Source organism: Mus caroli, unplaced genomic scaffold (genome assembly GCF_978045245.1).
Source record: "Mus caroli unplaced genomic scaffold, Mus_caroli_1 scaffold_8, whole genome shotgun sequence".
NCBI lineage: Eukaryota > Metazoa > Chordata > Mammalia > Rodentia > Muridae > Mus > Mus caroli.
Window position 1 is genome coordinate 73321942 of NW_028227263.1, and position 288358 is coordinate 73610299.

The 288358-nt window shown below is 44.5% G+C and overlaps 3 protein-coding genes and 1 long non-coding RNA gene across 11 annotated transcripts in view; 3 read left to right on the plus strand and 1 right to left on the minus strand.

Annotated features, from left to right (window-relative positions):
- LOC110299333 (uncharacterized) overlaps window positions 1-487 on the plus strand; it is a 693-nt gene extending 206 nt beyond the window's left edge. Inside the window, exon 2 of the long non-coding RNA XR_002378448.3 lies at window positions 243-487. This is a non-coding gene — a long non-coding RNA (uncharacterized LOC110299333). The remainder of the gene's footprint in view (window positions 1-242) is intronic.
- Window positions 488-25990: 25503 nt separating this feature from the next.
- Window positions 25991-40659, plus strand: LOC115031534 (uncharacterized). 3 transcript variants are annotated; one of them, XM_085841636.1, is made up of 5 exons: window positions 25991-26594; window positions 28722-28787; window positions 29297-29379; window positions 35098-35153; window positions 40189-40659. In XM_085841636.1, the coding sequence occupies exons 1-2, from the start codon at window positions 26024-26026 to the stop codon at window positions 28742-28744; spliced, it is 594 nt and encodes a 197-aa protein (XP_085697762.1). In that variant the 5' UTR covers window positions 25991-26023; the 3' UTR covers window positions 28745-28787; window positions 29297-29379; window positions 35098-35153; window positions 40189-40659. The 3 variants fall into 3 exon arrangements, with proteins under 3 accessions (XP_085697762.1, XP_085697763.1, XP_029335609.1); XM_085841637.1 differs by lacking the exon at window positions 40189-40659 and adding an exon at window positions 38276-40182; XM_029479749.2 differs by lacking the exon at window positions 35098-35153.
- A 156-nt stretch (window positions 40660-40815) lies between these two features.
- On the plus strand, window positions 40816-157002 carry Chd2 (chromodomain helicase DNA binding protein 2). 6 transcript variants are annotated; one of them, XM_029479421.2, is made up of 39 exons: window positions 40817-43336; window positions 43678-47305; window positions 63087-63318; window positions 67000-67086; window positions 68679-68740; window positions 75050-75157; window positions 77715-77855; window positions 79327-79460; window positions 80708-80933; window positions 81818-81918; window positions 82860-82904; window positions 83071-83249; window positions 85016-85140; window positions 88390-88606; window positions 90623-90712; window positions 91380-91570; window positions 97100-97288; window positions 100667-100829; window positions 101237-101389; window positions 103051-103122; window positions 106266-106415; window positions 107078-107226; window positions 108554-108650; window positions 109787-109879; window positions 111928-112098; window positions 115281-115456; window positions 119717-119758; window positions 120309-120448; window positions 127818-127956; window positions 128089-128239; window positions 129278-129400; window positions 130506-130634; window positions 131875-132015; window positions 134410-134544; window positions 136399-136577; window positions 139535-139634; window positions 142045-142258; window positions 148227-148470; window positions 153677-157002. In XM_029479421.2, exons 2-39 carry the CDS (start codon window positions 47205-47207, stop codon window positions 154005-154007), a joined length of 5520 nt encoding a protein of 1839 aa, XP_029335281.1. In that variant the 5' UTR covers window positions 40817-43336; window positions 43678-47204; the 3' UTR covers window positions 154008-157002. The 6 variants fall into 6 exon arrangements, with proteins under 6 accessions (XP_085697766.1, XP_029335281.1, XP_029335282.1 ...); XM_021169095.3 differs by having other exon boundaries at window positions 40818-43336; window positions 43678-43810; XM_029479422.2 differs by having other exon boundaries at window positions 40817-47305.
- A 6505-nt stretch (window positions 157003-163507) lies between these two features.
- Window positions 163508-207481, minus strand: Rgma (repulsive guidance molecule BMP co-receptor a). The gene is made up of 4 exons (XM_021166768.3): window positions 207116-207481; window positions 191689-191804; window positions 173745-174262; window positions 163508-166081 (listed from the first exon to the last, which is right to left on the minus strand). The coding sequence occupies exons 1-4, from the start codon at window positions 207127-207129 to the stop codon at window positions 165365-165367; spliced, it is 1365 nt and encodes a 454-aa protein (XP_021022427.2). The 5' UTR covers window positions 207130-207481; the 3' UTR covers window positions 163508-165364.
- Window positions 207482-288358: the final 80877 nt, after the last annotated feature.

Consider the following 288358-nt stretch of genomic DNA (forward strand, 5'->3'; position numbering starts at 1 on the left):
GCCTCTGCTCAGCTCCTGCTTCCTGACCTGCTTGAGTTCCAGTCTTGACTTCCTTTGGTGATGAACAGCAATGTAGAAGAGTAAGCTGAATAAACCCTTTCCTCCCCAACTTGCTTCTTGGTCATCATGTTTGTGCAGGAATAGAAACCCTGACTAAGAAAGTTTGCTAAGTGTTTTCCACCTGGCGTTCTCTCCTACAGCCACTTTCGTCATTCTGGTTTTGTTTCTCTCTCTTTGCTCAGTCCATAGGTGGAAAATAGAAGCCCACTGCTGCTGTCGTTTGCATCACTGGAGCTGATGAGCCTGGGTTTGTTTTCAGATATTTGAAGCCACGCATGTAACTTTTTCTTGAGAAATAACTGGCGCAAGCCCTTCACACACTTATCGGTGGAATCTTCTCTTGCTGTCTGTAATGATTTCTTCAGATATTACGATTATTAATTCCATTTCATATTATTAATAAATGGGCTCTTTAGTGTTGCATGGCTTTTGAGCTTTGATTTAATTGGATTAGTTTTGGCCTAGAAATTTTGCATTTTTATCTGATCAGTTCCAATCCACCCAACTCATCCATAATTCATCTCCCTGCCTTTGAAACTGGGATAACCTACTTAGAGTTTCTTTTCAAGAACCCATCTGAGAAAGACCAAACTTCACTTTCTACTTACAGTCAGTCAGCTGGAGATTGTTGAAGTAGTTGCTGCTGTTGATATTGTTGCTTAATGCTCCCACACAACTGCACGGCTATAACTTTATTAAGAGAGTACCAGGTCAAAATTCAACCATCAATATATTACCTTATTTTCCATTAAAAGTTGGGGGTGGGTTGGGGGGCAGATGAGACACTGATCTGGTAAGGAAGTCTGCATTCACAACTTTTTTTGTTTTTGTTTTTGTTTTTGTTTTGAGTCTCTGTGTAGCCCTGGCTGTCCTGGAACTTGCTTTGTAGACCAGGCTGCCAGACTGCTGCTGCCTCCTGAGTGCTACAGTATACAACCTTGTCTTGTTAATTGGGGGAGCACCACGGGAGCGGCGGAGGTATAGTAAGCAGGATGGCTCTCGGGGTAAGGATACTTTCTATGAAGACTGAGTTTGATCCCTGAATCCCAGAGTATGGAGAGAACAGATTCAGACAAAATCGTCGTCTGACCTCCACATGTGTGCATGTACCCCTCCTCAGACTAAAGAAATAGATGTTTAAAAAAAAAAAAAAAAAGAAAAAAGAAAGAGAGGAAGAGAGAAAAAAAGAAAGCAAGAAAAGCTTATATGAGTCTGGGGAGATAGTTCAGTGGGTTAAAGCGCTTGACATATATTTATGGGGACCTGAGTTTGAATCCCCAAACCCCAGGAGAAAAGCTGAATGTGTTCCGTGAGCTCCTGTAACCTAAGGGCAAAGGAAAAGTGGAGACTTCCTCAGAGCGCTCAGCCAGCTAGCCTGATATACACAGTTGAATACAGCAAATACACCCTGTCCAAAGCAGGGTGGAAAAGGGGGGCCAGCATGTGAGTCTGCACTGACCCCCAACACACACACACATACACATGGGGGAGGGGAGAGAGAGGGAGAGAGGGAGGGAGGGAGAGAGAGAGAGAGAGAGAGAGAAAGACAGGAGAGAGAGCATGTTTTATTTTAAATGGGATATCACGGCAATAGGCCAGGAATTAAATTACAACCTTAACATTTTAATTTTATACTTTGAGTCCCCAGAAAGCAATAATTCCTAAAATCATGGAAACATGTTGAATTAATTATACAGACAAAATGGGTTGTTTGAGTCATTTTATGCTTGATGTCTTACAAACAGAGGTACTTATTACTTCAGCCTAGAGATAGTATACTTCGTGATATCATTATTCATTTAAAGCACTACAGACGGTGTGGAAGGGGGGGCCTGGAGAGATGGCTTAGTGGTTAAGAAAGCCTGCTGCTCTTACAGAGGACCCATGTTCAGTTCACAATCCAGGCTTGCTCAAAGCAGACGTACATGCAGGCAAAACACTCAGACACATAATTTTTTTTTTTAAAAATAAATCTGTTGCAGAACAAACAGACACTACAACTATTTGCAAAGAACATTTAAACAGAGGGTTTTTTTTTTGTCGTTTTTGTTGCTTTATTTTTATTTTTTATTAAATGGTACTTCCAGGATTGACCTATGTAAGGATGTATCTTGTATTAGAGATCAGAAACTACGAATATAAAATATATCACACTGCCTAATACAGACTGGTGTGCTATAGGAAAACCAATAAAGACAACTTAATCTTTCTCAAGGAAAATATTCAGCATTATAAATTTAAAGCATAGTTTCGTATATAAATTATAAAAGAGAATACAGTTGACAAGGTATCATGCATTCCAGGCTGGAATACAGCTGAAGCTGGCCTTGAACTATTGGACTTCCTGCCTCTCCCTCCCCAATGCCTGGCTGAGAGAGAATACAGTGCACTGCTCAAAATATGGTTTTTATAAGTCTTGAGGCAGTACATCTCATCTAGTTTACCTTGTTCTTTTCTGTTACTATTTTTCTCTTTCCTCTCTCCCATACATCGTTTGTTTGATTAATTGATGTGTGTGTGTGTGTGTGTGTGTGTGTGTATGTATGTAACAATCTTCAGTAGTTACTTATCTCCATACACCATATAGGTTAAAGGATTGAACTCAGGACATAAAGTTTGGGGCAAGCACCCTTACCTGATGAGCCAGCTCAGAAGTCCTTTGGTTTGCCATTTTTCTGACTTTGTTTAGGTGGATTGATTCTTCCTAATGTTTTAAAATTTATTTATTTTTATATGCACCTACTTGCATGTCTGTGTGACAGTGTCAGATCTTGGAGTTACAGACAGTTGTGAGCTACCATGTGGATGCTGGGAATTGAACCTGGGTCTTCAGGAAGAAACAGTCAGTGCTCTTAACTGATGAACCATCTATCTCTCCAACCCTTTCTTAATTCTTGTTTTACAGCATGTTCCTTAGGATTAACTCTTTGAGTTAATAAGTAACCCCAAACACTGAATTTAATGTGTGTGTAGAAAATCCTCTTTTTGTTACTTAAGGGTCCAGCTACTGCAAGAACCCATTTCTCAAAACGTGTGTCTTCAGCATATCACACAGTCCTGGCAGAGTTCTTTTTTTTTTTTTTTTTTTTTTTGGTTTTTCGAGATAGGGTTTCTCTGTATAGCCCTGGCTGTCCTGGAACTCACTTTGTAGACCAGGCTGGCCTCGAACTCAGAAATCCGCCTGCCTCTGCCTCCCGAGTGCTGGGATTAAAGGCTTGTGCCACCATGCCCGGCCCTGGCAGAGTTCTTGAATCTGATCAATATCCACAAATTGCTCCTCACCTGCCGTTATGATCAGTTCAGTTGACTGTGACTACTGGAAAGCTTTAGTGCACCGTCATGTTAAACACTTTTGTTTTCTTGAGTCAGGGCTTCACTAACATAATAACCCAGCTAGCTTCAAACTTCTACTCCATTCTCCTAAGTCCTAGGGTTGGACATATGTGCTCGTATGTATGTCTGGCTCCTAAAAGGTTATTGGTCAAGACAAGTTGAAACTCTTTTCCATCTTTGGATCTGAGCTTTGTGGTATTATTTCTCTACTTACTATGTATCTATTATTTTAGTTTGGAAATTGAACTCAGGGCATTGTACAAGCTAAGTGTGTCCTTTACTGTTAAGTTGTAACCCTATATATGAACTATATATTATATTTTTAAAAATTATTTTACATGTACAGCATGTATGTTTGTTCACCACATGCGTGCCTTGTGCCCACAGAGACTAGACTGTGGTGCTGGGCTAGAGTTAGAGCTGTTTGCAGGCTGCCACGTGGATGCTGGGAATTGAATCTGGGTCATCCACAAGAGCATGAAAGTGCTCTTAGCCACTGAGCCACATCTTCAGCCTGTATTAATAGCTTTAAGAAGCATCTTAGGGGCATCAATATGGCTCAGTGGGCAAAAGCTTTTGCCACACAGCCCAATGATCTAAGTTCCCCAGAATACTTTGTGGAAGGAGAGAAAGAACTCTGAAAGTTACTCTCTGACCTCCACATGTGCACTATGGTATATACATAAATACCAGCACTTACATGCACCCTAATAATACACAAACACATAAACACACACAATCGTGTATATGTATTTGTGTGTATATATTATTTATTTATTTATTTTTAAAGTAGCACCTTAAATGTCTTTAGAAGGTCTTTGCTTTATCAGTGCAATTTCTAAACCCTTTCCAGCTGTCAGGTGCCACCATCTTTCTGTTTACCCTAACTGCCAGATAGGAGGCTTGCTAATGATGCTATTTATAGCTCACAAGTCAGTTCACTGGCAGTCTCTTATGCAAACAAATCCTGTTCTCTTGACCATGCTTAAGAATGAGTTTGACTATATTAGTTAGGATTCTTCAAAGAAAAATAGTGTGTGTGCGTGCGTGTGTGTATGCATGTGTGTGTGTGAGAGAATGTGAGAGAGTGTGTGTGTATGTGTGTATGTGTGTGTGTGTGTGTGTGTGTGTGTGCGAGAGAGAGAGAGAGAGAGAGAGAGAGAGAGAGAGAGAGAGAGAGAGAGAGAGAGAGATTATGTAAGGAATCAGTTATGTAGGTGTGAGGTTTGGTAAGATCAAGCAGTATGGTTCTGCAGTCAGTAGCATCAGGTTCTCAGCATTGAAAACAAAAACACCACCCACTGACTCAACCAAAACCACCCACCAATCGAAAACCGGAAGCACGGTGACCCATGCCTATAATCCCAGTGTTTGGGAGGTGAAAGCAGTAAGATCTATCTTTTTGGTTATCAAGCAAATTTGAGTCCAGTCTAGACTAAATAAAATCCTGTCTCAAAAGAAAAAAGGCAAACAAAAACATTAAAAACATCAACAAAAGATAATATACAAAGTAGAGGGCAAACTAGAAACCCCGGCAGAATTTCCACATTAATCATGAAGCAGAATTCCTTCTAAAGGAAACCTCAGGTTTTGCTTTAAGGCTCTCAGCTTTCAGCTAATTCCATGCAACATCATGTTACTTACTGAGGATAATTTTAACTTAGAACCAGTCAATTGTCAAAAGTGAAATATTAATCACAGCTGGGCCATGGTGGCAGAGGCAGGAGGAACTCTATGAGTTCAAGGCCAGCCTGGACTACAGTGTTCCAAGATAGTCAGGGTTACAAAGAGAAATGCTGTCTGGAAAAACTAAAACAAACAAACAAACAAACAAAAAAGGAAAGAAAGAAAATAAATATTAATCATAATTACAAAACACCTCCACAGGTATTGAAATGAGTCTTTTCCTCATCTTCCCCTTGAATTGGCATTCTTCCCTCATACTTGAAGTTTTCTATTCTTCTCCTAAAAGACCCCTGCCTTGTGCTTTAGAGACCCTCTTCTGTGAGGAGACAACTTACTGGGTTTTAGTAAATATAATAGGTTAATAGTACTCACGTATGAGCGCAGCCACTGCTAGAATGTTCCTGAGGCTAGTTTACAAATGCCTTTGCTCTAACCCTTGGATGGCAGTGAATTCCACTCTAGGAATTAGAAGTGTACTATGTATGGCTTTGACTGTCGTTACAGGGAGAGGTTCAGATGTAGGACATGTGACTGTGACTGAGCACTCACTGCTTGGAGGTGGGATGAAGCAAGGTTTTGACTAACATAAGTTGGTGCCTCATTAATCTTGGGAGAATAAAGCCGACCCTGGAAAGGGCAGGGCTGGGGGGTTTCAGTTAGCCGGGTGGCACTAAATCAGAAGGTGAAGAGAGCGCCAGATGTGAGACTCCACAGTGGCAATTGGCCAGGTGTTGGCGAGCACCATGTTCTTCTTTGGCAATGGAGTATAGTTTATATAAACATTGAGTTGTAGATGAGTAAGAGAGAGGTCCGTTCTCCATTGGTACTGGCAAGGACTGTCAGGGAGGGGTCGAACCTATTTTCAGTTTTGTTGTTTGTTTTCTTTTTCGAGACAGTCTCATTATTTAGTTCTGGCTGCCCTGGACCTTATATGTAAGCCAGGCAGGCCTTGGACTTAGTGACAGACCAGCCTGTCTTTGCCTCTGTGCTGCTGGGGTCAAAGGTGTGTGCTGCCACCTTGGTCCTATTTCTGCTTCTTGTCTGGGAGAAGAAATAGCGTTGGACCTGTTCACTTCTCAGCTTATTTGCTAAGAGAGCTCACTCTTTAGCTCCTGAGAGTAACTTTTCAATTGTTTCAGATTCTCCTATCTCATAGGTCAGCCTTGAGCTTGCCAAGTAGCTAAGAATGACTTTGAATTTATGACCCTCTTACATAGCAAATTGGAGCAACATTTTGAGCAACATGAGACCCTGTCCTTTTTTTGTTTTTGTTTTTTCGAGACAGGGTTTCTCTGTATAGCCCTGGCTATCCTGGAACTCACTTTGTAGACTAGGCTGGCCTAGAACTCAGAAATCTGCCTGCCTCTGCCTCCCGAGTGCTGGGATTAAAGGTGTGCGCCACCACCGCCCGGCAAGACCCTATCTTTAAAAATCAAAAAGAACCTCTCCCATTCCAAATAAACAAAAAAGATTACTACATCTGTTTGGTGTATACTTCAGAGGACAGAAGGGCCACAATGATGATTTATTTTATTTATTTATTTATTTATTTATTTATTTTATTTTGTATGTGTATGAGTGTTTTACCTGAATGTATGCACGAGTACCATATGTATGTAAAAACAAACACAGTCAGGAGACACCAGTGGGAGTATGGCAAGGCACAGCTCTTTGAAGGGGAATTTGGCAAGATTGAGCAAAATCACATGTATGGTCTCCTTTTGATTCAGAAGTCTCTTCCTAAAAACCGGTTGCAGAGTTCTATAAGAGAAACTTGTAGCTGGGCATGGCACAGGGTGTACACCCTTACTCCCAGATCTGGGAGGCAGAGCTGGGATAATTGAGGCAAGCTCCAGGCTAGCCAGAGGTACAGAGTAGACCCTGTCTCAGAGAAGGGGAGGAGGAAGGGAAGGGGAAGTTGGGAGGGGATGGGGGAGAGAAAAGAAGGCAGAAGGATCAAAAGTTCAATATCATCTGCAATGCTATGACCCAGAGTTCCTGCACATGAGAGCTTCCCAGAGCCTGGGCGATCTGTTGGGTTCGGGGTAGAAGCCAAGAAAACTCACGACAGAGACAGAAGCTTAAAAAAATAAAAGCTTTATGCTCAGGTCTCTGATCACATTGAAGGCTAAGCTAGCCATAGCTTGACAGCTAGAGAACAACAAGCAAGTAGCCCGTTACCCTAAGGTAGTCTATCACCATGTCAATCATTAATTAATTCATTAGCTAGTTAAAACTACCAGGTCTCTTATTAGGAAAGCAAACAGGTTTGCCTTGCTCACAGGCTTCATGTTAAACAGGTTTCAGATGTAACTTTTTACTATTCCTTCATCTAAAGGAACGTGCTTTACTGGGACTGCCCTCAATGGTTCACCACCCATTCACTCATGGTGAATAATTGGATAGGAAAAGTAAAAAAAAAAAAGTAAAGTAAAGTTTCTGTAAGGTCTGCGGGTGTGAAAGTGCACTCTGTGAGGAGCTAAGAAAGTGTTTTAGGGTCTAAGGATGTGTTTCAAGGCTGGTAAATGCAAGTGAAAGCTTACCTGGTGATAAGAAACTGATTTAAGGCACACACAAGGAATGAGAAATGCTTCTGATTTCTTCCCCTCGCTCTGCTACCATTTGTATTAGAGACTCAGAAAGGTCTGAGGTCTAACCTTGATTGATGGAGTTCTGATATGTTATTTGTCTAACGCTGGTACAACATCCCACCGCGCTATCCATTCTCATAGTCACAGGGTCAAAATTGTAAGCTTCCTTTGGCTGTCTTTTAAGCATAAACTTAAGGGCATTTCTCATTGTGCTAACTCTGCATATAGCCAATCCTCTGCAGAGAGAAGAAGCTGTTTTGTCTCCCTGCTCCACAGAGGCTCTCTGTCTCCCCTGAGCTCATCTTAAAGGACGCTCATGCTTTTAACACAAAACTGTTTACCAAGCCTCTACTATGACACAACTATGGCGTCTACCACCTTTCTCTATAATATGGATTTCGGTACAGACTACAAACATTTAATATGTCCAAAGTTATCATTTTGTAAACTTAAAAAGCTACAGGAAATCCACTTGGACCCACCTCTTATGGGTCAAATGGACTCCAGGTAAGTACCCCTGTCCATCAATAGCGTAAGTTTTTCACTTATTGCCTATTCCAGAATGTGAGATTCCTCTCCAGTTCCCTAGTTTGGGGACAACCCCCCCCCAAACTCCCTCCCAAGCTACCAAGACCATTGGCCTAAAAGTTTAAATGTATAACTAAGGAAAAAACAATTTTCTCCCCATCCTACTTAACTTTATCTTCTGCTCTTAGTATGTATGTCTTTTCCAGAATCCTGCCAAGTCCAGGTGTTTGCTTGAAATCTGCATCCCGGGCAGCTGGAGGGTGGCTATTCACAGGTGCTCTGGTCTAACCTCGCAGATGCTCCAACTGGGCTTGCACCTTCCTAATCAACAGCTCCTGGGCAGCAGTGAACAGCTGGCTCTCCCAGGTCTTGGCCAGCTTCCCAACTTTCTCAGGGTTCCAGTCGATGACATCACCACCCCTCTGTCAGCAGCAAGTAATCTGAAGAACACAGTGCTCACGTTCCTGCCCCACTATCACATCACCCCTCCCTAGCTCCCCACTTTTTCATTGAAAGAGAAGGGAGAGCCGGGGCGTGGTGGAGCACGCCTTTAATCCCAGCACTCGAGCGGCAGAGTCAGGTGGATTTCTGAATTCGAGGCCAGCCTGGTCTACAAAGTGAGTTCCAGGACAGCCAGGGCCATACAGAGAAACCCTGTCTCGAAAAACCAAAGAGAGAGAGAGAGAGAGAGAGAGAGAGAGAGAGAGAGAGAGAGAGAGAGAGAGAGAGAGAAGAAACGTCAGTTTACAGGCGGTTCGGCTAAGGTCCTCCCAGACTCCTAGCAAGGGCTTATGTCCTCATCTGCCACCATTACCTGGCACCGTCAGGTGCAGGTGGCCTGGTGCATAAAAGGACGACTCTCCACCCCAGTTGACTCTCTCTCCCTCTTCTAATGTGTTCCCGGCTGTCTGTCCTTCCTGTCCTCTGTCCCCTCTCTTTGTCCTCTTGGCTCTGCTCCCATCTGTCTGCTCCTACCCCTCCTCGAGGCCCTCACTCTCCTCCCTCCCCACAAATAAATTTCCTTTATACAAGATTTGTTTCAGGGTGTGATTTTTCAGGGGTATATTTTGACATGGGCCTAGCCAGGTAACACCCCCCCCCACCGCCCCTTGAGGTATTATATTTCATAACAATCTGAAACAGGTCCCCAAAGGGAGATTACACAACATCTTTAAAGGATGGGAACACAAGGCAGGGGAAGGGGCTGCAGTGTTATGTTATTTTGACACTATGGGTTCAGCAAGGGAGTACCTGTTGGAGTTTGGGCCATATCCAGGCACCTGGCTTCAAGGTCCTAATTCAGTTTTTGCAGCCAGGTTCCCTCCTGGACTCTGGCCTGGAATTTTAGAATGATAGGGAACAAAGGAATGGGTAAGTTGCATGCAGTCAATTAAGGCATAGTAAGCAACTGGTTATATATTTTATTACTTACGTGCCTTGCTTTAGATAGCAGCAGTTTCTATATTCCTTACCAGTTAGCAAACAATTAAGAAAATATTGGGAGAAGTGGGATAGGTGTTCATCCCTAGGCCTGGGAACATGAAATTGTTTGCTCCTGCCAGCAAGATGGAAAACTTGTTCTTGCGATGGCTGGACTCAAAGAACTGCCTCCTTACAAGTTGTCCCTGAGATGTCTGGACTCCAACAGCTGTTTACAACAGAAGCTGTTCAGCTGTAAGGAAGTCCCCAGCTCCCCTCGGGCCTGGGACCTCGAGTTTAGTTTCTCCCTGTGATTAAATGAACTCTGCAAATGAACCGGTGGTAGTTCTCAGAGGAAGCCCCTTCTGTTTGCTCCCAGCAGGATCCAGCTCTAGCTTCAGGCCCAGTCTCTTTATTATCGTTTCTGTGAAATCTCATCTAGGTATAATTGACAAACATATGAACATAAGGTAGGGTCTAGGTGATATGATATACACATGTATTGTTTTGTGTTTTGTGTTAATTTCTTAGTGTCTCAAGTATCCCAGGCTGGCCTCAAACTTAGTAGGTAGCCAGGGCTAGCATTCAACTTCTGATTGTCTGATCCTTACTCCTGAATGCTGAGATTACAGATATGGGCCAAAACTCATGGTTTCATCTCTTTAGTAGAGAGAGATTGTTACTTAAAAAAAAATTTTTTTTTTTACTTAATTTAGATTTATTTATTATTTTATGTGTCTAATTGTCTTGTCTGCCTATGTACCTGGTGGCCTGAAAAGCTCCTCTCTCTCTCTCTCTCTCTCTCTCTCTCTCTGTGTTGTTTTGTTGTTGTTGTTACCTGAGTGCTAAATCCAAACCCGGGTCTGTCGTGTATGAGCAGCAAGCACTCAACTGACTGACCTATCTCTCCAGCCCAATTAAGTTGTATGTTTCTGTTCCCGAGGCTGTTCATCCTGGTAGTTTGTTGGTTGGTTGGTTGGTTTTTCGGTTTTTTGAGACAGGGTTTCTCTGTATCGGCCTGGCTGTCCTAGAACTCACTCTGTAGACCAGGCTGGCCTTGAACTCTGAAATCCACCTACCTCTGCCTCCCAAGTGCTGTGATTAAAAGGTGTGTGCCACCATGGCCGGCTTTTGTTTGTTTTTCAAGGCAGAGTTTCTCTGTGTTGCCTTGGCTGTCCTGGAACTCACTCCATAGATGAGTCTGGTGGAGAACTCAGAAATCTGACTGCCTCTGCTTCCTGAGTGCTGGGTTTAAAGGCATGCAGCTAAAGGGATGTGCCACTACGACCTGGCTAAACGGTTTCCTCTTAATAGCACAATTCCAGTGTTAGGAGAAGCTGCGCAATCCTCCCCCTAGAACCGGCTTGTTCTGCTTCCTCTCCAGGGGTTCAGAGACCTGCACTTTGAGGAACCTCTGTTCTTGTTCTCAGAGACTAAAACCACACAGGTCTTTCTTCTGTTTCCTCTTTGGAAACAAAGGTGGTTTTTGTTTCGCTAGAGACGACTTGTGAAAATCATTTCCAGGTGTGAAAGGGACTCAGTAGTTGAGCAAATTCATCCTGGAAACCCCTCGGTTTTGAGGTGGAAAAAGAAGATCCAAGGAGCTATAGCTGTTCGTGATTGGTGCACATCTTTAAGTCTAGCTCTTGGCATAGGGCGCAGAGGCAGGAGGATCTCTATGAGTTTTAGCTAACCTGGTCTACATAGTGAGTTCTAGGCCCGTTACTTAAGAAGTAAACTAAAACTGCCAGGCCTGGTGTATGCCTTTAGTCTAGAACTCAGGAGGCGGAGTCAGGCTGATCACTGAATTTGAGGCTAGACTGGTCTACAGAGTGAGTTCCAGGATAGTCAGGTCTACACAGAGGAACCCTGTTTCGAAAAACAGAGGTGGGGGAGGGGAGGGAGAGAGAGATTGAAGGTTCCAGGGTTCAGGAAGGGCAGAGCAATGTAGTTTACTCATGGTATGTGCGGAAGCAGAGCAGGGGGAGCACGCTGGAGCTCAGCTCCCCTTCTGATTCCTGTATTCCATGGTAACCCCTCCGCCTTATGAGATGGCATCTTACCTTTCTTAGTTAAAAGTCTCTGAGGATACCCTTACAGACATACCAACACCATCCCTTAGAGTCTCCTAAACGACTTGAAATCTACTCAAGTTGACAGTGAAGAGTAGTGGTCACAGTGCTGAAAGCTTAATTGAATGGATACGCATACAACGTAGCTTTGGTTCTAAACTGTGGTTAGAAGAAAAAAAAAAAGAAGGGCTTTATTGGAAGAATGGGAAGGCTTGCTTATGACTAAAGGAAAGCCTGAGAACAGAGCCTGATGCTCCTGAGACCCGGGATGTAATTTTAGGAGGATCACACGTTCAAGGTCAGCCTGAGCTACAAACTGAATTTAAGACCAGCCTGAACAATTCATTGTTAGAAGTAAGTTATAGAAATCCATTGTTCAACATGGTAACTATGATTATTAATGCTGTATTTTATACTGGAAAATTACTGACAACAGATTTTAAATGCTCTTCTCACACACACACACACTTAATTTAGGGGTCAGGGAGATGACACCATGGTTATACTGCTTGCTGGAAGAGCATGAGGAGCAGAATTTGGATGCCCAGCACCCCTGTGAAAGCCAGTTGCGGTGTCCAGCCTACAAATAACCCCATCACTAGGGCAATGGAGTGGGACAAGAAGAGTGGATTCTGGAAGCTCACCAGCTAGGGTAGCCAACCCATTAGCTTCCTGCTCACTAAGAGATTGTTTCAAAGGTAAGGCTGAGAGTGACCAAAGAAGACACCCGTACAGTCTCTACACATACATGTGTCTGCATTCCCATGTGCACAGGTGCAAACAACAGAGACAGAGAGACACACGAAGAGCTTAGTACATAATAAATCTAACGATAATACCAAGTTAATGGCATCTTAAGAAGACAACTGTAGGTGAAGGGGTTCATGGAGTCCCACCCCTCTATGAGGCAGGTAATGATTACTGAGTGAGAGAGAGACACTTCCTTTAGTAGTTGTGGGGGTTTGAATAAATGACCCCCTAGGTTCATAGATTTGAATGCTTGGCCAGTTGGGAGTTGCAACACTTAGGAGGAGATTAAGAGGTGTGACCTTGCTGGAGTGGGTGTGGCTTTGTTGAAAGAAGTATGTCATTGTGGGTGGCCCTTAGGATTTCAAAGGCTCTAGCCAGGGCCAATCCCCCCCTCCCCCGTCTCTGCTAGTCGCCTGCAGATCCAGTTGTAGACCTTTCAGCTACTTCTCCAGCACCATGTCTCCCCCAGTGGTACTATGCTCCCCACAATGACAAGAATGAGCTAGACTTTTGAACTGTAAGCCAGCCCCAACGAAATGTTTTCTTTTATAAGAGTTGCTGTGGTCTTAATGTCTCTTCACAGCAGTGGTAACCCTAACTAAGACAGTGGTATAGCCACAGTTAGGGTCCATGAAATAACCCTTTACTCATGCTCTCTTAAGCCACCCCAATAAAACCCATTGGATCATTTAAAAAAACAGTGACACACAAATAGAAGGGGGACTAGTTGGGAACAAGAAGGGTGATCTACAGGGGTGAGAGGAGGACAAGAGGTGACATGATCAAAACCCATACATGTAAGAAAATACCATATGAGACCTATTAGAATGTATAATTAATATGCACTAACAAAAATTAAAAGCAAAACTAGATGAAAAGATGTCAGCTTATTCAAAATTGTGATTATTTCCTCCATAGAGGTCTGCAATGCCCGGGAATAGATGAGACACAAATTACATCAGCTGGTTTCAGTAATCTTATAATTTATGAAGACCATGTAGACAGAGGTGCTAGGGAGATGGCTCAGTGGTTAGGAGCATTGATTGCTCTTCCAGAGGACTCCAGTTCAGTTCCCAGCATCCACATGGCAGCTCACTACCGTCTGAAGGGGATCTGATGCCTTCACACAGGGAGGCAAAACACCAATGCACATGAAAATTAAAAAAAAAACATTAAAAAATGTCGACAGAAGGCTTGGAGACAATTCAGTAGGTCCTGGAAACGCGCACACAGTGCTCAAGGCTGCTGGGTTTGCTAATACCCACGCACAGAGCATGAGTTAGGTTGCTTCACCACACAAGCCACATGGTGTTACCACCCTCTCTATGCATGACATACTGTGGCTTGAGACATTCTTTTTGTTTGTTTGTTTGTTGTTGTTGTTGTTGTTGTTTTTGAGACAGCGTCTCATATAGCCCAGGCTGGACTCAAATTGGTTATGGTAGTTAAGGGTGGCCTTGAACTTCTGATCCTCCTGATCTTTTCCTTCCAAAGTGCTCAGATTATAGGCACATATCACCACACTACCCTAATGTAATATTTAAGAAGTTAAAATTAGTGGGGGTGGGGGTGGTGCACACCTTTAATCCCAGCATTCAGGGGGCAGAGGCAGAGGCAGGCAGATCTCTGAGTTCAAACTAACCTCGTCTACAGAGTGAGTTTCCAGGATAGCCAGGACTACAAAGAGAAACCCTGTCTTGAAAGAAACAAGAAAATAAAAGGAAGAAAGAAAGTTAAAATTATTGTCATTATACCCTAGATAAACCAAAACTCAAACTATAAAAGAAGAATACTGCTTTCCTCATTTTGATCAGGCATGGAGGAAGAGGGTACAGCTCTCTGATAGAGCACTTGCTTAGCATTTACAAGGTTCTGCCTGTGTGTGCAACTGGAGTTTCTCTTCCTGTCAGTGCCTCAGGCTATGTCATTTTCTTCTAGGCAGGCTTAGGAGACTGGAGATGGGGTGTAGATTAGGCAACATGGGCCTTTCTAGACAGCCATATTTGTGATTGCACAGGAGGGTCAGAGCCTGACTAGACTCCGAGAGGCAAAAAGAAGCTGCCACAGGATTGACTCCTAAAGCTGGTGATGCCAGGTCAGGTCTGCTTTGCTAGATGCTGGATGCTGGATGCTGGATGGCCTGTAGCCACTTTCTTCCTGGCATCACACTTGGCGAGGAGCACACACTGCTCTATGGAACAGTCAGTACTGTGTGCTGAGAAGAGAAAGAGAAGAGGAAGAGTCTCAGGAGTGTGACTCTTCTAGTTGGCTGCTCTGGGACATTGTGTAACATGCCTGCTTTCCGGACATTCTATCCGGGTGCCCAGGGCAAGATCTATTTTTTGATCACTGACATACCAGGTGTGTCCTATTTTATTTTAAAAAGAAGCTCCAAGAAACAGAAACCTGTACTTAACGAGAGACTGGTATTTAATTGTGATTTACTTTGTGGCTGTTATTATGTTTTGAGACAGGGTCATTGCAGCCCAGATTAACCTCTTGCTTGCTATACACTAATCTCTGTGCCTCCACCTCCCAAGTGCTGGGATTACAAACACACCCAGCTCAGTTTTGATGATTTACTTTAAGTAACTCACGATGGAGTTCATTCAATATCAAGTTCGCGTAATCAATTGCAGGGGAATTGTCTGGTACTTTGTAGGAATATAATATCTCGTTGAGTCATTTTGATATAGTAAATAAATGCTCGATCAACTACTTGAACATTTACAATTATGCCATAAAAGTAAACAAAATCGAATTCAAGGCTTCTCTACCCACAGAGAAGCTAATTGGAGTCTATTTAGGGAGATAGCATCTTTGCACCCAAGTACATAAATAATAACTCAGGATGAGAGCCAGTTGAGTAGCGAACATCATAGACATTAGCTCATAGAAACTCTCAAGAGAACCCAATCACTTTGGAAGTGAGTAAAGGGTTTGGTTTTCAGGAACTAGTCTTTAAGGACAGGCCTGGGCTGGAGATGTGAGCAGCACACATTTGGGGGTTGGGGAGAAAGCTGAGCTATTCAAAGAGGAGGTGGTCAGATGCCCAGCTGAGACATCAGGGGAACGACACCATCAGTCTGGCTGTGGTGGCCAGAATGTGACTGCTTCAGTAAGCTGGCAGGGCACTAATCTCACATCTGACTGAAGGTGACCTTAGTGGGACTGGACATGTAAAAAAATACTTTAACTCTTTCAGAACAGTCCATGGGGCTATTTTTCTTGTACATAGTCAGGGACCAGGGAGTCACTCTGGAGGATAACCAGAAACAAATTGTCTGAGGAGATCATCAGCAGGAAAGGCCATGAGCTGTCAGGAGGCCAATGAGTTGAGAGCTGTAGAGGGTCAGTGTCAATGCAGCAGAAAGGCCAAGGGTGAGAAACACTTATGGCCGACTATGGCTGGCTAGAGAGATGGCTTAGTGGTTTAAAGCACTGGTTGCTCTTCTAGAGGATCTTGGCTCAATTCCCACATAGCGGTTCACAATCGTCTGTAACTCCAGTCCTAGGGGATATGATACTGCTGATCTCCAAGGATCATATGCATATCCAAACGCATATACACAAGTAAGACACTCACACATAGAATAAATAAACCTATTTTTTTTTTTTAAAGGCCAATGGACGAGACTGGTGGTGTAGCTTAGTTGGTAGAATGCTTGCTTATGCTCAAGGCCCTGTTTGGATTCTCAGGGCTGCATAAGCTGGGCAGTGTGGAGCCTGCCTATAATCCTACACTCATAAGGTGGAGGCAGAACAGAAGGACTGGGAATTTGGTTCTATCCTCAGCTACATCAAGGTCTAAGCCAGCCTGAGGTACTTGAGATCCTATCTCAAAAATGCAAAACCACGGCCATTTTATCTGGGATATCCTGGGGCATGGCCCTGGCCAAAGCCCATCTCTTGGTCAGTATTTAATATTTAATAAAGCTTGTTTCAAATGTTCCCCCCCACACACACACCAAAAAAGAGCAAAAATCAGGGGCTGTGATTGCCAGAACCTATGACTATGTTGGGCCTTTTAAAAAAAATCACATTATATTTATTTATCGACTATGTGTGGACACGCACATGCTATGGTCCATGTGTAGCAATCAGAGGACAATTTGTGTATATATTTATGTGTGTAGGTTCACGGGATATGGAGCCCATGTATAAGTCAAAGGGTATCTTCTGGGGCTTGGTTCTCCCCTTCTACTCTGTAGTCTCATGGATAGAAGTACCTTTACTCTCTGAGGCATCTCACTAGCTCTAACTTGCCCTCTTGGATGTCCAGCTTTCTCCTCCTCTTCCTCCTCTTCCTCTTCCCCCTCCTCCTCTTCCTCCTCTTCCTCCTTCTCCTCTTCCTTCTTTTTCCTCCTCTTCCTCTTCGTCTTCCTCTTCCTCCTCTTCCTTCTTCTTCCTCCTCTTCCTTCTTCTTCTTCTTTAAAGATTTGTTTATTTATTTTATATATGTGATACACTGTCCCTCAGACCCCATTACAGATGGTTGTGAGCCACCATGTGGATGCTGGGAATTGAACTCAGGACCTCTGGAAGAGCAGTCAGTACTCTTAACCGCTGAGCCATCTCTCCAGCCCCCAGCTCTCTCTTCTTAATTCAGGTTGATCACTGGGTCCTGCCTGGGTTTCTCCTTAGCACTGAGACCTGCAATTAGATCAAACACTAAGCTGGGCCAAAAAGAACCCCTGTCTCATTGGTACTCTATCTCTTAAAGTCAAGACCCTTTTGTCAGTTGCATGCGCCTCAAAACCCTGTTCCTTAAGCTTTGTTTTCGGTACGTAAATCTATTTCTTTTCACTGTATTTTGAAGTTTAATAAGCACGAACTTTTCTGAGTTAAAGGGAAAGAACATTAAATAGTACACCGACACTTTTATTCTTATAATATTTTCAGCTCTAGCATGATCAGTCAGTTGAGTCCTTTAAATATCTGTTTTTAGTTTATGTGTCTGAGCGTTTGCCTGAATGTACACCTTGTTCATTTCTGGTGCTCACTGTGGCCAGGTAATGGTACTGGATCCCCTGGAATTGGAGTGACAGATGGATGTGGGTCATCTTGTGGGCTTTGAGAACCAAACCTGGGTCCTTTGCAAAAGCAGCAAGTGCTCTTGATAACTGAGCCATTTCTAGAGTCCCTTTTCTTTCCTTCTTTCCTTCCTGCCTTCCTGTCTGTCTGTCTATCTATCTAGCTGTCTATCTCTTTATCATGTATGTATGTATCAATCAATCAATCATGTATTATGAATATATATGAATTTATATATGTATCAATGTATGCATCTATCAACCAGTCATGTATGTATGAATGTATATACGTATGAATATATGTGTGTGTGTATCTATCTTTCTATCTATCTCTATCTCTTCTTATCTCCCTATCTATTTATTTATGTGTAATGTATGTGTGGGTATGCTTGTGCACAACAAGATGTCAAAAGGGGACACTGGGTATCCTACTGTCACCCTCCATCTTATTTCCTCTAGACAGGGTCTCTCACTGAACCTAGAGCTTGTCTGGCAGCCAGCAGGCCTCAGGGATCTTTATGCTTCTGTTTCTCACAGCACTGGGGTCACAAGCACTCATGGCCAAACCTGGCTTTTACAGGGGTGTTGGGTATCTGAACTCAGGTCCTCATGCTAGAACAGCAGGTGCTCTTAGCTGCTTAGCCATCTCCCCAGTTCCTGGAGTCCTTATATGGTCTCCTTGCTTACTAAGCAGAGCTAACCTGCATTTTGTGAGTGTTTCTCTGTGTAGTTCCAGCTGTCCTGGAACTGTCTCTGTAAACTAGGCTAACCTCAAATTCAGAGATCTCCCTCCTGGCTTTTGAGTTTAAAGCTCTACACCAATATGCCTGGCTGTCTGTTGTTTTGGTGGTTTTTTGTTTGTTTGTTTTGTTTTGTTGATGCAGGATTTCTTTGTGTAGCCCTGGCTGTCCTGGAACTGGCTCTGTAGACCAGGTTGGTCTTAAATTCACAGATATTCACCTGCCTCTGCCTCTCTCTGCCTCTCTCTGCCTCTCTGCCTCTCTCTCTGCCTCTCTGCCACTCTCTCTGCCTCTCTCTCTGCCTCTCTCTCTGCCTCCTCTCTGCCTCCTCTTTGCCTCCTCTTTGCCTCTCTGCCTCCTCTCTGCCTCCTCTCTGCCTCCTCTCTGCCTCTCTGCCTCCTCTCTGCCTCTCTGCCTCTCTCTCTGCCTCTCTGCCTGCCTCTCTCTCTGCCTCTTTGCCTCTCTGCCTCCTCTCTGCCTCCTCTCTGCCTCTCTGCCTCTCTCTCTGCCTCTCTGCCTCCTCTCTCCCTCTCTGCCTCCTCTCTGCCTCTCTGCCTCTCTCTCTGCCTCTCTGCCTCCTCTCTGCCTCCTCTCTGCCTCCTCTCTGCCTCCTCTCTGCCTCCTCTCTGCCTCTCTGCCTCCTCTCTGCCTCTCTGCCTCCTCTCTGCCTCTCTGCCTCCTCTCTGCCTCTCTGCCTCCTCTCTGCCTCTCTGCCTCTCTCTCTGCCTCTCTGCCTCCTCTCTGCCTCCTCTCTGCCTCTCTGCCTCCTCTCTGCCTCCTCTCTGCCTCCTCTCTGCCTCTCTGCCTCCTCTCTGCCTCTCTGCCTCCTCTCTGCCTCTCTGCCTCCTCTCTGCCTCTCTGCCTCCTCTCTGCCTCTCTGCCTCCTCTCTGCCTCTCTGCCTCCTCTCTGCCTCTCTGCCTGCCTCTCTCTCTGCCTCTTTGCCTCTCTGCCTCTGCCTCTTCCTCCTGAGTGCAGAGATCAAAGGAGTGTGCCACTATGGTTGGCTGCTATGGCCACAAGGACACCATGGCTTCTACCTTTGACTATTGTGTTCTTTTGTACTCTTCATCTGGGAGAAGCTTGTTTGTATCTGTTCACATTCAAACAGAAATGGACAGCCCATGTAAGTGAGAAACCAAGGTCTCATGCCAATAGCCCCTGAGCATGAGCCATCTTGGGAGCAGGTCTTCTAGTCTCAGTCAACCTTCAGATGATGGCAGCCCTGAGGACATTTTTGAGAGCAAACTCATAAGGGGCCCTGTACCAGAGTCACAGCACCAAGGTGTTCCTGAACTTCTGAACGGGGGACCATATGTGAGATAATGCATATAAATGATCACCTTTGGCAATGCATATTGATTGAGGTTGCTTTTCACACAAAATAGTGGGTAACGTGTCAGTGGGGTTTTCATTTGCAATGGAAACAGTGCATATTAGCACACATTTTCTGTTCTTTCACAAAAGACTCTGGGAAGGGAGGCAGTTTTGACATCCTTAGCTGGGATGTTTCCTGTAACCCTTAGCCTTTATTTCCATGATATTCTTTCCCTCTTGGTCCCTCAGGCCATTGTCACTTTGAGTCCTCACTGGAACTCTGACACTCACTTTAACTGTGACAGCCACCTTCTTTGAATGAATATGGTGGGAACAGAACATCAGGCAGAGAGTCACCTTGGGCACAATTAAGGGTGTTGGGGTGTTGCTTCTCTGGCTGTCCTATCTCACAGGGATTCTCTTCCTTAAATACTAGAATTCAATCAGCTTGGTTTTACCTTAGGTCCTTTGTAACAGTTTCAATTGGTTGGATTTATTTTTCTCTGGTCTTGTGAATCAAACTTCTAGTACTCTAGGTCTAGAGTTCACTTTCAATTGCTGTGATAAAACACCATGACCAAAGCAACTTGGTCTCTCCCAAGGGTTTATTTAGTTTACATCACTGAGGGCAGCCAGGGTAACAACTCAGGGCAGGAACCCGGAGGAAGGAATTGAAGCAGAGCCCGTGGAGGACTGCCACTTACTGCCATGCTCTCCATGACTTACTAAGCTCCATTCCTTTTACAACCCAGGGCCACTTGCCCAGGAGTGACACTGCCCACGGTGGACTAGGTCCTTCTACATCAATCATTAATCAAGAAAATGTCCCACAGACTTGCCTACAAAGCCAACCTGATAGAGGCACCTTGTTAATTAGTGATTCCTTTTCCTAAAAGACCTGAGTTTGTCTCAAGTTGACAAAAAGAAAGGAAGAAAGAAAGAAAGAAAGAAAGAAAAAAAAAAGAAAGAAAAAGAATTTAAAAAGAAGAAAGAAAGAAAAACAGCATACTAAACTAAGCTCTACTGCTTAGCCATAACTACATCCCAGCTTTCTCTTGAATTCTCAATTGAAATCTATCATTTATCTAACTTAAATCATAACCACATCCACATCTGAAACAATCTTGCATACTGAGAAGTATATAAAGTACACTCACATCTGTGCATATATACATATGCTCACACGTGTAAAGAATATCAGCACAAAGTTCTACTGTACCTTACAAAATAAAGTATTTTACCTGTTCCCGCACCCTCCTGAGATTCCCTCTCTCCCAGCTTTCCGATTACTCACATCAGATCACCTGCTTCTCTCAGGTTTTAGTCAGCGCCCTTTTCCTGTTCTTAACTCTTAATTCTTTTTTTTTTTTTTTATAAATTTATTTATTTATTATATGTAAGTACACTGCAGCCGTCCTCAGACACACCAGAAGAGGGAGTCAGATGGTTGTGAGCCACCATGTGGTTGGCTGGGACCTGAACTCTGGACCTTCGGAAGAGCAGTCGGGTGCTCTTACCCACTGAGCCATCTCACCAGCCCCAACTCTTAATTCTTAATAGCAAGTACAGATCTGGGTGTAATGTTGTCCCATGGTCACATATAGGTAGAGGATCCCAGAGATGCCAGCCTGAGACTCTCAGGGCTGCAGTCTGGTATTAGCTTCCTGAGAACTTACTGAAACCTCTCCTGGGCAGTGCAGCATAATTAGACCACTGGCAGGACAGGGACAGGACAGCGTTGGGAGAGGGGCAAGAATGTGCCCTAGGCTTTCTTTGCTGTTTTTATCTGTGTAACTTGTGGTGGACTACTGAAATGCCTCAGCAGATCCAGGAAATGTACAAGAGAGACGAGAAAATTTTGTTAAGGCATTATTCAAGAAAATTTGGATCAGGCTAGAATCCAGGGCAAATTCCTCAGGTTGAAAGGAAAGAGTGGGAAGGGGCGTCTAAGTAGTCCTGTTCCTTCGTTGGTGTGTGTCTTCTCTGAGATGCTGATCCAGTCCTCTCTCTACCCAGAGCACAGCTGACACCAGAAGTTCCCCTGCATTCACCCAGGGTTCTGCTTTCTTTTTACTGTAAGTCATTCTTCTGTCCTCAACTCCCTGTCTTTAGTGTGTGTGTGTGTGTGTGTGTGTGTGCGTGAGATCATGCACATGCCCCAGTTTGTGTATGGAGGTCAGAGAACAACTTGTAAGAGTCAGTTCTGTCCTTCTAAATTATGGGTTCTAGAGATTCAACTTGGGTTGACAGGAATTGGTGAGCAAGGGCCTTTGCCTACTAAGCCACATTGCTTGCCCACTTAATTCCTTCTCCCGCCCTCCCTCCTGCCCTCTCTTCCTTCCTTCTTTCCTTTCCTTTTTCTTTCTCTCTCTCTCTCTCTCTCTTTTTTTTTTTTTTTTTTTTTTTGAGACAGGATTTCTCTGTGTAGCCCTGGCTGCTCTAGAACTGAGATCAGGCTGGCCTTGAACTCACAGAGATCTGCCTACTTTTGTCTCCTAAATGCAAGGATTAAAGGCATGTGCCACTACTGGCTAGCAATTCCCTGTGTTTTGATTTTTACCTCTGTGGTATCCATCACATGCCACCCTCTTGAGAAAACTGCATGGGAGAGTTTTTGAGATCATGCATTCAAATGTGTTCGCTCTACCTACCCATCTGCTGGTTGATTTAGCTAGGTTTAAAACTTGTAATGAAAATCTTTTTCCCTTAGCACTTTCCTTCTCTCTCTCTCTCTCTCTCTCTCTCTCTCTCTCTCTTTCTTTCTGTGCGGTAAAAGGTAAGTGCCTTTTCTGAAAAGAACGTTGTACAGGTCGGTTGGAAGAAGAACGCTGTTTGAGGTAAAACTGTCCAAGGTGTTTCTTGGCAAAAGCCAACACTTCATAGTTGATGTGTAGGGCTGTAATCAAACAGGCAGCAAAGGAAGCGAGCTGGGCAGCTTCTAGGTGGCAGAGCTGGGAGATTGGTATTCATGTGGGCACAGGTCTGGGCATTAAGTCAGATTGGATTGAACATCTCGAGTGCGCAAATCAGGAAAGGCACAAGACAGAAAATTCATGTGAGCCCAAACTGTCTGGAGCAGCCTTTGCAAGGATGCTGGGAGAGGCCCGGAAGACAGGAGCCTGGCACTCTGTCATCTGGCTTCCATTGCTGTTCAAACGTAGCTCAGTCGGAGGCAGGCTACTTAAAGTCCCGTGTCTCAGTTTCCTAATGAGGGGAACACACAAGGATTATAACAGTCTCTGTCTGGAGTCACGGGTGTGTTATGAATTGAGTTCATTCACGGGGGGGGGGGGGGCTCTGCTGCCTCCTCGTGAGCTAATAAATCTGATGCTTTTCACTTTGGGGGGAGGGGTCGGAGGTGGTCTAGGGAAGCAGCTCAGTGGTAGAGCCCTTGCCTTCCCCGTGCAGGACCTCTGGCTTGGTCCCCAGCACCAGCAAGAAAAACAAGCAGGTAAATGAATAGGTAGAAATTAAATTCGTTAACATTTGTGTGTGTGTGTGTGTGTGTGTGTGTGCACTTGCAGGATTTTGTGATGTAGCCCAGGCTGGTGATCCTTCTTAGTCATGCGCTGGGATTGGGAGTGTTCACCACCACACCTGGTAGCCATTACTGTTCACCAGAGGGTCTATACAGGCCTTCCTGATGATTGATCTGGAAGGCAGGCTCTTAGATGATGTCTCAGGTAACAGTGGGAGGATCCAAGACATAGAAAAAGGGAGTAAATAAGAGCAGGGCAAGCACACATGGGGAAGGGGAGGACCCAGGGATCAGGTGGGGCTAGAGGAAAAAAAAAAAAAACTTGTTGGCATTCAACTCTAGATTCTAAGAAGATGTCTTTTCAAATTACATGAAGAAAACTTAAACATTTTTGAAGAATTGCATATTTAATGAGTATTTGGTTCATATAGTGAAATAGGTGACTATGAGACACATTGGCACCTGGGCCACTACCCAGTAGAAGAGAGAGCGTCACTATTGGTGGTACATGTTATGTGTGTTCTGGTGTGGGTGGCTTCCTTTTTCAAAATGGGCTCTTGTGTCAAGACTGGTCTTGAATTTGAATGTGATTGAGAATGCCTTTGGACGTCTCCCGTTTCTACTTCTGGATCGCTGGGATCATTATCGGTCTGCACACTGTTTCCTGAGCTGCTGGGGCTTGAAGTGAGTGAGAACCCAGGCCACTTGAGATAAGAATTCTGCCACCTGAGTGAGGTGTCTTCTACCATGTCTTTGCTTATTTTTTTTTATTTTTATTTTTAATTTTTGTTCTTTTCTTTTTTGGAAATAGCTGTCTTGTAGCCCAGGATGGTTTCAAACACACACGGCAATCTTTTTGCCTTCCTCAGTCTCCCAAGGGCTAGGACTAAGAGTATAAATGATGATGCCTGGAGAAAATTTAATTTGTATGAAAGCATTACATCTCAAAGTATATTGCCAGGAAGTATGTCTAGTACAAGACATGCAGAGAAGTCACCTGAGCTCTGTACAAAGTTTTATCTTATACCTAAGTAGCTTATGCAGCATTAACTTTAGTCACCTACTGGGTGTTTTGAGATAGGGCCTTGCTATGTTGCCCAGGGTGAACACGATCGTACTCATGGGCTTAAGTGGATACGCACATTTCAGCCTCTCACTCAAGAACATCTGCTGAGAATTTTTCTTTTCTTATTTTTCTTACCATCTATCTACCTACCTACCTGTCTATCAATAATCTCTATATCTCCTAGCTATCTTCTTCCTTTTAAAAATTTATAAAAGATTTCTCTTTTTATGTGTAGGAGTGCTTTTCCTGCATGTAGGCATAGTCCCTTGTGTGTGACTTTGGCGGTCAGATGAGGGCATGGGATCCCCTGGAACTGGAAATTACAGACAGTTCTGAGCTATGATGTAGGTGCTGGGAATTGACCCGAGGTCCTCTGGAAGAGCAGTCAGTTCTCTTCACTGCTGAGTCATCTCTTCACCTTTAGTATATGATTTTTATTCTCCAAATTCTATTTCTATTAATTTTCAACTTATCTGTACATGTGTCTATGTGGGTGTGTGTGCACGGGAGCGCAGGTGCTCTAGGAGGAAGGCATCACAGAGGTACCCCTGGATTCGGACTTACTGTTAGTTTCCAGTCACCTTATGTGGGTGCTGGAAACTGAGCTCAGGTCTCCGGGAAGAGAAGCAGTACACGAGATCTTAATCAATCACTGAATCATCTCTCCAGCCTCAGTGTAATTTTTTTTTTTAAGCAAGGGTTTGAAGGGTCAACCTGAGGTTCACCTGGAAAAGGTGCTTTGCTGACAAGCCTGATGTAGGAGAGAAGTGACCCCTATACTGTGTCCTTTCACCTCCTGTGTACAGTAAGTGCTGTGACACTTAATGTGTACAGACAGACAGACACATACACACACTCAAATTAACGTTAAAAAACATCAGGACAGCCAACACTATGTTAAAGAGACCTGATTCCACACCCCTCCAAAAGGGAACTAGAACGACTTTTGTGGTCCATGATCCAGTAATGTGATTTTTAACCCAGGGGTAAACTAAGTTTCAAGAGAATCTTAGAACTGTTCCTCTCATCTCAACAAGCAAGCCCCTTCTTAAAAGTGTTTTTCCCTCATGGAAACTAATCTCATATTTTCTTTCCCCCTAGCCCCTTGCCAAAAGAAACATTTCCACATTCCGCTTCTGTGAGAGAACAACTTCCTTAGATACTTGAGGACGGTTCAGAGATTCATTTGTATTTTGCCTAAACTTGTTTCCAGTCAGAAGTGGGAAGAAGAAATGGAAAAGAGTGGAGTTTTTGAGAGGAAATGAATTGAAGCTTGTTCTGTGTAATTCTCTGGGGGAAAGCTGGATAGACATGTTTAAACTACCACTTCAACAACGTTGCCCTAAAATGTGGGATCCAGCTAATCAGAATTAAGAGGCTGGTTTGTTAGGACCTCAGGACTGTTGAGTATGCTAATAGATTACCTCAAATAAGTGGTATATCAAGTCAGATATTAGGTTAGCGAATGTGCTGGTCATAACCTGCCTGTGGTTCCTTAGGGGTAAAAATCCTGAGGCTATGGCGCTTGCCCAAGAAGGAAGGACCTGCAGTTTTTGCTTATCTTGTCAATCATGTCGTTTTCGCTCTATCACTTCCTCTTCCTTTGAGGACGAAAAAAACCTCAAGTCAGAAACAGGAAAGGTTAGCTTTTAATGGCTCATCCGTACATACACAAACTAGCTTCGAGGGTCCGCACTGCGGAGCAGAAAGTTACGTCTCTCCTCGAAACCCAGAGTTTAATTATCTGCCAATCGCAGGTCAGGACTTCTCTCCTGAAACGCCCACGGGCGATGATTGGCATTAAATAAGCCCTATTGGTGCTGAGAACATGGAAGCGGTGGGTTCAGAACTGACCAATAGTATGCAGCAGTCTGAAGTTGGGGCGGGAGGAAGGTACGAACGAAGTGCGTGATGGCGCTCCGGGAAGCGAGGGCAGGAAGCTAGCCCAGCCAATGGCCGCCGCGGGCGGGTGTCGGAGCGCGTGCGCACTGGGGGTCCCGGAGCTGCAGGCGGGAGGTTGGGGGAGGGGAGCGAGCTGGAGCGCCGCGGAGCTCCAGCCGCCGCCGCAGCTCCCGCCGCAGCGAAGAGGCCATGTTGTGTGGTGTGTGGGGCGGGGGGAGGAGGAGGAGGGAGGAAAGCGAGCGAGGAGACGGGAGAGACACCACACACGGCACAAGATGGCCGGAGAGGCAGCAGCAAGCTCAGCTGTCAGGCGGCCTGCCGCGGCCCGTGGGCTCGCCGCTGCGCTGGGAGCGCTACCCCGGCGTCCTGGAGGGCTCTGGGAGAGCGGGGAGGCCGCGGCTGGGGCGAGGCGGCCGCGCGCGAATGTGGGAGCTCGCGGCCGGAGCGCCCGGGGAGGCCGGGCCCACGACGCCCGTGGCTCCGCTGCGGCAGCGGCGGTGCTGGTGGCGCGCGCGGCCGGGAGGCGGCTTCGCGCCGTGGGCGGGAGGCTGCGGCGGGCGACCGGTCCTGGACACGCGAGGAAGAGCGAGCCGATGGCGCCAGCGGCCGCGCTTCGACCCGGTGAGTAGCTCCCCTGCTCCCTTTATTGTCCTTTGTCCTTGGGAGGAAAAGCACGACGTCCTTGAGCGCGGGCGGGAGGGGCGGCGGGTGGCTGCCGGCTGGTTCTGCACACGCAGCCCCGGGCACTGCCGCGGAGGGCCGATGCCACCGGAGCACGGGGTCGGGCCACCGCGTTCCCGCTGCATACCCAGCCGGGCGCCGCGCTGCGGTCCAGCCTGCGGGGAGAGGGCGGCGGCCGCGCCGTGGAACCCCTGCTTGCTCTGGTGAGTTACTTTGATACTTAGCGTAAAATAACAACAATCCTCCGTTGATGGGCTTTTAAAAATCTTTTCCGGTGAGGTGGGAACCCATCTTTGGGGTCGGATCTAAAAGAACAATGGAACCTCTCACTTCGCTTAAACCAAAATAAAACTTGTCTTTTTCTCCCCTTCTCCCTGTTGGGTGTTGGCTTTTAACTCTTTCTAAGCTGCTTTTGAGAACGGCTGTTAGTGTTCTAGATGCAAAGGTACCTTTCAGCTTGTTAAACGTCCATGACGTTTGTTGTCTTTTAGAAAAGGCAAGTTACAGGAGTGCATCTAGTATTTCAAAAATGACGACGGCAACAAGGCAGCTTAAAGGAAGTAGATTTGATAATTATGGTGCAAGATGATGGCGTTTGATAAATACAGCTTATTTTTACCGAGAACTTTCGTTAAGATCATTTGACATCCTGATACTTGAACATAACCGTACTGTTTGATACTTTTTTAAATGAGTAGGTAAAGCCGTTATCAGTAACTTCTCACTTGAATGTTAAATCTAACTTGAGGCGGTTCCTACCCTTTACAAGTTAAAATTCATCTTGTTTAAAAGAAAATGTATACTATTAGAAACCTTGGCCGTAAAAGTTAAGAAATATTCTAAAAGCAGAGTTCTTCTTTAAGTTACTTAGTGTAAATCCTGAAGTAGGACTGCCATTGATAGGCGATGAAGAGGGGCCATATTTGTTGCATTTGTTGCACGTATAAAAGTCGAGATGTGCTTAAAAACGGAACAGTATTGAAACAACAGTTTTAAAAAATTTGTTTCTGCATACAAATTTAAAAATTATTTGAGGTAATTTAGGATCAGTCGTTGGAAGAATGGAGTGCTCAGACCTTTGTGTATTTTTGAATATATTTGTCTTCATTCTGCGGAGCTCTTGTGCTGTAAAGGTGAATAACTGCGTAAAGACAGTGTTGGGGAGACTTACGTAGCACATCTAAAATCAAAGGTGCAGGTTGATTGGACCTTTTCATCCGGTATTTACACTAGAAAACAATTGGAATACCTTTTATGGGGTAGTACATATTCTATCAGTTGCACATACCTTGATTTCTCAGAATTAAAGTACTAATTTTGTTTTTTCAAAAGAATGCTTTGGAATATTTTATCACTGAAAGTGGTTTTAAAGGATTGAGAATGTAGTTCAGAATCCTTTTTGAGTTATAAAACGTGAAAATAATTGTTAGCAGTTTAAGATCTATGCTCTTTCATGATAAATTTGGTAGGAGAAAGACAATATTCTGGACCCTGGTTTGGTATTGAATGAAGGTCATTAGATACCACAAGTTTTAGAGCTGCTTAAAAGACAATGCTAATACCCCATTTGGTGAGATCAAATAGCTTCTAGTTTAAAATTTACAGTAACCAGTGGCCATTTTAAGTTCACTAATTTCTCCTGGAGGAGTTGATTTTTAATACTCATAGATATAAGAGCTATTTGTAGATGCTAAAAAAATTTAAGATGGTGGCATTTTTTAAAAACATTGTCAATGTTTCCTTTGTTTTTGTTTACCTGACTCAATGGGAAAAAGGAGAGCAAAGGGATAGTCATTTGCATTTTCTGTGTGTCTCTTCTTCGGATTCCAGTGTTTTAATCCCTAGTATGTGTCAGTACATTCCAAATGAGGAAAACAAAGACTGATAGACATAGACATTTGAGATAAGGAATAACTGTGGGCAGAAATGTCCAGGTTGTGTCACCCCACATTTTTACATGAATCTTGTCTTTGGAATATTTTTCTCATTTTATCACACTGAGTCTTTGGTCAAGAAAACTTTAAAAATCAAAACATTTAAATATTTTTTCTTATTTTCTTTCTAAAGGTAACTTACAAGATGATAATTAATGTGGTTGCCGATGATTCTGAATAAATACAGCTTTTATCTCAGGTAAGATTGGTAAATTTATTGGTTTAACATAAAATTAACTTTAGACTTTTGTTTTGCCTTTTTGGTGATATATTTCAAACATTCAGTTAGTATTTATGATTTTAAAAAGTGATTATGAATGAATACATGAAATTAAAAAAGCGTTTAAAAGCCTCTTTGGATGAGTAAGTGGTTAAAGGAATATTCATATGGCCATTGTAATGTACCTTTGAATAGTATAAATGCTGCAGGTCTTTAAGGCTTTGTTTAATTTTGGTAAGAAGGTTTTAGAGCCAGGCATGGACCAAAATGGTACCCCCCCCTCCCCGCTTTAATATCAAATTATTTTTACATTTGAAATACTTGAGACTTAATAGGACATTTAAATTTTTTTGCCATTTAGACTAATAGATTTTAGGGAGCAATATGTCAAAAGTTAGTTTCTGTTCTGTATAAAGTTTTAAAACATTCTATTTGTTACTGATTTCTTCAGTAAGTTGTTTAGAATGTTGTTTTGTTTTCTCCAAAAGGTGTGCCATTTTGAAGACTGAGACCATAGAGTTTTAAGAATAAAGGAGAGAGCCCTTGGGAAATTCTGTATTATATATAGCAAGTAAGTTTTTTTAATTGTTATATTTGAATATTTGCCAACATTTGGGTAGGAATATATCATTAAAGCTGTTGGTCCGTGTATATATAAAAAAAGATGAGAAAATACCCAAATAGTTTTACCTTAAACCAAAGTCCTTTTGTCTTAACTATTAAAACAATTGATAGCTATAACATATATCAATGCATACAACTATATCCAGTAGCAAGACAGTTTATCTTCCCAATAAAATGATACTTGCTTTTCCCTGAGGGTTAAATCTGCAGTGTTAAATTAGTGTTGTCTTTAGATATAGTCTGAAAGATATATTGTTTAGTTCCCTTTCCACCCCGTCATAAAACAGTGTCCTGAAAAGTTATAATTATTAGTCCCTTGCTTCTTGAACTATATTTCAAGAACTAAAAACAAACTTTGATGTCTTTATAATTAATTATATAGTTAAAATACTCATTTTTAGTAGTTCTTTAAACAACTACACAAATAAATAGATTCCATGAAACTAAATGTACTGCTCTTAGAGGCTTCTTTCAGTGTCTTGGTGTTTCTGAACCTAATAGAGAAATAGTTTTTTGGGTTCAGCATACCATGAAATGATTATCTTAATAGGTGAATATTGGGGTGAATGCAGAAAATGTGACTCCTCATATATGAAAAGAAATAAATTGCCCATATAAGCTTGAATCCAGAAGTAATATTCAATTATTGTTTGTAAGTGATTGGCCACAGAAAATATGAAATTATAAGTGATGCCTTGGGAAATAAAAAAATAACCAAGTGAATAGTTAATTAAAATGAGAGAGTATATTTACTTATATCTTGGGAATATATGGAAAATCAACTTGTGTTTACCTACTTTTGGGTCAAATAGGTAATAAGGGGAATAGACTAATTTTACTGCCTTTGTGTTAGCTTAGTGAAGTTTTTTTTTGCAGTTTAGGTTTGTGTTTGTTGAATAAAAAAGAAAATGATGCACTTTTAAACTCTAATCTTTCAAAGATAGAATATATACAAAAGGATCTTTAATCCTATATTCCTATAACATGTGCTAAGATTAGGGTTTCCTTTCTGCAGCTGAATAGTGTGTAGTTGCCATTTGTTGAACAGTTATAAAAATTGAGCATGAGCTGTTTCCTATGATGCTATCAGAACTTACATATAAATTGGCAATATGCTTTATCTGAGGTTTTATTTGGACAGAAAAGTAAACAGCTGGAGGTTAGAAATATTAAATAATTTTAATTTTTTAATTTAATAAGAGATGTAGTAACTGCTAAATTTCTAGTCTTTTAGAGGCAGTTTTTATAAACAGATAAATGTTTATAGAGTAAATTGTTTTTTGAAAAATAACATATATCTTTATGATAGTGCTATATTCAGTGTGAATAGTTATTATTTGGTTAATGGAAAGGTTTACTGTCATGAGGTTAGTCATCAGATACTACCTTACATGCATAGTATTATGTGGCCTACAATGGTATATGCTTTATTATATATGATCAAGGTAAGTTTTTGTCACGTATTTTCTATTTATGGATTAAAGTAACGAATACTTAAATATTTGGCTTTATCTTAGCATTTTGGACAATTTCTTTAATTCTTAAAAATCTCCTTATTCTAGTTGTGTTTATGTTGGAATATATTTAATGTTTTTATAGCTTTAAAAAATTAACATGACCAAAGATGTTGCAGCTAGTCACCAGTCTTTTTGGATCATAACGTGACATAGATTTTAGCATATGAAATAGGTAATTATAATGTAAATTTTCTTTAACTTTCAGTTTCTGACCATAGTTTCTTGACTACTTAAAAATTTAGGCTGTCTTTAAGTTAATTTATGTTTTTTTCTCTGACATTTGTATTGTTAGATCAGGTGTATGTGATGACTAAGCAGTCACGGGCGCTGCCTATAATGTAATGTAAATGCTTTCACTGCTTTAAAGATGATAAGTGTAAAGATTTGTAGTCCGTATACCTGATATACTTTATTTCTTTTAATAGACATAATTATTTTAATTAAATATATTTTTGCATTTCACAGATAAATAACATCATTTCATGAAGTTCTAGGTGGGATGTGATGTTATTTTCAAATTGGCTATTCTTGATGTAATCAACTTTTAAAAATTTTTTTTAAACTTGTTTCTGCATTTTTTATTCTTTTGTAGTATTGGAGATTGAACTCAGCCTTTGCACATGGTAGAAAAATACTGTCACTGTCATCTCAGCCTTGCTTTCCATCCTAAAAAATTACATTTATGTACTTGTGTGAAAATAAATGGAGTTCAGGGCCAGCCTTTAGGACTTGTCCTGCCCCAACCCATGGGTTATCAGGATTGGCATTAAAGCAGTGTTGGTAGCATACTTTTGACTTTTTAAAACAGGATTTTACTATGTAGCATAGACTGGGCTTCAATTTAAGGTAGTAATTCTGCATTATCCTCAAAAAGTGCTGAGATTACAGATGCCAGCCATCATGTCTGTTACCCTAAATTTAAGAATATTAGGAATTTTTTTAAGATAGGTGACCTGGTTTTTACAAACTGTGTTTCTGATGTTAGGATTTATACATTATCTAATGATACTCCCTAGGACTGTGCTTCATGGAACATTTTTTACCTTAAACTTTAATTTCCTTTGTTTGTATGTGTGTGTGCTTGCAAATTCAAATTTGAAGGTCAGAGAAGTTGACTAGGAATCTTGTCACCTTGTGGATTGTTTTAGGAGTAGACTCAGGTTTTCAGGTATGTTGGGAAGTCCCTTTACGTACTGCACAGTCTCACAGGCCCCATTTTAATAATTTGAAGTTGAAGCCAGGCGTGGTGGCGCACTCCTTTAATCCCAGCACTTGGGAGGCAGAGGCAGGCGGATTTCTGAGTTGGAGGCCAGCCTGGTCTACAGAGTGAGGTCCAGGACAGCCAGGGCTACACAGAGAAACCCTGTCTCGAAAAACCAAAAAAAAAAAAAATTAAAGTTGTATTTCTAAACATGAATGAAATAATTGTTTTTAAGATTTAAAAATTTTACGGGAATGAGTATTCTGCCTACATGTATGTATTTGCACTAACATGTGAGCCTAGTGCATTCAGAGTTCAGGAGAGGAGGTTGGATTCTTTGGAACTGGAGTTAAGGAAAGATGGTTGTGAGCCACCATTGGGTACTGAGAACCACACCCTTATCCTCTGCAAGGGTGTAAGTACTTTAACCACTGAGTCATCTCTTCAGCCCCGAGAATTAAGTAGTTAACGTGTACCAGTAATCATAATCCTTTCGATTCAGATTATCAAGGTGGTTTTAAAATAGAATCTTTGTGGGTTTTTCTTTTTTTTTTTTCCTCCTTTTTCTTTTTAGAGATAGTGTCCTTGGTCCTGAGTTGTGGAATTATAGCTGTCAACCATCTTGCCTACCTTAATGATTTATTTTAAAGAAATTCTCTGTAAGAAATGTCTGTTTATCTGGGACTGCTCAGGCTGCACAAGGATGACCATGAAAAGCTTGTCTACACCTCAGAAATGCTTGGATTAACATAGTTACACTCTTATTTATGCCTTGCAGATGACTATCACTAACCTATCTTTGTAAACATTTTCTTATTCAGTACCGTTAAATTTTAATCTTAGAGTTTAAAAGTTTAAGGGATTTAAGAACCAACAAAAGTTCTTGACTTTTACTGCCAAAGAGCCAGCATCATATGCTTATTTATATTCCCTCAAGTTTATTTTTACATCACAAAATACATGTTATATATATGAGATGGGCAGGAGTTTGAGGAAAATCCAACTTCGTCTACTTAAACTGAACTAAGTGGGCTCTCGTGCTTTAGGAAAGGAGGACCTGTGGTAGATGTCACCAATGTCATTAATGTCATTGTGATACATGGTGAGATCAAAAGACCTTTTGGTAGTTTTAGAACCTACATTTTTTGGACTGGTAGGGTGACTGAGTCATAGTTACATTATCAAACCACTGTGAGGGGGTTTCTCTTAGAGAATTCCTTTTACCAAGATTTCTTAAACATTTTCTACTCTTAAATGATTCAGTTTCTTTAATTTTGAATCAAGGACCTCATAGATACTGAGGAAACACCCAGTCATAGACTGGTGTCCTTCCCCTAAGTCAGTTTAGTTTCCTTGTGTGCTTAACAAAATCTTCCTATTAAGGTCAGATTACACTTAACCTTAAAAATTTCAGGGTTTAAAAATTTTAAGATCATTGCTTTCCATTGTTTCTTATTAGGAAGATATTTTAGAACCTACTTTAATGGTAATTTTTAAACAGATCTTGCTATATTTCTTGTTTATGATTTACAAAAATAAATTTAGATTTGATACATAAACAGGAAATTGCTTTATACTTGCAAACAATTCTTTTTTTTTTAATTAGTTATTTATTTCATTTACATTTCCTAGCAAACAATTCTTAAGAAGTTAATTTGATGTCTTAAAATCTTAAACTTTAAGTTTTTAACCTTTTCCTTCACATGGTCTCATGTAGGTAACCCAAGCTGATTTTGAACTCTCACACTTTTGGATGCTGGGATGAAATTTTCAAAATGGTTTTATTTTGCTGCTGTTGTTTTAGATTCAGGGCCTCACATATGCTAAGTGTTACAGACCACCTAATTATACCACCTAGCTTTATTTCCCTCCGGAGAGAAGGTCTGTCTCTGTAGCCCTGGCTGTCCTGGGATTCACTCCTTAGACCAGGCTAGCCTCAAAATCAGAGAACTATCTGCCTCTGCCTCCTGGGATCTGGGATGAAAGGTGTCCACCACCATAGCCCTTTCCTATTTTGCAATTATTGTAATTATACAAAACCAAGCTAAATGGAAAACTCATCCTTGTCTCAGAAAGTACTTGAAATGGGAAGCATTTCTCATTTACTTTTGAGGAACTTAAGTCAGAAATTAGGGAAAACTCCTGAAATTGCATAGATAAGTGTATATTATTATTAGTGTTAGTGTTGGAGCAATGGCTCTCAGCATTTAAGATCCTTTATATTGGAAGGGCCTAGTGTGGTTCTTGGCATTAATACTGCTGTAACTCTAGCTCCAGAATAGCCAGTGCCGTCTTCTGAACTTGTGCACACCGCGCGTGCACGCGCACGCGCGCACACACACACACACACACACACACAGAGTAGTAAAAAGAAATCTTAAAGCCGGGCGTGGTGGTGCACGTCTTTAATCCCAGCACTCAGGAGGCAGAGGCAGGCCGATTTTTGAGTTCAAGGCCAGCCTGGTCTACAGCGTGAGTTCCAGGACAGCCAGGGCTACACAGAGAAACCCTGTCTCGAAAAACCAAAAAAAAAAAAAAATTGATTATATATGGGATTATACTATGTTGCTGTTAGCATATGATAGATAGTGAGTATAGTAGTAATAGGGAGAAGGATCTTGCAGATGGGTAGCAAAGGGTTTTAGAAGGCGTAGAAATGTATCAGATGGGAGACCAGTGTATGGATTAATGATGTGGTGTTAACTTGTGTTTTCTATATTTTCAACATCGCATAGCCAGTCAAATTAAGGCAGGAGCTCAGTTATTACTCATGGAATTCTTGGGGAATGATATCTAGACTTTTAATTTTAGTAACTTGTTCTATTGGCAAAAATTTAAGGTCTTGTCACAATTTTTCCTGTTTTTTGCTTGGAGTAGTTTGGAAGGTATTGAAGTTGTACTGCAAGTCATAGGAGTTAATACAAACAATCTATTCTGGTTTTTGCAGAAATGTGAATCCTCAGATGGAATGAAAGGCCTGTACCATAGACATCTAAGCATTTAGTAAGTCTTTTACTTGTTGGGTTTATTTTTTAATTTTATGTTTAACTATTAATTTTAAGTTACTGACTTGGAGTTGTAAGCGCATACCTTTATCAAACCTGTATACAGTGTTTTAAGAGTAGACAATTTTAACATGATTATTCATAATAATAATTAAATGTGAAGTTGATTTTATTTAAGACAGTTTCAAACACTATACTTGAAGGCATTGAAATTCTTTTTATTTATTTATTACGTATTTTCCTCAATTACATTTCCAATGCTATCCCAAAAGTGTCATCCCCCCCCCTCCCCCCCCCCCTGTCTTGAAATTCTTAATGTAGATCAGGCTGGCTTTGAACTTAAGAGATTTACCTGCCTCTGCCTCCTGAGATCTTGGATTAAAGACAGTGGCACTATGTCCAGCCTAGATATGTAAAGTTTATTAATCACATGTTACCTTTCTCCCTTTATTTAGATATTGAAACATATTTACCCACCTATGCACCCACCCATTCACCCTTCTATTTGAGACAGGGTCTAACCATGGGCCAACCAAGAACTCAATTATGTAGATCGGGCCAGCCTGGAATTCAGAGATTTACCTACCTGGCTCTGGTTTCTTGAGTGCTGAGATTAAAGGCATATGTCTACCACAAATGGGGTCAGAAAATAAAAGACCAAAACCTCCCATTTGGACTTGTTTCTCGTTGTGGCGCATTTACCTGTATTGTTTAGATTCTGTTGTGCTTTTTGTCATTGCAGTTTCAGAGTTGAGAGTACTTGTACTGAAGTGGACACATAGCTTAGAACAGTCACTGAAAACAGGCCATGGTCTTAGGGTCTGAACTTGCTACTTTGGTTCTTTCTAGATAATAGAAATTAAGTTTAGTTAATTTCTAATTGTAATTAGTTCTGATAAATTAACTGAACTTAAAACTTCAAGACTGAAAGTTTAGCCTTATTGACTTAGAAATTGCTCTTTGAAAGATATTACCACCTCTGTGAAATAGTTTTGTTTTGTTTTGTTTTTAAATTCCAAACTAGACAAGTAGTGGGAAAGAGTAAAATGTGAAGGTTGTTATAAATCATTTTGGGTGAATTGCCAAAAGGATTTATTTGTTCATTGGCAACAAACTTAAGATAATTGTCTACTAGCTGCTTCATAGCAATAAAAACATTTGGGAATCCAGATTCTGCATGATTCCCCTCACCCCTTTCCAGTTAATGCTACGTGAGACTGCACTGGCTGGCTGTTAATGGCCTACAAAACAAGGTTTGTGTTTTTCCTGAGGGAGAGCGAGGGAGGAGACCCCAAATTTGTCTAATGCAGGTGTCTAGTTTCCTGTGTGATTACAGTTAAGACCATAGATGCCTGGCACTAGCTACTCAGTAAATATTTGTTGGTTTGTTGTGTTAATGTAGCTTTTATTAAACATTATTAAATAGTGCTTTGAGTATAATGAAAGGCAAAATAAAATTATTAAAATATAAATGTTATTAATGTAAAATATTATAGCTGTGTTTGAAAGCTAAACTTGGTCATAATAAAAATTAGAAGTAATCAATGTACCTCCCCTAACTTGGTCTTTTAAACTTGGTTTGTGATTAGATTAGACTGTAAACTCATAGAAAAGTTTACTTTTATCAGTAATTGACCTTATCCCTTCATTGATGAACATTAATTAGCTAGTCTTTCTGTAATAATTTTACTGTTACTTTAAGGTCCAGACTTGTTAATATAGTCTGTTGAGCATTCAATCTATTTTAGCATTAGACCAAATAGGTGTCAGGGTTTCTTTCATAATGTATTAAAATTTCAAGACAAAGCAAAAGACAGAACTAAGTCATAAGTGTTAAATATATAATTACATGACAGAAAGGATGGTATTTTTGTACTAACTGAACATTTTATGTTAATCTTTAGTTGTAAAACAAGCACTTAAGTTCTGAAAAATACAATTTCATTAATAGTAGTACCCTTAGAGCCATTTATTTAAAAAAATTAGGAATCATTAATAATTTCTTTTTAACTTTCTTTGTTCCCTGTATTTTTCTTTGCTGTTAAAACTGGTAAAGATAAGCTGTACGTGGTGGCACATACCTGTAATTAATTGTAGCTCTTGGGTGGGCAGGAAGCAGATGTTCAAGGCCATCCTTAGTCCCTGACTGAGATGTAAAGCCGGTTGAGATAGAGGGAAAGCAGTGTTTTATCCCGAGAGCCTGCTTATACTCCTCAAGAGTCAGTGGCCTGCGCTTTAGTTAATAATGTCTAACCTATGAAGATAGTCATAACCAATTTTCTGTTCCTAGGTTATGAATGAGTCTAGTGACTGGATTTCCAGAGATAATTTATTAACTATCTTGGTGACATAAAAACTAAGATTTGAACAGAAAGTTGTTCTTAGAATAAATATATATACTTAGAAGTACAAACTAGAAAATTACAAAATAGCATTCTAACCATACTAAGTTTGAATCTTAATCAGGAGACAGGCTCTTGGTCTGTCTGAGTAAGCAGAGAATCCCAGAGCACAGGAATGCCTGTGCAGTGTGTGTGTGTGCGTTCACACGTTAATATAGAAAGAGATGTACTTATCTATATCCATTCCTATTGAACATTCCCCCCTCCCCCAATATAACAGTAAAGGCAAAACTATTCTTAAATAAGTGGCTCCATGCCCCTGTGTTGACAGTGTCGTTGAGATACTGTCGCTGTTGGGATAGAAAGTGCTTGGATCACTGTGATGCAGGGGAATCCTTTGCTCTTCATCTTCAGTTGTGTGCCAGCTCATCTAACCTTCAGTAGTGTCACAAGAGGTAGTCATTGGGCTCTTTGTTGGTATCCACTGAGGAGCTGTGCATTTTGTTAACATTTGCATGTTTCAAGTGCTCATGTTTGATTCCTTTTCTTCAAGTAAAATTTATACTTGTAAATACAGTTTTTGTTGTATTTGAAATTTCATGAGTGCAAATGACTTACTTCCTAGTAATTTTTAAAAGATCTTTTTATTAGCTTTCATACTTATGAAATATATTTGCTTTTAACAACATTCTTACTTTTGGCTTTGGGTCTTAGGCTTTGCATGAGTGCATTTTGATCATTGATTTATAATGTAAAAGTTGTCTGTTTTCTCTCATAGTTTTAAATTACATCACTTGATGACATGACTGCTATGGGAGTGCAGATTTTGAGTAGGTTTCTAATGATAATATCATTAGTTTTGTTATTTATGAGACTGTATCCTACTCCAGCTTTAAACAATCCTCTTGCTTCAACTTCTCCCGAGTGCTGGGATCTCATGTGGAAGCCACCATATCTGGCCTTTTCACTTTTCTTTCCTTTTTTTTTTTTTGAGGTTAGTCCCACCTAGCCAAGAGTGACCTTGAATGTTTGGTCCTTCATCTCCCAGATTCTGAGATTACAGACAAGGGCTGCCACCATGCCCAGTTTTATGTGGTTCTGGGGTTCAAGCCCAGAAGTTTATGCACGCTATGAGTATACTACTCTTCCTTCTGAAAGATACTATGCTTTTCTCATCCCCCTCCTTTAAAAAATTGGTTTAGAAGTAAATTGCATAGCCATTACTTAATTTTAAGGAAAGAACAAGGCAAATGGTATTGATACAGACATACAAGGAGTTATATTTCATTTTGTAGGATTTGAGAAATTTCCAAAATCTACTAGAGAATATCTTGATGTATGGATTCTTAACTGATGCTGTGACACTCCTTACTCCTTTAAAGAATTGTTTTTTAATAGGAGGCACCACTGTCTTTTGATTATCTTTTTTTTTTTTTAGGTATTGTTTTACAATGTGTGTATTAAAGAACACACCCTAATTTTAGTTAGGAAGACAGAAAATTAGTCTAGAAGTAACATATTTTCATATTGTTTTATTACTGTAATCACTGACTGTAGCTCTACAAGTTGAGTTGGAAAGTTGTAGAACGTATATGGAAGACCAGAAATTAAAATTAAAATGTCTTTGTCAGCTCAGGAGATGGCTCAGCATTTAAGCTCTTGCTTGAGAATTTGTGTCCCCCAAAATGCAAGTAAATGCCCGGATACCACCTGCCTGTAATTCCAGGTGGAGATGGGTCCCAGAGGAAACTGGTTATCTAGACAAGCCAAACTGATGAGCTCTGGGTATGACCGAGGTGTCTTGCTTCAACAATTAACGGTTACGATGATTTTCATTCTCAGCAGCAGTATCATCCTCAGGTCTACACATATTCTTGCTCCACATACAAGTGCAACCCCACTACAAAGACAGGTACATACATGGACTCAACATAACATGAAAATTGTAAAAAATGTTTTTCAAGTTTTGTGTGAGTATGATCCTCCGGAGACAAGGAATAAAATCCCCTGGATTCTCATCTCTTCCTTCCTTCAGTCTAAACTGTTAATAGATTAATTTTTCCAGGAGGAACATAATGATGTTTTTGAAGTGAAATTTAGTTTATAATTTGAGAAGAGATAGCATTTTTGTGGCAAATTCCAAGTAAGCCAAGCTAAAATGTTTCTGATTTTATTTTATGTGACTTTACATTCACTCCACTCTCAGATATGAAGCTATAAAGGTGCTTCTAAGTAAAATTAATATCTATAAGACTGTTAAAGTATGCCATGTAGTTAGCTATTGCTTTTTTTAAAAATCTAAGATTATATAATTAGTTTTCTTTGAAAGAGCTTGGAAACTTTTTGCATTGAAATTGTCCACATGTGGTTGTAATTTAGTCTCCCACCTTCCTTGAATTTTTATATTTGGTTTTACTTTTCATATATGCACTATGATACTCATGTTAAGTTCTTAAAAATTTGACCTGTGGCTGTTACTATTTTCAATGGATACACATGTATCTGTGACAGGAGAACTTAAAATCTGTGAGTTCATTGATTCTGTCTTTGAGAGGTTGTTACAATAGTGCTGTTTCATTAAAGACTTGTGTATGGTAGAGGATATCTTCAAAGTGGATAGAATTTTCTGTTTGAACAAATAAGATGACTGTTACTCCAACAGAATTTTTTTTTTTCTAATTTTTTATGAAGCACCCCGCTTGAAGAGTTTGAAATGGACTTTACCACTGAGAAATCAAGATGGCAGCCCATTATGGGGAATTGAGGAAAATGGATTAATGCAAGAATGCTGTAATATTATACAACCAACACAGGATTCTTTTAATGTGGATTCCATGAAATGAATGATTCTTACCCAACACAAATGGACAGTGGACTTTACTTCCTAAAGACTTGTTACATGTCATGTACATTTTTGACATCTGGAGAAGACTACAATTCTACAAATGGTAGTTTGTATTCCTGGAATTTCTTGCAGTTTGATCTGAAGTGACCTTATGGAATGTTAACTTTAATAAAATCTCTAAAACTTAAAAATTTTTGGGCCTTTTATAAATTTTTTCAGTGGACGTTTTCATTAAATGTTCATTTTACCTTGATAACATTTTGACCTTCATAGTTGCTTTTCATTGAAGTATACTAAATAAAGCTGGTAAAATGGAATGGTTTTGTTTGTTTGGGATTTATGTGTATTAGAAAACCTGGATTTTTCCTGTGATTAAGTGGAATGGTCCTTTGGTTAAAATAGATATATTCTCTCTTCCCCTTCCCCCTTTCTTCTTTTTTTTTTTTTTTTTTTTTAAATTTATTTTTATTTTTATTTTTTCAGGACAGGGTTTCTCTGTGTATCCTTGGCTGTCCTGCAACTCTTTGTCTGTAGACCAGCCAGGCTTGGAATTTGCAGTGATCTTCCTGCCTCTGCCTCCTGAGTGCTGGGATTAAAGCTATACACACCCAGTTTGGCAGGCTTTTTATTATAGGGTTTAAATAAATTCCTTTGAGTTTGGGTTATTTCAAAATATCTTGCATTGTAATCATTGGGTAATGGTAACTTTGAATGTGTCAGGAGATTATAGTGAATATATAATATAAAACAAAGTACTGGTCTCATTTCCTGTATAGTCCAAGACAGTCTCAGTGTCTTTCAGTTTTTGTTGATGAAAGTCGTCCTTTGCCATGTGAAATGCTCATCTGAATATTTGAGTTATACTAACTTGTATTGTATTGTCTTATATTAGAGGTGTATTTTTAAAGTCTTTGGGTATACATTAAAGGGCTTACTTAATATGAAAGTAGTATAATTTATTTACATTTGAAAAAAATCCTGTTTTTCTTGTTTTGTGCAGTTGGGAGTTTAAATGAATCATACCATGCTTTAGATTGGTTACCCATGGTTAAAATCAAATGCCAGGTTTTCATTGATTGCTACTTTGGTAATAAATATGATAAAGCAGTGATGGGGGCTTTGTTGACCAAATGACGATTGATGGTGTTTTTCTCAGTATAGAGAACAAAGAATGAAATAATCTGTTATTAATGTAAACTACCTTAGAATCCACCTCTGTGGTTGATACAGATGCAGTGTTTGTTCTTTGGATGATGTGAGGTGGTTGATATTTGTAAATTGAAAACTTGAGATTTTGGATTTGGATTTTGATGGAAATATGTTTGAAGACTTGAAACTGGATTATGGATTTTACATTTTCTTGGATTTAACATAATTACGTTTGGTAGTGAAACTAAAATGAATTACTTGGTTGATGGAGTGTCCTGGTTTTGACCAATAGGGTACAGTACAGGACTGTTTTAGTTTTTGGACGTGTGGATGTGCTTGGTTACTTGTCTGCATGGGAGAGAGAGAACACTTTGTTGCATTTGTAATTTTGTTTCTATAGACCTCGTGCTCCCATCTGGAGGGGGTTTGTCTTTGACAGTTGATAATTGGCTGGTAGATTCGGCCTATTTAAGTGAAGGACTAGTGATTGAGGAAATGTGAGTGTACTTAGAATTCGATTTCAAACATGAGTGAAAGGGTTCTTTTGGTTTTGGAGTTGAGGTTGAGTGTTTGATTTAAAGGTGACCAAGGTTGGTGTAAATTCTTGAATTCGAAGTTATTAATTCTGCCCAAATATATGTAAGAAGTAAATATGTTTGATGTGTGGCATTTCCAAGATTAATGGTTTACAAAGAAGTTTGTTTCTTCTGGGGGAAAATGGTTGTATTAACTTTTGCTCTACTGCAGTTGAACACTAGGGAGGCGCTCTTGAGTTGTAAAAAATTACCCCTTCCTTCCAGTTGAGATGGAAAATTCCCCCTTAATCTTTAGATGTTTTTAGGCACCATAAAGAAGGCAAGAGTTGATTTAATTTATGGTGTTGCAATGTTGCGTCTATCTACAAGCCATTTACCCATGCTGGGGTGTTAATTTTTTTAAAGATTAGTACTTAAACTGAGCTTTAGAGCCTCTAGAAATTATCTTTATTTCAAAATGGCTTGATAAAACTCCACTTCCTGTCCAGGGAGGAAGTTATTTTAGCTCAAGGACTGAAATATTTAGCAGATCTTTAGACAAAAGGAACAAATTACATTTCTCTCTGGCTTAAAAAGGGTGCTTGAGCCAGAGGGGGTTAAGAAGCCCTTCCCCCTCCTCCTGATGGAGTGGTCTGGAGGGGCAGGGAGGTGTGGAGTTGGGGGTCTTAAGGCTCTCTTGGATGGAGAATCTGGTTCTTTTTCTTTCTTTTTTTTTTTTTTTTTTGGTGGAGATGAAGGGGTGGGTCTATGGTACATCACCTGAGTTGTGGGGTAAATGTAGAGAGTGTCAATCAAAGGCAGAGCTCTCAGAGCTGGGAAGGAGGCTCTAGATGGCGGCTGTGCCTTAGAGAGAGCGCGCTTTGCTCCCTGCTTCGGTTCACTTTACGCAACTTTCCCTAACTTTCGGGCAGCCTCAGGGGGCCCCCGCAGCCCCCTGCCTCTTCTAGTGACTTACTGGGGTCGATGCGAACCTTTTTTTGGGAGAATAGCTGCTTTTAGGAGCTTTCTTTTCGTGCCTTGTTGGAAGAAGCTGCCGTATTGAGAGCCCAGGTCGTTGTTTTTTCCAGCTTAGAAGCCATGGCGCACCTCCATTTTTGTGCGCTCTCCTAATGAGGTTTTTTTTTCCCCTTCCGGACCTGTTTTAGTATTAATTATTGCTTTATTTTTTGACAAGTCAACATATTTGAGGATTATTTCATTTACTTTTTGTTTTTTAACGGAGAATTTTGCGTTTTTAAAAATTATTTTGGATCGGATATTTTTCTACTACTAGATAGGACTCTTGCTTTGGACCTACTACATGGATCAGGTAAGTCCATGATAATCAGTGATAATTTTTAAAAAATTAATGTTGAACTTGGCTTTATTTACTGTAAATATGAGAAATTCCTGGATGACGCAATAAGATAGAGAGATTGTTATTTGTATCCAGTGTGTTACTTTTGAGAAACTTTCCTTATTGATAGCGATGCTTCTGTCGTTCAGTTTATCCCCCACTCATTTTAAAACGGAAAAATAGAAATATTTTGTTTTTCTGGTGTTTATCGTTGTTGCATTACATGAATATCGCTAACATCGTCAGGACTTTGTTCCTGATAATAAAACCATCCGCAGAAGCTGGGACCTCACCTTTCTTTCAACTTTTGACAGTAAATACCTGGGCACAGGACTTCAAAGCAAACACAGATTCCCCCTCCCCCTTAATATTTAAGAATTAAAAGATGATGAGAAATAAGGACAAAAGCCAAGAGGAGGACAGTTCGCTACACAGCAATGCATCGAGGTATGAGCTATCAACTTTCTTTCTTTCTTTCTTTTTTTTTTTTCTTTCGGGAAACCTCAGCTTACACTTGTTTACTTTGACAGACATGGATTGCTGTCTGTATTTCAAGAATTTTCTAACTTAGGTTGGTTTTTAAAGCGTGACCTTGAGATTGCTAACATGCCACACCCTGATTTTTTTGGTATCAATTTATGAAAGTTGAGTTGTGACTTAAGGCCTCTTACAGCATTCAGAAGGTAAGGTACTTTTCTCCGGAGGGGCCTTTCCTAGAAACTGTAGTTTTTCTGTCAGTAAATTTTCAGGTTTTAGGTTTTCATGCTGCAGAAAAATGACCTTGTCTGTTTAGCCATTGCTGCATTGCACCATTTTACATACAAGGCAAATTTTTTTCTTTGAAGAATCTGGGATATTCAAACTTGTAACCGAGGGCCATAGAGCAGCCTGGTAGTAGTAAATTATAGTAAATAGACATTTGAGAAAGTTATATGAATGAAAAAATGTACATTTAAAAACGCAATCACAAATAGGACCCCTTGACTGATGCCTTTCAGTTTATATTTTTGATTGTTTCGTTTGATACACGTGACAATTAAAATTTTTTTTATGACTTATCAAAACCTTAATAAATAGTTCCTGAGATCATTAAATCTGTAACCACAAAAATCTTGGAATGCTATTAATACTTAAGCTTTGTGTTTGTTACTATGACAATGTAATTGTATTTTTTTATGCTTAAAATGTCACAAGGTTTATGTTGGTGTGTTAAGACAGTCCTTTCTGGTTGACAATTGTATTTTATTTTACCCTTATGTTTTAGTTGGTGCTGTTTTAAATGTATCCATTTATTTTGACAGTGTCCTGTAATGCTTTCTCTTCTGAAGCTTTTTAATGTGCTGTTTGTTTAAATCATGATTTCTCTTTCATTCTTTGAAGTAGCTTATCAGTGGCTGAAGTAATAAAGCATATAAGATATTTTTTGTTGTATGACTGTATCTTTACGTTAATTTAAAAATGTGAATGCATTTCTGGATGTGTTCTTTAGAATTGTCATGTCATAGTTTTAAAATCATGCAGCTAACAAGAATGATTGGTATATGATCCAATTTTGATTTTACTTTATAATTTTGCATAAAATTTTTTTAAAATTAGCTTTTAAATTTTGAAGTGTGGAATATAGTTTATGACAAATTGATGAATTTACTCTTTACTAAAAATATTTTGAGCCTTGCTTTAAAAAATACATTTCCAAATTTCTATACAAATTGAGTAGTTACAATTTTGGATATCTTTTAAGTTGCTTTTGTAATTATTGGGTCAAGAACAGAAAGCTTCTAATGCAAAACTAATTTTCTGGAAAGTCACATTTTGAAGGTATAGTATATAGGAAGCTTCAGATATATTTGACAGTTATGAAAGACCCAGTATTAAACTTGTTACTCCCTTGAGTATATGATTTGCATATTCTCACCAGGGTTTTGGCTTTCTTATGCAAGGTTTTTTGTTTCATGATCAGACTGCTCTAACTCTTAAGTGATGTCTTTGAATAAACTTTACCCAGAATTATCTGGGTAATAACTTGGGCATTGTGATGCATTTAATTCCTTTAGTCAAAACAAGAAGCAGGTTTTTACTGTTTTTTGCCAAGTATACCTTAAATCATACAGTTGATGAATGTCCAGAATACTCCAGACTCGTTCAAGATGGAGTTACTTTTAAATTACTGTTACTCTTAAGTTATATACATTATTAATGCATGTATACAGTTATGACATTACTTCCTTTAAAGATTGTAAAGTTTAAAGAATGTTTGTGTTTTGTGTGATGATATTTCTCCGGAGTTGAAATTTATGCTGCCCTTGTGTAGCTAGCTGTTCCTGTGTCATCCAGCAGGCTGACACTATAGAGAATTAATTTTTGAAATAATAGTGTTTAGGGAACACAACTAAAGCACCACCTTTGCAGCCTGATACTGCAGGGATTGAGAGGAATTGCTTTCAGATCAAATACATTTTGTAACGAGAATCACTTGAGAGACTGGGATCAGCAAAAGTTTTAAGTTTAAGTCTTCCTGTTTTTGAAGCAAGCACTATACTTTTAAAATAGTGATTATGTGTATTGCATTTTTTAAAGTTAATGCAGAAGTCTAATGTGCTTTTATATCACGTATTTTGGAGATAAGTTTTTACGTTTTAGAATGCAATTGTAAACATTTCACATCTGTAAATTTTTAAATACAGTAGTCTTAGTGATGGACATATAAAGTATGCCAAACACTTAAGTTATATCCAGGAACGGAAGGAAACCAGGGGGGAAGGAATGCACATGTTCTAGCACATGGTATTTCTAAATTGAAAATTAAATATCTATCTAAAAATTGTCTTGCCTTTGAGCCATATTTTGGTATCCTGAGGTGTGGGTAAATCTTAACGTTTTTCGCTAGCCTTGTAAGGCAGGGATGATTAGAAAAGGCATGTGCAGTGTTTGTGTACTGGAACAGGCAGTTTTAAGTGGCAGCCATTTTATGACGCTGCTAATAATACTTTTAAAAAATCGAATTTTTCAGAAGGCTGAAAACAAACCTAATATCAGAACATCCCTTTCCCCACGTTCCCATAAGTACTCTGATGATGAAATAAAAGGCAGCTCGGTAGTTGGCCCAGGCAGCAGTTCTCGGAGGCCTGGCATCTTGGTGCAAGTCCAGCTCAGTCACAAAATGGCTGTTCCTTTGTGCCGCAGCGCTGACAGACATACTGCATTGCACTGTGTACTCGCCAAACAGCAGGAAGTTGCTGTGCGGAGTTCAAAGGCCGGCCGGCGCTGGCGGCGGGTGCTGATTGGCTGTGTGAGCGCCTGGTAACAGCAGGGTCAACGGTGGCGCCGTCGGGCTGGTCCCGCCCCTTGACGTCAGACGGAGTGGGCGGGAGAACGCGGTGACGCGTGGCCTCGTGCGTCGGTCTGCTGCTTCCTCTATGGGCTCGGCTAGCGCCGGGGGCGGGGCAGAAGAAGGGAATTTTGGTCGGGACTTTCCGGTGGGCGGCTTCTTTCCGGACCGATTTGGATCCTTGCAGTCTTTAGGCCTGGCGTGTAGTGGTCCACACCACACCCTAGTGTGTTCCCGAGCCCGTTCTTGGAATGTTTATCCTCTTTTGGAGAAAAGACACAGTAATCGTAAATCTCCAAGTAGTAGTACGCTAGTTTTTTTTTTTATTTACAGTTTCGCCTTTTCAAAAAAAAATTTTTTTTAATGTTCCGGTGCGTTTTCTCCCGTTTAGTCCCTCGTTCTGTGTAAAGAGATTAGTGAGTTTCATTTTGTTCCCATTGGTTGAAAGCAGTTCAGTGTGAGTGTAATGTTTTTAATTCAAAGGCCTTAACGGGTGTTTAAGCTCTGTCATACATGGCTCATAAACCAAGGGAAGAACATTTGAGCTTGTCCCCGTGCATTTTCACTTGGTATCAAACATTTTCTCAATTGACATTTGAGGAAGAAAAACTCAGGTCAGTATCTCTAGTGGTTTGTAAGAATCGCAGTGGGGTAGTTAAAGAAATGTTCTAGGAACGTTTATTTATATTATAACTACAAGTGTCAGTGCATTAGGCAATACAGAACTGTTTAGTGTCCGCAAACTATTAAAGTGTTACTGGCACTGGCTAAGACTCAACCTTGGCTGGTAGTAGAATTACTTGGTAAGGTCTTGAAATGCCTTGGCTGTAGTCTCCCTTTAGGTTATTTCTGGTAAACTTCTGTGTGGCTGCTCATTTCCTGCCTTGTTTGGGGTCCCTTGTAAGAATTTATTTTTAAAAATAGTTTACCAACTCTGGTTCCAAATTAACTCATAAATAATGAATTTGACCTCGAAGAAAAAGCAGTGTTAGTACATCTCTTTGTTGTTTACTTAAATATTCTTCATTCCAGTATAGTTTAGAACTATTAAACTATTCCTTAGGAGACACCATTAGCAATTCAGTAGATTATACTTTAAATATGGGCAACAGAGTGTGGTGGCATATACCTTTCACCCAGTAAGTGGCAGAGGGAGGCAGACCTGTGAGTTCAAAGCCACTCTGGTCTGCAAACAGCTCCAGGACAACCAGGGCTATACAGTGAAGACAGTCTTAAAAATGGTATGGGCTTCAATGCACCTAGAAATGTTTTTATGGGTGTTTATGAAAGGAACAATTCCCTGTAATGGATTTTATAGATTTCCCTTAATCTTGGTTGTTTAGGTGAAATTCTTAGTAAATTAGGGATTTTAAGATTGTTACACAAAAGAACTACGCAGAAGAATTTATTCATGGCTATTATGCACAAAATGCTTAATATCCTTAGAGATCTATGTTTTGTAAAGTGGTTCTGTATTTACTGGTTTCAATACATTTTAAAGGGATTACTAATTAAAAGCAAGAAAAATAAAAGTATGTTGACACTAGAAGGAAGGTAGTAATTCGATCTTCCATTTTTGTGTATTAGAATTAAATTATATTGGTATTAGGTTTTAGTGTTTACTTGTAGCCAACATTGCATTGTGTTTATGAGAGAGAGGATAAACAGTTTTATGGACGGTATCTTCAGCCTAGGTACTGCACTGAACAGGCTTGTGTGTGTGTATTATCATCACTGGTCTGGTGATTCAGGAGCTGGTTCCACTGGAGCCAGTGAATGTAGCAAAATATTACTTTAGGTCTGCCCTTTGATCCTTTTCCTTTACACCCTGTGTAAATACGTCAGGATATGCCAAGAAACGTGTGTGTGGTTTCACTAATAAAATTTGGACTTTGGTGAGCTTTGGTGACACTTGACTTTAGTTCCAGCTCTCAGGAGTCAGAGGCGGGCAGATATCTGAGTTTGAGGCCAGCCTGGTCTACCGAAGGACTTCCAGGACATTGAAAAGCCCTGTCTTGAAAAACAAAAACAAATCTTGGCAAAACAAAACAAAACCCTTGTACTTTGTAATGTTTTTTGTGCTCTATTATAGATTAAGTCAGTGGGGGTTGGGAGAGGTGGCTAACTTGATAGTCTGTACGAAGCCCCTGGGTTTGGGTCCTAATTTCCCAAACTGGCTGTGACATACCTGAAATGTTTTTATCTGGTTGGGATGTGGATCCTGGAGAATAAGAATTTCAAGGCCATCCTCAGCTGTGTAGAGTTTCAGACTGGGCCTCCATACCTGAGATTCTAAAATCAGATACAAAGGTGCAGTTAATAGAGGTTTGCAAACAATATTTGATATGTTTTGGAAGCTAATTGTTTGAGGACTAAATGTATAATTTTATCTGAACTGTGCATACTTTACTGCGGTGTTCAGCCCAGCTGTCTAACTTTGCATCAATAGTTACTAAGATCACCTGAGGTCCACATCCATACCATCTCAAAATTTGGCAGCTACTACTGAAGATCCTTAGTGCTTTAGCTTTGCCTGACTACTTTAGAGCTCCTTTCTTGAGTTGTAAAGCTTTCTTGAGGAGCTTACTTTAACACAGAAACTGTTTAAACACTTACCCTTCACCCAAAGTTAGTTACTTTTGCATACCAATAGAAACCACTTGTAGCTTGCTTATCTTCAGTGATTGCCATGTTGCTGAGTATTACCTCATCCATTCCAGCATGATCAGGCAGTCTCTCCAATGGTACCCACTATTACTTGTTTTGGAACTTTAAAGAGATTACTAAGGGGGGGGGGGTGGGGGAAGCCAGACTAAAACTAATTTGGCCCAAGCATCAAATGCCCAGAGGCTGCTTTCCTTTTTAAAATCAGCAGTTTAGCACAGTGGTTACTTTTGTTTATGTGTATGCTGTGACCTCTGATCCCTAATCCTTACTTGATTAGGTGACACTGGGCCAGGCACTTCTGCAAAGCTATGCTGGAAATATTTGAGCTCAAATTATGACATGAGGATCAGGCCTTTCTGAAGTACATAACCAGCATGGAAGGAAGCTGGCGTTGATGCTGTGTTTTCTGAAGCAGTTTGAACACTTCATTTCTGGGCTTGCTTAAGGATGGTTTGATGTTTCAGACATATGTTTTCCTGGCTAGCTATTATATTTTTAAAAAGGTTGTGGGTTCTCTTGTAGTTTGGGGGAAAGTAGGCTCCACTGCTGTTTTGTTTTTAAAAATGTATCCTTTCTAAGTGTATTAGTGTTTGGCTGTATACATGTATGTATGTATGTATGTATGTATGTATACTGTGTGAGTGTGCCTGGGGCCCTGGAGGCCAGGAGAGGACATTATCCCCTGGGACTTGAGTTACTCAAAATTGTGAGCTGCCATGTGGGTGCTAAGAACTACAAACCTACATCCTCTGCAAGAGTAGCAAGTGCTCTCCTAGGCTTAGCCATCTTTCCCTTCCTGCCCCTTTAAGGAGCTGGGTAAAGGTTAGGCTTATTAGTTTTATGGTTTAATTCTCAGTCCTGTTCTTGTGAGTCAAGAGCTGTGTATGTGGTGGATATCAATTCAGGTTTTACTTTAGTACTAAAAGCCTCCATTGTACATTATTTGGGGGCATGAGTGTAGACCTTGTTAATTATTACGGGGTTGTGAGGATGAAGTATTAGAATGCCTCTGGAGGTCCTTAGGAAAGAACCTAGCACACTGAAAGTACCCAGTGAATGTAAGCTGCTAGTAACACTGTTTTCTTATATTACGGCTCCCCTAACCCTTCCCCTGCAGTTGTAAGTGCCTTCTGAAGAGACAGGTTCTGCTTAAGTGCCCTGACTGGTGGTTGCTGGGTTATCAGAAGTCCTTTTTAGACAAGTTAGGAGAGAGATTTTCAAAAATGACCTCAGGAGGCAAGTCCCCCTTCAAAATCTTGTGCATTATGTATTGTAAAGTCAGTTTTATTTTTTTTTCTTCCCCAGAAGAGCTAGCCCCTTCAGGAGCCTGATTATTCTTCCTGTTGTCTGAGTCACAGCCCTGCCCTTTGGCAGTATAGCTGAGTTCCCTTCCCCTTCCCTTGGGTAATTACTGCCTGTCTTCCTAACTCCTGCCCCAGTTTGCTTTTCAAGCTGTCCTAGGAGAGCTGACTAGTGAGCTTTCCTAGTAGTAGAAAGTAGTAGTAAGTTAGTTGCAGCCCATCTAGTTGACCCCAGTTAGCCTGCCCTAGTACTATACCCTGATTTGCCTGCCCATGTCTGCTGTGCACTCTATTCCCTTGGAACTATAGTGCCAAGACATGTGACTTGTGATCTCTGTCTCTCTCTGTCTCTCTCTGTCTCTCTCCACTTCGGTTTGTTTGTCTCAGACAGTGAAGGTCTTTTGTAGAAAGCTCTCCATGTGGTTCAGACTTACCAGTGGTCTCCTAGTTGTAGTGTCTCCATGTGTTCCATAGCTTCCGATGGAACGAACATCTTATTTTCTTTAGTTGTAACTGCTGGCCTGTCACATGCTCCTTGTTGACACTTGCAGGCCAGTGTTTTTAGTTTACTGTTCAGGAAATGGATGGATGGAATTCTGAGAGAAGAAGTTGGAGGTCTAGTGGAGAGAAACGTTTCTGTGCTTGCTTAGTGTTCTCCAGCTCCAGGCATTTGTGTCAGGCGTGGAGTGAGGACTTTTCTACAGAGGCAGGGGGCCTCCTCTGGCTCGATGTGCTGTATGTTCTGCTGGTCTCGTTCATAGTGTATTTCATACTCACACTCTTTAGATGGATTCAGGAGTTTGTTTGGGCATTAATCTCTTTAAGTTTACTTAGTACCTTCTCAAATCTTAAAAAGAACTACTTGATTTCAATACATTTATATTCCAATCTGACTTCACCTTCCCCCATGTGGCTTACGGAGGTCATTATCTTACCAGATTATCCAGGAGTGGAGTATAAATTCCAACTAACATCAACATTTTAAAAACTGATTAAGAAAAATCCTTAGGGAATCTCATTCATGCAGTCTGTCTTTTGAAGCGGAGTCTTCCTTTCTAGCCCTGGTTGGCTTATAGCTCACTCTGTAGGTCAGGCTGGCTTTTGAACTCTGCTCTGGCACTGTGGTTGAGAAGGGCATCTGCCCCAGCCCGGGCCGCTTTGCTTTTTTTTTTTTTTTTTTTTTTTTTTTTTTTGAGATACCGTCTCTTTGTAGCCCTGGCTATCCCAGAATGCTATCCTCAACTGAGGTCCACCTGCCTCTGTTTCAGAGTCCTGGACCTAAAGACACATACCACCTGAGCTCCAAATGGTCCTGTGTCTGTGATCTTTGTATTTTGATAGGTATAAGTCTGTAGATGAAATGGGTGTGAGAGACTGTTTAAAAGAAATGAGAAGACTCCATAGCAGCTGCCATTCATTGGGCCTGCTGTGAACCCAGCCTTGTTCCTGAAGAGGTACGATTATTATCCCTGTTCTGTAAATGAGAAGACTGACGCATAATGTAGTCATTAGTGGAATTCTGACTCAGGGTTTTGGTAGCTGGCTCTTGGGTGGTTGTTGATTCAGAAAAAGCTGTAGAAGAAATTAGGTGGCGTCATCCTCTTCTGCTCCTAAAGTTTTTATATTTTTGTCTCGCTCCCTCCTTCCTTTTTCCTTCCTTCCTTTTGTTTGTGGTGTATGTAGTTCATGTACATACTGAGGCCAGATGAGGAAGTGGGGTGACCTCTGTCATCACTGTCTGCCCTATTCCTTCTAGACAGGTTCTCACTGAATCTGCAGCTAGGCTGGCAGGCTCCACTAAGCCTTTTCCTATGTCTCTCAGAACTGTATTTTTAGACCATACCTGCCTTTATTTTGTTTTATTTTACTTTTAAAGACAAGTCTTCACTATGTAGTTCTGGCTACCTTAAATTTGTATTTTGTGTGCGACTGTTTCTTGTATGCACCTCATGTACCCTTGTAGACCAGAAAATGGTATCAGATCCCCATGGAGCTGGAGTTCTAGACAGTTGTGAGCTGCCAGGAGGGTGCTGGGAATGGAATCTGGAAGAACAGCAAGTGCTCTTTAACCCTGGGCATTGCTGGCCCCACAGTTGGCTTTTTATGAAGATTCTCCTCCCCAGCCACCTTTTACATTTTATTCTACTTTTTTGAGACTGGTTCTCTGCATAGCCCTGGCTGTTTTGGTCCTCACTCTTTAGATCAGGCTGGCCTCCCAGAGTGTGGGGTTAAAGGATATACCACACACAGCCACCTTTTTTCATTTTAAGAAATAAAAAACTCAAGAGAGTACTGTGCATTGTGGATGTGATTTTTCAAAAGGCCATTATTTTACATCAGAAACTCTAGTGAAAGTGTGGCCATTGAAGTGGTTTCCTTGGCTGTAGTTAAAACGGAAGAGTGTAGGTGGATGTGCCGCTATTGAAGTGGTTTCCTTTGGGGCAGCTGCATCCCGACAGTGTTAGGTGGATGGGGAGGGAAACCTTAGACTTGCACTTTTGTTGTTTGGCTTATTGCTACACATGCACTTCGGGCTAGTCTAATTTGTGCTTGTGGTCCCTCCTCTGTATCCCAAGTTTAATTTTTGTGCATATTTTGCTTTGAGAATTACCTGGATAATGAAACCAAGCATGGTAACTGATGGTGACTTAATGATTAGTGTGTCCCCTGTTCAGATTCAGATGCATGCTGGTTGACATCCTCATAGGCAGTATGTGGAGGATGCTGAGGGCAAAGTTGGAACCCATGGACCAAAAGTTCCGTTCACTCTTTCTCTTTAACAAAAGTTTGTCTTTTGAGTTCAGCTTTGTTATGTCTTTATATGTTTTACATTTTGTGTATATATGTATGCACGTGTGTGTATACACACACACACACACACACATTTATATATATATATGTATATGTATGTATGTAACAGTCCTCCAGTGACTACAGGTTTCAGAGTTTTGGCAACAGGATAGGGTTGTGTGACAGGTGTATAGAGAGCTATCAACAGTTTGGATCTCTGTTCTTTTTCTCTCTTTTTGGAGATGTTTTCACCCAGGCTGGATTGTAATTTGAGACAGTTCAGCCTTGGTTTCCTGAGTGATGTTTTTGGTGTGTGATCCACCACCATCTGCCATTTTGCTTATTTTTAGCTTGTTTTTGGGCAAGAACTCGGGAGGTTTTTAAAAAATCTTTACTGGGGGCTGGTGAGATGGCTCAGTGGGTAAGAGCACTGACTGCTCTTCCGAAGGTCCTGAGTTCAAATCCCAGCAACCACATGGTAGCTTACAACCATCCGTAATGAGATCTGATGCCCTCTTTGGTGCATCTGAAGACAGCTACAGTGTACTTATTTATTTATAATAATAAATAAATCTTTTTAAAAAATCGTTAGTGAAGCAGGGGTTGAACAATGGCAGCTTTTACCCTTGATGCTGTGTGGTTGCTCACCATCATTTTATCTTACTTGGGAACATACAGGTTATTACCAGGTGCTGAGGTGCTGCTGGCATTGAGTACATAGGCATGTGGGATGCTAAGCAGCCTATAGAGGTGCTCCCTCAACAGTAGCTCCAGCTCTGTCAAAGATGGCTTAGATAGAAAGCATTTATGACGAGAAATGTGGAGTTTGTTGGTGAGTGCTAAACGGAGACCTCCTTACCTGGTTTGTTTTCTTAGCTAGCTCCAAGGACTCTTGAGGACGTGGGGATACATTAAACATTTATTATTGGGATTAGTAACTGGGGCTTTTAATCTCCTTTGATCTTATAAAAGTCTTTAAGAGTTAGAGTCTATGAGTTAGCTAGTAAGAAAATAGACTTGGTTTAAAAGAAACTCCTGGCCATTTATTCTTAGTGTTCAGGATGTAACTATCCCCTTTGATGGGTGGTTACACCTTGTTTATGAGTTCAGGGAGGTTTCCTTGTAGCTTCTCTGTAGCTTGGCCTGGCTAGTCTTGTTTTTACCTGAGTGGAAAGCCTTCTTTTTTCCTTTAGTGTGTTACTGTTGCCAGATCCTGATTATGCATATCATTTTCCATGTAGATCATTTCTAGCTTCTTTGATGTAATTCACACCCACATTTGCCAGGGCCAGTAGAGTACAAGGTAAGCCATCTAAGTTGATGAAATGTCAATTAGTTATTGGGGAGTAGAAGTAGTATCAGAAAGCTTAAGATGGCTTCTGCCTGGTCCCAGATGAGTTTCAGAAATACTAGATAAATGCTGGGTATTTTCCCTGGCCCAGCCTCCAGAGTAGCTAGGGGGGTATAGGCTTGTACCACCAGCTCTGTTACTCTCACACATACTGGGATTGAACCTAGAGAGGCCTTATGAGTGGTGGGAAAGCCCTCCGCTGCTCTAAACTGCTGACCATTGGCTGCTTTAATTTGAGAAATATGGTTGGGATTTAGCTTTCTTATTCCATGAAATTGTAAGTACCATTTTGTATATTTTTCTTTAAAGTGAAAGTGAATTTTCCTATATTAGTTATTATACATAAGTGCACTGTAGCTGTCTTCAGACACACCAGAAGAAGGCATCAGATCTCATTACGGGTGGTTGTGAGCCACCATGTGGTTGGTGGGATTTGAACTCATGACCTTCAGAAGAGCAGTCAGTGCTTTTAGCCGCTGAGCCATCTCGCCAGCCCTATATTGTTTTTAATAATTGATATTAAATACAATATATAGTAATATATAACAAACGATTTCTTATATTGGCCCAGTATCCTTGTTTTTATTTTATTTGTTTATTTTTTGTATTTTGAGACAGGGCTTCTCTGTGTAGGTAGCTCTGGCTGTCCTAGAACTTACTCATAGTGATCAGCCTCCTACCACCTCCCAAGTGTTGGGTGGGCACTCAGGGAAGTTGAGCTTGGGTTCCTCAAAGAAGTTGAGATTAAAGTCTTTTTAGCTATAAGTAAGTACTGCTTTTTATGGCTACTAAAGTTGTATCTTGAAGGGCCACCAAAGGAACCTTTTAAGAATATCCTTCGACAGTGTGGTGCAAGGTCTTGGTCGTCCTCCTCCATTGGCCTCCCATCTCTCCCTTCCTTTTTCTGCTGAAACCCTCTTTTGAGGAACCTTTTCCTTTTGGGGAAGTAGATGGTGGGGTGGATTCTGATTTGTGTTAGCTATGATGACATTTGATAGAGTAGAAGTCTAGGGCACTGACTTTTAGGGGAACTTGAGATGTGCAGCGAATAGCCTGCCGTTAGATCTGTGAGTTCAGGGCCAGCCTGGTCTACTTAGAGTTCCAGCCAGCCAGCCAGGGCTATGGAGAGAGAGAGAGAAAAGAAGAACCTGTCTTAAAAACAAAATCAAGGGCTGGAGAGATGGCTCAGTGGTTAAGAGCCATAAAAACAAGACTGTTCTTCTGTAGGTTCTGAGTTCAAATCCTAATAACCACATGGTGGCTCACAACCATCCATAATGAGATCTGATGCCCTCTTCTGGCGTGTCTGAAGACAGCTACAATGTACTTACCTATAATAATAAATAAGTCTTAAAAAAAAAAAAAAACCAAAATCAAGGTGTGTGTTGGGGGTGGTGGTGTGCGAAGGGCTGGATTTAGTCTTGTTCTGAGAAAAAAATGTCTGAAAGCAGTGAAGTCCTATTTGGAGCTCCTTTGGGCAAATCTGCTGTCACTGTGGTAGCAGGGTTGGAATTATTTATTCTCATTGGTGAGAGTTTTTAGCTAGATTCCACCTTTCCCTGCCACTTCTTAATTTTCCCTGTCTGTTTTGACTAAGAAAGTGAGTTCATGAACGGAATCCTAGGAAGGGATCCTATATGATTCAAAGAAACCTTGCTGGCCATAGTGGTGTTCCTTTAGTTCCAGTGCGTGTAAGGTAGAAGTATTTAGATCTTTTGAGTTCTTGAGTTGCTGTTTCAATAACAAAAACCAGATAAACCTTTTTGAAAAATTATGAAGAAAGCAGAGAGGTTCGGAGAGTTAGTTTTACTAACAGTTAAGACATACCTACAGTCCCATCACATGTTAAGACATACCTACAGTCCCATCACATCTCTTTTACGAGTGTCATTTTGTGCTAACTTGGCAGATAAAAAAATTTTAAAAATGTTTATAGTTTGTATAGTTTTGTTTTAAAACTTATATTTTTAGAATTGTCACTTGTATTTATAGATGTAATCAAGCCCTAATTTTATTCCTGAAGTTATTTGTGTAATATGTATAATTCACATCTTATATATTTTATACGTGGATATGAAGATCATCTCTTTCTTTTTTTCTTCTGGCTTTGAACAGTTTGGCTCTAACTGTTGCTTTGGTTTATCCAGGTAGCATACATACACCTATGTATTGATTTGCAGGAGGGTTTTTGTTTTTGTTTTTAAAACTCAGGGTTTCTCTGTGTATCCTAGCTGTCTTAGAACTCACTCTGTAGACCAGGCTGGCCTTGAACATAGAGATTCACCTGCTTCTGCCTCCCAGCTGCTGGGATTAAAGGCGTGCGCTACTACTGCCTGGGGCTTGCACATGTATTTTTAAGAACCATTTCTGGAACAGGCAAGATAAGCTGTCAGTTTGACCTTCACATGTGTGTCCTGGTCTATCATGTATGTGCACCCAGTAAGTAAAGACTGGGGGGAATAGAAAAAGAAGAGAAAGAAATGTTACTGGTTAATACCTTTTTTCTAAACCTGTCTAAACTTTTGTTAGTGGCATCACTACTGTTTTCCTTACCAGCTTATAATTGCTTAATATTTTTATTAGTTTTGCCAAAATATGTAAAATTATCTCCCACATTACAATGAAGTTTAATTTTTTGATGTTATGTCTTAATTATATATTTTAAAATTTTTATTGGCCATTTTAGTTTCTTTTCTGTGATCATGTTTGCTGTTTTTGCCTAATTTCCTATTGCATTTTAAAAAATTTATGTGTTTTTGCCCGCATGTGTGTCTGTGTGAAGGTGTCACCTCTTGTAGTTACAGACAACTATGAGCCAACATGCAGACATTGGGAATTGAACCCGGGTCCTCTGGAAGAGAAGTCAGTGCCCTTAACCACTGAGCCAACTCTCCAGCCCTCCTTCCAGACTTGTGATATGCCAGTCTTCATATGTTGAATATTTTTTCTTACCCATACATTCAACTTGGTTTTCCTAATTTACTTGGCTTAGCCATGTTTATAACATAATCTTCAGAGTCCTAAGATTTGACTTCAGAAGTATAAGGGATCTTAAAGCTTGAGGAGTTGTTCAAAGTCAGTGATTCAAGTAGCTCTCCCTTTGCATTTCCACCACACCACAGCCTAAAAGGAGCAGTCACATGGCAGGGCAGCTTGGTTGATTTGATAATGTGTTTGACTTAAGAGTGTGCAGTGCACAGCCAGCCTTACCCCAGGAGGGGAAGTGCAGATTCTGTAGTTCTCAGTTGTTAACACAGGTGGACTACATAGACACATTTAAGGATTAGGCTTTTTGCTTTTTCTGACACTTAGTGTCTATAATGTGAACTTTGTGTGGATAGCTCTTCTTGGAACTTCCTTGTGTTCTTCAGATTTGCATTTACCAGCTGTAATTCCCAAGCTTTGTCAAGTAGTAAGAAGTTCAGCCATTTTGTGAGTTAGGGGAATAAATCACAGTGTGCTGAAATGGATGCCTTTGGACCCAGAACCCGCAGGCTTTCTCTTTTAAGTGCAGTGTCGTTGTGCTGTCCTCTTGTGGCCATTTTGAAAATGATACTTTAAGAAATGGAAGTGACCCTGTTGTTTTTAAAGTTCAGTTTACGAAAGACTGCTTCATTTCCTAAAAATCTTAGTAAAGCTGTTTTTTCCCTTTTCTTCTCTTCTTCTCTCTTTTTCTCTTTTGACACACTTTTTTTTTGGTTCAGTAGAAAGTATAAATTTTGTTTTATAGCATTTGAATAATTTTCAGATGAATAGGCTTTTTATGAGGCTGTGGTACATAATTCATGTGAATATAATTTTTGACTGCCTTGTAACTATTACACCTTGGAAGTTAGGTTATTATTATCATAGCAGAAAGTCCTTTTATTTGAGGATTGTCACATATAAATTGAATTTGCCCCTCCACCCCCACTCCATTTGGATATAGGACACAGGATATATTTGGATATAGGACCCTAATTTTCATCTTCTCAAGTGTTGCTATTAAAGCATGTAGCACATGCCAGGCTGCCCTTTTTATTTAGTCTTAGAAAACCTCTGAGTCCATGTGAAAGTTCCTGTGTAGAGCTGACATATTCAGGACTACTCGGTGTTAGGAATGCCATGTCACTTCAGTTGTTGCTTCTCTCCTGTTAGAGGGTTTAAAAGGACCATGTTCCTTCAGCAGTAAGGACCTCAGCCTTTGCTTATTATCTCAGCACTAGTGAGGCAGAGGCAGTGTGGCTGGCAAAAAAAAAAAAAAAAAAAAAAAAAAAGAAGAAGAAGAAAAATCAAAACAACAACCTCTCCTCCCAAAAACCTTTATTAAGGTTTTTATGAAAATCATTCCTTCTCTTGAAATATGTTATCATCTAACTTGCTTGTTCCAAAATAAAGCTCTTTGTTTAGATGGGGGTCTCTGCATATCTTTCATGCTTTCCTTAATTTTGTGATGATAGACCTGTCCCTTAATACATGGGTTAACAAAAAGTCCTTCCTTCCTGATTTTTGGAGACAGTGTCTCTTGTGTAGGGTTGAGTGCTTGTTCTTGCCTTGCTTGCGTTTTTCTGGATGTGTTTGTTTAGTTAGTCAACTAGTTTGTACACCGAAAATATTGAAGCCTTAGAAGCAGCTGTGGAGTTCATCACTAAAGCCACAAACATGCCCATATCTTCTCTGGTGACATCTGTTTTCCTCAGCTGCACAGGTGCCTAACTTTATTTTCCTGGGTTTTGTTTTTGTAGTATTTTGTTTTTTTCCTTTTTATTTTATAAGCATGGAATCTAATAGCATGGCCCTTTCCACAGAACGAGCCACTCTTAACACATTTGTAGACTAGCATTTACTCACATAAATGTGTGCTGATGGGAATGTGGGTGTTTTGTGATAGTTGTATGCAGTGTTGCATTTTTAGTGGTCACTTGTACACAAGCAGAAACACAGCTTTCCAAAAGGTATATACAAAATATTACAGCTTTATTGGTTATACTAAACAATGGGAAAAGAACCACTTTATTTAGAAATAAAGATAAAACAGAAATGAATCACGGATATTTCTAGATTATTAGTTAAGAGAACAATTTGAATATAACCAGAGTGCACATTGAAATACAGTGCACTGTGTGGCAATTCATAGGGACTTGTTCTTACACTGCATTGCTATATTATGTTACATCTGCTGTGAGTCCTGCTTTTCAGCAGAAGACGAAGCCTTTGTTGTTAACTCTGCTGCTTTCTGCAGTACACTGAGACTGTCTCTTGTACTTTAGTTTAGCATTTGTCACTTACACTGGAATATTTCTTTGCTCAGAGAATATGTTGATTATACTGTGTTGCTCTGATAATTTTAGTTATAATGATTGTCATGTGATTTCACACACAAATTCTTGTTTGTCTGGAGTTCAGCTGGAAAATGAAGTCATTTCTTTTCTTTTTTCTTCTTTCTTTTTGGTTTTTTTTTTCCGAGACAGGGTTTCTCTGTGTAGCCCTGGCTGTCCTGGAACTCACTTTGTAGACCAGGCTGGCCTCGAACTCAGAAATCCACCTGCCTCTGCCTCCCGAGTGCTGGGATTAAAGGCGTGCACCACCACTGCCTGGCAAATGAAGTCATTTCAGTCACTAATCACTAATACGCTAGGCACAAGGAATATTGAAAAGATGGCCTTAGGTTTCAAGCCTGTTTGGAGGTTGACAAGTAACCACATTATTTTTATAGGATGGGACAAATGGGAGACAAGGTAATGTGTCAAATAAATAGCTGGGCTTTACAAAAACTTAGATTTATTGTTCTTTAATTGGTGTTGGGATCAAACTTCAGATTTGTACACAAATAGACAGCAGCACTGTACCACTGACCCATGCTCCTAACTGCTGGGTTTGGCTTCATTTTCCTCGGTGCAGGAATCGCTGTGCAAAGTGAGAGGTAGCACAAGTTGAGAGTTGAAGCTGATGCCAGGTGGGGCTGCCAGTTTTCATTTCTCATGGCAGTAATTGCAGTGGTAGGTCAGCATTTGGAAGTGTCTAAAGCTGAGCTCAGCACACGAGAGAGCAAAGCATGTGTTCCTACAGAAGATGATATTCAAGCTCTTGAAGTTAGATACTTAGCTTGCTGCATAAGCACTGTACAGGGGTTGGAGGTGAATGGTACTGTGATTTATGCCTTGCCTCTACAAGTGTTACATAGAGCAAATGGGGATGAGGGAAGGAATGGTGAAGAGAGAGGAGCAACTTGGAGAGAGAGCCTAGCAGCTAAGAGGGCTTACTGACTGGTCTTTGTAGACAATGTGGGCTTCAGTTCCTGCAACCACGTTATGGCTTTCAATTGTCTAAGTCCAGTTCTGATACCCTTGTCTGGCCAGGATACGTAGACATACCTGGAAGCAAAACACTCCTCCACAAGACTTGTCAGAGCCTTTGTTTTCTAGCTCACACTGAGATGGGCACAGAGACCAGGCCAGGGTATCTTATCAGGGCTGTAAGCGAAGGCCTTTGTTAAGTACTCAGTTCCCTAGCTTCCAGATTATTCCCTTGCCTCCATTGTAGGGAGGGTGCCTGTTCTGAATCTATAACTTATATAGTTCTCTCTGTAAAAATGGAGGGGGCAGAACTAACAGTCCTTTTGTGTTCTGAGTTTCATGGTATTGTTGGCTGGGAGAGCTTTCTCGTAGACATCCAGTTCTGAGACGTCTGAGATGTCAGACTCTCAAAACATTTATGTAGAAATACTGCTGCTTTCATAGCTTCCAAGTGATGCCCATGATTCTTTAGGAGGCTGGACCTAGTTAAAAGGGGGCTGGAGAGATTGATAAGAGCCTTAGCTGCTCTTTCAGAGGACCCAAGCTTGATTCTTAATAGTCTCGTGGCTCCTCAACAACAGTCTGTCTGTAACTCCAGTGCTAGAGAATCCAACTGGCCTCTGGGTACTGTACAGACCTAGTGCACAGACATGCATGCAGCCAGAATGGTGATATGCATAAAATACAAAGAACAGGGCTACACAGAGAAACCCTGTCTCGAAAAACCAAAAAAACAAAAAAACAAAAAAACAAATAAAATACAAAGAAAAGAAAAGAAAAAAGAAAAAAGGCGAACTAGAAAGTGAGAGATGTACAGATGCCCAAGCAAAACGGAAAGACAAGTTCCTTAAATCTGTCACCATAGGTTTGTTCAGGAGAAAAACGTTTATAAAGTATTTAGCATTTTACCCGACATTAAGAGGTGATAAGGCAGTTTGTGTTTCTATTGTCTTTCCTCCTTAGAGAATAACTTTTCCATTTTCATCTTGGCGTAAAGGCCTTTGTAGTGTAATGTGCTTTTTGTAGATTTGGGTCAATGAAAGTTTCCAGTAATTTATTTTCTTTCTTTCCCTCTCTCTTGTTTTGTCAGGGACTCATATTCCAGGCTGGCTTCCAACTTGTTATGTAGCAAAGGCTGACTCTGAACTTTTACTCCTTCTGAGTATGTACCACTGCACATGCATGCATGCATACATCATACTACACACACATACCAGGGCCCCCCTGCTGTCTTTGAATGCACACTATCAACCCAGATACACCGACAGCTTAGTTTCCATAGACGTTTCTTAAGTGACCTCAGTTCTCGTCTGGCAGACAGTGGTGGTACCGGGGCATTTCCCTGTCAAACGGCATGCTACTGTGCCTACCTCTCAACCTACGAAACCTATGTTTTGTGGCTCGCCAGAGTGTCATTTTTTAAAGAAAGATTTCTTTATTTTACTTATGAATACACTGTCGTTGCCTTCAGACACACCAGAAGAGGGCATCAGATCTCATTACAGATGGTTGTGAGCCACCATGTGGTTGCAACTCAGGACCTCTGGAAGAGCAGTCAGTGCTCTTAACCGCTGAGCCTTCTCTCTAGCTCTGTTTTTGTCATTTTTGAAATTATTACCTTTCATTTAAAGGGGGCATTTGGTACTTAAACAGGTGTGACTTAGTAGACAGTTCGTAGTGTTCCAATGAGGCCAGAGAGTTCCTTAAATACTCGGAGCTATACAGTTCTACCTCATTTGAATGAAGGGACCTATGTCAAGGGACCCTTGATTATGTGAAAATATGTAAAACACTTGGTATATGTATGGTACCAAAAACTACAGAAGTGAAGGTTGAAAATCATAGGGAAGCAAAGCATTATTTGCATCACAAGAATAAAAGTGAATCTGAAGATGTGAATGCTAACTTGCCGAAATTACGGTGTGAAGACTTATCACCAGATGAATGAAAAAACCATTGCTGTGGCAGTTTTCAGTGTTCTAAGTCTTTCTCTGCTTTTCTCTCTGTTAAGTCGTTCAGCTTCTGAAGAAGCGTCGGGGTCAGACTCAGGCAGTCAGTCGGAAAGTGAGCAGGGCAGTGAGCCCGGAAGTGGACATGGCAGCGAGTCCAATAGCAGTTCGGAATCTTCTGAGAGCCAATCAGAGTCTGAGAGTGAATCGGCAGGTTCCAAATCCCAGCCAGTCCTTCCGGAAGCCAAAGAGAAGCCTGCCTCTAAGAAGGAACGGATAGCTGATGTGAAGAAGGTATCTCTTGAGCTGGATATTGCAAATTTGCTACTATCTAGGACCCGCTAGCAGAGTATTTCCATAGATGGTTGATTACTATGCCCTTTTGTCTGTTTCTGCAGATAGGTACTCATAGACCTTGGGCTAGCCTGGAACTTGCTTGCAGTACAGCCAAGGCTGGCTTTCCACTCTTGACCCTCCTGCACCAGTCCTTGACGTGCTGAGAGTATAGGCGTGCACTATCATGAGCTGGCCAGTTCTTCCCTCCCTACCTTGTCCTTTGTTTTCAGACAGGGCCTTACTGTGGAGTCTAGTGTGGCCTCCGTCCTTGCGCTGGGATTATAGGCCTGGGCTATAATCACACTGCTGTAGCGTTTTCCTTGTCTGAGTAATAGAAAATAAACCATGCAACAGCCTGAACAAAGGCAATTGTAGTTATCTTTTTGCTTATTAAAAAAGAATCTTGTCGCAAAGAATTCAAAAGACAAAAATTAAGGTGCATAACATTTTCACATTGATTCCAAACCTTGGAATACATTTGTAGCCCACGTGGCCAGGATGACTCTGGACAACTCCTTCTTCCCTTGCCTGCTGTTGGGATAAGAGGCATGTGTTAGCCGGGCTTGGTGGCGCATCCCTTTTATCCCAGCACTTGGGAGGCAGGTGGATTTCTGAGTTCGAGGCCAGCCTGGTCCACAAAGTGAGTTCCAGGACAGCCAGTGCTGTACAGAGAAACCCTGTCTCGAAAAACCAAAAAAACCAAAAAAACAAAAAAAAGAAAGAAAAGAGGCATGAGGCATGTGTTCTCTTTTTTTGTGGTGTTGGGTTTGAGCATTGCTGATAAGTACGTCATCAGCTTAGGTACTTCCCAGCCCACCACATAGGAACTTGTAAGATTTTATTTGAGAGATGTGTGTGAACAACTCAAAATACAAGAGAATATTGCTTTCACTTTTTTAAAAAATAACATCTGAATAAAGTTTTGTTGTTGTCTTTTAAATTTAAGCTGCACTCTAAAATGCAATTTTGTATTTATATTACTTTTCATATTATAGATGATATTAAATTGTAGGCAGTAGTGAAAAATTTCAGAGTATATGAAGTTAAAAGTCAGCCATTTGGAGCTCTTAAGGCAGAGGAGTTATTTTAGTTTTCAGCAAAGTTGCTGCACAATGGTATTTGGCTTTTATGCGGCATCAGATGGCTTCAGGATGCTATTGGCTAGGGATAGGAAAATTTACATTAGAGTTTGTTTGTTTATTATTTATTTATTTGAGACAGGATCTCTCTATAAATCCATGACTGGCCTGCAACATTGTGTAGCCCAGGCACCTCAAACTCACAGCTGCCTCTGTCTTTATAGTATTGTGATTAAACACATGTGCCAAGATACCTGGCTTTGTGTGTGTGTTTGACAGTATCTTACTTTGTAGCCCTGGCTGTCCTGGAACTATGTAGACCAGGCTGGCCCTAAACTCATAGAGATCCCCATGCCTCAGCTGCCCAGGTACTAGGACTAAAGGGCAAATGCCACTACACCCCTGCTCTTGGTTTGTTTTTATTTACTGCTTACAGGCAGTTGTATGGAACTATGCCTAGCTTGGAGTCCTCTCAGTCAGTAAAGGCGGCACAAGTTTCCTGCTGAGTCATACACAGAGTTTCTCCTCTGTAGCTGAGGTCTGGAAAGGAATCCCGTGGGGGTGTGGGCAGAAAGGCTGGAGCACAAGCCTGTTTCTCTCCTTTCCCAGGTTGGCGCCCCCCCCCCCCCCCCCGTGTGGTGACCTGCCTCTTTCACTGTACTCCTAACTCCTGCCTGGGTATTTTGACCTTTAAAATTGGGATAATTCTAAAGCCATTATTTTGGGAATACATTGAATTACAAAATTACATTGGGTTCTAGTTCCGAAATGCCTATTCTTGGGCCACTTGTAACTTTTTAAAGTTGTTTCTTGTTTCAGTTTTCTGTATCTGATTTTTTTTTTTTTTTTTTGGTTTGGTAGGTTGGTTTTTATTGTTTAATATTCTCTCCTTTGCTTAGTGATATTGTGGGGGATTTGTTTGTTTTTTGGTTGATCTTTTATGAATTTTTGCTTTTTTTACCCCATTTTCTACTTGTTTTTTTCCTAGTTAGGATTTCAGTCTCTAGCTCTGGCTGTCCTGGAATTCACTATGTTGACTAGGCTGTCTGACTTTGAAAGCACACTGATGTGCCTGTCGATGGCCTCCTAAGCACTGGGATTAAAGGCATGCTGCACCATGCCTGTCGAGGCATGGGCAATGTAGTCATCATATTCAGACTTTGAAGAGAAACAGTGGGACCTATTTCCAGTGCTGTTCTAGACTTGGAAATGCCTCCTGTTGTGGGAGTCATGCTCTCTCCCTGCCCTGCCCATTATACCTGGATACTTTGTGATTGATTTAGTATTACAGTTTCAGAGAGAAATAGCCACATGGCTTAGAATGTTTACTGTCTGGTTCCCTAAAGAAAACACCCGTCCCTGTAAACATTTACTGGCCTTGGTGGATTCTTGTTGTTTGCATATACATTGCTTTGAATTTCTGAATGTTTTCATGACATTTACTTCAGTTTCTGTTTTTTTGTTTTGTTTTGTTTTGTTTTCGAGACAGGGTTTCTCTGTATAGCCCTGGCTGTCCTGGAACTCACTTTGTAGACCAGGCTGGCCTCGAACTCAGAAATTCGCCTGCCTCTGTCTCTCGAGTGCTGGGATTAAAGGCGCGTGCTACCTTGGCCGGCTAGTTTCTGGTTTTTGTTTTGTTTTTTTGTTTTTGTTTTTTGTTTTTTTTGAATATTTATTTATTTATTTATTTATTTATTTATTTATTTATTTATTTATTATATGTAAGTACACTGTAGCTGTCTTCAGATACTCCAGAAGAGGGCATCAGATTTCGTTACAGATGGTTGTGAGCCACCATGTGGTTGCTGGGATTTGAACTCAAGACCTTTGGAAGAGCAGTCGGCGCTCTTAACTGATGAGCCATCTCACCAGCCCCCTAGTTTCTGTTTTTAATAAGAGCCATTTTCCTGCTGTTGGTTTTCTAACATATGTTTAAGCATGATTAAACATCTTCACACCAGCGTGCCACAGTCCATTCAGATTCCTTTTGCTTTTCTGTGATTTTATGTAAAAAGCACAGAGCATGTGTAAGCATAGCAATCTCTGGGTAAGAGAGTAGGAAAACTAAACTCCTCAGCTGGCCTCCTCTAGGGTTACATTTTCAGATCCCTGCTGAGAGGCAGAGTGCTAACTGCTGCTAGTGGGCTAGGACAGGTATGCCAGGGCGAATGCACAGGAGGCCCGCATCTGCACAGCCTGGATGGCTACTCTGCCTTGTGGCATGGATTCGGTGATGCCCTCTGCTTAGCTTTTTTGTTTTTGTTTGTTGTTTCTAAGTTGAAACTATAAGCATCAGGAATATTTAATTTACTGGAAGAAATCAGGTGCTAAACATTTTAGTTTAGCAGTGTTTGGGATAGAGTTAATAGCAGCGAAGGCATTGTTAAACGTTCTTCATTAGGATAATATTCCCTCTTTTGAAAGGATACTACTTTCTCTCAAATGTAGCAAAACAACCCTTTGGATATTTACATGACTTTGTTTGAAATAAATGTTCTGATAATGAAAATAGCGAGTGGAGTTAGGGAAAGGACTCATGTGCAATCTATTCATTTTGCAGATGTGGGAAGAATATCCTGATGTTTATGGGGTTAGGAGGTCAAATCGAAGCAGACAAGAACCATCACGATTTAATGTTAAGGAAGAGGTAAGAAAAGAAGTAGTCAAGGATTTGCACTTCAGTTCCCTTTCACCCCATCTGTGATTGGTGTGTTTTACTATTAAAGAGACAGCTTCAGGTGTGGCAGTTTAAAGCGCCTCTAATCGGGCCTTTCTGTGATAAGTAGGGCAAGAAATTAAGTAAAAACTACTTACCAAGTAAGTCATGTTTCAATCCAGTAGTTATGGTGTCGGATGCTTTTAATTACAATTTGAATTTGAGTGTAGTTGATTGTAGTAAGTCTACTTTAGACATCTTGTATTCTGTCTTAAGTGAATAACTTATTTGTTGAACACATGGAACATGGAAGTGGTTTGGGATTCACTCCAGAGAAAGGAAAGAGGATGTTCAGTGTATTTTGTTTTTCTTACTTCATGTAAGTAGTAGTGTGAGAGAGAAAGCTAGTTTCTAATATACTCATATTCTGGTCTCATTACTTGAGATGGAATACTTTTTTTTTAGTGATGGGGCAGAACCTTGGTTCTTGAGCATGCTCAGCAAGCACCCTATCTCTTATCTTCATCACCAGTGCCCAGATTTGTGACTTTAAATGCAGTATTATGTATTGGGTTCTTACATCTATAGAGTTGCCCTTGTTTCATGCTTTCCAGATTGTATCAGTATTTTGTGAATTCTCCATATTACATTTGTAGAGTAAATTCTGAAGGGCTATTCTTACTCCTGTCTTAGTGAAATGTCCCCTTTCTGCCTTAGGAGGATTTTGCTATTCTTAGCTATGTAACATTCTTTTGATGGAAGCTATGTATTGACAGCCAAATGCTGCGGAGTTAGGTACAGGTTTTATTAAGTGTCCTTGAAAAGTCAGGTTCACGCCAACACTTTCATGTTTATGCATTTGAGTTCTGAGTGGCTTCTGAGCTGGTGTGCCTGGGCTTCCTTTTCCCATAGTTTCCAGACCACTGAACCATGTTCCTTGTATCCAGTTACATGTGTGTACTCCTCCTATCTTATACCTCAGTACATCCTTAGCAGGACCCAAGACTAACAGCAGTAGGAACAGTGCCATTTTGGTTCATTTGGGGGAAGACACTGTCACACTGTCTGTGACTATAATCCTTCCTTGGCCTAGTGCTGTTAGTTCTTCATTCATGATTGCTGATGCTCATTAATTGAGTCTAAGGTGACGAAATCAGTAGGCAGTACCTTTAAGGTGCATTCATTAAATTTGGTATTTTTTTTCTAGGTTGTTAGATCTACAATGGTTTGTGCAGTTACTGCTAGCACATGTGGCTTTTAAAATTTATATTTAGAATTATGTAAAATTTAAAATTTACTTCTCAGCCCTAGAGTAGGCCCATGTCAAGTGCTGAGTTCCTATGTGGTGGCTGGCTCATTGTGTTGGAGGGACATGGTAGGTTCTCAGCACTTATAGGTAGTTCGTTGTATTTGTATTTGATGTTGCTGCTCTACATGATTCTGAAGTGTAAACATGAGAAAGAGACACTGTTTTTCAAAGCAAAAGAAGAGTGGGCTGCACCTAGCAAGTACTCAGGCTTCATTCCATCTAAAGTCTTCCTGTGAGTTAAAGTCTAATCATCTTTCCCCCTCCCATACTGAAGGCAAGTAGCGGGTCTGAGAGTGGGAGTCCGAAAAGAAGAGGCCAGAGGCAGCTGAAAAAACAGTAAGTCTTTATCATGGGGAAACGACCTAATCTGACAGTTTTAAATATGTCTGCGTTTATGGGGCAGTCAGTCTTTGTGTTCTGTCTGTCCCAGGTCTCAAGATTCTGTTTAAGTTTGTTAGAGCTCCAACTTCTGCTTCTTAAGTGCTGGTAGCCCAATTAGCTCAGTTAATTTTTTTCTTGAATGTAAACAAATACCAAAGTAGACATTGCATTCTTGCTAAGTAAAGAAGATTTAAATTGGCCAATCTCATGTTGATATGGTAAGATTCATATTGTTAGTGCACCTATTTTATTGTGAAATACATAGTGTTTTCATATAATTCTAAGATTATAGTTTGTAGACCAGAAGCTTTTAATTCTTGAGCTTAGAGTTAAAATTTATTTTTCTCCCCCTTTGGTTTTTTCGAGACAGGGTTTCTCTGTGTAGCCCTGGCTGTCCTGGAACTCACTCTGTAGACCAGGCTGGTCTCGAACTCAGAAATCCATCTGCCTCTGCCTCCCAAGTGCTGGGATTAAAGGTGTGCGCCACCACCGCCTGGAAGAGTAACAATATCTTACAACACATTCTATTCTGTTCATTATTTTTTGCAGCATTAGAGATTGAGTAGAAAGCCTGACATATGCTGTAGGCAAGCACGCTACTAGTGAGCTGAAGTCTTGGTTTTGTGCTCGTTAACTATGGAATTTTTTATTTTATTTTATTTTTTGGTTTTTTGAGACACAGTTTCTCTGCATAGCCCTGGCTGTCCTGGAACTCACTCTGTAGACCAGGCTGGCCTCGAACTCAGAAATCCGCCTGCCTCTGCCTCATGAGTGCTGGGATTAAAGGCGTGCGCCACCACGTCCAGCATTTTTTTTTTTTCCTTTTCTTTTTTTTTAGAAATTATTTTCTTACAATTAAATTTAGAAAGCCTTTATTGTTGAATGTGTGTGTGTGTATATGTGAGTGTGCATGTGGAAGTCAGGGAACAGCTTGTGGGAGTCTCTCATGTAGTTCTGGGGATGGAATCAGGTCATTGTGCTTGGAGGTACACACCTGTATCTGCTGCACCATCTCATGGGCCTTATTTTTTTACTTTGACACAGGGTCTCAAGTGCCATAGGTTGGCCTTGGTCTTATTGTGTAGCTGAGGATGACTTTAACCCTTGGTCTTTATGCCTCTTTTCCATATTCTGGAATTACAGGTGTATACCACTACATATAGCTATATACATATATTTAATATAAAGATTTTTTAAAAGATAGTCTCATCTTTTTTTAAAGATTTATTTTATGTATATGACTGTTCTACCTGCATGTATACCTACCTGCATGTCAGAAGAAGTCATATCCTGTTATAAATGGTTGTGAGCTACCATGTGGTTGCTGGGGATTGAAATCAGGTCAGGGCCTCTGGAAGATTAGATGGTGCTCTTACCTGCTGAATCATCTCTCCAGGCCCAGAGTCGCATGCTTGCCAAGGGCACAGGGCTTGCCTAGAGCTCACTATAGACCAGACTTCTCTTGAACTGTGACAGATATTGTCTGCTTTCCCTGTGCTGGGATTACAAGTGTGTGCCTTTACCCCTGCCTTCAGTATGGTTATTTTTTAGTTTTATTATTTTTGGTGCAAGGTTTTGTTTTACTGCCCAGGCTAGCCTCAAACTTGTGGCCCTCCTGGTGATGAGATGAAAGGAATGTAGCATATTGTTTTCATTTATGTATGTATGTATGTATGTTTGTAGAGACAAGGATCTCACTATTATAGACAAGTCTGAGCCTCCTGCTTTCACTTTTCAAGTGGCAGGATTATAAGACAGTCCTTCTATCTCTAGATGTTCACTATTTTTAAGTTAAGAAATTATTAGTAATTTGCAGTCTTACCACTCTCCCCATTTCCATGGTGTACTGCTCCATTAGCTATATTGATTTTGTAGATCCTTTTTGAAAAATGTAGGTATCCAAAACTTGTGCATCATCCATTCAGGAATACTTTCCACCAACGTCTTCAGTTGCATGTTCTGTGATTAGTAGGCAAATTTGAATTTCTTAAACCCATTCATTTCTTCACCTCCAAAACAGTAGTAAAGATTCTGCTTACAATTAAGTTGTTACATTAAATGTATATTAGTAAAGAACTTTATAGAGCAGTATTTAATATTGTCTGCTTGAATACATCCAGTTTTTGTTCTGTTTTACATACTGTCTTGGAGACAGCTTGCTGGAGCCTCTTTTAGGAGACTTTCTTTGCACTTCTGTTGCATGAGTTGCTTGGGAGACTGCTTTCTGTTGTTTATTTAGGTCTAATGGCCTTGTGGGGATGTTTTTTGAAATGCCCAACTTTATTACATTGTTTTAAGGCATCATAGTTCCAATATGTGTGGCAACTGTGATCTTATAACAAGTTTAACAGAATCTGCTGTGTTTGTGTGGCAACCTGAATTTGATAATTGAGAGACTTACCCAAAGGGTCACACGCTTTTCAGAAACTGTATAGTTTCTGCATTTTTTTCTTTTTTTGAGATGGGAGTCTCAGATTTTTAAAAAAGCTGAAGGAATAAAGTGTAGTGCAAATGTTGTCCTAATCTGGGCATGTCGAATAGCATTTCTACAGGTTCTTTGTCCCAATAGTTTTTATGAAGGTACTGTGTGTTGGTCCAACTCTTCCCTTCCAACCAGAGGTTAAAATATTTTAGTTATAATCATGCAGAGGTGTGTGTGTGAGCGTGTGTGTCTGTCTGTCTGTCTGTGTGTCTGTCTGTGTGTAACATAGGAGGAGGGAGAGGAAGAGGTCATGGTATTTATTCCTTTCAGTGTTTTGAGTTGCGAATCTGTCATAGATGTGTCAAAATGGAGTTGGGACATTATTAGTCCCAGATTGGAATTGTTAATGAAAGCATCCTGTCTTGGGGATATCTGCTATCTGGAAGCCATTACTTCTTCTCCTCATGTGTCTTTTAAAAGAATTCTCTTTGGCACTTAGATGTGTTCAGTAGTTAGCCATTGCCTTTTGTGGCCAGTACTCACTATATTTAAAAGTGACTTTTCTCCCTGCCTGCCCTCTGAATTTATGTTTTGCAACCTCTCTTTTCTAATAATGGAAAGTTAACTGTTCCTAGCTGATGAGTAGTCAGACTACTGTGTGTTTACTTTACTTTGGAGTCTCAGTAGCTAAATTTTGGTTGTTTTTCCATAGTCCCAAAAATTTGACAAAAATTCTGTTGATGCCTTACGTTAGATCAAAATGAGTTTCTTTTTGATAACTGAAATAGTTTTTAATCAAGTTCTTGACTCTTTATCTTTTAAATTTGTTTATTTTATGTGTGGGTGTTTTGTCTTTGTGCACAATGTATGTCTGTTGTCCTTAGAGTTCTGAAGAGAGTGTGTGCCTCCCCTGGAGCTACAGTTAGGGATGGTTGGGAACCACTGTGTGTGTGCTGGGAACCAAACGCAGGTCCTGGGAGAGCAGCAAGTCTTAACTTATTAGCCAAGCCCAGCCTCTTCAGATTCCTGGTTCCTGCAGCCTGACTTGCAGTGCATGGAAGACCGGGAAGTGTACTTTAAGTTCGCTTCCTACAGGAAAGGAGCACATTTACTCGTTCAAGAGCTCTGTGCTGGGGTGGGCGTGAACACTGGGAGGTAGATGATTACTCTTACCTCATCTCCACAGATGGCTGATCTTTCTTTCTCTTATTGGGTATGGTGGCAAACTGATCCCAGCTCTTGGGAGGGAGAGGCAGAAAGAAGCAGATATAATTTGGCTAGTTCAAGCCTAGCTTTGTCTACACAGTGAGTCCAGGCCAGGCAGAGCTATATAGTAGGTCCCTGTTTTAGAAAAACCAAACCAAATAAAATAATTCTCTTTTTTTTTCATGTTCTTGATAATATGGCCAATTTCAAACACCTACACCTCTATTTGTCTAGATACTCTGGAACGTGTAAGCTTGGGTGTAATTTTTCCTAGGTCTTCAACCGTCTTCTGCAGGTTATGATTGAGAAAAGTAGGTGTGAGGGTTTGCTGTGCCTGCAAGCAGCTTAGTCTCTCCCAGGAAGATCATCTCACTGTCTCACTGGGCTTTAGACCAGTTGATTTTATACTTTTTTTTTCTTTTATATTCTTAGGGTGGAAGAGCCCAAGTTCTTGTGGTTGTGTATACATTTTTTAATTTGATTGCCATACTATGGCCTCAACACAATTGTTGGAATTTTCATCTTTGTAGTGGGTCTCACTGAAAGCACTAGTTCAGATTACATGATTCTGCATTGTTTTCATTCATGGACTTTCCCTTGGTTCTTTTTTTTTTTTTCAAGACAGGGTTTCTCTGTGTAGCCCTGGCTGTCCTGGCACTCACTTTGTAGACCAGGCTGGCCTCGAACTCAGAAATCCGCCTGTCTCTGCCTCCCGAGTGCTGGGATTAAAGGCGTGCGCCACCACCACCCGGCCAAAATGTGTAGCCCAGGCTGGCCTCGAACTCGTGATTTTTTTACTGCATAACTGCTGAGTTCCTTTGGAGGGATAAAAGAATTGTTCTAAGTCCTAGGGAGAGTACAGACTCACGTGCCCGTTTCCCAAGTGCTGGCTGGGTTCACCTTACTCCATCTTCTTGACAATCACCTATCACTTAGATGCCCTTTTTGTTTGTTTTTTCAAAGTTGGTTTTAACTCCTCATTGTCTTGTCTTGTTCTGACATACCATTGTGTCTGTCTTTTTGTTTGTTTGTTTGCTTTTTTGAGACAGGGTTTCTCTGTATAGCCCAGGCTGTCCTGGAACTCACTTTGTAGACCAGAAATACACCTGCCTCTGCCTCCCAAGTGCTGGGATTAAAGGCGTGCGCCACCACACCCGCGCACCGGGTGTGTCTGTCTTTTTTATATTCAAGTTTTATACTAGACCTTCAGTATGCAGAAGAAGCTAGGTATAAAAGTATGGGTAGATACAAAGAAGTCTTTGTTTTAAAGAAAGACTAGAAACCAGTAACAGTAACCATCCAAAGGTACTCAGCATAGCTGACTGGAAAACTCTTTCATTAGTTACCTTCTTTATTTAACCAAGGCCATTTTTATTTACCAGCTTTTCTATTCCACTTTGTGCAAGGACTCAGTGACATACAGTGCTGATAGAATCTAAAAATGTACATGAAAGTACATTGAACGTTCCATTTCATGAAAGGGTAGATTCTCCTCTCCCAACTCTGACTCATTCAGGTGGACAGACTTAGTTGTAGTAGTAACAAATCAGTAACTCTTGCAGCTGTTAGGAAGGCCCCAGGAAGTTACAGATTAACCCCTTTCAGGAGCAAGCCAGCACTGTTCTTCTTGCCCTATGAAGACAATGAATTTGACTTGGTAGTTCTGCAACTGGCATCTTTGTTATGACCTCTGTAAAGGGAACCCGTGGGTACAGTGGTAATTGTTTGGTTTACGGAGGAACCTCAAGCATGTGCCTTCCAGGCTTTTCTTAGCTTCTTCATGCCCAGTAGCTATCCCATACTTTATTTACTACAGGTGAGAAATGAACTAGGTCCCTGTGGGGTTCTGGTTAGCCCTTAAGAAAACTACAGGTCTTAGCGAGAAAAGAACACCTATAGGCTGTGGCTCTTTTAGATCTTTTAAGCCTTGTAAGATCTCAAGGAATAAAGAACACCTCCCATATCAACTAATGACTAAAACCTAAGGCTTCAACAGAACAGATTATTTAGTTGGGTGGTACGTTCAACACAGAAAGAAAAATTCAGGGACTGTGTCCTTAGTTATGTTCTAAAGACTTAAAGCATTTCGTATAGGTTGGTGGTGGAGCTTAGTGGAAGAACATTTGCTTAAGCCAACAAACACAAGTGTTGGGGGCTGGTGCCCCTTTTCCCCATTTTAAAATACATATATATCCAATATCAGCATCGTGTGTGTGTTAATTTGTTAGAATTCAGAGCTTTCATGATTGGCAGTTTTGAGCCAGAAACAAACTCTTGCTAGTTCTTTTGCATGCCAGAGCTTGGGAGCCTTTGATGTAAACTTGGTATGGACTCCGGCTGTCAGCGGCCGTCAGGGCAGAGGAGAACGAGGAGCAGCATTTTCTCTCCTAGGAAAGTACCTTGAAAATTACACTCATGATCTCCATTTACATTTGTGCCCAGAGTTAAACTAGGAATAGATGGCGTGAAATTCATAAGGAATAACAATCCAAATTTAAGTTGAGCTTAAATATATCTCATAGTATTTAAAGTACACATACTGTGTTTCAGAAAATGATTTTGGAATTTGTCTTTTGAGATTGTTCAGGTTAAGAATTCTTAGAGAAAAAATTATTTTGTTTTGCTTTTGATCACAGAGAAAAATGGAAACAGGACCCCTCAGAAGACGAACAGGAACAGGGAACCAGTGCAGAGAGTGAGGCAGAACAAAAGAAAGGAAAAGCTAGAAGACCCGTCCCTAGAAGGTACACACACTGCTTGCCCGCCCAGGCTGCTTCTAGCTGAGCTTACTGTGGGTTACATGTGAAGGAGAAAGTCTGCTGCAACCAGAGCCCCAGTCAAGACAATTCATGCTGTTGAGGACTTGGGTATCTGCTTTCTTTGTGCCAGCTTGGAACTTTACCAAGACCAAGTGTCTAAATACTGAGGTCACTGTCGCGTGCATGGATGGCAGTTCTGACTGGACATTTTTCCTCTTCATGTATTTATTGTTAGCATATGTTAATTATACAAACTAATGGATTTCTTCATTGCATTATCATATATGAATGTCATGGGCTCTGATCATATTCTCTGATAGTGGATCTTTGCTTATTTGTTTTTTCATAGAAGTCTAGGGTGTGTGGTATAAGCGACTAGATCTCTTCTACATTAAAAAAAAGCCCGGCAGTGGTGGCACACACCTTTAATCCCAGCACTTGGGAGGCAGAGGCAGGTGGATTTCTGAGTTCAAGGCCAGCCTGGTCTACAGAGTGAGTTTCAGGACAGCCAGAGCTACACAGAGAAAACCTGTCTCGACCCCCCCCCCCAAAAAAAAACAACAAACAAACAAACAAAAAAACCCTTCCTGTTTGTGTGGCCAGGTTACAAATTCTTTTGGAGAGAACTAATTCTTTGCTTTTTTTTTTAAAAAAGATTTATTTATTTATTTATTTATTCATTTATTTATTTTTATGAATACAGCCTTCTGCCTGCATGTATGCCTGACCTCATTACAAATGGTTGTGAGCTCAGGACCTCTGAAGAGCAGCCAGTGCTCTCCAGCCCTCTTTGCATGTTTTATTTATTTACTTTTTGCCTTTTTAAGGTAGGGTTTCTCTATTTAGTCTTGGCTATCCTGGAACTCACTATGTAGACCAGGCTGGCATTGAACTTAGAGAGATCCACTTGCCTCTGCTTTCTGAATGTGGAAATCAAGGCATGTACCATCACTCCTGTCGAGAACTGACTTTTTAAGTATGAGTATTAAAATATTCTTCTGCCTGACCAGAAGTATATTTATAGTTTATTATCTTATTTATATAATGTCCATAACATTAAGCAGACAGTCTGATTGTATAGAGATGGGCATACGCTGAGAAGGCAACAGGTTTGGTAATTTTTGATCAAACATGGCAAATGATGGTAACATACGAAGGCAGAGGAAACTTAACCATGATCCAGAGTAATTCAGAAGTGAAAATAGCGTTCAGGCATTGTTCTGAAACATTAGAAATACAGCCACTAGGACAGGATGTGACCTTTAGGCAGTTAGAGCTGTTGTTACTCACCTTCCCATGGGTAGATTCTAAAAACAGCTTTAGCACACTGGCTTATATTGTAATTTGTGTTTTTGTGACAATATTCCATTGTGTAGCTCTGGCCTTCCTGGAGCAATTTATATAGATCATGCTAGCCTTAAAGTCAAGACTCCAAGGAAATTCAACTTCTTCCTTTGTGTTTTTTGGTGTGTGTGTGTGTGTGTGTGTCTGTCTGTCTGTCTGTCTGTCTGCCGGGGCATTTGTGTGCATGGGTGCATGTGAGTGTGTGTGGTACATGTGTATGTTGATTGGTCAATGGTCAACTCTGGAGCTATCCCTCTTATTTTTTGAGGCAGGATCTCTCCCTGGAACCTGGCTTAGTGATTAGTTCAGCCCTGTCCCAGTCTGGCCCCAACCTAGACCCAAGTGTCCTACTGTCACTGCCTCTTGGTGCTGGGATTATAAGTGCATCTCACTGTGCCTGGATTTTTCTGTAGATTGTGGGAATTGAAATCAGGTCATCATGCTTGTGTGGCAACACTTTACAGATAGAACCATCTCCCCAGTCCACCAAATAGACTTTCTTTCAGTATTGAGTGGAGTGGGGTCAAATCACATCCAACACCTACTTTTTAAATGGCTTAAAAGCTAATAGTTTTTGTAGATGAACAGTTATATTTATACTTCCATAATAGTACTAAATTTGAATCCTAATTATGTGAAACATTCTCTCCAGAAGAATTCTACCCTTATTAATCATATCACCAAAGCATATTGTGTCTTGTTTTGAATTTTGTCTATCAAAATGTTGTTACAAATATGTCTTCTACTTGTATAAGTACTTATAGAGTAGCCCAGATTTGTTGTTTGGCCAACCCCTGGTCTAGTGCCCCTCCAGGGAAAGCAGCCTGTGTTTCCTTTCCCCTCTGAGTGCAAGCTTTCCCGATTGGAGTGTCCTGCTGGATCTGTGCCCATTATTTACCGCTGAGTCCCGGCTTATGTCTTAGGGTTCGTTAGGTAGGAGAAGCACATCACTGTGATTGTACCTTACCTTTTCCCCCCTGCTTTTCTGAGAGTATTATGTAGGGGAGGTTGACTTTGAACTCATGATCATGATCACCTCATGAGTTCTATGTTTCCGGGTCTGATCCCACGCTTGGCTCCCTTTAGTGAATTATTTGTATGTGCCACTGCTGTGGGGGGTGTCATTATGTAGCCTTGAAGTAGTTACCAAGTGACAGAGTAAAAGCTATGCCATTTCTTTTCCTCTGGTTTTGTTTAGAACAGTGCCCAAACCTCAAGTTAAAAAGCAACCTAAGATTCAGCGTGGAAAGAGGAAAAAACAAGAGTCTTCAGACGACGACGACGATGATGATGAAGCTCCCAAAAGGCAGACTCGACGAAGAGCTGCTAAAAATGTGAGGTCAGTTGTGCCTTGGAAGTTCTCCATTGATGGTGATGATGCAGATGTTTAGAACTTGGTTCTTTCAAGTTTCAGATGATGTGATTGACAGGTAAGAATATCAACCTGAGGGTGGCGCACACCTTAGATCTCAGCACTTGGGAGGCAGAGGCAGGTAGATCTCTGTGAGTTTGATGCTAGCCTGGTCTATATAGCTTGTTCCAGAATGGCCAGAGCTACTCAGTGAGACCCTGTCTCAAAAAACCAAAAATAACATAAGCTAAAGCTGCTTTCATAATCTAGCCATCCTTGGGAAAAATGGTGTTGAGCCCAGTGGAGAGTGAGAGTAACAACAGCTCATTTCCAAAGGACTCAAGGTTATGTCCTGTCCTATTGACTGTCTTTCTAATGTGTTTGGAAGAATGTTTGGACTGTTTTTCACTTCTCAATTACTCATTGTGTCTCATTGTATCTTTTGACATTTGGATATAATCATAATATTAAACTTTAGTAACCGGATATGAGGTATTAACTGATAATGAAAAAGCTATAGCTATATTGAGGTAATTGGTTCATTTACTGTAGAGAATGTGCAGTGCATTTACTCTCAGGGCTTTTGCATGTCTCCTTAGGCCCACTTAGAACTGTAGTAACCTGTAGCTCTAAAGGCACTAATCACTTGCCTGACGTTTCCAACTGGTAGTTAAATGCAGGGCGAGGGTTTTCATGTGCTGGTACTTAGCTTACCTCATTTTCTTACTTTGTTATATCTAGAATTATGTTTTTCTATAATTATTTTGTTGTATTGGAGACTAAACCCAGGGTCTTGCTTATATGAGGCAAATACCATTGAGCTATGCTTCCTTGTATTTATTGTTCATGTGTTGCAAAGGTTTTTTGTTTGTTTACTTTCTTTTTATGTTTTTTGATGTAGTTCAGGCTAGTCTGGAACTATGTCGTCAAGGCTATCCTGAATTTTACTGTGTAGCTTAGATCAGCCTCAGGCTGTTTCTTTGACTTAATTTCTGGGATCATCATGGCCAAATACATTTTACATTTATAATTCATAGGTGTGACTGAAAATCCTCAACTCTTTGAGTTCATTTAAATTAAATTCATTTTCTTGTTATTGCATGATTGAAACATTTGATCTTCAGGGATATTTTCCTTTTGTCTGAAATAATAGCAATTTTCCTTTCGTTATGAATTTTTTTTTTTGGCATAATTTATATAATAATTATTCAATACTAAGTAAAGCTTATTTTTGTAGTTTCCTATATCCTGCTTATACATATAGTGTGAGCTACTCTTGTTTATCTGTGGGCATGCATCAGAGCTTGAAATGGGGTAAAAGTAGGCCTTGAGTCTACTGACTCAAATCTGTAAATAACTGTTGGAGTCAACGTGTGGTTCCTATTTCAGTGCTACTCTGTAGAGATGCTTAGCTCTGAAGGTGCAGTCTCTTACTCATGCAGCGTTATTTCTCACACAGTTACAAAGAAGATGATGACTTTGAGACTGATTCAGATGATCTCATTGAGATGACTGGAGAAGGAGTTGATGAACAGCAAGATAATAGTGAAACTATTGAAAAGGTCTTAGATTCAAGACTGGGAAAGAAAGGAGGTTTGTGTCTTTGGGGAGCAAATTACTCACTTTGGATTTTTGAGACAGGGTCTCTGGTAGCCTTGGCTGGCCTCTAACTTGATATATAGACAAGGATGACCTTGAACTCCTAATCTTCCTGTTTCTACCTCCCAAGTTCTGGGATTTCAGTTGTGCACCACCATTTTCAGTATATGTGGTGCTGGGGAGTTGAATCAGGCCTTGGTTATGCTTGCCAAGCACTGGACCAACTGGCTGCATCTGGAGCCCACAAATTTATGTATGCAATTTATATATGCATATATGTACACATATTCAAAAATCCAATGTTTGACATATTCTTTAGTGTGATAAATATAGTCCACACTAGTATTTTGAATTGTAGAAATTGTCCTGACTTATTTCAGAGATAAAGACAAAAGAATTTTTTTTTTTTTTAATTTAATCTAGTTAGGTAATCTAGTTAGATAGTACATATGTAGTGATTAAAGCATAGGTAGTTACTCATTAACACAGAGCAAATCTGTGTTTAGTAAGCTGTTTTTGAATCGCCTTGTAAAAATACCAGACTCATCACAGACATATTTGGGTCATAGTGAGTTTTTTAAAGAATTCATTTGAGGTATTTCTTACATTGTTGTAAAATATCCTTTTCATGGGAAGGCTGGGAATATAGGACAGTGACAGCACTTGCCTAGCTCCAGCCCTCACTGCAAAGATAAAACCAAGCATAACGGTCCTTTTTCTGCCCCAATCCTTTTTTTTTTTTTTTTGAAATTCAGCCTTGAATATGTGTAGCGTCAACTAGGAACCTGGTACCCTGCCCAACTAACCATTTCCCAGTTCCCAGTTTGGTTATTTGAGGGTAAGATAGTTAGCTTTGGGAGGGTAAGGACAGGGCATTTTGATGTCTTTCTCTATTCTTGGAGGAAAAGATCTGCTTTTTGAGGCAGTCAGGGCTATAAAGAAAAGGGTGCTGCTGCTGTTTCATTGTTTGGTGTTTGGATAGCTGACTTGTGTGGTACCACTTGCAAGTTTGCACATGTTTTAAGGTAAATACCTTGAGGATATTTGAAAGGACTGAACCCATCCTGTCCTGTAACTGACTTACTTTACTAAGTGTAATTGTTCAGCAAGTGACTGCTTACTGTAAGGCAAGACTTTTGCTTTATTGAAGAAGAGACTCTTCCTGGCAGTTGCATAATTGGGAATCTTTCATTGCCTGGTTTCTTACATTTTCTTTAAAGCTGACCTGAATCCTTTTGCAGCCACTGGAGCATCTACCACTGTGTATGCTGTTGAAGCTAATGGAGATCCTAGCGATGACTTTGACACGGAGAGGGAGGAAGGAGAAGTCCAGTACCTTATCAAGTGGAAGGGCTGGTCTTATATTCACAGCACATGGGAGAGTGAAGAATCCTTACAGCAACAGAAAGTGAAGGGCATAAAGAAACTGGAGAATTTCAAGAAGAAAGAGGATGAGATCAAGCAATGGTATGTTGCCTGCTACAGAGTAAAGTGGTGTTTCCAATCGAAGGGAAGGGAGGTTTGAAAAGTGTGGAGAACACAGCTCTCTTAAGATTTCAGATTTTGCCTTGATCAGTCTGATCAAGGATCACTGAGTAGTCTATGGTTCTGGGTTTTTTGTTTGTTTGTTTGTTTCTTTTGCTTTTTCAAGACAGGGTTTCTCTGTGTAACTATGGCTGTCCTGGACAACTCACTTTGTAGACCAGGCAGGACTCGAACTCAGAAATCTGCCTGCCTCAGCCTCCCAAGCGCTGGGATTAAAGGCGTGCACCACAACTGCCCTGCTGGTTCTGTTTTCTAAATGGAGATGTCTTCATATACTGCTACTAAAATTTCAGATTTAATGAGACTAGCTAGCTCACTGAACATTTGCTATCTTTCCTTTCTTCAGTATGTTTGATCTTTACAGTAAGATTGTGACTTTCTTTTTCCTTTTCTTCCCTTTTCTTTTTTTTTTTTCTCTTTCCTTTTTACCTGATTTGTAGATGGGCAAGGTGAGGCAGAGAGTAACATAAGTGAATCAATGACTTGAATTTAGATAGATGTATGCAGAGCCAATGTCAAGAACATTTTGTTATTTTCTTTGGTTAGTCTGGGGTGACTTCTGTGAAATTTAATAATCTCGAACCCTCTGAATTATGATATGCTTAAAATTATTCTTGGTTTTAATACAATTTGCAGAAATGTTTTTGTTGGTTTTTAAACCACAGACCTGTTACTAGGAAAGATTACCAAAGAGATAGACACATGGACTCATAATTTTACATTTGTACTTAGGACATTTTCTCCCATACATATCTATAGATCTCCAAGTTCTAACTGGTATATGTTATTTTTGGTCTTCTGTCTAGGCTAGGGAAAGTTTCTCCTGAAGATGTTGAATATTTCAGTTGCCAACAGGAGCTGGCATCAGAGTTGAATAAGCAGTATCAGATAGTAGAGAGAGTAATAGGTAAGTCCATGGGAACTTCCTTTAGTCCTCTGCAAACGTGGAGACATGACCTTTGGCTTTAGGATAATTTAAATGTATAAAATGAGTTTTGCAGTTTTACTTTTTGAGACTAAACAAAGGCCTATACTTATTTTGAAGGGAGAACTAATAATTACTGCTTGTAGGTTTGGGTATGGGGGATGAGAGGAAGACAGGCATGTCAAGGATATTGGTTCCAAGGTTTCCTATGAGAATGAGTCTCATTCACTGAAATGAAAGGACCAAGGGAAGAACTGACTTTTAGAGTTGAAATCAAATGCTTAGGTTGGCATCTTCACTGTCATCTAAGAGAGAAGCATTATTTGAGGGCTGCAATGTTTGTTCAGCTGTAGTCTCCAGGTCTGAATATTATTGCAGGAGAAGTAGGTGATTGACATGGAATACTAGTCTTGGATTTTATTCTTGAATTTCGGAGTGGGGCTAGCTGGTATCAGTGAAATTGTCTGAGGAAATAGCTGTTGGCAGAACAGGTCTCGGGAGAGAGTTCAAGGGGTTCTGCCTTTTATTTGAAAGGTAACAGAACAGTAGGATGAGGTCCAGCAGCCAGTGTAGGTAGGCTTCTTTGTGAACACAAGATGAATAAGCACATACTTGCAAGAAAATCTTTCAAATTACCTTTTTATGTGTATGGGTGTTTTGCCTTCATGCATATCTCTGCTGAATGTGCGTACTTTGTTCATGAGGAGGCTCGAAGAGGGCTTCAAATCCCCTGGTACTAGAGTAACAAAGCTATGAGCTGCCAGATGGGTGGGTGTGGGAATTGAACCTGGGTCTTTTAGGAAAGCAGCCTTAGTGCTCTTACTAGCCTTTGACCACCTCTCTAGCCCTTTGCTTGAACAATCTGCTTCTTTGCCTTTTTTGGCATGTTTCTAATAGTCTTGTCTTATTTTGTGTTTGCTCAGCTGTGAAGACAAGTAAATCTACCCTGGGCCAAACAGATTTCCCAGGTGAGCAGCATATCTGACTTTTAGTAACTGCTCAAAATGAGCAGTTTGTGTCTTACAAGTTATTTGTAGTTTTGTCACATGATATCCATTAGTTATACATTAAAGAAGAAAATCACTTCCTACTTCAAATTTGACATTGTTTGATAATTTTTTATTCATGATATAGCTCACAGTCGGAAGCCAGCACCTTCAAATGAGCCTGAGTATCTGTGCAAGTGGATGGGACTACCCTACTCAGAGTGCAGCTGGGAAGATGAAGCCTTGATTGGAAAGAAATTCCAGAATTGTATTGACAGCTTCCACAGTCGAAACAACTCCAAAACCATTCCCACAAGAGAATGCAAGGTTTGCCAATTGTTGAGTTTTGTAATTTTATTTTTTTTATATATTTTTATTTATTTATTTTCTGTTTGTTTTGAGACAGGATCTGTCTATGATGTTGCTCTGGTGTCTCGGAATTCATTATATAGGCCAAGTTGTCCTCCAACTCATGGAGATCCATTTATTTCTGCATCTCCAGTCCTGGAATTACAGGCATGCACCACCACCCCCAGCCTACTTTTATATTGTTTTTTGTGGAAAGGTGTGGTAACCAAAGAGTTAGTTGGGCACATATATAGAAGCAAAAGTCAATGATGATTTTTGATACAATGATACAACAAGAGTCAATGATGATTTAAAAGTTACATTAAATATAAATAATTACAGTGTGGGCTGTTGAATTTGCTCAGAAAGTAGAGTAAACCTGCGTATGTGTAGCCCTTGGATTTGGTGGCTTAGCAGCAGACAAGACTGAGCATCACTGGGCATGCCTGTAATCTCAGGTCTTGGAGGTGGAGGCAGAGGAATCAGAAATTCATGGTCGTCCTTGGCCATGGAGTGAGTTCAAGGCCACCCTGTTTTACACATGACTTATCTCAGTGGAAAAAGACAGAAAGTGAATGGGGAGGATGAGAGGCTGAAGAGGGGCCTCAGAGATCAGGAACACTCACTGCTCTTGGAGAAGACCTGGGTTCAGTTGACAGCACCCAGGCTGTGGTTTACAGCTGTGACTCCTGTTCCCAGAGACTCAGTGCCATCTTCTGCCCTGAAGGATCCTGTATGCATGTGGTCTACTTCAGTACACTTAGACACAGACAGACACAGATACACCCACACTTTTTAAAACAAGGATCAGTTATGTGATGACTTTGGTGATTTATATAATTTAATACTTTATAATTAGTTATTGTGAGAAATATTTGAAAGTAGGTAATTTAGGCAGGAAAGATGTCTCTGATTTTAATTTAGAAACTGAATAAACAGGCTTTTTATTGTTAGATTGATTGAACAAGTCTTTTCTTCTCATTGGAATTTGCTGAGGTCTGGAAATATGCTTGATTCCTTGGACTGTATCTTAGAGAAATTGAAGTTTAATAACTTCAAACTCCTTCTTGTCTGTGAAAGCCAGCATGTGATTGTTGGTCACGAATGTGGTGTAGAGGCCAAGTTCAGAATAGAACAGAGGTGGAGGTCATGGCTCCAGTGGGCAATGGAAGAGGTTTCCTGAGGAAAAAAGCCAGTGCTTACATTTCCTCCGTCCCTCGGAAAGTGTAGTGGTGCTTAGTAACATATGAGAGAGCGCCCTGGGGCCTGGGCTGTGGGCTGTGTACGTAAGGTTGGTTGTTACTCTTGCAGAAGACTAAGCTTCGGTTCCCAGTGCCCACACAGCAGCTCAACAACTGTCTAGGTCCGGGGTCCAGGGCACCCAACACTCTGAGCGCCTCGGGTACTAACACATGTGGTGCCCACACATACATGCAGGCAAATACTCAGACACTTAATAAGACTTCCAGAGTGCTCCTGTAGTGTTTAGAAAAGGTGACATCAAGGTAACTCTGAGTGTCACACGGTGTCACTGGATGAGAAAATTAAGAGCTAATTAGTGTTTACAGAGTTATATCAGAAAAAGAACAATTTATTTAAAAATACTTAATTTTAGGATGAACTCTGAGAACAGAATAGGAAGGGGTGAGGTGGGGTGGCAATTCATACCTGAAACATGGCTAATGTAGTTTAAGGTCAAGGAAAAATGTTCTAAGACTTAGGTTTTGTTCATTTTTGTTTCTCAGGCTCTAAAGCAAAGACCGAGATTTGTAGCTTTGAAGAAGCAGCCAGCTTACCTAGGAGGAGAGAATCTGGAGCTCCGAGACTATCAGCTGGAGGGCCTCAACTGGCTTGCTCACTCCTGGTGCAAGTAGGTAGAAAATATGCTTAGATTTCCTCTGTTGGGTTTGGCTTATCAGTATCCTAAGAGCTAAGTGTTGGACCGTTTAGCCTTTGAGGATTTTTTTTTTTTTTTTTTGGTTTTTCGAGACAGGGTTTCTCTGTGTAGCCTTGGCTGTCCTGGAACTCACTTTGTAGACCAGGCTGGCCTCGAACTCAGAAATCCGCCTGCCTCTGCCTCCCGAGTGCTGGGATTAAAGGTGTGCGCCACCACGCCCGGTGGCCTTTGAGGATTTTAAGTGATTCAAGGTAGGCGTGATTCCTCTGTCATTCTGTGATGTCATGTGAGAGCTTCCTTCACTGCTAAGGGCACAGTTTTAAAAACATTTTTACTTAAGTATATGTCTATTTTCCTGTATGTCTGTATGTCTGTGCACCACTTGTGTACTCTGTACCTACAGATGCCAGAAGAGGGCATTGGTATCCTGGACATGCTTGAGAGCTGCCTTGTGGGTACTGGGAACTGAGCTCAGGTCCTCAGGAAGAGCAGCTAGTGCTATTAGTCACTGAGTGCTCTCTCCAGTCCAACCCCTTCTTTGTGTCTTTACTTTTTATATTAATATAGATATCGATGGTTATTTCAGAATTAAATTATAGCTTGAAAAATAAAATACTGAAATGTATCCTCAGGTTCAGGAAGATGGTTTCTAGTTATCAACGTATTTACACTAACTCTTTCCCAAGTGAGACCCTTCATGACTTGTCTTTTCAGTTGAGTGCAGTATTTAAGCCTGAAGAAACATCAATGTTGGAGTTTGACTGAGAAAAATGATTTTCATTAATGCTACCCATTCTCGTGCAGGCAGAGCTAATGAAATGCGGTGGGAGACATGTAAACAAGTAAACAGATATGAAAGTAGATGGAGACTTGGGAAAAAGGGCTTGGGTTGGTGGAGCAGGTATGAGATAAGAGAAAAATGGGGAGATTGATCAAAGAATGTTATGTGTATGAAATTGTAAAGCAAGTAATTTTTTTGTTTTGTTTTTTAAAAAAAAACAACGTTTTTGTCAGAAGATAGTGAGTCCTACTTTTTCTAACGGATCGGTAAGAACTTAGATGTCACTAAAGAGGTTGTATGAGCTAGCACTCTTATTTTATGCTTGATGGTGCTCAGAATGATACCATGAGCTTTGTTCAGAGTTGCACAATGTTTGCTCTATAGTCATTAGTGTGGGATTTATTTATTTATTTATTTATTTAGAGGTAGTCTCTTGATGTAGTTCTGGCTTTCCCTAGGACTTGGTATGCTGACCAAACTGGCCTTTAACTAAAAGAGATCTGTTAGTGATCTTGGCAAATTAAATGCTTTGTTTTTCTAGCTAGTATTACTAGCTAATACTATTTCTAGTATTAAATATTTTAATGCTCTGGTTCACTAGTGAAGCACATATCCATGCATACCAGTTCATTAGGCGCAGAAACTTTTGGTTGAAATACAGTCCCAGTAGCATGAGTATAGCTGCGAGCCGGAAGGGGTGGCCTGCTTGTGGGTAGCAGTGTCTCTCCAGGCACAGGAACAAGAGTACAAACACCTTCAGGTCTGTGTACTTTTAAGCCTCCCTTGGTGAGGATTACCAACCAGCCACAGCTCCTGCAGAGAGTCTAGCTGCCAGCACTGGCCTTCCCTTGGCTTTGCCTTGTGCTGCTTCTACTTGTAAACAGGTAGACTGATGTTTGTGTACTTCCAGAGACAGTAAGCAACTACAGTTAAATCCTGCAGATGTTTCTGAGTTAAATAGCCAGAAAAGGTGGGAAAGAAGGATAGACCCACCAAGAAGAGCCTTCCTAAGCTAGGCTGGGCCAAGTCCTCCAAGAGGGACTTAGGCTTTGAAAGCAGGAAGGAGAGCTGGTGTCTGCAGGGAAATAGGAGGAGTCCCCTGCCAAAGAGAGCAAGCCAGTGAAGGGTTAAGCTGAATAGATGACAATGGGGTTAGGCCATTTACATATTCTAGCTTGAGAAGAACCCTGATGAGCTGGGATGAGGATGAGCTGGGATGAGCTGCGGTACCCATGCGAAGCACAAAGTCATAAATACCCAACAAGTATCAGAGTTGTGAGGGTTCTTGAAGGGTTCTTTAGCCATCTCTCCAGCCTGTAATAGTGTTTACAGTCTATGTCATACTAGATCTCTAATTTCCTGCCATATAGGCTACTTTCTGTTTCCCAAATATACTTTTCTAATTGTGAAACTGTGGTCATTTTCTTCATGTGTCTTTCTTTTTATATTTTTAACAACAGAACAAAAGAAAGAAAGAGAGAGAGAGAGAGAGGGAGGGAGGGAGGGAGGGAGGGAGGGAGGAAGGAAGGAAGGAAGGAAGGAAGGAAGGAAGGAAGGTAGGTAGGAAGGTAGGTAGGTGGAGTTACAGCTTCTTTTCTAGTCCTGGTCCATGAACACTTGCATCAGTCTTCCAAGGTGCTTGTTCAGTGTTCAGAATCCTCTACTACTACTACTAGCTCTTTAAGACAGAGGCAGGAGGATTGCAGATCCCAGATCAAACTGGACTACACAGTGAGAATCTACTTCATAGAAAACAAAACAAAAAATGAAAAACCAAAATAATCCCCTTAGAATCCTACACTCTTCTTGAATATTCTCATTCAGTTGCAATGAGGCCAGGAATTGTCAACTGTGGCTTATTTAAAACAGTTCCTCTTTGCCTAAAATATACAAGGCCTTGAGCACTGTCTCTAGCACTACACACAATACAAAAACCTATCCCTTTACACCTGCATCAAGTAGGTCTATAAAATAGTAGATGTTGTATTGATGAGTCAAGTGGAATGCAGTAGGATGGAGAAGGTAATTTGAGCAGAGGCACAGGACTGTTTGTATAGTGTTCAACAGCAAGGCTGATAGCCAGTTTTCTCCTTTATATATGAGTGAACCCAAGACTGCATGCTGTATGCTTCCATGATAAAGCTTGTCTTTTCTGTTAGAGGAATAGCCTAGTGAAGACTATGTAATTCAGAGCCTTGGGTGTAAGATGGGAACCTTACATGTAATCTAAATATTGGATGCACTTACAGATAAGTGTCTGGTTTTATTTCTGTCTTCTGCTTTCTTCCATGTTTAGGATTCATGTGTCACTGAAGATGAGGAGAAATTCATTGAAAGGACAAACTGATGCTTTCCTTTGTGGTTATTGTGAACTGTGTATTTTGCACATAGTGTTTTTGTCAATATCTAATTGCTTCGTTTGTGTTGTTTTCTTCATGCAGAAGTAACAGTGTAATCCTTGCTGATGAAATGGGCCTAGGAAAGACCATCCAGACCATATCGTTTCTCTCCTACCTGTTCCACCAGCACCAGCTCTATGGGCCTTTTCTTATAGTTGTTCCCTTGTCCACCCTTACCTCATGGCAGAGAGAGTTTGAGATCTGGGCACCAGAGATTAATGTCGTGGTTTACATTGGTGACCTGATGAGCAGAAATACGGTGCGTAAAGAAAAAGACTTGAAGTGGTATGGGAGTTAGAAATGTAGTTTGGAGATTGAGTCTGTTTTATACATGCATCAGTAAACTCTTTCAAACACTCTACTGTGCTCTTAGTACTCGCAGTTGTCAGTATGCAACTCAGATAGTCTTTAAAACATTGAACAAGCCTTTAATCCCAGCACTTAGGCAGAGGCAGGTGGATTTCTGAGTTGAAGGCCATCCTGGTCTACAGAGTGAGTTCCAGGGCAGCCAGGGCTACACAGAGAAACCTTGTCTGGAAAAAAAACCCAACCAACCAACCAAAAAATCAAACCAACAAACACAACATTGACCAAGGAGCATGTTATGTTTTAAGACAGAGCAGTTGCACTGGAGTCTCTCTTAGCTGGATTACAGTGGTTCTCTTCTCCAATTTTTTCTTCTCTCTGCCCTCCCTTCTCCACTCCCTACCAGACTCTTACTATGTAGCTCAGGCAAGCCTCTAACTTGTGGCACTCCTCCTGCCTCAGCCTCCTGAGAGCTGTGATCAGTAGCATGCATCACAGCTAGTTTGGTTTTTATATTTATGGCCGCCCTATAAAGGAGAACTACATTTCTAGGAGTCTTGTTTGGTACCAAACATTGACTTGAGCATCATGAATTTAGCACACAATAAATTTGTCTTTGTTTAGCAAAATGTGTTTTTGAGAAATGAATGACTTTTTTAGTACCTACTGTGTGTTAGTTCTTGTGTTAGGTACTGTAACCCTTATGATAGTCTTCAAAATTGATAGCAGCTGTCTCCCATGACAGTAGCTGTCTATGGCGTCTGTCTAATCCATTCGTTTAGATGGAGCCTGAGCTCTTGAGATAGGAGTCTGTCTAGTCCTGGAGTTTTGCTCTTTTGCCCTTCACTTTAACATGGGTTTTGGAGATGCTTGTAGTAAGAGCCGGCCACTGGGAATCTTCAGTGTTTAGGATAAATGCTGCAAACGTATTTTCATAGATTCAAACTTGTTTTTGTTAAATGCTGTCATTTAAACAGTCTGATTTGGGTTTGGGTTGTACCTAAGTGATTGACTGTAGCATGCTTAAGGCTCTGGGTTTAAATTGCCAGCTCTGTAAGCATAACAAAACAAAACAAAAAATATCTGAATTATAAACTGTACTAGGTTTTCTGGCCCTAATTTTAATTTGTTAGTTATTAAAGGAGAAAGCAAACCAGTATTTTCCTTTGTGGCAGGCACCCACTACTCCTCTTCAGTTTCTGGTGGCAGTTAGCTGCAAGTCCTCACTGCCTTCCCTTTTGATCCTAAGTCATTAAATCCTAAGAATGGAGAGGATTCATGGTGTTTGCTGAGTTTGATCACAGTTCACTGTGGATTCATTAATTCTCCAGTCTCTTTATATTCCTTACTATTTTCTACTTATTAAATTATATTTTTCACTCTATAAAATTTGTTTTTCTCAGGGGATATAGCTGTTTGTTATGATTAATGAAATTTCTGGTCAAACTATTGATTATAATTTGTTACTTAATAAATATCATCATATGCAAAGAATAATGGAAATTTCGTTTCCCTAAGTCTGGAAAAGCCGTACTTTATTTAGTTATAAAAGGTTTTTTTTTTTTTTCTTTCCCTTCTGAAACAAGCTTTCTGTATTTCAAGAAACTCAGAGAAATCGGCCTGCCTCTGCCTCCTAAGTGCTGAGTTTAAAGATGTGTGCCAGCATGCCTGATAAAGTCCACAACTTTGATTGCTGATAAATTCTGCACACTTAGTCAGATCTTCGCAGGAGGGTTTGGCTTATTTGAAATGATAATAAAGTTTTTCCTGCTCAGTGGTCTGTAGTTTGACTCTGACTTTCAATGTTCTAGCTTGGGTTACAGCAAGTCTTCTTAGAGTGCTTAGATTTTTCATCCAATTCTCATGAGACTTGTTTGCTGTTTCTATTGCATTTATTACAAGACTTGTTTTGTTTCAAACACTTGGAAGTAGAAATTGTGTCTTAATTATTGTTTTTCTCTTCTTGTAGATAAGGGAATATGAGTGGATTCATTCTCAAACCAAAAGGTTGAAGTTCAATGCACTTATAACAACATATGAGATCCTCCTAAAAGATAAGGTAATTAGTAATAAAGGTTAAGTCTTGCCCCTGTGTATCCTGTTAAATAGTGGGGCTGTGCAATCCACTTGTCATGCTTTCTTGCTCCGTTTAAAAGGTGAAAAAAAAAAAAACTTAAAATGTTCCTCAAATACTAAAATTGTGAAAACCAACCTCACCGTCTGGGAGCTTAGGGTGGCTTAATCCAGTTGCAAGGATGCAAGAGGAAAGGGTATGGAGGGTGCAGTGAGGTACTCTGCAATAATTGGAGAGTTCTTTCTACAGTTACTAAGTGGTAAATGCTTTTATTCTATATTCAGTGTGGTGTTCTTGTTGTTTCCTGGGTTGCAAGGTTGGGGTGATAAAATAGGCAAGAGAAGAATCTTTTGAAGACAAAGTAACATAGAGTTTTTGTTTCTGTTTTTGTTCAGCATACCAGTTTCCAGCCTCTTGAAGGGGCTTGTAGTAGTAGGTTGTATAAGAGATTCACTTGCAGCTTTAGATGATCTTGAAGTTGGCCATTGATAGAATGAGCAGAAGAGTCCTAATATGTATTAAATATGTGAAGAATAATTGTGTCTACATGTGTACCTTTGTAATGGAATTTGTACAGAAATTACTTAGCTGTGTAAGCACTTCTGGGTGCCCTTCTGACCTGGTGGCTCATCTGTTCTATTTTTCACTTTAGACCGTGCTGGGCAGTATTAACTGGGCCTTCCTGGGAGTAGATGAAGCCCATCGGTTGAAGAATGATGACTCTTTATTGTATAAAACTCTGATTGATTTCAAGTCCAACCATAGGCTACTGATCACGGGCACCCCTCTTCAGAATTCCCTCAAGGAGCTTTGGTCCTTGCTGCACTTTATTATGCCGGAGAAGTAAGCTCCTTCCTGTTTGTTTCAAAAGGTGCTAGAATGTCTAATATGCTAGTTCTCCCTCCTGCTCCCCAAGCCCCCTTTTTTGTACTTTTGAGAAAGGGTCTTACTATGTGATTTTGGCTATCCTGTAATTATGTAGACCAGCGTGGCATCAATTTTAGAGAGATCTGCCTGCCTCGGCCTCTCAAATCCTAATATTAAACGCTGTACCACCACGCCTGGAAACTTTCTGTTGTTCTTAATAGACTTAGCAAAGCTGCTAGTGTGGGGGAGCATAAAGCATTCATCTGTGGCAGAAGCAGCTGTGTTAAGATCTTGTAGAATAAAGGGATAGAAGCTAAGAAATGTGCCTGTTAAGGAGGGTTATGTAGTTGCCCACCACAGGTTTGAGTTAGTTAACGATTTGGGAAATAATTAAGACATGAGAGACAGGTAGGATGGTGACGCTTCTTACACTCAATCCCAGCACTTGGGAAGTTAAAGCAGGAGGATTAAGAAGGAATTCACTACCAACTATTGAGTGCAAGCCCTCTGTTAGCTCCATGTGACTCTCTGCCTCAGAAAGCATAAATCAGAACAAAGTCTCAAAGCCACATGAGTGAAGTATATGACGTATGTAGTCTGACATGCCTTAAATGCAGGCTGTGATAGTAGAAGCATCAGTTTTAGTTCTTCCTCAAGCCAAGGTGCCTCTGAAGATACTCTGGTTTATTTCTATTAGATTAATTGTATAGGATAGATACATAGTGTATATATTCATTTGGCTGGCTTAAAATTGTCTAGTGTTGCTCAGTGACAACTTAGGACAAAGTCTAAATTGGTTCGTTTAGTTTGGAAGACTGTAGAGAGCTGGACCCTGGGTCATACTGGCTCATAACTCTGTTCCACTACGCATTATGGATCAGCTGTCCTGGCCGTCTTTCTGTCTCTCATACGCTGAGCCATTCCTGCTCTGTTCACCTGGAATGTTGCTTCTCTCTGTTTTGACCTGGCACTCACCTCCTTTCTTATCTTCCTTCTGACCCCCTTCCTGCTTTGTTGCATTTCCCTGACTTAGGCTTGTGGAAATACTAGGGATCTTACTTGTCTTATTCCTCTGTGATTCCCATTACCTGGCGTAGTAACTGGTACACAGGAAGCAATGTAATTACTGATTGTACATTTGACATAATTGTAGAATGTTCCATAATTTATTTCATTGTAATGACTAAGGATGTTAAACATCTTCTCATTTTTCTTTGGCTATTTGAGCTTCTTTAGTGAAATATTTATTCAAATCTTTTGTTTTTAAGAAAATTAGAGAGCACTGGGCAGTCACACACTTTTAACTCCAGCACTCAGGAGGCAAAGGCAGAGAAATCTCTTGAGTTCAAGGCCAGACTGGTGTACAGAGCAAGTTCTAGGACAACCAAGGCTACACAGAGAAACTCTCTCAAAAATGAAAGAAAAAAATGAGACTGGGGCTAAAGAGCTGGTTAAGAGCACTTGCTGTTCTTGCAGGAGACCTGGGTTCAGTTCCCACACTGTCCATAGTGGCCCACAACTGTTTGTAATGCCCAGCCCTAGGGAATATGAAATCCTTTTTAGCTCTGCAGGTACTGCAGGTACTTGGTGCAGTAACACACATCCTGACAAAGACACCTAAAATAAAGTTAAATAGAATTTTAACAGCACTGCTTCAGCTCTTAAAAATTGTTGGGGTTGGAGAGATGGCTCAGCGATTAAAAGCACTGACTGTTCTTCCAGAGGTCCTGAGTTCAATTCCTAGCAACCACATGGTGGCTTACAAACATCTATAATGGGATCTAATGCCATATTCTGGTGTGTCTGAAGATAGTGTCAGTGTATTCACATACATAAAATAAAAATAAAATAAAGAAATTATGTTTGTGAATTGAACAGTTCATTTCTATAAAACACTCCTGGATGCAATTTCTCTACTGGCTTGTGACTGGCTTTTTGTTTTCTTTTTGAGGTTTTATTTGTTTATTTATTTATTTATTATTAGATATTTTCTTTATATACATTTCAAATGCTATCCAGAAAGTTGCCTATACCCTCCCCCCACCCTGCTCCCCTACCCACCCACTCCCGCTTCCTGGCCCTGGCGTTCCCCTGTATTGGGGTATTTAAAGTTTGTAAGACCTAGGGGCCTCTCTTCCCTGTGATAGCCGACTAGGCCATCTTCTGCTACATATGCAGCTAGGGACACGAGCTCTGGGGGTACTGGTTAGTTCATATTGTTCCACTTCTAGGGTTGCAGACCCCTTCAGCTCCTTGGGTGCTTTCTCTAGCTTCTCCATTGGGGGCCCTGTGTTCCATCTTATAGATGACTGTGAGCATCCACTTCTGTATTTGCCAGGCACTGGCATAGCCTGATATGAGACAGCTATAACAGGGTCCCTTCAGCAAAATCTTTCTGGCATATGCAATAGTGTCTGGGTTGTTTTATTTTCATAACATCTTTTGAAGAGACAGATTTTAACTTTTTTTTTTTGTTTTTTGTTTTTGTTTTTGTTTTTGTTTTTTTTGTTTTTTTGGTTTTTGTTTTGGATTTTTCCGAGACAGGGTTTCTCTTTGTAGCCCTGGCTGTCCTGGAACTTACTCTGTAGACCAGGCTGGCCTCGAACTCAGAAATCCACCTTCCTATACCCCCTAAGTGCTGGGATTAAAGGCATGTGCCACCACTGCCCAGCCAGATTTTAACTTTTAAATATAATTTATCAAGTTATTTTTGTGTGATATGTCTATAACAGGTAGGTCTAACCATGGGCCCAGAAGACATTGTTGTTTTATAAATTTTAGCTGTCACATTAGGTGTATATTTTATTCTGCCCCACTGAATGCATGATTGGTGTGGACCTTGATTCAGTTTTATTTTCCTCACCAAGCAATTTGGAAAGTTGTTACGCCCCATTTGTTGAAGGCAGCATCTTGCAAAGATCTTGGTTGAGACAGAAAGGATGTACTCATGGTCTATCCACTGGGATGCTTCTGACTGTTGTCTTGTGCAGCACTGCCTTAGTTCTGCTTCACCCTAGTGTTTAACATGGAGAATGTAAGACTCAGTTTCATTCTTTCTCAGAACATTTTATCTTCTCAGGCTTTAGTTTCTATTTCAAGATCAGCTCATTAATTTCTGGGGGAATTCTGTTTGGATTGCATTGTATCTTACGTATCAGTTAAGGGAGAGTTATTAATCTAATAATAACTGTGCCTTCTATTCCATGGTCAAGGAAGGTTTTCTCTCTTTATTTGCTGTGAAATTTTTCTCAGTAGTTTTTAGTGGTTTCATTGTTGACAAATTTTAAACTATTTTTGTTGAATTTTAAATCATGGTTGCAGTTTTGGACATTTTGTTATTTTGGTAAGATGCCGGGGATAGAACTCAGGACTGTGTGTGAGAGTGTGTGTGATGACCAGGTGGGTCAGTGCTCTTTGCTGAGCTAAGTGTATGCCCTGAACCCTCTTACACTGTTCTTTTCATCTCATTTAGACTGTACTAGAGTCTAGGGCTACAGTTAGAAAGAAAGAACTGCAGCTGAGCATAGAGCTATGAGTAGAGTTTAGAGCTATAGTTAAGTATAGATCTACAGAGTCAAGAGCAGTGGCTCAAGACCCCTTTGGGAGTTGAACAACCCTTTCACAAGAGTTGCCTAAGACACATATATTTACATTACCATTCATAGTAGTAGCAGCAAGATTACAGTTGGGAAGTAGCAATGAAAGTAATTTTTAATTTTTTTAAAGATTTATTTATTTTATTTTATGTATATTGAGTACAGTTAACTATCTTTAGCCACACCAGAAGGGGGCATCAAATTTCATTACAGATGGTAGTGGGAATTGAACTCAGGACCTCTGGAAGAGTAGTCAGTGCTCTTAACTGCTGAGCCATCTCTCCAGCCTGAAAATAATTTTTTGTTTGGGGGATCAGCACATCATGCACACTGGTCTAGAGGTATAGTGTGTACAGAGCTATAGTTTAGGAGATAGAGCCACGACTAGAATCTAGAGCTATAGATAGAGAGCAGGGGTACAGTTGACAGTTATATAGTTATCATATTCATATTTACAATCTTGTTCCTGTAACTTTTGTTACCAATTTTCTTTGTATTTTTACTTATAGGACCATATTTCTGCCCTTACAGGCTTTTAAATGTCTTTCTTATGTGAATGCTTTTTATATCTTGTCTACCTTATACTGTAGAATGTTGTTGAATAGAATTAGTTGGTAGAAGTGAAACGATCGATACAGTTTTTGTTTTTTCCCTTTGCTTCGGTTGAGGCAGTTTCTTGTATATAAATAATAGAGTTGAACCCCTTCCTGTCATTCAGCTACTTGTTCCCGTTTGTTCTTTGTGCCTAGTATTTATACTTTCAGTGTATTATTTAATTACTCTCCTAGTTAGTGTTATTATTTTAAATTATTTCTTCGTGGATTCTCTACGGTTTTTGTATTCTAGCCTAATCTTTAGGTTAATGCTGACTAACTTAAATTCTCTATAGGTTGTGAACCTAGGCACTGTGGTAGAATTGTTGGTTGACACAGAATTAAGGAAACTGGTCCTTCCTTCCTTCTTTCCTTCCTTCCTTCCTTCCTTCCTTCCTTCCTTCCTTCCTTCCTTCCTTCCTTCCTTCCTTCCTTCCTTCCTCTTTCTTTCCTCCTGCTCTTTTCTTTCCCTTCCTCACTACAGTATTTTCTGGAGGAGAGTCCCTCTGCACCCCTCCATTCAGTGCTTTCTCTTGGCTTTTCATCTTTGCCAAAGTTAATGTTTTGGGTTGTCTTGGACACTCTCCTCCTCACTGGAGCTGACTTGGGTCATGTTTCTTGTAGGACGTCTGACAGCATTCTTGGAGTTTGCCCACTACGGGCCAGTTGTCACAACTAAAATATCTGCAGACATTGCTTACCACTGTCTTCCTTGGGAGTGGAGGAGTGACCGCAGACTGAGCAGCGCTGTTTAATTCCAGGCTGGAGTCAGTGTCCTTTCATAGTGTCCTTTGTTTTCACTGCTGTGCCATCTCTCCAGCCCGGTGTGTCCTTTCTCATTGCTGTTTCTTGTCCCTTGTCAGTTCACTGAATCCATTTTTCCTTCCCAAGAAATTATAGTCACTGGCGGCCATCTTAATTACCTTACACAATTCTGACAGGGTACCTGACAAAAGCCACTTTAGGGAAGGGTTTCTTTTGGCTTAGAGTTGTAACACAGCCGATCATGGCTGGGAGACCTTGGTGGCAGGAGCAGGCAGCAGCTGCTCATGCTGAGTTAGTAGAACACAGGCAGCTTTGAGTGCTTGTGCTCAGCTTGCTTGCTTTCTGTCAGACAGCAAGGATCTACCTGCTGAGCCATCCTTGTCCCTTTTAGAAAGTTTAGAATTACATTTTGTTTATTCCCTCTCTTTTATTGAAGATTCAGTGATGGGCAAATTTTGCCTTTCCTGGCAGGACAGATTGAGATTTTTTTCCCCCTACCCCTAGATCAGTTCTTTCCCTGTGTGTAACTAACATGGCGATTTCCTCTGTAGGTTTGAGTTCTGGGAAGATTTTGAAGAAGACCATGGAAAAGGGAGAGAGAATGGCTACCAGAGTCTTCATAAGGTACTAGAGCCTTTTCTTCTTCGAAGAGTCAAAAAAGATGTGGAGAAATCCCTTCCTGCCAAAGTGGAGCAGATTCTCAGGGTGGAGATGTCAGCCCTTCAGAAACAGTATTATAAGTAAGTTCCTGCCGAGAGGTAGATGGTTTTTAAGTAATTCATGCCTTTCTAAAAGTAAAACCTGAACATAGGTTTTGGTTTTGGTCTTCCCCTCCTCCTCCCCCTCCCCTTCCCTCTCCCTCCCTCCCTCCCTCCCTCCCTCCCTCCCTCCCTCCCTCCCTCCCTCCCTCCCTCCCTCCCTCTCTCTTCCTTTATTTCTTCCTTTTTTAAAAAAAAGTTAAGCCTAGAACCTTGTAAATCTTGGCAAGTACTCAGTAGTAAAGTTTTCTGTTCTTTGAGACAGGTTATCTGTGCACCTCTACCTGGTCTTGGCTTGCTAGAGACCACGGAGCTTTGTCTGTAAACTCAACACAGATTTTGGTTGAATTTCATACTCAGTCAGAAGAAAAGGTCTTCCTGCCTGCCTTCCTTCCTTCCTTCCTTCCTTCCTTCCTTCCTTCCTTCCTTCCTTCCTTCCTTCCTTCCTCCCTTCCCTTCCCTTCCCTTCCCTCCCTCCTTCCCTCCCTCTCTCCCTTCCTCCTTCCCTCCCTCTCTCCCTCCCTTCCTTTCTCTCCCTTCTTCTCTCTCTCTCTCTCTCTCTCTCTCTCTCTCTTTCTTTCTTTTTCCCCTCTACACAGGATTTCTATGTGTGGCACTGACTGTCCTGGTTTTTGCTTTGTAGACTAGGCTGCCCTCAAATTCATAGAGATCCATCTGCTTCTACCTCTGGATCGTTGGGATTAAAAGCATGTACCACCAGTGCCCAGCTAGGAAGGTGTTTTTTTTTTCCCCACTTGAGCAAGAGAGAGTTTACATAGTACTTTCAGTTATATAAATGATCTGAAGATCAAAATTTTTTCAGGTTTATTTATTTTCTGTTGTATATATATCAGAGTTTTGCCTGCATGTATGTATGTATGTTGTCTTTAGGAATTAGAAGAGGGTGTTAGCTCTCCTGGAACTGGAGTTAAGGATGGTTGTTGAGTGCTGGGAACCACACCTAGGTCATCTGCAAGATCAGCAGCTGCTCTTAGCTGCCGAGTCAGCTCCTTAAGTTTTAGTGCCTGTACTCTTACTCTGGTCAGTTAAGCCAAACAATTTTTTGTTTTCCATTCATTAAATCTTCCTTGAAGTCTTTTTTTTTTTTTAATGTTAGACATTAGCTACTAGAAATAATGGAGATGAATGGGACATATCCCTTCCAGAAGCCTTGTATGGCTAGAAACAAGTCATTGTGCACAGTCATGGAAGACAGACATGTGCAAGCAGAGCCATGGAGAGGTAGCACTCCCCCCTGGGACAGAGCGAGCACCCCTTCCTTTCTAGTGGCATGGACAGGTCATGGTTTGTGCCTTAACGTATTGTACAGAAACTAGAAAACAGTGAATCTGGCATACATGGCAGCAACAGATGTGCTTGTTATGGGCACTCACATTTAGTTTCATGAGTGGGATGCATTTGTGTGTGTGCGTGTGCATGTGTCTGGATAGCAAACCCAGGGCCTCACACGTGCGGGCAACACCGACTGCCCTACTATGTTTAGCCCATGTGTCTTGTAGAAATATCACATAAACAAATTAGTATGGTAACTTCTTACTGCCCATAACCTAGCTTCAGGCCTTTCCAGTTCACCCATGTTTCCTGTTTTAGTGTATGTTTCTGAAAGAAAGAGACTTCTTTTACTTAAAATGATTTATTTTTTATTTTTATTTCTTGTGCATTCATGTTTTGCCTGCATGTATGTCTGTGTGAAATTGTTGGATCCCCTGAAACTACAGTCACAGGCAGTTATGAGCTGTCATGTGGGTACTGGGAATTGAGCCTTGGTCCTCTGGAAGAGCAGCCACTGCTCTTAACCTCTGAGCTATCTCTTCAGCTCCAAAAAGACTGACTGCTTATTCTTCAGAAGTTTGCACTGTTATCATGCCTAAAAGTAGTTGATAATTTCTTAACAGTTTAATAATATGCAGAGAATATTTATATTCCTCAGTTGGAGCACATATATACACAGTCATACACAGGAACACCCATGATATTTTGTTTGTTTCAGGATCTGTGGATAGCACAAGCTGGGTTCAAACTGATGTTTCTTTATACCTCAGTCTCCTTAGTACTGTGTGTTTCAGTACATTCTGACTTTGTAAATTGTGCATGTATACATGTTTCTATGTGTTCATTTATACACACGCACACTTCATCCTTATTTCAGTGCCCCTGCGTTTGATTAGGTTCTGTTTAAGGTGTGATGTGGAATTTTCCACCTGTGGCATCATGTTCATCCTTCAAACGTTTTGGAGTTTGGAATTCAGAGTTGTGATTCAGGAATTCTATCCTTATTAAAATTGATAGCTGCTTTATTATCTAAATGATAGAGTGTACCATATTCATGTTAACCATTTTTCTCTCTCAAACCAGAGCCAACTGGTCACTTAAGGAATTTTGCCTAATAGTTTACTGGAGGATGGTACTTGGAGAGTGCACATTTGTGGTCTAGGGGGGTTCTCTTTGTGGATAAAACTTTAATGAGTTCTTTACAACTAAATAGTACCATATTTTCTCTTTGTGGGTTTGGCTAGCTTTTAGATCTCCTTCCTTCCTTCAGCATCTTAATTGTTTATACCCTTTCTGTCTGTCTTCCACTTCTCTCCACATCCCTTTGACAGAATCTCACTGTATAGTCTCTCCCTTGGCTTGTCCTTAATACTCCTCTAGACTCAGCTTCCTGAGCGCTGGGATAAAGGACAGAATCATAGTTGTGCACCATGCAGGCACCTTTACCTGGGATACTGACTATTCCATTTGAATGTGGATAGGTAGTGTATTTATCCCGTTCTCTGCTCACATGGGCTTTCTTAAAGGATTTTTCAAACACTTTGGCTTCATAGATGATAATACAGTTATCATTTTGAGATACATTCCCAAAACTGTGATTATTAAGAGAAATGTAAAGATACACTGTTACTTAGATAAAAGTACTTTAAACATTTTGGAGTTTATTACTAAGGCATATTATATGTGTATTTCTTCTATCATTTCAAGTTGGTATATAAAAGAATATTTAATGTTATTTGGTTTTTACAATAGAAAGACACAAATGTAATATACATAAATACACATTTTATATATATATATATACACACACACACACACATATGCACACACACACACACACACACACACATGAGTGTGTCTTTAGCCTTCTAGAATTGTCTTTTAGATTTCCTGTGATCAGTGAGGTTGACGTACTTGGTTCAATCATTGACCTTTTTATGTCTGCCTGGAGATGTGAAGGATCATGTTTAGGTTACAGGAGACAGAAAGTATAAATCTGTCTTTTCACTTTTATTTCCTACAGCACCGTAAGCTCTGCTTACTTGAATTAATGTTTTCCATTTGCAGATGGATCCTGACCAGGAATTACAAGGCTCTTGCCAAAGGAACAAGAGGCAGCACATCTGGCTTCCTTAATATTGTGATGGAGCTGAAAAAGTGCTGCAACCACTGTTACCTGATCAAAGCTCCCGAGGACAGCGAGAGGGAGAGCGGCCAGGAGGTCCTTCAGGTGAGCAGCTCCCCTTGCTCGTACTCGCCCCTCTGGAGTGAGTCAGGGCTGTTTTAGAGGTGTATTGAAGTATAAGTATTCCTTCTCTTCCTTGATTATCCTTCAAGGAGTGTCAAAGGAAGCTTTCAAAAACACAAGGAAAGCCAGACGTCAGTAGTGGCGTGGAATTGAGAGAGCCCTTGGATATGACAGGGATGTTTGGGTATGTGCTGGAGGCAGAAGCAACTTAAGTTTGAGAACAGCTTGTTCAAGGTTCACATGGGCTACATAGTGAGACCTTGTCTCCAAAGGAACAAGTGTGATGAGGAGACTCAGTGACAATGCTGGAAGTACATAGTACCATGGGTGCCACGTTTAAGGAGCATTATGTTTGAACATAATGAGTGAGATGTCTTCTGAATCTTCAGTCTCTAATTAGGAGCAGTGGGAAGCTGATCCTGTTAGACAAACTGTTGACAAGACTCCGAGAAAGGGGAAACAGAGTCCTTATCTTCTCTCAGATGGTGAGGATGTTGGATATCCTGGCTGAGTACCTGACTATCAAACACTATCCTTTCCAGGTAAGATGGCTCAGTGACTCTCTTCTCACCAGATGACTAACATTAAAATTCCAGGAAGACCTGCTTTTCTTCTTGCCTTTAGATTACTCTGATGATAATGAACATGTGAAGGTCATAATTTTAAAAAAAAACACTTGTTGTTGTTGTTTGTGTTTTGTTTTTTTGAGACAGGATTTCACTGTGCAGCCATGGCTGTCCTAGAATTTACTATGTAGGCCAGGTGGCCTTGAACTCACATACTTGCATATGTCTTCCAAGTTCTGGGATTAAAGACGTGTGCCACTCTGCCTGGCAACACTTTATTGTTAGAGAGAATAAGTGGATGAGGCCACATGGACAGGCGTGTGTGTGCCATGCTTCCTGAATAGAGATGCAATGATAACTATGAGGAGTTGATTTCTCTCTTTCCACCATGGGATCTGAGCGTTAGCTCACGTCCTGAGGCTTTTTACCTGCTAACCCTACGATCAGTAGCACAAAGGACAGTGTAGTAGGAAAGATTAGCAACGAGAAAAATTGGCATGAGAAAAGTATCTGTGCCCTGTCTTTATCTATTGTCAGAGTAGATCGCAGGAAGTGTGAATCTGAAATAGAGTCTCAGAGTCTAAAAAGAAAAGAGACAGCGCTGTTGTTTTATCTTAACCCTGTAGGGTGTGGCTTTGGTTTGAGTCTGGGAGCTAAGCAGGAGGAGTTCTTGAAACAAGCGGTAGTGACTTCTCAGCAGAGGTGGCTTGGTGCTTCGGTACAGTGGACTTTTCTAGGCGGGATTTCTTCCTTCAGATGCTGCTGTGAGCCTGCCTTTGCAAATGCCTTTGGTTCCAGTCTCTGTGCAGATTTATCATAAAGTCAATAGCTCCCACGTGTGTACCTGTTATGGTTTAGGGGGCTGTGCCTCTCATGCCTTGCAGGGATATAGGTCTTTGCAGAGTCTGCAGGAGTCAGCTTGACCTTTTGTAAGTCAAGGTTTCATCTTCAGGATGATTTTAAGGGATGAAATGTGAAAGTAGTTCTCCATGCTGAGACGTGCCTGTTAATTACACAGTTCAGTATTTGCTTTGTATGTATATTTGGTAACTGCCCTGTACCTCAAAGTGACCTGTCTTCTAACTAATAAAAAATTATATGCTCGAGTCAGTGCCTGAGGCTTGAGTTGATGATACAGTTTTACTATTTGAATAGTTTATAGTGATTTTAGATGTAAATTTTAGAAAAATCTCCATATATGGTCAATTAATTTTGAACATTTTCAGTAGTTTCCAAATGTGCTGTAGTTTGGTTTCTATAGCATTTAATATTAAATGCTATGATGCCTAAGATATATTGTTTTTCAGTAGGAGCCACTTACTAAGTGACTAGAGTTACTGTCTCCTCAGCACACAGGCTGGGTTTTCATCTCTTTCCTTGTGGGTTTTGGTAGACATTATGATCCTTGGGTCAGCCTAGACAGCCTTTGCATTAGGAACTTGTGACCTTGCATGTGTAACTGGAGAGCTGAGGTGGCAGCAGCCACACTGTTTACACACACCTTCAGAGCCCTTTGCCAGCCATTCCCAGTTATTTTTACTCAGTGCAGTCGGGGGTGAGGGTTGCAAGCTTGATGTTCTATTCTGAGTGTGGCTGATCGTCCTCACTCAAGACTTGTCTTGTGGTTTCTTTTACAGCGCCTGGATGGTTCTATCAAGGGAGAAATCCGAAAACAGGCATTGGATCACTTCAATGCAGATGGGTCTGAGGTACATTATGCATGGCTTTAATATTTGGACAACTTGGACTTTGTATAGGGGGTGTCTTTCCAGTTTAACGTATTGTGTTTCAGAGACGTTTTGTAGCAGCCCTGTCCTATCTTGACAAGAGACCAGGATACTCTCTTACTCTAAAAGATGCCTGGTTTTGTTGTTCCTCACTGGGCAAGCACGCACAGATTTTCCTCAGCTCCTCAGGCTGAACTCGTGATGCTTCCTACTGGCTTACCACATGTATGGGTTTGAAAGCACAGGAAGGCAAGGGCATGGTGGGCCATTTCAGTAGAATGAACTTTGATACACATGCTGTCCAAGGTTTGTATTTGTATTTTTCTGGTACTGATGCTTAAGTAGTCTGTTTGCCAAGTTTGAGTTACATCAGCCTCTCAGTGTGATGTCGCCTAATGTTCTTTCTCTGCTACAGCTTTACATTACTTAACGTCCTGCCTGGAATTGGTTTTGCCAAGTGTTTTGTTGTGGACGCATCCATATTAAAGCTGCTTTAACCAAGTTAGAGACCCTGAGTACATTTATATCTGCATATCAGTTGGTCAGATGACAGAGCTAGAGCTTTCATTTGAGTGAAGCTGGTAGGTAACATGTAAGACACAGGAGCAGTGGCGCAGCTGCAGTACCCAAGCAGGCAGGGTGTGGAGAGTGGCCCACTTTCTAGAGCTTAGTCAGTCTCTGAATTTGTGGGTAGTCTTAGTGAACTACTGTTCTGGATACTTCTGTCACCTAAATCTTATCATCTGAAGGGTGATAATGTATTAGGGACCAAGCCCAAGGAGTTGAGTCGGGATATTATTAGTCCCGTCCCTCTTCCCCTCCTATTTCTTTAACTATGAAATCACAAAGCTCAGCTGTGTAATAGCGCATGAGGATAAGGTGTGGTAGTCACAGCACTCATATCATCTCTTAGCATGCAATAGGCATGCAATAAAATCCAGCAATTTCTTTATCATAGTGTTTATCACAGATAGCACTGATGCAACTTACTGAAGTTTAATTTTTGTGTAGTTTTATTTTTGATTCTCATTCTCTCTGATAGCCATATATAAAATATGGTTTTTCTGACATATTCTGTAGTCTTTTAAAATTAATCTTATACTTTTGGGGACGATGTCACCTGCCCATTTGTCAGATGTTGTAGATGGTGAAGCATACCTAGTGTAGCCTTCACCCCAGTGACTCACACATTGTGCACTTCATCTGTACAGATCGGACCATCTGTCTCATCCACTTAACCTTATTGTAATCATGCTCTATGTTACCTTGTCTGCTTTTGGTTATCATTATACTTGGACAATTTTTCTCATGTCATTAAAGGCCTTAGGAAATTCTCCCCTGATCCCACACCTCCAAAGGGATCAAGCCCAGGTCTTTGTGCATGCCAGACTGGGACACTACCATCAAGCTATATCCCTAGCCCAGCACCTTATGATTTGATTTCTAGTAACTTTTTTCATGTCTCTACTATTCTTTTCTATTTTATGTGGATAACTCCTTAGCCTGCATGTATGTATGTGACTTGGTATGTGCCTAGTGCCTGGCACCCGGCTCTGGAGGAGGCCAGAAGAGGAAGTGGGCTTCCTTAGCAGTGAAGTTACAAATGGTTGTACACTGACATGGAGGTGCACAACTGTTGTACAAGAGCAGCAGGTGCTCTGAGCCCTGGGCCATCTGTCATCTGTGCTGCTCCTGCTGTTTTTAGCCATGTTATTGTCATCTAAATAGTTATAAAATCACAAGCATTTAAAAAGCACTTTGATGCATTCTATTCAGTTCCCTAAAATAGCCTACAGTTATTTGGTCCCTGGCCACATACTCCCATCTTGAGCAGCGCCAAGCTTCATAATCTTCTTAAACATAAACAGCATGCAGTTTATATTATTCCTTTTGACTTTGAAAATTGTTTATGAGATCATCAGTGTTTGGTTTATATTTCTAGTTTTGAGCATCTTACCCTGAACTGTCTGTTGTTACTCTATATACTATATGTAGTTCCAGCTGCTGATTAATAATTATTGTGGTTATTTAGAATTCTTGCAAGATAGCTGTCTCCCTCTTTGTGTTTTCTTTGCTTAATGCTGTCAATTATGGCTGTTAGAATGTGAAGAGCTCTCTGTTCTGTCTGTCTGTCTACCTATCTAGTCTATTTCTGTCATCTGTTAAATTTTTTGAGTTGCACTCCCCAAGTCAGCAAATTTTTATTCATTTACTAATTTATTTTGGTTTGGTTTGTTTTTTAGAGATAGAGTCCCTTATAACCCAGGCTAGTGTCAAACTCAGTACATAATTGCCCATGGCCTCTTCTTCCTGAGTGCCAAATTATAGGTGTGTGTATGCCACCACACTTCCCATAGGCCATTTTTTGAATGGTATATTTTTACTCAAAAGGCATTAACTTTTGTAGGCTGGTGAAATGACCCAGCACATGCAAACACACACACCCACACTCAAAAAGTATACAAAATAAAGAAAAAGTATACAAAAAGTATACAAAATAAAGAAAAAGAAGGGTTATTTTTTGATACAGATGATCAGGTGCTCTGAAAATAGTGATATTTATTGTAAGCTTTTCTGAGTACTCACTCACCTGGTAAGCAGGTCTACCACACCTGTCCAGTCTCTGATTGCTATGCACACTGAAGACATTAGAGCCCAGTCTTTGGCACACAGTGTTTCCTCACACCCTCGGCATCCTTTGTGGTGATGGAGGCTCTTGTGCTTCTCAGCAGTCCTGACTCATGCCGTGCGAAGTGTGTCTGTGGACACTGACTCCCTTGCATTTGGGTCGCTTGTTACAGCAGTTCCCAAGAAGGCTGAGTTTGTGTGGTGCTTTGGTTAACTTGTTGCATATACTAGTTTTAGCTGGGGTGTGAATTCCTTGTCCCTGCTGCCTTGCTAGAGTCGACTTTCCTCCTTTGTTCCCTGCACTGACACTTCCTCTTAATCCAATGAAAATGCCTGTGTCTCAAGTCCTTGAGCTCCTTTTAGCCTCCATAAAGTTTGTCCATCATATCTCACTTTTCTTCACACCTGCAGGGGTTTCCAGGTGTGAGGGCTTATTGGAGTGTGAGAGTGTCTCTCAGAAGGCCACTGCATAAAGTAGTATATTGCATTATGTACAGGACTTCTGTTTCCTGCTCTCCACACGGGCTGGCGGCCTGGGAATCAATTTGGCTTCAGCGGACACAGTCGTCATCTTTGACTCTGACTGGAACCCGCAGAACGACTTGCAGGCACAAGCCCGAGCACATAGAATCGGTCAGAAGAAGCAGGTCAGTGGAGATGGGCTCTGGAGTCTTTCTGGGACAGTGGGCAGAGGTTTCTCCTTCCCCATCACTGTGTGCAAATGCCGGTTTCCCCATTGCTCTGTCTTCTCTTTATTAACTTGTTCAGAAAAGAGATGAGTCCTAGTCTGGAGTCTTAGCCTACTTCTGTGTGACATGAATGTCACGAGTGACTTCTACACATTTACCAGGAAAGGAGAATGAGGAGCAGCCTCAGAGCTTAAGAGCATGGCTAAGGGGCTCAGCATTAGTCAGGGCACTTAGTCTTATTCTCCATGACAGTGTAGTCTGCAGCACGCTGGAACAGCACAGGCCTGGTTGGCTGTTGCTTTGTCTATGGGTCTCAAAGACTGCTTTCCTACTGGGTACCTTACAAGTTCCTATGTGACCAGCGAGGCAGCACTTGTAAAATCAAGCCAATTATTTTTGGGATGGTCTTTGTTAAGAACAAGGCTGTGCTATCTTTTGAAGCTCTTTCCGATAAGCATTTAGCCTGCTCCAGTAACATACCTTCTGCACCCACCAGTTCACCGACTGAGGCTGGCAGTGTGCAGTCTTGTGGTACAGGAGAGCAAAATAACATTCTCCTGGATTTTGACAGCATTAACTTTAGCTTTAAACAGAAATAAACATAATGTTTCTTCTTACAGGTGAATATTTACCGCCTGGTTACAAAAGGGACTGTGGAAGAGGAGATCATAGAACGGGCCAAAAAGAAGATGGTATTGGACCATCTGGTGATTCAGCGCATGGATACCACTGGCAGGACGGTTCTTGAAAACAACTCAGGAAGATCCAAGTAAGTGCCAGGAAAATAGCGAGACAGAGATTCAGATAGTATCCATCAGCATTTGATACAGTTCTGATAGATTTTACCATAGGCAGTATCCACCAACTTGATGCTGTGCGGGGAGGGTGCTGCCCTCCCCCGATCTATTTTCTTGTGTGTGTGTGCACACATCTGACCTTTACACACATGCCCTGTGGAGGTCAGAGGCAAGAATTGGTATTTTGCTTTTACCATGTGGTTTCTGGAGATCAGATAAGATGAAGTTTGGACAGAGGCTTCTGCCCACTGAACCATCTGGCCGGTCCCTCGTCTTTGTTTTGCAATACTCTTTTGTCTTTACTTCTGGCTCCATGTGTGACATGATGCAGCAGCAGAAGTTGGGCCATGCTGTTAATTGCTTCTCAGTGTAGCACAGAAACACCTCTGACTGCCTCAGGATGCCTTTGGACAGAAGCAGCTCCTGTGTTGTTACTGATAGTGAAAATATTTGTGTGGAGGTGGTTGTGCCTTTTCAAACTGTACAAACGGGCAAATGGACATAGAGGAACAGTACTGAGCAGTTTATACTGGGACTAGCTGTGGATTATGCTACAGAGGATTTATGATGAAGTCAAATTGTTCTTTGTAAGTAGGCTGTTTTGAGATAATGTTTCTGTTTAAGAAGAGCCTAAATCAGAGAAGTTGATCTGTTTTGGACAAGGGATGAGAAGGATGAAGTTATTGGTGCAGATGAGCTGACTTCCTGGGACAAAGGGCAGGAAAAGCATGTGTTTTTACTATCTGTAGGACAGTAACTGAGTTTCTAGACTCATCACAAACTCTGGGTTATTAATGCAGAATCTTGGGGCAGAATTAACTTTTGTTCATTTGTCCCCTTCTGCAAAAGGTTTACACACGGAAGTCCAGGTCCAGAGTGCATAACTGACATTGTTTAACAACTTTAAAGATGTTTAGTTCCTTCTTACACATAGGAGTGTTTGGTTTCCATGTATATATCTTCCACGTGTGTACCTGGTTCCTGCAGATGTCACAGGAGGCATTGGAACTTGTCTCTTGGGTTACAGGTGGCTGTGAGTCACCGTGTGCACACTAGGAACCAATAGTTTTAGTCCCCTTAACATTGTTTACATTTTTATTTGTGGGGGCATCGAGGGATACACGTCTGCCTCTGTCTGAGTGTGGAGGTAGAAGACATCTTGTTCTCTCCTTCACCATGTGGGTCTTGAATTGGGATTGAATGCAAGTAGCCTCAGTTTTGGTGGCAAGGTGCTTCACCTGCTGAACCATCCCTCCTCCCCCCTCTTACTTGAGATCACAACTGTATTTACTCCTACAGCTCAAATCCTTTTAATAAAGAAGAGCTGACAGCTATTTTGAAATTTGGAGCAGAGGATCTCTTCAAAGAAATTGAAGGAGAGGAGTCAGAGCCTCAGGTAATCCATTTGGAGCATAAGAATTTACTTTTGTACCTACTATGGGAATCAGTATGGAGGTTTTTAAAATTAAAAACAGAACTGGCATATGATCCAGCTATACCACTCCTAGAACCATACTCAAAGGAACCACAAGTGAGGTATCCCAGAGATGCTTGCATATCCAAGCTAACTGCAGCACTAATCACAAGTCCAAGTTACATACATAATCAGCCTGGCTGTCCATTGATAGGTGCATAGGTAACAAAACTACTGTCTCTCTCTTTTTTTATTTTTTGGTTTTTCGAGACAGGGTTTCTCTGTATAGCCCTGGCTGTCCTGGAACTCACTTTGTAGACCAGGCTGGCCTCGAACTCAGAAATCCACCTGCCTCTGCCTCCCAAGTGCTGGGATTAAAGGCGTGTGCCACCATGCTTTACTGTCTCTTCATATTTGAAAATATGTCATTTGTAGGAAAGTTGGTGGATCTGGAAGTTATCAGATTCAGAAAACCAAATATCACATGTTTTTTTTTTTCTTCTTCTCATATGTGGAACTTTATATATTTATATATTTGTATATAAGTGTGCTTATATTAACGTATATGTATGTGTATATATGACATGAAAATCAAAGTGTATTTTGGAAGAGAAAAGAATAAGTCAGCATCAGCAAAAGCATGTAATTAAGAATGAACATTATCCAAGTATATTATAGACTTAAGAAAATATAGTTGTATAACTCATCACTTTTACAGTCAAGATGACTAGTAGAAAAAAACATTTTTAAAGGTTATTTTATGAACATCTAAATTTTTTAGGAAAGATACTTTGTTAGAAATTTTTATAAACAAAGTAATTATTTGAAAAGGGATATGGCTTTTAAAAACATTTTATTTCTTGCTAAGCTCAAAGCTTTTACAACACTAAAGAGGATCGGATAAAACCTTGAAGGATTCTGTATCTCCCCATATTTTTCTTTCCTAGAATTCCCTGACTGTAAATGAATACCAGTGGGAAGTGTTGGGTTTGATAGGTGTGACTGAGGCTGTGGAGTAGATAGAGCTGTAGGGAAGAGGCGTGCGTGCACCTAATGCTTGCAGTTCATGCGGAGACTGATGCTTTTCTACTGTATCTCTGTTACTTTTGTTCCTTCAGGAAATGGATATAGATGAAATTTTGCGTTTAGCTGAAACCAGAGAGAATGAAGTGTCAACTAGTGCGACAGATGAGCTGCTCTCACAGTTTAAGGTATGATGAAGACCATGTGGGAGGGACCAGTCAACACTGACTTACTAACTAGAAGCTCCCTTTGTCTAGTCTCTGTGTTTGTACAAGGCTTGTTATTTCCTCCCTTACCTGAATTAACTCGAGCTCAGTCTGAGTTCGGATGTTAAGACTGTAGTCTGCAGTGTTCCATGAGGGTAACCACTGAAGTGAACCGTCCTTCCTAGAGTCACAGGCAGAGGAAAGGACATTGATGTATTGCCAACGGGATAAGTAAAAGACCAGAAGCATGGAGGCATATGAGCCATTCATAACATCAGATGCCAAGAGAAGTCAAAGGCATTGGAATTGTAGGGGAGAGTTGAGAGACTCCCCTACCTTATGGAGACAGGGTTTTTCTGTATAGCCCTGGCTGTCCTAGAATTCATTCTCTAGACCAGGCTGGCCTCGAACTCAGATCTGCCTCCCAAGTGCTGGAATTAAAGGCGTATGCCATCAGTACCTGGTTTACAGTTTTGGTTTTGAGGGATATTCTCTTAGACCTTTTTTTCCCCCTATCCTTTATTGTTTACTCTCTTTTCCTTTTCTCCTGTCCTTCCCCTCCCAAAGGTGATAAAGGGATAGTCATTAGTGTCTTATAAAAACATAAAAAGGAATAGACCACCACAGTGCCAAGGAGGGAGAGTTTGAGAATTAAGTCTGTGACTTGAGTTCTGCTAGAGGCAGAAAGTCTTGGGACAGCTGTGAGTTAGAGTGCCTGTGGGGAGAAGTTGGTTGGGAGTGACATAAATCTAGATGGTTTCTTTGCTGTGGAGCCACTCACCATGTGACTTTGTCCAGCCAGTACCTACTGTTGGGGAACCTGGGTCACTTGGCAATCCTAGGGTGGGAGATTGGTCTGGAGGCTGGAGGATAATCAGGGTAGCAAATGTTTCCAAAGTGCACGGGAGAGTGTGTCTGGTTCTCTGCAGGTTAACCATGGAAGAGAAAGTTGAAGATTACTCTGGTGTTGGGTCTAGTAGACTGCTTAGTTAGTGTCGAGGGAGAAGACCTGACCCTTACAGGTTGTCCTCTGGCCTTTACAACATGTTCAGTGACACGTATGTGTACAAAATAAACAAGTTACTATCAAACCCCAGACTTAAACTTTTGTAAACAGTACAACTAGTTTGTGCAAAAATAATTGACAGTGAGATGGTTTGTTTTTCATGGTCTCAGAAATTATGCTTCATCTTGAAATTTAAAAAATATGATCGTAAAGATCAAAATAATCTTACTGAAAATTGAAGAGTTAGTTTTAACTACATATCATAAAGTTTTGATTTGATTTTGTGTTACCTCCAAGTGACATTGAGGAATGTAAACTGTAAAGGTCCATTTGTGCTCCAGCAGACTCTTAGGCCAAGAAGGAAGGAGTATAAAAAGAGCATGAAACTGGAATGGGGCTCTGTGCTGGCAGCACAGTCTGTAGGGAGCTGCCTGGTGTCTGAGTGCAGCCCGAGCCTGGGAGGCTTGGTGGTTTACTCTCTTGGGGCACATACCATTAGACTGCAGTTACCGCCAGCATTTGGTAGTGGACAAATGGTATGTCTTCTAGACTAAGATAGGCTTTTGAGCACATACATACTTTGACTGGTTACAGTTCTGATAAAGGTGAGTAAGGTGACAGGGTGATGGGGTGACTGAGAGCTGGCTGCAGCTCATCATAGAGAGATGTGGGATCATCATGGATGACAGTTAGGTGCCAAACATTTCATAGTCTAAGCCAGTGAAATTACCCAGTCAGTGTGATGCAAGTGAAATACACTTATTTCAGTAAAACTTACCAAACCGTTTTTAACCTTTCTATATCTATTTCCCTAATTTTAATAAAATTTTTGATGAACTGATAGCTTTGGCAAGTTGATTTGGGGGAAATAAAAAGGTGAGAATAGTAAAAAATTATTTTGATTACATAATATTATGAGTCCTCTTACAGCTTTCTAAATTAAAAATGTTCATTTAACTGATACCTCGCAGATGGTGTTTGGAGGTTGAGAAATGTCAGACGGGGGTTGTCTTTTGTCTTTCAGGTTGCCAACTTTGCAACGATGGAAGATGAAGAGGAGCTAGAAGAGCGTCCTCACAAAGACTGGGATGAAATCATTCCCGAAGAGCAAAGGAAAAAAGTGGAGGAGGAAGAACGGCAGAAGGAGCTGGAAGAAATTTATATGCTGCCTCGGATTCGCAGTTCCACTAAAAAGGTGAGGTGAGAAGGAAGTTCACTTTCTGCCTGTCCTGTGTGACTGCACATATAGATTCGTCAGAGAGAACCCATGCACAGGAGAGGCCCTGATGCAGGAAAGGCCCTGCACAGGAGAGGCCCTGACACAGGAAAGGCCCCTGACACAGGAGAGGCCCTGACACAGGAGAGGCCCTGACACAGGAAAGGCCCCTGACACAGGAGAGGCCCTGACACAGGAGAGGCCCTGCACAGGAGAGGCCCTGACACAGGAGAGGCCCTGACACAGGAGAGGCCCTGACACAGGAAAGGCCCCTGACACAGGAGAGGCCCTGACACAGGAGAGGCCCTGCACAGGAGAGGCCCTGACACAGGAGAGGCCCTGACACAGGAGAGGCCCCTGCACAGGAGAGCCCCTGACACAGGAGAGCCCCTGACACAGGAGAGCCCTGACACAGGAGAGCCCTGACACAGGAGAGGCCCTGACACAGGAGAGGCCCTGCACAGGAGAGGCACTGACACAGGAGAGGCCCTGACACAGGAGAGGCCCTGACACAGGAGAGGCCCTGACACAGGAGAGGCCCTGACACAGGAGAGGCCCTGACACAGGAGAGGCCCTGACACAGGAGAGGCCTGACACAGGAGAGGCCCTGACACAGGAGAGGCCCTGACACAGGAGAGCCCTGACACAGGAGAGGCCCTGACACAGGAGAGCCCCTGACACAGGAGAGGCCCTGCACAGGAGAGGCCCTGACACAGGAGAGGCCCTGCACAGGAGAGGCCCTGCACAGGAGAGGCCCTGCACAGGAGAGGCCCTGACACAGGAGAGGCCCTGCACAGGAGAGGCCCTGCACAGGAGAGGCCCTGACACAGGAGAGGCCCTGACACAGGAGAGGCCCTGACACAGGAGAGGCCCTGACACAGGAGAGGCCCTGACACAGGAGAGGCCCTGCACAGGAGAGGCCCTGACACAGGAGAGGCCCTGCACAGGAGAGGCCCTGACACAGGAGAGGCCCTGACACAGGAGAGGCCCTGACACAGGAGAGGCCCTGACACAGGAGAGGCCCTGACACAGGAGAGGCCCTGCACAGGAGAGGCCCTGCACAGGAGAGGCCCTGCACAGGAGAGGCCCTGACACAGGAGAGGCCCTGACACAGGAGAGGCCCTGACACAGGAGAGGCCCCTGCACAGGAGAGCCCCTGACACAGGAGAGGCCCTGACACAGGAGAGCCCTGACACAGGAGAGGCCCTGACACAGGAGAGGCCCTGCACAGGAGAGGCCCTGACACAGGAGAGCCCCTGCACAGGAGAGGCCCTGACACAGGAGAGCCCTGACACAGGAGAGGCCCTGACACAGGAGAGGCCCTGACACAGGAGAGGCCCTGACACAGGAGAGGCCCTGCACAGGAGAGGCCCTGACACAGGAGAGGCCCTGACACAGGAGAGCCCTGACACAGGAGAGTCCCTGCACAGGAGAGGCCCTGACACAGGAGAGGCCCTGACACAGGAGAGGCCCTGCACAGGAGAGGCCCTGCACAGGAGAGGCCCTGCACAGGAGAGGCCCTGCACAGGAGAGGCCCTGACACAGGAGAGGCCCTGACACAGGAGAGGCCCTGACACAGGAGAGGCCCTGACACAGGAGAGGCCCTGACACAGGAGAGGCCCTGACACAGGAGAGGCCCTGACACAGGAGAGGCCCTGACACAGGAGAGGCCCTGACACAGGAGAGGCCCTGCACAGGAGAGGCCCTGCACAGGAGAGGCCCTGCACAGGAGAGGCCCTGACACAGGAGAGGCCCTGACACAGGAGAGGCCCTGACACAGGAGAGGCCCTGCACAGGAGAGGCCCTGCACAGGAGAGAGGCCCTGCACAGGAGAGGCCCTGACACAGGAGAGCCCTGACACAGGAGAGGCCCTGACACAGGAGAGGCCCTGCACAGGAGAGGCCCTGACACAGGAAAGTCCCTGCACAGGAGAGCCCCTGACACAGGAGAGGCCCTGACACAGGAGAGGCCCTGACACAGGAGAGGCCCTGACACAGGAGAGGCCCTGACACAGGAGAGGCCCTGCAAAGGAGAGGCCCTGACACAGGAGAGGCCTGACACAGGAGAGGCCCTGACACAGGAGAGGCCCTGACACAGGAGAGCCCTGACACAGGAGAGGCCCTGACACAGGAGAGGCCCTGACACAGGAGAGGCCCTGACACAGGAGAGGCCCTGACACAGGAGAGGCCCTGACACAGGAGAGCCCTGACACAGGAGAGGCCCTGACACAGGAGAGGCCCTGACACAGGAGAGGCCCTGACACAGGAGAGGCCCTGACACAGGAGAGGCCCTGCACAGGAGAGGCCCTGACACAGGAGAGGCCCTGACACAGGAGAGGCCCTGACAGACACAGGCCTGCTGGGCAGACACGAAGCAGCACGTGCAGGACTAATAAGCACACCCTGGGCCCTTTTACTTGGTCTTTGCTGATTGGTTTTTTGAGAAATGACTGGAAGGGTTCGAGTTTACAGAAGTTTTTATTTTGTCTTTAAGGTTAAAATTGTTGACAGTCCTGATAGACAATTAGGTTCATATTGCTGCTGTCCTCATCTTTCAGAGTGCCAAATTCTCTTTGTCCTTAACTGCTCACAGTACTGGGTCTCTGTAGGGAAAGCTAGCATGACTAATACAGGGCCTCCACAGGCTGCACAGCTTACTCAGCCTTACATAAGCACCATGTGATACAGTGTTACTGAAATAGGAACACACGTTTATTACCCAGTTTTTGGAGTTACTAGACTCACCTACTGTCCTGGCACATGAGCATTAGTTACCACAGGGTCAGCTACTACTGCATGGCACACAGTCCTGAGTGCATTTTTATTTCCTGCTTGTGAAAACCCTGTCTCAAAGGGAATGTCATATTTTCATCTTATTTTACAGAAGGAGAAAAAGAAAGACAAGTCATTACTTTCCTGTTTCCTGGGTGTCTTACATATTACAGTATAAAGTTAATCAGCTATTTTAAATTCAGTACACTTAATCATTGCAAGGTCACTAAAAGTATGACAGTTTTCTCCCTGTTCCCTGATACTTGACATTTTAAGGAGACCAACTTGTCAGCTGGGATGGGAAGTCTGAGCACCAATACACAAGCCGGGGTGGTCTAAGTCCCAGACTTGACACTTGCTAAAGTGCAGCTTGGCCTTACTCTTTCTCAGGCTCAGACAAATGACAGTGATTCAGACACTGAGTCTAAGAGGCAGGCCCAGAGGTCTTCTGCTTCTGAGAGTGAGACGGACGACTCTGATGATGATAAGAAGCCAAAGCGAAGAGGGCGCCCCCGAAGTGTGCGCAAAGACCTTGTGGAGGGCTTCACGGATGCCGAGATCAGAAGGTTGGTGAAGTCTACTCCACTAGAGCTGTGTGGAAAGATGTGTTCTAAGCCTTGGTCCCCCACATGTATGACAGAGTAGGAAGGAAGGCAGAGAAGCCAGCACATCTAGGCTTCCCAGAGTTCCTGCAGGGTTTCCAGACTTGGTCTTGCCTACTTTTGGTCAGGTTCTTACTTTCCATTTTTGCTTGGGTTGGGTAAGGTAGGTCTCATGTAGCCCTGCTGGCCTTGGGCTCCTGTGTGGCTGGGGGACTGTTTGTGGTCCCTACCCTCATGCCTTCCCCACGAGTGCCCAGCTCACAGGCTCTTTTTTTTTTTTTTTTTTTTTTTTTTTTTGGTTTTTCAAGACAGGGTTTCTCTGTATAGCCCTGGCTGTCCTGGAACTCACTTTGTAGACCAGGCTGGCCTCGAACTCAGAAATCCGCCTGCCTCTGCCTCCCAAGTGCTGGGATTAAAGGCGTGCGCCACCACCGCCCGGCTACAGGCTCTTTTTCATCTTTTTTCCTTGCTGTTTTCAAGATTAAGTTTACCAAAGGGAGACTGATGTGTACCACGCATACCTGTATTTATAATAATGTTCATGTAGAAATGGCTCTGCTCCTGGTGGACACTTGCTGCAGTGGTCCTCGTCAGCATCAGTGCTGATGCAGGCCATGGGGGTTTGGGTACATTCCTGTTCTAGTAGAACACATGAGATGTCATTTGGCAGCTGGTCTTTCTTATCTAAATATATTCTTGGAATGGGAAAGATGGTAGTATTGCTCATCTTTTTATTTTGGTCTGTGTCTTTAAATCTAACTCATGTAGGCAGCTTGTATTTAGATTGGTTTTTCTGAAGTCTCTTCTGAAAACCATTCTATGCACAGCAGTGATTACCTGTGACCTGCGCTGTCTTTACTCCTTCATTTCTCCATCAGTGACTCTTGTGGACAGTAGGCAGGCTCAGTATTCCATTCTAACTGCCTTGTTTCCATTGCTATCTTGTTTTTTCACTTATTTTCTTGGTGGTTTCCATGGAAACTTCAAGGAACGTGTGTATGCCTAACAGTTTAATGTCAGTGGTTTATGAAAATTTTGGGTGCAGTTCCTCACCTTCATCCTGTCTCATGTCACACATTCTTCACACAGAGGAAGTCCACTCACATGGTGTTGAGCTCTTTTCTGTCATTGCACGTGAAGCCTGATGGAGGAGTTTAACCAAAGATCCCGTGATACTGTCTTTGTAATTGATGATTTAGTGGTCTTACATGTACTTTTCTCTTTGTGTGGAACTGAGCTGCTGTGTAATGCCCTAGATAACCTGCCCAAGGGCTCTCATCTAGAGTTTCCTTTTTGGGGGTGTGTCTACTAATGATGGATTCTTTATTTTTCCATTTCTGGCTATCTTAATTTCTTTTCTGTTTCTTTCCTTTTTTTTTTTTTAAGATTTATTTATTTATTTTATGTATAGGGGTACACGGTAGCTGTACAGATGGTTGTGAGCCTTCATGTGGTTGTTGGGAACTGAATATTTTTTAGGACCTCTGCTCACTCTGGTCGATCCCACTTGCTCAGGTCAACTCCGCTCGCTCAACCCCACTCACTGTGGCCCCAAAGATTTATTTATTGTCATACAGAAGTATACTGTAGCTGTCTTCAGATGTACCAGAAGAGGGCATCAGGTCTCATTATGGGTGGTTGTGAGCCACCATGTGGTTGCTGGGAATTGAACTCAGGACCTTCAGAAGAGCAGTCAGTGCTCTTACCCATTGAGCCATCTCACCAGCCCTTCTTTTCTGTTTCTGTTTTCAACTTTATTGATTCTTTTCCTCCTATTTGTCTCCTTGTGAAAGTTTTCTATTTGTTCCTTTCCTTTCACACTCTTGGGATCATCTCCAAGGTTGCAGACGTGCTGAGCAAGGGCTCCACCATTGAACTGCCATCCAGTTCTCTAGTTTATACTTCTGCTGACCGTCTCCTAGGTGACTCTTTCATTCTTTACCTATAACTTGCTAGCAGATTGTTGTCTCATAAGTCCAGGTGCCAGGCTTGTTAAAGTACAGTGTTCTTGATAGCCTGTCTCCTCCTTCTCTATGCACTGTATTTGCGATCCCACAGGCCTTAATTTTGTTTTTATTTGAAAATCAGATGTTTTAAGTACTGTACTGTGGTAATTCTGGACATCATCTTTCCCCCCACTAGTCAGTTTGGTGCATTTCACTGAACTCCCTCAACTGTTCTGTCAAGTTTGTTGCCATATCCTTTGAAGTCTCTGCTCCATTAGCAGTGTGATTAGCAAATGACAGGTAGAGATCCAACCTAGCAGGTCTTCTAACCTCTTTACCAGCATGGTGGAGATCTTGGGTTAGTGCTCTGTGAGGCTGCTCTCAGCTCTTTTCTGACCTTGAGGATCTGCACAGTGGTGCAGATCTTGGGTCGGTAGTGCTCTGTGAGGCTGCTCTTAGCTCTTCTCTGACCTTGAGGATCTGCACATGCAGCATTGAAGTCATGGATTTTTTTTTTGCTCTTGTGCCGACCTGCAAACGTGTGGTCTTTTTGATTCCTGAGAGTACATCAGAGGCTTTCAGGAAGTTCTGGTGGCATCTTATTCCCAGGTTTTTTGATTTTTTTTTTTTTTTTTTTTGACCATTGCCTTATTATCTCCAAGTGATGTGCCCCAGGCCACTGGTATATTAAACCTTTGCAACTATTACCAGTGACCTTTGTATCTCCACAAAGAGTTCTAATTCACACACACACACACACACTCACAAACCTGGACATGGTCCAGCAGTTAAGAGCATGGGCTATTCTGGCAGAAGTCCCACATTTGATTCACAGCATCCACATAACAGCTTACAAGCTTCTGTAACTCTGGTTCCAGGGCATCTGGCCTCCCTAGTCACCAAGTATACACACAGAACACAGACATATGTGAGGTCAGAACACCTATACACATGATGACGATGACGATGGTGGTGGACACCAAGAACAATAGTAATTAATGAAAAATGAAAAAGACAAACTAGGGATGCATAGTCGTGCATACCTTCACCTGAGATAGTTCTGAGTTGCCTCAGATTCATCTTTGCTGGCAGCTGCTGTGCCCAGGGGACACAGTTGCTGATGGGTTCTCCAGGTCATGGTGGCTCTAGAGCAAAGGCATTGAAAGTAAAGCAAGTTGCACTAACAGAAAGCTCTTGGCTCTTGCTGAGACTTAGACATTTTTTTGCACAAATGCCTTAGATGGGCTGCAGACCTTTATAATGTCTAGGTCTCCCTTGGAGCTGGTTTTGCCAGGTTCTGCTGGTGGTTTTGTTATTTTTGTGCCGCTGAAGATCATTACCACTGTTTTCAGAGCTGGGTTGAGCCCAAGGCCTGGTGCATGCTAGGCAAGAGCTGTGTCTTAGCTTCCTTATTATTTTTGAATCTCAAGGTTTACTATTTCAGGCATAAAATATTTCATTTTATATTAAGGAGAAATGTAGGGTTGAGAGAGAACCCTCAGGTTCACTTTCATATTTAGCCCATTACTAAGATTTATATTCAAATTCTTTATTTCATACTGTTATTTAGCTATTGTCATCTTTAATCCTGTTGCTACGTCTTGGTTCCTTGTTTCTTAGTCTCCTTCCTTCCATGGCTACACAACCATTCTGTCACAGTAACTTGGTATATTATTGTGATAGAGGTGATGTGCTGCAGCATCTAGTGTTGGTGAGATGGTGATGGGATGATGGCAGGGACCAGTGTGACTAAATGCAGAGACTGCAGAAGTCCATTGGAAGCAAGGATGGGCAATGCCAATAGGTTCCTAAATAGCTTTGTGTACATTTTCAATTATATGTGTGTGTACATTGTGTGTGTATTTCTGCTTAATTTTAAAAAGTATTTGTCAGAGCCATAGAAATCTTACAACTATATCATTAATCATAAATAATGAAAAATACTGTGACTCAGAGCTCAGCATAGAGTTAGTAGACTGAGATGGTCAAGTAATGATGTTAGAGTTTTGTCATAGTTGAGCTGTTGTGTCCTGGCTCCTTGTAGTGGCAGTTTCTAGGTCCTGATCTGTCACTGAGGATAAACTTGGCATCTGCTTTGAGTAGAGCTTGAAAATGTGTTAGGTTCACCCACTCAGAAACACTCAATAGTCGCTTACTAGCTGCACGGATTGTGCCAGTCTCATGACAGTTTGTGACTCATACTTCATGACAGGATATTATGGGATTTATACAGCTAATACTTGTGTGTTTTAATTAATTTTGTTGCTCATATTCTTAGGTTCATCAAGGCTTATAAGAAGTTTGGTCTCCCTCTTGAAAGGTAAGACCAATAATAGATTCTATCCCTTTTTTACTTATAACAGGCTTTCTTTCTTTCTTTCTTTTTTTTTTTTTTTTTTTTTGCATCTAAATGCAAAATTCTCACCTTTGAAGAAGTTAGTTTAAAGCCCAGTGGATGTGGCAAAATGGGTCTGTGGTCCATTAGACAACCTGGCTTTAATATAGTGGATTTATGTGCTTGGTTTGATGCATTGTAGTGGATAGTATAGGATAAATGAAAATGAACAGAAAGCCAAACTAGTGCGTGCAGTCTTCAGACACTTCACATGTAACAGTTGCAGATAGCTCATTTGTAAAGTAAACTCAGGACCTGATTCTTCTGGTGTTTATGGCTGATGTTCTGTGGGCTATCCCAAGGCAAGTTTTGGTGATGGGAAATGGATGTACTTTAGTTATTAGACAAGATTCTTGTTGGCCTTGGACTGACCTATACAAGCAGGTATCTTTCAAGAGCAAGCACTTGTGAGATCTAGTGATATTCATGCAGTATTCAGAAAAGAGGGCCCAGTGTCTCGATCTTCTTCTTTCAGGCTAGAGTGCATAGCACGTGATGCTGAGCTAGTTGATAAGTCTGTGGCAGACTTGAAACGCCTGGGGGAGCTGATTCATAATAGCTGTGTGTCGGCAATGCAGGAATATGAGGAGCAGCTGAAAGAAAACACCAGTGAAGGTAAGTCAGCAAGTGTAATTCAGGAAGCAAATCTTGTGTATCTGGTGCACATACACTAGAATTTCTATTTCAGGGCTTTTAATAACAGTACTGATAGCCCAGGTGTGCCTGGTCCTTGCAGTTGTCTATTTTGTGTTGCTTTTCTGTGAGCTGTGTTGAGACCCCATCTATCTACTCTCAGGGGAAGAGAATGTATGATGTGATGAACAAGGTGAGACAATTTTCTGACGCTGCTGTGAAAAGAGTAAACTTGGCTGAACGATGCAAAGATGTGAGAGGGCTAAAGTAGAATGGTCATCTCCATATTTTGGCCTTGAAGGATTGTTATAGACTAAACATGATGATAGGTATATTTCTATATTATGGCAGTCGTAAGACATTTAGAGAGAGTATGAGAGAGAGAGTGAGAGAGAGAGAGAGAGAGTGTGTGTATGTATACACACATGAAATACAAGTGTTGGACAAGTATAGAGAAATAATGAAAACATTTTGGTTGTATTGAGATTTTCACGGCACTCTAATTTGTTGTAATTGGGTTGTACATATATTTTCTTTCCTCTAAAAAACCAGAAAAGAGTTTTTGCCTGATGCTTTTTAATTCTTTCACTGTGGTAAAACACCATAACTAAAATCAGTTTATAAAGAATTTATTTTGGCTTTTAGTTTTGGAAGGTTCATAGTAGTTAAGTGTGGTGGCAGAATCAGGAAACCGAGAGCTCTCATTCTCAGCTGTAAGCCTCAAGCAGAAAGAGCAAACTGGAGGTAGCTCAAGGCCATAGAATTTCGAAGCCCACACCACGTGATGTACTTCCACCAGCAAGGCTCTGCCAACTAAACCTCCCTAAACAGCACCACTAACTGGAGACCAAGAGTTCAGATACCCTAACCTGGAAACACTTCTTATTCCAACCACCATATTGTACTACCAGGGCCCTATAGACTTGTTGCCATATTGCAAAATGCTTTAGTTCCCATAGTCTGTCACAGTCTCAACACAGTTTAAACCCAAAGTCATCTCTTTTCAGACTCAATGCAATTTGTTAACTGTAATCCTGTAGAAAATAAAAAAGTAACCTATGTACTTCTAGTATACAAAGGAACAGTACTGTGTCCTTGTATGACTTCAGGAATTGACCTGACTGGGGGGGTCTCAAGGTTATGAAGAAAAGCTGGGATCAGGTGAACTGGGCTCTCTGATGGAGAAGCCAAAGCAGTGGACTCTCAGAGAGTGTTTATAACATACAGCTGAGCAGGGAGGCAGGGTAATTGCATACAGCTGAGCAAGGAACCAGGGTTATTACATACAAACAAGGAGTCAAAGTTTATGGGACACAGGTGGATCAGTGAGATGGGGTTAGCTAATCTCTGTGAAGGGGAGCAGTGTTCAGACCATAAGTATCCAGGGGTTGGGGGAGAACTGTGGTGGGCAATTTCTGTACACACTATAAGTATTTTCACTCAGACCTGTAGGAAGACTTTGCCATAGCTCTGAACGTCAACTGAGGAAGGTTTGCAGCTCCTGTAAGGTTGAGGCTTTGGGGTCTTTGACATGACTGACCATGTCAACAGTACACATTTACTAAGAACTTCTTTCACTCAGGGTGTCTTGTCTGCTCCCCACAGAATAGAATATACATTACCATTGCAAAAGGTAGGAATGCAGCATAGGAAATACTGGACCAAAGCAAGACCAAAATCCACGAGGGGTAACACCAAATCTTGGAGCTTTCTTGTTCCATATCTACTCCTCCAGCTTTGCTGTCTGTCACAGACATCTATCTTTTCAGCTGGCTCCATTCCCTGTATGTATTTTCCTAGGCGGTTGTCTCATGGTGTGGCATCTGAGTCTGCATTACAATCCAAGATTCATCTTCACAGCTTCACATGAGGCTTCTCCCAGCCTGGAAGAGATTTCTGTTCCACATGCTTCCTGGCTTCCGTGGCTATCTGAAGTCATGGAGGAGGAATCCATATGCCTCCACTCTTGCATCTGTCATCCCTCTAAAGCCATTATCACATGGAAGACACTGCTGTGTTTGCTTAGTTAGGATGGGCTCTCCTGTGCCTGAACCACGATAGTAGGAGCTTTGGTTTGCAGCTGCTTTCTAGGAGCAGAAAACTCCTTAGGCCTTTTTGCAAATTGGAAGCTTAGCTGAGTAGAACTTACCCTAATACTCCTTCTCTTAGTGCAGGTCTCTTCCTTAGTGGCCCTCATCCCTAACAATTGCAGCCTTTGTTAACACATGCCTTGGCTGGAACACTATGTTTCCTGGGGACCCTTTTCTCTCCAAATAGTTCAGTTTGTATTTTTCTGCCCACTTGCTCTTTTTCATCTTAGAGTTGAATAAAAGTCAATAATAACTATGCCTCAGCCTCAACATTATTCAAGCTTGAAATTTCCTCCACCAAAGAAATTTATTCATCATTTGATGTATAGACCACATTGGTTTCACACCCAAACAAGGTCTCTGCCTTCCACTGCTAGGATTAAAGGCCTGTGCCACTCCTCCTGCTCATTACCCCATAATTTACCCTTAGGCAAGTTCTTAGGACAAAGGCAAAAGACAGCCAGCATCTTACTAAAATATCACAAGAGTGGCCTGTCGTCCAGCTTCTACTATTGTCCTTTCTGAAACGTTTGAAGTTGGCCTCCATCGTCTACATTGCTTGCAGCGCTGTCTTCTGGGCTCATACTTGAGTGGCAAATTAATTTCTGCATATGGTGTTCAGCTGTTTGGATGCCTTCCTTATTCCTCTGAAACCCAACATGGTCTGGTTCTTCACCACAGCAGAGCATGCGCTGTCCTCCTTAGTCATATGACGACACACTGACCAAAACCATGTTGTTAGGATCGGGTTTCTTATAGTTTACAGTTCAGAGTTCATAATCAAGGGACTCAGGCAAGCAACTCAAGCAGGAGCAGAGGCAGGAGCCATGGAGGAACAGTCTTTACTTGCTTCCTTCCCGGGCTTCTTCAGCCTGCTTTTCTTATAGAACCTAGGACCAACCTGCTCAGGGGTGCCACCATCCAAAGTGGGTGGAGGCCTCATACATTAGTCCTTAATCAAGAAAATGCCCAGCTGGGCAGTGGCAGCACACGTATTTAATCTCAGCACTCTGGAGGAAGCAGGTGAATCTCTGTGAGTTTGAGGCTGGCCTGATCTACAGAGTGAGTTCTAGGACAGCCAGGGCTACACAGAGAAACCCTGTCTCGAAAAAAGAAAAGAAGGAAGGAAGGAAGGAAGGAAGGAAGGAAGGAAGGAAGGAAGGAAGGAAGGAAGGAAACGAGAAGTCCCCCAGAGACAGGCCTCCAGACCAATCTGTTGGAGATATGTCCTCATTTGAGAATTCTCTCTTCCTAGATGACTGTAGCAGATACCACTGAAAACATTAACCAGCACCCCCTTTTGAAGAAAAACAGTGTTTTATAAGCAGGGCACTGAAGTGGTCACTCAGCAAGGCAGGTGTCCTCATGGGCTCCCCAGGCCTTGTCCGTCTGGGTCACTTACCCCTTTCTTTTCTTCCTCCTTGTTCTGCTTAGTAACACTGCCCTCTGACAGTTCTCCCCTGGGGAGGTCAGGGTTAGAGGGCAGCTAGTTGTCTAGAAGTTCCATTCTCCTTTTTCTCAGTTACTTACCCTTGGGTAGTTACATGCCCTCACAGTAACCAGAGGGTTTGGAAGATGAACCATTCCACACACTACAGTGCTTGTCTAGAGTCGGGTTTACAGGGTTAGCTGTTCTTATCAAGTAAAGAAACATGTTTTACTCCGAGCTTCACTTTTAAGGATATTTTAGAAATTAGCAAAATTTATAAATATTTCAAACTATAGTGGAACTGTTTTAGTTTATTTTTGTAACAGAAATGTGATAGTTTGAATGATTTGAACACTCAACTTTAAGTTCATAAATTCACTTTTTTTGTTGTGTTTTTTTCCTTTTTTTTAAAGTTTTATTTATCTTATGTATGTGAGTACACTGTCACTGTTTTCAGATACACCAGAAGAGGGCATCAGATCCCATTACAGTTGGTTGTGAGCCACTCTGTAGTTTCTGGGGATTGAACTTGGGACCTTTGGAAGAACAGTCAGTGCTCTTAACCACTGAGCCATCTCTCTCCAGTCCCCTTATTATTGTATTTTTAAGGCAGGGTCTCATGTAATCCAGGCTACCATGAATTCACTATGTAGCTAAGGTTAACCCTAACTCTATTTCCAGGTGAGATCTTGGGAGTGTGTCACCACACCTGGTTTTACACAGTGCAGGGGATCTGACTTGGTTTCAAGCACAGTCCCAGCCGAGAAATTAAAAGTAATTATTAAAAGAACCAACAAGCAGATATTCCTGTTTCTTGTTTTATTTTTATTATGTTTTATTTTTATTTGCTGCCAAGTTCATGTGAGTATATAATGTGTAACATCATGGTCAGTCCCCCCTCTCCCTGCACTGACTCCTTCTCTGAACACTTTCCCCGGGTACATCCAACATTGTTTCGTGACTCAGCGAGCTTAGTGAGGGGTTGTGTGTTCTTTAGTGGACCGTCAGCATTATCAGTGGCTGCACCACTGAAGAGAATAGTTTCTCTTCTCCCAACAACCATTAGCTGCCAATTGCTCCTTCAGGATGGTGGGGTGGGGTCATATAATCTACTTTTCTGTCTGTGGTGGAACATTGAGGGGTCCTATCTCATGCAGGTGAACCACAGCTGCTTTGAGTTTAGAAGACCATTAATATGACACTCTTCCCTGGTCACCAGCTCTTAACATTCTTTTCAGCAACTCCCTCATCCCGCAATGGTCCACCATATTCATTGAGCCTTGGAAGGGTAATGAAGAATAGAGATGTCCTGTTCAGGGCTGAACACTCAACACTGACTCAGTCTCAGCACTGTGACCAGTTAGAAGTCTCTGCTCACTGCAAACAGAATCTCCTTGGGCCAAAGCTTAGTAGCACTAATGTATGGGTAAAATGTAAAAGTTTGGAAAGCAGTTGACACTGTCTACCAACACAACAGTAGTAGAGTCTCCACTAGCTTGTGACTGCCCCAGCTGTGGGCTGTTGATCAGGTTTATAACAACAGCGTGGATAACCTCCTTAAGGAGGTGTCTAATTCAAGCAGAAGTGTTTGTGCAATCCCTATAAAACTCAGTTTCCTGTATACTAGTGTTGGTTGTTGTCATTTTATAAACACAAGTCTAAGGGATTGTGTGCACTGTTGTGTTGTTGTTGAAGATTTCCTCCCTTATTATAACGTATGGCCTTTTGTCCCTGATACATGCTCCTGTCCTTGTTATGGCTTATTGCTTTGTGACATTGACTTATGTCCACTAAACTTCTATTACCTATGTACTATACCAACCATATTTAGAGAGGCCAGGCTCTACATTACATTTCAGTGTAAGATTATTGATTCTATTCTTTAAAATGTTAATATAATTATGTACCTGTTTTCCCTGCACTGTATATATACATTTCTAAATATCAGTATTAGTCATGTGTGTGTATGTGTATGTTTTAAGACAGGATCACTCTATGTAGCCCTGGTGGCTTTGAACTTACAGGGATCTGTCTGCCTCTGCATCCTGAGTACTGAGACTAAAGGTGTGCATCGCCATGTCTGGCCTTCAGTATTAACCTTATCATTCATAAGACTTCCACATGCAAAGCTTTATTTCTTTGCATGTCTCTGAGTTTATAATTCATGAACAGTTCTTTTTTCCATGTGTGATTTTGTCATCAACTGAATTCAGACTTTCCTTTCATATATTTTTATTTCAGGGATCACCTTTCTCATTTTGATTGATCTGTCCACCTGCCTGTTTTAATTTCCCGCCTTTCTTGATAGGATCTTGCTATGTAGCGCTGGCTTGTCTGGTTTTCACTGTAGCTCAAGGTGGCGTCAGAGTCCTGATGGTTCTCTTGTTCAGCCTCTCCATGTTGCCATTGCAGCAGTGCCATGTGTGACTTAGTGTTGTCATTTTCTCAGAGATAAAAAATATTTACACTGAAACACTTCAAAGTCAAAATTGTAGCAGAAAAAAATCATGTAAAAGAGGGTTGTTCTCCTTCTTGTGTGCCTCTGTGTGTACATCCTTCATCTTAGGCCAGTGTCCTGGTTAGGTTTGAATTTATTTTAGTGCTTGTTTCAAAAAAAAAAAAAAAAGTAACAGAATATTGTTGATGTTGTTCTGCATAGCATGCTGTGTTGAGGTGGTGTTTACGTTTCATCTTCTCTGTCTCTCCATTCTAAGTAGTGAGTCTTCAGTGTTTTGCCATCATCAGTGAAGTTACAAGAAATTAATGAAACCTCTTAAACATTCTACTTTGTACTGTTGCCAGAGTATCTTTAAGGTGGACTTCTAGAAGTGAGATTATAAATTTTAGAAGTGGGTCCTGGGCTAAATATATACGAGTTTGCTTTGGTATGGCCAGGTTTTCCTGTGTGGGTCTGGTTCTACCAGCAGATGTTTGGTAGTGTCTATGGACAAGGCTCCCAGCCAGAATGACTTCTTAACATTTTGGTATTTGTTTGTGAAACAGGTTTTCTCTATGTAGACCAAGCTGTTCTGGAACTCACTATGTAGACCAGGCTGCCCTGGAACTCACAGAGCCCCACCACCTTCTGCATGCTGAGTGCTGTGATTAAAGGCCTACACTATCATACCTAGCAGATGCTTGTTTGGATTTTTGATAGCCCAGCAGGGGAGAAAGGAGCTCATTTTTCTTTTCGTGAATACATTTGCATCTTTAAGATAGATGCTTATGTGTTGTTTTATATAAACTGTCCATATTCTTGTTCTTTCTCATTTTTCTACTAAGAACCATCTTTGTCCTCACAAAATAAAGCGCTGTTGTGGTTGTCTTATAGTTGTCAGCTTGGGCTCTGGCCACAGTGGTTTTATTTTCAATTGCAGATTAGTTTTGATTTTAGGGTAGTCTCCTCAGGCCTCCTGTGCAGGTCAGTCCGTGTGCCTGCAGTCCATGTGACTGCAGTGTGCTAACTGTTCCCATGCACTCTACGCCTGCAGAAAGTGACTGAAGGGAAACAGGAATCTTCTAAAGCACGGAGCTTTTAGGTCTCCTCAAATTTCAGCATGAGTATGCCTTCAGAATCTTCAGTTAACTTTACCAGGTGTACAGTAAAGAAGGATAAACAAGAAAATTACGGGTATAAATTCCAATACATATTTAAAACTAAATGTTAAAATACTGCTTAAAATTTATTTTATAAATATTAGTTGAAAACAGTTTCTCTTATAAATTATGTTTTTGATCTAATAATACTCTGGAGTCTATAGAGAGAGACTATCTCAGAATTTGACAATAAATAGCTTGTTTCCTTAAGGAATATAAAACTTATAACCTTTAGGGAAAGGACCAGGCAAGAGAAGAGGCCCAACAATCAAGATCTCTGGGGTTCAGGTGAACGTGAAGTCCATTATCCAACACGAAGAAGAGTTTGAGATGCTGCATAAATCTATCCCTGTGGACCCTGAGGAAAAAAAAAAGTGAGTGTCTTTACCGTCCCCGCATGGCTGGCTGGACGTAGACTGAGGTTAGAACTGCATGTGGTTGGGTGACACTCCTCTAACTGCTGGAAAGGCCCCTCTTCTCAGGCCTTGCTGTTTGAACCCCTGTAGGTACTGCCTAACCTGCCGAGTCAAAGCAGCACATTTTGACGTCGAGTGGGGCGTGGAGGACGATTCTCGTCTGTTGCTTGGAATCTATGAACATGGCTATGGAAATTGGGAGCTAATTAAGACAGACCCAGAGCTAAAGCTAACTGATAAAGTAAGTGAGTGCAGTGCTGGAGCGCTCTACATCTGTTGTGTGATATCGTTGTATTGCTGACTTATCTTTAACTGTTTCAAGAGGGGGTTTCTTTATGCTGGGAAAGTTACCATCTTTAGTGAACTGTGGCATGTCTCATAGATGATAATAAAAGGAAAGACGACAACCAGGGGAAATTATAGGAGAAATCTTAAAATTCTAATCCTTCTCACAGGCCAAATTTCATTACAGCAGATACCAGGGTCAGTTTCTTAGGACTGAAAACATTCCTGGGCCTTACTTTTGTTGGCCCATCGTTTAACCTAATTATTTTCAGTTCTGTACACAGAATGAGTGTCACCTTGGTATTTTTGTAATGAAGTTGTACTTTCTTCCACAAAATTGAGCCTCCCACCCTATCTATTGCAAGTATAGCAAGGCCATGCTCAGAGCTGTAAACAAGGGCAGCTGACTGGATGCACTCCATGTGTGGTCCTATCAGGGCTTTGTCCTGGCACATTAAATACTGCTCATCCCATCTGGTTTTAGGAGGGTGACAGCACCCTGTAGAAGCACTGAGACCAAATCGAGTCTGGCTGGAGAGGTCCAGCTGCGGTAGATGGATCAGATCATGTCCTGGCATAGCTCAGTGCTCTCCGGCAATGCTCTAAGAAGCATTTTCAATCTAAAACAAAGCTTTAACCTAGCTCCAGGGATTCCCTGCTCCTGGAAGGAGGAAATCCACGACGGCTGGGATGCTCTAGCAGATGAAGCCACAAGTCCCTCCTACCTGAGTTGTTCTACCCTGTTAACAGCACAGGTAGGAGCCAGTGGGAGAGCTGGATTTCTCCATCCCATTTTGTAAAACGAGAATGGCTCATGAGGGATTTTCAGTGACTGGGAGCCATGGACATGAGAATAGGATCTGAGGCTTTAATCTGTGTTTTGGGAGGTTGGGAGGGAAAGAAATGTGCTGAATTCTTTGTTGTCTCTATTTGTTTGGATTCACTAACCAGGCTGTGGGTGGTGGTGGGTGCTTCTCTTCCTTTCCTGTTGAAGATTCTACCAGTGGAGACGGATAAAAAGCCTCAGGGTAAGCAGCTGCAGACCAGAGTGGACTACTTGCTGAAGCTGCTCAGGAAGGGTCTGGAGAAGAAGGGCACCGTGGCCAGCGGAGAGGAGGTGAGCGAGTGCATGCAGTGCCATCCGGCTTCCCCAGGGCAGCCTGGAACCCTGCTGAGACGTGGCACTGCAGAGAATCCTGCCCTCTCATGCTTAGACACGCTTTGGGGTTTCATAGGGCAGGTTGCTTGCTAAGAACAAAATGTTCATCTAGTGATTGAACGCAATATCTTGGCACATTTCTCACAATTCCACTTAAGTATTGTACCAGAATAGTCTTCATCTCTTTGGACTGGCAGTGGTCCAGACCTGCCTTTACTCTGTCCTATTCTGTGTCCTCAGTTGGGGTCATGGGTCTCATGTTTAGGTATCTGACTGGGCTGCTGTGATAATGGATTCCAGGAGCAGGCTGTTGGATTCCAAACTAATTTCAGAAATTGGACTTCAGTTTTGATTACACTGGCTCACTGAAAAACCCCAAGTTGCTAATGAATCCATTGGAAGTTTCTTTTCTTTACCTCCCCAGGTTGAGGAGTCAGAAAAGATAAAACCTAAGCTTATAACCAGCTTGTATAGCCAGCCTTTGTGTGGGCTGCTGCTTAGGTCCTCCTAGCTGTGTTCTGTGTACATGTGTGCACAATAAGTAAAACTTACATGAAAAAAATGACTGCACTTCCATTTGGTCTTTTTACACAATGGTATTTCAAGTATACAGTATCACTCTGTAGATAGTATGGCGGGAATACATGAAATATTGAGTTCTAGAGACAAGCTAGATCATACTTTGATTGGCTAGATCAACAATATTTTAAGCTTTTTCTGAGTTTAGATTCGTAATTCTCAGGTGTTAACACTGTCGTCATCTTTAATGTTAAGTATATTTTTGTACTTGAACTGTTTTAACCTTTTCTGGGGCTTTTACCTTTAGTGAATTCCAAAACATGAAATCAATAGTTTCAAGAAATTTAAAGTGGTGTAGCCTAGCTAGAAGCTAGGAGGTTTGTTTAATCCAGATTTTATTTTCTTTGAGGTGCAGTTGCTTATCCTTTTGTGTTCCTAAGTTATCCTCTTTGGGTTAAGTGGTCCTTACTGCATCAGCTCTATTTTGTGCTCCTGCTAATGGGTTGGGGCTGATTGTTAGTTTTGCCGTATTTTTATTTCCTAGGCCAAACTAAAGAAGCGGAAACCTCGAGTAAAGAAGGAGAACAAAGCCCCCAGGCTGAAGGACGAGCACGGGCTGGAGCCGGTGTCGCCTCGACACTCCGACAACCCATCTGAAGAGGGGGAAGTGAAGGTACGAGACCTGGGAAGGCATGGGACGGGTCTGTTTATAGACAGAAGAGTAAAATAACAATAGATTGTCTGTCTTTACCTAGCCTGTCAGAGGAAAATCCTGTGTCTTAGTCACTGCACTACTGTGAAGAGACACCACGATCAAGCCTACCATACAAAAGAGAGCATTTAATTGGGGGGTGGCTTAGAGCTTCCAAGACTTGGTAGAGAGCATGGCAGCAGTCATAGGCTTGGTGCTAAGAGAAGGAGCTGAGAGCTACATCCTGAACCTCAACCAGAGGGTTGGGGGAGAGAGGAGAGAGACTAGACCTGGTAGGGGCTTTTGAAACTTCAGAGCCCACGCCCTGTGACATACCTCCCCCAATAAGATCGCACCTCCTAATCTTTCTGTTCCTATCGGAGATTCCACTCTCTGGTGACTCAAGCATTCAAATATGTGAGCCATTATTATTCAGACCACCACAGTAGTTGCTCCTCTTAAGTAAGCAGTTACAGATTGCAACATAGCTGAATCAGGACAAATGGCAGTTGGTAATTCTCTTTGTTTTAGAGAATGAAAGAAATTTGTAGAAACTGATTAACAGGGAACTCAAGACTTATATTATAATGTGGTTCAGTTAATTGGAGGGCCTTTAGAGGCTGGGTTTAGCCATTGGCTTGCCAGCTTGTAATCCAGTTTGCAGAAAGTGGAAGTGCCTTGTTACTCAGTGACAAGTCTGATTTTAGTCTTATTGTTCTGAGAGTAATATGTGACAATGCCTCCAGAAGGGCCCCCAGTGGCTATAAGGACCAACATAGATTTGAACGCAAGTTCATGAATTCAGGTACTGACAGCCTCATCAGTACTAGTTGACACGTAGTAGGGCAGGTGTAATGTTTCTTTGGTCCTTGTTTTTTTTCTGTTTGTGGAGTAGAAACAATAACGCTGTTGTTTTAGGGGGGTGGGGTGGGTGGTTCTTGGGGTCTAACTCAGGGCCTCATGCACACTGTATTAGTGTATTTACTGAGCTGAACTCCATCTGGTCAGTGCTTTTGAGAGTCACTTTGAGCGTTGGAACAGAGAGTGTAACAGTGTCTGCCTGTACAAATCTAGTGGACCGAGAGTTCTACAAGTTCTGCAGTGCTGGTAGGTTCTTATTGGAAATGACTGAAGTCACTGATGAGCCCTGGACCAATGCTGCTTTCTTTAGAAACAAACTAGGAAGCCAAGACTGAGAAATGTGCGGTTTTCTGCTTCCTAGGATGATGGTCTAGAAAAAAGTCCAACGAAAAAAAAGCAGAAGAAGAAAGAGAACAAGGAGAACAAAGAGAAACCAGTGAGCTCTCGGAAGGACAGGGAAGGAGACAAAGAGAGGAAGAAGTCCAAAGACAAGAAAGAGAAGGTACTCAGCATACAAGATATCATATAACATGAAGTATAGCCCCTGGGAGAACTGTCTTTGAGTATATCTAGGAAGGAAGGTTGGACTGCGTAAGGGATGCCTGCACCCTTCTTACAGGAAAGGGAGCTAGGCAGTCTTGAGCTGTTATAATGTAGAAGACCTTTATTTGGTCTGCCATTACACATTTGGGCAGAAGTGTATGAGATGAGATGGGACAAGTGAGAGAGAATCATGTACAGCTTCTTAGACTATGTCAGAAGAAAACAGTCTACATATACTGCAGACCTGAGGAGTTGAGGGTTCAAACCAGATACCACATATCAGCAGCAGACACTGGAGTAGAAGACCTGAGTAAAGGCCTTCGTGTTGGGAGTTTCAGGAAGTCATTCCAAACCATAGAATTGATACGGTTTCATGACTAGGTAGATGTGAAGAGAGTCGTTTGTAATGAGCCCTTAGCCATTGCTTCAAGCAAATCACAGCTATAACTCTGCCATCTACTGACACCTTCACTGTTTTTAAGATTTTAATTAAGTTTTATGTGTATGGATGTTTTGCTTGCATATATTTATATACTACATGTGTGTCTGGTTCCCAAAGAAGCCAGAAGAGGGCATTGACTCCTGGAACTGAAGCTACAGGTGCTTGTGAGCTATCATGAGGGTTCTGGGACTGGACCTCTGGGCCTTAAGAAGAGTGGTCAGTGTTCATAATCCACGAGTCACCTTTCTAGCACTCGCCATCTTACCTTCTTGACGTTAACTTTTGTAAATTTCCCCTTGGAATATGACTATAAATATAAAATACTGCTTAGCTCAGACTCCACACAAGAGTATATTTATTATACTACCTTACCACTGAAGAACAGGTGTTAAAGTAGTTTTTATTAGATAATTTGGCTGTCGTGTAGTGGAAGCTATTTAGGTCTCATACTAAAATTACCCTAGTTTTTCATGTTAAAAAGTATGCTGTGGTTAAAAGCATTTTCTGCCCTTGCACAGAACATGGGTTCAGTTCCCAGCCCCCATGTGGTGTCTTACACCTATCTGTAGTAACTCCCGTTCTCGGGGATGTAATGTCCTCTTCTCACCTTGTGGACACTGCACACATGGACTACACATGAATTAAGGGCACATCTACACAATACAAGAATAATGCTAAGGCTTTGCAATAAGAGGAAGCTATGCTGGGTCAAGGGGATGAAGTCTTTTGCATCAGTGTTCCTACAAAATAATTTTTCCTTTTGTTTTTTGTTTTTGTTTTTTTTCTGTTTGGTTTTGTTTTGTTGAGTTATTTTTGAGACAGGGTTTCACTATATAACCCTCCTGACCTGGAACTCACAGAGATCCTCAGGCCTCTGATTTCTTTGTGTTGAGGTTAAATATGCTTGGTAGTTTCACGTTTTTTCATGTTTACTTCAGCTGGCTTTTCCCCTTTCGGGCTGTATTTTGTATCTCATAAACATTCCTGGTACTGCTGCATCTCCCCTTGTCCAGTCCTCTTCCTGTTCCCACTCTTCAGAACGCCTACTGTAAAGTTGATGTGAGACCAGGCTGTTGTGCTTTTGTGAGTTTTATTTAAAAATACTTATATGTTATGTTTTCTTTGTGTGCACGTGTCTGCCTGACTGTATTCAGGTGAACCACATGCAGGCAGGAGCTTACAGAGGTGTCAGATTCCCTGAGCATTTCTGAGCCTCCGTGTAGGTCCTGAAAACCACACCAGGATCCTCTTCGTAAGATTGTTAACTCTAGGACTGTCTTTCCAGACACACCTCCTCCATGCTTTTTTAAAATTTGTATTTAATCTGTATCAAATTTTCCTAAATAATCTGTGTGTGTGTGTCCCTCTGAAGGCTTTGAATCTACATTAGTTTGGTCTCCATGCTTGTTTCTCTTGGCTTCTGTCAGTTACAGTTAATATGCATTCCTGGACCAGACGGTAGCTGTTAATAAAGCTTGCTGCTTGGTAATTAGGAGTTCTGTTTAAATCCTTAGTTTCTTCATGAAATTTCTGTAAATTATATTGACAAACTCAGTACCTTTAGACAGAAACGAGAATACTTAGAATTTAGCTATTAATCTTGTAAGTTTGTGTGAATTGAGGTCATCATTTCCCTGCTCTAGCACTGGTCTTGCAGAGGACCCAGGTTCAGTTCCCAGCACCCACCCACGTTCTGGTTCACAGTGTTTATGACTCCAGTTTCTGGAGATCTGGCACCCTCTATGACCTTTTCATGTTCATGCACAGATGTGGTGCACATAAACCCATGCAGATACACAGCATATAAAACAGTACCACCACCACTGTCACCAAATAAAACAAACAAACAGAACTCTGCCTAGATTTTAAAATGATTTAAGTGATAATGACTCTTTGTAACTCTTTGAAAAGGTTAAAGGTGGTGATGCCAAGTCTTCAAGTAAATCAAAGCGATCTCAGGGTCCTGTGCACATTACAGCAGGAAGTGAACCTGTTCCCATTGGGGAGGACGAAGATGATGATCTGGACCAGGAAACCTTCAGCATTGTAAGTCTTGAAACTGAGGATGCTGATGCTTGGACACAATGCTCGTTGTGCTCTGTCTTCCCAGGTGCAGCCACAGAGCTTCAGTTAGGGTAAACGCTGGTGTGTTGCTTTGCAAGCATGTCCTTATTATGTTTACAGATTGTAGTTTGAACCAGTAGGGTGTCCTATATTTCTGTTTTTGAGTATATGTGTGGGTCTGCATGAGTTTATGTGTACCACACACCTGTAGAGTTTAGAGGGCTTCTCTGTGGCACTTGGGAAATAGAAATGTGCCAGTCAGGAAACAACATTTGGAGACCCCGTCTTAAAGAAGAAATTTCTTATTCTTCTATTGTTTATAGTGAAAGTAGGATCCATGACCAAGCTGACTAGATAGCTAACTCCCTGAATCATGTTGATGCCCCTGTAATATATAGGGTATAGAGGAGAGAGAGGAGTCCCTGGAGGTCCAGTAAGAAGGGAATCTGATCTGGTGAGGCAGGTCCAGGAAGTAATGTTTGAAATGGGTTCTGAAGGAAGCATATGGGAGTGGGAGAAGAAAGGAGGGACATGCATGCCAGAGTGGCAGGGGCACGTATGATGTATGAGGTGGTGACTGTGGCCCTGTGGTGGCTTAAGATGCACCAACTGTTGAGGAGAAGGGCTTTGGCTAAGGTGGTAAAGCTCTAGACCGTACCTGCTTCCACGCTATGAAGCTGAGAGTTGGACCAGGACACACTCACTTCTCCTGGGAGCCTGGGAAGGGGCTGCCAGCTTTTATCCATTCCGAACTCTATTCTCTTTCCAAACCTTACAAGTCATGGCTCACTAGCTCACTACAGCAACTCTTTCAGGCTAAAGAAAAAGCTGTCGTTTTTGCAACGGGTAATGTCTTTGTCTTGGGCTGACAATGGAAGGGAGAATATTGACCCAATTCTGTGATGTTCTTTGTTTGGCCTTTCTCTGTAGACCCTAAAAGCTATTTGCATATGCCTGTGGTTTTCTTTCTTTGCAATGAAGACAGTTTTCTTATATTCTGTGAGCATTATGTTCACCTAGGTACTAGAAACATCAATGAATGAGTGAATGAATTGGATAAATGAATACATTCATCATTTCCCTGTTCTTCCTTATTCTGTTGTTTAGAAATAAAGCAATATCTGATGCTTCTGTGGTACCACTTTCCGGTTTTTTTGTGTTAATGGGTTTTGAACCAAGGGTCTTGTTCATACTAGCCACATATGTGACTAAGTCTGGTGGTACATGCTTGTCACCTGACCACTGTGGACGCAGAGGCAGGAAGATCACAAACTCCAGGCCAGTCTGGGCCACATAGCAAGATCAGACTAGCTTGAGCTGCAGGGTAATTTATCTGTTCTGTAGAAATCGTTGGTACATTTTTTATTCCCACTCACTGAAACAGTGTTTCCTAATTTGTAGTGTCTCTTTATTCCATTATAAAAACTGAAATTAACTACGGAAAATGCCCATGAGTTTCTAGCTGAGGAGACTACCACAGAGTATATAGTACTTTTGTTTTTTCATTATTAAGAAACTTTATGATCATGGTTTTCAGGTTAAACCTATAATACTGTTTTACATTTGATCTTCTTCGTGGCCACAGCTCTCTTGCAGATGAGGAAACAACATTCAGAGAGGCTAAGTCAGGTATCAAAGGTCCTCATCTAATTCCGAATATGGTGACGGCACTTATACCTCGGAGTTTCTGTGTCTCTGCACTTGTCCCATTCCACGGGTGTTCCCACTCCTCTCATAGTGACACGCAGCATGAGGGTGGGTGTCTTTCCTGGACCTCAGTGTGTGGACCTGGTAAGCATTCTTTGACATGACTCATGCTCTTTTGGCCTGTTGCAGTGTAAGGAGAGGATGAGGCCTGTGAAGAAGGCACTGAAACAGTTGGACAAACCTGACAAAGGGCTCAGTGTGCAAGAACAGCTGGAACACACCAGGAACTGCCTGCTCAAAATTGGAGATCGCATAGCCGAGTGCCTTAAAGCTTACTCAGACCAGGAGCACATCAAATTGTGGAGGAGGTAACCCACTCTGGCCTTGAATCTGCCCAGTTTGATTTGACAGTGTGCGAGTGTGCTCTGTTTTTAAAAATAGATTGCATGGTTACCTACTCTTTTGCCAACGAGATTCATTTGTTGACAATATAACCTTAGGATTCAGCTTCCTTTTCATGAAATAAGCCATTTTGTAAAGTCCAGCCTTTTCTTTTGATGCACCATTAATGTGGTTTATATGAGGATGATGATAATAATAATAATAGCAATAGTAATAATAGTGATAATATAATAGTAATAATAACAACAACAGTAACAGGCTTTCTGGCTTGTTGTCAGAATATTTGCTTTAAACCCATAAGACATGAACCAGAATAATACTTTTCTCATCTCAGGTTAGTGCTATTAAGTCTACTATAAGAAATCGGCTGGCTCCATACTATCTTAGTTACTGTTTTGTCACTGGGATACAATACCAGGGCCACCAGCAAGCTAGGGAGGAATATGTTTATTTCAGCTTATGACTCTTAGGTCACCTTTCACTGCTGAAAGGTGAGGCCGAAAGCAGAGCAGGAGCCTGGAGACAGGAACCGAAGCAGAGACTTCGAGGCAGTGCTGCTCACTGGTTTGCCCCTCGTGGCTTGCTCACCCAGAACCACATGCTGAGAAATGGCACCACTCAGTGGGCTGGGCCCTCCCAAATCAGTCATCTACCAAGGAACAGCATAACAGTCCAGTCTGGTCAGGACTTTCTCATTCATGTTCTCTTTTCCCAACCCGACACAAAAAAGAGCCAGGACAGGTCTAACACGTGAAGCGAAGCAAAGGTTACAAGCACATGAACTTGAGTTCTCCATTTTCATCTCCCTAATTAAAGAACTCTAGTAGTAACTGAAATTAGTGCAAGACATTATGACTTGCATGTTAATTTATAAACGGGTTGCCTATTCCTTATCAGAGATGCTTAGAATCAGAAGGATTTTAGATTTTAAAATACTCATAAACATAGGTAATGACATGTCTTTAAATGGGAAGCAAATCTAATACCAACTTCCTCTTTGTTTCATATGTACTCACTGTCCCTAGCCCACGGGTGTTCCTGTACGGAGCGTGTAGTGTGTCTGCGTTTTGACTGTGACCCATCCCGTGAGGATCAGAGTGTCGTTTTCCTCCCGAGGGATCAGGGTCATGATTTTCAGAACATGGACATTTCCCTTAGTTACTCAGAGCAAATGACTACCCTGGAAAGCAGTCGTCAAGGTGGGAGGGGCAGCCACCCAGACTGTTGAGACAGGAGGCCTGTAGTTTGACTTAGGGTCAGATTGGCCAGCCTAGTGAGACTCCAGGGATGTGGCTTTGTAGCTTGTACAAAGCCCTGGCCTTATTCCCCAGTACTAGAGGGAATTTTGAAAAAGTAATGTTAAGTGTATTTCCATAAACTGTATTTACCTTTAGCCCATGTACTTCATGGTTAATGCATCTCTGTTTTAGTAGATTGCTCTTGAGTGAAAAGTAGGTTTTCAGAAATTTCGTCATGATGCTAATGACAGCATGCCACACTTCCTGAGTACAAAATATAGTTTTTCAAAAGTCATTTCTTCCTGCTTAACACAGTTTACATTTCTCCACTTTATTTAGCATATAAAGCTTTCTTTCTAACAGATTCAAGGATGGTAGCAGGTCATCTTTGGCTTTCTGCTATGCTCTTGGTTCTGTTGGTGTTTAAAACCTGGTCACCAGCACTTTTTTATTAAAACGTCCTTGATTTTTAAAAGTTCAAAATAATACAAGGTATGACTTGCATAGAACCTAACCATCTAACACTAGGAATAGAAGCAGTTTTAGAAGTTGTATGAAGGATGTATGAAGTTGTATGAAGGAAGCCGGGCGTGGTGGCGCACGCCTTTAGTCCCAGCAGAGGCAGGCGGATTACTGAGTTCGAGGCCAGCCTGGTCTACAAAGTGAGTGCCAGGACAGCCAGGGCTACACAGAGAAACCCTGTCTCGAAAAAACCAAAAAAAAAAAAAAAGAAGTTGTATGAAGGAACTGCCTCAGGGACGGCGAGACAGTCCATCCATAAAAGCACGTGCTGCTCTTCCAGAGAACCCAGGTTCAATCCCTTTGTGATAGCTCATAACCATGTACAACTTCAGACCCCCTTCTAGCCTCTTCATACACCAGGCACACATACGGCACACAAACATTCAGATCATACACCCTTGCACATCTGCAGAAGGATGGCCACAGGTACCTTGAACTGTGAGACTAGGTGAGCTAAGTGGAAATGGTGAAACAAACACAGTCAGGGCTTTAGCAGAGGCTTGAAAGTGAACAGCCAGGGCACTGGGAGTGTGTAGGGTCAGTTGTTATTTGCCAAGAAGCCTGTGACTCTTTATAAGAGAGGCCTTAGTAAGCTAAGTGGCTCTCTACCTGATATAGTATGTTGACTGGTGGCCCAGCCCAGCACAGCATAGAGAAAGTGCTCACTGGAAAGCTTGGATAAAGAGCACTGTTGGTAACTTACTGTCACTTCCAGCGTCTCTGTAAGCACCTATGTTTGTGCCATTCCTATGTATGCTGTACAGCAATGCCCTGCTAGGGCCTTCAGCAGTCTCTTAGAGATGACAGGCCTTAGTGGCAATGAGTCCCGGAATTGTAGTATGCACTTGTGGACCCAGCTTAGTGCAAGGACTTGGAGAACCTTTTACATCAAAATTCAGTAGTTTGCCATCTAGAAAATCACTTTTTAGCTAGGCAAGATGGAACATACATTAAAAATTCCAGCACTTGGTACGCAGAGGCAGGCAGATCTCTTGAGTTCTCTTGAGGAGAGCCAAGACTACACAGAAAAACCCATGTCTCAAAAAAAAAAAAAAAAAAAAAAAAAGAAAGAAAGAAAGAAAGAAAGAAAAAAGTACCAGAACAAAACAACAGCAAAATCAGTTTTTAAATTGTTTAATTTACCAGTACTATTTTTCTTTTAGGAACCTTTGGATTTTTGTTTCCAAGTTTACAGAATTTGATGCACGAAAACTACATAAGTTATATAAGATGGCTCATAAGAAAAGATCTCAAGAAGAGGAGGTAAAAATGCAAATGTAGTCCTAATTTATACAACTATTGCAAGTCAGTTCCACAGGAAACCCCTTAGGTTTTGTTTTTCTCTGGGGAGGTAATGATGAACCCGTGGGGTTGTTGGTGCCCGATAGGCCATTGGCTCTTTGCCTGTGTTTTACATGGATTTGGTACAGCCTAAGCAAGGTGACAAAACCCAGCACAGGTCACAGAGTGTGTGACCTGTGATCCAGACATAATGTCATAGACTGCGATTTTTCATTATACTAGGTAATTTCATTAGTTCCTAACATACTCCCATGAGTAGGCAGACAGTAAAAGTTTTGTTTATTAGGTAAGATAACCAATGCATTGGAGCCAAATAGGGTTGTAAATCCTGACAAGGACCTGTTAACCTGTGATCTAGACCCTTCCTTCTTATGTATATCCTTTTTGTTTTAGCTTGTAATGTGGCTTGTCATACATAAGTCCCATGGTCATGGGCAGAAAATACATTTCCCATTCTTGTGTGGGCCCATGTACTTGGCATCCATCCAGCGCCTCACACAGAAGATTCCAAATTGCTCTCTTAAAGGAGTAGACAGTTTGCAGTGCCCAGTAGTTGTTGCCCTTTTGTATAACTACGGGGATGGCTATAAGGGTGCCTTGGCTTCTGCTGTAGCATTACTTCTCAGGCAGGCAAGCTCTACATGGGCCATGTCCAAATCAGCCACTGAGGAGCAATTGTGGACATTATTCCACATTCACAAATATGTCAGGCCCATGAACACAGAGACTCTACCTCTCATGTACTGCTGTGCCTTCAGCATCTGTAGTCATGCTAGGGCCAGCATGAACTTAGTTCACATTACAACTTAGAAATAGTTGTAATGTGAACTTAATGTATTATTGACCTAAGAATTATACCCCCAAGCCGTTCATCATTTAACTTCACACTGACGAATATGATATAGTGAAAATAGGCATAATATAGTGTTTCTTAGTGAAACTCTAATAAAAGTTTTTATATTTGTCTATTCATTTTGTGAGTGAGAGACAGTTCATGGGAGTACAAGTATGAGCACTTATCCAAGGACAGCTTGCAGTAGTCTGTTCTTCCTTCTCCTTCCACAGTACTCTGTATACCGGGGCTTAGACTCCGGTTGTCAGGGTTAGTGTTGAGTGCTTTTACCACTGACCCTCTCCCCGGCCTCTGTCAGTATAAAAGTCAGTGGGAGCATAGTTGGGAAAGGCCCTTAGGCAGGAGAATAAGTTGGGTTGAGGATCTGACAGTGAGCACACAGTGGTGAACTTCATAGCAGTTGATGAGGTTGAGGGATACACGGATGTCGAGTGAGTCATCTTCTTTTTCTGGTAGTTGTCTTAGCTATGGTTGCTAGTGCTGAGATAAAACAGTGTGAGCAAAGGTGAGGAAAAGAGGTCAGCACAGGAACTCAAACACAGCAGGCCCTGGAGGCAGGAGGCGGTGCCATGGAGGGTGCTGCCTGTTGCCTTGCTCCCCTGGGCTTACTTTTTTATAGAATTCAGGACTACCTGCCTAGGGATGGCTGCACCTACAATGGGCTGGGCCCTGCCCCATGAGTCAGTAATTAAGAAACTGCCTTACAGGCTTGCCTACAGCCATGTCTTAGGGAGCCCAGCCTCAATGGAGGCTCCTTCTCTCAGATGACCTCAGCATGTATCAAGTGGACATAATCTAGCCAGCACAGTTGCTTTCACAGTTTGTCAGCAGAATAGAACGTGTGCTTCTCCTTCCAAGAGTTTAGTTTTAGGCTAATTAAAGGTTAAAGCATGCTTACAGTGGGCATGACTGCTGTCCAATAATCATGGGACGGTACAGCAATGAATTTCTTACTTAAGCATCAAATGAAATATGGAGAAGATATTTTCATAATGTGCCAAATAAAGAAAAGACAGAACCAAATAAAGTGTTTTTTCTGTTCTTTATACACAAAAGGTTTAGATATAGAGCAAATAATTTAATAGTCCTTCCCCTCCTGGTCAGATTTGAACTCTTCCCATTTGACAGCTGGGAGTTCTTTACCCTAGTTAGCTTTGGAAACCTAGTGAGCAGGAGTTTGTGTGGCTGTGGTAGTCTTCTGAGAGTGCTGACTACCTGGCTGTGTGCACAGGGACAGGCTGTATACAGTGACACCTAGCTGTCCTCCATGTGTTCTCACAAGTAGAGGTTGGTTTTCCTGCAGTGACCTAGTAGGTCAAAGTCCGCAGACTGCCAGCCCCTGTTAGGTGGTTGCCACTGTGGAAGCTCATGGGAGTTGACAAACAGTTTTGGCAAGAAGTTACTAAAAGGCAGTTCAAAGGTAGAGAGGAGCAAGATGGACTTGTTCAGGAGGTGACCTTTATTCTGATCTCAGAACTTAAGCCTGGGTTCTAAGCTCTTCGTTTTTTACTCTGCCAGGAACAAAAGAAGAAAGATGATTCGCTTGGTGGTAAGAAACCATTTCGACCAGAGGCCTCGGGCTCAAGCCGGGATTCTCTGATATCTCAGTCCCATACCTCACACAACCTTCATCCTCAGAAGCCTCATTTGCCTGCCTCCCATGGCCCACAAATGCATGGACATCCAAGAGATAACTACAGTCACTCCAACAAGAGACACTTTAGTAATGCAGGTAGGCCGCTAGGTAGCTTTTTCGGAGGTGTCACAACCCTTAGTCACCTTGTTTTCTAAGGGCATTTGTACTTTTACCAAGACCTTATTGTCTGTTCTTGGTTGAAATAAAACATGAAATAAAGATCTAGAAGGGGCTGGTGAGATGGCTCAGTGGTTAAGAGCGCCGACTGCTCTTCCGAAGGTCCTGAGTTCAAATTCCAGCAACCACATGGTGGCTCACAACCACCCATAATGAGGTCTGCCGCCCTCTTCTGGTGTGTCTGAAGTCAGCTACAGTGTACTCACATATAATAAATAAATAAATCTTAAAAAAAAAAAAAAAAAAAGATCTAGAAGGTTAAGGGCCAGCTCTAAATTAAGGGACCACAGGTACCATAAACAAACAGAAGGTAATGGGCAGACTTAGGGAGCAACTTACATGCTGTGTGTAAGGTAGGCATTCAGACTGCTAATACTTAGTTGGTGACAAGAAGATAACCAAATAGAAAAATGAACCGTGGATGGTTGGCAGTGAAGAAGCAGAGACCTTTCAGAGACTACATCTGATAAAGGGTTAGTGTGGAAAGTAGAAGGGACTGGTTTAGAAGTGGCCAAAGGATCTAAAGATACATTTCTCAAAAGATGCGCATGAGAACTCTGAAACACCCTAACTCAGTGGTCCTCAACCTGTGGGTTCAGACCCCTTTCACAGGGCTCACATAGAAGATAGAGAGAGTTATGAGTCACGACAGTAGAGAATTACAGTTATGAAGTATCAATGAAATAATTGTATGGTTGGGGAATCACTACAACATGAGGAACTGTATTAAAAGGTCACAGCATTAGGAAGTGAGAAGCACTGCCCTAAATTTAAGTTATAGTCCAGACAGGGAGGCACAGAGGTAAATGGATATGATTTTAACTCACAGCTTCAAGCTAAGTCACAGCTTCAAGCTAAGTCAGCAGAGAAGACTGTACCATTCTTTGCTGAGTGCTGAGGACTGATTACCTGTAGGGCCATACGGTCCTTTGTTTTTGGAACTAACTCACCAGGACGTAGCAGAAACTTTGTTTATGGACTATTCTTTTTCAGGAACTGATGTAAGTTTGTTGCAAACAATTTATGCTTTAGCTTCCCCAAATTTCACTCTACTAGGTCCTAGCCTTGTATCCAGTGGACATTTTCCCAGCTGCTGTGCTGGTGGTGGCTTAGGGACTTAACCTTTGACTTTTGATTAGCACCTGTACTTCAGTAGTCATTTATTTCAGAGACCTGTTAGTCTCAAGTTTTAATAAAGGTGTACAAATAGCCAGCTGGTGTGTAGAAAAGCACGCAGCATTGCGGACCGCAGTGAGACACCACTTGACGTCTGAGAATAGCTATTATCAAAGCAGCACAGTGCTCCCAGGATGTGGAGGTGAAGGCATGCGTTGCCAGTGTCCATTGATGAACACAGCCATGTAGAAAGTGTGAGTAGATGTTCCTAAAGCATTAACGGAGAACTCCATACGACCCAGCAGACCCAGTACTGAGTGCAGCTCAGACTGAAGAGCTGGCGGGACTTTTGGGTTTACTATTGGTGAATACTTACTTAAGAGTCATCATATGAGATTACCTAAGTGTCTATCAGTAGTGAGGGATTGGCAGGCACCCATTAGAAGTGAGCCTGTCACTTGTGGCCATGTGGATCAGTCCAGAGCTGTGAGTTGGTGCAGAATGATGATACTATGTGGTTTCTTCTTCCGTATGCAGAATTTAACAAGTTGGGTTTAGAGGATCAGAGAGGAGAACAGTGGTTATCCAGGGGTGGGAAACTGGGAAGAAGAGGTGGAGGAAATGCTGGTTAAAGGATACTTTAGTTAGGAGAACAATGTGCAAGAGATAAACTGTACAAAATGGTGACTAGTTGACAATATATCCTTTAGAATCATTGGGAGGTTTTAAATATTAACACAGTTAGTGATTGTATAGTTAACATGTATTTTAAGACATGCATAAAATGAGTATCTTTGGGTTTTATTGCTTTGAAGAGACACCAAGGCAACTCTTATCAAGGAAAACATTGAATTGGAGCTGGCTTACAGTTCAGAAGTTTAGTCCATAACGTCATGGTGGGAAGCATGGCGGCATGCAGGCACACATGGTGTTGGAGGAGCAATAGGCAGCAGAAGGGGACTGTGTGTGTTTCACACTGAGTGTAGCTTAAACATTTAAGACCCAAAGTCCTACCCCCACAGTGACATACTTCCTGTAACAAGGCCAAACCTCCTCTGATAAGGCCACAACTCCGAATAGCGCCATTCTCCATCGGCCAAGCATTCAAACACATGAGTCTATGGGGACCAAACCTCATCAAACCACCACAATAAGTACATATAATTTTTATTTAATTTTAAATATAATTTTTGAAACAAAGCTTAAAAAGGAAAAAGAAAAGTAGGTTGAATTACATTTGTTTAGAAAAATGGGGCTGGTGAGATGGCTCAGTGGGTAAGAGCACCCGACTGCTCTTCCGAAGGTCCGAAGTTCAAATCCCAGCAACCACATGGTGGCTCACAACCATCCGTAATGAGATCTGACTCCCTTTTCTGGAATGTCTGAAGACAACTACAGTGTACTTACATATAATAAAAAATAAATAAATCTTTAAAAAAAAAAAAAGAAAAATGTAGAGACAGCCAGACAAGGTGGTACACCCCTTTAATCATAGCACTTGGGAGGCAGAAACAGGCGGATCTCTTGTGTCTTTGAGGCCAGCTTGGCTTATATAGTGAGTTCCAGAACAGCCAGAAATAGAGAAACTATATCCTGATAAAAGAAATGAAATACACAGAGATGAAATTCAAGGTGTGTGGTGGTATCTGCAACTCCAGAACTAGAGAGGCTGAAGCAGGAGAGGACCGAGTTCAAGGTCCTGCAGCCTATGTAAGATTTTCTCGAACCTCATTACAGCTATGTAGATTAAGGATTAGGGAATCCATGGAACATTCCTATAAAAGAGGGAAGTAAAACTGCCCATATAACAACATTCCCTACCCCCAGCAGAAAGTTAAAAATTTTTTTTTCTGGGGCTAGAGAGATGGCTCAGCAGTTAAGAACACTGACTGCTCTTCTAAAGGTCCTGAGTTCAAATCCCAGCAACCACATGATAGCTCATAACCATCTGTAATGAGATCTGATGCCGTCTTCTGGGGTGTCTGAAGACAGCTACAGTGTTCTTATGTATAATAAATAAATCTTTAAAAAAATTTTTCCCCACTTATTCAGGTCAGTAATAATTAAAAGGAGAAATGCACACTAGTTATTAAGGATAGGAATTGTTCTAGTCTTTTTTTGCAAAATAACTTGAAATGAGTAAATATATAGTCCACTGACTAGGAGAATGGTTACATGAGTGTTAGTCCATCTTCACCCAATACATCAGTTATTACAGAGAATTGGCCCAACCAGCCATTGTACACTTGCAGTTAATATCAGCACTTGGGAGGCTGAGGCAGGAGGATTACATGTTTGAGGCTACATAGCAAAGTGTTATCTCAAGAAGTACTCCCACATTTTCTGGAAAGTTTTATTCAGTAAAAATGTTTGGGGCTGGAGAGATGGCTCAAGGGTTAAGAGTACTGGCTGTTCTTCACAGGACCTTGGTTCAGTTCCCAGCACCCACACAACCATGTGGAACTCCAGTTCTAGAGAATCTGATTCCTCTGGCCTCTTAGGCCTCTATAGGCACTGCATGCATGCGGTACACGAGACATGCATCCTGGCAAAACACTCAGAGATGTAAAAGAAAAATAAAGTTGGGGAAAATAAGTCAAAGTGGGGAATAATGAGAACCAAGCAGTCACGAGCTCCATGCCTGTCTTTAACTGACTGAGACGAAGCTCATACAGCATCGGAAGGTGAGCCAGTCAGTGGGGCTGGGGACGTCAGTGTCCTGCACAGCGGTTTGTGCCTCCTTCCATTTAGTCTCTGTCTCCTCAGATGGAACTCTACACCATTCCCCATCCTTGTCGCTCTCGTAGCTATCTGCACTTTACCTCTGTAAATTAACGTACTCTGTCTACTTCATGTAGATGGAATATACAGGCTGTTACCGCTTAGGACTGGCTTAGCAAAATGTTTTCAAAGTTCATTCTAATTGCAGTGTGTGAGTCAGTACTTAATTCCTTTCTTATGGAAGGTTAATTTTTTCACTCAATGGATAGACCATGTTTTGTTCATTTATCAATGGACATTTCATTTCTCTTATTTTTCAGTTGAGAATAGTACTAATATAAATCTATCCAAATATTTCCTGGAGTGCCTCTTTGTAACTGTTCTAGCTAGGCATCTAGGATAGATTGCTGGTTATATGGTAACCGTCTGTCTGATTTCTCATTAGCCAAGGACCTGTCTCCCCTTATGCGCACTGAAGCACATGTAAAACAGAAGGTGTGAAACGTCACGTCTGCCTGCCCATTAGTGACTGACCTTAGATGAGTAGGAGAGAGGGAGAGTGCAGGAATTTAATGTGTGCATTCTTTACTGCTCACCAGTTAATATAAGTAAAAAGGACTTTTAGAGACAGGAGAGGAAAAGGTAAAGAGCAAGATACAAAGCACATAGAAGCACAATATAAGATTTTTCCTACAGCAGTCAAGAGAAGTGCATTTCATTCTAAACTTTAGTTAATAGAATTCCATTCCATATACACAGTGGATTGCACGTTTGAGGCTGTGTAGCAAAAAGTGCTTTCACAGCTCTTTTAAACTGCTATCCACTAAAAATAGGTCTGGGCCTGGAGAGGTGGCTTAGTAGTTAAGAGCACTGGCTGCTCTTCCAGAGGACCCAGGTTCATTTCAACAAAGTGTGTGTGTATGTATGGATGGATATGTGTGTGTGTTCCTCAGTTTGAGAGTAGCTTAAACATCTTGTAAAAATTTCAAGATTTTCTTTTTTTTTTTAAGAAAATGTATTTTCATCTTTACCTGCTTTCTAAGGAACATTGAATCAGGTGTGGTAGTACATGCCTTTAATCCCAGCACTGGGCGAGTTCAAGGCCAGTTTTGTCTACATCGTCATAGGCCGGCCAGAGCTATATTAAGACCCTAACTTAAAAAAAAAAGTTCATTGCAGTTACTTAGGGATTTTTTAATTTTTCATTCATGTGTATGAGTTCTTTTGTTGGAATGTAGGTCTGTGTTTCATGTGCATACCTGATATTCACGGGTTCGAGGAGGCTATCAAAGCCCCTGGAATTGGAGTTAGAGGTGCTTGTGAGCTTCCATGTGGATGCTGGGAACTGAAGAGTCCTCTGCAAGAGCAGTCAGGTGCTCTTAGCCACCGAGCCATCTCTCCAGTCCCGGTTACAGTTATTTAACACTCCTCCCTCCGTAAGCGCCTCATCGTCCAAACCATCACACGCTTTTTTTCCTTCTGATTTTTAGTCTCTTTGCCCAGGTATAAGACACAGTGCTTTAAAACCTGTCGCAGCTTTAGCTGGTGGTACTTCACTCCCTTGGCTTCCAGACTAGCAGATGCCCATCTCAGTATGGTGGCTTGGCCTTTTTTGTCCTGAGCTCAGCCCTTCGAATGACTCCTTATGCATGGTCTAGAGAAGAAGTCTCTCGTGAGGCTTCAGCAGCTCATTACAGTTCTGCATGTAGACTCAGCAGCCTGATCCACTTTGGCTGTCTAAGTGAGGTTCTACCGTGAAACAGCAGTACTTTGCTTTCCAAAGTCTCTTCTGGGTTCTTGAGTGAGTTTCATTTCAGGGGTCTGCTGCAGATTACGGCAAGCAAGAATGAAAGAATAAGAGTGTGTTAGAAGATCTTAAAAAAGACAGGGGTGGCAGATTTTCTCTTGCCTTCAAAGTTGGTGGCAACATTTAAAGCTTTATTAGCAGTAAAGCAATAAAGCTAAGAAGGAGGAATTCTCTCCTTATAACAGGTCAACCTTAGTAATTTCTTCCATGCGCTGTAGTTAAGAAACGATTTTCCTCTTGCAGATCGAGGAGACTGGCAGAGGGAAAGAAAGTTCAACTATGGTGGTGGTAACAGCGCCCCCTGGGGGGGCGACCGGCACCATCAGTATGAGCAGCATTGGTATAAAGACCACCACTATGGTGACCGGAGGCATATGGATGCCCACCGTTCTGGGAGCTACCGCCCTAACAACATGTCCAGAAAGAGGCCGTATGAGCAGTACAACAGCGACCGAGACCACCGGGGACACAGAGACTATTATGACAGGTGTGTAGAAAGGTGTGAGAGGTGAGGCACTGACTTGTTCATGGGAGGATGGTGATGCCTATGCAGGCCTGTCCATCTGATGCATCCTGAGCTTCTCCCATGTGTCAGTTACAGACCCCTTGTCCCTGCTGTGGGGACAGCCTGAGGATGCAGGAAGGGAGGATGCATTGTCAGATGTATTTCTGACTTGATGTGTATGAGTGTTTTGCCTACACATGGGTATGTAAACCATATGTGAGCCTGGTACCTCAGGGGTCAGAAGAGTGTATTGGATCTCTAGACCTGGAGTACAGAAGATTGTGAGCTGCCATGTTGCCGTTGGGAGCTGAACCTAGGTCCTTTGCAAGGGCAGCAAGTGCTCTTAACCCCTGAGACGTCTCCCCAGCCCCTGTCCTCTTTTTGAAAAGTGTCGCTTTGTTCTTGAAGACTTTTATACATGCACAGATCATGTGTTTTTGGTAATTTCACCCCATTGGCCCTCCTCCCTCTCTGGACCTGTGCAGTTTCCCTCCCAGCAGACTTCCTTTCTCCTTCCGTGTCTTTGCTTGTGACCCAGTGAGCTTTCTTGTGCTTTCTGCATGAGTTGGGGTGGGGTGTTATTTATGGCATGGGCAACTTAGGAGTATCTCACACATTGCTGGACGAAAGGACACTGCACTCCTGGCACTCTTTTGTGTTTTTATTATATTTTCAAGTCAGCATATAATGTGTTCCACATCACTATGGCATTTTGAACAAAGTTGGTTCTCCTCCCCCATCTCTCCCACCCTCCTACTGTCCTGTTCTCCCCTGTGACTCCCGGCCAGATTCTTTTCCTCTTTCATGTCCCATGTGTCCTGAAAGCCCCATGCCACCGTACTTTCTTCTCACATAATATATCTCCTCTTGGTTTACTTTCTAGATTCATAGAGTTTTCCAGTTCTTAAACCTGACTACATGTGTACATTACGGGGCAGCATCCACATATAAGGGAGAATTCTGAGTTTGAGTCACCTTGTGTACCTTCCCCATCCATTTTCCTGCAAATATCAGAGAGGCAGAGTTAGTAGGATCTCTGCAACTCAGTAGCCAGCCAGCCTAACCTAATCGGTGAGCTACCTACAGGTCTCAGTGAGAGATGTTGTCTCACAAAAACAAGGTTTGAGCAATGAGATGTTTAGCTGGTAAAAGTGCTTGCAGCCAAGCCTGATGAGCTGAGGTCGGTCTGCCTGTGTATGGTGGCATATGTGTGCACACACATGTGCACAGTGCACACAGAGTTAATAGATGAATAAATTAGTATGATGCTTTTCTTTAAAAGGTGAGTGGTACTTGAGGTATGTTAGCTGAGGCTGACTTCTGGCCTCCACATTCACGTACCTCACACACCTGAATGTGTGTCCACACATCACCTACGAGTGAATACACACAATACAGACTCAGCAGTAGTAATTCATAACATGGCACATGAGGTGGGCACCAGTCTGTGTCCTTGCCCACCCAGATCCAATAATTTAAGTCAGCCTTTTGAAATTCTATTTCTCTACAGCTGTGCAGTGCCATTAGTGAAGTGACAAGCCAGTTTCACATTGTGAGTTGGCAAGTGTGAGAGGAACATCATGGTTTTACCAGACTTCACTTAACATCTGGCTGTTGACTGAACTTCTTGGCACTTGTGGGCTTCCCTGGGCAGATGTTATGCTTTGTGCTTAGACTGCTCTGTGAATTTAAAGTGGGGCAATAGTTATGCAGCATTTTTGTGTCCTGCTGTTGTTTTGGGAGATCTGCCATTGAGATGCGTAGCTGTCACCTGCATTAGCCACCTCATGAGGGAGCCTGCATGCTCTCTGCCTCCTGCTTTGCAATCATCTCCTCAGGCTCCTCTGTGCAGGTCTGCATTTCTGCCTGGTCTGTCCTTTTGTCCTTTTGTCCTTTTGTCCTTGTGTTCACTGAGGCTGCACTGTGAGGAGGTGTTTATTTTGATGGGTATTTTTGCTGGATATAAAGTTTTCAGTTACCAGTTTCAGTACTGTGAGATGCTCCTCCATTGTCTGCTTTATGCCTTCTGACAAAAACGCCTATCTTCTCCCTTTTCCTCTTTACGGACAGTTACTGTTTGAATGCCTGGTTCTGTCCTCTATCACACGTTGTGCTATCTGCCTGCCTGCCTGCGCTCCCTGCCTCCTTCCCTTGTGATGGAGTACAGAGATTAACCCCGGGCTTGAGTGCATGAAGCAGGTGCTTTCTGCTCGGCACACTGAAGCCCTGACTCCCTTGCTTTGCATTTCTTTTACTCAGAAATCACCCAGCTCTTTGGATACGTAGGGTTATTTTTCATACCTATAAGTTTGAAAGATTTTCAATATTTTCCAAATAATGTTGCCATTTTCCATTTCCTCTGGAAATTGAAATTGTTGTTAATGTTATCCTGCTTGAAGTGTGGTATGCTGACTAGACTGTACTTATTAGAATTGTTTCTCACCTGCTGATTATGTCACTTGAGTCAATTTCAGTTTGATTAGCTTAGCTCATTATATTTCATATCTCCTGATACTTTCCATGCCTAGTAATGTATTAGATGGCCTATAAAACACTGACAGCAATATACTCCTGTGTGCATGGGTGTGCCACACACACACACACACACACACACACACTGCTCTACGTGTCCTGGCATTGTTTATTTGTTCCCTGTGATTTCTTTGGCTTATTCATCCTTTTCAGATTGAAATATTTTTTCTAGTATCCTCTGTTGACTTAGTGGTCACAAATTCCTTCAGGACAGGTTTTCTCAACCAATGGGGCACATCTCCTTTGGGGGTTGAGCAACACTTCCACAGGGTCACCCAAGAAAACACAGAGATTTACTTTACAATTCATAAAGTAGAAAATAATTAAGATTCATAAATAGTACAAAAATAATTTTATGAATGGAGGTCACTCCAACATGAGGAACTGTATTAAAGGGTCGCAGCATCAGGAAGGTTGGGAACCACCGCTTTAGTCTGTTTTATTATGAATTCTTAATTTTATTATTATTTTTTAAATATTTGTTTTTACCTTTATTTATGTGTAGGTATTATGTCTGTTTGCGTGTGAGTGTATGCACACATGAGTGCAAGTGCTCCAGGACCCCAGAGGCTCAGACCCTCCTGGAAGTGGGTGCGTAGAGGATTTCTGCCCTGGGTCCTCTAGAAGAGCAACCTGTGCTCTTAAGCACTGAGCATCTCTCGCCCCTCTCCTTCAGTTTTTAGAGATAGTTTTGGTGGGTATAGTGATCTAGCTGACAGGTGTGATCTTTTAGGACTTGGAGGACATCTTTCTAAGCTGGTCTGCTATAAAGATTTCTGACAGTATAGTAATACTGAGTAACACTGAATATTACTATTTTTTTTTGTTTGTTTTTCTTTTTTTTTTTTTTTAAAGATTTATTTATTGATTATATGTAAGTACACTGTAGCTGTCTTCAGACACTCCAGAAGAGGGAGTCAGATCTCGTTACGGATGGTTGTGAGCCACCATGTGGTTGCTGGGATTTGAACTCCGGACGTTCGGAAGAGCAGTCGGGTGCTCTTACCCACTGAGCCATCTCACCAGCCCCCTGAATATTACTATTATTAGAGTACTATTGCAATCCGGAGTTTTCTCATTGGCCTTTCTATACAGGCAACTTGGATTTGTTTCTTGCTTTCTTTATCCTTTATTCTATATTTTAAATGTTTTAATTATAATATGTTATGGAGTTTGTTTTTTTTTTTTTTTTACTGGTCTTGTTTGAGATTCTCTAGGTCTCTTGTACCTGGGTGAGCATCTCTCTTAGGTTTGGGAGTTTCCTTCTTTGGGTTCACTAAAGATATTCTTGATTCCTTCACTATGGCATTCTCCTTCATGCCATCTTTGGAGGTCAGGGCTTTAATGGTTATCTCAAACTTCTCCTATGTTCTGTTCATAGTTTCTTCTACAACTTTTTCATTGACCTTTATCAAGTCCAGTTTCTCTACTCTGTCTTCTATCCGACTCTGTAAACATAATTAGTTCTGTTGCCATGGTTTTCCACTGAGGGTTTTAATTGGCTTATTGAGGTTTTCATTTCCAATATCATTTCAGTTTGGGCTTCCTTCACCAAATCAAAGTTGTTTTGTTTGTTTAAATTGGATTGACTTTCTCATTCCATTCACCTTTGCCCTTTGAGTTGTTTGCTCACAGTGAAATTCTCTTAAATTTCTTAGAAGTTCTTCCAGGTCATTTTGAACAGGAGCCATTGCTATAGATTTGTGGTTTTGGAGATATGTTACTTATTTATTATTTCTCTGTGTGTGTGTGTTGTTGTTGTTGCTTGACAGTTGCATATTTAGAGTTGGTTTTGGTTGAGCTTTGTTGTTGAAGCCACCTTCCTTTAGTAGAGGAGTTTACATTGCTCAGGACTCACAGCTAGCTGTGTTGGGAGTGGAACATCCTGTCTTTGACTGGTGTTTGATGCTATAGTCCCTATTTCAAGTTGTTTTGCTTGTCTGCTATGGCCCTGGTACCTTCACTTGTGGTCAGGAGCTTGGAACAAGTTTCCTCCGCCAGTGTGGAATGCTTTCGGGTCTAAAGGCCAGGTAGGACAATTGGAGGGTCTCAGTCAGGCAGCTGGTAGGACTCTGGGTCACATGTGGTGATAGGAGTGTCCCTGATGGGGAGTGGCCTGGGAGCTAATGAATTTGGAGAGAAAGAGGGCCAAAATGAGGTGGCAGTCTCAGCAAGCAGCTGCTTGGTTTGAGCTACTGGGATAGTGGAGTCTAAGTATGTAGGTAGCCTACCTCATGTGCTGGTGGGGTAAGTCAGTTTGTAAAATAATTTTAGGCAACCTTAGTGCTGAGTATCTAGGTTGATTCTGGGTCTTGCTGCTGTTAATAATTTACAAATAGGTTTTTAAAAAATATACATCTTTTCCTCCTGAGCATGGAAATATAAGAATATTTATAGTTGTGTTCTCCTGAAGGGAGAGTTGAGCTTACTGCAGTTTTGGAGTGTGTCTGTCATCATAGGATGCCTTTTACCAATATGTGTGAAACAGCTGACTAACTACTGATCTTGTGTCTGTGTGTGTGCTTTGGCTTCCTGGTGACATAAGCATTAGTCTCTGGGTCTCTGTGTATGTGAGGAAATGGAAGCAGAAGAGAGAGAGAGCAAGCATTAGGAATCTAGCTTTGTTTTTCAGCTGCTTTTTGCATCTCTCTTTCAGGCACCATCATGACTCCAAGCGGAGGAGGTCAGATGACTTCAGGCCCCAGAATTATCACCAGCAGGATTTCCGACGAATGTCTGACCACAGACCCATGGGTTACCATGGCCAGGGACCCTCAGACCATTATCGCTCTTTCCACACAGACAAGTTGGGGGAATATAAGCAGCCCATGCCTTCATTGCACACTGCGCTCTCAGACCCACGCTCACCCCCTTCCCAGAAATCTCCCCATGATTCCAAATCACCCTTGGATCATAGGTCTCCTTTGGAGAGATCACTAGAACAGAAAAACAACCCAGATTATAACTGGAATGTTCGGAAAACATAAAGGACCACTCCTGAAGACAGGGAGAGCGCGGGAGTCATCAAGCACTTGGGCGTTCTGGTCCGATGCAGCCATGGCCAGTGGTCAGGCTGCTGAGCCGAGTTTCTGGATACGCTGCTGCTGCTGCTGCTGTTGAATCCACTGACTTGGCAGCTGAAGGAGCACTTGAAGGAGTTGGAGGCTTTCGTCTGCTGCTTTGGTTCGGTCTCCACTCCTGCACTTTGGCCCCCCCACCCATCCTAGCCTATCATGGCCTCCCACCCCCATGGGTGCTAGGAGGAGGTGACTTTATATACCAGCTTCATTGGGCTGCTTCCTCTGAAGGAATTCTTGAGAGTCAGTGAATGTTCTATCAGCATGAGTGACCAGGGCAAGGACCTGCTGGACAGTGTGTGATTGGTTCACCATGACACGAGGGACGATGCTCATGGGAAGTGGGGGCACAGGGTGGGTTTCACACTGCAAGACTTGAAAGGGGAACAGGTATACCCCTTAGCCCTTAGCTGTGTTCTTGGGAGAAATGATACACTTGGTCTCATTATGTGAAGCGGGGTGGGGATAACGAGACAGGAAAATGACCACCATGGTGGTCTGCTCCCTGCCAACACTAATGTTCCCCACACTATCTTTGTACATTTCAGAGGTTTGGTCTTCTGGGTGGCGTCCGTTTCCCCTTGCTGTAAGGGAAAGCTGGATCCCTCTGGCTGACTTAGAGTACTGTGACTTGGGCATTGCTAATGCCAGCGTGGGGTTTGCTTGTTTGGGGAGTGGGCTAAGTGGGTGTAGGGGTGGAGATGGGGGTGGGGATATTATAGCCAGGAAAATAGGAATCCCTGGTGGGTTTCTGATTCCTGTGCTGAGAAGGAGAGTCACAGGTCCTGGAGATAGAAATGGAGGTGGCCTGCTGATGAGATACCTGCTGGTGAGCCCTGATATGGGACATACGTGCAGATAGGGGGCAGGGTTCGTTTACAGTGCCAGCAAGCATGGAGTTGTCAGTATTGGAGTGAGTCGGTGAATTGTAGCTGCATCTTGGTTCCTTTACACAGCTTGAAGGGGCAGCCTGCACAGACTGAAATATCGTGACAGTTGAGATGTGGTCAGGTGAAAAGCTACATCTCCATTACAAGTTGGAACTCAGTAGAATCAAACCTCGCTACTTTAAGATCTGTAGAAATAAACCTAAGTTAATTTCCCCCAAATCACGAGCATCCGTGATGGGGTAGCCAAGCTGTTAAGGCGGCAGGAGGCTGGTCAGCGTCAGGTTGGGTTGGGTTGGGTTGTGGGACAGATGGGTTTTATCATTGAATGGCTCTTCTCAGTGTATGGATACTGGGCTGGGCCTTGGGTTTTACTCACTTTCAGTATAGCTTGCCAGTATTGTTAAGGTATCCAAAGCCTTTCTAGATGGAGACAGGAATGTTGACTTGAACATATGTTAGGTGTGCCTCTGGAAGAGTCCAGGCTTATTCTGAGTTGTTGAAAAGTCTTGTTTGGACTTCTGCAGGGTTTGACTCCCTGGACACTCTGGGTGGGGTGGTCATCCAGGCACCAGGCACATCCAGGTGGGGAGGCATTAATGACCTCCCCAGGACAGGCATGAGTTGTGTCCTGAGTGGAACATCTGGCCATGCATGGATGTGATGGGCCATTGCTTTCACTGCTTTAGAGCACCACAGACCTGACTGTTGCCGAGTTAGTCCCTGCAGCTAGTGCTTGAAGACCTTCTGGGCTCCTTGTGGCACCAGGTCCTGTGTGCATGCATGACCTGCAATAGAGCCCACCGACCGCATGGAAGTCCTCTGGCTAGAGTCTGATGCCTGGTGGCTTACTGGACATCTCAGTCAAGGCTGAAAGGTATATTTTGGGCACACAGTGAAAAGTGAGCCATAGATGGAGCTTCTTGCTGATCACATTGACACTGTCTGTGTTTGATTTGCTGAGCTCTTGGATGTTGGGAGTGTAGCAGGCACAGGAGGTACCTCTGCAGAAGGAAGGTGGAGGGCCGAGGCCTTGCCTTTCCATATTCACCTAGGTCTTGTCTTTCAACTTGTTGGTAGAAGTTACAAATTATTCTCAAAACTATCTGTCTCATCATGAGGAAAAAGGAACTTTCTTTTGTTCCTATTCAGGACTTGGAGGTATAGTGCCATAAAATGTAGCAAAAGCCCATACCAGCCAGATCAGTGTTACATTGATTCTAAGATTACAGTATCTCCCATCAAACATCTGCTGTAGGCGAGGGAGTGGATTTGAAGAGGGGGTTGAAAGAAAGGAAGCATCCTCTTGCTTTAGACTAGTACGTGCATCAAATGCTTACAGCAGAAGTTTGTACAGGTAAGAGAAACTGCCAATGACGTTCTGTGGAGCCTGGCTTTGGGCAGCTGCTCATCATTGAGGAAGTGGCAGGACTTGGGGGAAGTTATGTGTGAGTGTTGTCAAGTCCTGAAGTTCTATGATGCACTGTGGCCCTAGAAAAAGAAGATGAAGCCTCCACTGACCACTGTGTCCTCTCTGACTTGGCCAGCCTGATGGTCCTTCCTTCTACTCTGTGTAGTCATTCCTAAGCCCCACAGAGGGAGTGCAAACATTTCTCACTGTGCTGCTGATGTTCTGACCTGGTGTGTCTGACAGTTGCATCAGGCTTTGCAGAACAAACGTGATTCACTTAAACGTTCACACACAGCAACACTGAAATCCTACAGACCAAACAAACCCACTTGTCAGCAGGAGCCATGGTCCAGCCCAACACCTGTGCTTTCGTAGCCGAGGCCAGCCATGTTGGGAAGAGCCATGCCAAGGGTCCAGGCTGCTGTAGTCCATCTGTGCCCTACTCATTTGGGGACAGGTGGTTTTTCTTGTAAACTTGTGGACTTTTGAAACCTGTTGACTAAACAGTAATTAATTTATATTTGTGAAAAATGCCACTGTCCTGGTGATTTCTGATGTAAATAATGTTGTTTATATAGTATGTATTAAATTTTCCTACATTGTAAAACTGCTGTACTTTTTTGATTCTTGTATATTAAAAAGTGTTACTAAGGATTTTTAGAATTGGGCTAACCAGTTACATTACATTCTGGTGTGAGGCACGTGCCTCGAAGATGCCACAGTCTCCCTCCCTGACTGGCTGCAAGCTGTGTGTCCATGCTTGTTTACAGCTTCAACAATGGAAGCTTTTTAAGTTGCATTTTTGTTATTGGTTCTAAATGGTTTTCTGTCCCTGAACAGCCACAAACCACAGCTGCATACTTCAGGGAATGGCATGGAGCCATTAAAACTGATAGTCATGAGAGGCTGCCCTCATCTTCCACAGTGGTCATGGGGAGGAGCCTGCTTCAAACGTCCACCTCTGTCTAAAGAGACATCAGGCCTACAGCCTAAGTGTAGTTATCAGTTGGGTTATATACTCTTTTCTCCTTTTCCTTTTCCTTTTCCTTTTCCTTTTCCTTTTCCTTTTCCTTTTCCTTTTCCTTTTCCTTTTCCTTTTCCTTTTCCTTTTCCTTTTCCTTTTCCTTTTCCTTCCTTCCTTTCTTCCTTCCTTCCTTCCTTTCTTCCTTCCTTCCTTTCTTTCTTTCTTTCTTTCTTTCTTTCTTTCTTTCTTTCTTTCTTTCTTTCTTTCTTTCTTTCTTTCTTTCTTTCTTCCTTCCTTCCTTCCTTCCTTCCTTCCTTCCTTCCTTCCTTCCTTCCTTCCTTCCTTCCTTCCTTCCTTTCTTTCTTTCTTTCTTTCTTTCTTTCTTTCTTTCTTTCTTTCTTTCTTTCTTTCTTTCTTTCTTCCTTTCTTCCTTTCTTCCTTTCTTCCTTTCTTCCTTTCTTCCTTTCTTCCTTTCCTCCTAACTTCCTTCATGATTTATTCTCCTTTTATGGGCACTGATGTTTTGCCTGCATGTATGTCTGTGTGAGGGTGTCAGATTTTGGAATTACAGCAGTTGTGAGCTGCTGTATGGGTGTTGGGAATTGAACCTGGTTCCTCTGGAAGAGCAGTCAGTACTCTTAACCACTGAGCCATCTCTCCAGCCCTGGGTTATATATTCTTGAATGCGGAAAAACGCTTTTCTTATGGAAACTGACAGAAATGTTCACTTGCAGTTTGGCACAGCGGCAGGCTTAGCTCCAACATGGCCCAGATAGAGGAAAGGTGACCTGGCCTGTGTGTTGAAATTGTCCTGGGATGGAGTTTAGGAGAATCTTGCCCAAGCCCAGGGTTTTTAAAACTTGCACATAAGTGTCTTTGAAACAAAACTCAAACCTTTATGATTCTCTCAATTCTTAGTGCCAAACACACCCATGTGTCCACTCAGCAGGGAGAGGGTGGCCGCTGGGACTTCACCTTGCTAGTTGTCCAGGACCCTTAGGTGCAAAGCCTGGCCTGGCAGAAGGCTGTTGGGTCTATAATGCTTGTAGTTAGCACCTGAGTGGAGAAGTGTGGAGGGCAGTGCCTATGAAGAAACGGCTGGTGACCCCCCTGCTTCAGGATGCAGCTGGAACGGCTCTGGGAACCTTTTAGGAGCAAGTGCTGTGACAATTTAAGTGCTATTTACAACAGTGACCTGGCTTCGAAGCCCACTGCTGCCAAAATGCCCACCTTCTAGAAACTGTAGGCCCTTGCCTCCCAGCCCTCCCTAGCCGGGACTCACTGTTTGGTGATGACCACAAACCCTGCTCAATTAGTGCCAACAGAAAAGTCACGTACTGAAAACCAAGGACCAGCTGTGCCAGAACAGAGACTGTGGCTTTTAAAGGAACCGTCCTGGCAATCCCATCAAGGCTTTAACTAAAAGCCCCGTCTGTCATACTTCAGGTCAGAACCTTCTTTGGTCCATGCTACCTGTTGCCTTGCATGGTTTTGTGGAGTAGGCTGTGGGTGTGGCTGGACCAGCTAAAACCTTTCTGTATGCCCCTGATCATAGTGGCGCCCTGCCCAGACCCTGCTGGTGAGACTTTCCCTCAGGTGACAGGTCCTGGGGATGTCCTGGGCTGTTAATGTGTCCAAGTGGCTTATCCATGGCCACACTTCTGGCTTTATTTGGGAACAAAAACAATGGTCTTTATCTGCAGTGTGTGCAGAGTAAATCACCATACCTCAGAGCGAGCAAGCATAGGGAGTTCACATGGGCTCTCTGCCTTTCCTGGAACTCCTGCTAACTACAGGCACTATTGTGGTGTTTGGGTGGCATAAAGGAATTCATGGGAGTCAGAGTGCCCCCCCCCCATTTTATCTCTGCTGCGAAGCAGCTTCAGTTGCAAATTGGTGTGTTGTATGAGTGCATACAGGGCAGAGAGAAGGCCACCAGGAAGGAGACAGTGTCCCATCCTTAGTTGGGGATGGAACCAGAGGACAGCTGGGGAGGTCGGGGTGACTAGGACAAAGTTTGTCCTTCTCAGAGGTCAGGCCTTTCCCAGCACCAAGCTCCAGTGACTTGAGGAAGAGGCTTCTGTGAAGCCACAGCTTGCTCTGGAGCCCAGCAGGGACGGAACCATCGAAGATCTTCAGTGTCAGAAGGACACGATTACAACAAGATCCTGGGGACAGGCTGGTCATTGGAGGGAGTTCTCAACTAGAAGCATGGGGCCTGCCTTTTTGGAATTTAAGTGGGGTGGGTACTCTAGACAAGCAAACTGCAAGCAGACAAAATGTCACCTAAGGGAGAAAAGAAGCAAGATTATAAGATGTGTGTTCTGTTAGCCCCACCAAGGGCTAACAGAGGTAGCCATGATGGAGGCCCTGCAGGATACATAATATGTGCTTGGCTGGTCACACTGTTAGAGAGGATGGTTGGGCCACTAGACGCACTGAAGATGGAGACCACTCCTGCAACCTGTCCATGTTTGCTTTCTATTTCAGAGATAAACACAATGAGCAGTAACTTTAATTTTTTTCAAATCCTGTTTTTAATGATGGTTCTTAAATGCTTTAACCTTCCTTGTAGCCCACCACCCATCAGAGGTAGTGAAAAGGATATGGGGGTGGGGGTAGGGGGAAGTGGACCTGTTTAGAAAGGTTCTTTGGAGCAACTCCTGTCTGTTGTCTGGAAATTTGCAGTTCAGTTCACAGGTTAGCAGGCAGTGGCCGCTCCATCCACTCGCAAACACCTCACAGCTAAACCACCTCACAGATGCACCAGCTGCCCAGTTCAGTAGAATCAGGTTAGCAACAGCAGTGACACTACCTAGCAGAGACAGCCAGTCAGCAGGAGGGGCCCGGGAAAAGTTCTCAGCTGTGCATCTCTCAGGGAAGTGAAGATCAGCGAAGATGAGAGACTCACAAGCATTGCACAGCTAGCTGTACCAGCAAGCCAAGCTGTCTTCGTCATTCTGTGGAGTGCTATTTCTACCCGCCAAGCATCACATGTCCTCCACGTGTCCTGCCTCAGCACATGCATCCAATCAGCCCGAGTCCTTGAAAGTGGCAACAAACTACAGCACACCACCACAAGTTTTTGGTGCGTTTCTCTCTATGGTTTCCCGACAAATGCAATGTGAGGTGGACGATGTGTGTCATTAGCCAAGAATCCTTCATCACACATCCTTTCACGTGCTTGCTTTAGTAGAAGAACATCATTTCCCCCATGTCTGCTTCAGCTAAGCATTCCTTCACGAATCTGCCTTAGCTTTTTACACCTGTGTCCACTTTAATGAAACATTCCTTCATGTGTTTGTCCTAACAAAATACCCTCTAACTGTCTTTCCAAAGAACTTTCATGTTTCACTTCATTGACCAAAAGCAACTTGGGGAATAAAAGGGTTTGTCTCATTTTAGCCCTTCCAAACATGAAGAGAAGTCAGGGTGGAAATTTGAGGCAGAAACTGAAGCAGAAGCCACAGGAATGGCGCCTACTGGCTTGCCCTCCATGGCACGCTCAGCCCTGGTGGCCCCTTCCACCACCGTGGCCTTGGCCCTCCCACATCATCATTAATCAAGAAAATGCCCCTACAGACTTGCCTATAAGCTAATCTGATGGAGGCGTTTTCTTAATTAAGGTTTCCTCTTCCCAGGTGACTCAGGCTGACAGAAAACTCACTAGCACGCCTCCCTAGGTGGGATCATCTCTGTATCTGACATAGCATCCCCGAGTAAGTGTAATTCTACAACTGTCCTGCAGAGGGCAGCAGGCGCACACAGACTCCAGCCTAACCGCAGATAAGCCACATGCTGCCTGGTTCTCCCAATGTTTAGATCTCTTTTTTTGCCACCAGAGTCCAGAGGACTGGAGCCATCCTGTTCCTGAAGGAGGAATGAGAGGGGACTGAGAGCAGCTATATGCGTCCCTATCTTCTTCAGCCACTGCTCAGGGTTCTCAGGTCTATGGCAGCAAGAGGGATCAAGGTCTTAGGAGCTCTGGGCTGGACTGTTCCAGGTCCCCTGCATTCTCTGCTCTTGTAGAATGCTTCCTCCACCTTCTGACATGCCTTGCTCCAGAAACTCGTGTGGTGAGTTAGTCAGACATGCCTTTTACCCCTCCAAAGAGGAACTTAGGCGACCACTCAGAATGAACCTGCTTCTCTTCCTGGAGTCTGCTGCCACGCGGGACGTTAGATTATATAACTATCAACTATTGGTTTATCTCCCCAGCAAGAATACAGGATTTGTCCCCAGAGACAAGTGGATTCATCAAATGACTAAGTTCCTGGGTACCACTGCCACCGGGACCTCTTTCCGTGGGTTCTCTTGTTGACGTTGGGCATCTGTGCCAGGAATTAGCTCATTAGATTTCCACAGGACCCTGGGAGGTGGCTACGTGTAATTCCATTTTACAGATCAGGAATCTAAGGCTCAAGAAAAAAAAATCCAAGGGAGACCACACAGCTAGCAACAGGCAGAGCCCAGCTCCGATGCCAAGTCAGCCTGCTGCCCAAGCTCACATACCCAGCCGCTGCTCTGAGCCATGCTTGGGCCTGAGAGACAGGCTCCAGTGCTGCCTGGCTCTCCTGGGCCTCTGCCAGTCTTCAGATAAGTTTTCCCTCCAAATTTACCCGGGCAGTTATCAGATTTCGCTGATCAGTCCTTTCTGGTTTTTACCCTTACAAACTCTGGCTTGTGATATGAGAAGCCTAAGAATTCTTTTCCTTGTTTTTGCTCTGGTGGGGGTGGGGTGGGGGAGCACAACCCAGGAGCCTAAGGTCTTTTACACCATAGGCAAGGGCCCTAAAATTGAGCTACATACTCACTGCACCTCATCCCAGCAACAGGCAGTTGGGGATGGAGTGAGAGAGAGAGAGTAGTTCACAGGCTATGCTAAAGCTCTTCGGTTGCCAGGCTGACTGGCCTCGGCCCAGGTCTGCACCAGACCAACTGTCATTCACAAGGAAGCACTCAGACTTAAGGTGCTGGGCCTGGACATTTGAGATGCAAATTCCCCTGTTCTTGAGGGCAGTGAGCGGTGTGGTATTTAGGAAAGAATTCTTGTGGGTTAAATTTAGGAGCCTGAAAAAATTCCAAGCCCCACATATTTTTTTGGCAAGTGTCACATGGCACTTTCATCTGATGGAGAATGAAGGACGTTTTCCCTGGGCCTGGCTTTTCCATAGTCTGCCCAGCTTGTGGCTCGGGCCAATGGCCCCCGCCATTGCTATGCTGTTCCCCTGGGATTGTTTTCTTTAACAATCCCATTGACCACTGGGGGCCAGGCCTTTGGTGACTGACAACGCAGGAGAGTGGGTGCATTTAGCTCTTTCCTCCTAGATCAACCCTTCAGAGGCTGTGTGTCCGGTGGGCATAAATGCTCTCTGGATCTCTCCTCTTGCTGGCCTTTCGTCTCCTCCCCAGGCTGTGTGGGCTCCTCTCCTCTGAGGAACAGATGAAGACACTGTTGGGAGCTTTTGGGGAGCTCAGAGGGTTAAATGACTTGACCAAGGTTACTTATTTGGGACTTAAACTTGTCTTGAACAGAGTATCTCAAGCAAAATTGACCTAAGTGTATGCCTTGGCTCTGCCCTTGACAGGGAGGGCACGGTACAGGTGGGCACACCTCACACAGATCTTCAATCTGTTAAATGGTTTGGGTCCCGGGACACTGAATCACTGGGACAACATGTGCCCATGGTCAGCAGGGAGCCTGGCTTTGCACATGTCTGGACAGTGGTGCTATCAGAGCACATCACTGGGCCCCTAGGCTGGATGCTAAGGGATGTTGAAGAGTTGTGGCTGGGGCTCCTCGGCCATGCTGGCTTGGATGAAGCCATTATGGACCCCAGACCCTCCTCCATCCTGGACTCTGTTCTAGACAACAGCTCTCTCAGCCTTTCATCCTATAACATCGGTCTGCCCTGATGTGCCCAGAGCAAGGGGACACGGACCAACCAAGTCCTTCTAACGGCTCAGGCATAGGAAGGAAGAAAGGTAATCTCAGTCACCGAAGGCCATGGTGGTGAAACAGCTGCATCTCACAGCTCACACGACTGGGGCACACACAGCCCCGTCTTGACACACTTTGTAGTGGGAACACATCCACCACCCACCTCACCTCTCCACCCCGCAAGGACCAAAGTCTGTTTCGAAAATAAACTCCAACAGCTCATCTAAAAGAAAAATAACAAAACAAAACCAACTTTACTTGCATTTAGCCGTTAATAAATAATTTACAGTATGTACACGCAGTGGCGCTCCACACAGGTCGCAGACAGGTGGACTCAGTGAGGGGTCCCCACTTCCAAGCAGAACGTGATCAAACACAACCAAAATAAAGTGCTTCAACTCTTTTACTTCCAACATAGGGATAGCTAAAAACCAGCAGGGGGCAGGCGGAGCTGACCCCTCCCAGCTACCCACGTGGTTTTGGCAGGGGTTTGGACCTCTGGGAGGGAGAGGCAGGTTCTGCAGCCTCCGGCCAGTGTATGAGAGGTCCCTGGGGGGCGGGGCTGGGGTAGGCTCTGCAGGGCCGCTGGCTGGGTGGCCCAGGGGGGCTGGCAGTACCGCTGTGTTGGTTCCTTGGGGGGGCCTCTGAAACAGCAGAAGAGATGGGAATGGCTCTGGGCTCTGTGGATGGACTCTAGCCTTGAGCTGAAGGAAAGAACGCTAGGCTCCCAGTGACAGGCCAGAGAGTTGAAAGAAGGTTCTAGTGGGAGGAGAGCCTGCCAGGGTACATGGTGCAGGAAGGCCTCTTAGACGGTGCTCCCCTCAATTCCCACAAAGAAATGCAGACAAGAGGGCTGGGGGGTGGAGCTGCTGACCAGCAGCAGGGGAAGTCTAGGAGGCAAGTGAAAGGGCAGAGGACAGGGCAGGCCAGCTGGCCCTATCCACTGGGTCTGCCGCTCATGCCCTGAGACCCTAGCCCCTCTCTGGTGGGGACTCATGTCTGCTGGCAGGGACAGGGGTGAGGGGTGGGGGTAGGGATGGTGATGGCAGGAACCAGAGGATCACATCTCTGTTGAAACATTCAGAACGAAAGCACTTCTTAAGTGCAATGGGAGAGGGGCAGAGGGTGGAGCCAGAACAGAGATGGGGATCTGAGCCCATGAATGGTACCGCTTAGACCTCAGGCCAAAACACAGCCTCCCTTCAACTGTGGGGCTTTGCAGGCAGGTGCCTGGATGCAGCACCTCTGACAAATCCGCAGTAGCTGGATGCACGGGACAGTCCCTGCGTAGCACTGGGTAGGAAGGGACCAGGAGGGCACAGCCTCCTGGCTACAAGGTTACAACCATTTGCTAAAGATGCTGAGCAGGGCCCTCGGGTATGCCCTTAGTCATACTGCTAAGGAGTACCTGCCTGGGGATAGAATCTTGGAAATGCTTCTGCCTTCCTGATGTGGGGGTCTTTCGGTGTCCCCATGGGCTTAGTGTGTGCGAGTGTGCTTGTGTAACAGTGTGCGCGCGTGTGTGGGAGGGCACAGAGGCCCCAGAGTAGGTGTGCAGCAGTCAGCCGGGCCTGTCTCAGTGCATTGTGAGGGTGTGGAAGGAGCCGACTTTCCCAGTGTCTCTCGGGTGACGGGGGCGGGGGCAGGGGACGGGGTGGACTTTAGCTTAGGGGGCTCTGGTTCGCACATTCACACGGTGGGGGTCAGGGTGGAGGGAGCTGCTCTCCTCCTCACACAACTCTACTGTCACAAAAACACAGCATCAATCACCACAACCTTGTCGCGTGCACTAATCGAGAGGGGAGAGCTGTCCCACGTGCCCTTCGCCCAGGCCAAAACATCTGCAGATGGCTCTGAGGGCACCACGCTCAGGCCATCAGCTGCGGAGGCCACCTCTGCTGAACGGTGGGTCTGCAGAGAACACTGGGTCTCAGGGAGCCAGCCCACCTGCTGGGCTGCATCCTGAGGCTGACTTGAGCCCTCAGACAAAAGGAGAAGCCAGGGGCAGGAGCCCAAGGCTCAGGGCAGTCCATACCCTCCTCTGTATCCTACATGGCCAACTGTCTACCACAACACAGGCAGGAGGACCAGAAGTGGGACGGTGCCAAGGAGAATCTGGGGGGCCAAGGGGAATGTGGTGGCAGCGGCGTCGGCGGCGGCCACAGCTCCTGGCAGCTCCCGAGTCCTTTCAAACAGATGCAGCTTGTCCTTGTTGGAGTGGAGCATCTTGCCATCCTCCAAAGCATAGTAGGCAGCCAGCGTGAAGTTCACATCACCAGTCGTGAGGAGGTCGAAGACACAGGCCTGGTAGTACAGGTCTTCTACGGGCAGCTTTTCCTTGCACTTGGCCACGGCTGTCTCATAGGGGAAGGTCTCGGGGACCACGGGAGAGGGACTGGCAGCTGCTGGCCTGCGAGGGCTTTCAGCGTTGGCACGGAAAGCCTGGAAGTCGATCTGCTGGTTGAGCGGGCAGCCCCGCAGGCAGAGGTAGAGGCCTTGGCTGTCGCGGTCCTCCACGGCGTTGACTACCTCCTCAGGCATCCGGACGGCAAAGGTCAGGTAGCGGCCCACCTGTCGCACCACGATGGTGGTGCCGATGTACTTGGCCTGGATCTCCACGTGCTGGCCCGACACCTTCTCTGTGATCTTCAGGCTGTTGGCCCCGTGTTTATCTCCCCCATTTTTGGAGCCGTCCGCAAAGGCAGACGGAAGTTCGTCCATCTCAGCTTGGTAGACTTTCTGGTCCACACACTCTTGGAAGTTCTTGAAGATGATGGTGAGCTATGGGGAGAAGATACAGAGGAGAGTAGATCAGGACGTGTGAGGAGATGTGCCTTAGAGGTCTTAGAGGACTGGAAGGTACCCCAGGATGCTGTGGACTCTCCCTTCTCCGTAACACTCACAGCTAAATACCAACCACACTCTTGTACATTTAATACTTTGTAACTTTTATTATATATGTACTAAAATTACTTAAACGTTCGCTCACTACCATAACTTAAAAAAAAATTGGCTTTCTCACTATAGAGAGGTGAGCCATAAAATAAAATATAAAATTAAAGGGTCCAATGAAAACTAAAAGGTCTTTAGTCCGCTAAGATCAGGGTAAAAACCGCTTCCCCAAACATCAGACCCCAAATTATTCCAGCTCACGAGCGCTATCTGATGTGGCCAAAGCTGTGACTGGGTTAAGGGCCATGAGGGGGGCATATCCTGGGTTACCTGCATGGGTCTCAGGACAGTTGCCAGTGTCTGAAGAAATGAGAAGTCGAGGGAGACATGGCCAAGAGGACAAGGCAGGGTGACTAGGAGTGGAGAAAGCAGCTATGTGCCAAGGGACACCAGCGGCAGTGGCGGCGGGAACCAGAAAGCTGGCAAGGACGGCCCCGCTACACCTTCCTGGTCATGCATGCAGCCCAGGAGCATGTAGAATGCAGGGCTGTAATGCCCAGAGATGAGTGCAAAAGTCCATGCAAGCGAGAAGACAGAGGTCATGAACCAATGCAATCTGGGGGGGAGGGGGGGGAAGGTAGGGAGGTCATTTCCAAATGGAGCCTACAGGGGAGGGTCTGGGAGGAGCCAGCCGTGTCTGTCCTTAGGACTGCAGACTCTCCCCGTGCCTGCCACTGTGGGCCCTGCAGTTATTATCCCCCATCTCCTGTGGCACTGTGAGAGTTTCACAGTGGCTCAGAGCGCTGCAGCAGCCTAGTGAGGGCCACCCAGCCACGAAAGGCAGAAGTGATAGGCACTTCTAGAGGTTTCTCACCTCCAGGGCAGTGGTTTTCAACAACCTGTGGGTCATGACCCCTTTGGCAAACTTCTGCCTCCAAAAATATTTACATTACGATTCATAACAATATCAAAATTTCCGTTGTGAAGTAGTAACCAAGTAATTCTGTGGTGGGGGTGGGGGTGGGGTCAGCATAATGCGGAGGAGCTGTAGTACCGGGTTATAGCATCAGGAGGGTTGAGAACCACTGGTCTTGGGTCTTATGACCACTAGTTCACAGGGTAAGGAGCTGCGAAGCCTTGAGATGTTCTGTGTCATCCTGGGTGTGGTGTCTGGCTGCTTCCCAGGGAGGATACCAAGCTGGAGACATGAACAATTCCGTGGGAGGAATTGGGCTAGCTGGTGGGTCTCCAGAGGGGATGCTGCCCCACTTTTACCCCAGTGGACAGCACATGGAGCCTGGCTGAGGCGGGATGTCCTCCCTGGATGCTCAGGTCGTACGTGCAGCAGCAGAGAGCACCATGATGATAGCCTGAGAAGACTCCCAGGGCCAACGGCCATCCTGCAAGGGCTAAGGGAGTCTCTGGCCCCTAACCATAGGACCAGAAGCCGGGATCAGTGCTTGGATGGGGTCAGAAGTGGGAAAGTCAAAGGACCCGGGTTCAGAGTCACAGAAGAGCCAGCCAGGAAGGCCAGATGTGAGGCCTGGGGACGGCAGACAGTGCCTAGCTGAATTTCCAAGTTGCCACAGCTGCGAAGACCCCAGGAGGCCCAGATAAACAGAGTGGCCAGAAGCCAGGGCCGTGGAGCCTAGCAGCTTGTGCCCGCCTCAGGCTGAGCAGGCCAACAAGGGTTCAGTTTCGGGAGAGTTCCTTGCCTCATCGTTGTCTTGTTTTGTGGGTCCCCCCATGCTAAGCAGGTAGTAAATGGTGGCACCCAGGGGCTCTGGGACCTGAGAAGACCTGGAGCCTTGTCTTCTCACTGTATCACAGGCCCGTAGGCAGGAGGGGTGAAGGGCATGGATAGGGCAGGGCACATGTGACTCTTAGAGGCTAGGGTATTCTAGCTTTATTAAAACATGGGGTTCTTCCTCCATAGAAATACTAAAAACCAACCAAACCAAACCACCACTACCCTAACCCCCCACCCCAAAAAAAAAAAAAACCCAACCAACCAACCAAACCAAAACTAAAAATCCTTCTCCACCATCTTTTTAGATTTTACTTGTATAAAAACAATACAGGCCAGGCAGAGGGGGTGCACTTCTTTAATCCCAGCACTTGGGAGGCAGAGGCAGGCAGATATCTGAATTCGAGGCTAGCCTGGTCTACAGAGTGAGTTCCAGAACAACCAGGGCTACACAGAGAAACCCTGTCTCGAAAGCCAACCAAACAAACCCCCAAACCAAAACAACAAACCACAGCCTGGGTTGGATAGTACTATTTTTCTTCTTACTCTGAAAGATTTCAAAAAAGAACCTTCCCACCATGATGATGTCAGCTTGGGGTCAAGATGATGAGTGACCGGCCCATTCTATGGCTTTGTGGGAGAAAGGGCTGGGGAGGGAGGCAGAGGTCCCCAGAGTGTGAGCCTCGTAGGCACTGGCCATGCAGCTTTTTAAGAACGGGACTCTATTTCCTGTGTCCCTCCCTTGGGCTCCCATTTCCAGTATGCACTGGGAGGTCAACAGAGGAGGGAGCTGTCCCTGCAGCAGAGCCATTCGCTTTGGACTGCACGAAACTGCAGCTACTCAGATTCCTGACCTAGGAAAATGGCGACTTCATACCAACACAGGTGGCCTGCCACGGTAGTCTGGAAGTGGGTGGTCCTGCCACCAGAGGGGCGGCAAGGTGAGGGACGCTGATGCTCTTGTTTGGTGTACAAGGCCACACAGACTGGGGAAGGGGGCTCTCCGAGTGTCAGCAGTCTCCTCGGAACAGGAAAGGCTGGTTTGGCTTGAACCCCCATCTCTCATGGAGACAGCCTCCTGGAAGGTTGACAGGCTGCCTGACTCCTTGGCACTGGTGCCAGGGACCACAAGTAACAACACGAAGGGGGCCTGACGAAAGCCTGGCGGCCTGCTGCCAACCCACCATGGATGGATGACTTTCTGCCTTTGGTATCCTCTTTTTCAAAGGGGCCCCTGGATTTCTATGTGCCCCTCCCCAAAACACATACACACACACACACACACACACACACTGTGTGTGGGTTGGAGAGAGGGAGGGAGGAGGGGAGGGAGGGAAGGAGGGAAGAGAGAATGTTAATGATGTCATCTGAAGCCAAGGGCTGGGGGGCGGGATATAGGAGGGGGCAAGAGTTCATGACCTCTGGAGGTCTCTGACCTGAGCAGATGAAGTAAATAGTAGAACTAGTTTCTGAGTGCTAGGGGGAAACAAACAAGGGTGAAGGGGGGGGGGAGGTAGCAGAGTAGAGTTCCTATCCTCAGAGCCTCAGTTTCTTTGCCTGTAAAATGGGCACAACCAGCCAAACTGGGAGGAGGCCTTGGAGTGGGAAGCTGGCTGACAAGTCTGCTCTTCTGTAGAAAACCCTATCTTGATCGTGCTTGAAGAGAGAGGGAAAGGGCCAGGAAGGTAATGGTAGTACCCTGTGTGAGACCCTGTCTGCATGTGGTTTTATAACATCAGCTGGGCAAGGTTACCAGGTAGTGAGCTCAGGGTTAGGACTAGGTTGGAGGACTAGGCTGTTTCTGGGAAGTCAGGAGGAGAGGGAGGGGGGCCTGCTGGAGCTAGAATCTGGGCTCTGGTGGGAGAAGGTCCCCAGAGACCGCACCACTTTGGGGATGAAAGTCTCTTGCATCTCTTACTTTCCTGGGGTGCTCTGTTCCCCATCCCTTCACTGGAGATTCCCACAGTCATCAGGGGTCAGCTCAGTGGCAAAGCCTACCAATTCCCAGAGCAGAGCCAGGGGTTGAGCCAGAGAAGACACAGACAGCACCAAGGGGCTGGCCTGAGGGAGATGCCACGGTGCTGAATCAGAGAGCACGCGCACACTTGAGAGCCAGAGGCTTCAAGAACGGCAGAATGCCAAGGCACTGGAAACTGGCCGCTGAGGTAGCTCACCTGGGGACCGCAGGGATCCCAGTCTGGTCTGAGTCTTGAGTTTGGCTTGGCTACAGAAAACCAATAGTGTCACTGTCTGGTCTCTAGCAGAGCCAAGCTGATGGGGTCTGAGAGTTTCCTGCCTGCTGTGGTCAAAGGCCTGGCTCACAGAGGAAGGGCTGGTCTGCTCAAGCCCTGCCATTCAACTCCATTCTGGGAGTCTCCGTGCTGGGCTGGGTGGGGAAGTCCTCCCATTCTTACTCAGGCAGTTTGTTGGTGCCCAGAGCCCTGCATCATAGGTAAGAGGGAGTGAACAATCACAGAAACAAATCCACTTGGCTGGTGAACCACGTGACCATGCTGAGGGCTGAGGTCTAGGTGTACCTCAGCTGTGCAGGTGTTTAAGGCCAGGCACACTGACCCCCAGTACACTGCCAGTTCCAAGGTGGCAGAGGTCAGGGCCTCCCGGTTACGTCCAAGCTCTGTGTCTGGGCTCTGTTGTTACTGGTGATCACACCTCCCTAGATCGAGAGGAGCAGCGGCCGCTCTGGAGTCCTCATCCCTTTTGTATCCTCAAGTCTCCCCTTGTGCCCAGATGCCAGCCCTCTGGAGGCCACAGCGTGGGGTGGGGCAGGGAGGCTGGGTCCCTTCCAGAGCCATGTTTGTTGCTGCATTTAGAAGCCACGGCCTCAGGCTCCCAGGATTCATTTATCTTGGCTCTGGGGAAGGAGGGCGGTGAGCAGCTTAAAGCTGCAGGGAGGTATTTGGATCCTCGCCTGGGGTGCCCTTAAGCCTTCCGAGGGCCAGGAGAGGGAAGGGGAGAGGGATGGCTCTGGCCATGGCTAGGCAGTATGACCTGGTTCTGTGAACCTGGTAGGGCAGCCACGGAGAAGACCTGTTTGTTTCCTACCCAGGAGCAGGGCCCAGAAAGACCTCCTTCGGTAGGTCAGGGCCACCAGAGCAGAAGGAAGTGGCAGCGATGGAACATTTTTTCTGGCTGCCAGGTCACCTCACTGTCCCCTTCTAGGGTGTGGCAGAGAGAGAAGGAACAGAAACAGCCTTGTGGGCCAGCCTGGCACAGCCTAACATGTGGTCTTCCAACACATTCCTCCTGGGGAAATAGACCTACTGCCTCCTAGCCAGCCCGGAAGCCCCCGGGGCTATGGTGACAGGGCGGGCAGCAACAGAGGCCAGGCACTGAGGAGGGCAGACATATGCCCACTGTCTGATACCTTAGCTCCTGGCAAGTCTGAGATCAATGGAGACCTTCCTCTCACCTAGCAGAAGTATGCAGGGGAGGGAGAATCTGGGGTGGGCAGGAGTATCCTCTTGCCTGGGAAACGGGGACTCTTAGCTGTCTCTGGCACCGGCTAGTGAGCAGGACTTGAGACCTGTCACCCAAACACCGAGCCCCCTTGGAGGAGAGAATGAGTGGCTCTCAGTGGATTCCATGGCAACAGAGAACACGCCAGGCTCGGGAGCTGTCCTGGCTGAGGACAAACCCTAGCTTGGTATTTCCCACCAACTGCCATTTTGGGTGGGGAAGTCCCTCTGCCTCCTGAAACCTCCTGTTTGGTCAAAAGGAGCTACTTTAGGCAGGCAGGGCTGGCCTCAGGGAGGAGTGAGAACTTCTGGAGAGCCTCTAGGGTACTCTGTGAAGCTGGCCCACGCTCCGTTCTATCCCCCTCATCTCAGGTGCTCAAGGCTCTCTCGGTCTCTCAGCATCCAGGTAAGTCACGGAGGCACAGGGCAGGACTCTTTATCCAGCAGCCTCAGCTTCTCAGCCGTCCCATCTGACAGTGGTGGCCTTGGAACCTGCATTAAAACTACTGCATGCCTTGTTTGTTTGTTTGTTTATTGAGACAAGGTCTCACATAGATAGTCCAGGCTGTTTTCAAATTCACTAAGTAGTCAAGAGTAGCCTGCTTCTTCTGCTCCATCTCCTAAGACCTGGCATTACAGGGATTTGTCACCATGTGGAGTTTTATGTGCTGCTGGGGACTAAATGCCAATTGAATTATATCCTCAGACCCTACTGAGGGCTTAAAAAAAAATAACCCATGTCTAACCTCATCCCAAAAATGCAGGGGTCAAACCAGCCAGGAGGAGTGTGTGCATCCTGGAACTCGGGTACAGAGAGCATTACCACCACCTTTAACAACTGCTGTATTTGTAAATGCAGCCAAAGAGGTGGGCAAGGCCACCCGACGGTCCAGAGAGAGGAACGTAGGCCACAGACTCCTTTGATTGGTTCTTTTTTTTTTTCTTTTCTTTTTCAATTTTTTGAGACACAGTTTCTCCGTGTAGCCCTAGCAACTCTCTCTCTCTCTTCCTCTCTCTCTCACTCTCTCTCTCTCTCCCTCTCTCTCCTCCCTTCTTCCCCCTCTCTCTCTCTCTCTCCTCCCTCCCTCTCTCTCTATAGACCAGCCTGGCCTTGAACTTGGACCTACCTGCCTGCCTCTGCCTCTCCAGGGCTGGGATCAAAGGCACACACCATCATCACCAGGCCTTTGACTGGGTTTAAACATACATGCACTAGGAATGAGACTATTTCAAAGGCTCGAGAATACGTTTTTGGGAGTATTTCTGACCTTTGTATGTATGTGTGTGTTTGTATGTGAAGTGTACCTACCTAGGTCCATAGACATGTGGAGAGCAGAGGTCAATGAAGATGTCTTCCTCAATTAATTCTCTGCTTTTTTTTGTTGTCGTTGTTTAAGACAGGGTCTCTCATTGAACCTGACGCTCACCAACTCAGCTAGACTGGTTGGCCAGTGCCTTCCCAAGGCTGGGACAAAGCACACAGTGCTGCATGGCTGTCCATGTGGGGGCCGGTGACCTAAGCACGGTCCTCACACTTGGGTGGCAAGCGCTTTATTGACTGAACTCTAAACACTACAGTTTTTAGAACTATAGGGCTAGGAGGGAATCCATTTCACATCTTCTGCAGCACACACTTGTACAAACAGGAGCACACATACTGGAAGCTAAGCTTCTCAAACACTTGTCCTTACTGTACCCAACCCACTCACAGATCCCATTTTTTATATCTGCGCCATGCTGGGCTACTTTTATTCTATTTTGCCTAGCTAGAACGTATATGTGGTTAGGGCTGACCACTTGGGACTGGATAACCTGTCATTTCTGGAGAATTCTCCATTTCTTGGCAGCGATGGCTTGACTATATATACAAGCAACACTAAAGGGACTCCATAGGTTGTGTATATGTACCACATAATATAAAACATGTATGTATATATGTCACAACGATCAAAGGAGAGGTCCATATACTGAGGGGTAGGGGAAGGACACACGTTGGGAGTGGGGACAGAAAGGGGTAGAAAAAAACGTAAATACAGTACACCCGTGTGTGAAATACTCAAGCAAATAAACCTATATATTTTTATATACTACTTTCTGACACCAGAATAGGGTCTCATGACTCTCTCCTGAGCAGCGCCTGTTTAGTCTGAGAAACACCACGCTAGAGGCAAAATATGGGCATAGCTGTAAGTTGGTTTATCTCCCGACAAGGAATCTCTACAACATTCCTTTCTAACCCATGTGCTTCTTCACTGACCACAGTGGTGCCCAAGGTGCCTGCATAGTGTGTAACCCTGCAGGCCTGGCCCAGCCTCCCCAGACCCCTTACCTTGCTGGTGGCGGTAGCTGCGGAGCCCGGCAGCACAGGTGTATTGGTGACTTGCACGTTCAGGTAATTATTGTCGATGAGAGGCCAGGCGCCTTGCACCTTGCATGTCTGGAAGTGGTCTGTGAAAGTCCTGAGGTGTGGGTCCCCAAAGAGGCCGCAGTGAGTGTAGTTGGGGGCAGCTGAGTGCTTGTGGAAACTCTTCTCATAGTGGCAGATCTCGGGGCTATCCGAGCGCTCCTGGCTGTCCCCAGCTGGCGGGAGCGTGCGCACTCGCGGCTGTGAGGTGGGGCCGTCCTTGGAGCAGTTGTGCTGGCTCATAAGGTCCTCTATGCCATGGACAGCTGAGTGGTAAGCCAGGTCGCCCCGGCAGGTGCGGGCTGTCCGCCGGGTGCACAGGGCGTAGGTGCGCAGGGCTGCACAGAACTCCGGCACGTCGTCGGAGGCAGGGGCGTGGCTGCCTGATGACGTGGCGCTCCAGAACTCAGAGTTGCACTTGAGGATCTTGCAGGGGGAGATGGCTATGGAGGAAAACACACATGCCATCATGTCGGGACCCTTTTTTTTCTTAATTTATTAGATATCTTCTTTATTTACATTTCAAATGTTCCCCTTTCCTGGTTTCCCCTCCGAAAACCCCCTATCCCCTCCCCCCACCCCTTGCTCACCAACCCACCCACTCCTGCTTTCTGGCCCAGGCATTCCCCTACACTGGGGGTTATAGAACCTTCACAGGACCAAGGGCCTCTCTTCCCACTGATGACCAACTAGGCCATCCTCTGCTACATATGCAGCTAGAACCATGAGTCCCACCATGCATTTTATTTGGTTGGTGGTTTAGTCACTGGGAGCTCTAGGGGTACTGGTTAGTTGATATTGTTGTTTCTCCTATGGGGCTGCAAACCCCTTCAACACCTTGGGTCCTTTCTCTAGCCCCTTCTTTGGGGACCCTGTGCTCAGTCCAATAGATGGCTGTGAGCATCCACTTCTGTATTTGTCAGACACTGGCAGAGCCTCTCAGGAGACAGCTATATCTGGCTCCTGTCAGCAAGCACTTGTTGGCATCCACAATAGTGTCTGGGTTTGGTGATTGAATATGGGATGGATCCCCAGGTGAGGCAGTCTCTGGACGGCTGGGATCCTCTTCTTTAAGATCTCTCTGGGTGAAAGGTGCAGGGAGGCCTCACCTAAGATGGAGCCACTCATAATACACTGGTAAGTGAACTGTGGAGAGTAACTTGCCCTGTCTGGCCTTCCAGATTCTTGTGTATGGCCTGCTATGGCGAGGAGGGTCCAAACATATAGACCAGACTGCAGAAAAGGGACAGCATTTGTTTTTAGCGGGACAGTGATCACTGACCAATCATTCTTGGACATAAAAAAAAAAAAGCCAATATATAAGAAAGACAACAAGACAAACAAGACTTCATGGCTAATTTACAAGAATTCCAGCAAAAATAACAGAAATGTGATAGGATACCACTCCTGCCACTGTGAGACTCCCCCAGCTCTCCACTTACTTATACTCACTGAAATAAGGGATAACAGCAAGACCTACTGTGTGAATCGACTGAATGTTAAATGATTCATCTCATGCAGCTACAGTGCCAAGAGACCTTGCTCACAGCTGTTCTAAGTGTGGACACAGCATTATCAACCAAACCATCCCTTAGTTCCTCTACCAGGTCAGAGCAATGACATAATACCTTGTTGACTTCAAAGATCTTTCCCCACCTACCACAAGTCTTGGACCTCACTCTCTGCAAGTACTGTCTCTAGCTGACTAGCTCCAAGGGACAGTTTCTTAAGCTTGGCAGGGAACACTACCACACTCAATCAATGTTGGCTACTATCATTGTATCATATCACAGAGGAACTTGCTAGCTTCCTTGTCACCTTTCTCTCACCTGCAGTCTGGGAAGAGTTTCCTTTGAATCCGCTCATGTGTGGAAGCCAGAGGACATCTTTGGGGAGTTGGTTCTTGCGTTCTACCTTGTTGAAGCAGGGTCTCTGGTTGTCCCTGCTATGCTTCCTATCCTAGGGTGGCAAGCCCATGAGACTCTTGGGGAACCCCTCCCTCCGTCTTTACCTCCCATTCTCTGTGGTGGTATGCTGGCATTACAGACCTGTGTGTGACTACGGAGCTTCTCGCAGGGTCCTGGGGACTGAACACATGATGTCAGGCTTATATGCCAAGCACTTCCCAGTGAGCCATCTTGTTAGGCAAAAAGTTACAAACCTTGAGATCTTAGGGCTGGCCATGCCTGAGAACTGATGCTCTAACATACCTACATCTTGTATCTGGACATGAGCAACCTACCCTGTCCTGGTCTTTTAGATTCGTCCACACAGTCTACAGTGACTGAGCGGCTAGGCATACATCCCTGAAGCAGGATAAAAGTTTCTATGCACATCCTAAGATAAAGGAACCAGGGGTCCAACTAGAAGACTGAGTGTGGGTCACAGCCCAATGCTGGCAAGGGAGGAATCTGAAGGGAAAGGGGACTCGCTCCAGCAACTCCAGGCTGGGCCACTAACTTGGCTTGTAACCTTGGAAAATTCAGTTTGTTTCTCTGCTGTCTGATTTTCTTATAAAATCAGCCTTCACATCAAAACAAGACTTAAAATCTTTGCGGGCAGGTTGATGGGAACAGTCCATCACTATCCCAGCAGGTCTGCAGCGTGTGCCTGCTGATCTCTCATGGGGCTCTCACCTACTTTGGGGATGGGGTGCTTGCAGCCTTTTCTTAAAGGCTCGTGCGCCAGGTCACACACCTGAGTTGTGATGGCTTGAGTGTGAATAGCCCCACAGGCTCATATATTTGAGTGCTTAAGTCAATGTGAGTGGAACTGTTTGGGAAGGATTAGGAGGTGTGGTCTTTTTGGGGGGTGTGTCACTGGGGATGGGTTTCGGGGTTTCTAAAGCCTATGCCAAGTCCAGTATCCATCCTCCCTCCTTCCCTCCCTCCCTCCCTCTCTCCCTCCCTCCCTCCTGCTTGTGGATCGGGATGTAAACCTCTCAGGGACTGTGCTAGTGCCTTGCCTGTCTGCATCCTGCCATGATGATCGTGAACTGACCCCTCTAAAACGGTGAGCAAACCCCTTAACTAAATGCGTTCTTTTGTAAGAGCTGCCTTGGCCAGGGCTCTTCACAACAGTAGGACAGTAGCTAAGACATGAGCATAGAGAAGTCAGCCTCCATCTTGAGACTCAGGCTACCTGCGCTTGCAATACCGCTGGCAAACAGGTTCCTTTCGGTTGGTACCTGTTGGACTTGTTTTTCTTTCTGTTTGAGAAGAGTTATGAATTATTTGTGCATTAGGGGAAATATCTGATAGAATACATCAGTTTTCCCACTTTTATAGCTTTATGTATATCGAAGAAGGCTGACCTACATCAGACTAGAGCGGTACTGTTCAATCTTAGTACCTGAGAGGCAGCAACAGGAGGGCTGGCAAGATCTGGGACAATCTGGGTGACACAGGGAGAACCTGTCTCAAAACAATCAAAATATGAGCCGTGAATCAGCAGAGGCCATTGGTCTGTTGGTGCCTGCTCTGTAGAGAAGGACAGTAGCCATGGAGCATTGTGGTCTCCCATCTAAGACATGCTCTCCTGGCACCCACAACCAGTAGCATCTGAGGGCCTGGCCGGTGTGGAGATGGGAAGCCCTGGATATTACACAGACAGAAGAAGGTGGAGTTAGGCAAAAGGAATGTGGGAGCAGAATGCTGGCTTGCCACACCCTACAGTCTAAGAATCACAGAAAGGGGTACTGAGAAAAACACTGCAGATGTGGATGCTGCCCTGACAGGAACCCACATGGGTTCAGTTCACCTCAAGCTCACCATGATGACAGCAACAACGATGGAGGCCCTCTATTGCCCATGCCACAGTCCCTTCTAGAGCCTCCTGTCCTTTAGAGCAGGCTGTCTCCAAATCAGGCTGCCTGCACAGCTGCGGATGACAGATGGCAACAGAGGTGCTCTTCAGACACTCCTGCACTGGCATTCGCTCCCTACTCCTGAAGAAGCCAAGGGACCCTAAGTGAACATCTTTGTCTCATTTATTCCATAGCTCAGCCACATAGGGAATGAGGACAGAGGAAACGGAGGGCTGAGGAGGACGGTGGCACGTGAGGTGGCAGGTAGCAGAATGAGGACACCGGGCTCCATTTCAGTTCTGACAGTTGTGAGGACCTGACTCTCTGCCTTGAGCTTCAGATGGAATGATAGGCTCCCATCACGCCTGAGACCCAAGGGCACACAATAAACAGGGTCCCCAAGTCTAACAAAGAGACACAATGTTTCAAGGCTAGAAGTCGATGGTAGGAAACAGGAAGGGTATGGATGGCAGCCAGCCTCCCGCTGTCCCCTACAGCCGAATGGTCCAGCCGTGACTCAACTAGGGGTTAGTCCTTCCTTCCTCTTGCCCGCTCTCAGAGGCCCAAGATGTCATCCCAGAGCTCAGTGGACCCCCTTTTCTACCCTGACTCATATCACCCCAATCTGGCCAATTCCTTCAGTCCATTGACCACTACACACTCATCTTGGACCATTCCAGGGGAACCAACTGTCCAAGGGCCACCTTTTCCATAGGCACCAATGTTGTCAGCCCACTGCCTCCTTTATACCAGGCTGTGTGCTATGAATTGAACTCCACCTCTCCTTGCAAATCAGTCCCAATGCCTAACACAAAGAGCATCTGGATTGAGGTTGCTGAGACATGACTCGGCTTAGATGAGGTTAGGGAGATAAATGTCCCATCATGGCATTGCTGCCCTCACAAGGGCACCAGAGCTTGCTATCTCTCTCCCCACTTCAAGAAGATGCTAAAGTCGGCAGTCTGCAATCCAGGGTTTTCCCTGGGACCAAAGCTGGATCTGTTGGCCCTACTTCTAGAACCATGAGAAGTAAGTGGGGATTGTGTGCCGCTACATAGCCTGTATTGACTGATCGATTACCCTATCATCTCTCTCTCTCTCTCACCCCTCCTCGTTTCCTTCCTGAGCTCTATAAGCAGCCACTGTCAATGGAGGCATCATCTGGCCAGGTATCAAAGGTCTAGGCAGATTTTGCTATCCTCCTAGCACATCATGAGAGCCTGTTCCCAGGGTGACCGAGGCTTGGCATGATTCCCTTGGCTCTGCAGAAAGCCAGGGTATTTATTGATCAAGAAGTGGCAAGTAAGCTCTTGCCTCTCTGCCTGGTGACTCCTGCCCCTCCCACTTGGGTGATCTATGCCCCAGCCTGATTCAGGGTACACATTAATGCTTTACCCTGCCCCCACACCAGACACTTCTTGGAGGATGGAGCGGTCAGAAGGGCTAGCTCCTGAACTTGCCCAGTCTATTTTGTCCTTGCTAGGCAGCAAATTAAGGAGCGTTGGATTCTGTGCAAGAAAGAAAAATGGGGGGTGAGGGGAGAAGCACTTGTAATTTCTCCACTCAGAGAGACTCAGGGGAGACTGAGTGTCAGCAAACAGCAAGTGACAGATTTGTGTTGCAGGCTATATACCTAGTTAGTCTCAAAAAATGGGGACCATGCCTGGGGGGGTCATTTTGGGTTTGGGGAAGGTATCCTTGAACCCCAAACCCATGAAATGAGGTGGGGCAGGGCTAGAAGTGCTGACTAAGCAAAGCCTGCAGGAACTCAAGGAAGCAGCTCCATGAAAGAGAATTTTGTGCTGTTAACTTTGTTCAACTGTCATGAGCACTACTAACGTGACCTGAAGACCTACCACACGCCAGATGTGTGCACATTGCCTCTAATTTTGCAATGGTCTCAGGACTTAATGTTCCCCTCAACAGACAGGCAACAAGGTGCAGAGGCCTGGAATGGCTTTTTCCTTAGGTTCCTTGACACAGGCGGGATGTAACCACAGCTCTCAGTTCCTGCTTTCATCTCTGGGCCTTCACTACTCCCCTGGGGGCAGGAATTTTTACCTTCATTTTACCAGTGGGAGGCCTCAGGGGGTGGAGCTGCCCTGAGTCACAAAGCCACACATGTGCCTTAGATGTGCACTGGTGTTGGGACTGCTTCTAAGCTTTTCTTTCTCTCTCTTTCTCTGTGTGGGGGTATGCAGGTTTTGCCCCTCTCTATCCACATTCTCGTGTGTGTGTGTGTGTGTGTGTGTGTGTGTGTGTGTGTGTGTGTGTGTGTTGTACAGAGGTTGATGTCAGGGGCTCTATCTTATTTTTTTGAGACAAGGTCTCTCTCTGAACCTAGAGTTTGTGGTTAGGGCTGAACTGGTTAATCAGCAAGCCCTCAGGATTGACCTGTTCTCAGGCTCCCAGGGCTGGGGTGGACATGTGGACCTGTGCTACCATGCCTGACTGTTGAGTGAGTGCTTAGGGCCCAAGCGAGCTCAGGCTCTCAAGTTCACACAACAAGCACTTTGCCTACTGAGGTGTCTCTTCAGCCTCATGTCTATGCTTTTCAAAATGCACTCACTACAAGCCTTTCCTCAAGAAACCATCTAAGATGGTCAGTTCCCCAATGTCCCAAATGCTAAGGTCTGTGGCCCTGCCTGGTTCTGCTGTCACAGCACAAATTGATTCTGTGCCCCATGCCTCCAGCTGAAAGGCTTGTGGAGGGCTGCTGGACACAGATGCCGCTGAGAAATGACCTATGTCTGACTCTTGAGAATTCTCTGCTGCCCTCCCCATTGCTCTGAGACCTTAAACTAGCCCTGTGGGTCCTCACTGGAACTTCAGGAAAAGGCTGAACTCTCTCAAGGCAGAGCTCAGAGCTCAGAGCTCAGAGCAAGGCAGCAGTTTGCAAGACTGATACTAACAGTGATAAGTTGGGGCCAGAAGTGGCTGTGCCCAGTGAGTGCCCTCTGCTACTTCTTCAGATGGTAACCTGACTCTGGTCTGTCAGTCTGAAGTGATATACACACAGCTGTCATTCCTTAAGGGCCTTGGGGAGGGACCTCAGAGATGTCAACGCTGGACTGTCCTTATGGGCTATAAGCTGAGAGGCCCCTGCCCTTTACTCTACAGAGGCCTCACCCTGCACCCCATGTCCACTGCACTAAATCACCAACTGCAGGCTGCTTAGAGGTCAGAAACCTATAGGCAACTGGGCCCAGCATCAAAATCAAAAGCTGCAGGGTCCCCTACCAGAAGTCCCCAAAAGGATGGGTTGGTTTTCTGTTTTGTTTTGTTTATTTTATGTGCTATATATTTTTCTTTTCTTTTCTTTCCTTTCCTTCCTTCTCTTTCTTTTTTTGTTTAAAGGATTCCAGGAGATTCCAGGCAGTAAACTGGGCCTTCTGAGGCCAGTGTTCATGTACACATTGCTCCAGTGTGTAACACATCTTATAGCAGTTACAGCAGCTTGTGCCAACAAGGGAGAGCCAGCCCTGAACGCTTTCTGCTTAGCAGAAGGATGCTCACTGCCCCACAGTGGCAGGCTACCGCTCTTTTTCTGGGCATTACACACAAGAGAGTGGCGTTCACCTCACTTGATAGCCAATGCGCCCAGAGTGGACATAATTAGAATCTCAAACATTTTCCTCTTTCTTTCTTTCTTTCTTTCTTTCTTTCTTTCTTTCTTTCTTTCTTTCTTTCTTTCTTTCTTTCTTTCGGTTTTTCAAGACAGGGTTTCTCTGTGTAGCCCTGGCTGTCCTGGAACTTACTCTGTAGACCAGACTGGCCTCAAACTCAGAAATCCACCTGCCTCTGCCTCCCGAGTGCTGGGATTAAAGGCATGCACCACCACTGCCCGGCTTTCCTATTTCTTTTTTAAAAAAAATACTTTTTACATGTATGTGTGTGTGTGTGTGTGTGTGTATTATGCAGGCATGCATGTGTGCACGTGTATATCCCATAGCACGTATGTGGAGGTTTGCGAACAGCCTGTAGGAATTGGTCTCCTACCACGTGGGTTATGGGACTAACTCAGGTGGTTAGTATTGGTGGCAAGCCCCTTCACCCTTCTGAGCCATTCAGCAACCCTGTTTTTCTATTTCTAATCATTCTGGGGCGGAGGAACCTTCTGGGGTCCCCTTTGACTCTCACGACCTGGAGAATTACCTCATCAAAGTACAAAGGTGCCTCACAGATCTTGGCCCCCTTGACAAGCTCAGCCGAAGGCACTGTTTGTCTTGACCTATCATTAATCCTCCAACCTTCAGCTATAATCTTGAGAATGATATCTGGACCAACAGAGTCCACAGGCCTGCAGAAACGGTGGCCCTGCCTGGACTCACCCACAGGAACCCCCCTGAACGTGTCCTAAAATCGCTAGGGCAGAAAGGGTTCTTCCTGTCCCGGATGCTTCCAGCTGCTTCTCAGGGAGTTCTTTCCGTGCCCTCCTGTAGAACCACCCAGATCTAGGCTAAAATGTAACTGCCCCACTTTCGGTATCTGATATACATGGAGGTGTCCCCAGGCTTCCTTCTCCGTGCTACCTTCTCTGGCAGCTGCTCCTCTGGGAGCCTTGAGTAACCTGGCCAGCTTCATTCAGGGCCTCAGGAAGGTGGCGACAGGACACATCTTTCCTGCATCTGTCCATCAATCTCCCATAAACAGGCCCTCCTCATCTTTATTCTGTCTTTCTCTCACTTAGTTCTTCTATTTCTAATCATTGTGGGGCTGAGGAAGCTTCTTCGGTCACCGTTGACTCTCACTCTATCCAGTGAATTGCCTCTTGATAATCTTTGCTGATACCATCATGCAACATTCCAGAATTTGTAAGGCTAGCCCCGCCTAAGCATAGAGTGTGTTCCGAGAACAGCACTCACACTGAAAGCAGCTTTTGAGACTTCAGATGTCATGCGTACAGCGCGCCCCGCCCCACCCCACACCTGTGTCCAACTCTGTCTGGTGGAAACCTGGGTCTCCCATGCATCCAGGGTTCAGGGAGCATGTATGTGCTCATAGCTGGCCACTCACATTTTAAAGACAGAGCTCCACAGTGCCTCCCAATTGGATTGAGCCACATGGCTCAGGCTCAGATGTCATTATTTTTCGGTGGATGGCAACCCCTCTGGGAGGCAGAAAGTCAAAGCAGGATCTCAGAATACTAAATGGACCCGCACGATAAGGAAAAAAAAATCTGCCCTGCTAGTACTGCAACAGATCGGTTTGTTCTCCAGTCCTCCTTTGAGCTGTTAATCAAACCCAATCTTTCGGAATAATAGCCTGCTTATTACCACCCTGTTTGCATGACAAAGCGTCCCAATAAAACTTACTTCGCCCGGGCCCAGAGGGGGTGTGAAGGATCAACCATGAGAAAGGAGTCTTAGGAATTCCTCGAGGCACTCCGGGGCCAGAGCCCAGGAATAAAGACAATGTAATTTGCCACCAAGAAAAGCCCAATAGACCAATAAATTACCCGCGTGCAAAGGGATTAGATCAGATTTCAGCGGCCTAGGGGAGGGGCAGGGTAAGGCGGGAGGGAGACAGCCATGCCTTCTCTTAAAGAGGTAAGTATCGCTTGGAACACAAGCTCCAGGGTCAAGACGTTTCCAACTCTGCCTGCACAGCGACTGTCTGAACTGTTTTACTTGCTCGGAGATCTGGCTCCTGATGTGCGCTGGGAACTGTGATGAACGCCCTTCTCGGAACACACTCTGTGCTTAGGTGGGGCTGGCCTTAACGAATTCTGGAATGTTTCATCTGAGTCGGGATGGAGGCATGACCTTATCAGTGAAGACTCTCAAGAGGCAGATATTGCCCAACTTCAAATCACTGCCCTTTGCCGGTGGAACAGGAATCGTTTACACCCCCAGCCCCCACGCCAGCTAATCGGCTGGCATCCTGATAGATTCTGCCACCAGGGGGCACTAGATGAAAAAGGGAAGGTGTCCCTGAAGTCCCCACTGCTGGCCTTCCCACCAGGGCCCTTCTGCCCTCCTCCGGCCTCTAGCTTCTTTGCATGTGAGTGGCTCTGAGGTATACTGTAAGCTCAGCAAGCCCCTTCTGTTCCCTTTGTCACTTGGCACTCTGAGGTGTAAGCGGTGTCCTGCTGTGTGCCTCAGTGATCTTAAGGTTCCCAAGCTTAGCTCCCTCGGTGGAACCGCCCGAGGGAGGGGGAGGGGAGTTCACCTTCTTGGCAAGCTTGCCTAGGAATGAAGCGCCTGCAAGAGGACCTCAGCCAGTGACGAGCTCCGAAAGAAAGCCCAGCGGCAGGCAGCCCCAGCACCGGAGCTCTATCTTAGTGAAAAGTAGGACTTAAGAGGCAATAGCTTCAATTAGGACACAGGCAGGTGGAAGAAATCTTCTGTAAGTCTGCCTGCCTCGGGGAGAGGCCAACCCTGAAGTCTGATGTCTCCGTGTCCCTTTCCTCACTGTCCACCTAGTGCGGGAAGCAGACCTTAGATAGGATTCTGGAAACGGGTCGCATCGGCATCCTGAAGGAGGTAGGGGAAGGGCACTAAGTAGGGGTCTCCTGCTGATTCTAGTCCCACAGTAATGAACCTTGGTGGGCGTGGGGATGGAGTGGGGGTGTTACGGGACAAGAACAGATGCCCGAGGCTCCCTGTTGGCGCCGCTCCTGCAGGAATTTCACTCAATCATCCTGGCGTAAACACCCAGGTGTTTGGCCCCAGATCCTGAGAGGGACACACCCAGCAGACTGGATTTTTTCCCCAAGTGCTGCGTAGCCTGCCTCACTTAACCTATCACTGCAGATCCTAGAAGGGATCACCGCTCCTGGGTGACATTCCAGGGCCAGGCAGCCTAAGGGCCCCAGAACTGCCACTTCATGGCAACGTGTTTCCCACCCGTTAGCTCTACTGGGAACTGTACGTGCTTCCTTCCGAGTCTGGTCAGGAGGACAAGGCTGAGAGCAAAAGGGAGCTTTGGGGAAAACCTCAGGTGACCCAGGAAGAGAAGGCCAAATTGTTGGGGAGCCGGGCCCTGGAGGGTGAACTCACTGCCTACCCAGCGTGGGCAGAAGTGGCTAAGTGCCACTCCTAGAGCGGGGGCAGGACAGTACTGCCTCCTCCGTCACACCCTGCCAAGGCTGCCCTGCCTCAGCCTCCACACATGCCAAGTTGTTGCAAGCACCCTTGATGACTGACTGCCAAGGAGAAGAGCACACCTCAGCTTTCCAAACAGGCCACCCTCCCCAGCTCCCGCAGGAGCCATGGAGAAACAGCTCTTGAGCAAGCAGGGTGGGCGTGGAAAGCCCTGACTCCGCCCTCTAGTGGGAGGGCATAGGCAGCCTATGAACGGAAGGCTGAGAGCAAGCCTGGGTAATGGGCCCATAGGGGGTCAAGCAAAGGGACAAGGTCCTCACCCCAGGAACATCCTGCTTTGGGGGAGAAATAAAACAGCCCTGGGCACGAGTGGTAAGGGAGGTAAGAAAGGTTTTCCCAGGACAATGAAGCTGCAGGTGAGAGCTGTGGTGTTTCTGGTTGAAGCATGACCCCTGTTACTAACTCCAGGCTCACGCCTGAGGTGACAGCTTTATAGTCAGACTTTGCTTCCAGCCAGCTAGGCTTTTGTGCTCAGCGGCAGGTCAAAACACCTCTGAGGAGAAGAAAAGAAAAAAAGAAACAAAAACCCACCACTGAGGCACACTGTCTCTCTCCCTGCAGTCTGCAGGTACTGGAAGAGCACATGCCAGGCTGGTACCCAGGTGGGAGGCACAATGCTGAACTCCCTTCTATGTGGAATGGCCCTGTCCTAAGTGTCGAGGTGTCCTAGCATGAGTGAAACAGGTCAGGAGTCATCACTGAATCCCTGCTGGCGTGTCTCCCTGAACCATGACTGTGCCATCTTGGAAACCAAAGTTAGAGGACCAGAAAGGACAGGAAAGGCTTTTGGAGGCTGAGAAAGCACTGCAATGCACTGTGGGAACTGGGAGGCCACTCTTCATTGAGCTGCCCAGGGTCACAGACCCACAGTTCTTTCTTGTCCCAGCATTCCCTTCCCCCCACCCGCATCTTAAGGCTTGAACAGGCCACACAGCACATTTAACAACCGTGTTTATCCCAAATCTGCAAAGGGCAGGAGTCTGACATCTGCCATTGGGCACTGCTGGGTAACTGGCTGTGTGTAACACCTCCTCCAGCTCTGCCTCCACGTCAGGAATGATGGGTCCCGAGGACACTCAGTCAAATTAACTGGGCGTCTGGAAGCTCTTGGTTCTCTGTGGCCATGCAATCCACTGAAGAACTCTTAAGATTATTACCCTCCTCCCCGCAGGCGTATCTGGGAAAGTGTGAAGGTACTATGTTTGGAAGGACGCTGTTAAATGCTAACTAGGAGTTGTTGGTGAGAGGACAACTTTTTGAGTGCTTTTTAAAAAATCGTTTTTTGGTCTTTGGCTTTTTAAAATGTCTACTGCTTTTATAATCAGAAACAGTATTTGGGGGAGATATGGGGTGTCTAGGCCAGAGGAGTCCTGTGGAAACAAAAGCCAGAATCAAAAGAAATTACCCCCCCCCAAAAAAAAACCCTAATGGCTTTGTAGCTTCCAGGACTATGATGAACAAACTTGGGAGTGTGGGGGAGGAGGGAAGAGAAGGGCAGAAAATAGGCTCCCACCCTTAGCATATAGAATTAGAGGCTGAGAAGACAGAAACCCAAGACCCATGAGCCTTGGGAACCAAAAGTCTACATGGACTACATGCATTGAATTTAGAATTTGATCAAGTAGGCAGGGACAGGGGATATGAGTGTTCAAACCAGAACTGGGTGTCACAGGACAAGGCATAGAGCATCCCATGGGGAAAGGGGGTAGAATATGAAGAGGAGGGGGCTGGGATGTGCTGGATCCTTTCGGAATGAGGTTTGGGCTAGAAATCAGAGATGCCCCTCCTGGATGCTGCAAACAAGGACCTCCAGATTCTGAGTGTGGTTCATCAGGGATGGGATTGGAGTAAGACACCAAGGCATTCCTGGTGGTTACGACGTGGCAACAGAAAAGTGCAGAAAAAGGCAGAGGACTCCAAGCTCTAGGCCATAGGACTACATGGAGACCGTTTTGCAGGGAAGACTTCATGTTCTTGGGCAACGGGGTCCCAGATCCAGGTGGGGTGGGGATGCAACCAGGGAGCCCACATCCTGGTGTGCCTGGGACCCAGGGGACACGTGGGGAGTCCTGACTTTCAGTTTGAAAACTTGGGAAATCTTGGGCAAATTGGATGAGTGGGCCGTTCAAGGAAAATAAAGCTTTCAGGGTACATCTCAGCCCAGTGGCAAAATAGTACAGCACTAGCCTGGTACTGAAGCTGGAAAACAGGCCTTACACAGTCTGGGAAAGGCAGTATCTTTAGCGGGAACTACAGTCCCTTCCAACACATGAACAGGTCCTCAACCTTACTCTTGCCTCTTCAGGACCCCAGTCTCCTCTCTCCCATCTCAGCCTTATTTGTGACATTGGGTAGCTTCCCTTACCCCTCCACTTTCTGGACAACCCCTCTTTTGGGCAGCAGCGTGGCTGCTTGAAATTCTTCCAACCTTCCAGAGACTCCCCTTCCCCAGAAAACCAGAGAACTTCCCCTTTCTCTCCAGGTCACCCTCGGAGCCTAAGGGGCCATGGGGACTCTAGGAGTTATCTGTACTCACTGCTCGCTACTCCCTGGCTGCTAGTCACCTACCTACCTCTTGTAACTGAACATCCTTTTCTCCCCTCTTCTGCACTCCCCCCATTTCCCCACCAACTCATAGGCTAAAATCTAATCCTCAAAGCGATGGTATTATGAACAGGATCCAGGACTTTTGGAAGTGTTAATATCATGGGAGTAGAGCCCTCATGGAACGGAGCCCAGAAAGCCAGTTTTCCATTCCTTCTGCCTTGGAGGGACCTAGTAACAAGGCACAAGACACTCAGACTAGAAAGGTCCTCTCACCAGATTCTACAGTGGCTGGTTCCTCGGTCTCTGATTTTCTAGCCTCCACAGCTATAATCAACAAATTTCTGTTGTCTGTAACCCTCTAAATCTACGGTATCTTGTGATAGCAACGGAAACTCCTTTTGGAACCCAAAGTCCAACTAAGAGGCCCAAAAACTAGATCTAAGAAGCAGGCTTACAAGTTACACATTCTTCCCTTTTGTTTGTTTGTTTTTGTTTTGTTCTTGTTTTTGTCCCCAAGACAGGGTTTCTCTGTGTAGCCCTGGCTGTCCTGGAACCCAGTCTGTAGACCAGGCTGGCCTTGAACTCAGAAATCCCTCTGCCTCCCAAGTGGTGGGATTAAAGGCGCGCACCCAGCTCAAGTTACACATTCTTAAATAGCAGTTCTGATAGAAATGGTCTCATCTCTATGGCCGTGCACATATATTTAGATACTTGAGTGAACCTTAGTTTCTCTAAGCCTCAGTTTCTGCACTTGAAGACTAACACTTCTACAACAGGTAGAGTTCAAAGGCCTAAGGGGTGGGCTAAAGAGCAGGCCGAGCAGTTAGGAGTCCTTGCTGCTCTAGCAGAGGACTGGGATCAGTTCCCAGCACCCACACAGGGCAGTTCACAAAACCAAGTAACTCCTGTTCTTGTGGCTCTCATGTTCTCTTCTGGCCTCTCTGAGTACTGCATACATGTGGCACACATGCAAACATGCACATATACACACATACACATAAAGAAAAGTAAATGAAGATTAAAAAAAAAAACTATTAGGGAAAGAAACAAGAGAGGCTGCATTGAAGCTCTCTTAGAACTAGCCCTCAAATAAAGCATGCCATCAGACACGCTCCCCCCCCTCCCCCCAGGCCTTGGATGGGTTTCTCTTAGAAGTCTGTTTGAATAAGTCACAATGGTCTCACAGCTTAAAATGTATCTATTTACTGTGTGCTTGAAGGAGATGCTATTTGTGGAGAACTCTTTTAAGAAGTTTTTTCCGGCCTCTCCTCTTGCCCCACCCCCACCGCGGGTAGATGCAGCGACTGCCCCATCCTCTATCCCAGAACAGCATTCACTCCTTCAGCCATTCTCTCTTCAACAGGCTGAAGGCCTCCATCAGAAGGCTGTACTGAGGGCTGGAGAGATGGCTCAGTGGTTAGGAGCACTGACTGCTCTTCCAGAGGTCCTGAGTTCAATTCCCAGCTGACTCACAGCTATCTGTAATGGACGCCCTCTTCTGGTGTATCTGAAGACAGCTACAGTGTGCTCATATACATAAAGTAAATAAATTTATCTTTAATAAAAAAAAAAAGAAGGCTGTACCGAGGCAGGGACTTGGGAAGTCAGCCACTGATGTTGAGTAAGTACACACAAACACACAAACACTCTCAGTCTGGCAAAGTGAAGGCATCTTTCTTCACATAACTATGTCCAATTTAATTTGCACCCCTGCTTACAGCTGGCAGCCATTCAAGTAGGCAAGCTCTGAACAAACCTAGGCTTTCACAGAGCTGCTCGGCCAGTTTCCACCTGTTTTTTTGGGGGGGTGAGGCCACGGCTTTCTTTTTGTCCCGAATGTCCACTCACTGCCTACCAGAACCACAGGCTGTTTCACCTCTTTATTCTGGGGCATCCTGTTTGCTGGACAAACATGTCAGAGCATGACAGTCCATCTCTGCACTGGAAATTACACATCTAGCTCTTCCCCACGTCGGAAACTGTCTTTCTGATCCAGGTTTCCTGAGCACCCACATTCCTCAAGGCCTGCCTCCGTGTATTTGGTCCTTGGTGACCGGCAGCTCAGTTTTCACAAAGGTGGGCAGTTTTGACTTAGATGCAACCGTCAAAGGCTTCCCAGAAGGGGCAACCTTAGCCAGTTGGCAAGACACAACTCAGCTATCAGCTGCATCTGCCAGGATTTGGTTACCAGCCTTGAAGCCAAAAAGAAATGGGTTTCTTGGACGCGAAAGTGGCGGAATTTGAGTTGTGAATTATATAACCCATCAGTGTGCCTCCGACTATGCAGAGAAGTTTTTAAGACAAAGAAATGAACAGGAAGATATCACACCCCGCCCCTGAGCCCACCTAGCCCTTACAAGCTCCCTCCTTTCCTTGCCCTCTAGCCTCAGAGAATAATAAGCGCTGCAGCTTTAAGAGCAGGAGGTGTTGTTTTAAGAGCCCTGGGAGCCCCCCTTCTCAATTTCAGCTCAGAGCTGAGATCACATCCCCCAATGCAGCCAAAGGACAAAAGCCATTTATCAACCTATCTGATAAAACTTCCAATGGGTTGGATCTTTATCCGGACCAAACCAAAATGAACACAAGTGCAAGCTACTGCTTCTTCGAAGTTCTTTTTTACTTTCCAATGGTTTGTACTTTATAATTTTAACTCTTGGGAAGGAATAAGATCAGTTTTTTTTTTAAATAGGACATTTAGATAAACAGTTCTCAACCCGTGGGTCTCGACCCCTCTGGGGTCCAGCTATCCTTCCACAGGGGTGGCCTAAGACTATCAGGAAGCACAGATACTTACATCACAATCCATAACAAAATTATGGTTATGAAGTAGTAACGAAAATAACCTTATGGTTAGAGGGACACCCACAACATGAGGAAGCATAGTAAAGGGTCAGGGCCGTAGGAAAGTTGAGCATCCTACTGATGTAGATGAAGAAGCTTGGGTCTCAAAAACATGAGAGTTGGGGGCGGGGATCATCCCTCCTGCTGGAACTCTGTGGTTCTGATATTTCCAGGGTTTATTGGGTATGGAGGCTCTCGGAAAATACTGACATCCCTCCTCCTTTCTGGTCCTGTGCAGGGATCTATCTCTTCAGGAAAGAGCTTCAGAAAAATGGTTTTGAAAGTCTAGGAAGGCCCTGGGGACACTGCAGCCCGGCTGGGACAAGAGGGTAAACTGACCCTTACTCCAATAGTGCTTGTTGTCTCTGTTCTGTGATCTCTGAGAATGCCAACTTGCAACCAGGCCTAGCCTGGACTGACTGCCCTGTTCTGTCAGTTCCTTGAAACTCAGTTGGCTGAAGAGGAAATCAAAACAACTCAATCTCCGTCCTAACTCAAGTTCTTTCTTGCAAATCTCAGCTGCTGCAGGGGCGGCACAACCACATCTGGCCGCGCTGTGAGACAGGCTGCTGAAGTTTTTTGCTCAAAGTCACTTCTGAACCCCACAACACAATGGAAATGGCCAGGAGATCCCGCCTTACACAGAGGACCATTTGGTCATGACACTGTTTATTTGTATTTAAAAAAAGAGAAAAACGGGTGAAAGGCGTTTAACTGGCCTTCTCTGACTCTGAGCAGCATGAAATAAAAATTTTACGAAACATTATAAAGAAAACAGACCGGGGATTTAAGCTTCGTTCATTCCCCCTCCCCCCCAAAGGGGAAAAAAGTAAAGAAACCGGAGCGTTTGGGAAGGAACAAACGCTTCTCTGTGGAGTTGGTCTCCCTTCCCCCAACAAAAACAAGAGGTCCGGGCTCGGAGGAATTTGAAAGCAGCGATCTGCCAAAAACATTGTGAAAAACTATGGGGGATTCATTGGAAACAGATGGGCTTTTTCAGCTTTAATTCTGAAATTCTCTCGCTTTCTGGCACAATAAAAACAAACAGGGGGCGACGCAGAATGTTATCAAACAGGAATTAGCACGTCTGAGCCTGTGTCCGTGGGCTTTCCCGCGTGGGCCAGCGTGGGGGCGGGACAGGGCGGTCGAGGACTTGTCTGGGACCTCCCCAGCGCCCCCAGCTCCACCCCTGGGCTACCAACAGGTTTTGCAAACGGGTGGGCGAGGAGCTGGAGAAAGTGCTCCTGGTGCCCAGTCCGAGCCTCCTCTGGAGCACCCGAGAGGCGTTCAGGGAACCCGATTTTTCGCGGGGAGTAAGAGGGACTGAGAGGCATCCCAGGCTCTGCAGACCTCCCACCCGCTCCTGCCCTTCGGAGTTCGGACAGGGGTTCCCTCACCTCTAGGTTTCCACTGACACCCATCTCTCCCTCCACGGGGCTCGGGACAAAGACTCGTAGAAATGGGAATCTGGGTCCCCAAGGAGGCTGGTGAACTGGGGCCCCGACTGGCGCAGGGAGGCCCAGGAGTGAGACCGGTCGGCTGTCCCCCCAACCAAGGAGCTGTGCCTTACCTGCGGGGAAGCTGCAGAGAAGGAAGGCGAGGGTCGGCCACAATCCCAGGGCTGAACGTCCTGCCCCTCTCCCCATACCCATCCATCCAGCTCGGCCTGTTACCACTAGCCTCTCCCTGGAAGAAGTTTAGAAGAAAAGGAGGGAGAAAAAAAAAATCAATCACGCTGCGGAGAAGAGGCAGCCTCGCTCCGCCGGCGGGAGCAGCGAGCCGGGAGGCCCGGTCCACCTCCGCCACGGGCACCCCGTGTCCACCCCCACCCCACCCCACCTCCCGCCGCCCGGCCCCGCCCTCGCCATCCATCATTCGGTTCCCCGCCAATGTCCCAGCAGCCCCGCGCCCCGCCGCCGCGCGCCCCGCCCTCCCGAGCTCGGGTTTCATCCAGGCGGGAGGGAGGGAGTAAGGAGAGGCGGCCCAGGCGGCCGGGCTGGTAGCCAAGGGACCTGGAGAAACCAGGGGCCCGCGAGTGCCTGTCCGGTCCTGGGCTCCATCTAACCGCCACTCCTCACTCACCCAGGTGGCCTAAGGCGCTCAGGACAGGAGGATCTCAGAGAGCTCCTTTAATCCTCCCCCATCAACATCCCACTCAAGTAGAAAGAGCTTGCAGACAAACTCCAGCCTCCCTTTGCCACCAGACTACCTCCCCCAAACCCCCCACCAACACCCCTTGGCTCATTTCCCCACTTCAGATGTCTCGCCGGTGCAGAAGACTGAAAAGCCTTCTCCGGAGTTGTCAGACTCTGGGGCGAATGACCCACTGCCACAGCTGCACCTCAAGGATCACGCCCGCCTTGGTCCTGGGCCACCCAATTGGACTCTGCTGGGGTCCCCTCCAGCACTCTCTCTAAACACCCGGTTGCTTCGCAAGAACTCGGTCCTGTTGCAACTGAGATCGCTCACAAACAGATCTTGCGAGCCCAAAGCTGCCTCCAGGGACATAGCTACCAACCTAGGGAGATAGACAGTGGTCCTTGGGGAGCGCAGGGTCGAGCCCGCTGTTGTTCAGGCAGAGCTATATCCCTAAGGCTCATCTTGGAAAGAGTGGTGATCTCCCCTTTTCAGTCTCTTATTTTTCCAGGAGAAAAAAATGTCTCCTCCTCATGGTTTTCTAGGCCCCACAGCTCTTCTGCCTTTTTGGTATTTAAGGGACTGGCAAAGTTGCGCTGAGAAACAACTGGGTGATACAGTATGCCAGCGCAAGTGGTTTTAGTCAAACGGATTCCTCCGCGCCCCCTCCCCCGTCCCCAAGCCTGCCCATCTGGCTCTTTGGGGGGAAAAATTCTGGGTTTTGATCCAATTTCTCTTAAGAGCTATCACAGTCTTCACTTGCAGGCCACACAAGCTGCGGGGCTACGTCTACATTTAGTACTCTGCTGTGGGAGAGCCGACTAGGGAGAAGGAGGTTGGGGGTGGGGAGCCGGGGGAGGGGCCGCTGCCCTGAAGTCACGTGGTGGCTCAGACACGCAGCCAGGCTGCACAACTTCAGAATCCGGCTTTCCCGAAGCAGGTGAGTAAGTGGAGACTAAATTCCTCAGCCACCTGTGCGGCCAGAGGCTGCAGTTTCTCCTTTGGTCGAAAAGCTCTTGGTGGCAGCTGTTGTCCCTTCCAGTTGAGCTACTCCGGTATTCCTCTCAAATATTTAGGTCTCAGACTTAGCAGGCTCTGCCTTCTTGAACTGGAGCGTCCAAGTGAAGTGGAGGTTTGTCTAGTGAGAGGTCACCGTCTCAAGTCTAGTTCTCAAACGTGTTCCTTTCCAACCTGGCCAGCCAAACCCCACAATTGTGTGGGGTCACATCACAGCAGCCTGCTCCAGGGGCAGCCCCGGCACACAGCCAGACTGCCCAGAGACCTTTTACCTCCTCGGGTCCAGCAATTGACACCATTTGCTGGGAGCTGCCTTTCAGGAGCTCATTCTAAACCTTTGCATAATGAGGGCTCTCCTAAGCTATCCCAGCAGCCCAGGCTACTGCAGCTCCAGCTCAGAACCCTGTGGCCTTCAGAAAGGCAGGCAGGAAGGCTCCTCTACCCCTGCCTGCCCGAGGCCCAGTGGCAGCAGGGATTTTCATCTCAGCACCTGTTTCTCCGTGTAAAAGGGCCAGCCTACTATTGTCACTTAAGACCAAAACTGAATACAATTAGGGAGGGACATTCATTAGCCCCAGCATCGCTGCTAGGGATGGGTGCTGACTTGAGGAGAGACTCAATTACAAATATATATATGTGTGTGTGTGTGTATGTTTATGTATATATGTGTGTTTATGTATATATATATGTGTGTGTGTGTATGCATATGTATATATTTGTGACCATGTGCACATCTGTGCAGGTGTTGACACAGGCCAGAAGAGGGTGTCACATCCCTTAGGAGTTGGAATTACAGCAAACTGTGAGCCTCCCCACATGGGTGCCAGAAACCAAATTCTAGTCATCTGTAAGAGCACCAAGCATTCTTAAGCACGGAGAAATCTCTCCAGCCTGAGAGCCAACTTTTTATTTTTCCAGCTTTGAGTATGGAGGTTCCTATGTGTTTTAATCATATTTAACCCCCACCCCTGGCCCCTTTCCTCACCTATCCAAATTTGTGTCTATCTTTCTTAAACCCTTCAAGACCAATCTGTGTTGCCCAAACATAAATATTCTTGGGTATGTGGGCTTTCACCAGTTAGTTTATCAGGGGATATACCCTTAGAGAAAACTGTCTTTCCTCTCAACAGCTAACCATTTGTTCTGTGGCTATCTGTTCAGGATGGACTCTGTCCTGTCTGCTGACGTGAATTTCAAGTGTCTTGAAGGCTTTGTTTCTAATGATCATGGCTAATATTTTGATTTGTTCTTTTTCTAATCATGTGTATGAACGTGTATCTATATGCATGTGACTATGAGTGCCCACAGAGGTCACAGTTGTTGGTGTCGCTGGACCTGGAATAACAGTCGGTTATGAGCCATGTGATGTGGATATGCTGGGAACTGAACTTGGTTCCTCTGGAAGAGAAATACATACTCTTAACCACTAAGCCATCTCTCTAGGCCCTTGATTTGTTCTCACACCGTCTGTACTGGTTACATGTCCAGTTAAGATAGGTTCTGTGATCATCCTTGCGCAGAGGAGGAAACCATGGCCGAGTGATCAGAAATATTCACCCAAGCTGGGCGTTGTGGTGCAGGCCTCTAATCCCAGCACTCAGTGGGGAGAGGCAGGCAGATAGATCTCCCTGAGTTCTTCAAGGTCAGCTGGTCTACAAAATGAGTCCCAGGACAGCTGGAGCTAGTGAGATACTGTTCCCTCCCTCACAAAATCTTTCCTGAGAGAGGTGCTATTGGGGAACCCTCGTTGTGTTCTTCCTCTTTTAAGACAGGCCACCAAGCATAGCCAGGTGTGTTCTGGATCCAATACAGGCTGAGCTCAGAGGTGACCTAAGGGGAAGGTGGATATTACTACATGTTGGGGCGGAGGCTGTTTACAGAGATGCTGTACTGTTTTCACTGAAGTTGAATTTAACTGGTAAACTTTTCCGGGCTGATGGAGATCATCATGGGATGGCCCACCCCCACAGGTCTCCCTTGGTTCTTCTGGGCAATATGAAACGTGTTTCAGCTAGGGCAAATCGTGACATTCTTCATAGATTTCTCATACTTACACAAACAGAACCCTGGATAGAGAGGATGTGACTGGTCCAATATTGGTCCCAGGCATTTATGTCCACCTTATAAATGGGGATTGTCAGTGGCTCTCCATCCACTGTTCCCCTCTCACTTATAAATCTGATAAATCTTCTGGAGTGTTCTATGCTCTTGCTCTGCTTGGAAAAAGTAGGAGAGGGGACAGAGGAGACAGTTCATTTGGTAAAACGCTCACTCGCCTTGTAAATGGTCAATTACTTGCCTAGTCTGAGTGTGACCCCAGAAACTCACATGTGTGCGTGTCAACGCACAAACACCCTCACAGCTTACTCACACTGCGCCTTGAGGAACTGGGTCAGTTCATTTTATACCTCCGAGGGTGAACCTATCCTTTTAAATTTACCCGTCTAATTCCTCTTTGCTCTCTCAAGGGCTACTCTGGATCTGGCTATCTCTGAGTTGATGAAGCAGCCTTTGTTAGAGTTCACCATGACCTTTGAGTGTGTCCAGGCTTTGATCCTATCACCTCTCTGTCTTCATCTTCCCACACGAGAGCCCTAAAGGAACAAAGCAGGGCAGCTTCTTGTGAAAGATGCTCTCTGGGGTAACTAAAGGTTGCTCAGCCTTCTACAGCCTTGAGATATTTTTCTGCAGTGGAAGGACATAAACCGTCAGGTCTGGATTACGGCCTGGGAAGAACGTTATGTTTTAGCTTGGTGTTCAGTACTACTTCTGACCCAATGTTAGCAGTTTCTGAGCATCTGGCTCTGCATGGCCTTTAGCTAAGAAACTACAAAGACCCTCATGATCCCCCTGTGTGACTATCAGCAGCCTGGGCTTGGGTTATGTTATTGTAAATGCATTAATTCAGGCATTGTGCCTGCAAAGCTTCATTTGTGTTTTCCTCTCTCAGCCTTAATTTAAGATCACCCAGTAGTTAATCAGCACTTGTTTGTGGCCTCCACAATACCTGCATCTCATCTGCAGGCTGGAACCATCTGACCTTTCTTTCTTCAGATAATCTATGTAAATTTAAGCTAAGTCTGGGTGCACAATCAATCCTGGGGGATTCCCCACTGTTCCTACTTCTCCATCCAGAAAAGCACTGGCTTAGCCAATCTTTGTTTCTTGCCTCTGAGGAATTCGAATCATTGACAATTCCCTTCCCCCTACTCTGGAGCCACCAAACTCTTTCTTATAAATGATCTTTCAAGTGGAGCCTTGTTGGATGGGATTTTGAAGGCCATGGAATTCATCCCTAGGTTTCTTGCTTGCCTTCAGGCTTGTTGGCCTTTCTTCCACTAAATTGTCCTGTTTCACAGTTTCCTTATAGAAGCTGATGTGCTTCATCCAGAAAATGGACACTTTACAGTGTGCTTAGCAATAGTAATGTAGTGCACATTCTATCAGAGTGACCACTAAACAGGACCACTACCCAGACAAGCTCCTTTTGTGGGGTGAGACGGTACGTGCACAAGAGCCAAGTACAAGGACAGTTGTCCATGTTGGTCATGAGGACATCACTGCCGTCCTTCCTTGTCATTACTGTCTTCTTCCCTATAGTAGACAGTAGGATAGGCAGCCATGGAACTTCCTCTCCATGGTCAGGTTAGGAGAAAGCCTCTCCCCATTTATTTGCTCCCAAAGCATTTGTAGGTTGCTGTCATTGCTCTGGCACTAAGAACTTCTTCAGAGCTTGGGAGTAGGGTTCAGTGGTACAGTAAATGCCTGGTGTATGCAGTTCTCTGGGTTTGATCCAGCAACACACACACACACACATGCTCACACACGTGTGCAAACACACCTCATCATAGACTTTGGAGACTCTTGCAACATGTTCCTTGAATCATTTGATCCACTTCACTTTCCTAGCTTTTCTGGCTGGCCTCTTTTCTTTCTGCATGTACATGCTATTTTTGTTTTGATGGTTTTTCCATTAAAATGAGGATAACTTCTTGGTAATTAAAATGTACAGATTTTTTTCTCCAACATTTAAATGCTACTTTTCCTAGAAGAACCAATCAACTGTGATTTTCCAATAGTTCTCTTTTAAAAACTGAGGTAGCATTCCACTGGGAGACTGTCACATGTACTGAAAAAACATATTTGCAGATTCCAGCCACTTCTGAAAGTCTTTAAATATGTATCATCAGATTAGCAATACTTTTTCCTCACAAAAGAGACATTTCTTTTATCAATGTATTGTTTTTCTATCTCACTCTAAGAACTGAGGGCTCTGAGCTGGGCTTGAAGTACTCTGTGAACAGCGGAGGGCCTGGTCTGTACTAGGCAGCTCAGTAGAGAACCTGGTATCTCGACAGAGGATGACAGTGCCCAAGAAGGGTCCTCAGGAGCCTTGAGTTTGCAGCACATTCCTATGGTTACCAGACAACATGGGCCTTAAGAAGCTGAGAGGCTTTGGGAGATGGAGGCCAGGAGCATCTTTGACACAGGACAACTGACTGCAAAGCATGAACTCCTATCCACAGATGTGCACCTGTTACCCACAATGCTCTTCTCCATCAGTATCAGCCTCATAGCATCTAAAACAGCCTCTGTCAAGATTTTATTTCTTGGGCAAACTAACAGACACATACATAGGTCAGCCTTCATGCCTACTAGTCTATTTCTAGAACAGTTAGAGTGTCTTCAGGGACTGAAGGACCAGCTTGGTAGACTGGGATGTGTTCATGGAGTGCTCTTCTTGGGACCTCACAAAATCTATCCCCCCACATTGGCATGGATGTATTCACTGTGCTAGGAAGAGAGAAAGAGGATTTCTAAGGAAAGAACATGATGGAAGAACAAATGGGGGGGGGCTTTTAGTTTCCTTTAGTCCAGTATCAAATATATTTATAGAAAATGAAATTATAATATAGGTTCATGTTAGAAAATTTAGTGTCATGTGATCTTCCTGGATGCAGTAACAGTTAACAGTTAACATTAACAGCTATCCATATATTTCTATTTCCACGTGTGTATGAGAACACATCAAACCATCCATCTATGTATCTATCAATCAACCTATCTATCCTTCTTAATATAACAATAATATTGCAAAAACCTATCAGCCTTTTGACTGTTCCCTCTACAGTGGGTGTGTCCTATTAATCATTCTATGAACCCTGTAACATGGCAGGAACAGAGAACAGCTGAGTTCACCAGCCAAAGCTAATGTGCATATATACAGATGGATGAAACGCAAAATGGCACAGATGAGGGCTGTCAGGTGACTTTAAACAGTTATGTCCCGTTCTCTTCCTAGTCCTTGATTCCCACCTTAAAGTCACCTTTCTTCGGAAAGTTCAGATCGGCCAGTGTAGTTCCCGCTGCCAGGATGCCTCAGATACGGTACTAGCCGCTTCCGAGCTATGCTCTATGACTCTGGCCCATGGCATAAGCTTTCTCTTGCTCTGAAAAGAAGCAAGGGCCTGTTGTGTGTTCCCTGTGCTGTCTTCCCAGTCGGAATCAAGGCTGCACCAGACTCCTCCTGATGATCTCCTGGCAGTTTCTAGGGCCACCTTTCCATCTTTGTGTCTCAGTCCATCTTGCCTTCAAGATCCTTAGCAAACCCTTGGATGGGCCTTTTTTTCTTCTTTCAGTGTTTGCCCTACATCTCCCTACTGGAATTTTTAACTGGAATGCCACCAGCGTGTCATGATCAAAGTCTCTTCCCCTCCTTTTTCTTCTCTTGAGCTATTTGTTGAAGATCCTAAAACACCTAAGATTTAGTGTATAAAACTGCCAATTCTTCTTCCTACAAAGCCCAGTAGATAGCAGGGACATTGTAAATTAATTGTCAGTGTCAAATCTCAACTTTTCGAAGATGCTGCCATAAACGTGAGGAAATCTATCTAGGCATGAGGACTGCCTACTTTTAGCAGTGTAGTCCAATCATGGCACTTGAATGTCCTGGCTGCCTCTGGGATATGGCAGATGGGTCTTCTAGTACTGCAGTCTCTGTAATGAAGTGCCCTTGCCCAACATCTGACTTTCAAACAGTTCTGGAGCTTCATCTGGAACGTCTCTGCATTCCCCGAGTAGAAATATTGCTGAGCAAGTGGGAAATTTTTATTTGAGAAGTGACATTTTTATGTTTTACTGTCAGCATGAAATTCTCCAACAATGATATACCTGAAACCATACCCTGAAGCCATTTAATAACAGCCTCTCATTTGAAGCAGCCAATAAGATGGCTCAGTGGGTGAAGATGCTTGCTGTCAAGCCAGAGAGCCTGAGTTCCATCCCTGGGACCTGCATGGTAGAAGGAGAGAACTGACTCTGTCTTCTAACCTCTAACACACACACACACACACACACACACACACACACACACACACACAGAGTAATAAAAAAAAATTAAAAGAGAAATGGCCCAGCAGTTAAGAGCACTTGCTGCTCTTACACAGGATCAGGGTTAGGTTCCCAGCATCTGTGTGTGAAGATGGTTCACAACCATCCATTACTCCAGTTCCAGGGGATTAAGGCACGCAGTTGGTGCATATCCATACACAAAGGCAAAACACTCATGCAGATAAAATGAAAATAAATAAATTCTTAGAAAATTAACAGCAGCTTTTGGATTCCTATATACCCCAATTCCGCAGTTCCCGTAATGAGTGGACCACACAGCCTTTACTTCTCTGTTCCAGTAACTTCCTGACAGCAGAACTGGCTTGAAACCACTTATCCACCACATGGCAACTGTGGGAACAGACAGTGAGCGAATCTGTGTCTTTCTCCTCAGCAGCAGATGGCTACACTATTTGTATTAATGAACAATTCAGTGCCAAGCACAAGTTCCGTGGACAGTTAGCAAGAGGAACAGGCATTCAGGATATTAACCCAATCCAAAAACTGCTCGATATGGTGAGGGGAGAGAAAGCTCAGAAGAGTACCCGTTGACAGGAGGTGAGGGAGGGACCCGTCTGAAAGGCAGCGGACTCGGGTGACCTTCCTCCCCACCACTGCTCTGATCCGTATTCTTACCTAAGAGGGAGAGGGAGAGCACTACCTCATCTTCTGTATGAGAGAGAGACTACAGCATCCTGGGCTAAGGTTACTCAGCCAGGAAAGGCTAGATTTGTCAACGGGGGATGGATGTACCTTCAGCTCCCTCAGGAGTTTGATGTAAGGAGTCGAGGAACTCACACTCAGACTCCATTCAGAACAGCCGCAGAACCACAGCCAGTGTTGAAAGTGGTTTTCAACATTAGTTGAGTACCCTGGACAAAGCCTTTGCAAAGGTGGTAAGGTGAGGGGGGGGCACAGCACCCTGTAAGGACCCCTAGATAATCTTGATGTTGGGTAGGTTTTAGAGCCTAGTGAGTCCTCGTTACAAGAAATAATTCTATAGACGACTACAGAATCACCTTAACTATGCAAGTGGACGGAGCCAGTCCCTGTTTATAAATGACTCAGGATGGTAAAGTGACTCGCCTAAGATCCCTAGGAATGCAAATGTCAGGGCAGAGCCTAAAGCCAGGCTTCCTGGTGCCAAGGCCAGCGTTGCCTCTCACTAAGCCACAGCTGCGCCTCATCTTCACCCAAAGTTGATCTTTTCCTGTCAGCTCAGTAATACATCCCATATGCCTCGTGATGGACTGTCATGAGACATGGGGATCGGTTTAGAGGAATACCATTTTACAGACACTAACACAAACAGAAAGATGCTCATAGAAAAGGACCATCTCCCTTAGCACCCTCCCCTCCCCCTCCCCCAGTCATGACGGAAGTTGAAAGAGTTATAGAATTCTTCATCTGTCTTTTGGATGGCAAGAGGTTTTTACATTTTTTTTTTCTGCCAAGTAGTCACAGTACCCTTTCCTGGGTTTAAGCATGTTCTAGATCACCATGAAAAAAAATATACAACCAGAAAATGGTTAAGTTGGTTCAACAAGATTCTTCTCTGTAATCTCAGTAGCCCACGCCCATTCCAGGGCAGTCTCAGGTTGTAAGCCAGGGGTCTTCTGGCCTTGTGTGTGTGTGTCGTGGGGGATACAGAGGGCGCCTGCTCGACTTGAGCTTCACTTCCTCCCGCATACTCTTAACTCAGGCTGGTGGACGGGGGCAACCCGTTCCTTAACTAGGGGCCAAGTCAGTAGACTCTACAATGGCAGACACTTACTCAAGGAGAGGTCACGTTCCTGCATTTAGGAGCTCTTTTCTCAAAATAGTCTCAGCAGAGAAAAATGAAAACATTGTCAAACCTGAAACTGGCCTTGAACTTGTTACATAGTCAAGGGTGGCCTTGAATTCCTGAGCCTCCTGCTTCAGCCTCTAAGGGCTGGGATTATAGGAGTGTGGCACCACTAGCTATCCCTGTCATATGATCCTAAGATGGGACACTGAGTAGTCAGTTTAGCATTGTTATGATAACTACCAGGAGAAAGCATTGGGTTTTTTTTTTTTCTCCTCCTCTTTCTGAGGGAGGGTTGCCCTGGCTGTTGTGGAACTCACTCTGTAGACCAGGCTTCAAGTCAGAGATCTGCCTGCATCTTCCTTCCAAGTGCTGGGATTAAAGGTATATGTCAACACCTTACACTAGGAAAGCATCTCAAAGCAGATTTATTTACTCTGCTTCGTGGTTTCAGAGGTGCCAGACCAGAATCTTTGTCTCCATTGTTTCTAGGTCTGTTGTGAGGTCATTTATCTTGATGGCGGAAGCTACTCATCTCACAGGGACAGGAAGCAGGGAGGAGCAGAGAAAGTATAAGGGCAGACTACATCCTTCAGAAGTACTCTCCCAGTTACCCACCCCTCCAATGGGGCCTTGTCTCCTACCTTTCCCATTACCACTCCCTCCCGTAACACTGTCAAGTCATGAATCCACAAATGGATTAACCCATTATGAAACCAGAGCCTTTGAGACCCAAGCACTTCCTAAAAACCCAACGCACGAGCCTCAAGGACACAGTTCCAACACAACAGACAGAATTTCTGAAGTCAACACAGCAAACTGTTTCTGTGGCAATGACAGATTGTGACAAGGTAAGCTAAACTCTCATGATTCTCATGTCCTAGGACAAAAATGACCTGCCCATGCCTAGCAGGGGTGGGCTGTAAGAGATGTCACCATGAATCTCATAGTAGCTGTGGGTGAGCCAGCCTCCCAGCAATGCATTTGCTCCAAAACTCTATTTATTATTTATACTATACCTTCTTCTATCCAAGGTATTAAGTTAAATGAGAATGAAAAACATATTACCCACCCAAATGTCCAAATATTAATTATTATTCTCTCCAAGGTACCAATTACTGCAAAGAAACCCTGTAATTTCTGTGGTCCTGTCAATGAGCTACGCATTTCTTTGTGCTCTTCTGATGACCAGGAAAAAAAAAAATCCTGTGGTTTCAAGTGTTCCCTGGTTATGTTTTTGTAAAAGCAATCTATTTTTCAGGATGACACCATCAAGGGCAGAAAATGCATACTGGGTGCTCGAAAGCCAGCCTTTAAACAGATTAACATGGGTATCCTTACCAGGGGAGCGTTAGCCAGCAAGACTGAGTGCGCTATTAAACTTTGGCAGACAGAATCAAGACTTTGCGAAAGCAACCTGTACATTGTGATGTCAAGGCTTATAAACGGGTGCTCAGGAGGGAAGAGTCCATACTGAGCATGAAGTGCTGAGTACCGTGTATTAAGTTTACAAGGAAAATGCATCCCTTGACAGAATGCCTCAAGTTTTGCCTAACGCATGTTAAGCAACGAAGGCTTATCAGGCTGCCACCTCAGTCTTGGTGTGTGTGTGCCTGTGGCACCTAACAAGTCATCAAGGAAGCGATTCTTCAATATGCCTATGGGCAAGCAAAGCATGCTTGCATCCGTCCTCCGTGAGGCCATCATGCTAAGAGGGAGGTAATGGTACAGAAACTTGCATGGAGAACTGCAGCAGATCAGCTCTGTGCACACAGATAAGAGCAGAAAGCACTATCAGGTAACAGGACAAATTGTTCCTGTCAGCCAGGGCAAGCTCCTGAGAGGAATTTGAGATCTGAGCATCCTGGAAGATGAACAAACATAGTGACTATTAAAATGCTCCAGGGAAACACAAGGCGACACATTTTAGAGCTTCTCTCTCCAATTTGTTGCTCTCTGCTTTGACCCTCAGAGGACACAGAATCTAAAAGAATTAGCCTTATTTTACTAAAACCTTTTCTTTTTAGGGACTTGTGTTTCCCCTCTGATTTTCAGACCCTGGCTAATGCACTATTTTGATTTTTGAAAGTTCTACCTCTGGGCAGCAATGCTTAAATAGATAATTGAAAACCACAGAAAAAACCCAGTGGGGGAACTCTTTAGTTAACCCTCTTCATAAACTGTGCTTGCGACTATTCTCCATTCAGAGGGCATGCATGCCTTTGTAGACTCATCAATTAGCAGTGCCTCTAAAGTGTTTTAAATTAAAGACTTTTGCATTTACATAGTCAATTTCTGCCAAAAATCTCAAAACTGCTCCTCTTCCTCCTCCTCATTATGAACTTTTATTCCTCACCAGACTTCCTGTCCCTCACCCCCGATTAGGCCATGTGCAGCATGTTCCACTCAAAGGATAGCCGAGAAACTAGGTGTCTTCCTTAAAGATGTCCATTTTTCAGCAAGGAACCTGAAGTCTGCCTGATTCTGCATGTGTCCTTGGTAAAGCAGACCTTAACTTTCTCACCATCCCTGTCTACTGCTAAGACAAGGGATCGAACCAGGCTGTGGGTTAAAGAAAAGAGGAATCTGTTATTTGGGCTGGAAACCAGACAGATGGGAGAACCAGAGACTCTCCTCACCAGGCTAACCTCAGTTATGTTTTTTTGAATGACTAAACAATGAAAAGTCTGAAACTCGAAGCCATTCTCAAGGATTCCGAGAAACAGAAGCAGACAAAAGTAAGCTGAACAATTCCATTTAAAAGGGTTTTGCCCTAATGTATTTAGTATAATTAACATACTCCAATTAGTCTATGGTGCTTTCTGACAACCCTCCTCCAGCTGTGCTGTTTCACTTGGGTGTACTCATCCCCACACCTACTTTGGAAGGTTTCAGGGGCATACCTGTTTCATTGTCTACCCTGCACACTTTAAGGCAGGACGAGATTCTGCAGCCATGTATGGTTTTTAATATGTGCTTGAACCTAATTCATTTAGCAAGGCTGTAGCAGAAAAGAGCACTTTAGACCCGTGGTTCCCAACCTTCCTAACTCTGTGACCCTTTAATATGCTACAGTGACCTCCCAACCATAAAATTATTTTTGTTGCTACTTCATAACTGTAACTTAGCTACTGTTATGAACTGTAATGTAAATATGTAACATGCAAGATATCTGATATTTGACCCCTGTGGAAAGGTCATTCAATCCCCAAGGGGGTTGAGACCCATGGGCTTTAGACTCGGCACTATGGCCACGCCCCTACACATCTCTGGAATCCTTTCTTTCCCAGGAAATGAAAATGCCAGCCTGCTTTCTGGTAGCAGTGAGCATCCTGGCTTGATCATGCCCTGTCCTGGTGTCAGGGATGTGCAGTTTCCACTTCTTTAATTTTGAACCTGGGCTGCCGAAGATTGCTGTAGAGCAGACTCAGGAATCACATTCAATAGGAACCTCCACGCCGCGTTTCCTTCTGTATCCACCTACATCCCGGGCAGGCAGCAATGAAAGTCAAATATGCTCCCTTTATAAGTTTCCAAGCTGGTCTAGGAACCCTTCTGTCATGATTATTAAACAAATATGTGAGAGTGGAGCGACAGAGCCAAGACAGAACAGTAGGGGTAGGATGGACAGATGAGCCACGTGTGTATTAGGAGTGATAGATAGTGCCAGCCTTTATCTGCGAAGGAAATGAAGGGGCAGAGTTTTTGGGAAAAAGGGAGATTTGGAACTTGGAATGTGGCTCAGCTGCTAAAGTGCTTGCCCGGCACGCAAAAAGCCTTGGGGTTGATTCCCAACAATGCATGTATTAGATGAGATAGGAGAATCAGAAGTTCAAGGTCATTTTTGGCTCCATAGAAAAGTAAATAACAGCCCGGGATACATAAGACCTACGAGAGAAGAGCAAAGAAAGAGGCTGGATCCCTGCTTACTACCACTGCAGCCCAGAGGAGCCTCTCGGAGAGGGCTTTATCACAGGCAGAAAGCCACGATGCTCTCCAAGGAGCCCGAGTGCCCTTCACACAGAGAACTCATTCCCTGCTAGTATCCACAGGCCTGGAAGGTGGCAGCAAATCCAGCCATTAAAGAATGTGCAGCCTGTCAGCCGGGATGCGTGGGTGCCCCACCCAGAGCCTTTGTCCAACTGCTGCCATCCTGCCTGTCAGTCATTCCGGGAAGTAGGCCTGCCTGAACAGCAGAAATTCTTCCCCTTGTGTGTGTGGAAAAAAAAAACAAAAAAACAAAAAACAAAACAAAACCAACCAACCAAACAAACAAAAAAACCAAGAGGCCATTTGGGGGTACACTGTTCCCTTTCAGTGGAGATGGCATGACGCTCTTTCCCCATTCTTCAGTTACCCTAGGAGCACACTTTAGCATCCAATCTCTTTTCTAAGAGTCAGGGCTTAACATTAACTTCACAAATCACCTATATAGGTACAGATGAACTAGAGAGTAGTAAAGTGACCGTGACAGGCTTGCCAGATCCCTGGACCAGATGCCGAGGGACAAAGGCAGGTGACAGTTTACTTTATTTTTGCTAGAAGAACCCAAAACTACACAGAAGGGAATGGCAGTCCTGGAGGTGATATCCTGCTACTAATACAATTCGTCATTCGGTCCCGAGAGCTAAGCCCCCGGCAGCGGGTGCTCAAGCCCGCTTACAGGATGGCCCGAGCACTAGAGAAATAGTCTTTCTGGACACGTTGGCTAGTTCCTATCTCTCCATCTCCTCTTATAGGGGAACTTTGAGAACGCCCAACTTCATGGCTTGTGAGGAAGGTACAGATCACCATTTCCGCTAGATGGCGATATTTCCCCTAATCCATCCGCTTCAAGACACCCAATTTATAAAATAAATACAATCCAACGCCTTCCGAAACCACACCACATAATAACAGCACACAGGCTCCCATTAAAGTTCCAGTCTCGGGAAACTGACTCCCTCGTCGAGAAAATCTAATGCAACTACTCTAGTAAGATGCAATCAAGAGTTGCATCCCAGTGTCATTCATATTTGCACCGGTCCCCCAATACACCTGTCCCTCTTCCCCTAGTTAACACTCTAGGATGAGCCATGGCTCAAGTCAGGAGCTGAGTCCTCGCGGTGCCTTGCCTTCCTCTTAGGAACCCTTGCCCCTTAGCCACCACCCCAAGTCTGGCACACCGGACGCTCCTAAGCAAGGGTCACTCACACTGTACAATGTACAATGCCGACGGCCCCCGGGCAGGTGCGTTCATTTCCAGCTTCTGCAACCCTGGGTGAAGTGAGAGAATCCGGTTTCACTGTGGGTCAGCGGGGTGACCAGATCTGTCAAGAGCTCTGTGGGTCAGGGGGGCTTTCGCCTCCGGAAGAGGTGGCCGCGCAGGAGAGAGAGCTCCAGGCGGTACACAGTGGGTGGCACAGGCGCCGGGTCTGCCCAGCCACGCGCTGCGCCCACTGCCCTCAAGGGAGCATCTTAGGGGGCTGGGGGAAAAGAAAAAAAAAAACACCAAACCACAAAACTTTCCCGCTGCCAAGTGCGAAGGCGATTCATCCGAGGCAAAACCCTAAGTGTGTGAGATGAGACACCGGGTTGGGGAAGCCACTGATCAGTGAGGCGGCCGAGCGCAAGTGTCCGCAGCGCCTTGGGGACCTCGGGACCCCGTGCCCCCGCTGTCCGCGCTTACCTTGGCGGCTGCATGAGCCCCTCCAGCCCGCGGGGGGTTGGCGCTGGCGGGGCTGCGCGCGAAGACTAGGTGTAGGGCGGCCGCTCGTGGGCCCCTGGGTGAGGTGGGAGGGGCCCGGCTGGCGCTGGTCCCCGCAGCTCAGCGGACTCAGTAGCGACCCGGGGCGCTCCGCCTGCTCCCGGGCTGCATGCCTGCGAGCGCCTGGAGGAGCGAGCCTCAGGAGCGGCCGGCCGGCCAGTGCTTCCCGGGCGCAGGGCTCGGGCGGCGTAGCTTGCACTTCCGAGACGCCTGCAGAGTAGGGCGGCCCGGGCTAACCTGCTGCCTCGCCCGGCCTGTCGCCGCCACCGCCACCGCTGAGCGCGGCGTCGCGAGGTTCGTTTGCGCGCGGCAGGGAGGGGGCGGGCCGGGCACCCCGGGAGCGGGCGGGGGGCGAGCGCGGGCGGAGCGGAGGGAGGGGGGAGAGGTGGGGTCTGGGCTCCAAAGGCCCCGCCCCGCCGCGGTCCCACCCTTGCTGATCCGCGCTAGTGGGTGTGTGAGGACGTAGGGGGTGAGCCTGCAGAAGGCGCACACTCTCCCTGCGGGCTCGCGATCCCAGGGTGCGAGCAGCAAGTGCAGCGACCCTCCCTCCCGCTAACGCATCCAACTTTCTTAACCCAGAGCCAGGTGGCTTGGAGTCCACGTTTTCAACCCTGGGAGCCTACGGTGGTTAGAGGTTTCCAATCGTGGATAAATATTGATATCTGCCGAAAGATATCAATTGTTCTATAGGGATTTTACTCCTATTTAGAATCTTATTGGAAAAAATAAATAATATGTATATTGCATGCACAGTGCGCGAATACACGTAGTCTGTAGTAAAAAGACTCTTGCACTCCCCTCTCCCCCTGCAGTCCAGCTCAGAGGTAACCTCCGGTCACAGCGTCTTCCTCCCCGCCCCCTCTCCCCCCGCCCCGCACCCTTCTCGAATAGATTGCCAGAGGAAACTCCGGGCTTCTCAAAAGGATTCTTCATGCAGCTCACGCACACAGTGGAGAGCACAGCCAGCCGCCAGCAGCTCATCTCCGGGGTCTCACCCCAACACCACGTATAGGTCTGAAACCCTAGCTGGGGTGTGAAGTCAGCCGGGGCACACAGCTCACACTCAAATTAGCACTGAACAGTTAGCGCTGCCAGGATATTTTATACAGGGGTTACGACCTGATCTTCTCTTAATCTGAACCGAGCGCTGGAATTTTGATAGGATGAGAACTCTGTATTTAATGAAAAGGTGTCGTCCGTATTAAGACCCTCGTCGTTATTTATGCTGTGGTCTTAAGGGATGTGGTTTTGAACTCAATGTTCTGCGTTTTATTGGCCAAATGAATTAGGATAATCTATAACTGAGCTATAAATAAACTCCATGTGCTTTTAGCAGGAAGGGATTGGGCCTTGCAGTTGGCCCCGTTTACCCTGTCTCGAAAAAAAAAAAAAAATTAGCCTCGACCTTGGACAAATCTTTTAGGTCTGCTGAGCCTCAGTTTCCTTGTCTATAAATAAGGGAGTTGTACAAGAAAGTGTGTGTGTGTGTGTGTTTACATTTCCTTTTTGTACTCTATCATCCTCTGCTTGGGGACACTCCTCCAACCCTGTCCCCAATTCTCAAATCCCAGGTGTTGTTTTCCCCAGCTCTGACATCAATCTGTAATTACACCTTTAGTCGTGGCCTTCTCATCATACTTAAGAGATCAGGAACCACCTTGGGGTCATCATGCCATCCTCAGCACCCAGGAGAGCCTGGTGTATAGCAGAGGCACAATAATTGTTATCACTCGGGGCATTTTCTTCCCCCTCCCCCTCAGGTTTTGTTTTTTTGTTTTGTTTTGCTTTGTTTTTGTTTTTGTTTTGTTTTGTTTTGTTTTGTTTTAGCACTTTGCAGTCTTAGTCGTTTATTTCCTTTTTGTACATTAGGCCATGAATTCTCATACAATGGGCTCCAAAATCTCCGGCTCTTTTCCGTAGTCCTCACAAAGTGGGCTTCTCTGGATGGCACAGGCTGGCCTTTCCGTAGTCCTCACAAAGTGGGCTTCTCTGGATGGCACAGGCTGGCCCTCCAGCTGAGCCCAGGTGCCCTTCTCCTTGGCTTCCTTTTTCTTCTGATCGTTCTCCTTCACCTGCTTCAGGAGCTGCCTCTGCTCTTCGAGTGCTTGACTTGCTCAATCCGCACATTGGTCCTCTTGGCCAGAATCTTGCCCTTAGCTTGCTTGTTTACAATGATGCCCATTGCATGCTAGTGACATTGTAGACTCTTCTGGGTTTGCTGTGGTAACACTTATGGGGCATTCCTTTTTGAACAGTGCACATTCCTTTGATGTCTACAATATCACCCTTCTTGTAGATTCGCATGTATGTGGCCAAAGGAACAACTCCATGTTTCCTAAAAGGCCTAGAGAACATGTAGCCAGTGACTCTCCTCTTTCCCTTTGTGTTCACCATTTTGGCGAGTTACTGGAAGATGGCTGCTGCCGTGGCCCACCTCCCCCCATTCCCCAGGTTTTTAAAATGCTCTTTGGACATGACCAACATTTCACAATTCAAAAGCCATTGTTAGAAAGTAGCTGGTAGGGTTTTTCCCTCATTTTGGGGTATAAACAGTCCACTTCCTAGACCAAGAGGGATTGATCTCAGCTCAACCTTGGGTCAGTGGCGGAAGCCAGAGTGATTTACCTTGATGAGCATGGCAGGTGAAGACAAGGACTATTAATGCCACTTGTTCCATACTCAGTTGTCACGGAACTCTCAGCACAGGCAGCTGAAATACTCCCATAATCACCAACTTTAAATAAGGTCATGGGGTGTGTTGAGCGTGTCTATAACAACTGTGCATAGCTTCAAGAACCATCTAGAAACATTCCTAATCTAAAACTCCATGGAACTTTTGTTTTTCTTTCAACTCTAAATTCCTTAGGAACAGGAAGCAGGCTAATTTGAGTTTAAGACCGGCTTGTTTGTTTGAAATACAGCGGTAGCAAACTAGGACGTGGAAGCCACAGGTATATCTATAGCAGGTTTTCTTCCTCCTTCCCTTCCTCCTCCTCCTCCCACCTTTTAGTTTATCTGTGTAGCCCTGGCTGTCTTGGATTTTGCTCTATGCAGCAGGCTAGTCTCGAACGCAGAGATTTGCATACTTCTGCCTCCTGAGTGCTAGGATTAAAGGCGTGTGCCACCACACCCGACCCCAGTTTCTCTTCTGATGTGTAGAGTAGTAGAGGGTGAGTTAAAAACCTGGCTTCATAGAAAAACAGCTGGGGCTTCTACTCCTTCCCAGCCACTCTTTCCTTCTTTTTGTGAGAAGAAATTCTTCTTGCTCGCAGCGGTGGCGAGGCCGGTCGCCAGGCTGCCAGTCGCTGCCACGGTTAGGTGCGTTAGGTGCGAGAAGAGTCAAGGGCTGGCGAGAAGTGTCCTGCGTTGGCGCAACCGGGAGGCGGCTCTCCTCCAAGCACCACGCCCGCGGGCGGGAAAGCTGGCGGAGCTCCCGGGGTGTGGAGCAATTTGCTGTTTCTGTCTGTTTCAAATGAGTGGTGGCACCTGCTGGGGGAGAAGGCAACCTCAGGAAGTGAATTCAAGATGAGCCGAGGAAAGATTCCTTCTTGCCTGATTGACAAAACAGGCACATGGCGGGGCTGTCTCTTCCGGGTTGGAATACCGCCCCCCCACTCCCACCCCCCCCACCCCCGCTTTTAGCCTATCCTTTTTGATAAATTCAAGTATAGAGTTGTAAAAGTGTAGCTCGGAACTCAGAGTATCCAGTCAGAATCCTGCCAAAACCCCGGTGAAGAGAGCCACCCGGGCTCACCCTTGGCCCTAGTGACATCTGGGAAGGCAACAGGTGCTGGGAACTTGCCCTGCTGGATGGATGTCCCTGCTGGGGTTTTGGGTTAAACATTTCACCATCAGGCCCTGGGCTGGACCCTGCATGGAAATCCTGATTGCAAAACAGTCTTTGTCCTTAGGCACCTGGAGTGTAGCTGGAAAATAAGAGCAAAGGGATCTCTCTGAGGAGTGGCAGGCTCCGCCTCCATCCAGGTAGACCCCTCCCTTCAATAAAATAGTCCCAGTAAAATCTGCATTTGCAAATACTCCTTTAGGTCTGCCTCCTGGCCTTCCCCGCCAACCCTTGACACCACGAAGCTGTGATCTGCTAAAAGAAGCAAATGTGGAAGGGAGGGACATGGCGGCATTGTCTGACTTCATCAATTAGATTTTATCGGGGCCAGCAGCTGTGGGGTGTGTTGGGTTTGTGGGTCAATGGAATGAGGAACATGTAGGCTGTGTATGCCAGAAAACCACCCGAAAGGGAGATATTTTAGCCAGGCCAAAGATGGCAAGAAACAACTGAGTTTCAAACGATTTACATCAGGTCTAAAAATGGACGCTGAGGTAGTAATTATATTAAGTTAGTTTATGGGGACCGCTGAGATGGCTCAGCAGGTTAGAAGTGATTGCTGCTGGAGCCTGAAACCTGAGTTCAATCTCGCTGAGTTCAACTCCCGGGACCCACAGCATGGAAGGAGAGAACTACACCAAGTTGTCCTTTGTCTGCCATCTTTGCTAAAGGCTGAGCCAAAGAGACTCATAGAAGGTAGTTGAGTTGGAAAAGAATAGAAATGGATGAATAGAGCTTGGTTTGCAGAGGCAAGAGGCAGAAGACCAGCCAGGAGATTCTATTACTGTTGGCATAATGTTATCAGAAACATGTTTCGGGTGCTAAAAGGACACCAGGAAGAAGGGGCTGCCCAAATGCTTTGCAGAATTGAGAAATGAAGAAATACCAAAGTGGCATAGCAGAAGAGCAATGGGCAGATAATTCTGTGGTAAAGTGCTTGCTTAGCAAGCACAAGGCCCTGGATTTAATCCCCAACACTACAAAGGATGTTTTTATATACAGAAGCTATACAGTTTTGCTCCAAAGAACTGAAGAAAGGGAGACTTGAGAGAGAGAGAGAGAGAGAGAGAGAGAGAGATCATCAGATCATCAATGATAATCAGACTCAGATGGCAGGACACCCCCAAACCATCCTTTGAAACTCATTTAGTTTTCTATACCTGATAATATGTGTGACTGTTTAATCTAAAAACCCAAGGTCTGTGCCTGTGGATGTGAGTCAGTGGGTAAAAATGCTCTGGTAGTCTGGTAGACTGAATTCTGTTCCTGTAGCTCTTGTAAAAAGCTTGATGCAGGGGCTTCATCTGTTGCAAGGTACCTGTAGTGAAATGGGAGGTGGAGGCAGGAGAATTCCCTGGAAGTTTGCAGGCCAGCTAGTCTGGAGTTACACAGCATGGCAGCAGCAATGGGAGATAGCTTGCTTCATAGACAAGGTAGAAGAGAACTGAAAAAAAAATTAAAAAATTAAAAATAAAAAAAGAAGAGAACTGACTCTAAAAGTTGTCCTCTGATCTTCTCATGCATGCTCTGTCACATAGATGGCTTACACTTTCATATATGCACAACACCTACACACTAGGAAAGAAAAGAAGACCAACTTCAAGTTCACTGTCAGCATTTCAGCCCTGCTTGCTATGTATGGTAGAATGGTAATTAAAGCAAAATGAGGATTTTGGCTCCTTAAGTCAGCTATAGTCCTAGGAACAGAAAACAACCACATTTCTTCATCCCCCCCCCCCCTCTTCATGACTTTAAGACAGAAGAATAAAGGGACTTGGAAGCGGACCCTCTTGTGAAGCTGACTGACTTAGACATGAGAAGAGTTGGAGGGTTTGGGCAGCCGCAGCTGCAAAGCAGCTGGGATGTGGTCAGTGCACACATCCTCCTGGCCCACAATAGCACCCACAGAAGCCAGGCCTTGACAATCTAGAGGCCTTGGAACCAGCTGGTGGGCCACATTCCCTTTGTGGTGATCTGGGAGATGGGAAAGCCTGCTGGCTGCTGCGTCTTTCTCCTCATCCTTCTTCCTCCCCCTCCTTCCTCCTCTTCTTTTCTTTCTTCTTCCATCTTTTTCTTCCTCCTTCCTCCTCCTTCTTTCTTCTGGAGGCGGGCGGGGAGGGGATCTTTTTGGATTTTGTTTTGCAATCATTTGCTGAGTTCCTCCCCTGCAAGCACAGCCAGTGTCTGTAACAGACATTGCCTATGTCCTTGTGCCCATCCTTCCAGGTAAGAATGAGTAGTGTATTGTTATAGGAAACAGGTTCCAAAAGCAAACAAGCAAGCAGTCAGGATTCACATTTGTGTCTACCCAAGTCCAAAGCCAATGGATCCATTTTAATACCAATCCTATAACCCTTTGGTTGTTTTTGTTTTCTTATTTCCATACTTTTCTCATTAGATTCAGGAGAGAAATACTACACACCCTTCGTCTCAGGAAGCCAGCATGGACCTCTGCTTTCTATAGTGTGGCCAAAGTTAGTGGAGTATGAACGTTGTGCTGTCAGCTGCTGTGAGATGCATGGAGTGTTTATGGATGAACACCGCTGTGCACTGTGGGCTCTGAGGGCTCTGAGTCATGTGAGGCACAGGGAAACTCAGAGAGACACTGCATTTCATCAAGCCTTCTGATGAGTGTCCCAAAAGTGACCCCTGAGTCCTACCTGTTTCCTGGGCTCTTATGTTGGCTGCTAAACTTTGTCTCCTTTGAGAGGGAGCCCAAAATAGGAATTTATTGAGTAGACATAAATCCTACTTCACACAGGGAGACCTTGGCTTCCAATGAAGGCTAGTTCTAAAGGTTCCCTTAGGAGAACACCATAAATTGAATGTAGACTACAGAATAGACAAATTTAACCGTGGATAGAAGGTGGGGGATGACAATAGAGAGGGTTTTAGGATGTCTTAAGGACTTATTATTATCAAGAGGTACTACTTGGGGTATTCAATATGTATGCATATATGCACTCATATATGTATTTATATATGTACATATTTTTGTATGTATGTACAAATGGACTTGCTATGTAGCTCAGTCTGCCTTGAACTCTTCATACTCTCGAGTGCTGGGGTTACATGTCTGTGTCACCCTTCTTGGCTTTAGTTTTCTTATAACAAAAACATGACTCGTATTTAGAATGTATTGATGTCATATTTGGTTAGGGCAAGGCTGCAATCCAGGGTGAGTTTTTTGTTTAGGCTGTGCTCTGTGAGATCATTCAGATTCCTGCCAGTCATTGGTTGGTTCACTCTCCTTCCCCCCAAGCCCTTTTATGATACAAGTAGTTGAAGCTGGAGTTCAGCCTGCCTGGGCTGCAGATACAAGCAGGACAGAACATGTGGAGGAGGCCCAGTTCTGTTTGGATCATCATGGTTTCTCATGTGTCCCCATCTAGCTGCAAGAGAAGCTGGAAAGTTAATGTTGCTTGTCAGTTACCAGTCCATTTCTATGGAACATGGAGCTTAGATTGTGGCTGACCCCTAGCAACATTGGGTTGACAATTAGAAGTTGAGTGCATTGTTGTTTGCTTTTTGTTTTTGTTTTCTTTGAGACAGGGTCTATCTCTACATAGCCCTAGCAGAACTGTAATTTACTATGTAGACCAGGATGGCCTTGGGTTCACAGAGATCCACCTGCTTCTGCCTCCTGGGTGCTAGGTCTAAAGGCATGCAACACCAAGCCCAGCTCATGAATGCATTTCATGAATCTAACATGACTCAGAAGGAATTTGCTGGCTCTGGATCCAGGGGACCTGAGTTTGAATCTGTGTTCTGTCTCTCATCTTCTTTTTGGCCCTTGTTTGCTTCAACTGCTGTGCCCTCCTTCACCAGCTGCTGGGAGGTGTGGCAACACCACAGCTGCTTGATGTCATTGTTCCAACTTGGAGTAAATGACCTTAAATTAGCTTGAAGAACTGGATGTTTTGTTTGAGACCCAAACCATCTTATAGAAGCTACACAGACAGGACATCTAGATGAACTTGGGGAAAGCCTGGAATTTGAGTTGGAAAGATTTGACAGAAACAGAATGAAAGTGGGAGAAACCCCTGTCACTGTACCCAATTAATGCTACTCGAATGATCCCTGTGGTGGTGGTGGGGGGGCAGCGTCTGCCCCAATGCTTTATATTCCTGAATGAGAGACACTCACAGCCTTTATATTTTGCTGTGCCTAAAGGGGCTCCATGGCTGGGCCACTTCCAAACCTCCACGTGGCTAACGTGCCCCACTCCAACATTCCCTAGTTATTAGTTATTAAAATCTATATTCCATTTTTGCTGCCCTAGGCCCAGTCTTGCAGCCCTCTCTAGCTGCATTCCCTCGGCTGTGTTCTCTGTCCCGTGCCTCTCTGCCTGGCATCTTGGTTCTCCTTCTCCCATCATGGAGGCTCTCTCTTCCTTCCTCCTTCCTCAGTCCCTTGCCCAGGAATCCGAAAAGTCCTGCCTCTATCTCCCTGTCCAGCCATTGGCTACCGAAAACTTTATTCACCAATCAAAACCAACTGGGAGCAGGGTTCCCTCAGTGTCTTATGTGCAGATTCTTGTACTATTTGGAGACCCAAATACAAGCAACATTAAACCAAGCCCACACCAACCCCCAGGAACTATCCATGTATCAGCAGACACTGTTGGGACTGATTTTGGAGATGAGTGCCCTTCTTGCTCTAACTTCTCCTCTTCTTCTGAAACTCCCCAGACATTATAGATGCTGCTTTTAGTGTAAGGATCTCCATGTCACTGGAGTATGATGGATCCTTTACCTGGTAAGGAAATCACTTTTGCAGAACCCCCAAACTCACTTCTCCAACACCCGGCCAACATACCAGTCCTTTGCTTCTTGGTGGTAAAAGGGGGGGGGGCTTTCTACCTCATCATCCCGATGGAGAGCAGGACTGCCAAGTTCAAGAGGGTTGTGGTTGGCATGACTATGGACAGTTGCTTGTTTGTAGTCCCTAAGATTTCTAAATTGCATTGGCTAAGATCTTCCAGAGCACACAACACGGGCACCCACCACTCTGGCCTCTAGAAACAAGGCATGAAAAAGAAGCCAGCCACTTAGCCTTGGCTTTGACACATGGACGGGTTCTGTGATCCTGAGACCTGAGTGAATTCCCAGAGGGAAATGCCAGGAGGTTCAGGTCACATGCACCCCCACCCCACCCCCACCCTCCAGCTTCTTCAGACTGGGTTCATTTCAGGAACTGCCTGATCCTCCAGGGAAGCTACTTAAGGGGCCTGCTTTACACAGCGGAAGTTAGCTTTCTTGTTTTTAAATAAGCAGGATCCGGATATTGGATCTTTTAATTTTAGAAAACACAAAAATAAAGCAAAAAAAGATAAATATAAAAGAAAAAAAAATAAAGCCTCACTATTTTTCCGGTTGTGGGAAAAAAAAGCAAAAACAAAAAACAAAACAGGCAAACAAACAAAAAACCCTAAATACATAGCATGGGACCTGGAAGCTAGGATCTAAAGAACAGAGGCCATCAGTGGATGTGGAGCTAGCCCTGCCTGTCAAGTCTGCACTCCTGAGCCATCTGTCATCCCCATCCTCGACGCCGAAGACTTCTGAGGGATTATTAGGAGACACAAGGTCACTTTCATATTCCTGGGACAAAAACGCCCGGATTTGCAGTACGAGCTCAGATTTGACCTGTGGCTTTGCTGTTATTCAGGAACAGTGACTGTGATTCAGGGTTTACAACAGGGCAAGATGGCTTTTGCTTGTTAACCTTCCTTTCGCACCTTGAAGGATAACCTCAATTTCTTTGGGATTATTCTGGAGCACCCGATTTATGAAATGCCAGGGACAAGGCTGGAATCTGCACTTTCTGGGTTTTGGCTGGACTTGCCAGTGGGCTGCTCTGCATATTAAAAGGCCTGGCCCAGGTGCATGCTCTGTGTTTCCTGCTGTAAGTCTACAGTGAGGGCTCTGGATCACGTATCTATCCACTGCTCTCTCCCTCCACCCTCCACGGCTGGGTTGGCTGGCTCCCTTTGCATGCTGCATCATCTGGAGACTAATGATGTGGGGACTGCTGTTGTGTGCCTGGTGACAGGAAAGCTTTGGAAAATGTGTTTTAAAAGCATGAGTTTTGAAAAGTCCCACAACCGTGCGGGAAGCCTGAGGACTAGAGAGACCTGTGGAAACTCTGTCCCAGATGACAATTTACTAGGGAGGGCCAGGACCCAAGGGATGAATTCTGGGGCCAAGGGTGCGTTCTCAGCACGTTGGGCTTCCGCAGTGTGTGGGCGGAAGGAGAGAGTCTCACCGTTTAAAGGGAAGGCTCCCAGCCACCTGTGGCAGGAATATGGAAGCCTAGGGGCAGGGCAGGAACTTCTCTTAAAGGAAAGCAAGCCAGTGGTGGCCTTCTGCCCAATAATACCCAGGGGACCAGAAAGCCAACAGGCTTGAGCCACCAAGAGCCCCCTCCCCAGGAAGACCAGCTAGCCGCCGGAAGTCACAACTAATTCTGAAGGACTAAACATGTTGTATGGTTTTACACCAGATTTCATTTTCATTGCCCTATGGAAAAGAATAGTCACAGTGGGGGGAAAAATATTAAGATGTAGAAATCTTAAAATGAGCTCTCGAACTGAAAGCTCGTCGCCATCACCTGGATAAATGGTGCTCAGGCCTGGGTTGTGTGCTGTGAGTTATAGAAAGATTGTGTGCCTAAGTTCTGGGGGTCCAAGGCCTACAGGTAGAATCCAGTGGGCTAGAGTATAAGACAGCAGGGGCAGAAAGAGCTGAGCTTTCAGAGGTATAGCCTCAGCCCAAGGCTGAGTTTTGAAAGCCCAGATCCAGACGCTTATGAATTTTATGGATGGCTTACATGCAAAATGAAGTGTTTTTGAGAGATTCTTCTGTGAGTTAGAAACTGAGAATTTACTTCCGATCCCACTGCCTTCCTTCGCAGTGACTCTCAGACCCTCTGACTCTCTGCCAGCTTTCCAGATGTTTCTGGAACCCTTGCTGTCTATCACACTCAGCCCCTTTACTCTCATGCCCTGCCTCAGGCCCGCTGTGGCCTTTGTCAGGGACCCTTTAAGTCCCCTCTTCATAGCGACTTTTCAGAGTTCCCACAGGCCTAGCATGTGTCCCAGTGCTCCATGAGAGGCTCTTGGACACCAATAGGCACTAGGCAAACACAAAGCAAAACCATAGTGAGGTGCCCACACACTGTCTGAGTGACCGAACTAAAAACAATAAACTAAAACTAAAAACAAGACGATATGAAGTGCTTGCAAGGACGTGGGTAACATAGAGAACTCATATAAACATGGTGGGACTGTAAAATGGCCCAACCACTCTGGAAGACCTTTCCTTCCTTTCTCCTCAATCTTCATCACCTCCTCCTCCTCCCTCTGTGTGTGTGTGTGTCTGTGTATCTCTCTGTGTGTGTGTGTGTGAATTGAGAATTTTGTGCATGTATAGGAATTATCTTGGTCATATTCAGTCAGTCCTCCCTCTAACTCTTTTGGGATCCTCTCCCCATCTCTTCATACTCCCATCCTCTGTTGTGGATAGCACTGGGGTTGCTTGTATTTTGTTGCTAATTCTACTCTTCTGGGAGGGGCCGCAAATGAGGAATGAGTCATGTACTCAGGTGACTTCTTGTGAATCCCATTCCCTAATGAATAAAGGAGCCAATCACTGGGTGAATAGACAGGACTTATAGGTTGGGTGGTGAAAGAGAGGGAAGCAGGAGAGAGAGAGAGAGAGAGAGAGAGAGAGAGAGAGAGAGAGAGAGAGAGAGGGTCCTTTTGGATGAAGATAGCGTGAGGACAAGATGTAGCTACTAGTGTCTCCTGGTTTCAACCCTGGATCCGTCAGGATTCATCTCTGGAGGATTTAGATTTAATAAGGCTTATAAGATTAGGATTTTAGTTGTTGTGCCCAGTGATTGAATTACTGTTGTTTCTGAACCAAATTTGTGTTGTGTTTTCCTTCACTCCAAAGCTCATCTGGGTTCAAGAGAGAGGTACGGTGGCAAAGAGTGGGTTTGCCTGATGTGCACCACAAAGGCTGTGGGAGATTTGAAGCATGGGGCAGGCATGGTAACAACCCACCAGTGAAAACTAGCAAACTGGGTGGAGAGATTATGGTGCTCTGAACCAGAGAGTCTCTACAAGATAAGAACTGCCCAGCAAGACCACTGGGGCTGAGTGTAGCTCAGGAACTTGACGTTCGTTTTAATATTTTCCGCAATAGTTCCCCATATAGGTGCATGTGTGCATGTGTGTCCATGCATGTGTCCATGCATGTAAAAGCCAGCAAACAATGTTGGCCGTTGTCCATCTTGTTTTTTGAGACAAGGTCTTTCATTGGCCTGGAACTCTCCAAATAGGCTAGGTTGGCTATGGTGCCCTAATTATTGGACTATCTCCCCCCAACCCCCTGCCCCATCCTTAACTCTGGGATTGCAAGCATGTGCCGCCATGCCTAGTGATCTTTGCCTTTAAATTTAATGTGGGTTTTGATACACCAAACTCAGGTCCCTATGATTGCAACACATGCATTTGATGAGTTGAGCCGTCTCCTCAACATTTACCATCACGATCATTTTTCAGCCTCAGTTCTGTGGCATGAGGTATATTTTTTGGAGGTATATTTTTTTTCCATGTAGCTCTGGCTGGCTTCAGACTGTACAGAGCAGACTGGCCTTGAATTTGTGGTAATCCTTTTGTGTCTTCCCCCAATTGAAACTTTGTACCCATTAAGTACCAACTTTCCATTCCCCTTTCTTCATAGCCACCACAAAACCAAAGGTCTTTCTGAGGCTCCTGGTCAGCCAGAGGCCAAACTCTCTTCACACACATGATCTGTGGTATTGTCCCCTCGATGGCTCTCCTGTGATACCCAGATTCCCTCTGATTTAGCTGTCGGGCCTGGGAAGGTGTCCTAGGAAACCTCTGCTGGGTTTTTTGTTTGTTTGTTTGTTTGTTTTTTGTTGTTGTTGAAGTGTTTGAAGTCTATAAAACCAAGATATATGGCTGGGATGGAGGGCCACCTTGAACATTTTCTCCCTTTGTCTTCTTGTTGCTTCCTGTTGCCTCTGTATTGTGATTTATTTTTCAGTTTTGCCAAGATCGGAACTTTGTTTAGTGAGTGTGTTGTGACAGTGTCTGCCTATAAGGAAATAGTTCAAGTCTTACGGCATAGGAAGACATGTCAAGAACTGGAAACAATATTTTCAAAGACTTGGAAGAAAGCCTGGACATAAAGGAGAGGCAAGTGACATATTGAAAAAGTCGACAAAGCTTGAATATTCATACTTCTGGAACTTGGAAACGGTTTAGAACGTGTGAATAAAAGAAGTGAGAAGTTACAGACTCTAATTTGGATGTAGATGAAAGTGAAGCTATTTTGTGTTTGTTAAATTTGTTTCCTGAAGAATGAGGCTGAGGTGGAATCTTCCTGGGACTCAGGAATGAGAAACTAATATAGGTAGCGTGGCAAAATGCTGTCCCTTAGGGAAAATAAAACTGAGTAGATTGAAGCAAACTGAACGGACTATGAGGGAACAAGACAGAAGTCAGAGAAATTATTTCAACAATAAAAACTGTAATTGGCCTACTGTGGTGGTAGATGCTTGTAATCCCAGCAACCTGGGAGACTGAGGCAGGAGGATCACTGTGAGTTTGAGGTCAGTCTGGTCTCTGTAAAGAGTTCCAGGTAGACAAGGCTAGATAGCAAACCCCTGTCAAAACAAAACAAAACAAAACAAAAAAACTCTCTAAGACAGAAATTAAAGCTATATTACAAGAAAGTCATTTAGTGGAGTGCATTTTACTGGAGACAGAAGTGATGAGCAAGCCCTTGGGTATTTTGATAGCCCAGTTAACTAAGGCAAGTGAATTATGTGGACAGTTTGGAAAAAGATTTCAGTGTCTTAATGATTTGCCAAAATCATGGTATTAACAACATGACTACACATCCGTTTGTTTTGTTTTGTTTTGTTTTGTTTTGTTTTGTTTTGTTTTGTTTTGTTTTGTTTTGTTTTGTTGAGACAAGGTTTCTCCTTGTAGCCCTGGCTACTGTGGAACTTACTCAGTAGATCAGGCCGTCCTTGAACTCAGAGATCCATCTGCCTCTGCCTCCTGAGTGCTGGGATTAAAGGCGGATGCCAGCACCTCTCACTATGATGACTACATTTCTAGTACACACAATCATGACGGCATCAACAGCAACCGACCAATGTGTTTCATTCGTTTAAAGACTAGTCACTGCATAGGAAACCCAGAAGTTCCCTGAAATATTAGTGTTTAGACAACCATGAAGGTTTCTCAGCCTTGACAATGACCTTGAACATTTGTATCTCCACATTGGAAATTAGTCAGAAAGTGGGGAAAAAAATCTAGTCAGTTAAGTATAAAAATCAAACTTCTATCTACCCCAGAAGGGCTAAATTATCCCCTCTCTCCACCTTTCTGTCTCTCCATCTCTCTCTGTCTCTCCATCTCTCTCTGTCTCTCCATCTGTCTCTGTCTCTCTCTGTCTCTCTGTCTCTGTCTCTGTCTCTGTCTCTCTCCCTCTCTCTCTCTCTCTCTCTCTCTCTCTCTCTCTCTCTCTCTCTCTCTCTCTCTCTCTCTGTGTGTGTGTAAAAGACATTATTTTGTCATGGAAAGGCGAGAGAAGAGTGTGCAGAGCATGTATGGAATCCAGGCAGTATAGAGGTTGCCAGGCAGCTAATTAACAAAAAGATTAGATGGTTCTTCTGGATGGTAAAACATTTATTGTAACTCTTTGAAGTATAAAATTTTCCTCATTCTAAACAAATACTCATTTTCATATCAAATTCCCAAAGTCTAGAATTTATTAGCCTCAGGTTTGCCAGACTCTGAATCTACTGATGTCCCACTCTGTTTTGACCTGTCTTGCTTGCTCTTGTCTGTCTTAGGCAGGCTCGGAGACTCCTGTGTGATATCACCACTCCCAATCATCAAAACACAAAGCTAAGAAGGCCTGTTGGTTCATGCTCTCGTCTCCCCCCTCTCCCCCCGGAGTAGGCCTGCTGTGTCAGGAGCCAGGCAGTGGGCATTTGAGTTGAAGGGATCTTGTCTTATACTCAGTGACCCCCAAGAAAATTGCTGATGTTTTCATTGGTTTGGGTCATAAAAGAAGGCTGATTGTACACACCTTACAGCATCATTAAGAGGCTGTAAGTGAAGTGACTTACAACCGCTGAGACAATGCCTGGCAGTATTTCCAGCAAGCCTCACATATGGTAAATACTAAATAAAGGTTGAATGAAGGAGCTTGCAATCCTGTTGGAAAGAAAGGCTCTGAGGTCATGGGTATGTCAAACGGGGGCTTCCAAATCAAGGCCATTCATCGTTCTCAAACTGTGATTTGGTGGAGATAAAACAGCATTTTTATTACCTAGAGCGCATCGTCAATGAAGCTCATTAACTGTTCTCTTGACAGTGTTTGGAGCTTTGCTTGATTCCTTGATTCTTCCAATGTTTCCTGCAAGCACACAGAATGCAAATAGCAACAGCAAGCTGACTCTAGACCTTGTGATTGTAAGTTCATGGTCATCATGCTGATCAGGCTGTTGACAATCACCAGCCTATGACATCTTCCTCTCCCCTTTAACAGTATCTGTAGTATCGCTATAAATCTCTAGGTTTTTGAGGGACATATGGACTTGTGATTTTTTTTTTTGGACTGCCTATGGTGGCCACTTGGAACAAACACTAAAGTGGAAGCTGTTGTGAAGGCTTTGGGATGATTGACAATGGCAATCATTTGCTTTAGAGCACAACAGAGCAGACCTTTACAATTTGCTTCAATCTTGTAAGACTGGGGCGTCCCAAAGAGCTCTGTCTTCTGCCTAAGTTGGCAGACTGCCCAGCTTAACACAACGTGAACTTTCCAGCACCACAATTTTAGAAGCCAATGTCTCAGGGATCAATCCCTCTGTGCAAGAATGTGTCCATATCGCCCAGTCTTCATGGACAAAGGTTACCAATAGCAGAGGATGTTCTAGTTGCCATACTTATTATACCAAGTAGTGTGGTATTTGCATGGAATCTACACACATTTTCATAGATTTGAAAATCTCGTTGAGATGACTTTGTTTCTGATACAGTGTGAGTGCCCTGCAGGTGGCTGTTCTTCATGCTGCCGTGTTGGGGGAATGTGGCGAGAGAAATCTGTGTATGTTATTATGATGCTACCTGTGCATTTCCAGGCTGCAGCTGGTTGAATCCATAGGCATGGAACCCATGGAAAATGGAGAGCCAACTATGCTGCTCTCGACAAGTCCGACTAGTCAGTATTCCAACCATTCAACTGGAGACTTACTAGGCAGGAGGCATGTGCTCCCTCCTGCCTTCATCCCTCAGTGGGAACTCACTGAGATAAACAGCAGGAAGGAGGCAGGACAGGATGTGGCTTGTAAAATGCCATGGGAACATAATGGACTCAGCTTGTTGTTCCCTGAAAGTATCTGGTAGGTACTTGGTGAGTGGCAAGGTAGCAAGTGTCCTTGAACCTCAAAGATATACCCAAGACTTGGTTAGACAGAGCTCCCTTTGTGGTAACTCCTGAGTCTAAACCTCAGTGGTTATATGATGGGAAGATGGGCAGACTGTTCCCAAACAGTCCAATCTTCTTCCCCTGCTTTCTCCACAGTCCAAATCATCAAGTTTTAAGCCTTTTAAATTTGTGGGATGCTTCCACTTGCCCCTGGGAGTAGGATGGGCTTGGACACCGTGTGACTGCTTTGGAAGTGGAGGGGAAGGGAAGAAGAGCCAGAAGGGAAAAGGTGAGGTCAGAGCATGCCCGACAAGACATAGAGCTCTGATGCTAAGTCTTGTCTCCAGCCTTGTGACTATGGACTGACCACAGGCCATAGAGTTCTCTGAACTCTCTCTTGCCACCTGCAAAGTGGATGATAACCTCTTTCTTTGAAGGTTTGGCAAAAGGATCCAATGAGATCCTTCACAGAAACACCAAAACTGTGGCCTTAAGGCTGCTTGAAGAACAGACAATGTACTGCATGACAGAGGACAATTCTAGGACTGAATCCATTTTTCCTACATGTAGTCTTCCCTTAAAGACAGTAGGAAGCTTATGTGCTTTTTATAAACACCCACACACCCACACCGTACTGATTGTTTCCCATATACGGGTGGTAATGCTTCAGGAATGAATAAACTAACAGTCCATCTCTAAAGATCTCTCTGTCCCTGTCTTTTCTCTACCTCCTTTCTTTCCTTATTTTCTTTATATTTTGATACAGAGTCTCACAGAGTTGTTCCAGCCAGCCTTGAATTCACTCTGTAACCCCTCAAGGCTTTTTAACTTGTGATCTTCCCGCCTTAGCCTCTGGAGGAGCAGCTAGGATTACAGGTGTGCACAGGCTCAGATCTTTTTCCTTATCAGATGCCTATCAACTTCCCCAGGACAGCTGCTGTGGGCTTCACAGAAACGGAGCAGCCCCATCTCCGAGTGAAAGAGCAAAGCCCTTAGGGTCAGAGAGATGAGCTGGAGCCCTTGTGCACAGCCTCAGTTCCCTTACTGCATACAGGGAAGTCACCCTTGCCTTAGTCACACTTTCAGATTTGTGCAAAGTGGATGTTATTCTTACTTTCATTGTCCTGATTCCAACTCTCTCTCTCTCTCTCTCTCAAAGATTTTTTTTATGAGTATATGAGCGCACTGTAGCTGTCTTCAGACACACCAGAAGAGGGCATGGGATCCCATTACAGATGGTTGTAAGCCACCATGTGGTTGCTGGGAATTGAACTCAGAACCTCTGGAAAAGCAGTCAGGGCTCTTAACTGCTGAGCCATCTCTCCAGCCCCGAGTCCAAGTCTTATTGACTCGGATGTTAAATCAACCTCTATGTGACTACGGACGACCTGTAGCCTTCTTTCCAGCACCGGCCAGGTCTAGGTCTGTTTGGATAGGGATGTGGTGGGAAGTGGAGAGGCCTCAACATTCCTTGAAGGACCATACTGTAGAAGTATGGGAGGCAGAACAGTCCCTGCAATTGTTGGTGACGCTGCTCCTCTCTTGCCAGTGCATGCTCTCCACCAGCCCCTGTCATCTTGCAGGGTAGGAGCAGAGTTTTCGGGGGTAAGGCCCAGGATAGACTCAGGTTTCTGAGACTAGGGATTCCCATCAGTCAGGTGACACAGACACCTGTCCAGTACCAAGCTGTCATTCACCCCCCACAGCCAAGACAGACAGCTAGGGGTATCTTATTCTTCTGTGTTTGGAGGACTAGAGGGAACTAGAGCCCATAGCTTTCACCCTGGGACACAAAAGGCAGCCATGGTGGAGTTGAAAGGTCAAGAAGAAAGAGAAGGGCAGACTGCCAGGGACCTGCTGTTTCTCCAGCTGCCATCTGCTGCAAGCTGGGGTCCTAGCCATATCTTCCTGTGAGGAGGACCACCTCTTCCCCCTCCCCCAGAGATGCTGACCTTGAATCAGGAGTGATTCAATGACCCTGATTCACCGCCTCTTGTATAGGTGTTTCCTACGTGCTTTATTAATCTGTTATTTGTTTTTTTCCCCTTTGTGGTCTACAGAGTGTATGGACAGCAGAACGGTACACTCATGGCTACATACACTTCTGCTCACTCTCAGAGGCTGGGACAGTCCTGCCTGATCTGAATCAAGTATAAGAGGCACTCATTTTCTTGACTTTGACAGATACTGGGACCCAATGGAACAAAAAGTGTATCCAGAAAATAGAAGCATTAAGAGAGGGAAAGAAGAAAATATAGGACTTCTCATTCAGAAGGGATCTGTGAAGAAGGGTGTTGTGTAACCAACCCACCCACCCACCCAGGCATCCCAGCCCACAGTGAAGTTCCTTAAACAGGAAGGTAAAAGACTCAAACTAGCTTCAGGAAGTCCCTGAAACTGACTAGATTCTCTAGGCCCTTCCTTGCCAGAGTAAGCAAGAGCTGCCAGTCCCTCTCAGACAAGCCAAGGGAAAAAGAAAAAAAAGACTCTGAAGCCCGACCAGCTGTGTGGAAGAAGTCCAAACTTTCCAAGCTGCCTGGAAGAGGCTAAGACCAACTGAGGCATCTGGAAAGGACACTCTCCAGCCTGTTGACTTGTCTGCAGGCTGTGCAGTGTGCTCCAGGTTCCCAGTGTTGTGAGCTGACACCGGGCCTTGGTGATGCAGCTGTCTTTGAATCATTTCTGTTCCTGTAAGCAACCCTTCACCCATACTCCTATAAATAACCTAAATAAAACTCATTTTTTTCACCAAATTGGACTTTGGCAATATCTGAACTTTGATGTATTGTGGGTTCCCCATCCGGCATGGTAGACTTTGTTCGTTCCAGGAGGCAGGTGCTGACACAGCGGCCTTGGAAGGAGTGGGCTCCTTGAGAGGAAAGTAGGAGACCCTAGTGAAAGTGTGACAGTAAAGCAGAAGTAGGCTAGGAACAGGGGATCTTTTTGGGTAGCCATAGAAGGGACAGCCTAAAGAAAACAGGAGGGTGTTTAGGATCCCTCCTACAGTATTTGCACAGCGGCAATGAGAACATGGGTCATTTTCTGACTGCTGGTTGCTGTGAGACCGCAGTCAGAGAGGGGCTGAGGTGGGTGGGGATTTCCTTTCACTGAACACATTTCTGACTCTTAACAGTTTGGGCTTTTGGATTTAGAAGAAAACAACGAACAGGGCCAGAGAGAAAGAGATGGCTTAGTAGGTAAAGATGCCTGCCACCAAGTCTGATGAGCTGAGTTCGATCTCAGAGCCCACACATGGTAAAAGGAGAAACTGACTTCCAAAATTGTTGTCTGATCCCTAGATGTATGCTATGGTATGCAAGCATGCCCAAATATCACACATACATATGCAAATATATACATGTAATAAGAATATTTTAAGAAGAAAGAATAGCCAATAAATAAACTCATGAATAAAATGGGAGAAGATTCAAAAGAGTTCACTATAGTGAGTGAAAAATGTATCCGAAATGCTTAGGTTGGGGGAGGATGACTTTCCTGGGTTATAATGTTTTGTTAAGTCCTACAGAGATTTCAAACGTGGTCATTTTGGCTGCACCACATGAAATTACTATATTTGAGAACAGCAATGGAGGGTTATTGATTTCACTTTGCTTAATTCAGGGTTTCTCTACATTGGCACGGATGACATTTTCATAATCCCTTGTTGTACGGTGGGTAGTCCTCTGTGGAGGACACTTTAGCCGCATCCTGGACACGACCCACTAGAAGCAGTAACACGTCCCTGGCACTGATAATCTTCGGTTTTTTTTTTTTTTTAAAAATGTCTTTAGCAGTCCTGGCAACATACGCCAAGGGACAGAGTATACAATAAAAACACGGGGCTCTTGGAGAAGCGTTTATTAAGACTTTCAAGACAGAAAACTGGAGATGTGGGTTTGTGGTAAAGCCTTTGCCTGACATTCCAGTTCTATGCATCTGGACTAGGGAGAGGCCCAGGGTGTGCTCGCTTTCTGATGACATAGGTGTTATCCCTAGGTCCAGGTAAAAAGCCAGATGTAGTCTCATTTGTAGTCCCAGCCCTGCTACTTCAGGATGGCAGGCAGAGATCATCTAACCCTTTAAAGCTTCCATACCCATACATACACTCAGAGTCATGGAGCAATTTAAGGGGGGAAACAAAGAACGAAACTGCAAGGAATCTAAACTACACACGTACACACACTCGTGTATACGCACCCATGCACGTGCACACAGTGTTAACTGACAAAGGGTTAGGATGGCAGCCTTATCTGGCCTGCCACCTGTTTCGGCAAATAAAGCTTTTCTGGAACAAAGCCATACTCTGTTGACATATTGGCAGGGGCTGCTTTTGTGTCATAACGACATTAAATGAGACATTGCTTCAGAGACAGTATGGCCCAGGAAGCCTAAACTATTTACTGTCTGGCCCTTTACAGCCAAGTTTGCCAATGCTTTTCTGGATGATTGAGTTTTCCCGTCTGTGGTGGTAGAGAAGGTGGAGTCAGCTAGAACCCTCTGGGTGTGTGGATCTCTCATTCTTCTTATCCATAAAGCTACAGGAGTTAGGGTTCCGGGTGGGAGGTAAGTACTTGAGCATAGGAGAGAACAATGTATCTGAACTGTGAGGAGCCCGGAGCTCACAGAATCAACAGTGGCTCATCAGGTAGATGAGAAGGAGGAAACGTACAGAGCTTGTCTGTCTGCTTGGTGCCCGGAGACATAGTATTACCGGGATGGAAAGCATTTGAGTGTTAAAAGACTTCTCTGGGCCGGGCGCTGGTGGCACACGCCTTTAACCCCAGCACTTCGGGAGGCAGAGGCAGGTGGATTTCTGAGTTTGAAGCCAGCCTGGTCTACAGAGTGAGTTCCAGGACAGCCAGGGCTACACAGAGAAACCCTGTCTCGAAAAACCACAAAAAAACAAAACAAAACAAAACAAAACAAAACAAAACAAAACAAAACAAAAAAACAACCCCAAAACCCAAAGAGACTTCCCTGGGTTGGGTGAAAGGTATAGTGGGTGGTAATATTCCTGTTATCCAAACAGGCTCACTTCATTCTTAATATGTTTCAGTACTTTACTGTTTTTTCATTTAAAAAAAAAAAGAACACTTCTTAGGGGAAGCGTTTGAAAGCAGTTGAAAAGAAGGAGGTTTGATGGCAACTCAACTCGCTTTGCATGAGTAATAATAATTATTATGATGATAGTTTCCTGCCTAAGCCTTCTCAGTGGGTAGTATTTGCAAATTAAACACACCATAAAATATTCAGCCCCTTGCTACAAACTCCAGTGATTTGCATAATCCCCCTGCATGGGCTTTGGAGTGAACTGTTCCCTAATTAATTATTTAATTCCCATCTGTACAGTGTGAACAAGCTAATGAAATTCCAGCAGGCTGAGAAAAGCTGAGGCTCCCCTTCGGAGAAGGGTCCTGGTTTCCCCAGGCATGGGTCCTTCCAGCCAGGGGTCACTTCCCAACACACCCAGGACTAATTGTAGATCTGGCTGGTTACAGAAAATGCTCTGACCTTCTTGTAACCCAGGATTCCATGGGGCTGGCTTCAGCACCACACCACACACAGCTGGGCTACAGAGGGCTCACCAGTTGCATGTCTAATATGGCTTTATAAGGAGATTTTCAAAGCCGTCCTAGGTTTGGTTTATGGACAGCCCCTAAGGCTCCTGGCTATTCCCTTATTACTTCATCTTTGGGTGCGTTCTTTTTTTTTTTTTTTTTTTTTTTCCATGGGGCAAAACATCAATTTAATTCTCTAGTCATTTAGCAAGGAAGTCAAAACCCATTTTAATTTCTTCTTTACTTCAGAGTTTTGGATAAACCAATGATACCCTCTTGGCAGCCCTGGGAATATAGGCCCAGGGTACTTATAGGAAGGGTGGGTAGATGTGCTGGGTGAGGAGGAGCCTTGGTGGTTAGGAGCAGCGGGGAGCCGGAGGGCATAGCGCTAGGACAGGAGTCGGTGTACTGTGGGGCACACAGGTGGCTCTTGTTTAGGGTTAGTGTCTCAAACTAAAAACACAGTAACAGGGCTGGGCCAACAGCTCAAGCAGCAAAGTGCTTGCTTGGCAAGGAGGATGACCTGCATTTAATTTCCACAAGCCATGCCAAAAGAAAGGAAGGAAGGAAGAGAGGAAGAAAGAAGAAAGAAAGAAAGAAAGAAAGAAAGAAAGAAAGAAAGAAAGAAAGAAAGAAAGAAAGAAAGAAAGAAAGAAAGAAAGAAAACTGGGTGTGATGGCATGTGCCTGTAACCCCAGCCTTAGAAGGTGGAAACAGGCAGATACCTGGGACTCATTGACCAGCGAGTGTCTAGACTGTTGATGGAGTTCCCAGCCAATGGAACACCTTGTCAAAAAACAAAACTAAACAAAACAAAACAAGACAGTGTCTGAGGAATGGCACCCAAGGCTGACTTCTGGCCTCTACCTGCTCGCTCTCGCTCTCTCCCTCTCCCTCTCGTGTTGAGATGTCTTTGAATGAACAAATGAGATTTAGTCCTCTAATTGCCACGGCTCTCATAGGGTCTTGTGAGTGTGTCCAGATTCACTCTTCACACACACACACACACACACACACACACACACATCCCCTGAGATTTTCTGTTAGGATGCACTCTGATTCAATGGGTGTAGAGTGGGCCAGGTTCCCACCATGTGAGTTAACTCATAGCTGTTGCTATTGTGTGGTATGGAGAGCTTGGGAGACTGATCTATGAATATGTAGAAATCTTAGTCACAAACAGGGAACGTTACAGAGCTCTGTGCTCATGCGTAGGTCTCCAGATTCAGATGAATGGGTGTGTACAGCAGGGAATGGAAGAAAGGAGGCTTTACACTCTCTTGAATCAGTGTGTGTACATATGGAGTCTAGAGGTTAACCTCTGGTCATTTCTCAGGTACTATTCACCCTGTGTGTGTGTGTGTATCCTTGAATGTAGACTCTGTAACACAGAGGACTGTGTAATGTATAATGGAGATGTGAAAGGGTCAGCCTTATGGGTAAGGTGCTCAAATGGGGCTTCGTGGAATTGCTGAGTTGAGACTTGGAGGAAAAATTGGACTTTGCTAAGAGTCTCAGATGATAGAAAGATGCTGGCTGCTGGGCATGATGGCGCACTCCTTTAATCACAGCACTCAGGAGGCAGAGGCAGGCAGGTTTCTGAGTTTGAGGCTAGCCTGGTCTACAAAGTGAGTTGCAGGACAGCCAGGGCTATACAGAGAAACCCTGAAAAATCCAAAAAAAAAAAAAAAAAAGAAAGAAAGAAAGAAAGAAAGAAAGATGCTGGGTAATTAGTGCATGTGGGCTCTTCAGAGGTTCTGCTGGGTGAGGACTCCTGGCTGTAGATTGTTTCTGTGGCTGTGGGACAGGAGGCTCAAGCCAGACAGTTGGGCAACCCTCCAGTGCCTGGTGGATGCTGACAGCAGAGCCTGGTTTGGCAACTTCACTCTGCAAGGCTGATGATTCCCTGATGAGCCTCCACTGTGACTGGCAAGAAAGGAAGCCGAGCTAATGGGACCTTGAGGAGCAAGTTATAGTCATGAGTTAGTATGGCAGTCAAGATAGAGTTAAAGACGTGCTTGTGGCCCTTTCCATCTGGAACCATTGCTCAGCATTGATGACTGGAGAGAATAATGCAATCTGATTGTTCCATTGGGTCATTTCTGGGAATATGAAGACATTTTTCCAAAACTGGAAGTCTGTGTGCATTGAAAGAGAATTTCAGGGCTTGGTCCTGTATCCTCCGTTGGCCAACCCGAAGGACTCCCATTTCCAGGCTTCCTGGACCACAGTGGAAGCAGGGTCCCAGGGTAACCACTATGATAGGAGACTTGCTTCTTTTCTACATTGGACTGTGTTGGGGTTGAAGACACATCTGAAGCTCCAAGCAGCTGCTGCTCACTGCCTCCAGCTCCACAAACATCTTCTGGCGAAGGAATGTTGAGAATTTCCCCTTTCCACCATGTCAGCTCATCTGGCCTGGGCCTGGCCAGTCCCCTGGGAGTCCAGTGGATACAGCTGGAGCAGGGTGGGGTTCGGGTCACTGAGCAGGGAGCCTGGGGGCCTCTTGTTCTGCTCAAAAGGCCACGATGGAGCAGGCTTGACCAATGTCAATGATTACCAGGTGGGACAGTGATGGGGTCTAAGCCTGAGAAGTCAGAGTGGGAAGGAGACAGGCAAAGGGAAGCGCCACTGTGTGCCTGAATCCCAGGAGCAAACCTCTGCATTCTTCAGTGTTCACTACTAGGCTGGGACAACTCCAAGATAAAGAAGTCATTACTGTTGGGAGAACCATGTTTGAGAGCAGGTTCAGAGGATGTTTTAAGATACTTATTTGTACGATGTACATATGGAGGCCATAGGTCAACTTTAGGTAGGTACCATCTCCATCCTTTTGTTCTGAGATGGGATTTCTTAGTGGTACCTTCAGGTTGCTAATTAGCTTGGCTAGCTAGTCCCACACATCCTCCTGCCTGCTTTCCTGAGATGACAGACATGTGCCACCATGCCTGTTTTTATTCATTTTCTTTGGTTTCCACGTGGATGTTGGGGATTTGACTCAAGGTCTCATACTTGTGTGGGCTTCAGGAACAGAGCTAACTCTGGCCCCATCTTTTTTATCTTACTTGAAGAAACAATATTCTGAATGCAAAAATCAAGTACAGGGTCTTACAAATCGCTCTTGCAAGGGAGGGAAGCCCATGGGCAGGTTGGGGTCATGGTGACTCTGTCACTTCAGGCTTTATTGTTAGCAGGCTGAAAGTCTAAGTAAGACTGTTGGAGGCTACTGGGTTGCACTTTGGTAGGTAATTTGAGAATTCTCCATTGCTGAGACACTGCATGGCCAGGAGGAAAGTAACGTGGGACAGAGAGGGCCACGGGAGGGCTTGGCATGTGAAGGCTTGTCCGCCGGACACATGTATACATGGCAGAATGTGGCCAGTTTAATGTTAGAAAGAATAGGCCACTTAAAACATTGAATGCAAAGATGCAGGATATGACAGACAGGTCACCAGACCTATGACCTATGTCAACGCTGACAGGAAAGCACATCCAGGGAGAGGTGGAGCAGAGTTTGGGTCGCTGGGAGCTGAGGAGGTGTCTTAGGTGACACTCATGAGGTGCCCAGCAGGTGACTACATCAGATTAGCCTTATGACCAAATGAGCAGATTCACTTTAGAGTCCTGTAGCTCTGACACCAGTAGATTACAGCTGTGTGCATAGAACCTTGGCTATAGATTTGGATTTAAGCGTGAGCTGTCTTGCCCCTGTGCAGAGAAACTCACAGAGAGCCACCCAACTCTGCCTCGCTTCCAAGTGCTGGGATTAAAGGCGTGTGTCACCATCACCCAGCCGCATGGACTTCCTAGGGAAAGATGACTGGTTACCTTCGCAAGCAGGTGGTTTGAAATCTGAGACTCATGTTTCTGAGCCTCGTGCTCCTTCATCCTTAAGACTCAGGTGTGATTTTGGCCTGTTAGCATGACCGAAACAACTGTAGCCTAAATTGTAGGAAAAAGTAAAGCCTATTGCTCTGGTTTCAAACATAAACCTTTGGAAATTGGCCCAGCGGACACAAGTGGGCAAGTGGGTGGGCTCCTTTCCTTGTTCTTTGGTTCTTGCACCTTGCACTGAGGGGTATGTACAAGGGGGCTGGGCTGCCTTCTGCTGTGTACCAAGAATAGTACCTTCCCAGGGATGGTTAATCTCCATTGTCAACTGGACTAGATTTAGAACCACCATGGAAATACTCCTAGATGTGTCCGTGAGGATATTTCCAGGAGGGTTTAACTGAACAGGGAAGACCCACATGGGCTGGAGACCCAGACTGAATAAAAAGAAGAAGGCAATTAAAAAAAAAAAGAAGTATCAGCATTTGTATCTACTTCCTGGTTGTGAACACACCGTGACCAGCTGCCTCTCGTTCCCGCCACCATGCCTTTTCTAACACGAGGAACTGGATCTCGTCTTAAAAGCTGAGCCTGAATAAACTGAACTCCTGAAGATGCTTTTGTTGGCTGTTGCCAAGCTGGGCAAGTACCTGCTGGGCAGGTCAGAGGAAGGTAGGCACTGTCAGGCACCCCGTTCTTTCCTTTCCTTGTGGTATTGCTCATTGGAACCCACTCTGATCTTCCTTTCGGTAGTGGACTCTAGGATAATAACGATCCTATTACGCAATAGTTACATGACTTCGTTTTCATGATGATTTGCATGCTCTGACTCATGCTGCTTTCTTTCAGAGGAGCCTATCTTAATCTCCCCCTGTCCTGCCATGCCCACTTTCTACCATATCTCATTACATAGAAAGCTTCCTTATGAAAACAGTGAATTTACTAATGTTCATTTCACTGGGACAAAAACCACAATCTTGGAATCTCAATTTTTTTTTTTAAAGAAAATTCACTTGAAGAACCAAGCCCTCTTAGGTGCAGCTTCATCAATTTGCTCTAAATGCAGCCTGTAATTGAGGAATGCATGTTTCAAATCACGAGTTTCATTGTCATCAGAGGGTGTTTAAATACTCTTGGCACACATGCTGGCAGGTCGATTAAAGGCACTTAGGATTCCTGCGTTTATGGGAGCCTGGCTTCAGAGACTCGCCCCAGATGTGTGGTGGACTTCGGCCTCCTCAGCTGGAGAGCTGGCAGATGGGCAAGCATTGAAAATAGCAGACTGGTGGGAACAAACACCTTTGAGGCAAACCCAGTGGGAACTGTGCTGCAAGGGCAACCTTGTCATGAATATAGATTTGTGCTGGCCTGTGCGTTATTTACCCAGCTGGGCCCATTACCACTTCAATAATTTAAGGCAATTTATTACTGGGATAACCTGCCTGATTGTAATCAATAACTGAGAAGCTGAGAATCCAATTTAAATGGCACGAGGGACCCAGCTGATTCTCCTGTGCTAGAACAATCCTTCCTTCCTTCCTTCCTTCCTTCCTTCCTTCCTTCCTTCCTTCCTTCCTTCCTTCCTTCCTTCTTTCCTTCCTTCCTTCCTCCCTCCCTCCCTCCCTTCCTTCCTTCCTTCCTTCCTTCCCTCTCTCCATCTCTCCTTCCTTCCCTTCTGATCCCTGAAGTATCTGCAGATATATCTGGGGAAGATCCCCTGGGGCACTTGTCATCCAGCCCTGGACTGCACTTGGAGGGTTGTGTTCACTGTTGCTGCTCACAGTGAGATTCACAGATTGGCTGCTTCTACCCAGCTTCAGCATAAGATGCACCATCTAGACAAGTGGGTCTTAACCTTCCTGATGCTGGGACCCTTTAATACAAGTTACTTATAGCGTGGTGACCCCTAGCCACAAAATTATTTCATTGCTACTTCATATCTGTAATTTTGCTAGTGTTAGTGAATCATAATATAAATACTTGGTGCACAGGATATCTGATATGCTACTCCTGTGAAAGGGTCGTCTGACCCTCTACCCTCCCCAAAGCTAGACTTTGTTAGTTAGCAAATGTAAAGTTTCCAGACTGGTTAAATTAGGAACTCTGGGCTAATCCCAGAAAGCTGTGATCTCACAAACCTATCAGGTGATTCCTGAGGCAGCTCAAGCTTGAGGTGAGCTGGATTTGGGCAGGAGTAAGTACCAGAGTCATAACCGAAAAATTCAAGCAGTGTTCAGTTTTAAGATCTATCAAGGCTGCTGTTGTTGCAGCTCCCAGCACTATGAGCAGCTAGCTATACAATTCTCCATCACCAGTGCAAACCACACCTCAACGTCTTCCAGCATCTTCTCTGCATCCATTGACCGCACGCCTCATCCCTCCAGCTCTCCTCCGTGCAAGCATGCCGCCCCATCTCACATCCAGGAAGAGCTTTGTGTTTGTGCACATATTGCAAATGGCAGAGCTGGCAAGAGTGGCATCTATTGTAGAATGTGCATACTTCGTTTGATCATATATTCCAAACAGCCAGCTCTGATGTCCCTTCCAGTCCCCAGAGAGATCGGGAGGAGTCCTTTCAGAACACTGGGTTTTCTGAGCAGCTCTTGATAGCTCCCTGCTCCCTTGCGACAGGGGAGTGGCTCTTACTTCAATAATGGAATCAATAGCCAGCTTCATTTTTCATCATTTGGAAGTAAGCAGCATCTTTTACCAGCCCAAACCTATACAAGAGCAGCTGCTTCAGGTACTTGAAAAATGTAGCTTTGGTGAAATTTACCTCACGCACTATACAACTCAGTGATGTTTTCAGTATGTTCCCAGTTAGGCATACTGGGCAGCCATTTTTCTGATCAATTTTTAAATGGTTTCATCATTCCCAACAATACAATTCTACTTTCCCCTGTAGCCCCAAGCACCCATGCATCGACCTTCTATCTTTACGGAGTTGTTGATTGTAGATACAAAGTATATTGCATAAAAATGGCACCATACCTTACATGGCCTGCTGTAACTGGCTTATTTAGTGCAGCACGTTCTTGGTGTGGGGGTCGTCTTTGCTATGTCGTGTACAGAGTTTCTATCTTTTATATGGTAGAACCCAGGCATGCCATCTCAGCTCCTCTTTGTCTCCGTGGCACTTGTCCCAGTGTGTCTTACTTCTGGATTCTGTTCATAGTTTGAAGTTAACAGTTATTTATAATTAATTTCAATATCGGCATCTTTTCTGGCTTGCCAGTCACCATTTCTTATTTCCTTCCTGCTTTGCCCACAGCCTCATGTCCCATAAGGGAAGCAGCCCTGGGCACAGTGAGTGGTAAGCAGTCTTACTGTCAGTGCTGGGCTCGAAGCTTGAGGAGCAGAGTTAGTAGGTAACTTTCTTTACCTCTTGTCCTTGTCAACCCTCAGGAACTTTGCTCATAGCACAGACAGTAGCACGAGGGATGGTGATCAGTAATGTTTGAGTTCCCCCCACCATCGGTAGCACAAGGGATGATGATCAGTAGTGCTTGAGTTGCCCCTGCCATAAGAAAAGTTCTTGTCAGTAGCTCCCTGAATTGTCAGTTGTCCCAAGGGGTATTGGGAGAGGCATTTCCAGAGCCATCTGTGAGGGTCTTTACTGCATTCTTCCTGTCTGACTTCTTTAACTTTATGGAAGAATTCATTCATTTCTCTCCTTCTCTCTTCCCCTTGCCCCTTTGACAGAGTCTCTGTGCATAGCCCTAGCTGTACTAGAACTCACTATGTAGAACAGGCCAGCCTTGAACTCATAGAGATCCACCTGCCTCTGTCCCCAAGCGCTGTGATAAAACTATGTGTTACCAGGGCCAGCCTTAAAAGAATTTCTTCCCTCCTCTCTTTCTTCCTTCCTTCCTTCCTTCCTTCCTTCCTTCCTTCCTTCCTTCCTCCCTCCCTCCCTCCCTCCCTCCCCCTGTCTCTTCTTTCTTTCTTTCTCTCCTTCCTTTCTTTCCTCCTCTTTCTTTCTTTCTTTCTTTCTTTCTTTCTTTCTTTCTTTCTTTCTTTCTTTCTTTCTTTCTTTCTTAGATTTATTTATTTTACGTATGTGAGTACACTGTACCTGTCTTCAGACACAATAGAATTGGGCATCAGATCCCATTACAGATGGTTGTGAGCCACCATGTGATTGTGGGAATTGAACTCAGGACCTTTGGGAGAAACAGTCAGTGCTCTTAACAGCTGAGCCATCTCTCCAGCCTTAAAAGAATTTCTTGATGTGGGGATTTGCAGAATATTTCTAAGCACATGTTCCTCCTGTCCCTAGCATCGTATTGACCAAAGAACGTGAACCTCAGCATGAGTGGGCTTCAAATAGAGGGTGAAAGGGCAATACATCACCTCACACAGGAGGACACGGAGGCTTCAATATGTGTGCTCTACGACCTGTCTGAGGCCTTGAAGGGTGTTGGCTTGGAACAGGGACTGGGGGGCTGATCCTCCTGATAAACAGTCACCCCCTTTTCAATGTACAGGAGATCTGAAATTTGTTGAAGACAGCAATAGAGCTCCCTCACAATCCTTTCACTTTTCCATTCGGAAGCAAGCCAGCCTGAGCTTCTGACTTGTGTGGCCAGTTGCTCTCTGCATGTCAGCAGTTGGGCATCTATCTCAGCTGTAAAATATCCAGCTCAGAACTGAAAGATGGTTACTGTTCTTACTCAGCCCTTTCCATCTCAGAAGCAGCATGTGTTCTGTTGACTGCTCAAGTGGGCAAGCAAGGAGACATCTTAATGCTTTTCCTTCTCGTTTCTGCTGTGTGGCCCACAAGGACTAGCATAACTCCATGCCAACCTGCCACCCAAGAAGCCACCACTCTGTTGCTCTCCTGTGCTGCATCTATTATACCACCCCGGCTTGATCTCTCATCTTTCACCATCTGCCAGATGGCACAAACAAAATATAAATCAGATGATGTCACTTGCCAACTCAAAAAAGCAATCAGTGACTTTAGGTTGCCCCTGGAATCAGAGCCAAAGTTAACTCTGGCTTTGAGGCACTTCACGGACCTTTTCCATTGTGGATTACGATGACACACTGTAATCTAAGGGCACAGGGCTTTTTCTACTTCCTCTGCAAAACCTTGCACATAGTAGGAGCTGCCACATAGTAGTAGCTCTTAGTTGACTGAATCAATAGATTGCTGGTTCCTTTCTTGCCTTAGCTTCCCGTTGCTTTGCTTGGCTTCTTGACTCTGGATCTGCCGCTGGCTGTGGGTTCCAGTGCTGTGAGTGAAGGCTGTTCATCCACAGGGACCCCTGTGAGGGGTGCATAAAAATGAGTGCATTAATAAAGGCATGCATTTTATGAGACCCTACCATAAAGCGCGACTTGGTAGGTTACAGTTTGTTGAGTAGGATTGATTCTTCCCTTTCATGCCTCTGCCTTTTCATGTGGAAAGCTGCAGTCTGAGGTGGAGCCCCAGGAGTTTGAGGGCCTTCTGCTCCCCCTTAAGTATTTCATCCAGGGGTCATGTGGAGGATTCTGAAGCTCTCTGTCCTGCAGATTACTTCCAGGTGGAGTGACCTACTGAGAATGTAAAAGGCTGTCACAGTCAGGAGCCACTAACATTTCTGCATGTGAGAAGAAGAGCAAGCATTAAACCACCAAGTGTTTCTGGCTAATGAGATAGAAGAAAAGAGCCCTCTCTTAAAAGCCGGAGGCTGCCTTTGGAGGCTTGCCTAGGCAGCAGCCTCTGAGACTCATAAATACCAAACCTGTTTCCTGGGTGACCAGAGATAATGCATGGGGGGGCTGGGGGGGTGGGGGCAGAGGGTATCTGGGGGTGACGGTTTCTTTGGGTTGCCTTGGAGTATGGAGGGAGTTTGTACAACTCTCTCCTCTCCTTTCAAGGGTAGGTTCCCTTTGCACAACTTTTGAGGCACCTTCCTTTAGACTAGAAATGGCAACTTCCCATTGGTTTTGCCTGTGCACCACGACCCACATTTTCAGAGGTCATTTTGGGGGGTCATTAGAGGAATAAGGGAGACGTGACTAACAAGGTTAGGAAATGGAAACTCGTTTGCTGATCTTTTAGTTTTCTGATAGCTGGTCATGTGGTGGGGATTCAGCTAGGGGTACTGTGTGGAGTTTATATTCCTAAGAAACGAGAGCAATCCCATACAGAAGGGTTCTGAGGCAAGAGAGGAATGCAGCATTAGAGGAATGTTCAAACTTCAGGAGGTGCAGAAGATGGTGTGTAATAGTGAGGGTATGGAACAGAGCCTGGCAAGGTGTCCTTCCTGGTTAACAGAGAACCAAGGGCACTGTGTGTACCTGGCTGCCTGTGATGTCAGATTTGGGAAGTAGACTTGACTCTGGAAGATCATAGTCAGGTGGTGGAGGCTCATGTTGCAGACACATCCATGGCTATGGGGTGACAGTAGGTTTTGGTGTGGGGATGGGAGACCAGGCTGTTATCATAACTCAGTGCTGCTGCTGGAGGGGAGGAGCAGAAGAGAGAGATGGAGCCTGCAGCATCAACTGGAAAACAAGATAAGGCATGATTTTCATGGCTATGATTTGAACACATGGGAGTGTTCAGTCAACGGACTGAGCTAAGAGACAGAGTTAATTGACCACGTTTTGGAAGAAAATACAGGGTTCTGTTTTGAACACACCGATTTGGAGGGATCTGTGGGTTGTCTGAGAATATCGTGAAGGTGGGCAGATCCAATCAGGTTTGATGGCATTGTCACAGTGTTAAGACCTGGAAGCTGTTAGCTTTAGGGCGGGAATGAATTCCACGGTGGATGAGAATGCTCTGAGAGATGACAGAAATGTACGCTGGACCTGGTTAGCTAGCAGTCTGCATTCAGGTGTCTCATGTTCAGCGTCATGATAATGTTGAAAGAGGAGAGCCAAACTGGTTGTGGTGGCACGCAGCTGTTAACCAGTCCTTGGAGGGCCCAGGAGGGGATGGTCCTGAGTGTGGGTGCCATAGCAAGACCCCGTCTCAAAGAATTAAAACAAAAAGAAAGAAAGAAAAATAATGAAAGGAGCTGAATTCCTTGGCTTGGCTTGGCTTGGCTAGGCTTGGCTTGGCTTGGCTTGAATATGTTGCTCTGCATGGTTGAGTGTTAGGTGAGCTTTTCCTGGGAAATTGAACAAATGTCTGCTTATCCCAGACAGGACAGCAAGGCAGACCACAGAAGGGAGTCTACCTACATCTAGCTGAATGAGCCAATGGCTTTCTGAGAGTTTCTTATAGGAGTATAGGCAACTGGAGAGGAGCCACAGCACTGAAGAGAATATCTTTCCTCCAATGGTCTTTCAATCATCAGGGAGGGGTGGGGCTTCGTGAACTGTTCCTCTACCCTGCTAACTCACGATGGAATGATAGTAGCTTGTCATTTCATGGGTGAACACAGCCTGTTGAGTGTTCAAGTGGGTAAGAGCCATGCCATACCTAGAGGACAGCATTCCTGAACACTGGCTTGACCGAGGCAGCTTCTTGAAAGAGATGGAGTGGAGAGATTTGCATTCAGTGCATTGTGGGTATTTGTGAGCGAACTGATACCAAAGCTATGAGATCTTAGTGAATAAATCTTGGGCTACAAGGGCCCAGGTCATCGGAAGCAAAGGAATGTACTGAGAGCCAAGTGTATTTACATTGGAATCAGCTGCATATGTCACAGGCTGAGGGCTTCTGTCTTTCCTGTGGTCAGAACTACACTGTTCTATTTGGATGGAGGCAGGTGGCTAAACCTACAGAGAGGCATTGATGAACTGTCAATATTGTCAGCTCACCAGCTTAGGCATCCCTACTGGCTCACATTCCAGAGTTCCTTTCTGTAAGGACGGGTGCAGCTGTCAGGTAAACTTGGACATTAGACACAGAAAAGAAGCATGCCAAAGAGGTTTCCTTTTTTTATTTTGGTTGGATCGTTTCATTTTTCTTTCTCACTCTTTGTTTCTTTCTTTCCTTCTTTCTTTTTGAGTCAGAGTTTCTCTGTGTAGCCTTGACTGTCCTGAAACTCACTCTGTAGACAGGGGTGTCTTAGGGTCTTACTGATGTGAACAGACACCATGACCAAGGCAAGTCTCATAAAGGACAACATTTCATTGGGTTAGCTTATAGGTTCAGAGGTTCAGTCCATTAACATCAAGGTGGGAGCAGGGCGGCATCCAAGGCTGCTAGGGGAAGACTTACTTCCAGGGAGCTAGGGTGAGGGTCTTAAGCCCATGCCCATAGTGACATACCTACTCCAACAGGGCCACACCTCCTAATAGTGCCACTCCTTGGGTCAAACATATACAAACCATCACACTGGGGTAACCTCAGACTCAGAGATCTGCTTGCCTCTGCCGCCTGAGTGCTGGGATTAAAGGCGAGCACATCTTCCCAGCTCATTTTCCTTCTTTAAATTATCTAGGCTGATTCATCCTGAGAAGTTGGCAAGGTGGTACTGTTGATTACAAAAGAAGTATGAAGAAAGACCTCAGCGACTTGTGACAGCAGCCCTTGGTGGAGAAAAGGGCTCAGGACATCCTAGATGTCCCAACAGGCATGGGCCCATGGGGCAGGGTGCTGGGGACATCAATCTGATGAAGCCGTTTTGGGGGAGGATGGGCAAAGCAAGATCAGGCTACTTCAGATACTGGAAGGATTATATGCAAACTGGATTAAAACTAGATGAAGCCAAAAGAGAGCAGGGCAATGTTATCAGTTTTTATCACTGAGAAACCGGGGCGGGGGGGGGGGGTTGGGGGGGGAGGTTTGTTAGCTTCAGGCACAATTAGATGTAACCATTTAGATGTACCAGAATGTGTCTGTTTTTGCTGGAGTGGAGTCATTTTTGGACAGGCTTTCCCTACCCAGTGGGAACCAGCACACCTAGGGCTTCTTTCATATTACTCAGCGGCATCAGTTGAAAGAAAGTGCTGGTCCGAAGCCTCAGCATTGACCCTCAGTTGTTCCAGTTGGCTCAGTTTTCTGTCTCCTACTATTTGGAATGGTGATCCTTTGAGAAAGTGGAGAACCAGGAGACGATCGATCACTGTTGCCACAGAGAAGGATGCTCCGATGGACTTGGTTTGGGTTGGGCGTGTCTGCTTGTAGAGATGGAGAGAGATGAAAGAGTCTTTAACTGAGTTACATGGAATGGGAACAGGGCTGAGAGCAGGCTGTTCTCCCAAGGAATATCAGGTTCTGGGTGAGTTGAATCTATAAAAGCAAGACAATGAATCTTGCAACAGGGGAGGGAAAAACTTGGCACGTGGTCAGCTTCAAGTCACACTGTAATTCTGCTCTGTCTCTCTTCACAATGGGTCCCTAATATCGTGAAGAGTATGGTCTACCCAGGCTAGATGGGGCCTCTGAGCATCTGCTGACTATTAGGGTTCAGAATGGGACCCAGGATTCAGATAGAGTGCCTGAGCATTTTCTGTGATCAAGACCTGGGCATAATAACAGACAGGAGGATGGCAGATTTGGGGCCATACCTCAGAGACACATGACTGATGATGGGCACTCAGGATGGAGGTGACCACTGAGAAGGGAATCCGAACAGCTCCACCTAGTTTCCACCAGAGTCACATCTTCTATCTGTTTTGCACAAAAGCCTTCCACTTAGAGAAGTAGCTGATTGGACCCAATGCCTCAAATTATCCTCTGGATGGTGGGAAGTCTGGATCTTAGAAGGTACAAGAGAAGAAGCATGACTCATCTCAAGGCCACATCTAGGATATCTACCTGTGTTCTTACGACAGGCCTAGGCCCTAAGCTGACTCCTATAAGAGAGGCTATTTGAGAAAAGAGGTGGGCCAGGAAAGAGGCCTGTACTGCCACTCGCCAGAGGCAGGGGGTGGGGGTGGGGTTGTTTGCAGTGCCACCCAGGACCAGACTGGAGGGCAGACTCTCTAAGTGATCTCAAGAGGTTTCAGGGATCTGATGAGAGCCATGATTCCATACCACATGTATGGAGAAGGGTGGGGGTTGAGAGAGACCTCATGCCTCATCGGCATACTCGAAGTGGAGTATGGCATACTCATCTAATAAATGATTTATTACCATCTCCTTATTGCATGGTTATGCATCGTTGGCAAGGTGTTTAGGTTTCTGGTTTCTGGGAACAACCTCTCACCCATGTCCCTGTAAGGATACCTAATGATACACACACACACACACACACACACACACACACACACACACAGAGACACACCACACACACACACACACACACCACACACACACACATACATACACATACCACACATAACACACACACACCACACACACACCACACACACACACACACCACACACCACACACACACACCACACACACCACACACATACATACACACACCACACATACCACACACACACACACACCACACACACACACACATACACACCACACACACCACACACACACACACCACACACATACATACACACACCACACATACCACACACACACACACACACACACCACACATACCATAAACACACACACACATATACACACACACACACACACACACACACACACACACCACACACACACAGAATGTGCTGAGGATTGGCTAGGAAGAAGAAAGGTATCTGTAAATGGGGCAGGGGTGGGACAAGAAAGGGTAGTGGGAGCAAATATGATCAAAATACATCAAATACAGGTATGATGATAATGCCATAATGAGACCTGGTTTTTTTGTTTTGTTTTGTTTTTTTGTTTTTTGTTTTTTGTTTTGGTTTTTCGAGACAGGGTTTCTCTGTATATCCCTGGCTGTCCTGGAACTCACTCTGTAGACCAGGCTGGCCTTGAACTCAGAAATCTGCCTGCCTCTGCCTCCCAACTGACACCTGTTGTTATGAGTAATTACTGTATGCACATAAAAGCATTAAAAAAGAACTTTCAAGTCATCAAATAGAAAAATAGACACAGCTGAAGAATTCAGTTGGTGCTAAGAGATATGCTAAGATAACTTTGTGAAGGATATATTATTTTTGGAACCTCCAGATGATATAGTTGAAATAAAGCAACAGTTCCCATTTTCCTGGAACTGCTGGCTGGGTAGCTGGGACATTAGTTATCCATGGCTGCAGTGCCACTCGGTGCCTGTGAAGCCAGCGTCTCAGTGGGCGTCGCAGTCTTCCACTCTGTTCAGAGGCTCAGGTCTGAGAGGCAGTTTGGATTCTGCTGATGTCTACTTTGCTCTCCTGGCCTTGTCTGGGCCCTACAGGACCCCAAGGCTCAAGTTGAGGCTGGCCAGCTTCTTAAGTCTTGGTCGCTTGGGGGCAGCTGTTATGCAAGAGAAAGTCCACTTCAGGGACTTTGGGTGATTAGACCACTCTCTCTGGGCCAAGTGCAAACCACACAGGCAAAGTTGGTGGACTACCCTTCTTGTATCTGCCAACAACACAGCAGTGGCTAAAGCAGGTCACATGGTCTGGATCAATCAAAGAGTAGGTCCTCTAGTGTTTCTGCTCACTCACACTGCAAAGCATTAGGCTGAGTATAATGTCAACTTTTACAATCTGATGATGGTCTAGGTCACTCATGGAGTGGCTGAAATGGAAACTTAAGGGTGCTTGGTGAGAGTCAGCTGCGTTGGATGGTGGTTTGCTGGGGCAAACACGTGGAGGAGTGTTTTCCTGAAGTGGACACAGGTGAGAGACTAAGGCAGACTCGTGAAGTGCTGGGATTGTAGGCATGCACCTCCATTCCAGCCTCTCTATGTATGTTTGAACAGGCACAAGCTCGTTGACTTGCAAGAGACAAACTCTGTCAGGTAAACATATCTGAAATTGGGAGTACACACCATATACCTACTCTCTAGAGCATTCTTGCTGCGCACCATCGCACACTTTTTCTCCTAAGCAGTATTGCTGACTGGCCGGAGACTTACATGGATTAGCAACTCTGGTCCCAAACTCCCTCATGACCTTGGACCCTACTGTCCCCTCATGATCTTGGACCCTATTGTCCCCTCTCTGCCCTTCATGGGCTGCATGCTCAGTACCTCAGGGCATGTCCTTCCTTTACAGGTCTTCTCAGGGAGTTTCTCCTTTCCAGATGACCCCTGAGCACTGGGACTCTAGGATCATTACCCAGGCCAGACTCCTCTGCTGGGTCTGTGGCACAGAGGCCACCTACCCCAACGGGCACCTCTGTCTCCTGTCATGTTCATTCTTTATGCCAGGTACTGCAGGGGCTGGTAGCATGGCTGGCCATCACAGTGCCCTCTGTGTTAGGTGTGTTGGGCTCTATGCTCCTCTCACACCTGGGGCTTTTTTTCTCTTCTATCCCATTCTGACTCACATCAGCCATGTCCAATCTGTGCCCACGTGGTGGCCAGGGCCATGGCCACACCAGCAATAAATACCTTGTTCTAGCCTCTGATACTCTTCCCTCCCTGTAGCAGTGCAAACCAAGGGACTGCCTATAGACCAGGGCTCTTTTTTTTTTTTTTTTTTTCGAGACAGGGTTTCTCTATATAGCCCTGGCAGTCCTGGAACTCACTTTGTAGACCAGGCAGTCCTCGAACTCAACAATCCTCCTGCCTCTGCCTCCCGAGTGCTGGGATTAAAGGCGTGCGCCACCACGCCCGGCAGACCAGGGCTCTTATTTAAGATGGCTGCTATGTGATCTGGGCTGAGGAATTTATCTCAGGTGGGGGAATGCTTGCTTAGCTTGTGTGGAGCACTGGAAACTCAGCATGACGGCCTGCCTATATTCTCAATGTCCAGAAGGCAGAGACAAGGGCTCTCTGGAGCTCCATGGTTAACAGGACTAGCTATACTGGTGTGCTCTGGATTCCTGTGAGAGAACCTGTCTCTCTAAGAGCAATTGGGGAGTCTCATGTGCATGTGCACAGGTGTGCCTAAACACATGCAAACTGGCATACATAATGCATGCACAGTATATAAATACACACAGAAATGCATATTATTGAGGCTACAGTTTCAGATTCTGTCTGGGTTCAGGAATCTGTGTTTTCAATGTCCTCTTCAGGGGACTTGTTGGCTTGTTGTGATGAGACCTGATGCTGTGCCCTGTGTAACAACGTGAAGAATTTTCATGCCACCCAGCCTGACAAATCTCCTGACATGTTTCTTACCTACCTGCTCCTCTTCCATCTCTCCGGTCAGATCCATATGGCAGTCTATCTGTCTTAACCAGTCCATTCATAGGTGGAAGAAAAGCACTCAAGGAGTCTTCCTTGAACACATTCAGGAGGCTTGTCTTTAGTATTCTCAATATGGCCCACAAAGAAATTGAGCCTCAGAAGGGTTAGCAAGCTGTCCTATTCCCTTGGCTAGAAAAGCTTTGTAGGGAGGAGGAGAACTTGTGGGCATGCACACTTCCTCCAGCCTCTGGTGCTCAGCTTGGACAGGTTCCTAGGGGTGATGGATTGCAGCGTGCCCTGAAGCTGGGCCTCTGAGAGTCAGAGCTGTGTGCTGCATCTAATGAGTACTCACTCCTGAGCCAGCTTGGAGACAAAGTCTTTCAGAAAATCTGCAAGGCCAGTGAAGGAAGCTTTTATTTCCCTACGTACATTTTCACCCAGTGGGATCCTGCGGGAAGACTGGAGCAAAATTTATCTATTGTTTTAAAAGAGTCTTGATTGTGAAGCAGAGAATATTTTTAGCAAATCTGAAAACCTTGGAGACAAATCTCATTCGTCAGGTCCCTGTTTAAAGCAGGCACTCACTCAGTAAACCTTTGTTAGATGCTGCTGGCTGTTGCTCATTGAGGGAGCTGGATGATAAAGACCTCAGCCAACCTGACCGTAAAGTATCATCTTTAAGACTCCATAAAGAGGACCTTGTGCAATGGCTAGGACATCATCTGTGAGTGTAAGAGCCATTTCCCTGAAGTTCTTGTGCCTATCAGGAAGCCACACCACACTGTGCTCTCTGCACTGTGCTGTTTCTACTTTATGTAAAATGCCAGCTTTTTATTGGAGCTGATCAGGTTTGCAATGGACCAAAGTGCACAGTAGTTGTGTCCTCTTTGATCACTGTGTGGGGTATTGGGTGTGATTTCAAGAGCTAGGAGGGTAGAGAGAGAACCAGGGTAGGAAACACCATCCAAATGTAGCCAGGGTGGTTTCAGAACTCTCCATACAAATGGTATTAAAAGAGAGAGATGCGTGTGTACAAGGTTGGTGATTTTTGATTCTGTTATTTAGTCAGAGTTTTTGCTTGGGTTGTGCTGCTGCTCTAGAGGCAGTGTTGAGAGGCCAATGTCATAGCCTAAGGTGCTCACAGGAGGCCATGACAACAGCATCCTTAGGTCACTAGAGAGTATGCAGGAGGTCTGGTAAAATGTGATTTGGATGGTCAGTTTTCAGAAAAATGGACCTGATTCTAGAAGGATGTTGCCAAGAGTGGGGTGTGTAGCCTCTGGGTCCAAGAAAAGGCACAAGGGACTAGGAGCATGGGGGCTTCATTAGGGGTTGTGACATAGGCAAGCCTTTCTTATATTTGTGGAGGAGCCTCCCTTGTAGCCTAACTACTGCCTAAGGCCACTTGTCCACGCAGAGCACTTCCATTAGGTTAGGGAAGTCTGTGTGCAGCAAACACAGAAATGCTGCGCTGCTGGTTAACAGACAGATTCATCACTCCACAGCTCGTGAAAGCCCATCTGCCTCTTAGCCCATGACTGTGGAGACGGTGTTGCCACCTTATGGAAAAGAACACACAGGGAAGAATTGTGCCATCTTCTCACCACAGCCTTTGAAATCAGGGGTCACTTGGGCCTCATGGCTTCTCTGGAAGGCCCTGCTTGGGAGTGTTGAAAAACTGGATGCCTGTGGGGATGAAGCTTGGAGAGAGGCTGTACTCACAGCCACCTGTCCCTAGACCTTGCCTTGGAAGGTGGCCAGCCTTTGACTAAGAACGGCTTGCTGATAGCTTCGGGGCTTGGCTCCAGGCGCTTGTCTCCTGAGTGCTGACAAAGAAAAGATCCCTGGGCTTTTCTTCAGTAAATGTTCGGGTCCTGTCAAGGGGTTGGGATGACCTTAATTGACCTCAGAGAGTACTATTCCCAAGACCACTGGCCTTGGACTTGTCTCTAGTGCTGGGGCACACTGGCTGGCTTCACTGCGATTCTCAGGGATAAAGTTTCTTTTAAAGTCTTTATCCACCCTCCACTGCTCCAGAGCCCCAAGCTTGCCTTTTTAGGACAGCATCTGTGATGATCCGGGCGTCTGCTGAGATCATAAGCGCCTGTGCTTGAATCGGAGGCAATCTCAGGTCCTCATTATTTATGGATGACACCAGTTACAGACTACTCTTTCTGAGCTAGACTTAGCATCGGATTGGAAAACGCAGGACAGTGCGTGCATCAGAGGTTCTGGGCAGGGCACGGTGACTGCTCCTCAGGAGCCAGCATCGGGCAGGTAGCTGATCGCCTCCTCATATAAAGACGGGTGTGCTATCCTCACTTGGAATAGGACTCCATCCCCCAAAGGTGGCATCTGCAAGCTCCCAGATGAAAGCCGTGCTTTCTTCTGAGAGTTATTAATGTGATTTGTAGCTAGCGTGTTTATGGAGTTGGCAGTTGCGAGGATATGCGGTGATGAGTTCAAGCCGTCTTTAGATGAGAAGTCACAGTTGGCTCCTGGTTTTCCATAAATGGCAAGCTTTTCCTTTCCATACAACCCCTTAGTAGTCAGTGCTCATCTTAACCTTTCTTCTTATTTATAAAAGCAATACCCGCTTGCAGAAAATCAGGACGACAAAATAATCAAGAGTGACAAATACGGCCAGTTTATTGGTACTCCTGCCAGCCTGCTGTCCGACATTTCCCCTGCCACAAGGCAGAACTGTGAAGGCCGCCTCATCTGCAGACTTCTGAGTTAGGAGAAATCTAGCCAGTTTAATGCGTCAGCTTCAAGGCCAATCAGTGCCCACTTTTCTTCCTCGACATAGCCTGTGCTGAATCCCCTGGCTCACAGGCCTTGCTGTGCTCTTCTGATGAGAAAGGCAGTCCTCCATCCACCAGTACAGGAAGAGGGAAGGCATGGCTTTCTTTCTTTTTCTCTCTTGGGTAGGGCGGATACCATGCTTACTTCCGTCTGTCGGTCTGTGTATCTGGTCTGTAAGGGTGGAAGGCAGTGCGGTGTCATCTGCTGTTTCACGTGGCACATGGGTATGAGGATCACAGTGGGAATGGCTGAATTGATAGACACTTGGACCCCCAACTCTGCCTTGAGCTGTCTACAGTTCTTTCTCTGCCCACCGCCTCTGCCACTCCCACCCCCAGATCACTTACAGTGACAAACTGTGCTTCCTGGATCCCTGTAGCAACTGTCATTTGGAGTCTGAGCACCTGTCTGTCAAAGGGCAGAGAGGGCCACATTGAAATGTGGAAGCATGTCTGTTCATGGTCAGGTGAGCAGGAGCTGGAGGGAACACAGGCATGGCTCTCCTTTCAATTACGTATGCATCTCCTAACTTGGCTTCCCTGGGCTGTTTCTGGCAGGGGCTGATGGATTAGAAGTAACACTACATTCCTTAGTGAAACGGGACAAGATTCAAACCTGGTTCCGGAATTTTCTAGTTGTGTGATCACAACTTAACATATGATCTTTTTTAGAACCCCGTCTATTCTTTTGTAACAAGAAAATAAGAGAGAAGAAAAAGAGGAAATTCCTATTATGAAGGTTATTTTAGAATTCCAGGTGGCCTTGACGATGAAGCAGACACTTTCCTGGTGCATGGGCAGGTATCTGTGTCTGCTCCATGATATCATTAATATGTGGAGTGCCCTGGGAACAGCACATTGCTCGAATGCAGCTTTGACTGTGGGAGTCGAGTGTTCCTTAGACTGGGCACCTGGTTAACAGATTTATATATATTAACTCATATAGGAAGCTGTGTGCAGTGATCTTTTCTATGTATTTCTTTTTTTTCCCCAGAAAAGGAAACAAAAGCACAGAGAGGTTAACACTTTATCCAAATGCCCCCAGCTATCAAGAGTGAGCCTACAGCTTGAAGGTAAAAGACTCATTTATAGAGCCAGTGCCTCGGGGCTCTGTCCTAGTGATGTCAGTGGTTACAAGGAGGGGTCAGGGGTAAAAAGGAAGTATTTTTGTCATCTTGAAATTCAACACCTCCCAGCTCAAGAGCTACAGTATTTCCTGACTCCGTGTTTCTGAATCTGGATGTGGGCAGCAGGAGAGAGGGGGAACGTTGCTGTGTTCCTTTGAATGCACATATACTTTCTTTTCTCACACCGTGAAACCCTGTGCCAGCCACTGTGTTTGGCACCCACCAGGCTCCGTGCAGAGCTGACGCGTGCATGATTTCTCCTGTGACTTCAGCAGATTGTCTTCGAGTCCTATTGTCCTAGTGATACCCGAGTCCCTGATTCTGTTTGCTTGCTCGCTCCTGAGTGTTCCCCGTTACATCCCCGGCAAGTCATCTGAGATGGGTCCCACTGAGCGACCAGCTCTGTTCCCCGACAGGGGCTTCCGAGGGGGCAGGTTCCATTTCCCACAGTTCCTCACAGCTTGGCTCTGGCCTGTGGCCAGGCAGAGCTACCTCATGGGATTTGGAAGGAGCAAGTGGACAGCATGAGGCAGGACTGTGTTTTCACTGGGCCTACAGCACTGTGGGAGCTTTGGCTTTGCCTAGAACAGTTACAGCAGAGGTTCCCTTGTCACGAGGTAAGGACTCAGAGAGCAGAGTTCAGCATCGCTTGCATCAGCAGGGGAAACATTGGCCTTCTTGTTAGCTGGCTCCTCCATCACGAGTAGCTTGTTATCTGGGGATTGTTGCTAAAAATCTCACGCTCAGATTACTCAGCCTGCCTGCCTATCACTTTTGTAACGACTTCATTCCCCACACTGAGTACCTTCTGCAGAAACCAAGGAGTGAATTATATCATTGAGCTTGACCCTGCTTGTTGCTGTAGGTCTTCTATTGTTGTAGAAACTTAGTGAGAGTTATGTTGTTTTGTCTTGTCCTTTTGTCCTTCCTTCCTTCTTTCCTTCCCTCTTCTCCCTCCCTCTTTCTTTCTTCCTTTCTTTCTTTCTTTCTTTCTTTCTTTCTTTCTTTCTTTCTTTCTTTCTTTCTTTCTTCTCCCTGTCTCCCCTCCCTCCCTGTCTCCCCTCCCTCCCTGTCTCCCCTCCCTCCCTGTCTCCCCTCCCTCCCTGTCTCCCCTCCCTCCCTGTCTCCCCTCCCTCCCTGTCTCCCCCCTCCCTCTCTCTCTCCCCCCTCCCTCTCTCCCTTCCCTCCCTCTCTCCCCTCCCTCCCTCTCTCCCCTCCCTCCCTCTCTCCCCTCCCTCTTTCTCTCCCCCTCCCTCCCCTCCCTCCCTCTCTCCCCTCCTTCCCTCTCTCCCCTCCCTCCCTCTCTCCTCCCTCCCTCCCCTCCCCTCCCTCCTCTCCCTCTCTCCCTTCCCTCCCTCCCCTCCCTCCCTACCTTTCCCTCTCTCCCCTCCCCTCCCCTCCCCTTCTCTCTCTCTCTCTTCCTTCCTCCTTCCTTCCGTCCTTTCTTCATGTTATATCCCAATATCAGTTCCCCCTCTCCTCTTAGTTCCCCTTCACGCAAACTCTCCCATTATTGATTCATGATATGTGAGAAGTCTTAGAATTCTTTTCCCAATTATGACATAGTATGCCCTTCAAACCAGCTCCACGCAATCAGTGAGCTTTTTGCTTAGACTGCTCAGCCTGGTAGGTGGAATCGTGTTTCTATAGGAAGCCACCGAGAACCATGTCGTTCCCACTGCTAAGACTTCGTTCCGTGGATCCGTGTTGCTGTCTTTAGCTGTGTTTCTGCCAAGGATTTTTCTTGGCTTGTTCTCGCCTGGAGAGGAACAGCCTGTCCTCGGCTGCTCTGTCCTCCGGGGAGCTCATCAAGGCACCCACCTTCCTCCCTGTGTCTCTTAGGGAACCCTGACACGGATCCCTGAAGCCTCCCCCTCCTATCTACTGATGGCACCTCTTCAAGTTCCTCTAGGACTGGCCTGGAAGACTTGCTCAGGTCAGGGCCTGAGCCACAGTCTAGATGTCTTTTCCCCTGAGGAATTCCTCTTAAAAGGGTGTCCATACACAGTTGTCTATTTATCTGAGTGTCAGCCAGAACGGGGCTGGGAGCATCACTGTGTGCTCCCATCCAGTGACGCTCCTCTTTGGTTCATCCCATGTAAGGTCCATGACCGACTTCAGACTCTTGACGGAATGGAACATCCATCGGTAACTGAAATAAGCCCCAGCCTCCTTGCTTCTGAGACTCAGATCTCCCCATAGTGTGTGCATGGCAAGTAGAGCTCTCAGGGCATAGAGTAGCTCATGACCCTTTTGTAGGATATCAGATTGATGAAGGGTTTGCTCAGCATTGACCATATAGGACCAATACAAGTAAGAATGGTAGGTGAGCTTTTGCTAGTTGTAGGCGTGTTCACACCTGTGCTAGTCAGGGACCAACAGAGAACAAAACTTGTAGGGCACATGTACACATATATGCATGTACTTGCACACACGTTAACTGCAAAGAATTGACGTATGCGATGTTAGGGGCTGGCCAGGCAGGACTAAAATTTACTGGACAGGGTGACAGGAAGAACAGCAGACACAGGTTGAGATTTCCACCCCTAACTAGACTTTCTTATTCTCCAGGGCTCTCATGACATTTTAAAGCAGTCATTGAACAGCGGGGCTTGAGGTTTAACAAGGAGGTGTGAACTGTGATGTGAAGGATGAGCTGAGGCTCACTACCTCCTCGTGCTCTGTTTGGGGGCAGGTGCATTCAGCCTTGCCCCTTCCCTCTGTGTCTCATGCCAGGCCGTGTAGGGAGGAAGCAAGCAGGCTGATGGTGCTTATCCTGTTAGAAGTCGAGGCCCTCCAAGGGTGTGAGTCATTCCTGCAGAGCGACGCTTCACACGTGCTAGCGCAGCTCAAGAGCGCGAGTCTCAGAGTGATACCCATTATTAGCAGAAGGAAGAACCACTTCCTGTGGGCTTAGGGTGAATCCTACATTCCAGAAAGCGAAGTCCCACAGGAAGAAGAGACAGATAGTTCCTAGGAATGGAAGAGTCCACGATCCTGCACATTATTCTCATTCCAATGCCCCAGAACATTAAGAAACCAACGTGAGATGTTCTGGGTATCTCACGCCTGTAGTTTCAGCACTTAAAAGGTAGAGAGGTGGGAAGATCAGAGTTCAGGGTAAACTTTAAACTACATGAAGTTTAAAGACTGCCCGGGATGCATAACACCCTGTCTCAAAAAAGTCCCCAAATAACCAACACACACACACACACACACACACACACACACACACACACACACGGACACACTCACACGGACACATGGACACATTCACACAGACACATATAGACACACAGACACACTCAGACACACACAGAGACACACAGACACACACACAGATACACACAGAGACACACAGACACAGGCACAGTCAGACAGATAGACAGACAGACAGACACACACACACACACACACACGCCGACACACACACATACACACACACACACACACACACACACACACACACACACACACCACACCACACACCAAATCCAGGAAAACCAAGGCCACAAAACAAAAACCCAGTATGTGTAGGAGAAGACAGCAGATTCTCTCCTGCAGTTTCTCATCTTGCCCTTTGCAGCCCAGCTGTTTTACAAAGGAACAGCTTACTCATAATTCCCAAGCCGAAGATACTTCTAGTTGGAACATCTGACATCATGGCTAAACAAAGAAGTCATAAATTGTGAATGTATATAAAAAGAAAGTCTCCTAAGTGGGGCTTCTCTAAATTGTATGTGTCTTCCTGAGGGAGCAATCCATTCATCCATAAACATCAGCTGGCCAGGCAACACTGGAGGTGCCGGGGATAGAGCCCTGACAGAGACTAACATAAAGACAGTGTTCAGGTTGTACTGGGGTCTGAATATTTGTGAACTCGCCAAATTCACATGTTAAAACTAATTCCTAAAGTGACAGAATTAGGCATGAGGGAGGTGACTGGGTCATGAGTATAGAGCCAGGAACAAAGGACCAGCACCTCTAAAAGAGGCCCCAGAGAGGTTCCTTGCCCCTCCCTACCATCTAGGAACAAGGAAGCCTTCATCGGGCACCCACTCTGCCGCTGCCCTGATCTGCAGCTTCTAAGCCTTCAGAGACTTAAGTAGGTCATTCCTGTTGTTTTTAAGTCCCTTGGTGGATGGTGTTTTGTTATAGCAGCTCGAACAGACTAGGGCAGTGGCTCTCAACCTTCCCAATGCTAAAAGAGATCTTTTAGTACACAGTTCTTCACATTGTGGTGACTTCAACCAGAAAATGATTTCACTGCTACTTCCTGACTGTAATTTTGCTGCCGATATGAATCCTAATGTAAATACCTGATAGGCAACCCCCAAAGAGGTCGTGACCCACAGGTTGAGAACTGCTGGACTATTTCCACAAGAAACAGAGCTGTAGCCCCCCATGGTGAGGGGGAAGGAAGCGCATGCAGAGTACCAGGGAAAGTGACACTGAAGATATAGTGAAGCTGCGCTGTCCTTGCAGAACCATGCTCTACTTGGGGTACACAGCATGTTTAGCGAAAGTCACTGCCCTAAAGACTCAGGCTGCCTATGTGTTTGCCCCAAATGAGCCACTGGATCTGGATGCTTGAGTTTGTCCCCATCCTCCCCACCACCCAAAGGCACAACAGCGTGGTAAGATCTGCACAAGATCAAGCCAGCCAAATGTAGGGCATAGCTGGGGGCATGCCCCTCGCTGAGGAGCTGTTGAGAATTGGTAGCTACTGAGGGAGGAGAGTCAGTTTTCTTTGGCTGGGGCACCGAGAGACTGGCCGAGTTCCAGTGAGTGGCCCTACACCCATGCTCATGATGGCAGTAGCAAGGAGACTCAATGGGTTTTTAAAAAAAGAGTATACAATGCTGGAGGGACCAGTGAGGGGTGGGGACAGTAAAGGATGAGTTGGAAGAGGAGATGGGATGGGCTTGATCAAAACGTATTCTATTCATGCATGACATTCTTAAAAACTAGATTTTAAAAAGCCACTCTAATCAAGGAGGTGAAAAAAAAGGAGGTGACGTTCTCGGGTTGATGGGTGTCCTCAGTTTCCCTCAGCTGAGCCGCCCCTCGTCCGTTTCTGTGGACTGCTCCTTCAGTTTGCAGCTCTCCACCAGTTCTCTTCTTCTTCATCCCTGCTTTCTTGGCCATTGCATCTGAATACTTATTAGATTTTGTTTCTTGACCCTCCCCTCCGACTGTCCCAAGCTGTCCTATTTATAGCTTGCAGCTGTTGGCAGGGCTGCAGTGTTAGCCTTTGGGGAGATGTCCATAGGCTGGGTTGCCTGTGAGTTGTCTGGGAACACAGGCTGAGGCGAAGGAGACACCCAGGCGAGCTTTTTCTCTCAGAATTTATGATGAAAAGTTGGATTTCTTGAGCCAGGAGTTTACGATGGACAACAGCCCTGTGTTTGTAATTTGCAGAAAGATGGGGACGGCACATTCCACTAAAGCAGGAACTGGCTAAAACCAGCTTTTTGACTCACAAATTAGTCAATAACTCTCTAGCAAAAATTAGAAATTGTGGCTTCAGTTAAAAATTGCCTCTGTTAAAGGAGGAGGAGGGAAGAAGAAGAGGAGGAGGCAGCCAAAATGGGATATTTGGGGGCAAAATTTAAATAACAATTCTAAGAGTTTTGGGTTAAGTATTTTTCTTACAGAGCATGCATCTTAAGTCAGGTCATAGTGTGCACATGGCTCTAGTAAGACAGATGCTGTGGAGGTTAGTGCAGGTAGAGATGGGTGGATACAGCAGGCTGGCTTTAGGTATAAATCATTCACACTTTACCCACGGATAAGCGTATAGAATTTCATGTTGACTTCTAATGGGCTCTCAGGCAATCCGCAAGCTGTACCTTCTCCTGTTCAAGGCCTACAGTGGAGCCTGAAGGAGGGCTTGCCTCCTGACCCTGAAAAGCTGTGGGGCTCGCCTTTCTTTTTAACAGTATTGTCCCTGGTTCTATTGATTAACTTTGGATCTTTCTTCTCATGACTTTGAGACCACTAATGAGAAGCTGCGGCTACCTTGTGCGTCCTCATCCTACCAGCGCCTGGAACCTTTCTCCTTCCCCACTTCCGTCTTTGGGACTTCGGCCCATCTTCACTTTCCGCTGCGTGGAGGCTCAGATGAAAACATGTGTTTCTGATGCTCTGTGTCTTGGCCTGGGAGGAGCCTGAGGGGAGGCTTTCCTATTCCAAATTTGTCTCAGACTTTAGCACGTCAAAACTCATTGCAGTCAAAGTCAGCAGCATCCCAAACCTCCAGTTCGCTCATGGCCTGAGAAGCCCAAGGGGCTCCGGGGCAGGCTCCGTTCGTGGGTGGACCAGACAAGGCAGTTTGACTGGAGCTGAAAAAAACACGGCAGTAGTCTTGTCAAGCTTGGTCTTTGACTGCAGGGGAAGTGTCACTTTTTGTCACCAGTTAGTTATGTAACAATGCTCTTTCAATATTTAAAAATGTTCTCTCTTTTTGAAGCCTTTTTGTTTTGTTTTGTTTTTTTGTTTTTTGAGACAGGGTTTTCCTGTGTAGCCCTGGCTGTCCTGGAACTCACTCTGTAGACCAGGCTGGCCTCGAACTCAGAAATCTGCCTGCCTCTGCCTCCCAAGTGCTGGGATTAAAGGCATGGGCCACCACTGCCCGTCTTGAAGCCTTTTTTAAACAAGCAAAAAGATGCCTTCCCCGCCTCACCCCTCTTTAGAAGCTGATTAGCCCTCACCCCAGAGTCAAAGCTGGTTGAGCATAGATTTCTCTGTCTGCCAGCTACTCCTGTCTCCTAGATGGCATGGACTGTGTACTGGGCTTATGCTGGTGAATGTTGAGTACATTGGCATCCATAGAGGGTTGTGGATGACTGAGCGAGTGACCCATCCCTGGACCAGGTGGGTGAGGTTGTTGATATGCTGCTCATGTCGCCGGGACCAGGTTCTGGGGTGGTAGCTGTGGCTGCCAGTGGCCAGGCCAGGAGGCGAGGCATCAGGAGAACAGAGTTGGCATTCGAGCCTGCCTTTTCAGCACCTCTGTCCTCTCTTTAAAAAAAGACCTAATAGGAGAAGATAGTTTCCAAGAATTCTAGCACAGAGAGTCCCTTAAAGAGCATGTTGGCCATCTCAGTTCTTTTTATAACATTCCTGTTAAGCTGCAGGGCAGGGCACTACTCATCTGTGCCCTGGAGAGGATATCTGTGTGATGGCAGGTGGGGGTGGGGGTGGGGGTGGGGGTGGGGCGATCCCGGCCAGAAAGACAGTCTAGTGACAGCCTTACCGGATCCACCTCCTCTTCTCATAGAGTAATACTGGAATGCCTTGTCTACACTCCCCAAGTGAAACTGATAGTTTAGACAACCTGCCCACCCATCTACAGACTGGCAGAGCTACACAGTGGTCCTAGCACTCAGGAAGTGGGAGCAGCATCTGAGCTCAGGAATTTGAGACCAGACCAAATGGAAAAGCAACAGCCTCAAGAATTGCAAAGATACCACTCCTGCCATTGTTTAAAGAATAAAAGAGGCATGCGTGAGAAAACACTTCACTGTAATAATGTCAATAACGAGTAGAAGGATTCTGCACTTCTGAGAAGCAATTTAATATTCACTCAACAATCTCCAAACTCTAACCATATCTGACCCTTTGTAATAGGGACTAAATATGTCTATTTGCACATAGTCATTGGACTATTGACAGTGCAGTATCTGTGATTATGTGTTTGAACAACTACACTTACAAACAAGTGCGGAGAGGTATTGAAGGTGTCAGGATTGTCTGGAATGGCGAGAGACTCCTGGAAATGCATTTATTTTATTTTATTTTATTTTATTTTATTTTCTAGAGACAAGGTTTCTCTGTGTAGCCTTGGCTGTCCTGGAATGCGCTCTGTAGATCAGGCTGGAACTCCAGATATCTGCCTGCCTCTGACTCTGGAGTGCTGGGATTAAAGGTCTGTGCCACCACACCCAGCTTGGATTTTTTTTTTAAATTACTTTCTTTATGCTTGTGTGTGGAAGCCAGTTCTCTCTTTCCCCCATGTGAGTCCTGGGAGTTGGACTGGGGTCATCAGACTTGACAGGAAGAGACTCCTTTACCCACTGGCTCATCTCACCAGCCCCCCTCTCTTACTTAAACAACTGTCATCTATTATCATTATAATTCAGCTAGCCCGGTAACTGGCCAGTGTCTCAAAGCAATTTCCAGGTGTGAAGAAACTACAAAGGAGACCCCCAGGGAGGGGGAACAGGTAAGTTTACATTGTTGGGAGATAGGGTAAAAAATGTGAGGTGTGGATGGGTCACCCACTTGGATAAATCCAAGCATTTGGGCAACAGGGGGCTGTTCCAAACACCCTGACTTGGTGGGGAGTAGGAATAACCAAGGAGTGAGTAGGCAGGGAGTTGACAGGGAAGGATCTAAGCATCCACGTAGATATTAATTAATTAAATAATTAATGATTAAAATAAAATAAAATAAAGAAAACGCGAGGACAGAAATTAAACCAGAATAGAATTCTTAGACCAGGCCATATTTGAACAGTGATCTAATGTAAAATGCCAAGGAATACCTCAGAACAGAGCAGGGGAAAATGAAGACCGTACTCTCAGGAGATGCCACGAAGGACAGGATCTCGCACCTTTCTCTAGCTGCTCTAAACCTGATCACCCTGGTGAGGGGGTCACTTACATCCCCTAACTGGGGGAAAGTACAGTAAAGATATGGGAAATGACTAGTCCGGCAACTCACCAGTGGGCGGGGTCACCAGAGTCCAAACCCCATTGGTTGCTTTACAGTGATGTCACCTCTCTGAGGGCAGCGTGAAAAAGACTGACTTTGGCTCATGGTCTCAGGGTCAGTTTCTTGGCTCTGCGCCCTTGTCAGGAACATCAGGATAGCAGGAGCTTGACTTGGGGGAGCATCTACGTTTCTTAGTGGTCAGGAAACGGAGGGAAAGGGGATACAGGAAGCCTGCCCCGACTCCTGGGATACAGCCCCGGGGACATTCCTAACCTACTTCCTATCCGGAGGACCTAACTCCTAAAGTTTTCAGAACCTCTCGGAATTGCGCTGACAGTTGAGGATTAGCCTTACAATGGGTGTCTCTGCGCAGGGCCAAACCAGAAACCAAGACAGAACCAAGCAGTTTGATTGCTGAGGCTGCTCTCCAACCATTCGCTAATTTAAAATGTAGGTTCAAAGAAATAAACAGCAGTGCCTTGAATGTAGTGCATGGAGGGACGTGCTTCACCTGAGGAGTGAGGAGAGGCGGGAAGGGAAGGGACCTGGGGGAAGGACGTGCTTCGACCGTGGCCCTCGCCCACTGCGAGTCTTCCGAGCAGGGGGAAGACCACAGCTGGCAGCAACTTCCTAGACCCCATCAGCCAACGTGAGTCTTACCAGCCCAATCGTGAAGGCTGAAAAATTTTTTATTATAAATTATACTTCTTAACGAGTCACAGTATTATTCTGCACAGTAGGTTTCCCTGGATGACTAAGTGGATGAACAAAGAAAGCATGCATCCAGTTTATTACAGGAATCAAGTGAACTTGATATGAAAATGTGGGACACAAAAATTGGACCATATCACTAATGCTGAGGATTCCTTGCTCCTCCCGGAAGTCTGGTCTTCCACACATAGCAGCAGTTCCTACGGCTTTAGGAAGAATTTCCTGGCAAGGAAGCAAAAGATGAGCTCCAACTCCACCCACAGAATGAAGTCAAGCTGCAGAATGCTTTCCTGCCGTGTTTTCTGAAATGCACCTTATAGAAAAGATACAAAATCTGCTGTTTATCCCGGTCTTGGAAAGATTCTAGGCTTTGCTAGTCCTCTCCAGGAAAGGAAATAGCAGGTGGTATACAAAACCAAATTAATGATCCATAGCCCCATTGAGGGTGTGGCTATGTGGGAAAGAGCAACAGTGGGACCTGGGGAAGCTGGGAGGAAGGCTTAGAGCTCACCCCAACACTCTCCCATCTCTTTTCTTGTTTTTTTTCAAGACAAGGTTTCTTTGTGTAGCCCTGACTATCCTGGAGCTTGCTTTGTAGACCAGACTGCCTTCAACCTCAGAGATCTGCCTGCCTCTGCCTGCCTAGTGCTAGGATTAGAGGTGTGTGCAACCACTGCCAGGTGAGAGCTCTCTCTGTTTTTCTCTTTCTCCCCCCCAACCCACCTTTTCTCCTTTATCTTTGAGACAGGGTCTTATATAGCTCAGGTTGACTTTGAATTTCATCTAGAGTTGAAGATGACCTTGAATTTCTGATTTTTCTGCCCCCACCTCCTCTAAGTGTGGAGATTATGCCTGGTTTTCGTGTGCTGAGAAAGCATTCTTCCAGCTGTTGCTTGGGTATTTGTCTCTGTCCCGCAGCCAGGGCTTGGGATATGGAGGAAAGCTTTAAGAATTCTGACACTGGCGGCCACAATCGCACAGGCATTGTTGTGGGGCCTAGGGAGGTTTTGCCAGAAGTCTCCACAGGTCTGAGCATTGCAGGGGACAGTAGGACACTGGCTGGAAGGGACCTGCATGCAGATCTGTTGTTGTGAAGTCGCTGGTCTGGAAATCTTGGGGGAGGTCTGCAGAGCTGACAACTGCTGAGCCTTGATGGATGAGGGTCCCCACACAGGTCCAGAGCACTGAGGATCCATCAAAGCAGGGGGTTGCTTGTGCCACAGCTCTGCATGCTGTGGGTACTGGGGTGAGACACTCTTTAGCAGTACTTGCAAGCCACAGAACACAGCAAAAGCCACCAAGCGTAGGCGGAGAGTTTTCAAAACCGACTTTATTTAGGGTCCTTCAATGCTTCAACCTCCCTTCTAGCTACACTGACCAGAGATAGGGGGAAAGAAGGTTAGTAGGAAAAGGGGGTTGTGGACCTGTTCCCTGGACAATTCCACTCTCGATGTCAGGATACAAGCAGCCCAGCTCAGTAGCAAATGCCGAACACACATGAGTATGTCTGTATGATCCAGCAGATACAGCAAGGCTTCGCTGAATCCGCACAAGTCGGCAGAGGTGGCCAGAATCAGCTGGAATCAGCTGGAACACCACGAGAAGTTCTTCTACGAAGTGAAGACCAGCAAAGCATTGCACAGTCCAGCAATGTGAGAGCATTCTCTCACTGTTCGTGCGGATACATTTATATTCTTCTAAACAGCACGTGCCCTCTCAAGTGTGTGTTTTCAGAAAAACATCATGGGCCCTCCTACAAGACAGCTTCCAGAAAAACATCACATGACACAACTGAGTTGTTAAAGAATCTAGGCGTGGATTAAAGGCGTGGTGGCGCACGCCTTTAATCCTAGCACTCGGGAGGCAGAGGCAGGCGGATTTCTGAGTTCGAGGCCAGCCTGGTCTACAAAGTGAGTGCCAGGACAGCCAGGGCTACACAGAGAAACCCTGTCTCGAAAAACCAAAAAAAAAAAAAAAAAAAAAAAGAATCCAGAAATTTCTACTTCAACCAAGGAAAACTATTAAAAACTGAATTCCACTCAGTGGGATAGAGTGCTTGCCTAGCAACCTCTAAGCCTTTGGCTCACGATCTCTAGGAGCACATAAAATCAGAAAGGTCGTTTTCATCCAGGTTGTGTCCAAGGGGAACTGTGAGGACAGCCACTACCTGTGCACTTGGCTGGCCCCCAGGGAAGGAGATAGGCCCAAAAGATGGGGATGAGATGAGCAGAGCCTTTTAGTTTTGGAGACTGGGGGAATGGCTGTTTCTCCCACCAAAAGCTGAGCCCTTGTTGTCTGCCATTACTACATCTGCACTGCTGCCTGGGTGTTAGCACATAGTAGGTACACAGTGTTTCTTGGGTGGGTGGATTTGGGAAGGAAGAAGGATGAGTCAGCTGGTAGGACAGGAGGAGAGTGAGTTGGTGGGAGGCTGGGGAAGCAGGGGGCCCTGCTTGTCATCTGAGCCTCGGATGAGGTTGTGTTCTGGCATGGAGCAAACGTACAGATGAAGAGCTGAATTCACAGACATTCTGGCATCTTTGAACCCGGAGAGACCTCATAGGGCTTCTTGGGAGTATTTGTATGGTTCTAGTATATTAGGCATGTAGATGAAACTAGAAACTTTTGAGATAAGGTCAAAGTTGAAAAGCACTATGAAGCCGGTCCCTTGCCCCACCCCAGTTCTGGAAAATAGCATTCTGCAAGTGCAGACGGCAGGGCAGGGGGCTCCAGAGCACACCCAGACCAGGGGGACCAGCCCAGAGCTCATTCCTGCCAGAGCTTTCCTCCTGGCCTTGGCAGTTGTTTGGGGTTTTTGTGTCCTAGAGACATTTAACTCTGTACTTAATTTCAGTTTAATAGGCAGCTATTATGTTAAATAGAGACCAGCTGAACTGATTATTTAAGACAGAGTTATGGTCATTTAACAACTATGTGGTTTGACTGCTGCGTCTCAATAAAGGTTTCCCGGTACCCTGCTGTTATTACCATAAGTCCTCTTTCTTTGGTGCTATCCTCCCTTTAACAACTGCCTGAGGGTCCAAGAGCTTCCTGCTTCACCTTCCATTCCCAGACTGGGTTCTTTGCCTGGGTCTGGGCTTCCGTGAGTCCCTATGGTATGCACAGAGCTTGGGGGAATGAGCTAAGATGCCATATAGCCATGAAGGAGGCTGGTCTTGAGGACAGGCGTGGGCTCATGGCTGCAGGCCAGACACCTGTCAGCAGTTTGGGACACGGCTCCCAAGGACAGCTTGGCTTTGCTGGGACACTCAGAAAGTATAGCTGGGCTCACAGAGTGACGGAGGCACTGGGGATTCTTCTAGAAGCAAAGTCAGGAGGAAAACTCTAGGGGTACTCATTTGGGAAGTGGTCTGTAATGCGATATTACTTACAATGTGAACCATTGTCCCCCGCGGGACTCTAACCTGTTTTAACTGGTTTGCAAATTGAGTATGGGATTTAGGAATTTGTGTATTGTTATGTGAAATTACCATGATATTCAAACAGGAGGTTAACAGAGCCAGCTCACTGAATGGAGTAGATCAATTTAGGCATGACAGAACGCACATATGGAAGCCACACCCTGTCATGTGTGGTAGAACCACAAGCTTATCCAAAGAAGAATGGAAATTTGTAAGCCAATCTTTCAGCTCCGACCCTTGCAGATCGCTTGCTTTAACCCTTTATGCCTCACCTCATTTGCTTCCACCCCTGGTATAGACTGTGTTATGTGGCGTAGGGCTACAATCTCCCTTAAACAGATTTTAAGTGGGTAAAATGGTAAATCGCATGTACTTTTTAGTCTCCAAGACCAAATGGGACTTGTTTGGTTGTTAATATGGAAGATGACTACAGTTAAAATAACAACAGCTGAACTATACTCTTCAGATAGATGGTTTCTGTGAATGTGAATTGTATCTCAGCAAAGCTATGTTTTATAACGATCAGCTAGATGATACAGTATATGCATGGGTAGATGATCATTAGAGTGATAATTGATGTGTATGAGTTGATGGTAGATGACGCACACATGCACACAAACACAGACTATAAACATCTAGTGGGAAATAGTGGGAAAGACCTATCAGAAGAGCCGTTTGAATGGGAGCAGTGTTGAAGGGCCAAAACTGCGGTTGTGAAATAGTCAGGCCTAACAACAGCAGGGAGCTGTTAGCAGCCAGATCTTGTGGGAGGGAACACAGCCACCAGTGGATTGGGAGTGCAAGCAGGAAGCTTGCTGGGACTCACTGGCCAACCTGGTTAACCTATTTGGTGAGTTTCAGACATAGGAGATTCTACCTCAAAAACAAAGCGGATGGTGCCTAACGAACAACACCCATGTTTGCCCTCAAGCCTCCATATGCACCCGGCTCCTATGAATGCAAATAAGTGGTTGTCATATGCTCCTGTGCAGCCTTACTAGTGGAGGGTGCACTCTTACTTCAAAGCTACCAAGCCTCAAAATTCTACACCATCTTCTAGAACCTCCCTGCAGAAACAGAGCATCCCAACATCACTCAGGGGGGGCCCCAAAGAAACTCCAAGTCTATCTGCTTAGCTCATGTCTTTCCCCAAAGTCCCTAGAAGTCCCACACATGTTTCAGAATCCCACAGGGCCAAAGCTAAAGCTTGAAACCTTAGTTCCTCCTTTTCTTTATGTCCTAAATGCAGCCCAGATTTTCTTAAAGATCTTAAATTCCATTAAATCCAGAGGTCAAGACCTCATTGGAATTTCAGTATATGGCATGTGTTTAGAAAGCCCATCACTAAGGTGGATGTGGAATGGACAGAGATGTAACTACTGGGATATTTTCATTTTATCAGTATCAAATTTCTCCTTTTCGAGCGTATTTTACTTTTTTTCATTTAAAAATTTGATCTTGTGTAACCAACCATGCTAATGCCTGTTCCTTCATGAAAATGGACTCAGCTCTCCAGAGTCGAATACTGTCCAAAAATATTAAATGGAAAATTGCAGAAATAAACTATGCACAAGTTTGAAATCGCATGCCGTTCTGCGCGAGGTGATGAAATCCCATTCTGCCCATCTCAACTCTGCCCCGGATATGAATCATCTCTCATTTCTGCAAATCCAGGCTGTTCATGATACCTACCTGTCAGTCACTTGTCAAACTGACTGCTGCAGAATGTGGTCACGGAAAATTTCTCAAGGTCCTGCCTCTGGCTGAGGAGCTACAGACAAAAGCTGCAGGGAGATGGAGAGTCAGCCTTCCTCAGGGGTGAACTCCAGATAGGTTATCTGTCCAGTCCCAAGTGGCCAGCCCTAAACACATTAAATGGACTCTGTAGGTGTGTGTGCGCGCCCAAACGCATATATGTAAAACAATCATAATTGAAGAAGACGAGGTCACTAATTTGAGGGAGGGGGAGACACAGGAGGAGTTGGGTGGAAGGAGAGGGAGAAAAAGAGATGATGTAAACATAGCAATCATGTGTACATTTTCCAAAAGATTAAAATTAAAAAATTTAGATGTTGACTATAGCACTCAATGTTCCTATTGAAGTCACACCCTCGTCCTACTTAGGAACTCAAAGCACAGAAGTAGAGATGCTGGCATGTGAGTATGTCTAAGAGAAGCTATGAGTGTTTCTGAAAACACCAACCCACACCATCATCACAAGAAGGGTGGGCACAGTAGAGTAGGAATAGAGAGGGCTGGAGGATGGTGCAGTGGATTGAGTGCCTGCAGCACAAGCAAAGAACTGGAGTACGGTATTGCATTAGATGATTAATGATACTCTACTTGCCTGGCATCAGCTGAGTGAGTTCCTGGCTACCCACTCCAATGATCTAGATTCTTGAATAAAAGACACACATACACAGCCTTGTATTTAGTACATTTTAATCGGCTCAATGGTTGGGCCTACTCCCAAACTTCCACATTGCTAACACCTCCCCTCTGATACTCCTGAATTATTGCTTACTAAAAATCTATATCCTGTCTTTGCTACCCTAGACCCAACTGGGGGGTGGTGGGGTGTTGGTGGCTAGGGCAGCTCTTCTCCGGCTCTTACACGATTGTATGCTCTCTCTTCTGCAGCTCTCAAGCCTGATCCTTCAAGGGGCTTCCCCATCATGGTCATGGCCGTACTGCCTCTTCTTTGGTCCCCTTGCCCTGGAATCCTAAAGTCCCACCTCTGTCTCCCTGTCCAGCCATTGGCCACTGGCAACTTTATTCACCAATCAGAACTAGTTGGGGAGACCCTCAGCGTCTTACTTGTGGGATTTTCATGCAATTTGGGAACCCAAATAACATAAGACAAGCACTAGACCAAATCCACAACAGTTTGGATCCTCAGAAGCCATGTAAAAGCCGTGGCCTTTAGTCTCCGCACTCAGGAGCAAGCTGGCTAGATAAAGTAGCCACAATCAGCAAGCTCTGGGTTCAGTGATGGATGCTACCTCTGTAAATAAGTGCTAAGTGAACGAAGAAGACGCTCAGTGTCTACCCCTTACCTGTACACACATATGCACAGATGAGAAAACGAATAACACACTCATGTACACACCTGTACCATGCCATTCGCAGAGCTATTTAGAGAGAGAACATAGACACTTTTGAAATCCTTTTGCTTTCATACTGGATTTTTGCTGGCGATCTCTTACATGCCTAGTTTATAAATTGAATTAGACATTTATAGGAAAACACAATCTGTATAAAATTTGGAACCTTGGCATCTCCCAAGGTTCTTGGGAGAAACATCCCAGGAATGAGGATGTACAACTGTACACTGTATCTCTCAGCTTCCTCTGCGCCGTGCTCTTAGTACATTTCCTTTTGATGAAACTCAACTCCCTTTACTTGTATTCTGACACACTCCAGTGGATATACTGTCATAAACATACCCATGGTTTGCCCTGTCCTTGCTTGTCCCCTTGACCTTCATTTTCTTACTAGGAGCTGCCTGTCTTGTTTTCTTTTCCAGATGATCCTAAGCCTGTGATGTCTCCTGCCTGGAGGCTTTGTGTGCACACCCAGAACAACTGCTCTCTATCCCATGGAGGGATGTGCATAACGTGATCATTTTCACCGCTGTAATGATGCCAGGGGACAGGGGATATGACATTTAGTAGCCAAGAGACAAAGATGCCAGCTGTCTCAATGCATAGACCCCTCCACAGTAACCAAGTGTCTTATCTCCTGTATGAATTTTCAGTGTGTTTCTGGACATATCACAAGTGGAGAAACAAACACCAAAGACCTCTGTATACTGTTGGAGTTGAAAGCTTAGCTCTAAGTTAGATGGATAAGGAAGTCATTGGTGTATATGGACTTCATTTTCCATGAATGCAACTGCTATAAAGACTGGTCCTTTGCTGGTTTAAAACTTCCAGGTGTCGGTGAGATGGTTCAGCAGGAGCTTGCTGCCAAAGCCTAAGGTCCTGCATTGGATGCTCAGGACCCACTGAGTGGTAGGAGAGAACCGGCTCCTTCAAGTGACTCTGATCTCCACACATGTCATGACAAGCATTTTAAACATACATAAAAATTAATTAATTAATTAAAAAAACTTTTCCAGGAGTTGCTCACCATTTCAGACAATCCCATTAGCTTCAGCACCTCAGCAGCTTATAAACACAGCTGTGCAGCTTCAAGGCTGAAATTCTCACACTCTTCAATAGCCCTCTGACTGTTTACAAGTACACGCATTGAGCCCCTGTTTCAAAGGGTCATATGGTTAAAGTTTCAAAACTGTTTACTGAATATTAAGTTACTTCTCATATGTGTAAATTCATTCACCAACCCCCCTCCCTCATTGTTAAAGCCTAGGTTATGTCCCTGGACTCACACAGTGTGACAAAGAGAGCAGGTTGCCCACTGATCTCCACACAGGCTCTTCAGTGTGTGTGCACATGTACGCATACACATACACACATTAATAATTATTAATGCAATCATTTTGACAAAAAGAAAATGAGAGGCTAAAACCCTTGTCTTTAAAATTATTCCTTTGCGTGTAGTTCAGTGAACTCTGAGCCCTTCCTGGTGATCTCCTGCCTGGTTTTGACTCTGTTTGTCCCTGTGGCGGAAGGTGTTAACAGCCTCTAGTATTGAACCCTTCCCCCCAAGTGAAACAGGCACATGTGTAGGGAAGCCATACTGTTTTTCAAATAGCAATGCCTTCTTGCCCAAAGCAGGAGCAGAAGGAACTGCTATTCCAAAAGCGAGACTGATGCAGGATGCAGGTTTATTTAGATGATAAAGAAACAGTGACTAACATTGCACTTTTCCAACATAACTTGAAGTTGTACATCCAGGGAGTGAGAGAGAATCCCAGGGGTTCACTGAAGTCCCTGTGTTGGGATCTGGAAGATGCTGGTTTTCGTCTCAGTATTCCGTGATCAAGTCATGCGTTCTCTCAGCTTCTTTATTCACCTTATGAAGGAAGCACTGGAGTAGGTCAGGAAATGCCTGCAAAATATTTTGAAAGCCTGTGGGGGGTGTTTTTCTTTTAAACAGTTGGTACACATTTATCTCTATGGTTGTCCTTTGACAATTTCATACTGTACATATGTATTGTGACAACGCTTTCATTCTCCCCCACACACATTTTGCTCCTCCCTTCCCTATCACTCCTCCCCCATCCCCCCTAGTCCCTTTTCCAGATTCTTGACTTTTGGGTATTCTTGTGGTCCATATAGTTGAATCAGGCCCCTTCAAGTGAAGGTTGGATTAGAATTATCCATTGGACCCTGGTGGGGTCACCACATGGTACACAACAGAAGGCAATACTTCCTTCTCTCTGAATCTGTTAGTAGAAAATCTGTTAGCAGTGAGGGGTAGGGTCACCTGAGCCGCACAAGGTCATTTTTATGGTCAGAAGATAAGATGGACCTCTAACAGAACTTAGTCAGAAGGGATCAGAGAGTTGTGGCATCCCGTGGTGTGCAAGACATCCTGGGCCAACGTTTTTCTACTAGTTTTTCAAGTATGTTAAAGAAATTGTTTCTAACTGTCTGTGCCTGTGTTAGCTTTTTGGTCACTGCGACTAAATGCATGAGAGAAACAACTGGAAGGAAGCAAGTTCCCTTCTGCTTCCTAGCTCCTGCTTAGATGGATTTCAGTCCATGGCTAGCTGGGTTGGTTGCTTCTTAGCTCAGTGGTAAGGCAGCGGCATCATGGAGGATGCTCACAGTGGAAGAAGGCTACTTATATGATGGTAGTCAGGATGCAGAGAGGCAAGCAGGAGCCTAGGCAGGAGCCAGGGCAGGATGTCGCCCACAAGGCTATGCTTGAGTGACTTACATTCTCCCGCTAGTCCCACCTCCTAACATTTGAACATCTCCCAAAATAATGTCACCACTTGGGATCTGAGAGGCTAACACATGAGGCCAATTTCACATTCAAACTGTAAAAAAAAAATTTTAATATGTAAATCATTGCTTCAATGGCTTGAATAGCACAATGTTTTCTAGGGGAAATAGGTACCACACAAATGGAAGAAGTGTCTTCTATGTGTTTATATAACTTTTCTGAGTCATTATAACTTTTGACAGATCACATGATGGATGGCAATGCCATACCTGGGTTTGAGATGCCAATGTTCTGGTCTCTTATTCTGCACCTGCGGGCACTGAGTTCTCATGATTCTACACCTGTCATCCACGTGTGCATTTAGCTGTTATTGTCAAATGTCAGCCAGCCAGGATGAATGTAGGCAATTCAAGCAGGTGCATGCTTTCATTCACTCAGTATGTTTTCCAGGTTTGTTCACAAGCATTAACATTTTGGAAATTCACCATAATTTATTGTCAATTACCTCATTTCCCATGTCCACCATAGGGCACTATATAGAGCACTGACTGCTCTTCCGAAGGTCCCGAGTTCAAATCCCAGCAACCGCATGATGGCTCACAACCATCTGTAACGAGATCTGACTCCCTCTTCTGGAGTATCTAAAGACAGCTACAGTGTACTTACATATAATAAATAAATAAATCTTTAAAAACATATTGACTTAGGTTGCATGCCTATAGTGTCATTTAAGAATGACCAAGGGACTGTTACTGATAAAGTATTTGTTGTACAAATGGGATGTTGGATCTGATAGGGCTAAAAAATTTTGGAATAAATAATTCCCAGAATTTATATTTCAGGAATGCAAAACATCAAATTCAGTAGAAAGGACATCAGAGCATCTCACATGAGAACAGACAGCATGCTACCTGGGGAAGTTGCTCTACTCACCTTGTGGTGGCAAGCCCTCCTCCCTCCAACCCCTCCATAAAGTTGTGTTATTTATCCCTCCAGATCTTCATTCCCTCCCTGGAGTTAGGTCCACCCTTATAATCTCCCTTGGCAACTGTTGCTAGGAAGATGATGCTTCTGGAGAGGTGCAGAGACTGAACTGTTCTGGGACCACGTGGAGGCTTGGTGTAGAAGATGGTGGGAAGGAAAGTTTCCTGGAAAGGGAGAGCCGAGCAGAATTCTGAGGTGGGCTAAATAACCAGATGCATCATTGAGTTCTGCATTGAGTTCCTTTCCTTGCTGAGGTGAAGTGGATGCAAAGAGGGGTCAACAGAGGGACATGCCGACTCTACCTTTTGGCACACCGCCCGCACCCCGTGCCCCACGACCTTATGCAAACCCGGTACAGCTGTGTCTATGCCATTCTGCAGGCAGGAGGATGTTCAGTGTCTGACATCACATGACCCCGGGTCAGGAGGCTAGAAAGAGGGCATTGTGGGTAGAAGGAAAAGCCTCAGAGGCTGCACGATTGCCTAATGCAGAGAGCTCTGGAATCGTGACACTCTGCCGGGCATCTCCCTGGGAGCAGATTGTATGGATCTCTTCTCTGAGACGCTCAGTTGTTCTTTCTGGGGTTTTTGGTTCACTCTTTTCACTCTGCCCTATAAAAACACACAGGCCACTGGGAAGGGGTTATTAGAAAGGCTATAGGAATGTTCCCCAAGAAGAGATTGCCAAGGGCTGGTGAGATGGCTCAGTGGGTAAGAGCACCCGACTGCTCTTCCGAAGGTCCAGAGTTCAAATCCCAGCAACCACATGGTGGCTCACAACCATCCGTAACGAGATCTGGCGCCCTCTTCTGGAGTGTCTGAAGACAGCTACAGTGTACTTACATATAATAAATAAATAAATCTTAAAAAAAAAAAAAAAAGAGATTGCCAAGCTCAGAAAGATGAACATACATGTCCACGTACCCCAGAGGCCTCAGATAACCTCTATCACAAGCCAGAGCTCAGGACAAGATGACTGATGACCTACCCAGACCCTCTCTTAAGACTGAGCTTATTACAAACCAGGGCCCAGGAAAGTGCTTGGGAACGGAATGAGGCTGGCTCCGTGATGTCACATGGGGACAGCTAGGAGCCACACCTTCGCTTAAAGAAAAAAAGTGTTTTTTTTTTTTTGTTTTTTTTTTGTTTTTTTATGTTCAGGGTTTGGGATATCGCTCAATTGATCAGACTTGCCTAGCGTGAATGAAGCCTGGGGTTAATTTCCCAGTTACACGTAAGCCAGGCATGGTGGCACATACCTGTAACCCCAGCAGTTAGGAGGCAGAGGCGAGGGTCAGAAGGGCAGCATCATGCCCAGCTATGTAAAAGGGTTGAGTTCAGTCTGAGACCCACAACTTTCATAACAATAAAAGTAAAGATGTTTATGTGAACCAGAGAATAAACAAACTCCTCATGTTTATAGAGCCCGTCACCATTTACAAATCAACTTTTCACCTTTGTGTAGATTAATGCCCAGTTTGCAGATGTAATGCAGATGCGAGGTGGAGGGGTGAGAGATGGCATGGATTGCTGATCATGGCTTCAGACTTGAGCTTGGGTCCCAACTCAGCTCTCATATCCCCACTGTCCGATACTTCCCCAAACCTCCACAGAACACAGTTTCTGCAAAATTGCTTCATGGTTCAGTTCTCCCGAACCTTCTGTGTAAGAGTGAAAAGAGCTCTCAGTTAATATTCTCAAAATGGGTTTCTCAAAAGTGTTACATGCATGTGTGAAATTCGTCACAATAAAAACCATTATTTTGTACAATTAATATGTACTGGAAAAAAAAAAGAGATCTCACTACAGATAAATTGTCACTCAGTCCTTGACTCAAAATTCTTGGAACTCCAGTTTGTTGAGTACCTTGGTTCCCAGTTTGTTTTTCAAACCTCGTTGAACCGTTATGTAGCTGGGACAGGGAGAGGAAGGCTTTTATTTTAGTGTTCTCTCTGGCTTTTTTCATCAGAGAGCCAGCAAGACGTCAGGTTTTCAGAGTGAACTGGAGAAGGGGAGAACGTGGAAAGGCCCTGTGGGAGGCGAGAAGTGGAAAGATCGGGAGGAGGAGACACAGCACTTCCCGGGCCCTGAAGGTGGCCTGGGCTCCATTTGCTGAGGACTGAGGAGTTAAAGATCACACCTAGGTTCTATTTGACTTGGGCTGAAGGGTTTGCAGTGTGTAATGGTGACTCTGAAAGCCGTCTAGGGAGAAATGTCTCTGAAAGGTAGAGACACATTGTCACTGACTGGTCTGGTCCTGCTAAAGGGCAACCAAACTGGGGAAAGCATCGGAAAGAGCAAGCTCACACAGCCCCTCCCACTTCTAACAGCACTATGGCAACCATGGCTTCCACAGTCGCTCCTACCAACAGCCGCTCTGTTTTCACCACCAAAGCCTTCGCCCACACCACCTCTAACGCCACCATTACTTCTGCCATAGTTACCATCTCCACCGTCACCACTGTTACCACCTCCCCCTAACACCACCACCGCCACCTTAGCTATTGTCATTATTGCCTCTGCTACCACCACCACGGACTACCACGAATGCCAGCAGGGATCACGGGGTTACCCTGCAGCCGCCACCATGGCCTCCATCACCACTGTCGTCATCACTACTCCTGCTGTCTCCACTTCTACCAGCATCACCATCATCTCTGTACCATCTACACGGCCACTACTGTTATCGCCACCATCACCTCTTGACGGAATCATCACCACTGTCGCCATCTTTCCTCCACCAGCCGCATTATCTCTATTACCATTATCGCTACCACTCCCGTTTTCTCATTAACATTTCCTAGGCACTGTTGTACAAAGCAGGGAACAGTCTCAGGCTAAATGATTTGTTCAATCCCATACAGCAACAAGTTAGTCAAAATGTCATTCCGGGTCTGTATGAGGGAAGTGGTTCAGAGTGTTGCTTTGTCGGGCGTGGGATACGCGCTGCGTCTTGGTTTACTCTAGGCAGGCACCTCTCTGTTTGGGTATGAGAGGCTCCTTGTGGGCTGTGACCAGGACTGACAATCTGTTTCCCTTTCTTTTTCGGTCTTTCTTTCACACAATCTGGATCATATGTCTTTTCTGGTCAGAACAAATAAAAATGTTTTATGTCTCCCCTCCCTTTTTCTGGGCTTTGGATGTAAGTGTTTGCACACAGTTCTGGAAGCAGATGGAGCCTGATAGAAACCCATGTGATAATTCAAACTCAGAAGCTCTGTGACAGGGCACTCACATTCATAGGTATCTCTGGGAATTCCAAAGATGGAGAGACATCTAGGTAAAGGGAGAAAAGGGGACAGAGATACAGACACACACTGAACGCGATCCTTTGTGTTTTGGAGTCCAGATATGCTAGGAAGCCCTGGCTTTTCAGTGACTGCTTCTTTTCCAATCGATGGAAAGTCAAAGCGATTGGATGCTGCCTTCTCCCTGATGCTATCAGTACACACTTGCTCACACTTCCTACCAGCCTGGCTTCTCTTCAGATGAGGAGGGCATAACTCTCCCTTGCAGAGTCCATTGCTCCACGCCAGAGTCAGGTATGGCTACAGGAAATAATAACACACTGTCAGATGCCCTAGGTAAACTGTGGCTACATCTTGGCTTGGCATGCCTCCAGGCTGTTGTTTCCAAAGGCAATTCCCCTGCAGCAAACAAGCTCAAAGCTCTCTGCTGGAATTACCGATGGTTGAATTGAGTTGTAGCTAGATTAGGGTTCCCACCCATCACCAATCACCTGGGAAGCAAGTTTACGGTAGTGTGTTTGGCCTGCGAGGAACTGGTGGGCCTGGCCACATCGTATTCTGGATGTGTATGATCTGGAATCCGTAAGAACATAGGCATGAAGACTTTCATATCAACCCGTATTCCAGGAGGAATGCTGGGAGCACTGTGGGGTTTTCCATAAGAGGTGCCTCTTACCTCCTGTTTGCTTCTTTGCCCTGTCTAGCTCTTGGGCAACTTGGTGCCATCGGAGAGGTTGGTAGAACTGAGTGAATGAGGGCCTGGGCCTGCTTTTATCACCATCTCCATCTCTGTGTCTTTCCCTGGAGCCTTGGTGGAAAGTGGGGACCCTGGGAGCCCTCGTGCTTAGCTTTCAGGGGTTGACAGAAGGAGGGACTAATAGTCACAGAAGTCCCTCTCATGGAATAACATGTTATTCACAGCCCAAGACTCTGCTTCTGTGGTCATGATTGATGGTCGCTTTTAAGAGGCTGGTGTGAGGGAGGATGGGGGTCAGGGTGAAAGGAAGCAACTGTTTGAGGTGTGGAACGCAGATGTGACCCCCACCTCGCTCATCTGTCAGACACAAGATGTCCCCCTCCTACTGACCTAGACGGGAGTTAACTCTGTTTTCCTCAAGAGTAAGACCAGATGAGGTGCCGCTGACTGTGTGTCAAATCTCTCACACAGCAAGTTTCCAAAGTCGGGAATCTAATTTTTTATTTTTCCCTTAAAAATGACTATATTGTCATTTCTCCTTAAAAATAAAAATGAATCTAGAAGCACAGTGATTTGATGCCCTTTCCTGGTCAGCTGTCTTAGGTCTAGGGTGGTTCTGGGAGTGGGAGGGGTGAGCACAAGAGACCAGCGTTGCTTGTGATCTACCTTGTGGTGACAGAGGATTTGCTGCCTCACATCCTGTGTCATAGAATTGGAAGACCCTGGTATCATGGGTGGCTCACTAGGTCTAGCCCTCTTCCCAGGCACCACTGGCTTACCCCCACACGAAGGAAGGAACGTTGCTCTGCCCTCTCTACCCTCATGTGGTGTATCCTACTACCTAATCTCCATCCCCCATCCCAGAGAATAGCCATGATCATTGAGTGTGGGATTTGAACCCGGGTCTTTAGAGTTCAAAATCACCGCATTGTGTTGCTGTCCTAGGCTTGGTGAAGCAGGAGCCCTTAGGCAGCAGAGACAGTTAACATGGCAGGGCAGGGAGGGAAAGGCGCTTTCCCTCTGACTTCTCTCCTAAGCCTAGCAGAGCAGGCACACCACAGGCATCTGACTTTGATTGGAGCCGGCAAGGCCAGCAGAGACAGGAAACATACCTGTGGTCCAGAGCCTCCCTTCATCCCTGAGAAATGCCATTTACAGATGGAGAAGAGGACAAAATATGAGAAGACAGGAAGCTGCAAATTCAACAGATGCACAGTAGCATCCTGGGAGGTAGGGTCACAGCCCACTGAGAGCAAACAGCCCGAGCCGCAGGTTGGAGTGTAAACACAGAGGCACTGAAGCCTGGTTTTCTTACAGGGACCACAGGGGCTGGGCTGGGGGAGAGAGAGGTTTGCTTGGTGTGCAGTGGCCCATGCGGGAGCCCTCCCTGTCTGGGAGCTGAAAAGAAAACAAGAGTATGTCTTTCAGAACTGGCCTGGGGACATCATTGCCTTCTGGCTTGGCCTCCCACTGGGTCAAACCAAAGCCCTAGGGACAGGGACAGCGGTGACTTGCCACAGCTTCAAGGAAGAACATGTTGTCTTTGAGTGGCCCACGAAAGATTCAAGGAATCCTGTGGATAAATTCAGGGGGTTGGAGACCTAAGCAAGCCACCTCTTTTTTCTTTGCTTTCTGTAGTTAAAATTAATGTTATTGAGATGTGCGGAGGCTGTGATAGAGGCTTCCTGGGGCTCTGTCCAGGGTGGGAACTGGCTAAGTGACCCCCAGGGCAGAAGAAATTAAACAGAGGGCTTTAGTGTAATCCCCGACCCAAGTGTGACTCGAGTCTTGTTGAAGAGATTAGGAGGGGTGGACACTCACTGGGCAAAGCCAGCCATTTGAATGCATAGGGGAGAAGCCTTTGAGAGATCAGCCAATATCTTGATCTTGGTCTCTGAGCCTTCAGAATTATAAGAACAATACATATCTTTTGTTCAAGCCATGCAACAAACTAAGATAATAGTACAGTCGTGACTCTGGAACCACCTAGACAGAGAGGCTGACCAGTGCCTGGGGCTGTGACTATGGGAGAGGGGGGGCTCCAGAGTTTGTTGGACAAGGATAGGGAAGGTAAATAGTCAACTGGGACAGTAAAGGAAGGTCTCATAGAGGTGGGTCTGACTCAGTTTTCAGTTACTGATCTGTGAAATGGGAAAGGCAGTAGTAGTTCCTCTCTCCAGAGTTAGACATTAAGAGCAGAACAAAGGAATTCACGTAGAGCATCAGGCAAAGCCATCTGGCTCTCCCATGTGCTCCACTGCATACCAGCAGAGCCACTCATGGAAACCAAAAGTCCTCAGAGAAGCAGTGGAAGCTTCCACACAAGTGCTGCTGCGCTGGACCAGATCTTCAGTGCCCCGCTAGACTCTGCTGCAGGCGAGGCTCTCATCACGTGACGGCTGGGAATGGCCGATTGTGGCCTTGGTACTATTTGTCACCAGAGGGCTAGCTCCTTTCTTCATTCCACAGTCACTTATTTGTGTCTCTGTCTGTAAGCTGGAGATGGGGCAGACAGTGGAGCATCGGAACATACCCAGCTTCTACTGAGCATGGTGTTTAATTTCCTCTGGTTTTTTTTTTTTTACACAGGACTTTGTTTGCCTGCTCCTTGTGTAGGTCCCCCAGCAGGGCCAGTGTCTTTTCTAACAGTCCTCATGATGCAGTTGTCTGGATAGCATTGCTTCAGGTATGCTTGCAAGGACCATATCAGTATGGGTGCTGTTAAGAGAGGACTCTAAGAAGCAGTTCTGTCATCCATAGCCTGCAGGCTTTTAATTCTGCTCTACATCTTGGCTTCCTATTCTGTAAAATGGAGACCATCATTCTATTCACCTCAGAACAGAAACCCGTCAGAGGATAAAATTCGTTAAGACACACCATGCACTCTGACTGGTACCCGGCTTAAATAAGTCATGTTCTTCTTTCTGATGTCTATGAGAAGGGAGGCTGTTCTCCAACTTTCGGGAAGGCCAGAGTACGGCAACAGTACTACAGTTAACAGCAGGTGTGATTCACACAGTTTTGTTTATTTCAGTCTGAGTACTTAAACCAGGTCTTTTCTGGTGACCTGGCCACCGGTTAGGCACTGATCTGCTATCAAAGCTGGCTTTAGTGATGCTTACCTGGAAGGGACATCACCGGCTGGGACCATTTGGCCAGGCCCAGAGAGGCTTTTGATTGTCGCAGCTGGCAAATGTTGGGGATGCTACTGGCAGTCTTAGAGAATTGACAATGAGGGTGCATAAACATCCTGTCGTGCACAGCATCGCTCCCAAGAAAGAGTTACTGGACCTTTGCGGTGGAAAGTGTGGCTGCCCTGTGACCTCAACAATGGGGCGGTCTTTAAGGTGGGAGAAACCTGGCTGAGAGCCAGAGGAAGAGGATTTGCTCTCTGAGGCCGTAGGCTCTGCTAGGAGGTCAGCACCTATATTTGCAAGCATATGGATTCCTAAGGCCTCCTCAGGAAGGCTGCTGTGGAGGATTAGAGACAAAGTACACAAAATCTAAACAGGCCAGCCAAGCACTTGGCAAGGGAGAGCGTTAACCTTTCACTCCTGTCTTGCACAGACGGCTTCTTTTACTTTTTTACCAGTGAGTCTTCTGCACTGGCGGGGAGACGCTTGGTGTGTTTAACTTCCCATTGCTGGTCTCATTTTCAATTGTTTTATCATCGTTGTGGTGTTTTGATGAAGTCTGTTCATTTGTCTCAAGTCTTTCTGTTGTGGAACTAGACTAAGAGTCTCCCAGAGCTCAGGAGTGGAAGAATTCTTGCACCCCCTTACCCTCCCTGATATTCGCAGTGTACACATGCTGGCATGCCCTTGAAATTAGTGAGTGGATGCCCCTGGGGACTCGGCTGGCCCTTGGACTTCGACTTGCTTTCTGTCCACATATGCCCCCCTTCTGGTTAGGAAAAAAAAAACTCTATGTTCCAGTTTTTATAAGGCACAATCACCAGCGATAACTACTAGAGACAGACATTTGAAAAAGAAACAAATTATAAACAAATGGCACATAACATAACTTATGGCTAAAACCAAAATGAAATGAAAGCAGACCTCAAGGGAGACTTTGGTGGGCAAGAGGAGAAAAAGGCAATTATGTAGGAACTTGAAGGGCACTTTTGGGTGCTAAAAAGACAACCTTTATAGTGCCTTGAAGAAGGGAGGCACTAATGATTGGACGGGGGTGGGGGTGGGGGGGGTGGGGGGGTGGGTGGAGCAGCTTGGTCATTTGACTCCAAGCAGCTCAGGCTGCCTCTTTTGTTTCATGGCTGATCTGTCTTTTGAATCTGCAGCCTGGAAGACAATAGAATCTATCCAGCATCACGGTAGGAAGTAGCAGGAGGAGGGCAGCCACCAAAGCCCAGGCTCTAGAGTCAGAGGGACCTGGGTATAAGGACAGCTTAATTACTTACCATATTGAACAGCCAAAAGCAAAGGACTCTCCTCTTCTAGACTCCAATTTTGCGAAGGAGACGTAAAGTGGATGCCTACTGGTCATCCCACTTCATAGGAGTGTGTTTTAGAGCAGAGGTTCTCACCCTTCCTAATGCTGTGGCCCTTTAGTACAGTTCTCCAGGTTGTGATGAGCCCCAGCCATAAAATTATTTCCACTGCTACTTTATAACTGTAATTCTGCTATTATCATGAATCATAAATATCTGATATGCAGGATATCTGATATGCCTATCCCCATGGAAAAGTTGTTCAACCCCCAAAGGGGTCTTGACCCACAGGTTGAGCACCACTGTTGTAGAGGGATGTATGTGAAACCGTGAATATGGCGCTGGGTGCACATTACATGCTCAATTTATGTGCCTGATGCTGAAGATGATGCTGGTAGTGGTGATAACATGATTGTGTTCTCCTAAATATCTGCTTTGGTTGCTTTTTTCCCCTGGCTACATGGCTATTTATATGTATGTATGTATGTATGTATGTATGTATGTATGTATGTATGTGTGTGCATATATAAATGATAATGTCTCAGACATTAGAGAACATATTTATTTACATGTACATATATGTAATGCTCATGCACACACACATCCACACATACGCATGTGTTTTAGCATTCTTCATCCACTCAGTTGTGTCCTGGAGCTAATCTGCACACATCAGTTTCCAACTATTGCTTGACTTGCTGACATCATATTGGTGCTTGGCCATGGTGGGAATGTGTTGTAGCACGGAAATTGGCAAGCCTGTACACTGAGAGGTTTTTTAATTCCCCCTCAGACAGCCAATTTACCAGAACCGTTGCGTATATGTACCTTGCCTTTCCAATTAGACTGTGAATTTCTCTAGCACTCAGGATTGCTGCAGGCAGCCTTTGATCCCCACGGGGCCTCCACATGCGTCTTTTGTACAGTAGGGCTTCAAAGGACGCTTGAGTCAATAGGACAGAGGGTGAGCAGAGAAGGCACCAGAGGAGATAGCAGAAGTAGGCTTAGGAAAAGGCAAAGAAGTGGCTTCAGAAAAGCTGGCCGGTGAGCAGCTGATGAGGGAGTTAAAGATCGAGCAGGGGGCCTGGTTTGGATGGGTAAAAGGGATTGGTGACAGGCAACAAGAATTCATAAACCAAAGCACAGAAAGAGAATGACATCTCGGGTGAGCAAGGATTCCACACAACTTCAGATGACTGCAGGCGCATGCATCTTAGGACATTAAACAAAGACTGAGACAAAGACATAATTGTTCAAATGCAATCAATATGCTATGCTCAAGAATAAAAGATAGAGCCAGGCAGTGGTGGCACACACTGTTAATCCCAGCACTCAGGAGGAGGCAGAGGCAGGCAGATCTCTGAGTTTGAGGCCAGTCTGGTCTACATAGTGAGTTTCAGAACAGCCCTATACAGAGAAACACTGCCTTGGGAGTGTGGAGAGAATAGAAGATAGGTAAAATAAACCAGATGTATCTATCATATGGAATACTGCCAGGCCATACAATTCAGAACGTTCCAATGATGAGCATTTGTAACAATAATAAACCTGGAAAATTGGCAGTGTTTTTCTCAGCATGGTTAGATGAGGGAGATCAGACGCAGTGCATATGATCTCACCTTTGCATAAATCCATGTGAATGGAAGTATGTCCGGAGGGGTGTACGGTAAAGCACTAAGGTAGATTGTTATTTTGGATGGGATGGTTTTTCTACCCTTTTTGTTTATAGGTATTTCCAATTTTTCTATTATAGTACTCTTTTAATTAAAAATTAATTGTACTAATTAAAATGTTTAGGAGTTTCCACATTAATCTTTTGCACATACATATATACATATACATATGCATATGCATATGATTGTTAGCAAAGTGTTAATAATAGAAGTTGTGCTACCAAAAATACCTTTGACTTATAAATTTATCCAATCCAAAAAAAAAAAACCTTCCACCAGTACAATGAGTGACAGTTATATTGGTTGAATGCTTTGGGAACTGCCTTGTTAGAGGGATGGCAGTCTTGTGTACTGGGGCTGCCTTGAAGAATGAAGGAGTGTGCATTAGAATTCTGGGCGGGTGTCGCATTGTTGAATGGTGACTCTACAGAGCAGCTAGGACTGTCCAGAGGGCCAAGGCATGAAAGATCAATTGTAGACTTACCAGCCTCAGAGAAATGTGGCTCTGGCTGTCTGAAAACCCTTTCATCCCAGGGTAGCTCTGCCACATGGTGTCTAATAAGTGTCAGGCTTGCAGATGTAGGCAAGCTTTTTCCCAGATGAGAGATGCATGTCTGCCCACAGTGAAGGGCTAGCTGGTGGGAAGTGGGGGGGGGGGGAATTTCTAATGGCATCAGAGTCATTGGTGAGCAGGCTCAGACAAAGCCCAGTTATCGCTGGCTCAGTTTTAGAGGAACTGGGGAAGTGTTGGGAACATCCTCCTTTTCCATTCCCTGAGAGGCAGGAGGATGGCTAGGCTGAGGAAGACACAGACTCTGAGGTAATAGTGAAGAGGTTTAAGCTTTGGTTCCGTGTATTCTTGTCTAAGTTTCATAACCATCTCTGCCTCCACTGACCAACCTGTGAGATGGGGGCAGTAGGAGCCCTGCTTTATGAGATTAGCACGAGGATGAAATAAGGTGATTGACAGGTGCTTGGACCCTCCCTCCTTCCCCCTGCCCACCAACTGGGCACTGAGACGGTGCTGTGGGGATATCCCATGTGGGGATATCCCTGCTGCTTGCTCTCTTCTTTTAGGGTTAATAATGACTGATTTGTGGCTTAGGGATTAAATGTTTGGGTCCTGGTTTTAGATGAATTAAGTTATGTTACCAGTGGGCTTGTGTTTTAATGGGAGGGGTAAGGGGTCTTGGAATAAGGACATATTGAGTGGGAAGATGGCTCAGTGGATAAAGCATTTCTGGGCAAACATGAGGCTCTGGGTTCCCCTAGAATCCATGTGAAAGGCAGAAGTGGCAGGGGTGTTCATAATCCCAGCCCTTCTACACCAAAACGGGAGGTAAATCAAGAGAGTTCCCATCAGCCTGAGGGCCAGCAAGCCTGGGGTATGTGTGAGGGTCGACAAGAGAACCTGGCTGAGAACACTGATGTTCTCTTAAAGAGATCTGACGCTGTCCTTTGACTTTACACATGTCCCATAACATGTGTGGGCCCACGTAAACATATACACACACATCATATACCTACAAAGATTTAAAAATGAAATGATAAGTAGGACACACCACAAAGGCTGTCGCCTCTCCTTATCCTCTCCCTCTTTTCTTTACTTATGTGTGCGCACACACATATGATGTATTATTTATTATTGTTGTGTGTGTGTGCAGGTGATGTGTTATTTATTATTATTGTGTGTGTGTGTATGTGTGTGCAGGTGATGTGTAAATTATTATCATTGTGTGTGTGTATGTACATGTGATAGCTGATTTATTATCATGTGTGCTCATACATGTGATGTGTGTTGTGATGCATGTTTGAGTATGTGTGCCACAGTGCAGGTGTGGAGGTCAGAGGACAACTTTGTGGAGGTGCCTCTCTCTTTCCACCATACTCTTTACCAAGCCATCTTCCGGCCCTTCTACTTCTGCTCTACGTGCACTTTCTCGCCCAGAGCCTATTCTTAAAAGGTTTGGCTGAAGCACTCAGTCTTACTCTACAAAGATTCTTCCAATGGCTACTATGACAAGGAAAAAAGAACCCAGGCATTGTTATTGATGTTCCTGTATAGAATTTATACAGTACAAGTGTATATATCATATAATCAACGGTCAGAACAGATGTGGGTTTTTTTTTTTTTGGAGGGGAGTGCCTCACCGCTGCATTCAGATATGTGTCTTGTTGTGGGTCACATCCTTACACTGACTTTAAGAACTCATGTGCGCATCGCTCTCTGGAAGTAGACTCATTGGGTCTAAGAGAACGAAGACAATGCCTCTCCTCAGAGTCTATGACAATTTTCACCACCACCATCCCACATCTAGCATACATGGGGATCATTTTCTCCTGTGAGGGCAGCAGTTCTTAATTTGTGCTAGTTGGATGGATTTAAACTACCACAGCATTTAAGGTATCATTTCCTTATATACTTATGTGGTAGGTCATTTTCCTAATTTTACTTTCCATTTCTATGTATTTATTTTTATATGGTCATGTTCCATGGTTATTATCTTTTGGTACATTAAATTGGGATAGCCTAGCATTCTAATTAAAATAATTTGCTATGTGTTTTGGAATAGGTGTTATTACTCTGGGCTTACCATCTGAGTTTCTAAAACTTGACTTTAGGAGCTCTGCAAGATGGCTCAGCAGGTAAAGATGTTTGCCTTCTATCTTAACAACCTGAGTTCAATACCTGTGTGCAGGCTAATTTTAGGTTAGCTTGGCAGAAGACAGAGTCAGTTTGGAAGAGGGAATCTCAACTGAGAAAACACCTTCATTAGATTGGCCTGGGTTGAAGATGCTGCTGCTGCTGCTGCCGCTGCTGCTTTCTCTGTGAGCAGTGCCATCTCCAGGCTGGGGGATCCTGGGTCCTATAAAAAAGCAGGCCGAGTAATCCACAGGACAGCAAGCCTAAGTAGCATCCCTCCATGAACTCTGCATCTGTTCTCCAAGTTTCTGCCCTGACTTTCTTTGATGATGCACTTATAGGTTATAAGATGAAATAAACCAGTTCATTCCCAAGTTGCTGTTGGTTGTAGTGTTTTATCAGAGCAATAGAGAACCAAATTAATAAATATATGGTAGAAGGAAAGAGACTACAAGGTCCTCTGACCTCAACATACTATCCCACAGGCACACAATAACTTACTATAAAATAGTTAAAATCAGCTTTGGGATAATAACCATTCAATCAATAGACTATTAAAATTTTATACTGTGAGATCTTTATTCTCTTCCTTTAGGCCGTTATTATCACAGACTCTCTCCGTTTGGTGCCCATCAACACTGTATATTTATAATCAATCCAGTTTCATCCAGTATTATTGAGGTCTAACTGAAAAAAAAATGTAAAATTATAAGTTGAATGTGAATAGCGGGATGTTTTTGATATACACATTGGTATATGGTTACTGTCATGGCTCTAAGTAATATCTATTGCACCATGTAGTTGCCTTTTAGTGTATGTGTGTGTGTGTGTGAGTGTGTGTGTGTATTTATGCGTATGTGTATGTATGCCTGCATGCATGTATGTCTGCGTGCCCACGAATGTGCTTGTGAGCCTGTGTATTTGTGTGCCTGAAGGCAGTCACACTAAGTGAAACAAGCCATTCAGAAGAGTAGATATGACTTCATCTCTTTCATGAATGGAAATTGAAACAGTTGGATCCACAGAAGGCCAGGGTAGCAGACCCAGGAAATTGTGGCTCAGCGGGCTCACACTTCAGTCACAAGATGACCAAGTTCTGGACTGCACAGTGGCTACAGCTATTAACAACATTTAATCACATTTTCAGTAAGATTGTAAAAATAGTTTTTATAGTCTATAAACGTTTTGCCATGGCCTGAGTGTTTATGTGAGTCCCCTTCCTGATCCTGTATTCATAGACTGAGCTTGGGACAGTGTGAGGAGGGTTCAGTAAGGCTGTATTAGTGTGCATGTAACCTGACAATGCTAGTGTCTTTACTAGAGAAAGAGACCCTGTAGAGACACAGCAACAAGGTGCCCATTTACAAGCAAAGAGGTGTGTCCTGGCCAGATACCAAATCAGCTGGTACATTCATCTTGAACTTGCTGTATTGTACTAAACCCAGCACTTGAACCCAGTACTGTGCTAAATATGTTTCTGTTTTTTAAGCCACCCAGTCTCTGGTATTTTGTTATGGCATCCTGCAGATATCATATCATATACTTTTAATTTTTTACATGTATTTATTTATTCAGTGTATCTACTGGGGGTGTACATACTACTGTGCGCATGCGGAGGTCAGAGGACAACTTTTAGGCATCAGTTCTTTCCTTCCGCCAGGTGGGCTCCAGGGATTGAACTCAGGTGGTCAGGCGAGCTGTCAAGCCCCTTCACCCGCTGAACCATCTCACTGGCCCTTTAGATAGTTTCATAGATTTGGAGGTTTTTGTATGCATTCACAGTTTACAAAAATGTTTGGGATCACATCTTTAAACTTATTTCAGTTTTATGTGTATGGGCGTTTGGCCTGCACGTATGTCTATATACCATGTCTGGTATACAAAGAGCTATTATTTCTCTTAGAGCAGGACCAAGCATGCTTCAGTCTTCAGGCAGATAATGTATACTACGCCCTAGCTTTCCCTGCTTTGGCAGTGGCCATGAGCAGCAAGATGTGAGAACCTACGTCCTCTCAGATCTTTACTGGTAATGTGCTTTGTCCTGGGTGGGAGCACCACCCTATGCATGTATGTGGGCTGCCACGACCCCTGGAAGATGGGGGGCATTTCCAAAGCCTCATGGCCATCAACCACTTCAACCTTGTCAACCATCCCTGCCTTAGGCAGCTTCAGTGTTCAGCAGTTGCTGCTGACTAAGGCTTGGAGAAGTGCTGCTCAGCAGGATCTCACAGTGGGACTGTCCAGAGAAATGTAAGGCAAGATCAGGGCAGAGAGATCTTTGGGATTTGGCTTTGGAAGAACAGCAGCCAGTTTCCTTGGACTTCCAGGATACATTCTTCAAATATCCCAACTTCTGCCTCCTTTCTCTGCTTAATAAAAGATTTTAAAAATTCTTATCCTTCTCATTCTTGGCTTTCCTTAAATGTATAGAGATCTCATTTTCTCCCTCCCTCCCTCCCTCCCTCCCTCCCTCCCTCCCTCCCTCCCTCCCTCCCTCCCTCCCTCCCTCCCTCCCTCCCTCTCTCCCTTCCTCCATCCCTCTGTCTGTCCATCCCTCCCTCTCTCCCCCCCTGCCTCTTCTCTCTCTCAAGAGCTTGTTTTTATTGGGATATTAAGTGCACAAAACAATGGGTTCTGTCACAACATTTTGTTCTTATATATAACATACTTTGCTGTTTCTTTTCTGTATGCCAAAACTTTATCATATCTTGTTCTTTTCATTTCCAAGGGAGGTTTTTTGAATCTATACAATAGCAACATCAACAACAAAAACAATGAAATTCTCCACTATTTTTCTTTTATTTTGAGAGAGACACACACAAACGGAGGGGGGGAAGAGGGGGAGGAAGAGGGAGAAAGGGAGAGAGAGGGAGAGAGAGGGAGAGGAAGGAGAATGAGGAGGAAGAGAAGGAGGAGGAAGAGGAGAAGGAAGAGGAGGAGGAGGAAGAGGAGGAGGACTCATTTTGGCTCAAGTTGATCTCAAACGCACAAGTCTCTTGTCTTAGATACCCCATGACTGGGATTATAGACATACAACACTTCACTGAGGGACTTTTAAAATTTAGAATGCTTATATTGTAATGTGGATTTTAATGTGTGATCTTGGGGATGAACAAGAGAGGAAAGATGATGGCTTAACAGTGATATGTTTGTATGTCAAGTTGACCAAAGGTCAGTTGTGCTGGCTAGTTTTTGTTATTGTTTGTTTATTTTTCAAGACAGGGTATCTCTGTGTAGCTCTGCCTGTCCTGAAGTTCTCTTTGTAGACAAGGCTGGCCTTGAACTCAGAGATTTGCCTGCTTCTGCCTATACCAGGATTAAAGGCAAGCATCACTACATCTATGTCTTATGCTGGCTTAGTTTTATATCAATTTGATACAGGCTTGTGTCATCTGAGAGGAAGCAGCCTTATTTGAGAAAATATTTCCAGAAGATTAATCTGTAAGTAGGTAAACTTATAGGGCATTGTCTTAACTAGTGATTGATGGAGGAGGGCTCAGCCCATTGTGGGTGGGGATACACCTTGGCTGGTCCTGATTTGTATAAGAAAGCAGCCTGAGCAAGCCATGAGGAGCACCCCAGTAACCAGCACTCTTCCATGGTATCTGCATTAGCTCCTGTCTTCAGGTTCCTGCCCTGTTTGAGCTCTTGTTCCGACTCCCTTCAATGATGAGCAGTATTGTGGAAATGTAAGCTGAATAAACCCTTTCCTTCTGCCGTTGCTTGTGGTCATGATGCTTCATCACGGCAATAGTAACTCTAATTAAAAGGGGGAAGAAAGGATGTGAGAGAGAGGTCAGGGGGAGCTTCAGTGAGACAGTGTCTTCTGGACAAGACCATTGCATGCGTGGACTCACAGCAGCTGTGGTTGCCTATACAAGACCCGTACTGGATTAAGCCAGTGAACATTCCAGCATTGAGGAGGAGCTGCAACACATCATTAGCCGAGAAACTATTGACAGTTGATGGCTTCTACAGGAGGAAGAGTCAGCTTTTTTTTTTTTTAATATTTTTATTACATATTTTCCTCAATTACATTTCCAATGCTATCCCAAAAGTCCCCCATGCCCCCCCACTTCCCTACCCACCCATTCCCATTCTTTTGGCCCTGGCATTCCCCTATATTGGGGCATATAAAGTTTGCAAGTCCAATGGGCCTCTCTTTCCATTGATGGCCGACTAGGCCATCTTTCGATACATATGCAGCTAGAGACAAGAGCTCCGGGGTTCTGGTTAGTACATCATGTTGTTCCAACAATAGGGTTGCAGATCCCTTTAGCTCCTTGGGTACTTTCTCTAGCTTCTCCATTGGGAGCCCTGTGATACATCCAATAGCTGACTGTGAACATCCACTCCTGTGTTTGCTAGGCCCCGGCATCGTCTCACAAGAGACAGCTATATTTGGGTCCTTTCAGCAAAATCTTGCTAGTGTATGCAATGGTGTCAGCGTTTAGAAGCTGATTATGGGATGGATCCCTGGATACGGCAGTCTCTAAATGGTCCATCCTTTCATCACAGCTACGAACTTTGTCTCTGTAACTCCTTCCCTGGGTGTTTTGTTCCCAATTCTAAGAAGGTGCACCGTGTCCACACTTTGGTCTTCATTCTTCTTGAGTTTCATGCGTTTATCAAATTGTATCTTATATCTTGGGTATCCTAAGTTTTGGGCTAATATCCACTTATCAATGAATACATATTGTGTGAGTTCTTTTGTGATTGTGTTACTTCACTCAAGATTATGCCCTCCAGGTCCATCCATTTGGCTAGGAATTTCATAAATTCATTCTTTTTAATAGCTGAGTAGTACTCCATTGTGTAAATGTACCATAATTTCTGTATCCATTCCTCTGTTGAGGGACATCTGGGTTCTTTCCAGCTTCTGGCTATTATAAATAGGGCTGCTATGAACATAGTGGAGCATGTGTCCTTTTTACCGGTTGGGACATCTTCTGGATATATGCCCAGGAGAGGTATTGCTGGATCCTCCGGTAGTACTATGTCCAATTTTCTGAGGAACCGCCAGACTGATTTCCAGAGTGGTTGTACAAGCTTGCAATCCCACCAACAATGGAGGAGTGTTCCTCTTTCTCCACATCCTCGCCAGCATCTGCTGTCACCTGAATTTTTGATCTTAGCCATTCTGACTGGTGTGAGGTGGAATCTCAGGGTTGTTTTGATTTGCATTTCCCTGATGATTAAGGATGTTGAACATTTTTTCAGGTGTTTCTCTGCCATTCGGTGTTCCTCAGGTGAGAATTCTTTGTTCAGTTCTGAGCCCCATTTTTTAATGGGGTTATTTGACTTTCTGGAGTCCACCTTCTTGAGTTCTTTATATATATTGGATATTAGTCCCTTATCTGATTTAGGATAGGTGAAGATCCTTTCCCAATCTGTTGGTGGTTTTTTTGTCTAATTGATGGTGTCTTTAGCCTTGCAGAAGCTTTGTAGTTTCATGAGGTCCCACTTGTCAATTCTCAATCTTACAGCACAAGCCATTACTGTTCTATTCAGGAATTTTCCCCCTGTGCCCATATCTTCAAGGCTTTTCCCCACTTTCTCCTCTATAAGTTTCAGTGTCTCTGGTTTTATGTGAAGTTCCTTGATCCACTTAGACTTGACCTTAGTACAAGGAGATAGGAATGGATTGATTCGCATTCTTCTACATGTTAACAACCAGTTGTGCCAGCACCATTTGTTGAAAATGCTGTCTTTCTTCCACTGGATGTTTTTAGCTCCCTTGTCGAAGATCAAGTGACCGTAGGTGTGTGGGTTCATTTCTGGGTCTTCAATTCTATTCCATTGGTCTATTTGTCTGTCACTATACCAGTACCATGCAGTTTTTATCACAATTGCTCTGTAGTAGAGCTTTAGGTCTGGCATGGTGATTCCACCAGAGGTTCTTTTATCCTTGAGAAGAGTTTTTGCTATCCTAGGTTTTTTGTTATTCCAGATGAATTTGCAGATTGCACTTTCTAATTCGTTGAAGAATTGATTTGGAATTTTGATGGGGATTGCATTGAATCTGTAGATTGCTT

What these genes read in the sequence shown, in the direction of transcription:
- Rgma (XM_021166768.3), bottom strand. An exon ending in TCTCTGCAGCTTCCCCGCAG is followed by an intron (nt 174,263 to 191,688) that starts GTAAGGCACAGC and finishes TTTCCTCCATAG; the next exon opens with CCATCTCCCCCTGCAAGATC. An exon ending in CAGCTACCGCCACCAGCAAG is followed by an intron (nt 166,082 to 173,744) that starts GTAAGGGGTCTG and finishes TTCTCCCCATAG; the next exon opens with CTCACCATCATCTTCAAGAA.
- Chd2 (XM_029479422.2), top strand. Translation starts at nt 47,205, where the DNA reads ATGGCTCATAAACCAAGGGAAGAACATTTGAGCTTGTCCCCGTGCATT. An exon ending in TCAATGCAGATGGGTCTGAG is followed by an intron (nt 103,123 to 106,265) that starts GTACATTATGCA and finishes CATTATGTACAG; the next exon opens with GACTTCTGTTTCCTGCTCTC. An exon ending in ACCAGGAAACCTTCAGCATT is followed by an intron (nt 134,545 to 136,398) that starts GTAAGTCTTGAA and finishes GGCCTGTTGCAG; the next exon opens with TGTAAGGAGAGGATGAGGCC.
- LOC115031534 (XM_085841636.1), top strand. Translation starts at nt 26,024, where the DNA reads ATGGCCGCCGCGGGCGGGTGTCGGAGCGCGTGCGCACTGGGGGTCCCG. An exon ending in AGCGGCCGCGCTTCGACCCG is followed by an intron (nt 26,595 to 28,721) that starts GTGAGTAGCTCC and finishes TTCTTTCTAAAG; the next exon opens with GTAACTTACAAGATGATAAT.